Genomic DNA, 240000 nt, shown 5'->3' with positions numbered 1-240000 from the left:
ATGTGTGTGTGTACAGGTATGTATATGTGTGTGTGTTGTATGTGTGTGTGTATATATATGTATTGTATGTGTATATATGTGTATTATATGTATATATATATGTGTGTGTGTTGCATGTATATATGTGTTATATATGTGAGTGGTGTATGTGTGTATATATATATGTGTTGTATGTTTGTATATATATAGTATGTGTATATATGTGTATTATATGTATATATGCATGTGTGTGGTATGTGTGTATATATGTGTTATATATATATGTGAGTGGGGTGTGTGTGTGTCCCTAAGAACAGAGAAACATTTAAAGCTTTTAAATGTGTGTGTGTAGGGATATGTATATATGTGTGTATGTTGTATGTGTGTATATATATGTATTGTATGTGTATATATGTGCATTATATGTATATATGTGTGTTGTGTGTATATGTGTTATATATATGTGAGTGTGTGTGTGTGTGTGTGAATGTGTGTGTAGACATCTATGTGTGTGTGTTTCTATATATCCTTGACACCGTACCTGGCACATAGTCGACCTCTAACAAATATTGGTTGATCGATTGTTGTCTCCCCCATAGAATATAAGCTCTTTGTGCACAGGAACTATTTCTTTTTTCTCAATAGTACTTTATTTTTCCAAATACATGTAAAGATAGTTTTCAACATTTATTTTTGTAAGACTTTGTGTCCCCAGTTTTTCTCCCTTCCTTTCTTATCTTCCTCCTCCCCAGGATAGGAAGCAACCTGAAATAGGTTAGGCACGGACAAGCCTTTTACACATATTTCCATACTTGTCATGCTGTGCAAGAAAAATCAGCCCAAAGGGGAAAAACCAGGAGAAAGAAAACAAACAAAAAGGGTGCTTCAATCACATCCAGTCTCCACGGCTCGCTCGCTCTGGATGCGGATGGCTTTTTCCATCCCAAGTCTATTGGAATTGCCTTGAATCACCTCCCTGTTGAAAAGGCCCGAGTCTGTCACCGACGATCATCACGTAATCTTGTTTCTGGGTCAGAATGCTCTCGGTTTTAATCGCTTCCCTCAGCATCAGTTCCTGTCAGTCTCCCCAGGCCGCTCTGAAATCATCCTGCTGCTCGTTCCTTACAGAGCAATATTCCATGAATTCATAGACCACGTTTCATTCAGCCGTTCCCCAACTGATGGGCAACTACCCAATTTCCAGTTCCTCGCCACCACAGAAAGAGCGAGCAGGGATTATTTCATTCTTTGGACTGCTCTCTCCAGAGTTTAAAGCGATGCCTGACACCCTGTGGACACGTAATAAATGCTTGTGGATGGGCTCTCTACCTACAGATCACCCCCTCCCCCAGGTCAGGGATTCACGTCTCATCCTTTCCTTGTTCTTATGGCTGAGCTGCTTCCGCCATGTCTGACTCCTCATGATCCCATTTGGGCTTTTCTTGGCAGAGATACTGGAGTGATTGGCCATTGTCTTCTCCAGCTCATTTGACAGATGAGGAAACCAAGGCGCGCAGGATGAAGTGATTCACCCAGAATCACACAGCCAGTAAGCGCCTGAAGCCAGATTTGAACTCGGGAAGATGAGTCTCCCTGACTCCAGCCTGGAGTACACTGTGGCGCCACCCAGAGGCTTTGTCTGAACTACTGCAGTACTCAGTCCCTCTCTACTTGAATCCATGCTGCACTTTTCCTAAATTGCAGCTGTGACCATCCTACTCCCCATCCCTGCTCAGAAGGTTCCTATTATTCCTATTATTCTTTCTTAGGATCACAGATCCAGATTGGACCCATTCATTTTACAGAAGGGGAAACTGAGACCTGGGGGTGGAAAATGCTTTACCCAAGTTTACATGGAAGTATCAGAGGCAGTATTTGAACTCCCAGACTCGTGAGCTAGAGCCCTTTGCCATCTGGCCCAAGCTGAGGTTTCCAGACTATTTTATGTTGCTCGCCTTCCCAAACCCAATCATACGTATCCCAGTCAAATCGGCCTCTAGCTCCTCACATACAATATTCTCTCTCTGCTTTTGCACAGGCTGTCCCAGAAGCCTCTAGGAACCCCTGGAGCCAAGGGTAAGCTGGTAAATGTTTAACAAATAGCTCTCCAAGGGGAAAAATGCACCCACAATACACTTTTCTTTTTTTTTTTTTTTTTTTTTTTTTTTTTTTTTTTCCCTGAGGCTGGGGTTAAGTGACTTGCCCAGGGTCACACAGCCAGGAAGTGTTAAGTGTCTGAGACCAGATTTGAACTCAGGTCCTCCTGAATTCAAGGTTGGTGCTCTATCCACTGCGCCACCTAGCTGCCCCTCCCACAATACACTTTTAAGTTTAATAGGCACTATTAACATTCTCTCCATCACTTTCTTAGGTCTAGACAGGCAACAGAACAATAACTCAAGCCCAGACATGTGATGTTTGAGGATTTCCGAGGTGTAAATGCTCAGACTGAAAATTTAACAATCAGCTCCAGCGCCTCTCCCGGTGTCCTTCCAGGCTCAGTTTCATTGTCACCACTTAAATGTAGGAGGCCGTTTCTGATTCCCCCAGCTAGTAGAGCTGCCCTGGCCCTGGAATTATTAACTATTGATTTACATAAACTCGAGGAAGTCAGAGATTATCTCAATTTTGTCTGTGTATACAACCAGTACCCAACATACTGGCAATCATATAATAGGCACTTAATAAATATCTGTTTATTAAATAATATATAATATAATAATAACAAATAAATAATATAAAAACTCCCAAAATGATAGATACTGATTCAATTCAATTTAAAGATGAAGGCCAGTTCTATGGAAGGTGTGCTGAATTTGGAATCAGAGCACAGCTCTCAGCTCTGACATTTACCGACTGTATGACCTTGTGGGAATCACTTTAGCCACCCTGTGCCTCAGTTTACCCAAACTGCAATATGAGTGAGTTAGATTAGGTGAACTTCACGGCCCTTCCGGATTTAAATCAGCCACTTTGTGTGCACTAATACAGTGCCTGGCCTACTGTAGGTACTTAATTAATGCTTATTGAATTGGATTATGAATTGGATTATTGAATTGAACTGAGAATAAGTTTTGAAAGGGGAAAATGGAGAGACATTTTGAGAGTGGAAGGGTTAAACTAAACTAAAAGGTGAGGTGCCCTGGATACACGGGGTGCCTTCTGGGAGGGGTCCATACATGAGGAGGAGACGGGAGAGAGATGGTAAGCACTATAAGATAGAGAGATATCTGCCTTGAAGGTCTGTGCTCATTTAGAAGTCATTTCAGTGGCCAGCTTCCTTTGGAAACAATGTCGGGAAAGATGGCTCCCATTTCTTACTGGCAGGGGTCGGGGAGGGCCTCTGTGGGTCTCCTTTGAGACCTTCTTTCCCAATACAGAAATGTCTGCAACAGCTTGTCATCCAGCCTCTGCTTGAGTCTTGGCAATAACAAGGAGCTTACTCCCTCCCCAAACAGTCCTTCCTGGTTTTGGACAGCGTTCTTCCTTACATGAAAACAAAACCTGCCTCATGAGTCCAAGTTCTGCCTCTAAGGCCCCACACAATGGGACATCCCTGCCGCTTGCCTTTCCTCTTATTCTACTGAGAACTCATGGCCTTTATCCCAGATCTTTTCCAGTTTCTTTCCGCCTTCAAACCCCCTTCAGTAGGTGGTCTCTCTTCCTCTAAAGATGGTTGTCATCAAATAGGATGTCTCCCACCTTCCCTTTTCTCTGCAATGAGTTTAAGATGTCTAATGGACATCCGGTGCAAGAGACAGTTGGACATGCAAGATTGGCGCTCAGCAGCAAAGTTAGGGCAGAAGAGCTAGCTTTGAGCCACAGAGATGGGAATGAAATCCGCGGGAGGTGAGGAGATCGTAGAGAAAGAGAAGAGAGCCCAATGATCAGCAGGGAGGATTCAGCAAAGGAGACAGAGACAGGGAGGTTGGAGAGGGAGGGGGAGAACCGGAATAGAGGGATGTCCCAGAAACCTAAAAAGAAAAAGAGAGTATCGAAGAGGAGAGGGGGATCCAATGAGAAAGGAGAAAAGGCCATTGGAGGTGACAACTAAAAGACCATTGGTAACTTTGGCTAAAAGACAAAGATTAGGAAGAGAGCAAGAGGAGAAAAAATGGAGACCCCCATCATAGAGGGTCTTTGCAAAGTGTTTAGCTACAAAGAGCAGACGAGATATTGGCCCGTAGTTAACCAGGAAATAAGACGCAGGTGAGGGTTTTTTCCAGAATGGGGAAACTTGAGCATGTCCATAGGGAGGTTTGAGGGAGGAGGAAAGGTGTGTAAGAGGGAGAGTGGAGAGTGAAGGAAAGTAGAGGAGAATTGCCCGGCGTGGTGAGTGCCCACTTGAGGTCATGTTGCATACATGTGTATGGAGCCAGCCGGAATGATTTTCTTTACCTTCATTCGGCTGTAGTGTGAGAGCATGAAGGCAACAGATGGGGGGGGGGGAGATGATTCAAGGCAGACACATGGCAGGGCACAATCTTGGTGAAACGACGGGGGGCAGGACTTAAGAGAGGATGGCGTGCTGTTGAATTGGTTCCCCAGGGAACCAAGATGAAGAGAAGAGAAAAGAGTAGCTAGTGCAGAGGGGAAAATCAAAGAGAGAATTGAGGGGTCAAGGGTTCAGAGGTCACGGTGAAAATGAAGAGTAGTGTTCTGGGAGAGAAAGCAGAGGGAGAGGTTAAAGCCAATACCGAATGACTGAGTAAGGGATTTCAGAATTATTTCACGTGGGGGTAGTACACGCTCAAGGGTACGGCAGCTTTCCGTGGAGCTGAGGTGAGGTAGAGGAGTGTCTCATAGGGTTCAGTAGGCAGAGAGGTTAAGGTTTTCCAGGGAGACTCCCAGATATGTTGGCGGTAACCTCAGCCAGTTTGTGGTTGAGACAGCATGAGGCGGCATATTACGTTACCACGTTTGCTGAAAGACAGGTAGCATGCACAGAAGCTGTAGGAAGAACAGACTTTTCCTTAGAACCTCCCATGATCCCTGGCATGGATTCAAGTCCCCAAGATCCCCCCACAGAGGAAGCCTTGGAGGTCCCTCTGTTCCATTGAATGCCCACATTGAGGGAAGCACAAACCAGGGAGCTGTTTCCCACAGAAAAGTGTTTGTCAGAGCAGTGGAGGGTCCCAAGACAGAGGGATGGAAGCAGGAATCCCTCTGGAGGGGGAGGTGCTCCCCTTTGCATGGGATCCTGGGTGAAGAGAGCCTGAGCTCAAGGGAGGATCCACAGGCATGGGGAGCGGGGAGCTCGATGCAGCCTTCTACACAGGGAAAACCAAGTGCTGGTGTTTCATCCTGCCCTTCCCCAGGGCTCCTAAAACACAGGTGTCAAACACTGACAACACTCTCCAATGTGGCTCAAACCAAATTAAAATGGAAATGGAAAAAAATTTAACAAGATAAAAATACAACAGAATGTAATCTAATGTGTGTGGTGTTTGTTTGTTTGTTTTTTGTTTGTTTTTGCTGAGGCAATTGGAGTTAAGTAACTTGCCCAACGTCACACAACTAGGAAGTGTTAAGTGTCTGAGACCAGATTTGAACTCAGGTCCTCCTGACTTCATGGCCGGTGCTCTATCCAGAGCTTTTTAGTTGTGAGACTGGGCAAGTCACTTTACTCTGCTTGCCTCCGTTTCCTTATTTGTAAAGTGATCTGGAGAAGGAAATGGACAATTACTGGGGTATCTTTACCAAGAAAACCCCAAATGGCGTCATAAGAGTAAGACATGACTGAACAATGTTAATGGGAAGCCTTTCCTGGTCTCCCTTAATTGCTTATTTCCTGCTTTACCCTCACTATAGCTTGTTTGTATGTAGCTGTTTGTGGGGTGAAGGGGGAGCCCTTTAGCTCCTCCGGGCAGAGACTGCTTCCATCTTCGTTGCCTCACTGCTTAGCTCAGGGCCTGCCCACAGTAGGTGCTTAATGTTTATTGAGATATGTCTGAGCAACCTAGAGAAAGGACCTGTAAGGCGACCCTCTGACGCAGAGGAGGGCTAGCTGGGTAAGATGTCCAGGTCACACCGGTTGTCCCCGGCCTGGATGAACACAAATAGAAGTTCTTTCCGTTGGACAACCAGGCCATGTCCCTCTTACACATTCATTCATTCATTCATTCATTCATTCATTCAACTATCGGATCCCTGTAGGAGAACCACTATGGCTGAAAGCGCAGCAGCCATCTAGTCTAACCTGAACTAGAATACTCTCAAGTGCCCACAGACTCAACAAGGGAGCAGGAAGTCTTTGAGCGTGCTGGCTCTCGAGGTGCCCCAAGCCACTTGGGGAAGCTCCAAGCTACACACAATTCATCCAAGTCCACTTCTCACTCTTGTTCAGCCTCAAAAGCAAAAATTAGGATGAATGGGAATTTCCCAGGGGCACAGAGGCAAAGCTCAGAGGATTCCCCCTCCTAGGTTTTCTTTCTTCCAGTCGAAGGATAAGGGGCTGAAATCCAAAACAATTCCGTCCAATCTGGACATCTAGAATCCCTGAACCCAACAGAAGTATGAAAAGAAGTGTACAAGAAAGGAGGGGATGGAAACAAGTAAGAAGAGGCAGACACGGCCTGGACAGGCAGAGAGCAGAAAATCTAGGCTACGAGGCTCAGCTGGACTAGCTACTAGGGGCTGCTGGGTAAAGAGCCCCCCTCCCCAGATCAGAGATAAGCACCCAAACAGTGGAGTCTGATGTTCAGTCACACAGAGGAGGGTATCTGAGAATGGCCAGCAGCAAGCCTCCACCCACGCAGATCTTACCATTTTCTGGAACCCAGACTCATTGATTCCAATGGGCCCCGGAGGAAAGGTGACTGATGAGCAGCTCCGCCATCATGTGGACAAAGTCGTCAGCCTGCTATTCAGAACCCTTCTTCTCAACCATCTTTCCAGTCTTATTTTTGGTTACTTTCCTTTGTCTTCTCTCCTTTGGGCAAACTGGCTCGAGTTACAAGACATTCCAACTTAATAAGCACTTATTAAGCACCTACTATATACCAGTCACTGTGCTTAGTACAGGGTATACAAATAAGAAAAGAAAGGCCGTCCCAGACCTCAGTGAGCTTACAATCAGAAGCTTGGAAAGAGAGGTCTGGGAGCCAAGGTCCAGCTTGGTTTTTGTGGCCAGCCAGACGGGAAGTGAGAAATGGCCCCCAGGGAGCCAGATCAGCAGCAGCTGAGAGGAAGACCCTTTCAGGATCAGGCCATGTATGGAATTGAACGTGTTGGGACAAATCCCTTGATGATCTCATCAGCCCCTGGTTTCAATAATTGCTCTGTGAAGATGGCTCTCAGATCCAGCTATCCAGCCCTAACCTCTGTCCAAATCTCCCTCTCCGACTGTCCATTAGACCTCTAGAGCTGAAAGAGGAATGGATATTCACTGACTCAATGTGCCCCAAAGAGCTCAGAGAAATCAAGAGTTCATTCTACTCACCAGCTCAAGAGCTGATGATGGCTCCCTCTTAGCTAACTGAATAAAACTCATACTTTTTAGCCTGGCATTCAAGTCCTTCCACAATCTGGTGCCATCTCACTTTATCAGCTTTGTCTTACACCATTTTCCTCCTCTAATTCTATATCGATACCAACCTGGACAGCTCATTCTCCCCCGCCATCTCTGAAAAGCCATCCCACTTTCCCCTTGAACCCACCTCTACCAAGCCCTTAGAAGTCCAGTTCAAAGGCTACCTCCCCCATGAAGCTTTCCCCAACTCCCTCAGGCAGTCTGACGCCTCTACCAAACTATAGCTTTGGTTTTCTCCTACTTTGTGTGTTTTTCTACCAAGGTTATTTTGCGACTGCGATATTTGCTGCTGTCTGTGCAACTCAGTTCTATAAAAGCTCCTACTGTGTGCAGAGACCTATGGAATATGCAAAGATGAAAAATAGCTCAGTTCCTGCTCTCCAGGAGAATACTTTGCATCCATGATCTCATTGAAATCACAAAGCAACGGACTGAGGAACTACTTTTACCATTCCAATTTTACAGGTGGCTTGCTCACAGCTACTGATTGTCTGTCAAGGTTTGAACCATCCCTGGCTTCATGCTCCCATAATGCTACCTACCTCTGATACTTCCTTGATTCCTCATGCTGATATACCACACTGACTTGCCCAAAGTTACAGTGAGAAGCAGGATCTGAACCCAGAATTCTTTCCCCAAAGCCTCTTTCTTAGAGAAACCAGAAAAACTCACCAGCGGAGGGATTAAGTATATATAAGCACCTACTATGTGCTGGACACTGTGTAAACACTTTACAACTTTCATCTCATTTGATCCTCACAACTCTGAGAGGTTGACACTATTATCATTCCCATTTTACAGGTGAGGAAACTGAGGCTGAGAAGATACACAAACTTTCAATAGTGTAGAAACAATAGATTCTCTTACCCACTGAGCAAGAATTACTATAGAAAGTAGATGGAGGGGCAGCTAGGGGGCGCAGTGGATAGAGCACTAGCCTTGAATTCAGGAGGACCCGAGTTCAAATCTGAACACTTAACACTTCCTAGCTGTGTGACCCTGGGCAAGTCACTTAACCCCATCCTCAGAAAAAGGAAAAAAAAAAAAAAAAGAAAGTAGATGGAGCTGAGCTGGGCTCTCTCTCTGCCCTGCTCCCTGTCCGATGGACCCTAGCAGCCTGCCCTGCTCTGGTGTCTCTGTCCGCATCCAAGTCCCACCTTCACTAGAAGGCATGATTCAGATGACTTGTTTTCACAAGGCTCGTGATGACTGTTCTGAGTTCAAAATGCCCCCTTAGAACCCTCATGGTAAAAGGACTTGGGTATATTGCACCCTGACTCCTTCTTAACCTCGAGATCCTTGAACTTGTCTTTAACTATTTCAAGATTATTGATTTCCTTCATAGTCCTCTGCATTTTATATTATTATTGTAAGTTATTCTGAAAATGTTATTCTGTAAAAGGGCCCCCAGACCGGCAGACCACCAAGGGGGGGTCCATGACATGCCAGAAGTTGAGAATTCCTGACTTATAAATATGGAAATACGTTTAGAAGAACTGCACATGTTTAACCTATATCGGATTGCTCGCTGTCTGGGGCCGGGAGAGCGGGAAGGAGGGAGGAAACGTGGAACACAAAGTTTTGCAAAGGTGAATGTTGAAAACTATCTTTGCATGTATTTAGAAAAATAAAAAGTTATGGAAAAAGAAAAGATTTCCCACCTTAGACAAGGAAGTCAACAAGAGCAGCTTGGGAGTCAAAGGACCTGGGTTCAAAATCCCAGCTCTGAAACTTATTACTTCTTATTATTATCATGAGGGTAGGCAGGTCACTTTGCTCCTTTCGATCTTCGTTTCCTCATCTATGAAATGAAGGAATGGAAAAGATCCGTGATGTTTCTAGTTCTGAGATTCTGTTGTTGTTTCGTCGTGTCTGAACCATTTGGGGTTCTCTTGGCAGAGATACTGGAGGGGTTGGCCAGTTCCTCCTCTAGGCCATTTTACAGAGGAAGAAACTGAGGCAAACAGGTGAAATGCCTTGCTCACAGTCACAGAGCTAGGAAGATCTGAGCTGAATTTGAACTCAGTCCTTCTTGCCTCCAGGCCCGGCATCTTATGCATTATAGCGCCACCTAGTGACTCCCAAAATTCTGGGCCTGTGTTAAGTAGAGAGGACAGGGAGCGGATCAGAGAGCCAGGATTCAGAGCCTCTCTCTGGATCCAAGGGCTGACTGCGACAATTTCTTTGTCTTGACTATATCGAGAACAAGAATTCTGGTTTTCTTTCTTTTAAGTGGGAATGGGGAGGGAGAGGGAGAGCCTCCCCTCTCAGCCCTACCCCGTAAAGAAAGAAGGATGGTGTATTTGGAAACTAATTTTATTTGGTGTTTATTAAGTTCAGAATTTTTTAAAAACATATAATAGAAAAATGAAATGAAATAAAATGAGGGGATGGCCTTGGGGATCTGTGAGGTCTCTTCTAGCCCTAAATATTAGGCAATTTAAACACTGGGAGAGCTTCTTTTAGGGAGCACTGGGGTCCAGGCCAGGAAAGATGGGGGGGCTCAGAGACTTAATCTGCCCTCAGGCCAGCTCGTCAAGTCCCCCCCTTCCTACCGGGTGGGGTTGGGGGAATCTCCTTGCCAAAGCCAGTAAAGGGTGGCAAGTGAGTGGGTTTATACAGATACTTTGCTCAGACATGTTAGCTGGAAATAAAAGTGGGAATTAGAAGCAGCTGCCAGGCGAGAAAGGCCCCGGCCTCCAACCTTTGGCCCTCCCTCCCTCCCTCCCTCCCTCCTTTCTTCCCAATTGTCAGGTTAGGACCACCGTAGGTCTAGACCGGCAAATAGAGGGAGGGGGAGGGGGCAATGTTCTCCATCGCCTTCTTACCCTGAACAATCTATAAACCACAAACGGAGCCCTGACTTGTAATGCTTTCAGAGGTCCAAGCTCTAGACCTCAATCTAGTGCTGTTGCCGTGCACAATGATCTCCCGGTTCTGCTCACTGCACTTAGCATCCGTTCATCTAAGTCTCTCCAGGCCCTCTGTCTGTCTCTCTGTCTCTGTCTCTGTCTCTCATTCTCTCTGTCTCTCTGTCTCTGTCTCTCATTCTCTCTGTCTCTCTGTCTCTGTGTCCTCTCTGTATCTTTGTCCCTCTATGTCTGTCTCTATCTCTCTGACTGTCTCTGTCTCTCTCTGTCTCTGTCTCTGTCTCTGTCTCTCTCTCTTTCTCTCTGTCTCTCTGTCTCTCTATTTCTCTCTGTCTCTGTCTCTCTGTCTCTCTCTCTCTCTATTTCTCTCTGTCTCTGTCTCTCATTCTCTCTGTCTCTCTGTCTGTCTCTCTCTCTCTCCCTCACTCCTCTCTGTCTCTCTCTGTGAGTCTCTGTCTGTCTCTCTGTCTCTGTCTCTCTATCTCTGTGTCCTCTCTGTATCTTTGTCCCTCTATGTCTGTCTCTATCTCTCTGATTGTCTCTGTCTCTCTCTGTGTGTCTCTGTCTCTCTCTCTCTCTGTCTCTCTGTCTCTCTCTCTCTCTCTCTCTCTCTCTCTGTCTCTGTCTGTCTCTCTGTCTCTCTCTCTCTATTTCTCTCTGTCTCTGTCTCTCATTCTCTCTGTCTCTCTGTCTGTCTCTCTCTCTCTCCCTCACTCCTCTCTGTCTCTCTCTGTGAGTCTCTGTCTGTCTCTCTGTCTCTGTCTCTCTGTCTCTGTGTCCTCTCTGTATCTTTGTCCCTCTATGTCTGTCTCTATCTCTCTGACTGTCTCTGTCTGCTTCTGTCTTTCTCTCTGTCTCTCTCTGTTTCTCTGTTTGTGTGTGTGTCTCTCTCTCTTTTGCTGTCCTCCTTGACCCTATGAAGGACACTGGTCCTGCAGAAGGTCCTGGACTGATGCCTCAGGAAGAAAGGTTCCCGGCTCTCTGTCCCAGGAGTCATTGCTTTAGGTGGGAGCCAAGAATCCTTCCAGCATGGTTCCCCCTAGAAGAAGCACAGGGGGCTACTAAGAAGCCCCCTTCCAGGAGCTGGTGCTGGGACCCTCCCACCTGCCAACTGTCCTTTCTCCCCCCTCCCACGCTCAGCCCCAGGCAGCCTCCGGTCCTTCCCAGATGCTGTGATGGGGAGCCGGGTCCCCTATTGATTCCCATGCTTCCGCCCCAGATTTCACAGCGGGGCCTCTCCTTTGGCAAACCCCGGCTTTCATTGCTCATTTGCTTTCATCTCTGCCCAACCCGCCTCCTATTTCCCCGCAGATAACATCTTCCTGGGCTCTTTGTACCGAATAGACTGAGGTCACCCTCTGGGAGTGCCCGCTTTGGCTGCCGGCCCTCCCTCGCCCTCCTCCCGCAGGTGAGATCCTAATGGGGAAGGGGAGGGGGCAGGGCCCTCTCCCTCCCAGAGTCCCTTTTGTTTGGCCTAGAAAACCTGTGGGCCAAGGCTGAGGGGGACCAGGTAAAAAGCACCATCTCTGTGGGTCCCTGGGGGCCGCCCGCCACCAACGTATGAGGAGACAATGGGGAAATTCTGGAGCGGCTGGTGCAGAGGGCCCCCCCCCAATCTACCCCAGATCCGAGCTGGGAGGGGTACCTGTGGCCCGGAAGTAATAAATGCGCGCCTCCCTTATAGGGAGGATGTGAAGAGCTCAAGGTTTCATATAAAAGATAAAGACTGTGATGTGGCCCACTATATCATCCACTCCCAGTTCCCTGAGATACATAATATACTGGATTACATCACATCACAGACCCCGTACCGCATCGGGCTGTGTTATCTCATAATCATGCACCATTTCACATCGTATCATCTGCTATGAAGAGGCTGGGTTGCTCAGTGGGGAGAGTCCCGGGTTCAGGGCCCATGAACCTCTGAGTTCTGATCTGGCCTTGGCTAATCACCGGCCGTATGAGCGGGCAAGCCAGTTGATATTTCTTGGCTTCTGTTTCCTCGTCGGTCAGATGAGGATAATCGCTCTTACTTCAAAGACTTGGGAGGTTTCTGTAAAGCTCGGTGCAAACCCGCCAAGCTTCGAGGTCATTTGTTGGGACTGGGAGCGTGGAGGGGCAGGGCAGGGAGGGCAGCTCGGCAGAGGCAGTCCCTGACAGCCCTTGAAAGTCACAAAAGGCAGTGGGCCCCCCTTGGTTCATGCAGCAGATAGGGCGTGGGGCCCAGGATCAGGGAGACTCATCTTTACAAGCTCAAATCCAGCCTCAGACACTTAGTAGCTGTACACTGAGTGCCTCAGTTTCCTCATCTGTAAAGTGAGCTGGAGAAGGAAGCGACCGACCAAGAAAATCTCAGAGGGGTCACAAAGAGTTGGATGAGACTGAGAGGTCTGAGCGACAATAAGAAGTCTGGTCTGGCCAGAGCACAGGAGCCAGGCATGAGAATGATGGGAAAAGAGACCTCAAAGAGCCGGGAGGAATTGGGTATTGAGTCAGGATAGGTTCTGGGGAGCTATAGCAGAAGTGGGAGTGATACCCTCAACATTGTCCACTTCCTGTGCTCCATGCAGGTCAGTCTCACAGACCAAAGACCTGTAGGATGGTAGAACCAGACCTTAAAGGACACCAGGCAGAGCTGCTTCTTTGTGCAGATGGGGAAACTGAGACCCAGAGAGGCCAGAGCTCAGAGGCAAATGACTTGTCCAAAGACAGAATCCCTGTCCTCTGATTCCAAAGCCAGTGGCCCATGGGCATGGGACGGCCTGGAGGGGTCGCTAAGGGGGTACAAGTGATCCCAAGGAACCCGAGCCACAGCCTGGGATATGTGTACCTGGGCCCAGCATCAGCCCCCCCATCCTGGACCTGGGATGCTGCTTGTCTATAGTTCAGAAGGTAGACATAGCTAGTAGTGAACAGGGGGAGGACTCCACTAGCCATGAACAGGGGGAGGACTCTACTATCCATGAACAAGGGGAGGACTCCACTAGCCATGAACAGGGGGAGGACTCCGCTAGCCATGAACAGGGGGAGGACTCCACTAGCCATGAACAGGGGGAGGACTCTACTATCCATGAACAAGGGGAGGACTCCACTAGCCATGAACAGGGGGAGGACTCCACTAGCCATGAACAGGGGGAGGACTCTACTATCCATGAACAGGGGGAGGACTCCACTAGCCATGAACAGGGGGAGGACTCCACTAGCCATGAACAGGGGGAGGACTCCACTAGCCATGAACAGGGGGAGGACTCCACTAGCCATGAACAGGGGGAGGACTCCACTAGCCATGAACAGGGGGAGGACTCTACTATCCATGAACAAGGGGAGGACTCCACTAGCCATGAACAGGGGGAGGACTCCACTAGCCATGAACAGGGGGAGGACTCTACTATCCATGAACAGGGGGAGGACTCCACTAGCCATGAACAGGGGGAGGACTCCACTAGCCATGAACAGGGGGAGGACTCCACTAGCCATGAACAGGGGGGGGACTCCACTAGCCATGAACAGGGGGAGGACTCCACTAGCCATGAACAGGGGGAGGACTCCGCTAGCCATGAACAGGGGGAGGACTCCACTAGCCATGAACAGGGGGAGGACTCCGCTAGCCATGAACAGGGGGAGGACTCCACTAGCCATGAACAGGGGGAGGACTCCGCTAGCTATGAATAGGGGGAGGACTCTACTATCCATGAACAAGGGGAGGACTCCACTAGCCATGAACAGGGGGAGGACTCCACTAGCCATGAACAGGGGGAAAACTCCACTAGCCATGAACAGGGGGAGGACTCTACTATCCATGAACAAGGGGAGGACTCCACTAGCCATGAACAGGGGGAGGACTCTACTATCCATGAACAAGGGGAGGACTCCACTAGCCATGAACAGGGGGAGGACTCCACTAGCCATGAACAGGGGGAGGACTCTACTATCCATGAACAAGGGGAAGATTCCACTAGCCATGAACAGGGGGAGGACTCCACTAGCCATGAACAGGGGGAGGACTCTACTATCCATGAACAAGGGGAGGACTCCACTAGCCATGAACAGGGGGAGGACTCCACTAGCCATGAACAGGGGGAGGACTCCGCTAGCCATGAACAGGGGGAGGACTCCACTAGCCATGAACAGGGGGAGGACTCCGCTAGCCATGAACAGGGGGAGGACTCCACTAGCCATGAACAGGGGGAGGACTCCGCTAGCTATGAATAGGGGGAGGACTCTACTATCCATGAACAAGGGGAGGACTCCACTAGCCATGAACAGGGGGAGGACTCCACTAGCCATGAACAGGGGGAAACTCCACTAGCCATGAACAGGGGGAGGACTCTACTATCCATGAACAAGGGGAGGACTCCACTAGCCATGAACAGGGGGAGGACTCCACTAGCCATGAACAGGGAGAAGACTCTACTATCCATGAACAAGGGGAGGACTCCACTAGCCATGAACAGGGGAAAACTCTACTAGCCATGAACAGGGGGAGGACTCCACTAGCCATGAACAGGGGGAGGACTCCACTAGCCATGAACAGGGGGAGGACTCCACTAGCCATGAACAGGGGGAGGACTCCACTAGCCATGAACAGGGGGAAAACTCCACTAGCCATGAACAGGGGGAAGACTCTACTATCCATGAACAAGGGGAGGACTCCACTAGCCATGAACAGGGGAAAACTCTACTAGCCATGAACAGGGGGAGGACTCCACTAGCCACCAGCTTCCTTAGAAGGCAGAAAGGGAACTTAAAGTTCATTTAGTCCAACCAGTTCATTTTACAGATGTGGCAGCAGGGCCATTAGAGCAGAGAATGAGAGCTGGGGGAAATTTGAGTGGTTCCCCCCCCCCCAAATAACACATTAAAATTGAGAAATAGCTAACAAAATACAAAATACAGTAAAACATAGCTAATGCTAATCTGTGGTTTTCTAAACTAATATGTAGTTGGAGATCCTTACCAGATGGTTTGGTGACCCCTGTTAGTATCTGAGAAACTGGCCTAGATCAACCCTCTTATTTTGCAAGTGAGGAGGAATTGATTTACCGGTGATGACAGCAACAGGATAGGGATTTGAACTCAGGTCTTGTGTCCCCTTTCACTATACTACAGTAAATTATTCTTGTTAACATGACTTTTTTTTTTCCCTGCTGTCAGAGGACCACAAATGATTTCACCCTGAAGCAAAGCTCTGATCCCCATGCCCTAGTTTCATCGCTGGTGGTGGGTAGCAATATCAGATGGGACCCAACCCAAGCTTCTTTCCCTGCCCACTGATCACCCCTGCCAGCTCCACCAATCAGAAATGCTCTTTTCTTTCTGCCCCCTCCCTCACTCTGACTTTTACTTGTAAGTACCTGCCGGCTGCTCCCCAACTGGATCAATCAATCCTAGCTTCTCTGAACTCTGGACAAATCACTTCATTCCCTGCCTCAGTTTCTTTCCCATGTAAAATGAATAGAGACTAAATGACCATACGTCCCTTCCAGGTCTAGATGTGGGGCTCTGGGATCTTATACCCTTGGGTTCCCCTCTATCTTTTTTACTTTTTATGAATTGTGCCTCAGCCTCTCCCTCAATATCCAATTTCTCTGTGTCCCTGTCTCTGTCCCCTTTTCTTTTTGTCTTTCTGCCCTACTTTCTTTAAAAAGACTCTTCAATTCACCACAATCCCTTCCCCCGAGGCCTGGTCTAAGTCCTAGATTGAATCTATCTTCTCCCCTTTGTACAGAGGAGATACTCAATAAATATTTGTTGAATGAATGAATGAACAATATACTCATTCAGGAACTCAGGAAAAACCTGGGCCAATGAATAGCTCCCTTCCCCCCCACCCCCCTGCTGTGGCCCCTAGAAGGTGTTATATGTTTTCTATACAACAGGAGTAAGCAGGGGAGTCCCCACTGAGCTGCAAGACTGGGACACCTCCCATGGGCCCTCAGGACATGATCAGGGAATATGCTCAGCCCCATGGGAAGTGCTCTACTTACAGCAGAGGAGCAGGGAGCACCCAGACATAGAACAATAACCAAACTACAGATGCTTCAGGTTTGCAAAGTGATGCACACGGGCTATCACATTCTCAGCATCCAGGTGCGCTAGATGCTATTCTTCTTCTCACTTTACAGCTGAAGAAACTGAGGCAGGCAGAAGTTAAATGACTTGTCTAGTATCCCACAGTCTAGGAAGTGTCTGAGCAGTGTGGTAGATGCTATTCTTCTCATTTTACAGCTGAAGAAACTGAGGCAGGCAGAAATGAAGTGATTCTTCTAGTATCACACAGGTTAGGAAGTGTCTGACGCAATTGGAACCCAGATTCAGCACACTATTATCCCACCCTGATTAAACTTGTGACAGATTCCCTATCAGCCCTATGACATTTCCAATCGTTGGGACATTTCCAGGTCTATCTTTCAACACAGAAACTTTCAAGATCAAAAAAAAGAAGAAAACCCCCAGAAAATCTTAGGAGACCAGTGTGTCATAAACACAGAAGCAAGAAAGCTGAATAAGGCTGTATGCTGACTCCCACCCCCTCCACAAAGCCATCAAAATCATCTTGCTTAGACACAGGTCTGATCCTATTGCTACTATCTCCCTCAAAAACCTCCCATGGCTCCCTCCTGCCTCTAAAATAAAAACAAAATTCTTCAGCTTGTTCTGAAGTCTATCATAACCGACTCCTACCAGATCCAGCAGCCTCTTCCACTGCAAGATTCTTCCTCCTCTGATTGGCCAGTTCCTCCTTAAAAGTCCATTTTAAGAAGGATCCAGGTCAGACATATCTGTTCCTTTGTCTCTTTTCTTCCAAAAGTGGAATTGGCGAAGGGAACGAACGGGTGGATTTCAGTTCAGTGAAGCATTGGATAAAAGAAGAATTTCTTTTCTGACCTCATCCCCAATTCTCTGGCAAGTACAGTGGTTGGAGGTGGGGGAGGAGGAGGGAGCCAGTCTGTAACCCTGAAAAAAATTAAAAAATAAAAAAGAAACTCATTGGCTGAACTTGACCTTGTTAACCCCACCACTTCCAGAGAGACTGAGTTATCCCCTGGCCTGCAGATATTCAAACCCTTAACTACCCTAGAGAGTCTGTGATCTCCTAGATCTTTTCTCTAACAGATCCCAGCCCATTCTAGGGCACTCTTGCCTGTGTCTCTTCTGGGTGGGGGGCAGAGAACAGTATTATTTTGCATCTTTTTGCAGCCCTCTTTAATGTCTGGCTTCCTAGGAGACAATCAGAGTCTCTGTTTTCCTTCTGCATTCAATCTGTTGTAAAATGTTGTTTTGGTTAAAAGTATATGAAGAAAATCTGACCTCACACACATGTGGACTTGGAAAAGAGAGAACTATTTTAATGGGCAAATAACGTCTTGGTATTATTAGTTTTGTCCTCAAGAGCTCCTGGAAAGGGTCTCAGGGACTCTCAAGATCTCAGGTCCTCCCTAAGTATCCAATAGTCCCAAATCCTTTTCCACTGGGGATCAGAAATTCCCAGGGACAACAAGGGGGAGCCCAGCCAGGGTCCCCAAAATCTATTTGTCCCTTGAATATCCCTTTGGGCACGGGACACTCTTCCCTTTACTGTCTGGCTTTTGAAAAATCTCTTCCACTGGGGATCAGAAACTCCAAAGGACAACAAGGGGGAGCCCAGCCAGGGTCCCCAAAATCTATTTGTCCCTTGAATATCCCTTTGGACACGGGACACTTTTCCCTTTACTGTCTGGCTTTGGAAAAATCTGGATGTGATCTGTTGTTCAAAACATATTTTTTCCTTTTCAAAGAGTTTTTGGCTTTTTTTTTTTTTTAGCCTCACTGGTTAGCAAATGCTCATTGGTCGCTTGAGCGGCCTAGATTTCGACCAATATGGTTTGGTTCAAGGGCCAATGGCATCATCCAGGTCTAGAGACATTCCTTATAATAACCACACGACAGGTCTTATTAACTCCACTTTAAAGGGGAGAGAGCGGACTGGCGCGTTCCATTTGGGGCGCCGCTGTTGGAGAAGGAGAAAGTCCCAAGCAGGACTGCCAGGAATGAGAGGGACCTTGAGTCCTTTCCATAAAAGGATCAGTTAAAGGAACTGGGAATATTTAGCCTGGAAAAGAGAAGACTGGGACAAGGGACAGGAAGAGGAACGTTCATGTCAGCAAAAGTACCAAAAGGATTGGCTTATGGGAAAGAGGAGCGAGGAGTGTTAGCCACAAAGAGCCAGATTCAAGGTTTACTGTCAGGAAAAGCTTCTTGACAAAGAGCTGTGCAAGAGTCGGGCTGCTTTGGGAGGTAGTGAGCTCCCCAACATAGGCTGAGGTCCCCCTCTACTGGGCAATTCTCTGATGGGAGAGGTTGGGGAGGATAAGTGATGGGCAGCTTCTAAATTGGCAAACACCCCAATTATTGTCTAAATTGGAGAAAGTGATAAAGAAATTGTGAATAAAGATTACCTTTTTTTTTTTTTTTTTTTTTTTTTGGCTGAGGCAATTGGGGTTAAGTGACTTGCCCAAGGTCACACAGCTAGGAAGTATTTAGTGTCTGAGACCAGATTTGACTTCAGATTCTCCTGACTTCAGAGCTGGCGCTCTATCCGTTGCGCTATCTCACTGCCCCGAAGATTATTCTTTAAAGTGTGTCACGGGCACATTTTTCTTTTCAGAGAGTTGGTTGTTAAACATGTATCAGCATACCCTCCCTCCTTCTTCTCTTACAATCCTAGCTCTTTTTTAAGGCTCATTTTAGAATCTACTTTGTATAAATTCCGATTGTCAGAGCCCTGGGCCCCAGGCCATGAAATCATTCTGAGAACTTTTTGCCTTTATTCATTTTATGTACTAAGGCAGCTAAATGGCAGAATGGATAGAGGACTGTCCCTGAAGTCAGGAGGACCTGACTTCAAATAGAGCCTCAGACACTTAATGCTCACTAGCTGTGTGACCCTGGACAGGTCACTTAACCCCAATTGCCTTGCCCTCCTCCCAAAAAATCAAATGAGAGAGATTGAGGAAAAACTAAATGGTAATAATAATAATAATAATAATAATAATAATAATAATAATATTCATCTGTGTACCAACAGACTGTAACCTTCTTGAGGACGGTAATCTCATTCTCATCTTGATGTCCTCAACGTCAAGAACAATTACTGAATTCTTACTATTCTTTATAAATGTTTGTTGGAGGGCATCGATGTGATACAGTGGATAGAGCACCAGCCCTGAAGTCAGGAGGACCTGGGTTCAAATCTGGTCTCAGACACTTAACACTTCCTAGCTGTGTGACCCTGGGCAAGTCACTTAACCCCATCTGCCTCAGAGAGGAAAAATGTTTGTTGGCTCAAATTAAGGTCCCATGTTCTTGCCATTGTAAATTGACTCTTCATGACCCATTTGGGATTTTCTTGTCAGAAATGTTGGAGCCATTTCCTTTCCCAGCCCATCTGACAGATGAGGAAACTGAAGCAGACAGGACTTGCTCAGGGTCACAAAGGGTCAGGAAGATGTATTTTTCTGATACCAGGCTTGGTCTTCTAGCCATTATAGATCAGCTAGGTGGTGCAGTGGCTAGAACACTGGTTTTGAGTCAGGCTAGATGGCACGGTGGTTAGGGCACTGGCCCTGGGTGCATGGCCGGTCTAGAGTCAAGAGGAGCTGGATTCAAATCCAGGCTCAGACACATGCTAGCTGTGTGACCCTGGGTAAGTAATTTAACCCTAAATGCTCCACTTTCCTCCTCAGTAAAATAAGCTCAAGAAAGAAATGGGGGAAAAAAATATTTCCAATAGCTTTGCCAAGAAAACCTCCGTTGGGGTCACAGAGAGTCAGATAGGACTGAATAAGTCTCTCGGGGAGCCCAGGGTGCAAGGGCACAGTCAGAGTCCCAGCGGGAGAGGGATGACCAGCGCGGAAGCCGGAGCTGGAACAGCTGGGAGTGTTGTTGGGGGTTCACATGCAGCAGAGCCTTGGAATGGATTGCTCCCAAGGTCCCTCTAGTTCCGCCGTTCCATGGTTCCAGGTGGGAGGAGGCAGGATCGTTTCCCCCAGAACATTGGCCTCCCATTCTTGACTCTGAGGTCCCCAGGGAGCACGGCCCGAAGCTCTTCCAGCTCTGGCTGAGCCGAGAGGCCCGCTGTCCTTGAACCTCCAAAGTATGAGGCCCTCATGGCCCCCTGCCTCGGGAGAGCAGAAAACCACAGGCAATGAGGAGCATGAAGGTTTTCCCTCCTCCCCAGCCCAGCCTCCCTGGCAGATGCAGCCTCCTCCTCCTCTCCCCCTTCCCTCTGAGTGCCATGGGGCCCTAATCAGCTCTCCAGGGTTTTAGCTCTGGATGGATCGGGCCCCAGACAGCAAGGCATCCTTGGTTAAGGGTCCATCTCCCAGCTAGGAGCTTTGGGGGGCCGCAGGGAAGGGGTTAAGGCCCAGCCAGAGCTTCATCCTGACTCAGCAAGAGGGAAACCCAACATGGGGAGAAGGGGGGAAGCAAGGGGGAGGTCGCGTCACCGGAGACGGCTGGGTCTGTGGCTGGAACCACAAAGTTAGGGATGGCCAGTCTCCAAAGTGACATGTGAGAACCTCCTTTCCCTGTGCTGTGCCCCTCCCAAACCGCTCCCCAGCTGCATCCCTTCCCCCAAGGTCCAGCCCTCCTGCCCAGCTGCCTTTGTGTGGGAAGACGGAGCTGTGAGGGGGTTCAGTGAGGCTGAAAGGACAGGGTGGCTCTAGAGGGCTCCCCAGGATCTGATCTCTGCTCAGACTGGAGCCCATGTGCTGCTCCTTCCTCCACTCCATCTTCCTCAAGGAGGATCATGGCATGGCATGGATGGCAAACGATACTTAGAATCAGGAAGATGGGTTCAAATCCGACTTTACGGCTTGGCCACCTCAGTCTCTTCATCTGTAAAATGGGAATGAGAATAGGCGATCTCCCTAGATTGTTTTCACTAGGTTTGAAGGTAGAGGACCTCATTTCAAATCCTACTTCTGGTCCTATTCTGTATGATCTTGGCAAGTCACTTAATATCCCTTTAGGTGCCAAGTTGATATTCCTAAAATACAGGTCAGAACACATCCCTGCCCATTCAAGAACCTCCCATGGCTCCCTATTACCACTAAAATAAAACATCAATTCCTCTTGCTTGTTATTTCAAGTCCTTCACCCTCTGACTCTTTCCAGGCTGATAACCAAAAAACTCCTTTCCCTCACACACTATACATTCCATGAATTATTTTGCATGCTTTCCCCTCAACTTGACATGCTATCATTCTTTCTCTCTGCCTCAGTGTCATGGAAGCCCCTAACTCAAGCCCTGAAGGAGCTCAGCTCAATTATTGCCTCTAACAAGAATCTCTCCCATTCCCCCAGCTGTGTCCTCTCAATTAAATACTTTGTATTTAATAATACAATAATTTAATAATACCTGTATCTCTGTTATATCTACTTATCTGTGTATGGGTGGATATGTTGGATTCATATTGTATCTCTCCCCTGGAAAGTAAGCTGCTTAAGGAGAGGGTTTTGTTTTGTTTTGTTTTCCTTTTTGTTTTTGTTTTATAATTTGTTTTTGTTTTTGTTTCCCTAATCTTAAACATAAGGCCTGATATATGGTACGAATTGGATCTAAAGAACTTATGCTGTTCACCTCCAAAGAAAGAATTGATGGAGTCTGAATGCAGATCAAAGCAGACTTAAAAAAAAAAAACAAAACAAAAAAAAAAAAAAAACCTTTATTTTTCTTGGTGTTTTTTTCTGATCTGTGTTTTCCTTCACAATATGACTAATGTGGGAATGTTTTGTATCACTGTGCATGTATAACCTATATCTAATTGTCTGCCTTTCCAGTGAGGGGGAAGGGAGGAAGGGAGAGAATTTGGGTTGGGTTTTGGGGGTTTTTTTTGGAGGTAATTAGGGTTGTGACTTGCTTAGGCTCACACAGCTAGTAAATGTTTTCATTTGTTTATTTGTTTGTTTGTTTTTGCTGAGGAAATTGGGGTTAAATGACTTGCTCAGGGTCACACAGCTAGGAAATGTTAAGTGTCAGGCCAGATTTGAACTCAGGTCCTCCTGCACCACCTAGCTGCCCCACACCTAGTAAATGTTAAGTATCAGAGGGGGATTCAAACTCAGGTCCTCTAGGAAGGAGGCTCTCTCTATCTACTGCATCATCTACCTGCCCGAGGGAGAGAATTTGTAATTTAAAAAAAAAAATTTTTAATGAATGTTAAATTTTTTAAAAATTTAAATGAATGTTAAAAATTAATTTTATATATGATGGGGAGAAGATGAAATATTGAATAAATAGGAGGAATTGGATAAATGCTTATCAGAATGGATTCAACTCAGTAAGACGTGGTCCTGAGAGGTCGTGGAAATTTAAGCTTCATCACGGTCCCTCTCCTCTGGCTGGTCTCTGTTCTCAACCTCTCTTTATCTGAATAGTCAGAGAGCTGAGCCCTGGAGCTGATCTTGGTCCAACTGTGCCATCTTACAAATATCATTTACAAACTGAAGCCCTGAGAAGGAGGGAACACCCAAAATCAGAGCGTATAAGGCCCAGAGACAGAACTAGAATCCAGGTTCTGTATTCTCAAGTCAGACATCTTTTTTGCTGCTTGGTCTTTTCTGTGGAGGTACAGGGTGGCCCGGCCTTCCTAGGACACTCCCTTTATCATATGAATTTCTGGGTTAACAGAAAGGAAGCCTTTGACTTGCCTTAATAAGGTTGAACCTGCTTCTCCATGTACTGTTGACATCACTTGTAAGATAATTGTTTGAGTCAAGGCTAAATCCAACATCAGAACTGCCCCTCCCCTCCAACACTCCACCCACCTTGTCCCAAGTTGGCCTTTAAGAGGAAGAATCAGAGCTGAGAAAGCTAGAGAGAGAAATTGTGTGGGTTCTATGTCCTTCTCAGATAATTCAAGATGGCGGCCATGGGGGATGATCCAAGAATTCCTGGACCAGCAGCTGCCCACAACTGGAGGCAACGGTGGTAAAGTTTTTAAGGGAGGGAAGGGTTAGTGCTGGAACAATCAAGAAGTCCTTAGATAAGGTTCTCAATCGGTGTGTCAATCTTTCCTTGGACTGGTCTCAAAACTCAGGATCAATTAAGTAGAATTTATATAGGACTTTGAGATTTGCTTCCTAAATATTATCTTCTCTGGGTCTGAGAGGTAGGTGCTCTTATTCCCATTATACAGATGGGAAAATGAGGCAGAGAAGGATAAGTTTGTTGCCCAGGGTCACATAGCTAGTAAATGTCTGAGGCCAGATTTGAATTCAGGAAGGAGACTTTCTGATTCCAACCCTCTTCTCCGTCTTGCTGTTGTCAGACACCGCCTAACTGCCTGTGACAGAAATGGTTCAGCTCTACCCTTGAAGGTGGCGGAGGCTTCCCTTGGCAACTTTCCTCTCCTGACCCCTCTGCCAGCTGCCAACAATCCACCCTGTTCCTCTCCTTAAACTTCAGTTTGTCATTGTGTCCCCAACCCCTTCTTCCCCAGCCCAACTCTACTTAGAGGATCTCCCACCATGTCAGGAAAAGCCACCAGGGGATTCTGGGATCATAGATTTTGAAGTGTAAGGAACCTTAAAGGTCATAGGATCCAACCTCCTCTTTCTACAAGTTAGGAGTGGGGGTGGGGATGGAGAGCCCTAAAGAAAAGGCTTCAGGAGGTCACCCCATGAGCCATCCTTACCTTATCTGTAGGATTCTATGCTTGGGGCTTGTGGGAGCAGAGCTCACTCAGGAAAACAGCAAACTTCACAGCAAGCACTTCTTTAATCTTTGAAATATTTATCGGTATAACTATTCCCCATCAACCCAGAGTTTGTAGCAATTAAAAATAATACCTTGAAGCCAATATGGTAACAAGCCTCCCTCATCTTCTTTAGACTAGTCCTTGGACAATGTACGGCCTGTTACTGGGTCTAAGACCTTCTAAAATTTACCTTCGTATTGTCTATGAGCACTCAGGGTCACCTCCAAGCATCGGGAAAGGACTCTATTGGAGCATTAAAAAGAAATCATTTTTTATTTAATATTTTTATTTTCCTGGTTACATGTAAAACAATTTTTTTACTTTGAGTTCCAGATTCTCTCCCTTCCTCCCCACCCCCACACCCCTTTAAGAAGGCACCTGTGAAGTTATGCAAAACATTTCCATAAAAATCATATTGTGAAAGAAAACACCGAGCTCCCTCCCTCTCAAAAATAAAAACCCTCAGGTAATATAGAGTTTTAAAAAAAGAGTATACTTCAATCTTTATTCAGATACAATCAGATTTCTCTTTAGGTATGGATAGCATTTTTTTTTTAATTTTTTTTCCAGCTTTGGGCACTTTCCATAAGCTTTTCTCTTTTATTTTTGTATTAATTTTATAATTATAACATTTTTTACAGTACATATATATAGGTAATTTTTTACAACATTATCCCTTGTACTCCCTTCTGTTCTGAATTTTCCCTTCCTTCCCTCCACCCCCTCCCCTAGATGGCAGGCATTCCCATACATATTAAATATCTTATAGTATATCCTGGGTACAATATATATGTGCAGAACCGAATTTTGTTGTTGTTGTTGCAAAGGAAGATTTGGGTTCAAAAGGTAAAAATAACCTGGGGAGAAAAACAAAAAATGCTAACAGTTTACACTCATTTTCCAGTGTTCCTTCTCTGGGTGTAGCTGATTCTGTCCATCATTGATCAATTAGAATTGGATTAGCTCTTCTTTATGTTGAAGATACCCACTTCCATGAGAATACATCCTCATTCAGTATCATTGTTGAAGTGTATAATAATCTACTGGTCCTGCTCGTTTCACTCAGCATCAGTTGATGTAAGTCTCTCCAAGACTCTCTGTATTCCTCCTGTTGGTCATTTCTTACAGAACAATAATATTCCATAACATTCATATACCATAATTTACCCAACCATTCTCCAACTGATGGGCATATGGATAGCATTTTTCACCATAAGTCCTTCAGAGTAATGGATCATTGTACTGTACTGTTGAGAGTGGAAAAGTCCTTCCCAGCCGATCATCCCACAACATTGTTCTTACTTTGAACATAGTCCATTTCACTTTGCTCGAGTTCATGGTGGACTTTCCTGATTTCTCGGAAAACATCCTGCTCATCCCCAACTGCCATCCCCAACTCATACCCCACTTGGAGCACGCCCTCCAATTTCCAATTCTTTGTTCTGAGGAGAGAGCTGGTATAAAATATTTTTATTTTATGTAACATTTATGTAAAAAAGTACATATAGGTTCTTTTTTTTCCATTTCTTTTGGGATTTGTGCCTAGTAGTAGTGTTGTTAGGTCAAAGGATATGCATGATTTTATAGCCCTTTGGGCCTAGTTCAAATCTTTTGTTCATTAATCAATTGGGAATGGCTCTCTTTTAAAAAGTAATAATAAATTTGACTTAGTTCTCTATACATTTGAAAAACAAGGTCTTTATCAGAGAAACTTGCCTCAGTTTTTTCCCTAATTACTATTGCTGTCTTTCCTCCCGATTTATTCTATTCTCTCTCTCCTTTTACTCTGAGCCTCCTCAAAAGTGTTTTGCTACTGACCACCTCCAATATGCCCTCTCTTTTATCACCCTCCCCCTTCTATTTCCTCTTCTCTTCTTACTTTCCTGCAGAGTAAGATAGATTTCTATACCCATATTGAGTGTGTATGTTACTTCCTCTTTGAGCCAGTTCTGATGAGAATAAGATTCACTCACTTCTCCTCCTCTTCCTCTTCCCTTCCTTTTGCCCCCTTCATTGTAAAAGCTTTTTTCTTACCTCTTTTATGGCAGATATACCATTTCACCTCTTCCTTTCCCATTCTCCCAGTACATTCCTCTCTTATCCTTTAATTTTAATTTTTTTAGATATTATCTCTTCATATTCAACTCACACCTGTGCCCTCTATCTATACATTCTAATGAGTTACAAGTTATCAGCCTTCCAAGTAGGAATGTAATCAGATAAACCTTATTAAGTCCCTTGTGATATCACTTTCTTGATTATTTCTTCATACTTCTCCTGAGTCCTGTATTTGAAAATCAAATTTTCTATTCAGCTCAAGTCTTTTCATCATGAATGTTTGAAAGTACTTTATTTCATTGAAAAACCAACACCTTTTCCCCTGAGATTCTGGGTAGGTGATTCTTGATTGTAATCCTAGCTCTACTGCTCTCCAGAATATTATATTGCAAGCCCTTGAGTCTAATCCTTTAATGTAGAAACTGATAAATCTTGTGTTATACTGATCAAGGCTCCTCTAAACTTGGATTATTTCTTTCTGGATGCTTGCAATATTTTCTCCTTGATCTGGGAGTTCTTCTAGAATTTAGTGAATTTTCATTTTGAGCTCTCTTTCAGAAAGTGAATGCTTTAAATTTCTATTTTACCCCCTGATTCTAGCGTATTAGGACAGTTTTCCTTCATAATTTCTTGAAAGATGATGTCAATATATTGTATTTAATTTATACTTTAACATATGTAACATGTATTGGTCAACCTGCCATCTAGGGGAGGGTGTTGGGAGGAAGGAGGGGAAAAATTGGAACAAAAGGCTTGGCAATTGTCAGTGTTGTAAAATTACCCATGTATATATCTTGTAAATAAAAAGCTATAATGAAAGAAAGAAAGAAAGAAAGAAAGAAAGAAAGAAAGAAAGAAAGAAAGAAAGAAAGAAAGAAAGAAAGAAAGAAAGAAAGGAAGAAAGAAAGAAAGAAAGATGATGTCTAGCTCTTTTTTTAATCATAAATTTTAGGTAGAGCAATAATTTTTATTTTATTTTTATTTTTTATTATATAACTTTTTGTTTACAAGATACATGCATGGGTAATTTTTCAGCATTGACAGTTGCAAAACCTTTTGTTCCAACTTTTTCCCTCCTTCCCTTCACCCCCTCCCCCAGATGGCAGATTGACCAATATATGTTACATATGTTGAAGTGTAAGTTAAATACAATATATGTATACATGTCCATACAGTTATTTTGCTGTACAAAAAGAATCGGACTTTGAAATAGTGTACAATTATCCTGTGAAGGAAATCAGAAATGCAGGTGGAAAAAAATAGAGGTACTGGGAATTCTATGTAGTGGTTCATCATCATCTTTCAGAGTTATTTTGCTGGGTATAGCTGGTTCAATTCATTATTGTAGTGTAAAGCAATAATTTTAAAATTATTTCTCCTTTTATCTATTTTTCTAGGTCAGTTGTTTTTCCATTGAGATATTTTACATTTTAAAAAATATTCTTTTGGTTTTGTTTTATTATGTCTCAATTGTTCATAATTATCAGTTTCCATTCACTCGGTTCTAATTTTCAAGGAATTATTTTGCTCAATGAGCTTTTGTACCTCCTTTTCCATTTAGCCAATTTTAGGCATTCTTCTCTTCATTAGCTTTTTGAATTTCCCTTTGCACTACTCCCAATTCTTTTCTCATTTTTTCCTCTATCTTTCTTACTTGATTTTCAAAATTCATTTTGAGCTCTTCCATGGCCTGAGACCAATCCTTATTCTTTTTGGAGACTTTGGATGTAGGAGCTTTGACTTTGTTATCTTCTTCTAAGTATGGGTTTTATTCTTCCTTATTACCATTGTAACTTTCTATAGTCAGAATCTTTTCCTGTTGTCTGCTGATTTACCCCAGTCTATTGCTCAGTTTTTAACTCTTCGCTAAAGTAGGACTCCATTTCCAGGGTAGAAGGTGTATTGTCCCAAGCTATTTTCAGAGCTCCTTCTAGGGACCTGACTACAAGCATTCTTTTCTGCTCTGGAACTTTGAGGAGTGTCCCCACCCCAATGTGGTGTAAGGTCTAGAGTCCTTCCTCAGTGTTAGTAAAGAGACTTTCTGTAAGCTTAGATCTCTAGAAACTGCCATTGCCACCACCCCCATACCCACTCCTGGCTCCATGGTTTCCCATGGCCCTCTCATCCTACTAACAGAACTGTCCTGCTGACCTTCCAAGTTGCTTTTGGCTGGAAAATGTTCCACTCTATCTTCTTCTGTGTTATGATGCTCTAAATGTGTTTAGAGTCATTATTTAAAGGAAGTTGGAGCAGCTCGGTGCATCTCTATCTTTACTCTACCATCTTGATTCCACTTCTCTGAAAATAAATCATTTAAAAATTCCATCTCCTTCTTTTTTCTTCCCCCACTATAGCCCTCCTTTTCAATCTCCCATTCCCTGGTATAATTACTGTCAGAGGTAGCTAGGTAGCATAGTGGATAGAGAGCCTGCAGTCAAGAAGACCTACACTGAAATTCAACCTTAGACACTTACTGTGTGACCCTCAGCAAGTAACTTGACCTCTGTTTCCCTCAATTTTCTCATTTGTAAAATGAAGGAATAAAATAGCACCTACTTCCCATGGTTGAATGAAGATCAAAAGAGGTAAGATTGTAAAGCACTAGAATGGTTCCTGGTACATAGTAAGCATATATAAACATCAGCTATTATTTTTATTGTTACTTAACGTTTTCTGCCTCAGTTTCCATAAGTGTAAAATGGAGTTAATAATAGCATCTATCTCCCAGAGTTGTTGTGAGGATCAAATGAGACATCTGTAAAGCCCCTAACATAGTGCGTGGGGTACTGTAGGTGTTTATTTCCCTTCCTTGTAGAATCTCCATGTTCTTTAGACATCTTCATGAAATGTTCTTGGCTAAATTCTACTGAGCTGCTCTCTATGGACATCACTGAGCTGCTCTCATCTATTTTCTGTTGATCTTTGCTGGGCCATCTGCTGCGCAGCCTCCTCCTCTGTAAGAGGAGGCTGGAAGGTGGGATGAAAGGTGAGGGTAGGGATCTATTGTTTTGTTTTGTTTTTTTAAAGACCACAATGACAGGACCTGTTTAGTTTTTTTGTTTGTTTATTTGTTTGTTTTTATGATTTCAGAGCCCAGAAAATTAAATGTAGATGCTCTTGGAGATATACTTCTGTCTTTAAGAAAAACAAAAAACAAAAAACAAACCCCAGAAATACCAAATTCCCTTACTATTGCTAGACTCTCTCAGTTTAAATTTTTATGTGAATTAGAATCAGAAAAATATTTTAAAAATCCAGTATTATCCCTCATTCCCTGAAAATCATCCTGGGAATGCCAGTGATAAAGAGCAAAAATAAAAAGGAATTGACAGAACTTTGGTGAGAAGATCCCTTTCCAACTTCATTGGGCCCCTTGTAGTTCATGCAAATCACCTGTGGGTAGAAAGGGGGCAACAGAGCCCATGGAGCTGGTGACCATGTCTGTATCATTGTCCTTCTTCCAGTAATGAAATCACTAATCTCTCTATACAGCACTGACTTGGGATTTGGGGGTTCATCTTGGGATCCTACCATTAAATCACATCATGAAATCTCCTGCCATCCAGGCCTGTGGATGGTCCCCAGTTGGGTCTCTCCATTGCCATGATCATTGACCACGCCCTTATCATCCTATGCATGGACCTCTACTATAAGAGCTTCCGGGTGATATCCAGCCACTTCCCAACTCACTCTACTCTGTTATGGTAGAACTACACATAACATAGGTCATAAGCATTAGCTCTGGAAGGGCCGTTAGAGATCATAGATCATAGAAAGAAATCCCTTTGCTTTATGGAAGAAGGAATGAAATCCCAGAGTGATCGAGCAATTTATCTAGGTGGTGAATAGCAAAGCCAAGATTTGAGCCTAAGGTCCTCTGACTCCAAATTTCTGTGCACCCTACAGTTCTTCCTAAGGCACTGTCTTCATTGATAATAAGAGCTCAATTCCACATGCTATGTTTTAGGAAGTATATCGATGAACTCAAGAACATCCAGAGGAGACAAATGGGATGGTGAAAGGATTTGAATTCACATTTCTAAATAGTCTTTATAGTCTTTTATTTTTCCAAATACATGCAAAGATAGTTTTCAACATTCACCTTTGCAAAACCATGTCTTCCAATTTTTTTTTCCCTTTCTTTCTTCTTCCCTCCTTCCCAAGGCAGCAAGCAATCTGATACAGGTTAAACACATGTAATTCTTTTTAACATATTTCCATATTCATCAAACTGTAAAAGAAAAATCAGATCGAAAGGAGAAAAAACACAAGAAAGGAAGAAAAAAGCAAACAACAAAAAGATATAAAGCCTATGCTTTGATCCATATTCAATCTGTATAGTTCTTTCTCTGGATGCAGATGGCACTTTCCATCCCAAGTCTATTAGAATTGCCTTGAATCAAGTCTATCACAGCGGATCATCACACAATGTTTTTGTTACTGTGTGCAATGTCCTGGTTCTGTTCATTTCACTAACGTAAATTCACATAAGTCTTTCCAGGCTATTCTGAAATCAACCTGTGCGTTATTTCATATATAACAATAATATTCAATTACATTCATACACCATAACTTCTGAATTCATATTTTATGAAGATTTGATGAAAATATTAGAGATATTTAATGTGGAGAAGAAAAGATTCAGAGGAGTGGGACATCTGTCTTCATGTACTTAAAGGCTTGGTAACATTTGGCAGAGTTCCTGGCACATAGTAGGTATTTTCTAAATGCCAGTTAGCTGATAAGCATCTGGAAAAAGTTTTAACTTGTCCAGAAAAAAAAGAGGAGCAATGAGTTAAAATTGGAGATTTAGATTTGGGCTTGATGCCAGAAAATAGTTCCTAATAAGAACCTTCCGAGTGTGGAATAGACTGTCTAATGGAATGGTAGCCACCACGCAGTTAGAGATCTTCAAGGAAAAACCAGATAACCACATATTGGGAGTGCTACACACACACACACACACACACACACACACACACACACACACACACACACACACAGAGGCCACTAGATGGTGCAATGGAAGCAGAAAGACCTGAGTTCAAATCCCACTTTAGACCCTAGGTAGTTGTGTAACCCTGGAGAAGTCACTTAACCCTATTTGCCTCAGTTTCCTCATCTGTAAAATGAGCTGAAGAAGGAAATGGCGAACCCCTCCAGTGTCTGTGTCAAGAAAACCTCAAGTGGGATCACAACCAACAGTAGCAACAAAACAGGCACAGACCACGTATTTGGGGGAATAGTGACATGTACTGTAAAGTCTACTGACATTGTAAGCAGAGGATATGGGTTCAAATCCTGGAGGCTCTACTACTTGCTATCTGGGTGATTTTGAAATTCCAGGTAACTGGAGAGGGAGGGAGGGAGGGAAGAATCTAAGATTCAATGTCACTTTTCCTACCCTGGACATCTGTGAAATGAGCACAGTTGGACTGGAAGAGCTCCATCTAACTATCAGTCCAGGAATTGGCCCCTGTATTGCAGTCATTCCCCAGTTCCAGGAAAAGAAAGATCCTGAGAATCCAGGATTTAGCCACAGAATGAACCCACATTCTGGTTAGACCATTAGTCAGCCCAGAGCCCTCATAAAAAGGGAGAGCTAGGAGAAGGGACTGAGGCTCATCTAGGATGGGAAGCGAAGGCCGCCCTCAGCTCTGACCACTTTCCTTCCTTCTGCTTGGGTTCCCAACAGAAGGGAGAGGCAGATGAGATCCAGATGGTGCTCCCTTCACACTGACCAGAAGTTTCCAAATGGATCCCACACTCTTGCCCCTTCTCAACAAAAGCCCACTAAGCTGGCCTGGGCAAGAGAGCAAATTGACTTCTATCCCAGCCTGGCACTATGGAAAAGATGACCTGGGTTCAAATCCTGACTGGATCACTTAGAAACTGTGTGGTCTTGGGCAAGTCTGTTACACTCCAAGACCGTCAGGTTCCTCACCTGTGAAATGAAGGTATTGGGTCAGATAACTTCTAGGGCAACTCCCCCTACTTAGATCTATGAGGCAATGAGATTTGGAGTTCAAATCCTGACTCAGTTGCTTATTACACTGTCACCCTCAGCATCACAGCCTCTCTGAACCTCAATTTTCTTCTCTTTGAAATAAAGAGGTGGGGCAGCTAGGAGGCGCAGTGGATAGAGCACCAGCCCTGAAGTCAGGAGGACCCGAGTTCAAATCTGATCTCAGACACTTAACACTTCCTAGCTGTGTGACCCTGGGCAAGTCACTGAACCCCAGCCTCAGGGGAAAAAAAAAAAGAAAAAGAAAAAGAAATAAGGAGGTTAAACTAGATGGCTTCAGAGATACCTCCCAGGGCTAAATCTATGAGTTTATGATTCTGATTAGGCTTATGGGAACAGAGGAGAGCAGTTCTGGAGAGGGGGTGGGGTGAGATATTGGTGACATTGGACTAAAGCCCGGCCGACCAAAAAACATCCCAAAGTGAGCTCTGTCTTTCCAAGGGGTCACTTCTTTGGATTTGCCCTCAGACAACATATTCCTTTATAGCCACACTTTGTTTTGACCCAAAATGGTGCTGAGAGTGTACCCTAAAAAGATCAGAAAAGGTCCCATGGAGAGAAAATGTTTATAGCAGCCCTTTTTATGATGGCAAAGAATTGAACATTGAGGGGATACCCATCAATTGGGGAAAGGCTGAACAGTATATGGTATAGGGTATGATGGGATACTATTGTATTAAGAGAAATGATGAAGGGGATGGATTCAGTGAAAACTGGGAAAATTTGTATATATTTAATTAATTATCAATCAGACACTTTACCCAGCTATGAATTTGTTAGGAAAGTTTGGTTTTGTTTTTTGGTGTGTAAAGGGGTTCTAAGAAGGAGAAAAAATAAAGTTTTGTTAATTTTTAAAATTAAATTAAAATTTTGAAAAAAGAATAATGCTAGGGCTTCATGACCTAAGGGAACCTTTACCCCCATTAAAAGTTGCTCATATTACAAGGCCTCTCTTTCTCTCAAAAGAACTGGGCCAGTCTTATCCTTTCCAGTCAAACTGAGACAAAACAAAAGTTAAATATATTTTCCCCATAATTCCACAGACCTCGAGTACATGCCAAAAAGAAAAAAAAAAAAAAGAAAAAAGAAAGAAAAAGAAATATCGACTTAAGACCAAATGGGAATAACATGGGAGTATGAGATGAAGGAGGGCAGTGGATGGGACACCAAGGGGTTTCTGGCTAAGCTGGAGTCCGGGATGATCTGGTAGTGCCGTACGGAGGGCTGAGAAATGAATCCCCCTTTAGACCTCTATACAAGAGACAAATCACATGATTCTTCACCAGTTTCTTCCACCAGCCTCATATTACAGGTCAGTCACACTCTATAGGGGAAGGACAGAGAATTGCCACTCACTTGTAAAGAACATTTAACTGTTATGTTGCTAAAGAAACTACTCTCATCCCTGCTCTTTACTAAACCTGTTCCATTTTAATGTCTTGGAAACCTGCCACTTGCAGGGGGAAAAGGAATAAAACTAAGGAAGAGATAGAAAAGGCTAAAATTCCAATATCCCCTCCTTATTTTGGTCTATATATGAAGGATGGGTCAGAGAAGGGGAGAGGCTGAGTGATGGAAGAAAGAGAATCTTAGCATCCCCAAACTCCATAAGCCCTTGAGCTTGATTCAAAGTAGAAAGTCCATTTTCTCTCCCATAAAGGTTCCGTTACCCCGTTATATATGGGAGGCTCCAAGACCAGGGATAATAGGTTAATTGATAGAAGGAGGACCAATTTCCACACGTCTCAGTAATCAACCAACGCTGGTCCATCTGATTTAGGCTATGTCCCTGGCAACCTCATATAACCCGCTGCTTTCCTGCTCTTTTGTTTAATGACTCATCACACAAATAAATGATCGGGATGGTGAAGGTAAAGTCACTGGGGTCAAGAAGATGCCCTTTTACATACCTAGCTAATATCCATAGGTCTATTGTTTGGATCATCAACCCGTATTCTACTCATCATGGTGCCACTGAATGACTGGGGAGGAGGTTGGAGTTGGGAAAGTGACAGATAAATCTGTAATGAGAAGAAATCACGGACATACTCTTACCCTAAGGTACAATTGCCCTTATGGTTGAAGTTATATCTATCAATATCAACAATTCATTATTAAGTATCTACTATTTGCCAGGCACCGTATGGCATCAAATCCAATGAGAGCATGGGGGAACATGGGATGGCTTAGTTGACTAAAGGATAGGATTGAGGGTTAAGGGACTGGAAGCATCGGAGCCATTCCCCAGAAGGGTAGATTGTTCATTCTGGGGTCATTCTGCCCTTATGTTATTCTGCCATTTTAATACGGACAAATTGGTCTTTCAGCCATGAACACCATTGATTATAGTTGGAATGAAAGAGCTGGATTTATATCTTCGCTCATCCATTCACTAGCTGTGTGGCTTCAGAAAAGCTACTGGAGTTCCAGCTCTCAATTTCTTTCTCTGTAAAATGACTCGATGGCTTTTTAGGATTTATTAGCCTTGTATTTATGTATGTTCTTATCTACCTCATTAGAGTATATGTCTATTGGGAGCCGGGCTTGTTTCATTCTCTGTAATTCTGCAATGTTTGACACATGTCAGGCACATAGAAGGCACTTAATAAATATTAGTTGATTGGTTGATTCTAGCTCTAAATGTATATATGATCCTATAAATTAGTTTGGGAGGCCAGGATGAAACTGGATCTGGAATATTAGAATGATCGAGAAATGAGCCTGTCTGTTGGCCACCAAGAACCACTTGAGTAAGGGACTCCACAGAAAGAGTACAAAAGTCAACATTTATTAAGCAACTACTATGGACGATGTGCTAAGTCACTAAGCCCTAGAGGGTCCACTGAGAGGGTCCCTCTTTGAGCCTCAATTTCCTTATCTGTAAAATAAGGAAGTTGGATTAGGTGTCCTCCAATGTCCTAGCTCCACATCTCTAACCCTCAGCATCCTATCTTGGGAGATAACGCTGTTCAAGAGAGAACTGTCTACAATTGTCCACCAGGTGTCAGTCCTGGAGTAGGACCAGTTAGTCAGAGCCAGGCAGGAAAACAGCCAATGAGAAAGAAAGGGAGCTGTTCTAAGGGATGGGGAGGAACAGGATGAGGGGGACAGAAGGGAGACACCAGAAACTCAGCAGAGCAAGAGCTGTTGTCCCAAGGGAAACTGAGAATTCTGGAGTCAGAGATGCTCAGGTCTGGGAGGATCCTTAGGACATACAAAGTCCCAGGAGTTGTGTCCAAAGTGCCCGATCCCTGAGTAGATATGCGGGGCTGACAAGTACTCTTGCACATGCCCTGTTCTGCTTTTCTCCCCACAAAACATAGAATGTCACAGCTGTTAGCTCCTGTTGCTTTCCCTTCACCCAGAATTCTCCATTCTCTTGTCCCAGAACCCGTCTCTTCCTTCTCCCATTTACCTGGGCAGACCGTTCCGCCAGGATGAACTTCAATGTGTGACAGAAAACGACTTTACTTCTATCCCTTGTAAAATGGTTGCTTTCTGTTTAAAGAGGCAAGTCCTGGCTGATTTAAGATTTGTGACTCTGGGGTCTTGGCAGGAGTCACTGACTAATCTGCTGTGTGATAAAAAGGGATAAGAAGCCATTCAACTCAGATTAGGAATGACACTTGTGAGGAAGGAGGGAAATGGTCCCATTCTGATGGGGGATGGAGGCAAGACAATTAAAAAAAAAAAAAAAAAGATAATCCCAAGAGCCCTCTGTTCCAAAGAGAACTGAAAGACTCTGGAAAGATAAGAACTTGTAGGCTCTGGAGAATTCTTTCTCTAACAGCCTGGGGTGAGGGGTGAGGGGGAAAGGCAGAGAGGCAGGTAAAATTATAAGATCTATCTTATGGACTATCTAGTAAAATCATAATTCTATACAAAACAAAATGGGACTTCATAGAATATTTAGTTTAGCTCTTTCATTTATGTATTTGTTTATTCATTCATTCATTCATTTGTTTGTTATTCTGAGATTAAATACCACGTAGAATGGGCAGATCCCCATGTGCGGTCTAACATAAGGAGAGGATTGTACATGGAATTGCCAGACTTCCTGTGGCAGCCTCCCTGATCTTCTCAACGTTGCAAATGTTCCCAGTGTCAGTTCTTACATTTGTTTACATCTCTGTCTAACTCCTCTGTCCAGCCGCCAGCCTGACATTTCTAAAAGTTCAGTTTATCTATGTCATTCCCCTCCTCACGAAACTTCGATGGCTCCCAATTGCCTCTGGAATAATATGTTGTTCCGCTGTTTTTCAGTCCGGTCTGATTCTCTGTGACCCTATTTGGGCCTTTTTTTCTTTTAGGGTTAAGTGACAGCTAGGAAGTATCTAGTGTCTGAGGTCACATTTGAACTCGGGTCCTCCTGACTCCAGGATTGGTGCTCTATCCCCCTAGCTGTCCCCATTTGAGGGTTTCTTGATAGAGATCCTGGAGTGCTCTGCCATTTCCCTGTCCAGCTCATTTTACAGATGAGGAAACTGAGGCACACAGGATTTAGTGACTTGCCCAGAGTCATACAGCAAGTGTCCGAGGCCAGATTTGAACTCAGGAAGATGAGTCTTCCTGGCCCACCAGCTCCTCGATTTGGGATTTAAAGCCCTTCCCATTATGGCTCTGGTCAGCCTTTCCCTGATTACTTATCACTGCTCCTGGACCATTCATTCTGGTCAAACTGACCTGGGAGCTATTCCCCAAACACAATATTTCATCTCTGCCCTCCGTGGCTTTGCATAAGCTGTTCCCCACACCTGGAACACCCTCCCTCCTCACCTTTGCCTCTGGAAACTCCTGCATGCCATCTCCTACACAAGGCCTTTCCTGATCTTCCCAATTTCTTTGGTGACATCCCCATACCCTGAATTTATTTGGTGCATTTTAATCTGCATAATATATATAACAAGTAGCACAGCACATGGGAGAGAAAGCAGACCTGAGTTCCAGTCCCGGCACTATGTGACCTTGCACAAATCACCTGATCTCTTGGTGTCCAGGCAATACACCAAGATTCAGTGCTTAGAGATGGTGTTGATCCATGTGGGTAGAAGCTGTTCTCACCAGGGGCTCCGAATGCCAACTAAAGCATCGCTCCAGCCAAAATTCAAAAATAAATGTGTTCATAGTGTTCCCCCTCTCACCGGCACAGAATGTCAGTCAGCTCCTCAAAAGAGGGGAAGGAAGGAAAGTCCTCACTTTAAAAAAAATTTCCAGTGCCTTGCAACAATTCCTGCAATATAATAGATGCTTAATGACAGCTTGTTGAATGAATAAGTGAATGAATGAATGAATTTTTAAAATAATGTTTTCTTTTTTAATAATAGATGTTTAATAAATGCTTATTGAATGAATGAGCTTCCCCCCCCAGTCAATTGAGGTTAAGTGACTTGCCCAGGGTCACACAGCTAGAAAGTGTTAAGTGTCTGAGACTAGATTTGAACTCAGGTCCTCTGGACTTCAGGGCATGCACTCTATCCGCTGCACCACCAAATGAACTTTTAAAAAATTTAATAAATGTTTCTATTTTACCCAGTTACATTTTAACAATTTTTTACATTTGTTTTTAAAACTTTGAGTTCCAGATTCTCTCTCATCCCCACTAAGACCACTAAGAAAGTCCATGTGGAGGTTATGCAAAACATTTCCATAAGTCATGTTATAAATATAGATCTCCCTATTCCCAAAAAAACCTCAATAAAAAAGTTTAAAAAAAGAGAGAGGGGAGTGGAGAGGAGGGGGAGAGAGAGAGAGAGAGAGAGAGAGAGAGAGAGAGAGAGAGAGAGAGAGAGAGAGAGAGAGAATATGCTTCAACTTGTATTCAGATACAATCAGTTCTTTGTCTAGGTATGGATAAGATTTTCGGAATAATCAGGATCATTATATTGCTAAGAATAGCAAAGTCATTCACAGCTGATCATCGCAGAACATTACTATTACTTTGCACGCAGTACATTTCATTTTGCTTGAATTCGTGGAGAACTTTCCAGTTTTTCTGAGAGCATCCTGCTCATCATTTCCCATAGAACATAGATATTTCATCATAATCACAGACCACAATTTGTTCAGCCATTCTCCAATTCACAGACATTTCTTCAGTTTCCAATTTTTGACTTGAAAAGAGAGCTGCCATAAATATTTTTGCGCATATAGAACCTTTTCCTTTTTAAAATCTCTTTTAGGTGAATAAGCTTTTAAAATAAAGAATTATAGTTACTTTTTCTTATAGTAGATTCTTAATAAATACTTGTTGAATGAATAAGTGAATGAATTTTTAAAATAAAGAATTCCGGTTTCTTTTATAGTAGATTTTAACAAATGCTTGTTGAATGAACGAATGAGCTTTTAAAATAAAGAATTCTGGTTATGTTTTCTTACCCATAATTGAGAAAATGTACTCCTGGCACATCAGCAGTCAGGAGAATGGGCCCTCAGGGCAGAGATTTCTCCAGGGTGGGAAGAGGGGGAGAAGATGAGAAACAGCAAGACCAAATTTCCTGCCTGTTTTAAATTGGGCAGTGGAAAGAGGCCTGGATGTGGGGTCCTCTGCCTGTGCCTCTGGGACCTTGGACAAGAGAGTTCACCAGGAAAAGTCTCAGCTCCTCCCCTCCAGAAGGAGGTGCTTGGGCCAGGTGATCTCCACGTCCAGCTCAGAAGTTGTTGAGCCAATGACCAGCTTTCCTTCAACCCAAGCATCCTCCCTTCCCAGCTCTCTCTCCATAAGTTGCCAAGTTCCCTTCTTGGGGAATCCTGAGTCCCCACCAGCAAGTGGAAGGGAGCTACCAGCCACCACAGGAGGATCCCTCTGCTAATAAATGGTAATGTTGGGATCTGAACTCAAGTCCATTGACTTGAAAATTAAAGTTCTTTCTAATCTACTTCTCTTCTACTCTAAAAATACTTAAGATCACGCGTGTGCATGACGCCATATCTACTAGCCAGAATCTACCATCGCCCTTCAGCTCTTTTGCTTATGGAAGGGTATATTTTTGGCACAGCTCCTAGGAAGGGGCAGAGGGACAAGAGATTCTGCCAGGATTCAGAGGGTACCTTCCCCTCTAAAAAAATAGTTGCAGAAGAGTCACACGTGGCAGCCACGGACTGTGGGCCCCTCCTCCCCACCACAGGAATCTCTGCTCCCCATATCCAGCCAAAGACATAATCAGATGCTTCTGCCTCCTCGGCGCCCGCCTGTGGCCTGGCTCGCCCAGCCCAGTGGGGAAAGGAGGGGCCTCTCTGGGGGAGGCTGGATGGGGGACCAAGAGGACCTTCTCCACTATAGTAGAGCAGTGGGACTGAGGGAACAGGGGGACACCGGCTCCCCATCCTCTAGGCACCCACAGGCCAGTCCAAGAGGTCAGCTCATTCAGTGGAGAGGGCAGTGTTTGTGGACCTAGATGGTCTGGGTTCAAATCCTGACTGCTATTTACTAGCTGTGACTCTGGGCAAGTCATGGGACTTCCCTGGCCAAAAGTTTCTTCTTTGCTAAAAGGAGAAAGTTCATTCTCAAGATCCTGGATTTAGATGGTGGAGGATCTCCCAGTTCTGATGTTCTGACTCTGGACTTTCAATCTCTCCTCTCTGACATTCTGTGTTCTAAGGCTCCATCTCCAGCTCAGCACTTACATTTGAAGGTACCTTATGAGCATTCTATGTCCCAAGGCCCCTCCCAGACCCAATGCTCCCTGTTCTAATTTCCCTCCCACTTTCCCATATCCCCTGTCCTTAGGGCCCTCCCAGTCCTGACATCCCCTGTTCTAAGGCCCCTCCCAGCTCTGTATTCTATAAATTAAGATCAATGAATTGTTGAATCTCACTGTTCAGAAACGAGAACACACAACTGGCACGGATGCCAGGGGCAACCCCCTTTAGAGCACCAGGTCCTCCAATCAGCTTCAGAGATCACAGGCCCATTTGATCTAGAGTGGAGCCAGGCCTGAGGAGCCTCATTTTAGGGAGGAGGAAAGGGATACTGAGGGAGACAAAAGGATTTGCCCAAGTTTCCACAGGGTGTAAACACCAGAGACTGGATTTGAACCCTCATACCCTGATTCCATCAGCCAAGACACTCATTGCTTCCTCTCTAGTCTGCTCTGGCTCACCAAGAAATGGTGAAAAACTCTGTTCTACTTTCACTTTGGGATTTTTTTTCCTGCCTTGTTGATGCTGTCACTGGGGATTCAAGGGCTGAGCTCCTCCTTCCCAAGGATGAGCCCCCATGATTCCCTGGGACAGATGGGACTCTGGTCCCTAGCACCAACCTGGCTCTTCACAAGCTGCCATTTATTTGTCAGCTACAGCCAACTTTAAACCAACAACTGCATCTAGAAGTCCTTATGCTGGTGAAATATCAAGTGTTTGAAATAGTGAATTATTATTGTTATTGTCAACATTATTATTACTATTATTATTATTATTATTAAAAGAGAAAAAAAAGTTTCCCAAGAGCTGCAGTGATTTTGTTTGTGCAGAACCTGGAGTCACAAAATTGGAGAATTGGACCGGACCTCAACAGCCATCCAATCTAACCCATAAGCCCAAGGAATCCTTTGCTCTGGCTTCCCTGAGAACCAGGCAGCTTCTATTTAAAGACCTCTGCTGATGGGCATTCACTACCTCTGGAAGCAGCCCATTCCACTCGAGGATACTTCTCTCCTTTTAAAAAAAAAACTAATTAATTAATTAATCAATCTATTTATTTGTTTGTTTGCTTGTTTTCTTGTTCCCTTGTTTGTTGACTGGTTTTTATAAAGCTTTTTATTTTCAAAACATATGCATGGATAATTTGACAATATTGACCCTTGCAGAGCCTTATTTTCCACATTTTCCTCTCCTTCCCCTCACCCCCTCTCCTAGATGGCAGGTAGTCCCATACATGTTCAATATGTTAAAATATATGTTAAATCCAATATGTGTAAACATATTTATACAATTCTCTTGCTGCACAAAATCAGATCAAAAAGGGAAGTAAATGAGAAAGAAAACTAAATGCAAGCGAACAACAACAAAAAGTGTCAGAATGTTATGTTGCGATCCATACACGGTTCCCCCTCTCTGGGTGTAGATGGCCCTCTTCGTCACAAGATCATTGGAACTGGCCTGCATCACCTCACTGTTGAAAAGAGCCACGTCCATCAGAATTGATCCTCATATAATATTGTTGTTGCCGTGTACAATGGTCTCCTGGTTCTCCTCATTTCACTTCGCATCAGTTCTGGTAAGTCTCTCTGAAATCATCTTCAGGATATTTAAATCTCCTTCTCTGTCCCTTCTCCCCGTTGCCCCTGTCTCTGCCCTCTGGGGACAAGATGAAAAAAAATCTCCTCTGTCCTCCATAAGAGAGTCCTTCATATAGGGGGTCTGCCATTACAGGGCCTGGCTCCCTTCCTTGCTAAGTGTACAAAATCAATGGATTCTCTTTCTCCTCACGTTTATATACCTTGTAATCTCTCAGTAGAGTGCAAGCTCCCTGAGGGCAGGGCTGCTTGGCGTAGATCTCTGTATCCCCAGGAACTCACCAGGAACTCCTTCCTGCACAGTAATGGGGGAGGAGTCTTCTCCCATCTCTTCTCTGGGGCTGAATTTTGGCCCATTGCTCTTGCCAGCCATGTTGTAGATTGTTTCCTGACTCTGCTGACTTTGCTCTGCATCAGTTCATGAAGCTCTTCCAGTGCTTCTCTACTCCTCACATTCACCATTTCTCACAACCTGTAAGACTGTGGCATTCCTGTACTATTTTGTTTAGCTGTTCCCCAATCGATGGGTAATCTATCTTGTTCTGGATGTGTAATTTCATGGGTATGGAGAACTCCATCAGTCCCGTTCTGCTATCAGTCTGTGGGGGTTGCCTAGAGTGCTGGGAAGGTCTGTCACTTGCTCAAGGTCACGCAGCTAAGACTTTCAGAGGTAGGTCTTGACCTCGGCTCTTTTTGGCTCTGAGACCAGCTCTCTATTCATGACGGCACTCCACATCTCATAGTCAATTTTTTTTTATTGACAGAACAAATGCATGGGTAATTTTTCAACATCGTCCCTTGCATTCACTTCTGTTCAACTTTTCCCCTCCTTCCCTCACCCCCTCCCCTAGATGGCAGGCAGTCGCATATATGTTAAACAATCTCATAGTCAATTAATTGTATTAATTAATAACACCGGTCTCCATAATAACTCACTTTTCCTAGCACCTGACATAAATTAGCTCATGGAAGCTTCCCAAACTCTCAGTTAGGTGGGCCCAGCAAAGTCTGTTCTCTCCTCAGAGTCAGTGATTTGCCCATGGTTCCTTGGGCCCGGACCAGTCCAGGGCTCTGCACCTCCCCAGAATGGGGCTATGTGGTTAGAACTTTTGGCAGCCCCCGGCCAAGCCAGCTGGAGAACAGGAGCTTGTGGGTGGAGGGATGTCCAGCTGCTGACAAGCTGGTCCCCGATGCCAAGCCAAGCACTTGGAGCATCCTGGGCCAAAGCAGAGTGGGAACCCATGATTCTGGAGCCTGTTCAAAAGGCTGCTCTCAGGTAAACATGCAGGTAAACATGGCTTCCTCCCAATCCCTCCACTCCCAACAGGAGGCTGCCCTTTTTCTTCCCCCTTCTTCCCCAGCACATCTGTGCTGAGAGCCCCCACAGCCTCCTCAGACAGGGCTGGGAGCAGAGAGCCCTGGCCTGGGTCCGTTCCCACAGCTTTGCTTTCCCACATCCACAATCCCAGCTCCCGCCAAGTTCCGGCCTCCTGGCTCTGTGGGGCTTGGCAATGGGCTGAGGGGACGGGACAGGCGGGGTCTCGTACCAGCTCAGTAGAGCTGGTAGAAATCGGTCCCCTGAGCCCGGGGAAATCTCTCTACCCACAAGTACTTTTAACTGCCTATTACCTAGTAGGAGGCAGGTATCCAGCGAGGCTCTCATGATCGAAAGACAAACCCGATTCAGAGAACCTGATGTTTTGTCCTGTGGGATCCCAGGCAAGGCCCTTCATCACCGAGGGTCTGTTTCCTCCTCTGTAGAAGAAGCCTCTGAGGTCTCTTTCAGCTGAAGGTCTAGGATCACCCCTGAAGCAGGGGCTCTCCTCTGAGAACTTGTTTTAGGGAAGATAGCACATATACACAGAAAAATATTCAAGAGAAATGCAGTTATTTTGGTAGCTGGAGATAGATCGGAAAAATTTCACATAGATGTCACTTAGGAAGAACTCTGAAAGAAGCTAAGAAGTGGAGGTGGCGATGGAGTCCATTCCAGTACACAGGGAGAAGTGCACCGCCTCTGCAAAGGCACGGAGGTTGGAGATGAAATTCTGTGTGTGAGACGAATGACAAGAAAAATGATAGAATCAGTGATGGGAGAAGACAGGTATCCCCTAAGGGCCCATATGTGGACAGAGTCTGTCTTAACTTAAGGAATTATCCTTTCTTTCCCATCCATTCAGAAATCCATGAAAATAAACATGAGTCCCAGAATCCTTTCACCAGCATCCATACCCATTGACTTACTGTGATTCAGCAGATCCAGAACAGAAATGAAGCCCAGCCAGAGGCTTGGATCATAGATTTAGAGATAGAAAGAAAAATGCACATGAGGGTTCACTGAGTCTAAGCCACCCATTTTGTAGCAGGGGAAACTGAGGCAGATTCAGGCCCAGTTCTTTCCACACCCATGTCTAAGGCCTGGATCCCTTGCCATTCTTTGTTTCACTCCATCCTTATTGGCTACCAAACCCCATGACCATTCCCTTCTCCCTAGTTCCTGGGGTGCATCTCTTTACCCCTGTCCTCAATTAGTATAATTCCCCTTTGAGCAATCAACACTTTGGGAAGGGACTTTAGGCCCTAAAGAAGGAAGGCGAGAATCCAAATTGGAATCCCAGTGATTAAGGATACAAATTCTGCCATTCAAAGATGGAAGATGGAGGAAATTCATCCTGGGCAGGCCAGTACTGGATCAGGGCTGTCGGTGGGAGATGCTTGTCGTGAGTCAAACTCGAGTCTCCTCAGAGCTTTGGGCTTCGATGGAGATGGCACGGCCTTTCCTGTGCTGACACATTGGCAAGATTTTAGGTCAGAGCCAGCAAGGCTCTCCTGACTCAGTTGCAGCTGTGTTTGAGTGCTGAAGTAACAGCTGGGACTTCATTCCATATTCCGTTCCAAGTTGGTGGTTGAGGTTTTTCCAAATGACTTGGGATTCTAAGGAGCAGAGATTTCAAACGGGGAGAGACCTTCGAGGCCATGCTAGATGGAAGAAATCCCAGAGTCCAACCCCCTGGTTCTATATAGGCCCCCAAAGGGGAATTTGTACAAGGTGATACAGGACATAATCATCAGGGTTGAGATTTGAACTTGGGTCGTAGCATATTGCCTCTACTAAAAAAAGTCTTTAAGGAAGTCTTTAAGGGAAACCATTCCCATGTTACCTTGCAGACCTCTAAAGACCTTGGGCTCGCATAAACTAGCTCCAGTCCCGGAGTCCAATCCAGTCCAAGAGGGGAACTAAAGTAAATAGGGTTAAGTGACTTATCTAGGATCACACAGTCAATAAATGTCTGAGGCCAGAATTAAAATGAGAATTAAAATCTCTTACTTTAGGCCCAGCACTCTATCCACTGCATTACCGAGATTCTCCAAGTTCTTGTGTAGGTTTCCCCAAATGTGGGTAACAATGTTGCTAGCCCCCGAACAGGCACTCAAGGTTCTATATGCACTTCAGATATGACAATCTCTATTTCAGCCCCATAGAAAATGCTGTAAGAGTGTGGGGGCAAAACTCCTTCCAGACCTCAAATGGAAACATGTCTGTGAAGGGGTCAAGAATTTAACTGAGCCTGGGGCAGCTAGGTGGTGCAGTGGATAGAGCACCAGCCCTGAATTCTGGAGGACCCAAGTTCAAATCTGGTCTCAGACACTTAACACTTCCTAGCTGTGTGACCCTGGGCAAGTCACTTAATCCCAGCCTCAGAAAAAGGAAAAAAAAAAAAAAAAAAAAAAGAATTTAACTGAGTCATTAGCAGAGATAATAATTTTTGTCCCTGAAGTTGATATTGTCTCTCTGGCATTTGCTATGTGTTTTTCTGTATCCATTCATCTGCTTTAAAAAATGGAAGAAATATAAGGTTTGTTTTTTTTTTTTAAACTGGGGAACTCCATACACCCAGAGCTATTTGGTAATCATTGGACAAACAATCATTACACTCTATCTTTTGATTATAAAAATTTGTGAAGTCCATGGAGTGCCTAATTTAGAATGAGGTCTCTGACTGAAGGGCTTAAGACCTTGCCCTAGGAAATGAAATCCAAAGAAAAGACTAATTCTAAGGCTCCTTGCAGGCTGGGATAACACTGCCCTTTGTTCTAAAGAACTTGGTTCCTGGGTCTGAGACTTTCCTGCTAGGGAGTTAAAATTCTCAGAAGCAGACTCTGAGGGAATAAGACAGGAGAGGCCTTCTGTAGTTATGGGGGCAAGATTTTTTCCACCTTTTCTTAAAGAGCTAGAAGTCTATGCATTGACTTTCAGATAAACACCCTAGCTGAGGATTTTGGGTATTGGAACTTCCAATCAAATAGCATCAGTAGAGATCATGTATCCACAGAACTTCATGTTTAGCAGGGGATTAAGTAAGGAGTGGCAAAATAATAAAACCAAATGATATCGGCATTGTTGGAGACTCCATGTATGTATGCCTTAGCTGCACATTTTATCTATGTATATTCATATGTGTGTGTGTTCTTTCCATTGATTCATGAGTGTGCCCCAAGTTTGCAGTTTATTGTTTTGTTTTTATTAAAAGTTACTACACTGGTGGGGGCTCGTAGGCTATGAGGCTTTTCTTAGATATGTGGTTCACAAATACTTTGATCTTGGTGTACTCATCCACTGGAGGACCCAACTCTGTAAGTAAAAGGGTGCCCCCCGATACTATAGTGCATAAAATCTAAGGGATACTCACGGGGGACATGACATAGAAATACATGAAGCCCCACCCAGAAAATTCCCCATGGAATATTATTAATTGTGGCTCCTGAAGAGACATTCCTTTCTTATCAAATCGATCCTATCTGAGCAGGTCCTGCAGAGAAGCAAAATCCAGATCGCCACCTCCATTCTGTGACACAGTTCTAGTCCTCCAGACATTGGGTCTCTATCATTGGCCCTTTTTCTTCTCCAAGAAGCTTGCTGCTGAGCAAATCTCCCTGGTGGGAGGCTGGCACCCAAAGTCTGGAACTTAGAGAATCTCATACTTGGGATTCCCCATAAGAACTGAAAAATTCTCTCTCAGCTTCTTTCTGTTGCCAGGCATGTGTGGGAGTTCATGTAGCTCTTGCCATGGATTTGCCACCCTTGGGTGAGAAAAATCTGCTCCCTTCTTCACTTTACTGTACTGTACTCTGGGCTTGAAGTCTGAGAGAGGGAAAAGAAAGAAAGAAAAACTCAACTAGCTCTTCGTGATGGGTGGATGGCTCTTCCAAAAGGAGTAGCTCCCCTTGACTCTGACTGGTCAGTCACTTTGGATGTAGTTGCTGTCATGGGACCCAGCTAGATGAGTTCACTGTGTCCTCTCTGCAAAGTATCAAGGTACCTGCCTATTATTAGGAAGGCTCCCTTTAGATGCCTCCAGAAGGGAGTCTATTGACAATCAGGTTGATAGAAAAACTCATAAAACTGATCAGGGGTTCCCCTGATTACCCAATCAGATATTAGGAATGAGTCCTCAAGCAGGGAGGCAAGAATCAACAAGTATTAAATATTAGTATGTACTAGCCCCGTGCTAATTATTCTGGCTATAAATACAAGCAAAAAAAAAAAAAAGTCCTACCCTCAAGAAGCTTACTTCTTTTTTTCTTGTAAAAAGGAATTGGAGTTAAGTGACTTGTCCAGGGTCACACAGCTAGGAAGTGTTAAGTGTCTGAGACTAGATTTGAACTCAGCTCCTCCAAACTTCAGGGCTGGTGCTCTATCCACTGCATCACCTAGTTGCCCTAAGAAGTTCACATTCTAATGAAAGAAGAGAGAATTTTTTTGAACACTTTTTTTGTGATAGAAAAAAAATAACTGTCCTATATTTGATTCTCTATTCTGTCCATTGGGTACCTTTTTTAGAATGGCCCCTGCTCCCTAGCAGAAGAATCATTAGACACAAGTTATATCTAAATTTTAAGAGAGTTTCCCCATCAACCCAGAGTGGAGGCAAAATGAGCCTGACTGTACGAGAAAAGCCTAATCTCCCAGAGCTCTCTTTATAATCAGGCTCTCTCAGGAGTGAACAGGGTCCATCTGAGCCCAGCACCAGAACTCCTTGTTTTGAGAGGCTCCAGATAATAAGAAGAATGATGTGGGCTGAATCCTAGTCCCATGTCTGCCCCTAATCAGCTGTGGAAGCTTGACCCAGTTACTCCTTCTTAGAGTCAGTTTTCTCTTCTATAAAAGGGAGATGTACTAGATTCTGCCTGACTCCCTCTGGTTCTGACCTTTTGTGCACTAGCAGCTTCTTGTCATAAAGAGTGATAATGGGATCCTGGCTTGGATCTATGCACAGGCCACACAGGCCCTACTATCCAAGGTCTCCAATGGGCCTGTTCCCTCCTCTGACCTTCTCTTCCCCTTTCCCCTGCTCCCACTCTGAGAGACAGTGTGTGTGTGTGTGTGTGTGTGTGTGTGTGTGTGTGTGTGTGTGTGTGTGTGTGTGTTCTGCACCACTCTGGGCCTAGATGAAGTGACAGCTCACTGAGGCTGTGAACCCTGTCCCAATGGCTCCCTCCCCCTCTCCTGCTTCCTTCCTGCAGCCTCCTCCCCCACCCTGCTAAGGAGGAAAACATCCATCATGGGCTGTGTCAGGGTGGAGCTCAGCATAGGGGTTTGGGGCCAAGGACAGGTGCTGCACCCCCAAGGAGAACACAGATAACCCAGGCTGTCAATCAAGGTGCGTCCTGGAGCACCTGCCCCATCCATCTTCCCCTGGAAGGAGCTGGGCTGCTGCTCCAGATGTGGCCAGCAGGAGGTATGGACAGCCCAGCCCTTCCCCAAGTGCAGCAGGGCCGGACATTGGACAGGAGAGTGTAAATATTCTAGGATTTAACAGATCAGCACTAGCCAACTTGGTACAAAGGAAAGTTCGGAGTTCTGCTGTTTCTGTTACTTATTATATGGGTGATTCTGCGTCACTTCTCTTTGAGCCCATTCCCTTTTACAGATGGGAAAATGTGGGGCAATAATGTCTGCCATTAGAGCCTTCCCCCAGAGTTATTTTGAGGCTCAACCAGGCTAATATGTGTGTAAGATACTCTAGAAACCATCTGTTATCATGTCCTGGTTGAGGCAGCTATGGAGAGAGGATAGAGCCCCAAGCTTGGAAGCAGGAAGACCAGAATTCAAATTCAGCCCCAGACCTTTCCTAACACTGTGATCCTGGTCAAGTTTATCCTCAGTTTCCTCATCTATAAATCGGATGGGCCAATTTCTGTCAGCTCTGGGGCCATAGGATAGATAGAGATTAGCCTAGCGCCACTCCCTCCTTTTGCAGATGAACATGTGAAAAGAGCTTTGCCAACCTAAAGTTCGGCTCAGGGAAGGAAAGACCCAAAGTAGAATCCAGAAGACTGGATTCTACATCAAGCTCTGTTCCTTGCTCTCTGGGTGACCTTGGACAAGTAATTTCATTTACCCAGAGCAAAGGCTGTCCCAGACTCAGCCAGCTGCTGCTACCAGGGCAATGAGACCTCCTCTCTTTGTTCGAGTTGTTCCAGTGTCTAAGCAGAGAGGCTGTACCCTGACCTCATCTGCACCTTTTTATTATTATTAGTTTGAATGTCAGTTCTGACACTGAGTAGGTGGGGAAACGCGAGCAAAAGACGATCCTCAGCTTTCTTGACTTTAAAATGGAGAAAATGGTGAAGAAAACACTTTGGAAGGCTTCCAATTATAGAAAAGTAATAACCATAGTTAATAATAGCTGGTCTTTATATAGATATTTGAAGTTTGCAAAGCTCTTTCCATATATTATCTCATTTAATCTTCATAACAACTCAGGGGAGGGGGAGGGCAGCTAGATGGCACAATGCTTTATCTCCTGGAGTCAGGAGTTCAAATCTGGTCTCAGACACTTAATACCTCTTAGCTATGTAACTACCTAAGCAAGTCACTTAACTTCAGTTACCTTGAAAAACAAACAAAAAAGGGAGGGAGGTACTGTTATCATCCCCATTTAACAGATGAAGAAATTGAGGCACAAAGATGTGAAGTGACTTACCTGTGTTCTAAGGTCAAATTTGAATTCAGGTCTTCTGATTCCAGGTATATCAACTACCTGTGTCAAGCAACCATTATTGTATTATTAATAATGAATTCATGTAAACTAGAGAATGAATTGATGTAAACTAGAGAGAATACTAATGCTTCATTGTCCCCAGAAGACTCTATAAGAAATATAGATGGCCTTCTAGAGCCTTTTATATTAGTACATGATTGGATTAGCTCCCAATCATCTTGGATGGCCAGCAGTAGCTAATCCTAAGGGGATGAGAGAGAGGATAGCAGGTATTGAGCCAGGAAGAAAAGAAATGCATGGATCAGAGCAAATGTTGGTGGACTGGGGATTAATGAACAGAAAAAATTGGCTAAGATGAGACAGATTTCTGCTGGATATAAGGGAAATTTTCCTAGCAATTGGAGCTATTTGAAGAATTGAGAATGCTTATCCCAGAGAAGTCAAGTCAAATTTATTAAACACCTACTGTGTGATAGGTACTATATTAAGGGCTGGGGATACAAAGAAAGGCAAAAAGCAAGTCCCATCCTTGAGGAGTTCACAGACCTGCGGGGAAGACAACATGCAAAGATCTAGGTACAAGCAAGCTACCAGCAGGATCAATGGGAGATAATCTTAGAGAAGGATTAGGTGGGTGATATAAGATATTTGTCTTTAAGTAGAAGGAAGAAAGGAGAAAGGGAAGAAGGGAGGGAGGAAGGAAGGAAGAAAGCAAGGAAAGGAAGGGAGGGAGGAGGAAGGAAGAGAGGGAAGGAAAAGAATGAGGGAAGAAGAAAGACAGGAAAGAAGGGAAGAAGAAAGGGAATAAAAGAGGAAGGAAATAAGAGAGAAGGGGGGAAAAAGAAAGGGAAAGGAAGGAAGGAAAAAGGGAGGAAAGGAGGAAGGAAGGGAAGAAGAAAGGGAATAAAGGAGGAAGGAAAGTAGAGATGGGGGAAGAAAAAAGAGAGGGAAAGAAGGAGGAAAAGAAAAAGGGAGAGAGGGAAAGAAAGCATTTATTACACTGTGTTAGGCACTATGCTAAGCATAAGGATAAAAATTCAAGCAAACCCAAAATCAGAACCTGCCCTCAAGGGACTTACATTCTAATAAGGGAGAACAGCATAAAGGGGAATTGAAAAGCAGGAGAGGGAGATGAAGGTTCCTGGTATAGACATGGTTTTGAAGTACAAAACTCAGGAGCAGAGATGGGCCTATAATGAAGGGGCCTCCTTCCCTCCCCAAAATGGAGATCCCAGAAGGAGCTAACTGATGGGAGCAGGGGACCAGTCTGGTGGAGGAATATTCCATGGTGAGAAGGTCACAGGACTGATTGGATGTTCCAGGATAAGGAGACCCCTATCACCAGGGGAAGTGCCAGAATGAGACAGCAGCTGAGGTTCAGTTTTCAAGTCTGCCAGTTCCAAATTAGAAAAGGGGAAATTGTCTTCACACCATGCAAAGATTGGATGAAGGAACATGGAGAAGATTTCCCTGGAGAACAGAAGGCTCAGGGGTGACAAGATGTTCACTTTCAGACTTTTGAAGGGCTCTCAGATCATATTTGTTCTGCCTGACCCTAGTCAGCCAACTATGGTGCATTTATTAAATCACGTGCCAGGTTAGTTGGCCTTGGCCTTAGAGGCCCTTCCAGCTTTGAGATTCTGGAAAGAGGAGGTGGGGGTAGAGGGGGAAAGGTAAGTTCCAAGGATGAGGAAGCTTGAGAAGCCCAAAGCTGAGTCTCAGCCCCCTGGGCTGTCTGTCTAGGAGATGTTTGCCTTTGCTGGTAAACGGCATGAGTCAGCACACGAGTTTAGACTTATTCTTCTCCTTTGGCTAAAAGGATCTGCAGACATGGCAGCCTCCCAATGACCCCTGCCTGGTTGAGCCCAGAAAACCCAGGATCCTTGGGTAAGGAAAGCAAAATGTCTTTCCCAAGAGGACATTGTCTGAGACCGGGGCAGACCCCAAGCATAGGAATCATTTGTATATTTTGAAGGGAAGGAGAAGATCCCTACCCATCAATTATCTTCCCTAACAGAATAATCCCTTTAGCTGGGGGCTTTCTCCAAAATAAAATCCCCCTGGGTAAACTATGAATATATTAGGCTAGTATCAGTCACTCACTCTTCAGTATAAATGACTAGAACATATTCTTGATAAGCTGACAGCCTAAGCCAGTAGGAATGGGGATCAGACATGCTACTTCCCCCAAAATAACACCATTCTGGCCCAATGTCTTTGCATCTCATTAAGTAGACTAGTAATTAGTTTCTGACCCACTTATTGCTTCCCTCCCACCCAAAGATGTAAGCACAAAAAGTAAAATTACAGATTACAAAGTGTTTGACTCTAAAAATTCAGCCATACTCAGATATCTCTTTATTAAGTGTAAACAAGTTCCTCAAATGAATTAGAAGAGGAGACTGGACATTGCCTGGACAATAGACTGATCATCCCCATCCCAAAAGACACAGGAACAGGTTGTATAAAACTAGACTCCAAGCTCAGAATTGCCATGTTGAGTGTGACCTATACGAGCAAAGGAATTTTTCTTTCCTCCCTCTATCACACTGTTCATGTCTATAGATGGAGCTACTCACCCATATTGTCCAGCAGTTTGATAGTGTTTGAGACAAGGCATAGTTGTGGGAGGCTAGATGAAGTATACAGTTAGTTACAGACATAGAGACAATGACTCAAAAAAGAAAGAAAATGTTCAAGAATGGTTTCTTTGGCAGCTGAGAAGAGAGCCAACCATGAATTCAAGGGAAAAATAATCTTGGAAACTAACAGTTGGGTTAGGCAGAGGATTTCACGATATGCTGGAAGCATGAAGTATGCCTCATTACTATTGTACTCAAAATTTTTGCCCACTCTTCCCACAAATGAATGTGAATTTGTGAGAGAATGAATCCCCCAAATATATAAGGGGATTGTTTTATGTCCATTGTTCTTATTATGTTATTTTAGTAAATACCTTTCATTTCATCTAATTGTGTCTACTGGCTGACTGTTAATGGGAAGCACAACAGTGGGGGTTCATAGACGGGAGGAGTCAGATTTTGGACACACAAAGTATCCTAAGATTCTAGGCGACCGCTTAGCCTTCCTCTGAGGACCCAATCCTCAAGTTTCAGTATATATTAGAAAAATTGCATAAAAACACTATGTTAGGCCCTGGGGAAACAAAAATAAAAATGAAAGTCCCTATTCTCAAGGGGTTTCTAGGCTTCTGAATGGATGTGATATGTACACATACAGCACTGTTTGTAGAAATGATCCCCAAGGGGCAGCTAGGTAGCGCAGCCTTGAATTCAGGAGGACCCGAGTTCAAATCTGATCTCAGACACTTAACACTTTCTAGCTGTGTGACCCTGGGCAAGTCACTTAACCTCAGCCTCAGGGGAAAAAAAAAAGAAAGAAAGAACCCCCAAACTTTACTCACATAATGGGTCTCCCACATGGCAGCTATTTAGGATTCAAACTACTCTTCTTAAAATTATAACTTACAAGCCATCACTGAAGTGCTCACCTTCAATAGTCAAACAGAGGACACACAAGTTCAAAGTAAATAAAAGCATTATAAAAAATGAGACAAAGCATTTGCACCATAAACCTGGGGGTGGCCCCTCCCATAGCTATCCACACTGTTAGTGGGAAAGTGGGAATATATTAAGAGTATCTAATAGATGCCATACAGTTGGAAAGTATGTGTAACCATTGGTCACTCCTCCCTGGGCACAGTATCTCTGCTGGGCTTCTGGGCTTGTTCTTCTCCAAAGCTCAGATACCAATAATGGCTCTCTTCTCTGCTTTTTTCATGCTCCTCAAAATTGTATCCTGCCTTGATTCTTGGTGGGTACAATGTTCCCTATTGTTTGAGTAGCTCACCTGCAATATAATATGGCTGATGGATCAGGTGGAAGAAGAGAAGAGAGAAATCTCCTCTCTCCTCAGAGCAAAGAACAATTCTCTCTCAAGGACTGAGCTCTTCTTCCATAGGTGGCTCTTTTCTCAGCTGCCAGGGGCCACACTCTTCAGAGTTACCTCCAGTCTCAGTTCTGAACAAACTCCTTAGGGAAGTATGGCTTACAACTCCGATAGACTTGGGATGGAAAATGCCATCTGCATCTAGAGAGAGAACTATGTGGATCTAGCGTAGTGTTTTCATTTAATTGTCTGCTTTTTCTTTCTCATGTTTTTTTCCCTTTTTGATCTGATTTTTCTTGTACAACATGACAAATATGGAAATGTTTAAAAGAATTGTTTACCCTTTTTTTAAAAGTGTATTTTGATTCTTAAAAGGCCACTAGGGTTGTAACCCATCCTTGGCCAGTCAATGGCTAACTGCATCCATTTTGGGGGACTTCATTCTTTAGAAAGGATAACACAATGCAAACTTAAATCTTTTCACTTAAGACCTAAACACCTCGTTGTCTCTGCTCCCTCTCTACTAGGGTTTAATCAAGCAAGCCAGGGGAAATCACATACCGGAAAATATATTGCTAGGGAAAATGATAGAAAGAAAGGAAAGATTCAGATGAATTCCAGGAGAAAGTGGACACAGGAGAGCCTACTTTGGGGAGGACCACGACAGTCTTTGATGAGAAAGGAGCATGTGAAGTAGGTGGGACTTGAAACAAGAAAGGGTGTAGATTAGAGATAGGAAGGAGAATTCAAGCAAGAGAGATCATCTGAAGAAACACATGGAGAAAGAGGGGAGGGAGATCACAGGAGTACTTGATCTTGAAAGGGAAATAGCTGCCTAATGCTTGTGAAGGGAGATGGGTTCTAACCCTGTGCAGAATGCTTCCTCCTGCTGTGATCATGGATACTTTGCTCAACCTCACTCAGATTCAGTCAAAAGAAGGATCTAGGCGAGATGAGCTCTAAGGTTCCAGGAAGAGATCCCAGGCCCATTGAGGTCAGATTCATGCCTGGCACATAGTGCTTAAGAAATGGACTTAAAAAGTGGACTGGCTGATGAGGGTGACCTGAGACAAACTACTTCCTCTCTCAGCAAAGTTTCCTCATCTATAAAATGGGGCCCATAACGCCCGCCTCACCCACCTAATAATAGATTTGGAGGCTGTAATGAAATGATAAGAGCGGATGTGTAACCCCCGGGGACAGGATAGAAACGTCCTGTGATGATTGCTATTATTCATTGCTGATTTATGATTTCTGTGGAAGCTTCCTTCCTCAGATCTCCCCCTCCAGGCCCCCCCCCCACCAAACCCCCCATCCCGGGGCCAGCTCCGAGTTGAGGAACAGGAGGAACATATTAGCAGGGGTGAGGAGGGGTGAGCTCCATGGGGCATAAATAACCTCAGACCCAGCAGCCAGGCATGCCGATGTCATTTCCCAGCAGCATGGTCTGGGGCTGGCTGGGCAGAGCTGTTGGGAGGGGGCCAGGGGCCTCAAGGGCATGGGATCCCATAGAGACCCTTTCCTTCCCACTTCCATCATCCCTTCCACTTCCATCATCCCTCCTGCTTCCCTGGAACCAGGAGACCCAGAGCTCATGGGATCAAAGGAGGCCGGGAGGCAAATCTTTGTTTCTCTGCTTGGAAGCTCCAGGCAGGGACTCGGCCTCCCTCTCAGCTCCATCCTTTGTTTTGGCACCTCCCTCCTGGAGCTTTGAAGGGAGCTTCGAGTTTCAAGTCTCACTCCCTTTCATTGGGACAACATCAGCTGCCAAAAGGGCCTCTTCCAGCATCCAGGGCCCCGGGCGAGAATAGGATCAAGGGAGAGGAGGCCCCAGAGATGCCCAGACACTTGGGCACAGCCAACACAGTGGGCAGTGCAGAATTGGGAGGGGGCCAGCAAGGAAGTGATGCAATGGGAAGGATGATGGATTTGGAGACAGAAGGTCTGAGTTCAAATTCCCAGTCTGGCTGAAAGTGAGTCACAGTGAAATGGAAGCTGGATCCAAAGGCCTCGGAAGTCCCTTGCAGCTTTAGATCTCAGACAGAATCCGGAGTTTCCTGGAAATCAAGGCTTTAAAAAGAAACCCAAAAGGTCTCCACCTCCTCCCCATTGACTTAAAAGAGAGAGATCTGAGCAGACTCCCAGACCCTTCATCCTGTTGGGGATTGGCGGGGCCTGTGGATACAGGCTGGCTTTCAAGATAAACCCAGCGACCATATTAAGGATAATAACAACCTAAATTTACACAGCTATGGTTTGAGGATTATAGAGCCCTTCATTCCTCCCAGCAGCCCTGGGAGGTGGGCAGTGCAAGGCAGCCTTTACCCCCTTTCTACAAAGGAGAAAATCTGAAATTTCTATATATTTGGTCTAATAGGACTCACATAATCTGCCTCATGAGGGTGTGGAAGGCTCAAATGGGTATGACTCTAAAGCCTTAGATAAATAAATGCCAGCTTTTCTTTCTCTCCCTTCCTCTCCCCCACCTGTGATTGAATAAATGGGGAGAGCTCCCCAGGGAACATCAGCCACCTGTAATTTAAAGTCTTAGGGGTCCTTAAAAAGATTGGGGATTTCTCCAAGGTGCCAGGAGGCATCATAATAATAGGGATATGGGCTGTCCTCCATTCTATCTCACTCCCATCTCTGGAAATCCCTTATTTTCTGCAAAACTCGTTTCAGGTTTGTACTTTTGCTGGACCGCTCAGTGGGTAGAGCTCTGGAACTAGTTCAGTTCCTAGGTGTATGAACCTGAGCAGAGCACTAAGTCACTGTCTGCCCCAGTTTTTTCTATTGTAAAGCGAGGAACATAATATTATCTACCTCCCCAGATTGTTATGAGGATCAAATGAGATAGTATCAATAAAACTTGGCCCAGTAGGTGCTTAATAATTGCTTATTCCCTTCCCTTCCCTAGCTCCTGCTACATAGGCACATTTATGTATCGGTGGAGCTATGACTTGGTACAATCCTTCTGGGAAGCAATTTGGAAATGTACCCAAAAGTCACTAAACTGTGTACATCCTGTGACTCAACTAGGTGTAGACTTCCTCCCCCCAAAAAAGGAGGAAAAGCCCCATCTGTGCAAACATATTCTAGACAGCTCTTTCTGTGGTGGCCAGTAATGGGAAACTGAGCGACTGCCCATCAGTTGGGGAAGGGTTGAATGAATTATGGTACAGGAAAGGTGTAGAATACTACTGTGTAGTAAGAAACTTTGAAGGGGATGGTTTCTGAGAAACCTGGGAAGATTCATAAGAACTGATGCTTGTAAATTGAAGAAAATAATCAAATTAAAATGAAAAACTTAGCTCCCACACGACCTTTTACATGGAGCTTTTCCAGATTCCTCCAGGAGGGTCCTCCCTCCCAAATGACATCAAATTCCAGTCTGCGTTAGTGAGGGAGGGGTCTAGTGGAGAGAAAGTTAGTCTTGAAGCCAGGAAGATCTCCACTCAAACCCTGCCTTTGACGTGACCATGTGACTCCAGGCAGGTCAATTATGCTCTTAATGTCTCAGATAACTCTAAGGCTAAAAGGTTCAGAGAACAGAGCAACTTGTGTAGATAGAGGTTTACTTATTTGACAGTTAAACTCCTGAAATCATAAGATCCATCATAAGAAATCATAAGATCTATCTCTTTTGCATAGCTTATATATTTATTTATTTATTTTATTTAATATTTCTTTTATAATTTATTTAATTTGTGAGTTCATAAATAATTTATTTAATAATAAATAATTATTCATTATTTATTTACTTACCTACTGATCAATAGATTTGCTCATTTATGTATCTCTCTTTAGAATGTAAGCTCCTTGAGGGCAACAATTATTCGCTTTTTTCTTTGTAACCCTGACAGTGTCTTCTCTTTTTTTTCCCCTGAGGCAATTGGGGTTAAGTGACTTGCCCAGGGTCACACATCCAGGAAGTGTTAAGTGTCTGAGGCCAGATTTAAACTTAGATCCTTCTGACTTCAGGGCTGGTGCTCTATCCACTGCATGATAGCTGCCCCGATTAAGTAGTTTCTTAATAAATGTTCATTGATTGAATGATGAAGGGGAGGAGCCCAGAGGGTGAACCAGGCTGATCTGGGTCTCCCTATTCCTGATCCCTTTACCACTGAAATACTTGAACACAGATCTTCCTTAACCTTATGCTGGCTCTCTATCCACTAAAGAAACCATTTCTGGTTCATCATTATATCATCGTCACCGTTGTTGTTGTTATTTGTTAAATTTTTCTTTCTACTTCTCTCTACCCCACAGATTCTGAAGAATTGCAATTCCTGGCAACCCAAAAAACCATGGGGAGACACATGGACGACATGGTCTCAGCTGGTCACTTGTGATGATTTACATACAAGAACTGACCTATATGATTGGGAAAGGTTGGAAAGGTAGATACCTGCAAGCACCTTTCCCATGAAATATTGCAACAAAATTGACTCAATAATAAGTTAATCAACAAGCATCAGCTAAGTACCTAGTATGTGCCAAGCACTGTGTTCAGAATTGTGGATACTAAGCCAAAGGAGAGATGATCCTTGTCCTCATGGGGCTTACTTTTGACTGATTGATAAACAATCCTATAGGACCAAGGCTGAATATATCATTCTCCCCATTTTATATATGAGGCTCAGAAAGGGCTGCTTCACCTGCCATCTGAATATCCTTTAGACCTTCTCCCTGTTCATCTCCAGTCCATGGCCTCAACCTCCACCTCCTCCTTGGTTATGCAGCAAGTCTATTTATATTCACACTCTGCTAATCATTCCTCCATCAGCCTAAGTATGATATTATTCATTTTTAGTTCTTTGGGGCCCACAGTACCTTCCTGGGAAGGCTGGGTCACCAAAGGATTTTTGCCTTTTTCTTAGGGCATAGTATCATTAACCTCATTTTACACATTCTTACAAAATTATTTACAATTTGTCAAAAGGTGACCCATCTCCTTCTACTTTAGTCTGGGCCAAATTGTCTGTCTGTCCCCAATATACAGACTTCTGGATAAACTCTCTAGGTATGGTCTCCATCCAAATGCATTTTTCATCCACTCAGTCTTTTCTGTGTGAATGGTTGAGCTATACTCCTTTGGTGACAGTCATGCCAGACTTTTCTTCCAGATGCCTGATGCAGTCAACCCACAGAGTATCTAGAGACCCTCCCCATCCACAGAGAAGCATCCTTTTTTTTTTTTTTTGAGAGAGAGAGAGATAGAAGTTTATTTTTTATTATTATTAAAGCTTTTTATTTGCAAAACATATGCACAGATAATTTTTCAACATTGACCCCTATAAAACCTTGTGTTCCAAATTTTCCCCTCCTTCCTCCCACCCCTTCCCCTAGATGGCAAGTAATCCAACATGTGTTATGCATGTTAAAATATATGTTTAATCCAATATGTGTAAACATATTTGTACAATTATCTTGCTGCAAGAGAAAGATCAGATCAAAAAGGAAAGAAATAAAACAAAATGCAAGCAAACAACAACAAAAAAAGTGAGAATGTTATATTGTGAATCACACTCATTTCCCACAGTTCTCTCTGGGTGTGGATGGCTCTCTTCATCACAAGATCAATGGAACTGGCCTGAATTATCTCATTGTTGAAGAAGGCCACGTCCATCAGAATTGATCATTATATAATTTTGTAGTTGCCGTGTACAATGATCTCCTGGTTCTGCTCATTTCACTCAGCATCAGTTCCTGTAAGTCAGAGAAGCATTCTTCAGCCTGAACTCTGGCTCTCTTTTATCATAATAATAAATACCTTATCGACCAGTTATCTCCCTATTTTTATGACTGAAGGGTTAGAGAACAGGTTATTTCTGTTGTTACGTCTTCTAAAGGGATTTTGAATGGTTTTGAGGAAACTGGTGATGTTAAGGATAGAATGCAAGTTGGAATGGGAAAGACTAGAATTCAACTTCTGCCTAAAATGCTTACCAGCTGTAGAACCTCAGGGAAGTCACTTAATAACTCTGCACCTTCATTTTCTTTTCTTTTTTTTTTTTAATTTAACATGTATTTTTTTTATTTTTTTATTAATTTTATAATTATAACTTTTTTTTGACAGAACATATGCATGGATAATTTTTTACAACATTGTCCCTTGCACTCACTTCTGTTCTGAATTTTCCCCTCCTTCCCTCCAGCCCCCTGCCCTAGATGGCAGGCAGTCTTATACATGTTAAATATGTTATAGAATATCCTAGATACAATCTATGTGTGCAGAACCAAATTTCTTGTTGCACAGGAAGAATTGGATTCGGAAGGTAAAAATAACCTGGGAAGATAAACAAAAATGCAAACAGTTTACACTCATTTCCCAGTGTTCCTTTTCTGGGTGTAGCTGATTCTGTCCATCATTGATCAATTGGAACTGGATTAGCTCTTCTCTATGTTGAAGATTTCCACTTCCATCAGAATACATCCTCGTACAGTATTGTTGTTGAAGTGTATAATCATCTCCTGGTTCTGCTCATTTCACTCAGAATCAGTTCATGTAGACTCTCCAAACCTCTCTGTATTTCTCCTGTTGGTCATTTCTTACAGAACAATAATATTCCATAACATTCATATACCATAATTTACCCAACCATCCTCCAATTGATGGACATCCATTCATTTTCCAGTTTCTAGCCACTACAAAAAGGAATGCCACACCTTCATTTTCTAACCTATAAAATGGCCTCACTGGTCTCTAAGGTCCCTTCCAGCTCAAGATTTGTTATCCTATAATGTACAAATTAGAGTTACTTTGTTGTAATATAGCCTTTAAGGGAGCATGTGGTTCTACCACATGAAATCCTTTTTCATGATCAAAATATGCAGAGCAGAAGGAGGAGGAGGAGGAGTAAGAGGAAGAACAGGAGGAAGAGAACAAAACCTGATGATCTCTGCCTCTTTGAGTTGATTGTGAAAAGATAAAGAAACGATCACTGACAGCACTGCAAAAGTCTACTCTTTCTGCCCTCTCAGAGGATGCCTTTGACCTTTGGTCCCTCTTTTCTTTCCCCTTCACTTCTCCCTCCTCTCTTTCTTCTCCCTCCTCTGCTTCTGGTATTCATGAGGTTTGAGATGTTTTCCATTATATTGGTATCATCCCCTACCTAAGTTGTAGTACCAATTCTGCCATCTTTGTGACCTGTAAATTAGGAAAACTACTAGTGGTCTTTTGGTTTGGTCAGCTACCTCCCTGATAGTAAATTATTTAATTTGAAAAAGCTACAAGCCAAGACTAAAGTGGAGGGAAGGCTGCTACTTAACTTTTTGTTTGCAGGTGATTTTCTGCACTTGATACATTCTTTTTCTTTCTTTCTTCCTCCCTCCGTCTGTCTGTCTCTCTCTCTCTCTCTCTGTCTCTCTCTCTCTCTCTCTCTCTCTCTCTCTGTCTCTCTCTGTCTCTCTCTCTTTCTCTCTCTGTCTCTTCCTTCCTTCCTTCCTTCCTTTCTTTCTTTTCTTTCTTTCTTTTCTTTCTTTCTTTTCTTTCTTTCTTTTCTTTCTTTTCTTTCTTTCTTTCTTTCTTTCTTTCTTTCTTTCTTTCTTTCTTTCTTTCTTTCTTTCTTTCTTTCTTTCTTTCTTTCTTTCTTTCTTTCTTTCTTTCTTTCTTTCTTTCTTTCTTTCTTTCTTTCTTTCTTTCTTTCTTTCTTTCTTTCTTTCTTTCTTTCTTTCTTCACATTCTCTAAAGCTGAAAGCAACAAGTGGGTTGATTCTCTCTGCTTTATCTAATTTGGACCTAACAGTTAACACAAAAAAATTGGGTTTTCCACCAGTCAGCATCTCACCATCTATCCATGGAACCATCAGTTACAGGAAATGGAGGAGTTTTGAATACTGTGAACTAATCCATTTATCTTTGTAACATACTTTCCAGCGATGTCTACATAAAGGATACACTATCAGAGCAAGCTCAGTGTTTGGGAGGCTCTGAAGGAAAGTGTGGGAGAAGGGAGGTATTAGGCTGCCTCCCAAACAAGATCTAGAGTTATTATGTTGACCTCATGGCTGGGTGGCTGTAAAATCTGGACAATCTACCAGCTCCCCACCAGGAAACTGAATCGCTTCCATTTGAATTGTTTTAAGAAGATCCTTGAAGTGGGGGCAGCTAGGTGGCGCAGTGGATAGAGAACCAGTCCTGAAGTCAGGAGGACCTGAATTCAAATATGGTCTTAGACACTTAACACTTCCTAGCTGTGTGACCCTGGGTGAGTCACTTAATCCCAATTGCCTCAGCAAAAAGAAAAGAAAAGAAAAAAGAAAAGAATATCTTGAAGATCTCCTGCCAGTATAAGGTACCAGACACCGAGGTCCTTTTTCAATCTAAACTACCCAGCATTCAAATGGTACTGCAGAGAGCACAGCTCCAATGGACTCGCCATATTGTTTGAAGGCCAAACAGATGTTTGCTTAAAAGATTATTTTATGGAGAACTCACACAGGGCAAGTGATCAGAAGTGATCAGAAGAAGCATACAAGGACACCCTTGAGGTCTCTCTGAAGAATTCTGGGATTGATTTGAGACATGGGAGACGCTGGCATAGGACTGCTCATTATGGCGAACCCACATCAGAGAAGACGCTGTGTTTATGAGCAAAGCAGAATTTCAGTAGCTCAAAATAAACACAAGACACACAAATCCAGAGACATCTTCACTCCAAATGTTCACGTGGACTCTTTGTGCCCGATCTGTGGCCGAGCATTCTGAGCTCAAGTTGCTCGGATCAGCCAGCCAGACCCGATGTACTCCGTCCCCAACAGTGATGTCATTTTGGTCCTCTTAGAGAAGGTAGGACAACAACCAGCCAATCAGCCTCCCGGTTCACCACTCTTACATCCTGTCCCGTGGCTTCACCGGGCAGTATGGTTTAGCCTGAGGTTCTCATATAGCCCAGGTATGTCCTTCATTGCAAAGTCCTTGCCACTCTTAACGTTCTCTGTCCTGAGACCCCACTTCAGAGCTTACTCTGATGTTCTGGGGGAAGAAATGGGAAAGAAGGCCTCGAGTGCCATGCTGGGATATAACTACGAGCAAGGGAGATGCTCCCTCCCTAAAGCTCCCTTACAATCTAAAGAGGGAAGTTGACTTGTTTTCTGTCCTCAGAGTTAGTGGGAAAGGTGGAGAGAGGGAAGGAAATAATATGGCGGTTTCATGAAGATGGGCAGGGAATGAGGGCTTCATCTGGGTCTGGGCTTCCTAGGATGAACATTCTCCAGTTGCAAACTGAGTGTGATAAGTTAAAGATGGTCCCTCCTAATTGTAACATTCTCTGCCCTGACATCCTTATTCTCAGGTCCCTCCCAGCTTTGGAATCCCCTGTTCTGAGGCCCCTCCACATCTATGTTCTAAAGACTCTCCCAGCCTTGACATTCCCTGTTCTAAGACCCTTCCTAGCTCTGACATTCCCTGTTCTGAGGTCCTACCCAGAACATTTAGGGTCTGACACTCCCTGTTCTAAGGCCCCTCCCAGTCTTGACATTCCCTGTTCTAAGACCCCTCCCAGCTCTGACATCCCCTATTCACAGCCCCCCCACACTTCTATGTTCTAAGGTCTCTTCCAACTCTGACATTCCCTGTTCTAAGACCCTTCAGAGCCCTGATGTTCCCTGTTCTAAGGCCCCTCCCAGTTCTGTCATCCCATTCTAAGGCCCTTCCAAGCCCTGACATTCCCTGTTCTAAGACCTCTCCATTTCTATGTTCTAAGATCTCTCCCAGATCTGACAGGGGGATCTGCCAGAACAACAAGGAGGGACCTGGGATTGGGATCCTCACTCACACTGCGGAGAGAGGGGTGTGTTTGAGGGCAGGCTAAGGAAACACTCCCATGATCAATCAATCAACAAACATTTACTCTGCGCCTGCTGGTCCAAGGATTTCGGAGAAGGGGGACTCAGCTGGGAGGGGAAGTATATACATGTGAGAAGATAACGAGCCATACAAGGCAATATATGGTGAGAGCCCAGACGTGTGCGAGTGTGCGGGTGGGGGACACACACAGGGATCCGCAGACTAAATATAGAAGGAGGGGGGACTGCAGCTGAGCCTTGCAGGGGGGGAGGCTTGAAGAAGGAAGGCAACCGGAAAGATCCGGGGAGGAGCACCAGGATGCTTAGGGGGACAGGCGGCCGCCTTGAAAGGAAAATAAAAAAGTCCTACCTCATCCTGGCTGAATGGCCGCTGCTCCCTTCCACAATCCCTTCTTTAGGAAGATCCCAGTTCTAATCCATCTCAGATGCTTACTGTGCCTCTGCCTCAGTTTTCTCATCTGCAAAATGGGGGTAATAATCGTAACACCATCCCAGGATTTCTGTGAGATTCCAAGTGAGACATATGAAAAATGCTTCGTTCACTAGAGAAATGCTCTTACTATCACCGTTACTCTTTGCCAGGGACCTGGGGAGTAGGCAGGAGTGTGTGCCCAGGGGGTTAAGAAGCAGATCACTCCTGGATGACGTCATCTCTGGGCTTCCCAGAAAACATTCATTTTACCGGCCAGTATTGGGTGATTGGGCCTCAGGCACTTAGCTCTAGAACCAACAGGGACAATCCAACCAATGGCAAAACAGGAAACTGAGGTCCAGAGAGGGCAAGGGATAGAATCAGGGGACCTGGGAGAAGGCAGAGACAGTGCAAAGAGCTTGGAGTCAGGAAAATCTGCGTTCAAATGTGTGATCCTGGGTAAATCATTTCATCCGCCTGTGCCTCAGTTTCCCCAGGTAAATCATTTCATCCGCCTGTGCCTCAGTTTCCCCAGGTAAATCATTTCATCCGCCTGTGCCTCAGTTTCCCCAGGTAAATCATTTCATCCGCCTGTGCCTCAGTTTCCCCAGGTAAATCATTTCATCTGCCTGTGCCTCAGTTTCCCTAGGTAAATCATTTCATCCGCCTGTGCCTCAGTTTCCCCAGGTAAATCATTTCATCTGCCTGGGCCTCAGTTTCCTCGGGATAAATCATTTCATCTGCCTGGGCCTCAGTTTCCCCGGGATAAATCATTTCATCTGCCTGGGCCTCAGTTTCCCCAGGTAAATCATTTCATCCGCCTGGGCCTCAGTTTCCCCAGGTAAATCATTTCATCTGCCTGGGCCTCAGTTTCCTCGGGATAAATCATTTCATCTGCCTGGGCCTCAGTTTCCCCGGGATAAATCATTTCATCTGCCTGGGCCTCAGTTTCCCCAGGTAAATCATTTCATCTGCCTGGGCCTCAGTTTCCCCAGGTAAATCATTTCATCCGCCTGGGCCTCAGTTTCCCCTGGTAAATCATTTCATCTGCCTGGGCCTCAGTTTCCCCAGGTAAATCATTTCATCCGCCTGTGCCTCAGTTTCCCCAGGTAAATCATTTCATCTGCCTGGGCCTCAGTTTCCCCAGGTAAATCATTTCATCCGCCTGGGCCTCAGTTTCCCCAGGTAAATCATTTCATCTGCCTGTGCCTCAGTTTCCCCAGGTAAATCATTTCATCCGCCTGTGCCTCAGTTTCCCCAGGTAAATCATTTCATCCGCCTGGGCCTCAGTTTCCCCGGGTAAATCATTTCATCTGCCTGGGCCTCAGTTTCCTCCTCTATAAACGAGGGCATTATGCTTTCCAGCCAGCCCTAAATCTCCGCTCTGGTTTCTCCCTCTGAGTTCCTCCCAGCTCTAGCCCTAGGGTCCAATTTCGAGGGTTCCCTTCTCAGTTCTGCTCACAGAGAGCCCTTCCCGACCCTCTCGGTGTTAGGATTACTAAGTGAGAACTGAGGTTTTCTGGACAATTACAAGGTGAGAACTCAGGTTGACTTGATAGAGGGGGAAAGCTCATTGGCTGGGGTGGTTCTTCCCAGAAGCCCTTGCATTATCCCACGCCCATTCTCTGGGAGAATAAAAGAGGACTCTCAGAGATAGAAGAAGACTCTCTGCATTACATCAGGCCTGACGGAGCTCTCTGCAGGAAGGGAAGTCACTTCTAAGGACAAGAGTTAACAGCAACTGCCTGGAGACAACGGTTCGTTACAGGAAGAAGAATCTGTCTGAGAGATTTGAGTAGACACAGCAGATCTCTTCCCAGAGAGCGATCCAGCAGCTTCTGGAGACGACAGCTCGTTACAATTGGCGCCCAACGTGGGGCCCATTTTTGATGGAAATTCAAAGGCAGATAGCCTTCTAACCATGTTAGCCAGTAGTCCTTTATTTCAGGAAGCACAAGAATCTCATTCTAAATATCATCAGGCTGCTCGAGCTTTACGTTTACAATTTGGAATCACAAGAGAGGAAGCTAGGAGCATAGTAAAAAGCTGTACAGCTTGTCTTCCTTTCCATGCTCCTACACTCCCTCCAGGGAAGAATCCTCGTGGTTTGAGACCCAATGAAATCTGGCAAATGGATGTGACCCATTATAAATCTTTTGGTCGTCTATCTTTTATTCATGTTGTGGTAGACACCTTTTCAGGATTCACATTTGCAATGCCAGCAGCAAAAGAGACAGCCCGAGTGGTCACTGAATTCCTTATACAAGCTTTTGCAATTATGGGTGTGCCACAAGCAATAAAAACAGACAATGGACCTGCATATACGTCCAAACATTTTACACACTTTTGTGCACAGTATAAGATTTTACATACCACGGGCATACCCTTTAATCCTCAAGGGCAGGCAATAGTAGAGAGAAGAAACAGAGATATTAAGACACTCCTCCAAAAACAAAAGAAAGGGGGAGCCACAGGTAGCCCTAGGGAACTTCTAAATTTAGTTCTCTATACCATTAATTTTCTAATTTTTGACAAAGATGCGCTGGCTCCAGCAGACAGGTTTTATAACCCACCAGAAGGGCAGTGTCCAGTGAGAGCATCTCCACTGTCCTTAGATAATCGCCAGGTGATGTGGAGAGATCCAGAAAGTGGTGAATGGAAGGGACCAGATAGGTTAACTGCCTGGGGGAGAGGGTTTGCTTGTATTTCTTCAGCAGGAGAAGGAATCAGATGGGTGCCAACAAGTCATATTCGCCTTGTCCATCAGAGAGAGACAGAAAAAGAGAAAGACCTCAAAATAAAGGAAAAGATCTAAGAAACATCTGACACTGAAAGAGCATGGATAATAAGAAGACTGTTAAAGAACTTTAAAATCAGCAGGAATCATTGGACTTCCTCACACAAGATGAGACTAATGGACAATGGACTTATGGACATTTATAAATTTTCAATTTATGATTATGTTATATACTTCTAGCATGTGTTACGTTACTATGTTACTATGTGCTTATGTAATTTATGTAATTATCTGTAATACTTCCCATATTGATGGATTTATGTTTCAAGGTCATGACTGTCCTATGTTCTAAATCAAAAGAAAGGGGGAGATGTTAGGATTACTAAGTGAGAACTGAGGTTTTCTGGACAATTACAAGGTGAGAACTCAGGTTGACTTGATAGAGGGGGAAAGCTCATTGGCTGGGGTGGTTCTTCCCAGAAGCCCTTGCATTATCCCACGCCCATTCTCTGGGAGAATAAAAGAGGACTCTCAGAGATAGAAGAAGACTCTCTGCATTACATCAGGCCTGACGGAGCTCTCTGCAGGAAGGGAAGTCACTTCTAAGGACAAGAGTTAACAGCAACTGCCTGGAGACAACGGTTCGTTACAGGAAGAAGAATCTGTCTGAGAGATTTGAGTAGACACAGCAGATCTCTTCCCAGAGAGCGATCCAGCAGCTTCTGGAGACGACAGCTCGTTACATCTCGGGGCCTCAGTTTACTCATCTGCACCAGGCCGGGCGGCCGTTAGAGCAGAGGATCTCGCGGGTCCAGATGCAGAGCCTGGGAAAAGTTCCCAGGCCGTCCCAGGCCCGCGAAGTGTGGGACTGGAGGTTCCTCCCCAAGCCTCAGTTTCCTCCGGAGTAAAGCAGCAGCCCGGGGGATGCGCCCGGCGCGAGTGCCCTCAGTCTCGGCTCTCTCCGGGCAGCGGAGGCCCCGCCCCCACTCTGCGCGCCGCGGGGGTCCCCCCAGCCTGTGCCATCCCCCACCCCCAGGCCTGGAGACGGCCGCCCCTCGGAGCTCCCCTTCCGGGTTGGGGCGGCCCCGGCGGCGCTGGGGGGCGGGGGGTGGGCAGTCCGTCCCCTCCCCCCCAGCTGCCCGCCCCCTCCGGGCTCCGGGGGGCTGGGAAGATGAAATCGGGCCACGTCCGGGGGAGAGGAAGGGGCTGAGGCTGCGAGCGAGGCAGGGAGCCAGGCAGGCGGCGGAGGGAGGCTGGGCAGGAGGGCCGGAGGAGGCTCGCTCCTGCATCCCGCGCCCACATGCCCCCCGCGCGGGCAGCGGCGGCCGCGGGCACCATGAGCAGCGGGCGGCGGCGGCAGCCCGCCCCGGGGGCAGCCGCCCGCCGCTGGGCGCTGCTCTGCCTCTGCGCCCTGCTCCCCGGGGGCCACGGCACCTCTTGGAGCTTCGGGGGAGCCGCCCAGCTCTCCCGCCGCAGGTAAAGCCGCCCCCCCTTTCCTTCCCCGGAGGGAGAGCCCCCCTCGCCCCACTCTCCCAGGGATGGAGCTGGAGCGTGAGAACGCGGGGAAAAGGGAGCCCAGGCAGCCCCCCCTTAGGAAAACAGCGGGGACCCCTGCCCGATGCGGGGGCTCCCCCACCCCCCAAAACCCCGCCGCCAGACGGGACATTCCCCAGCCTTCCGCTGCCCTCTGGGAGAAAGAAAGGACCTCCCCTCCCCCAGCTAAACGGGAGGAAATGGATGCTCCGGCAGGGACGGGGTTAAAGTGACCCTCGCCGTCCCACGGGCCCCACGGGTGACCCCTCTCCACGCTTCCGCTGTCTGTTCGAAAAGTAGGCGCCCGGGGGACAAGGGCGGGGGGCGGGTGCTTAGGGAGAAGGTGACCCCCCCCACCCAGAGACATAGGATCCAGAGGGGCTCCGAACCCAGACTGGGGGGGGGGAGGCCCCGAAACGGGTCAGTTCTCCTGAAAGTAGAAGGGAGGAGGGGCCGGAGGAGCCCCAGCCTCTGCTCTCCAGCCGCTCCCCTGCATCGTGGGAAATGTCTGGTAGTGACCTCCCCACCGGGCCACCTCCCCTGGGTCCTATCGGCTCCCTCCTCCCCTTGCGAGGCCCCTGAACCTTCCCTCAGTGCCCCCCTCTCCCGGGAGTTGCTATTATTTTAAACCTTGGACGGAGGGATTTCTTCTCCCGAGAAATGGAAGCAGGACCAGAGGTCAGGGGTCATAAGAGCTTAGCCAGAACCTTGGAAACCTCTAATCCAACCCCCCTATTTCTTCTGCTGAGGGACAGGCAGGAACAAGATCTAGCTGGCAGAGGCTGGAACCAGACCCCGGTTTTCTGACTCCCATTAGTATAACCCCCTCTCCTCCCAGCCACTCAAGTTTGGAGGGGATGGGAGAGGGAGGGGGGGGCTAGATTAAGAGCCTTCCCTGACTGACCAGAATCACGCCCCCCCCCCCATTTTCTTTGCCTCCTTGATAGGTCCCAGGAAGGGCCTAAAGCCCGTGAGCAGCCTGTGTGACTTAGCTGCCCACCCAGACTCCAGCCTCCATCCTTTATTTGACTAGGATGCTAGATTTAGAAATAGAACAGACAATTAAAGGTCATCTAGTCCAAACCCCTCATTTGAGACAAGAGGAAACTCCCTCCCAGAGAACTTGGCTGATTTGTCTAAGGTCCCACGAGATGTTCAGGACTGACCAGGGACGTGAACTTGAGTCCCTGGCTTCAACTCAGGGTACTTACCATTGCACGGTACACCCTCTCCATATAAATCTGCACTTTTAAATAAGGTTGTGGAGGTGTTAACAAATTACGGACATGTACATTGTGGAGTTGTTTTTTAACAATTATTAAAAGTATGGAGTTGTAGGATTTTTTTTTAAATTACAAACATGTCCATGTGTGGAGTTGTTTTTTAAAATTATTAACATGTATGGAGTTGTGGGATTTTTAAAAATTACAAACATGTTCATGTGTGGAGTTTTTAAAATTATTAACATGTATGGAGTTGTGGGATGTTTTTTTTTATTACAAACATGTCCATGTGTGGAGTTGTTTTTTTAATTATTAACGTGTATGGCATTGTGGGATTTTTTAAAATTACAAACATGTACATGTGTGGAGTTGGTTTTTTTAATTATAACATGTATGGCATTGTGGGATCTTTTTTAAATTACAAACATGTACATGCGTGGAGTTGGTTTTTAAATTATTAACATGTATGGAGTTGTGGGATTTTTTAAAATTACAAACATGTACATGCGTGGAGTTTTTTAAATTATTAACATGTATGGAGTTTTGGGATGGTTTTTTTTTAATTGCAAACATGTACATGTGTGGAGTTGGTTTTTTAATTATAACATGTATGGCATTGTGGGATTTTTTTAAAATTACAAACATGTACATGGGTGGAGTTTTTTAAGTTATTAACATGTATGGAGTTGTGGGATTTTTTTTTAAATTACAAACATGTACATGTGTGGAGTTGGTTTTTAAATTATTAACATGTATGGAGTTGTGGGATTTTTTAAAATTACAAACATGTACATGTGTGGAATTGGTTTTTTAATTATTAACGTGTATGGCATTGTGGGATTTTTTAAAATTACAAACATGTACATGTGTGGAGTTGGTTTTTAAATTATTAACATGTATGGAGTTGTGGGATTTTTAAAAAATTACAAACATGTACATTGTGGAGTTGGTTTTAAAAATTATTAACATGTTTGGAGTTGTGGGATGGTTTTTAAAAATTACAAACACATCCATGTGTGGAGTTGTTTTCAAAATTTATTGACATGTATGGAGTTGTTGGATGTTTTTTAAAAATTACAAACATGTCCATGTGTGGAGTTGTTTTTAAAAAATTATGAACATGTATGGAATTGTGGGATGTTTTTAAAAAATTACTAACATGTACATGTGTGGAGATGTTTTAAAAATTACTTACATGTACATGTGTAGAGATGTTTTTAAAATTACTGACATGTACATGTATGGAAGTATTTTAAAATTATTAACATGTACATTATGGAGGTGTGGGATTTTTAAAAAATTACTAACATATATGGCAATATTTTTTTAAATTACTAATGTGTAAATGTGTGAGGATGTTTTAAAAAATACTTTGGATCTGAATTTTCTTCACTGTAAGAGGTTACAGTACAGAAGCCAAGTTGGCCCAAAGGATCAGCATGGATTAAAGAATAGAAATAATGAATCGATATGGACATGGGCAGTGTGGAGTAGTGGTTAGAGGCTTGGTGTCTGAAAGACCTGGGTTCTGACACTCCCTGGGAACTGGTATCTTGTCTTTTGTCGGCCAGGATTCCATGTTGAATCCAGCCTAAGAACCTTAATCAGACACCAGATTCTCACAAAGCTGCAAAGCTGAAAGGGACCTAAAAGATTAACCTTTTGTGACCCTAGGCAACTGGGTAAGGCTATAAGGTATTTCCTCACTGGGAGTTTTGTCTACCAGTAGAATCATAACACCTTCCCCCAAAGCATAGTACTTACACCTGCCTCCGATAAAATGCTTATGGAATGAAGTACAATCCTATCCCTGCTTGTTGGGGGGCCCCAGGAAAATCCCTTCCCATCTCTGAGCCTCAGTTTCCTTTTTTTGTAAAATGTAAAACTCTAAGAATTTCAAGGTTCCTCTCAGTTCTAAATGGGTCCACAATTACAGAAATCTCAGGATGGGGGGAGGGAAGGGATGATGACCGGGTTTTAAGGGTCAGACAGAATGAGGCAGGATAGTACAGTAGAAAGAATGCTGCCTCTCCAATTAGAGGACCAGGCCTCCGAGAAATCCGTAGGACCTTGGGCAAGCCAAGCCCCTCCACCTCCTTGAGACTTGGTTCCTTCATCTGTAAAAGAAAGGGATTGCACTTGCTAGCCTTTGATGCCCTTCAGTCTAGTTCTGGGACTTTACCAATTGGGAAAGAGTAACGTATCTTCAATGAGCCAAGACCCTGGGACAAAAAACTTTCCCACAAGTCAGATTTGAGAGGCACAGGGGCCTTTTCAATAGCGGGGGTGAAGAGAGGCATTTAAAAATCCCAGATGATTTGGTACTACACTTTTCCCATGTTGACGTGGGGATTGAGCTGGGAGGTGAGACAGATGACCCCAAATTCAAAGCCCTTTCCCTCTGGGTCCCCAGGGGAGCCAAGTGTTCCCCAGCCCATCAGGCCCCCTGGGAACTGATATCTTGTCTTTTGTCAGCCAGGATTCCAACTTGAATCCAGCCCTAACCAGACCCCAGATTCTCATAAAGCTGAAAGGGATCTAAGAGATTATTGAGGCGAGCTTCTCCTTTTACAGCTGAGGAAATCAAGGTTTAGGTGGCCGTCAGGATCTAATACAGGTCTTTTGGATGAGAGAGCCAGGACTCTTTCCACGGAGCCCAGTCTGATCTGAGGCCGCTAGCCTAAACGGAGGCATTCCCTGAGATGCAGTTACAGTTTATTGAGGCTGGGACCACTTTGCGGGTGTTTTGGCCCAAAGCCCATGCTCCTTTCCCCAAGGAAGGCTGATGGGAGATCGGCGCCATGCCTCTTGTCCTGTGGCCTGGAGAGGGGGGGAAGATAATCCCTCCGAGGTCTCTGGCCCCGCTTCTTTATCTCCAGCATCTCCGTGCCTCTCACCTGCTCTCCCCTCTCAAGGGGCCCCTTCCAGCCACCTAGACAATGAGGCTGACCCTCCTCCCAGCTTTTTCATCCCCTAGTCAAAGAGTCCGGCCCTGGCCCTCCTACCCCCCACAGATTCTATTCTCTTCTTCTTTTCAAAGGAAGGCCTTTCCCTTGCAAGGAGGCAGGGGCCCACTCCCTAAGATGTGTTAGAGACGGAGGGGAACAGGGAGGTCTGAGGGGGAGGAGGAATGAGTGGTCATGGGAAGGGACGGGGATGGATGACAGAGGCCCTGGCGTTACTGTCTACCCCATGTGGTGTGAAGGGGGCACGGGCCTCCTCCTTCTGGACAGGAAGGATAAATGATGCTGAGAGCATGTACAGTGATCACACTTCAGAGCCAGAAAGGCCATCAAGGGCATCTCATCCCACCTTCTTTTTTCACAGAGGAGCAAACAGGCTAAATGGAGGGGAGCGAATTAGCCAAAGTCACATAGCAAGTGACCTGGTCACCAAGTCAGAGCTAAGACTCAATGTAGGTCTTTGGCTTATAAATAAGCACTGAAAGGGACCCTTAAGGCGGTCTAGTCCTTTCCCATAGACTGAGGCCCACAGCCATCAAATGACTCGGATGATTTCCAGTGGAGTGAGAGGATCTATGTCCAGATCCTGCCTCTGACACTTCCTAGTAGGGGCGAATCACTCACTGCCTCAGTTTCCTCAGTTCTAAAACGATTTGATGGCCTATCAGGTCACCTCTGGCCATTGGGGCTATGATTCAGAATGGTTTTTGCTTTTGTTTTTTACTATCTCCCCTGGTCTCTTAGCTTTCAGTGTCCTTTCATCACAATAGTCTGTGAGACAAAGAGTAGAAACACTTTACCCCCATTTTACAGATGGGAAGTCCAAGGCCGGTCATGGGATATATATCTGGAAGAAACACGAGAAGTCAATGGGTCCAATCCCTTCATTCGTGAGTTAGAAGAGCTTCTCCAGTGTGAACTATCTGTGGGAAACAACCATGGGTGGCAGGCGGTAACTAACCATCCAGTGGATATCTGGATGCTTTGTTCAGTCTGGGGGATGGTTTTCTGGGGGTCAAGCTGGAACATGACCCTGTCGACCCGGAACCAGGCAGCTCCATGCTGCTTAATCCATTGCTTAACTACCCACGGGCCTCGGCCCCTCCATTTTGGTTTTTGACCAGAAAAAAATGGACCCTAAGTCAGGATAGATTTGAGTTGACATCTTATTTCTGATACTGATGTTGGGCAAGAAACTTAACTTCTGTCTCAGTTGTAAAATGGGGTCACACCTAGGCACGGAGCTGTTTGTTATGAGGCTAAAATGAAATGAAGCTCTGTTTTAAAATTTTTTTATTTTACATGTGGGGAAACTGAGGCTCATAGAAAATGAGTATTTGGGCTACGGTCATACAGCTAGTAAGTGACAGAGGGAGGATTTGAACCCAGAGCCCAGTGCTCTTTTCACTCAGGGAGTAATAATAGCACCTGTCTCGTGAGAATCATGTGAGGTAATAGTTAGTAAACCACTTACAGCAGACGCTATATAAACATTAGCTATTATTATTTTCAGTCTCCTCCGCTGCCTCTCAACCAGCTTCCTTGTCCCTGGAGAAGAGCTTGAGTTTCAGTCGTTCGCTATCAGAGGCTGGCATTCCCAGGCTGGCCCGTTCAGAGGAATGGCCCATCATCCCCTTCTTCCACCTCCAGATGAATATCCTAAGGCCCTCATTTTCTAAGACAAGTGTGGGGTCCTTTGCCTCCACCTCCCACCCCCCTCTTCCGGCCCCTCCCACACCCATCCCGGGGCCCCAAGGTTCTGTTGGCTGGCGAGATAAGGGGGATAAAAGAAGCTTTGTACGAGGGGAGGGGGAGGCCTGGGAGCAGCTCCAGCAGCCCAGAGGGGCCATGCCCCCTGGCCCAGGAATATGCAGGGAATGTGAGAGCCATAACGTAGGTCCCGGACCCCTGAGAGTGCCAGGTCCCCCGTGGGCAGAACCCGAATGAATGCCAGTGGGAGCCGAGAACCCTAGGAGCAGGGAGGGAGCTGCCCAGCGAGCCCTGCAAGCTTGACCGGCTGCAGCCTTAATTATACTGCCCACTTGGGCCTTCCAATTTGGCCTCTTGGGGACTTTCTGGGTCGTCTGTCCTTTGTAGAAATGCCCATGGGTATTTCTGAGATGGAAGCAACCTCCGAAGCAGCCCCTCTAACCCATACCCCAGAGGGATCTGCCCCAGGAGGTGAGGGGCAAGTGGGCATTGGCCTGGCCTTGGGCACTTCCAGTGAGGAACGATCTCCCGTCTCTGGAGGCCGCCTTTGAGACGGCTCTTGTTCTTCGGGAATTTTTTCCTAAACTTCAAGCCTAAACCTGCCTCTTTCCCGCTTCTGCCAAAGATCGGGACCAGCTTTTAGCCCAGAACAAAGCTCATCCTTCTCCCGAGTGACAGCTCTACAAAGGACTGGAAAGATCCACCATGTTCCCTCCCCTCAATCTTTTTTCCTCCAGACTTAAGGATACTTTACCAGGTCCCAGGGGAATGGGGGGTGGCAATTGACATCCCAATGTGCTAGGGAAGAAATTGGGGGTTTGGGGTAAGAGAACATAGCTCCAATCCCACCTTTGTCATGAGTGACTTTGGCCAAGTCAGTTCCATTCCCTGGGCCTCAGTTTCCCCAAATGTAAAATGAGGGAATTTGACTATTGGCCTTCCTTCCAGCTCTACACCTATGAAAATGTGATTCTGCCAATGCCTTCCCTAAAATGGGGTGCAGGATGCCCAGAGGACCAGGGCACTCTCCCCTTGCGTTTACTGTCATTGGTGATCTCCGGGGTCTTCACGGAAACCCTTTGAGGGAGGGCAGGCTCGTTAGCCCCATTTGAGAGTGAGGAACACTGAAGATCAGAGAGAGGTCACTTTATCCAGCCTGGGTGAGGCAGGGAGAGGATTCTAGGCCCCGACGTATAGTCCAGGAGGGTCGTTCTTCCTCAGCACTTCATTCTCCCCCGGGTGCCTCTGGGAACTGGGTAAGGAGGCAGGTCTGGGGAGAGGCCTCTGTCTGCTTCCAGGAAGGGGACATTTTTGCCAGCTGGGGCACTGGCGGTGGTGGGTCCAGCCTGTGACCCCACTCCTTAGCTGACAGTCCGGGCTACACACTTTCTGGCAACCTCTGACTCCGAGTTAGCCTAAGAGTAAAAAAGGGGACCTGGTTTTCCAGCCTCTTCTAAGCTGTGTGATGTTGAGCAAATTCCTCAACCTCTCTGGACCTTGCTCCTGCTCTGTAAATTAAGAATTGAGACTAGGTGACCTCTCGGGTCAGTCTGGCCTCTAAATCTTAGCGTCCCCCGATGCCCTGCCGATGGGCAGCATGAGTTTGTCTTCCCACTCCCCCAATCTCACGCTCGGCTTCTCCGTCTCTCGTCCCTTGCTCATAATGGGTCTTGGCCCCCAGCCCTGTTGGCTGGCTCCCTCCTCTCTTAGCTCATATCGATGTTCCAGATCTCAGCCCCGGGCCAGGCCTCTGTTGGGATCCCATTCCCAAGGGTCCCAGGAGAAACAGGTCTTCCCTTGCCAAAATCCCGTGTGCCAGTCGTTCCAGGGGAGGCGGGCGGGAGGCCTGCCAGGTGGCTCGTGGATACCAGGCCGACAGGTCCTTCCAGTCCTATCATCCACCGTCGCTAGCCTCTGCTGTAGGAGCGGGAGCTGAGGCCCCGAGAAAGGGGCCCAGACCGGTGGAGGAGCTCTTGCCACCTTTACGAGGGCCAGCCCTGGTTCCCCTCTGCTTAACTGCAAACGATCTTCCGCCCTCTCCCCCCTCCCAGGGGGCTCTATGGCCTGGCCCATCCCCAAAGGCTCACACTGTGTTCAGAAGCGAGGCTCTCTGAGACACTACCTCACTTGGACTCTCCTCCAGCCCTGGCTCAAGGAGGGCCGGGGGATACCAAGGGCCCAGATCTGGGTCACAAGAACCGAGATCAGAGGGTTGGGGGAAAGACCAAGCTGAGCTCCCCGACTCCGGGTGAGAAGCAGATGCTATTTTATGGACAGGATATCTAGGAACATCCGGGGCTGCCCCACCTCCAGCCATCGCCACAGCTTCCACACATCTGTTCGTGTCAGCTGTCTGCTTCTGAGACAGACAGGGCTGGGGTACAGGGATTCCCTCCCCAGCTCCTCATATCGAGGAGGGAGGGGGTGCGACTAACTCACAGGGAGAAAGAGGCTTCCTGTCCTGCCCCTAAACCTCTTCCCGGCTTACCTCGGACAGGCAATTCTCTTAACCTCTCGGCTTTTGTCATCTGTCAAATGAAGAGATGGGACGGTCCTCAGAGGTCCCTTCCAGCCCCAAGTCTATGAACTCGGGAGCATCTGATCCAGGGCCTCAATTTGTTTTAGGTCATGGGCCGCCCTAGCAGCCTGCTAACGCCTCTGGACCCCTTCTTAAAAGCTTATGAACCCCTTCTTCTCAAAAGCTGTTTAAATGTCTTGTCATTTTATGGTGTAGTTACAATCATTTTTGTATTAATAAAGCAATTCTTTATTTAGTAAACTTTTTTAAAAATACCATCATGGACAGGGATGAACCTCTTCTTCTCATCATTCCCACTGAGTTAACACCTTGTTGGAAGTATTCTTGTTTCAAGTATACTTCTCCAGAGTTCCGGCCCTCTACAGTTATCTCTCTTTTGCAGGTGGGGAAACTGAGGCCCAGTTGACCTCCACCCCCAGCTGGTAAATGCCAGAATAGAGGTTTGAACTGGCTCCATCTCGGCCCCTGGGATACTCCCAGATTAGCCATCATGTGAAACTCTATTGGGATCAGGAGAGCATAGAAATGGGAGTTGCAGGATCTGAGTTCAAATTCCACCTCCGATACTCACTCCCTGTTCAGGAGCTTGAATGAATGTTTGAAGCTCTTCACTCCTTAGATTCTGTAAAATGAAAGGGCTGAGCCAGATGACTTCTGAGGGCTCTCTAGCTATGGAGCTAGCAAATCTGGCCCAGACCTCGGCTTTAGCGTCTGCCTCCTGTCTCTGGCCTCCAGGAGGTCGAGGCATGGAAATCCCAGCCAGAGGGGCCGGGATGTGTCCTGGGCCTAAAGGGTAGGTCGCAAATCAAGCCTGGCTCACCAGAAAATAAACAAGGAAGCCGCAGGCCTGGGCAGCACAGTGGGAATGATTTTAATTAGAGAAGAAGAGATGGGAGAAATGTTTCTCCTCCCCTCTAGTAAAGAGAGAACATGTCACAGTGGAAATTGTGAATAGACGCCCACACCCATGGAACCAGCTGCTGGGACCCAAGAAGAGTGTGTGTGTGTGTGTGTGTGTGTGTGAGTGTGTATTGTGAGTGTGTGTGTAAGTGAGTAAATGTGTATGTGTGTGTGAGTGTGTGAGTGTGTATTGAGTGTGTGTGTGAGTGTGTATTGTGTGTGTGTGAGTGAGTGTGTGTGTGTATTGTGAGTGTGTGTGTGAGTGAGTGTGTATGTCTATTGTGAGTATGTGTGTGTGTGTATTATGAGTGTGTGTGTGAATATGTGAGTATGTGTGTGTGTGTATTATGTGTGTGTGTGTGAATGTGTATGTGTGAGTGTGTGTATCACTGTCCTGCCTGGGAATGGGACTAGGAGGTGTGTATGTACACAAGTGTGAGCTGCCATGTGCATAAATGAGTCTGGGGTGTACGTGGGATGAGGTATGAGGATGGTATCAATAAGAGAATAACGATCAAGTCAGGAGACCCAAGCCTGTGAACTAGCTCTGTGACCTTAGACAAGTATTTTCCTGTGAGTGGGAGCCGGTTTTTCCCTCATCTATAAAATGAGGAAATAGAGCCAAAATCATCTTTTTTCCTCCTTTATTATTTAAATTTTTAAATTCTAATCTTAAATACCAAAAACAAAGCCCATTTCCACAACACAGCAGAATCCAAATAGAAGATTACACATGACACACAATCTCTGCTTTACGTTCCACACTCACTATTTTTTTAAAAGGGTCGCGCATGTTGTGCATTGTCCTGAGCTTCCTTTTGTCCCCTTCTGGGGATTTCTAAGAATGGTTCCATGGTGCCCTCCTGCCCTGTCCCCCTCTCTCTTCTCTGTCTTTCTGTTTCTGTCTGTCTGTCTTTTCTCTGTGTGTGTGTTTCTCTGTCTGTGTGTGTCTTTCTCTCTCTCTCTCTCTCTCTCTCTCTCTCTCTCTCTCTCTCTCTCTCTCTATCTATCTCTTTCTTCTCTCTTCTCTCTCTCTTCTCTCTTCTCTCTTTCTGTCTCTCTCTCTTTCTCTCTATCCTCTCTGTCTCTCTCTGTCTTTCTCTCTTGTCTCTGTGTCTCTGTGTTTCTCTCTCTCTCTCTCTCTCTTTCTCTGTCTCTCTATTTCTCTCTCTCTCTCTCTCTCTCTCTCTCTCTTCACCCCTTTGTCTTCCCCTCTCTCCTTTGACATCATTATTGTCAGCTTCCCCCCAATCTTCACCATTAAAAGATAAGAGGAAAAAGCCCTTGTAACTGAAAAGATATGTCTCATTCTAGCCCCTGAGTCCATCCCCTTTCTGTCCAAATATGTTTCATTGTGGCTCCTCTGGACACGAGGAGGTTGATCACTGAATTGATCAGAATTCTTCCGTCTTTCAAAGTTGCTTTTCTTTATGATTTTGCTGCCCTTCTGTAACTTGCCCTCCTGCCCCTTTGACTCTGTATCAGTTCATATTACCCAGGATTCCCTGCAATCATTTCCTGTTATTTTTTATGATACAATAATATTCTATTGCATTCTTATGCCATAATTTGCTCAGTCATTCCCCACTGGATAGATACTCCCTTAGATTCCATCTTTGCTTTTTCTTTCCCACCCCCATTTTTAATTTCTGCTTCAGAACCAGGAAGTTTATTTTACTTGTGGTTATTGCCCCCCCACTGTTATTCTCCCCCTCAACCTCGCTTCCCATTCCATCCCATGCTCACTCCCCACACTCTTTCCCCCATGTTTGTATATTCTTCTCAGATAACCTCAATTATAAAAAAATAGCAAATTCTGCTTCTTCCTTTCCTTCTACCCAAGAGTTTCTTTTACTCTCCCTTATTGTTCTCCCCTTAAAACCTCAAAATTAACTCCTTCAATACTCTTTGAAGACCCTAAAGTTCTGAAAGGATACATTTATTTTTTTCTCTACAAAATTTATTAGACTTATTAGTACTGTGATATCATATAACCAGTTCCAATTACTTAAATAAATTTACCTTTCCAGGTTTTTCCTATGTTTTCATTTCAAAATGTTTGTGTAGTTCTAGTCTTTTCTTTAGAAATCATTGAAAGTCTTCTATTGCATGAAGGATCCATTATTCTTCCTATCAGACTCTACTCAGTTTCACAGGGTAAGTCAATGTTGACTGTAAGCCTTTAGCTTTTGCCTTCGCGGATACTGCATTCCATGTTCTTCTCTCTTTTTCGGTACAAGCTGCCAGCTCTTATGTAATCCTCTCCATCCTTAGTACTTGGATTACTTCTTTCCAGTTCCTTGAAGCATTTTTTCCTTTGGTGAGGGAGTTCTAGATTTTGACTCACATTTGGTGACTTTCTCTTTAGGGGATTCTTCAGGAGGGAATTAAGGGACTCTTTCCATCTTTATGTTGTTCTGTGATTCTAAATAGATGTGGGTAGTTTTCACTTACAATTTCTCGAAATACAGTTTCCAAGCTTTAAAAAAAAATTAGGTTTTTAGGGAGTCTGATGATTTTAAAATTATATCTCCTGGACCTTGTTTTTAGTGTCAATTGTACTTTATATGCTAAGTTTTCTTCTATTTTTTTTTCAGTCTTTTGATTTCATTCTAATTTTTGTGGCTATCTCATGGAATGACTGATTTCTGTTTGGTCTAGTCTAGTTTTCATTACTTGGGTGATGTTTTCAACTATTTCTTCTGAACTATATGTTCTTCTTCCAATTCTTCTCTTCATTACTTTTATTTTTTATTTTTTAAACTTTATTTTTTTATTAATTTTATAATTTTAACTTTTTTTTTTTGATGGTACAGATGCATGGGTAATTTTTTACAACATTATCCCTTGCACTCACTTCTATTCCGAATTTTCCCTTCCTTCCCTCCACCCCCTCCCCTAAATGGCAGGCAGTTCCATACATATTAAATATGTTATAGTATATCCTAGATACAATATATGTGTGCAGAACTGAATTTCTTGTTGCACAGGAAGAATTGGATTCAGAAGGTAAAAATAGCCCAGGAAGAAAAACATTACTTTTATTTTATATTTTTATCCCTCACTCATTTCTTTGAGATATTCATGTCTTCTTTGATGAGTATCCTTTTGGTTTTTTTCCCTTTAATTTCTTGCTTGCAGTTGTTAATAGAGTTGTTCACTTTTTCTTTGAGGGGATTTTTTTGCGGTTGTTCAATCATGTCCAACTCTTTGTGACCCCATTTGAGGTTTTCATGACAAAGATACTGAATGAGTTTGCCATTTCCCATCTTTAGCCCATTTTACAGATGAGGAAACAGATGAGTAAAATGACTTGCCTGAGATCACAAAGTATCTGAGGCTGGATTTGAACTCAGAAAGATGAGTGTTGATGAGTTCTAGACTCAGCATTCTGTCTACTGTGCCACCAAACTGCCCTAAGGAGCTCTCTAGTTCTTTCAAAAAATTTGTTGTCAGTCAGTGTTTTCTCTTCGGTTTCTTCATCTCTCTAGTTTTAGTTGCTAATTGGAGCTTTGTAACAGGGCCCCAGCTCTGCTTTCTGCTGTGCTTTTGGGTGGAGTTATCAGCCCCACTTGGTCTTTTGTGGGCCCCCGGGTTCATTCTAACCTCCAATTCCAGGCATTAGGCCCTGTCGGATCTTTGAGGTCTAGAGATCTGGGTCATGATATCCTGAGACAGAGCTCTGGGCATCCTGGCTCCCCTGGGCCTGAACTGAAAGGGTCTTAGAGTTGCCACTCTGCTCTAGACCTGTTCACTGCCACTTAGTGAAGGTTCCAAGGTTCCTCGGTTCCTCATTCTCAAGGATTTTCTCAGGAAGCCTTCAGCTACCGCTGCTTTGGGAGAGAAAGCTTCATAGGTTCCAAGCATCTTGGAGCCACATGCTTATTTGCATGGCTGACTAGAACAGTTTCAGTGATGGCCTCTGAAGTTGATCCTAGGGCCTGTGGGCTTTGGGAGAACTTTATGAGCAGTTTTGGGGAAGAAGTCACCATTAGCTCCACTTTCTATTTATATTTCACAAATTTGGTCTTGCACAAATTTCAAGGTTTTGCTGGAATCAGTCTTGGCCAGAAAAAACAGCGATTTTTAGGGTTCTCAGTTCTGACATTCCCTGTCCTAAGGCCTCTCCCAGACTTGACATTCCATGTTCTAGGTTTGAAGGTCCCTCCCAGCTCAGACATTCCCTGTTCTATGATTCTAGAACAGGGTTCTCAAACTACGGCCTGCGGGCCACATGCGGCCCGCTGAGGACGTTGATGCGGCCCGCTGGGTTATGGCAAATGGGCTGAGGGGCGGAGACAGAGTGTGAGTTTTTGTTTTTACTCTAGTCCGGCCCTCCCACAGTCTGAGGGACAGGGAACTGGCCCCCTATTTAAAAAGTTTGAGGACCACTGGTCTAGAATCTCTTGCTTTTCTTGGTCTTACCCTTTGGTCCATCCCAGAGATGTGGGCAACCTCTGCATCACAGTAATATCCCCTTTCATCTTTTCATATTCTTTTCAAAGCCTTTTCCAGTCTTCTTCTCCCACTGGGTCCTCATAATTACCCTTCAAGGGGAAGTCACACTTATTTATTCAAATGTCAACGATAAGATCTGGAACAAGGACTTGACCTAAGGCACTTGGGGGGTCAGTGGGTGCTGCTGAACCTCAGGCCTCCTGTCGCCGTGTGGTCTCTCCACCTTCACCCCCCTACTTCTCAGCTGGGCAGGGCTGAGAGCCGCCCTCCCAGTGGCCGGCTGCGTGTCTGTGCCCCGGTAAGCTTTATCAGGACATTCCTAGTGCTCAGTGAACCTCAACCTGCTCCCTGAGTCAGGGGGCCCTGCCCTGTTCACGGGAGGAGGGAAGAAAAGATTAGAGCCTCCCCCCACACAGGCCCACCCACCTGGCTTTAGTGAGAGTTAGCACCTTCCTCTGGGGACCTCTGCAGGCCCAGGGCATTCTGGGGATCAGCGTGTCATCCTCTCTGGGAGATTCTATTTCTGCTCTTAAGGGATTGTGGAAATCCAGGCCAGACTCAAATGGTCAAAAGCCCACGTGAGACTGGGGGAAGGGGCTTGGCCTTGCATTGTTCCAAGAAGATAAAGGGAGGACCAGAGGGAGGGGATGGAGGTGCCCACAGTGGGCGGAGCAGGGACCCTGCAGGGATGCTGGAACCTGTGGGTGGTGGGAGCAGGGAACAGAACCTGATGTTTCTGTTGTGTCTATTTTTCAGAAACTGGTGCTCATACATAGTGACCCGGACCGTTTCCTGCCACGTCCAGAATGGCACCTACCTACAAAGAGTCCTGCAGAGCTGCCGGTGGCCCATGAGCTGCCCTGGGAACAGGTAAAAGAAACAGCTTTCCTGGGGCTGGGATGTCTCCCCTGAGAACTCACTGTCGCTTAGCCCAATCCAAGTTAGCACATTCACTAATCTGTTGCATTGTACGTGCTGGACGGAGCCGGGCAGCGGGCTACAGAGCCGCCCCGGGCGCCAGCTTAGCCTCTGCCCGTTCCTGACTGCCCCCCTCCCGCGGCCCGGCCTCAAACCTGGATGTATCCTCGGTGCCTCTCGATCTCTCACTGCCCCTGCTCCACGTCCGCTCAGGGCTCCAGGATTGTCCACCCTGCCTTCTAAAAGACCCTCCTGTGTTCATTTCTTCCCCCATAGTGGGCAGACTCAGTCAGTGAGTCATAGACGATGAACTCGGGTATCCCCAAGGAAATCGATGCTTCCATTTGGTCAGTCAGGACCGTCACGGTCAATAAATGCTTGATCCGTCCTCCCGCCGCCATCCCGGTCACTGGGAGGGAGGGGGCGGTCCCATCCTCAGTCCCTTCCAGTCTCTTTGAGATCATATTTGTGTGTGTGTGTGTGTGTGTGTGTGTGTGTGTGTGTGTGTGTGTGTGTGTATATATATATATAGATAGATAGATAGATGTATGTATGAGGATATGAATATATATATATATATGGATGTAGATAGATATCATATGGTGAGGTGATATATATGTATTTGGAGAGAGATGGTGAGGTGAAATATATACATATGTATATATGTGTGTGTGTATATAGAGATAGATATATGGTCACATGGTATACATATCTTTATATATATATATATATATATATATATAAACATATATATGGAGAAAGAGAGAGCAAAGTAATATATATATATATATATATGTGTGTGTGTGTGTGTATATGTGTGTATGTATATATGTAGATATTATATGGTGAGGTGATATATATATGTGTATATATGGGGGGGGAGAGAGAGAGAGAGAGAGAGGTACTTTCTCTTTCTCTGTCTTTGTGTATGTCTCTTTCTTTATGTATATGTATCCCCTTTCTCCTCTCTCTCTCTCTCTATCTCTCTCTGTCTCTCTCTGTCTCTGTCTCTCTCTCTCTTTCTCTTCTCTCTCTTTCTGTCTCTGTTTCTCTCTCTGTCTCTCTCTGTCTCTGTCTCTCTCTCTCTCTCTCTCTCTCTGTGTCTGTCTCTCTCTCTATCTCTCTCTGTCTCTCTGTCTCTCTCTCTCTCTATCTCTCTCTGTCTCTCTCTGTCTCTCTCTCTCTCACTCCCTCTTTCTTGCTCTCTCTCTTTCTCTTTTCTCTCTCTCTCTCTCTCTCTCTCTCTCTCTCTCTCTCTCTCTCTGTCTCTCAGTCTCTCTCTTTCTCTCTGTCTCTATTTCTCTCTCTCTCATCTCTCTCTCTTTCTCTCACTGTGTGTGTCTATATTTCTCCTTCTCTCCTCTTTTTGTCTCTGTCTCTCTTCTTTTTCTCTCCTTCTCTCTCTGTCTCTCTCTGCATGTCTCTGTTGCTGTGTGTGTCTGTCTCTGTTTGTGTGTCTCTGTCTCTCTCTATCTTTGTGTGTATGTCTCTCTTTCTGTCTATCTCTGTCTTTGTATGTGTCTCTCTCCTTTGTCTCTGTCTCTGTTTCTCTCTTCATCTCTTCTCTCTCTGTCTGTCTCTATGTGTATCTATCTCTCATCCTCTCCTTGTCTTTCTATCTTTGTCTCTGTTTTTCTTCTCTTCTTCTATCTCTGCATGTCTCTGCCTCTTTGTCTCTCTTTTTGTGTCTCTCTCTTCCTTTCTATCTCTGTCTTTGTGTGTCTCTTTCCCATTTTTCCCTCTACCTCCCTCTCTGTCTCTCTCTCTCTGTCTCTCTCTCTATCCCTCTCCACCTCCATCTCTGTCTCTCTGTGTCTGTTTCTCTGTTTCTGTCTCTGTCTCTGTCTCTCTCTGTGTCTCTCTGTCTCTCTCACACACACACACACACACACACACACACACACACACACTAAACCAAGGAGAACAAAGTGCCATCAACAGGCACTTAACAAACACTGAGGATGATGTTCCGAGCACTGGAACTACCAGTGTGGATAAGATCTGGTCCCTGTCCCATCTGGTGGGGGGCCAGAACACACCGGCGGGCCCATAATCCCAAGGAACAGATGAGGGCTCCAGACTTGGAAGGCTCTCTGCTCTTGGAGCCAGGTGAGAGAAAAGGTTCTGAGTCCCTCTTGGTTGCAAGTCACTTCCCTCTGGGTCTCAGCATTGCCATCTAGAACATGGGGATAACAATCCCTGCAGACCTTTTCCTGCGATAAATTAGCACTAGCCTGTGAATGGCCTTGCAGACTTGGAGTCTCTGTGAATATCAGCTGCCATAGCAGCAACAACAGGCGCAGCTAACGTGGACGTAGCTCGCTCAGGTTTCCAAAGGAGCATCTCTTTGGAGCCTGACAAAAATTCTGAAAGGAAAATGCTGCAGGGTTTGTTATCTGCATTTTACAAAGGAGGAAACTGAGACCCAGCTGGGTAAAGTGACTTCCCAGTCACCAGCCAGTGAGTCTCTAAGGTAGGAGAATTTGAACCCAGATCTTTTTGATCCAGTGCTCTCTCCATCGAGTCACTTTCCCTGAGGTGACACTGAATGTGGGGGTGAGGACCCACGTCAGGGAAGGTGGGCCTCCTCTGGGCCAGGAGCCCTTGATTCATTTTTTGGTGGCCATTTATGAAGTATTTATTCTGGGGTGGGCAGAGGGAGCTTCCATTCTCCTGGCCTTTGATAGGGCAGTTCCCAGACCTTGGCCCAGAACCAAAGAGCACAGAGTAGCGGGCAGTGCTCAGACAGGCGGCCACTGGGCTGGGGAGGCCTCTGAGCCTGGCTAAGTTGGCTTCTGTGACTATTGCAGCTACAGAACAGTGGCAAGACCAACGTACAAGGTGGTGTATAAGACGGTGACCTCTGTGGAGTGGAAGTGCTGTCCGGGTCATTCGGGGACCAACTGTGAAGAAGGTAGGACCGACCCCCAGCTGAATCCTTCTGGGAGTTGTCCCTTCCCCAATTCCCTCCTCCTACTCTGTTCCAGAATCCTCAGCTGAAGGGAGAAAGTGGTTTGGAGGGGTTTTGGGCTGCTGACACAGAGAAGATCAAAATCCAGGGAAGGGAAGGGAAGCAAAGAGAAGAGAAGGAAAGGAAAAGGAAGGGAAGGAAAAAGGAAGAGGGAGGGGAAGGGAAGTAAAAGAAAAAAGGAATGGAACAGAAGGGGAAAGAAGGTAAAGGAAGGGAAGGAAAAGGAAAGGAAAGGAAGGAAAAAGGAAAGGGAAAGGAGGGGAAGAAAAGGGAAGAGAGGGGAAATGAAGGGAAGAGGAGAAAAAAAGGAAAGGAAGGGAAGGGAAGAAAAAGGGAAGGAAAGGGAAGGAAAAATGAAAAGAAGGGAAAGGAAAGGAAAGGAAGAGAAGAGAGTGGAGGAAAAGGGAAAGGAAGGGAAAGGAAAAGAAGGGAAAGGAAGGGAAAAGAAGGGAGGGGAAATGAAGGGAAGGGGGAAAAAGGGAAAAGAAGGGAAGGAAAGAAAAAAGGGAAGTAAAGGGATAGAAAAACAAAAGGAAAGGAAGAGAAGGGAAGGGAAGAGAAGGGAAAAGGGAAAAGAAGGGAAGGGGAAAGAAGGTAAAGGAAGGGAAGAAAAGAGAAGGAAAGGGAAAGGAAGGAAAGGAAAGAGAAGGGGGAAGAAAAGGGTAGAGAAGGAAAATGAAGGAAAGGAAAGAAAAAAAGGGCAGGGCAAGGCAAGGCAGGGAAGGGAAGGGAAGGGAAAGGGAGAAGAGGAAAGGGGAGAAAACAAGCATTTCTTTTTTTCAAGGGGCTTACATTGTTTTTTATTAAAGCTTTTTATTTTCAAAATCTACGTATGGATAATTTTTCAACATTAACCATTGTAAAAACTTGTGTTCCAATCTCTTCCCACTTCCACTACTAGGGGAGTAATCCGATATCTGTTAAACATGGTCAAATATATATATATATATATATATATATATATATATATATATACACATAAAGCAAGCATTTCTTAAATGAGACAAGATTTCAAGCCCTCCGTCTGGTGCCTGGCCCACAGTAGGCCCTTAATACATCCTTGTTCCTTTCCCTGGAGGAGAAGGACCAGAGAACAGAAGGCAGGCTGCCGTGGGCGGCATCCAGACCCAGCCTCTCTAGCTCGCTGGACAGCTCACTGGTTCTGAAGTCAGAGCACTTGGGTTTGGGTGCCAGCTCTGCTCTGGGTGTGACTTTGGTCACTTCTCCTGAGCTTCGGTGTCCTCTCCTGTAAAAGCCGAAGACTGAATCAGCCTCCGAGCTCCTTCCGGCCCTGGGTCTGGGATCCCAAGATCTTTAATCTGTTCTCAATGGGCCCTGGAAAGAATATTAGAGCTGGGTTCATCTACACCCCTGGCTAGTGGCCTGATCTTAGGTCCTCTCCTTTCTTCCCTCAGCTTTCCCATCTGTAAAATGGGAAAAAATTTGCCCATTGGTCGAATTTCTCTCACAGAGATGGCGTGTTTGTAGTCAGAGTAACGAATGCTAATTATTGGACCCGGGTTCACTCCTTCCTGTGTATTTTGTTAGGGAAAAGATGGAAACAGTGGAAAGAATGGCGGATGTGAGATCAGAGGACTCGAGTTCAAATTCTACTATTTAATAACCTGTGTGACCCCGGGCCAGTTCCTTCCCTTCCCCATGCCTCATATTCCTTATCTGTAAAATGGGGGGATTGGACTGAATGATCTTAATGATCCCTCTGGCTCTGGAGCTAGGCTCCCTCTCCAGGCCTCCATGATCCTCTATGACCTATGTGATCTTGGAGAAGTAACTTATCTTTCCTCCATCTGGGTTCCTCATCTGTAAAATGGACGGGGAAGACTGAATGAGTCTCAAAGTCCCTCTCAGGTCTGAGGACCAGAGCTGGTCCAGGAGCCTCTATGGCCCTTCCGGGCCTCCAGGTGGAAACCCCAGACCTTGGGGGGTGGGGATTGTGGAATAAGGGAGAAGAAATGGGAGGGGAAGAGGGCTCCTGAGAAGGGTGAGGTTCAGGAAGGGAGTTAGAGAATTGTATAGATAAGCCCCAAGCTGTGCTGGGATCCCAAGGATCATCCCTGCCTTTGAGCTTGACCTCCGGGGACAGGAGCCAGTGCAGAGGAAGAGAGGATGGAGGAGGGGAAGGGGGAAGATCGGAGTAGGGGATGGGATGGAAGGGAGAAGGGAGGGGAGTAAGGGAAGAGCAGGAGGGAAAAGAGGAAGAAGAGGATGGAGAGAAAGAGGAGGAGGCAGAGGAAGGAGAGGGCAAACCGGGGACTGCTTGGCCCTGCACTGAAGGTTAAGGAGGCAGGAACCCTCATTCTCAGATATCCTCCTTGGCTCCCTGGGCTTCTCCATAAGGGATAAGAAGACCTTGGGAGGAAGGCCGAGAGGAGCATGGAGATGGGCTCACCCCCCCCCCATCGGTTCCCACATCCCATGAGCCAGCATGTCTGCATGTCTAGGGGATGACTGGGGACCGCCACCCCGCTTCGGTGGGGAGTTGGGGCTGAGGGAGGTAGGAGGGGTTGGCAGGGAGCAAAGTGGGGAGAAGTAGGTAAGGGAGCGAGAGGAGAGGGTGAAGTTTGGGGAAAAGGGGAAGGGCAGAGTGGGGAGAAGTAGCTAAGGGAGCCAGATGAGGAAGGGTGAAATTAGGGGAAGAGGGGAGGGAGACTTCATGGGCTGGCTCCCCCTCCTCAGTGCCTCTCCACCCTGGCCGTTCTCCAGGTCTGCCTTGTGATTTCCTTCAAGGATCTGACCTCCTTGGAAGGGGAGGAGAGAGGGAGAGGGTCAGCCTGGAGAGGCTCACAGGGGAAGTGTCCTCCCTCCCTCCTGCCTCCCCTGTCCCAAGCTTCTTCCCTTCTTGGCAGCCCGGAGCAGGGCTGGTGAAGGGCTAGGAGCCAGGGTAAGACTGCCACAGGGAGGACTGGGGAGGTCAGAACCTGAAGTTGGACAAGCCTGCCCCCCCATACGTTCCCTCCAGCCACAAACTCAACTGCAAGCTGGATGGGGAGGCCTGAGAAAGGGGGCACAGCCACCCCTTGTTCTCCTAGCAAGCCAGCTGGGGAGGAGGCGGGAGTCCTGGGGGGGCGGGGGCTGGGCTCACATCCTGGCTTGGCTATCTTGGGCAGGTCACCTACCCTTCCTTGCACCTTTGCTGAAGAGAGGGGTTTAGGGAGACCTTCCTGCTCTAGCAGGAGCATGACTCTGATTTACAGAGTGCCTTGTCCCATGATGACCAAGTACTTGGACTGCTGTGGACAGAGAACACTGGGAGAAAGATGGTGGGACAGAGGAAGAAGAGGAGGAGAGAAGAAAAAAGAGAAAGGGAGAAGCAGAAGGGGGACAGGGAAAAAGAGGAGAAGGGAAGGAAGAGAAGAAGAGGAAGGAAAGAGAAGAAAGGGGAAAGGAGGAAGATAAGGAAGAAGAAAGAAGAGGAGGAAGAGGGGAAGAGGAGGAGGAAGAGGAGGGAAGGAGGAAAAGAGGAAAAGGAGAAGGAGAAAAAGGAGGAGAAAGAGAAGAGGAAGTGAAGAAAGGAGAAGGAGAAAGATGAGAGGATTGAGAGAATGGGGGAGAAAGAAAGAAAAGGAGGAAAAGGAGAGGCAGAAGAGAAAGAGGGAGGAGAAAGGGAGAGAAGGAGAAGGGAAGGAAGAAGAGGAGGAGAAAGAAAAAGGAGGAAGGGAGGAGAAGAAAAAGAGGAGAATAGTAGAAGGAGAGAATGAGAAGAGGAGGAAGAAGAGAAAAAGGAGAGAAAGGAGGAAGAAAAAGGAAAAGAGGAGAAAAAAGGAAGAGGAAAGGGGGAGGAGGAAGACGAGGAAGAGGAGAAAATGGAGGAAGAAAAAGGAAAGGAGGAAGAGGAGAAAAAAGGAGGAGGGAGAGGAAAAGGGGAGGAGGGAGAGGGAGGAAGAAAAAGGAAAGGAGGAGGAGGAAGAAGAGGAAGAGGAGAAAATGGAGGAGGAAAAGGGGAGAAGGAAGAAGAGGAGAAGGGGAGGAGGCTGGAAGCCACTGTCCACTCTTAGCACATTCTTTATCTCTGCTTCCTACACCTGACTGCCCTGTGTCATCAGTGAGGTCAGAGGGTTCCCCTCCAGCTGTTTCCCAGATGAGCTGTTCTCCTGGTCCCTCCCCTCAGAAGGCCCTTGACCCCCACCACAGGGGGAGGAGGGGACCTGACAGCGATGGGCCAGCCCGGCTTCCCACTGCCATCCCCACCTTAGCCCCAACCCACAATCTCTCAGGTGTCCATCATCTGCCGAGCCCCACTCATGCGCCGCATTCTGACAGCATCCAGACAGGGCCCCGGATCTAGAACAGGACAGGAACCCCGAGGCCCTCCACTTTGCCCGGGGCCCCTGGCATTTTACAGGCTGAAACAGGTCCCAGGCTTGCCCTAGCTCACACAGAGAAGTTTCAGAGGCAGGATTTGAATCTGACTCCAGAAACACAGGTCCCAGGCAGAAAGGAGCCCAGAAGCCATCCATGTACCCCTTGGCAGAGGCTACTTTCCCTTTCCTGGATGAGTTCCTCTTCTGTAAAATGTGCAGAATAATTCTCTTTCTTCAACTGAGTTCACACAGCCTCTTATACAGATCAGTCAGCTGTTTATGTGGGGGGGTGGAGGGTGGGGTGACCTTAGCCAAGTCATTTTATATCCTTCCACCTCAGTCTCCCTGACTATAAAATGAGAGGGAGCAGTCTCTTTCTGAGGACCTTTCTTTTCTTGAGCTATGAGCCTCTTCTCTGAAACTTTTTCTTACTGTCTCTAATTCTCTGAGAATCCTTGAGAGCCCTTGAGAAAAGTGGGAAGGGAGAAATTAGGATGGGCTGAGCTGGGCTGGGAGAGTTGAACTAAGCTGGGCTGGGCTAATCTAGGCTGGGGAACTGGGCTAAGTTGGGCTAAGTTGGGCTAGACTGGGATGGACTGATTTATTATGAGAGAGTTGAGTTGGGTTAAATTGGGGCAGGCCGGGCCGGGCCGATTTAGGCTGGGGGAGTTGGGCTGGGCTAGGCAAAGTTGGGCTAAACTGGGCTAAATTGGGCTGATCTAGGTTGGGGGAATTGGGCTAAGTTGGGCTGGGCTGATTTATTCTGAGATGATTGAGTTAGGTTAAATTGGGCCTGGTCGGCTGGGCTGGTCGGGGCCGGCCAGGCCGATCCCGGCTACATTGGCCTGGCCTGGCTTGAGCAAAGCCGGGCTGGCCCTCCTCCAGGAGGGAGGAGGACAATCAGACATCCAAAGAGAAGGACCCCCCCTCACCTGGGCTGGGGCCCCAATTCTCCTGAGAAACAATGGCTCTGGCCCTCCCGTGCCAAGAATGTGGGGCGTAGGCAGGCCGCCGGAGGGGAAGGGAGGGGAACTGGCAACAATGGGCTCTGGCAGGGCTGGGGCGGGGGACAGGAGGAGGGGGCCGGGGCTGGCCGCCCTTGCCAGAATACCAGAGACGGAAAGACTAAGTCCGGGTATCCAGTTCCTTGGGGCTCCCCCACCCCGTTCTAAGCACTTAACCCCTAAGTCTCCTGCTCCTTAAATAGGCTTATAAGATCCTAGAATTATGGCTGGAAGCGGCTTCAAAGGCCATGCGATGCACCCCCTCGTTGTGCAGCTGGGGAAACTGAGTCCCTGAGACCACAGGTTTAGCACCAGAAGGGGTCTCAAAGGCCTGCCTGGTCCAGGGGTCATTCAAGCCAAATATGAGCCTTTTTACTTTAAAGCATTTGCCACTCCCGAACTAGTGAAATCCTCTCCCTTTACAGATGAGGAAACTGAGGACAAGGGAAGGAAGGTCACAGGAGCAGGAAGCAGATGAATCAGAATTTGAACCCGGCTCCTCTGACCAATCCCAGCAACTGTCCTAACTTTGCTTTTGCTTGGCTGCTGGGAATGCCCACTTGGGGTCGGGTGGGATGGAGGTCTTTGCTGCGTGAACCACCCTTTCCGGAGTTCAGAGTGTCTGGCAGGGCTAAGAATTGGGCAATGGAGTGGGGGTGGGGCCGGAAACTCACCTCTGGGCTCCGGAATCCAATCATCCTTCTGGGCTCCAGCTTGGGTGGCCTATGAGCTCCTCGTGGCCGACCCTGACGCTCCCTTCCTCGGGCTTGTCCTGTGGCCCAAAGACCCTGCCCCCAGGCCCTCGCCTTCATCCAGCAGGGATGTAGCCCCTGTCTCCTCCCTCCTCTCGGGCCAAACTCGGGCCCCCTGTGAAGGTGACACATCAGGAAACCATAAATCCCTCTGTGTTTATTGAATCCTTCCTGCTCGGGTCACCAGGGCAGATTCCCTCCCCTCACCCCTCATGTCTTTACTGGCCCAGCTAATTTCAGAGGAAGTGTTCCCCTTCCCTCCAACCCCCCCCCAAGTCAGGCCCTTCCTCAGAGGCTTAGAAGGCACCAGGGCAGGGCCCAGCTGGAAGTGACCAGGATCAGGATTGAGCTGGACTGGACCTGGCTGGACTGGGCCTGAGTGGACGTTACCAGGATCTGGACTGAGCTGGCCTAGGCCCGGCTGCACTGGCTGGGCCCGGTTGGATTTGACCAGGATCTAGGCCAGGATGTATTGGGCCCAGCAGGACTCAGTTAGGATCTGGCCTGGGTTGGCCTAGGCCCGGCTGGACTGGACCCAGCTAGACTCAGCCAACAATCTGGACAGGGCTGTTCTGGGCCCAATAGGACTCGACCAGGATCTGGCCTGGGCTGGGGCTAGGCTGAGCTGGCTTGGTCCGGGATCTCAATAAGCCTAGGAATCCCCAGGGAGTCCCCCCCTCCTTTGTACCCTGGACCCCTTTGGAAGTCAGTCCAGAGAACCCTGTATACCCGACTCAGGAGAGGATGCTGATTAACTGGGCTACATTCATGAGAACACTTCTCCCACAGGGGGTCACTTGGAGTCTGCAGCTAAGAACTGGAGTCCGGATTGAACAAAGGTAGTCCCAAGCTCTGAGCGAGGCCTGTGGCCCAGGGTCACACGGCTACTGGGATCCAAGGCCAGATTCAAACCAGCTCCTCCTGACTCCCGACTAATGCCCTATCCATTGCACTACTCTGCCTCTACCTTTGGTGTGGATGCAAGGCCAGGAAACCAAGGATATCCTCGTCTCTGAAGATGTAAAAATGAGGACATTGGCAAGGTTCTTGATAGGTGGTGAATAGAACCCAATATAGAACGTAGAAATTGTAAATAGGAGTCTAAGGGAAGTCTGTATAGGAAGGAGAAAGGAGAGGAGAAGGAAGAGGAAAAAGAGGAGTATGAGGAGGAGGAGGAAGAAAAAGAGGAGGAAGAGGTGGTAGTGGTAGAGGAAGAGGAGGAGAAAAAAATGAAGAAGAAGAAGGAGGAGAAGAAGGAGGAAGAGGAGAAGAAGAAGAAGAAAAGAAGAAGGAGAAGAAGAGAGGGAAAAGAGGAGATGAAGAAGGAGAAGAAGAAAAAAAGAGGAGGAGGAGAAAAAATGAAGAAAAAGAAGGAGAAGGAGAAAGAGGAGAAGAAAAGAAGGAAAAGGAGAAGGAAGGAGGAGGAGGAGGAAGAAAAGAGGAGGAAAATAAGAAAGGAATGAGAGAGAAAGAAAAAGGATAATAGAGAGAAGACAAGGGGTAACCAATGGATAGTCCCATTTTGGCACTGGTATCCTCTCCAGGTTTGGAACAAAACAAGGAAAGGCACACTGGCTGGACTCGCTACTCCTTGGTGAATTTATGGGAGGACTGGCTGGGGTGCAATCTTTATCACTGGAAGGGAACATCAAACCGCATATACGCGGGGGTGTTTCTGTACCCCAGAACTTACACAAGGCCTTAGATGCATCAGTTACTGAATAATTGAATTGAGTTGGGACAATAGGCAGCTAAGGCGGTGCAGTGTATGGAGCACAAGATTAGGAGCCAGGAAGATCTGAGTTCAAATCTAGGCTCAGATATTTCCTAGCTTTATGACCCTGGACAAATTACTTAAACCTCTATTTGCCTCAGTTTCCCCATCTGTAAAATAGGGATAATAATAACAGTTCCCTCCCAGGCTTGTCATGAAAATCAAATGAGATAATATTGGTAAAGGGCTTCATTAAAGAAACGTTAGCTATCATCATCATTATTATTACACGTGATCTGTCAGCCAAATATGCAGATGGGATCTGGGGCTGCATCAAGAGATGGGAAACTCCCAGGAAAAAGGAGCTGTCCTCTGCCACGCTCAGACTGCAGCCAGAACCCTGGCTGCGCATTTCCGTGCCCCATTTTAGGAGCCGCGGAGAAGCTGACGACTGTGCCGGGGAGGCGGCCAGGACGGGACCGGATCTGTGTCCTGTGAGAACCAGTTTGATGGAGGAGGCGTGTTTATCCTGGAGAAGGGAAGATGCGGGGGGCTGCGGAGAGCTTTCAAGTACTGACTTGAAAGGCCATCCTGGAGGAGGGATTTAATTTGCTCCATTTGGCTCCAGACTAGAAACAATGCACGAGATCTGTTCCAAAGTGCAATGGACGCCCCAGGAGGTGGTGAGGTCCCCGGCACTGGAGGTCTTCAAGCCAAAGCTGGAGGGCCCTGGTCAGAGGTCACCATATCCCCCCCAGAGATAGGGGGAGAGGAGGGGAATCTGCCCTGCGGACCAAAGCAGGAAGAATTCTCTAAGGATCATGGGATTCTTCTAGGCTGGAGAATGACTTACGGGCCATCCACCATTGCTTTGCTAGGTCTGGGCATTGGGGTCAGAGGTCAGACCCGATGATCTCTCAAATCCCTTCGGAGTCTTCTGGGAGTAATGACGTGACCTATGAGACGACAGTGTTCGTAGCTAGACGTGTGGGGAAAGGAAGCTGAAGAGAGATGACTTTTCTTGGGACTTCCCTCTGCCCGAGCCCCGATGCCCGCCACTGAGGGGGCCTGGGGCTGAATCCTCCTTTCTTGCCCTGATCCAGCCCTCTCTTTGCTCCATCCTTGTTCTAAGCTCTAGAATTGGGACTTTCCAAATGCCTTTCTTGTTTTTCCCCTTATTTTTGGAGAAAGCTTCTCTTCTTTTATCTAAAATGTTTAGGGCAGGCTTTGGTTGATTCAGAAAATATGCTGGTCCTAGTGACAGGCGGTTCTCGCCGGTTGATTTGGTTAAAAAGATTTCCACCCGGCCAAGATGCAGAAACAAGGGAGCCTCGCAGATGGGGGTCCCCGGGATGTCCCCCTCTGCGTGCTCTACCAGCATCAACTTTACTTCCCAGTCTCCAACTCCGTTTACACCGCCCGAGAGACCTGTCTCCGCTAGAGATGCTTTCTGGGTGGGCTGACCCAGACTTTGGCCCCACTGAGCTAGATTGTTCTGGACCAAACTTCGGCTTGAGCTGGGCTGGATGTTGAGTGGGACTGAACTGGGCTTTGGGTTGGAGTGAACTGGACTTTAAGCCTGACTGATCTAGATTGTTCTGGGCTTTGGGCTGAGCTGGGCTGGACTTTGTTGAGCAAAGTTAGACTTTGGGTTGGGCTGAGCAGGACTTTAGCCGGACTGATCTAGATTGTTCTGGACCAAACTTTGGGTTGAGTGAGGTTGTTCTTGAACTGGACTTTGGGTTGAGCTGGGCTGGACTTTGGGTTGAGCTGGGCTGGACTTTGGGTTGAGCTGGGCTGGACTTTGGGTTGAGCTGGGCTGGACTTTGGGTTGAGCTGAGCTGGACTTTGGGTTGAGCTGGGCTGGACTTTGGGTTGAGCTGAGCTGGACTTTGGGTTGAGCTGGGTTAGGTTCTGGTGAGCCTTGGCTGGACTTCAGGTATGCACCGGCACAGGTTCTGGGCCAGGCAGGGCCCACTGCTGGACTGAGCCGTCCTTCCTCTGACTCCCTCCACTCTTCATGACCGAGTCCCAGTTCTACCTCCCCAGTCCTGACCCACGACCTCCAGATCTACCAGCCGTAAATATTTACATGTGTAAAGTAAACTCCTGGCTGGAGACTTGCAGGCCTCCGGAGGGCCGGGGTGGGGGGATCATGGGGAAGATGGGGCCTCTGTGATCACTGAACTGAGCTGACCTCTTAGAGGAGCAGCGGAGGGGGAGGGGCGGGTCTTCACAACCTTTGGGGTCCTTGCCCTGCCTCTTCCTGCCCCCCCAGGCCGGGGCTGCTGCTCTCTCAGGCCTGGGAGAGGGATTGAAATTAAGCCCTCAGCAGCCAGGCTGCTTCCCAGGGAGATTTCATCGAATTCAGTGCGATCTCCAGGAATGTTGGGCTACAATTTGAGTTTCTTGAAAAGACAGAAATGTTGAAAACCACCTTCTCGTCGAAGTGGAGGACTATGGGTATGGAATACAGCATACGCCCATTCTCTGGAAAAGCTTCTGCTTCCCTCTCTCTTTAATTCTTCCTTAGCAAGAATGGCTCCCGGCTGGGCGAGGCGAGGGCTGTGTTTGGGAATGAAACGGTGTGGAAGCTGAGCCCTGTCACTGGCACGAGGAACTCCCTGAGGAGGGAAGTCTCTCCCCTAAGGCAGGTCAACGCTTTCTCATCAACTGACTTGATCTGGAGCAGAATTTAAACCAGATCTTTCTGGCGGAGGCCGGCTCTCTGGGCACGTCAGCTGTGTCGGCGCTCTAGACGTGATTCAGAATTTAGCGGGCCTTCCTGGGGTTAAATATTTGTAAAACAAGTTTAGGGCTCCCAGTTTAGGCGTCCCTGGACTAAGTGATCTCGATTATAACTTCTCCCAGCCCTGCCATCCCCTGTCCTGAGGCCATCCCACCTTTTCATTATTTTTATTATAATTAATCTCTTCCTCCTGTCTTCCCCGCCCCCCCCCCCCCGTAGCCCCCCTCCAGCAGAGTCAGTGATGGTTTGTTGACTGGAAGCTCTCCAGCCTGAAATCAGGAGAGGGGCCGAGCTTCCCTTTGGCCTTGGTTCTTGCCTCCCTGGAGAAGTTCTTTGGTGGGACAGGGCCTGGATCAGAGCCAGCTTCGGGGTGGGGGGGGGCGTGTCAGCTCCAGCTTCATCTGTGCCCCCACCTAGTCAAGGCCCTGCATACAGCAGGCAGTTAATCAACTTGAGTGGAAAAATTAAGAATTCATCTTAAACTGGGCTTTGAAGACTATGTTTTCAGCTGGTAGTACTCAACCAATCAACAAGCAATTATTAAGCTCCTGCTGTGTCCCAGGGGATATCCTAAGCAAGGTTATGGAGGCATAAAGCCTTGGGAGATGTATGACAAATGGGGCGTACCTAGGGCACTACAAAGGGGACTATTCCTCAGGGCCCTCATTTGTGAAGGGGCAGGGAACAGCACCTGCAGTAGCTTAGAAACCATTTCTCTTAGCTTTAGATCAGGGAGCATAGTTGACTTCAGAAGTCTCACCTGGCTTCTCCCTTCGTGGGTTCCCCAGCAATAGCTGCACGATGTGTCCGTCTCTGCCAAAGGTTCGTTTTGTGCTATGTGTCTCGGGCCCTCCTCCCCCCAAAAATGTATCTCTATCTCTGTTTTTGGCTGTGGTAGCACACGCTCGGCTTAGGTGAGTCTGGGAAGGTCAAGCCCTGACTGTGAAGGGCCTCGAATGCCCAGGGGAAAGCGTTTGGCCCAGACAGGTTAAAGGTGACCTTTCCAGGCTGTTCTTCTTAAGATCTCCATAATCTTCCTCCATGACCAGGCCTCAGTTTCCTGATCTGTACAATGGGAGCTGGAAACTGAGGATCCTTCTAACATTCAGTTCCGGGCCCTGAGGAAACGAGTTTTGACAGTGCACAAGTAAGTCACTGAGGGAACAAGTGACTTCTTGCTGAAGTCGGGCCCTGCCCTCAAGGAGCTTACGGTCTGATAGATTTGTGGTTTGGCTCTCCAGGCTCCTGGCTGGTCCCCTAGGCTTCCTCCTTCCTAGGGGAAGGCCTGTTCCTAATTCCCTGCGTCTGTTCTCCAAGGGAGCCGGGGCGACTTGACAGGCAGGACGGTGCGGTGGTTGGGGCGCAGGCCTTCAGAGCCAGGAAGACCCGGATGCAGACATATCTGAGGCGCTCCCTGGGCCCGTGGCCTGGGTCGAGCCCTTCGGGACTGTCCTTTCCCGGGCCTTCGGCGTGCTCCCAGGCGCAGACCTGGCAGTGGACTTGGCTAGACGCTGCACATGTGTGCCGCAGCTGGAAAGCAGGCCCGGCCACTCTCCTCAGACCATCCATCAGTTATTTACGGCTTCCCAAGCCTCCGCGCTCAGGGAGGGGGGACGTGGCCGGCTGAGGACGGGAAGGGGTCGGAGGCGGGTGGAATTGGGATCGAGCTTTCCTTCCCTCAAGATGAGCCACTTGTGCGACCCCCGTCCCCCCAAGACAAGACCGTTGGAATCGATTTGGGTTTTTTGGTCACTGTGATCAGTGTATGGGGGGCTTTGAATGGCTGAGCCCCTCAAACTCTCCATCCTCAACTGACTCTGTAGAAAGGGACCCCAGGAGGCAAGAAGTGAGAGCAAGAGACTGGGAAGAGACCAAGACCGGTCAGTTTAATCTCTGGTGCCATGGGGGCCCCCACGGTGGTCAGCGCTAAGGATTCTGGGGGCATGGATGAAGTTCAATGCCGGCCCCTGGGGAGCCTCTTAGCCCAGCAACTGGGATGCTGGAGCTGGAGGCGGGAAGTCCTTTAGCTTCCAAATCTGAGTCTAGGACAAGAGACAGCTGGTGCTGGAGCAGGGGCTGGGTCTTCCCTGGTAACAGCTGCGAGCAGATGGCCCTTCTTGTCCGGCCCTCTCCAGCCCAGCCCTCTCCAGGCCTGTGGGTCCAGAGTTTGTAAACAGCCTCCCCTGGTCTCCCTCCACGTCCCGCTGCTTCTCCCTAACCCATCCGTGTCCTTGATTTCTCCTTACCATCCCACCCCCTCTTCCTTCCTTCTGCTCTCTCCCTTTCCTCAGGGTCCTTCCACCACCTCTGACCCCGGAATTTGGTCTTAGCATGCTGTGTGACTCAGCAATAATAGCAATACCTATATTTATATAATAATAGCTGGTACTTTACAAACATTATTTCATTTTGTCCACATAACAGCCTTGGAAGGTAAATGCTAATTATTGTCCCCATTTTACAGATGAGAAAACTGAGGTGGCCAGCTAGGTGACTTGCCCAGGGTCACATAGCTAGCAAGTGCCTGAGGCTTGATCCTAATTCAGATGTTCCAGACTCGGGGCCCAGTGCTCTATTCCCCTTCTGGGATTCATTCCGCTCATCTGGAAATTGAGAGCCGCTCCTTTTTTTCCCTGTTTGTCCCCATTTTCCCACCCACCCCCATTCCCTCCCAACCACAGCCTGTGGTTATGGAAAGAACATGGATAGAGAGCCAGGAAACCTTGGTTCCCATCCCGGCCCTTATTCTCCATGTGACCTTCGCTTACTCACCTGGAAAACAAATGGATCGGGCCAAGTGACTGGAAGAGCTCCCGCAGCTCCAAATCTCGACTCTCGGGGTCCTAATCACTTGCCCTCAGTTTTCCCATCTGAAAAATGGAATAACAATCAGGAGTCAATGTGTCATAGGGGGAAGCGTTAGCTTTGGAAGTGGAGGAAGTTCAAATATTGGTTCTGCCGTTATTACACGTGTGACCAATTTCCTTATCTGTGGGATGGGACCAGCAGTGCCGTGTTGGGGTGTGCTGGGAAAAGCATTTTACAGACTTAATTTTTTTTGATTTTTTAAAAAGCTTTTAATGTCCTTTTTTTTTAAGCTTTTAATTTTCAAAACATGGGCGAGGATAGTTTTCAACATTCACCCTTGCAAAACCTTGTGTTTCAAATTTTCTTCTCCCTCTGTTTCCCCCCATCTCCTCCCCTAGACAGCAAGTGATCCAATCTATGTCAAACATGTCATTTGGCAAACTTTAAAACCTGACAGTTCTTTTTATGGGTCTTGAGTAAAGTATTTCCTTTCTCCGAGCCTCAGTTTCCCCATCTGTAAAATGAGGTTGGACTGTCTGATTTGTGACATACTTAGCCATCCTTGGCCTTGTGCCTTTTAGGGAGGTGGGCAGAAGTTGATTCAGGGGCTCTCAGGTTGGAAAGGACCCCAAAGGCCGTCTAGCTCAAATTATCCCTGAGCAGGAGCCCTCCGGGAAATGTAACTGGCGTGTCATCGAGCCTGATGGGCTGAAACGGCCTCCCTTTGGGGAGCTCTGCTTAGCCGTCTTTGTTCCCACCCACCTAGGGCTCCTGTCTCTCCCCAGAGTTCTCATGTTTCCTGCGAGCACTCGGGCTAACAAGACCTAGACTGTAAGACAGATTTTACTTAACCAATTAAAAACAAACAAAAAACCATATACGGGGACTGGTGTTTTAAGTCCCTCAGAAATTAGTCAAATGGTTTTCTCTTTTCTAGAATGCATAAAGCAAACCTGCCCATTGTGGGGCCCTACCTTCCTGCTGGACCTCAACGGTCCAAGTGACTCGGTGCCATCGAGGGGATAAATCCAGATTGGGGAAATTAGGACTGGGGCTCCCTTCTGAGACATCTGTCTCTCCTTTTGAAACCTGGTCCCAAGCCCACCTCTTCCAGGTAGTCTTCCAAGATTCACCCCAAAGGGGAGGGCTACCTTGAGAGTTCCCCATCACTAAGGGTCTTCAAGAAGTCTTTGTGGCCCTATGTCAGGGAGGTAAGAGAGGGGCGGTCTTGCCTGGTTCTGGGGTGGGTTGCAAGGCAGCTGAGATGATGATGAGGAGGAGGAGGAGGAGGGTGGATATATAGTACCTACTAAATGCCAGGCCCTGTGCTCTCCAAAAGTCTCATCTGATTCTCCCAACTGCCCTGGGAGGTAAGTGCTATGATTACCCCCATTTTACAGATAAGGAAACGGAGGCAGGCAGAGAGGAAGTGACTTGCCCAGGATCACACAGCCAGCGGCTGAGGCACTCAGAGCTCCCTGACTCCAGGCCCAGCACTTTCTACCCACCTCATAGCCAGGATCCTTTCTAGGGCCGAGCCTCTGTGATTTTATTTCCACACGTCGTGACCCTCCATGAGGGACCTTGGGGACAAGTAGAACCGTGGAGAGGGTCACTGGCCCAGCCAAAAATGCACTGTGAGATGCGGGCCCCCGGGTCCCTCTGTGGGACTCAGCCTCCCCACAGTTAAATGGGCCAACCCTCTCCTGAGTGTCTGAAGAAGAGGAAACAATCGGTCCTGGGGGATGCTGGGTAGGGGGCACGGGGTCTGCCGCTAGGAAAACGCTTTGCCCATTGCAGATGGCATCAGTTCCCTGGAGCCCACATGGCACGGCCCCTCCTTGCGCCGAATGGCCCTTCAGCCCACGGTATCTTCAGGTGAGTCCCGGATGCTCCCAGAGCCCGCCGTGTGGGAGCCCTCCTGGGGAGGAGGGAGTGGGGCGGTTCCCTCGAGGTCTCTGGGGAGGAGGGAGCAGCTGGAGAAAGCCGGACCATTCATGCCTAGGTAGGCTATGGAAGGTGGTGATGGAGACAGAGCAGCTGCAGCAGCAGGAGGCCTTCTGGGTGATGAAGGTGCGATTAGCCCCAGTTACCCCTGGGAAATCCAAGGCTCCTCAGGCCCAGCCCCCCGCTGTGGCCTGGGGGAGAGGGAGGGCCCCTTCTGTGCTTGGAGCCCTTCTTCCAGCCCCAGATCCTGCCCAGAGATCCCCCGGGGAGCCCCCCTCAGGCAGGAGGGTCCTGGGGTCACTGGCCAGGACGCAGGCCTAGGATAACACAGGGAGGCGGTAGCAGAGCCAGGCTTGGTCAGGGAAGCGAGGGCAGCCGGCCAGCCACAGGAAGTAGCGGAGGTGGAAGATGTAGGGGAAAGAGCGCTGGTCAGGGAGGGCGTCAGGAGGCCCCAGGCCAGGCCTGGCTCTGCCACAGCCTCCCTGCATGCAGCCCTCTCTAAGCCTCAACTTTCTCCTCAGTAGAATGGGGTGAATGGCCCAGGGAGCCAAGGAGAGAAAAGATGGGAGATTCCCGTCACCCCAAGAAGAGAGAAAAGGTAGAGCCCGAACGAAAGCTCAGCCCGTGTCACTTGTCTTCCTCAGGTTGTTTAAACTGCAGCAAGATGGCTGAGCTGGCAGAGCGGCTGAAGGTGCTGGAGGACAAGGTCAGTGAGCCAAGAGCTGCTCTACACCCCCCACGCCACAACCATCAGTCTCCCAGCTGTCCCCTACTGCCACTTGAGTACCATCAGTGACAGGGAGCTCATTACCTTTCCTCATTTCCCACATCCCATACCTCCCCTCAGCCCACTCAGGGGCGCCCCAGCCGAATCTCAATGACCTGGAAGAGAGAATGGGGCTGATGACTGTGTGCAGCTCTGCTCAACTTAAATCCAATTCACAGGCAGGTCAAGAAGTAGTCCTGTGATGTCATTGGTCCTCTTCAGAAATGATATGTCTAAGGCAGGATTGGAACTCCGATCCTCCTGACCCCAGACCTGGCACTCTCTGTCCACTGGGCCAACTAGTAGCTGAGGAGGAGATGGAGATGGTTTATTTCTGAGTGAAGGGGAGCCAAGAGTCTTGGCTAGTGGAGGACCAAGCGAATTATGGGGTGAGGAAAGGGAAGAAAGGGGGGGAGACAGCTAGATTGAATGCCAGACTCTAGTAACTTTACTTTTGCAGCACATGCCCAAGATCCAGTGGCCTTTTTCATGGCAGTCCTGCCGTTTACTACTCGTGTTGCTTCCGACTCATTTCTCCTCCCTGGGCCTCAGTTTCCCCATCTCTTAAATGAGGGAAGTTGATCTGATAACTTCTCGGTGTCTCATTTTCACTAGCTATAAAATGAAGGGGTTGAATGAGATGCCCCCTGCGGCTTCCTCCACTTTTAATCGATAATGTTCTGATTGCTCCAACTTATTGATGGCTTTACTAAAAGTGTGAAGCACAAGAGATCAATGTTTGACTCGCCCGTGCCTTCTTTATTAGCCCAGTGGCAGGCCGACCTGGGGGATATTCCCTCATCAACTCTTGGAATTGAATTAAAACTTATTGGGAATCCTCCAAAAGTCTACTGTTCACATGGGCTCTATCAATATTGGCCATTTTCAAAATTAAAATATCTTATAAAATTGGTTTGAGCCCGCAGACCTCTCTCTGAAAGGATCTGGGAACCTAAGGGTCCCCAGATCACATTTGGAGAACCAGTGCTCCAGTCTGTTGCCCTCCCCTTGTCCTCCCCTGGGTAGGGCTGACATTTGCTTTGCCAAGGAGAACGACCTTTGCCCTGGCAAGAACAGAGCAAAAATAGAGACTGAATAACCCAAATATGTGAGGAAATAAAGACAGGCGGCATATATGCCTTTAATCTCTAACAAATTGCAGCAGCACTTGAACCCGGCTCCTCTGGTCAAGGGGAATTAGCTTCCAAGACAAAGAACTGGGAAATATGAAGATTGAGTCCCTATCAAGGAGACCTTAGAGATCAGGAAGTGCGAGGAGTGGTGGTGATCACCTGCCTCCAGGCCCAGCTGTCAGAAATCTGAGCTGGAGTAACTCCCAAGCTCCGGTAATCAGGTGTCTGCACTCAGCAGGGAGCTTCCGTGCCGCTTAAGGACCGGTGATTCAGGCTAAAAAAGGAACAGGTCAAAGCTCCCATGCTCATCAGTGAGAGGTTGGGTCTCATGGACACCTCCTGTACTTCTAGTCTGGGCAAGATAGGGAGACCTACTTAGAAAGGAAGAAGAGAGAAAGACAGAATGAAAAAAGAAAGAAAAGGAGAGAAAGGGAGGGAAGAAAGGAGGGAGGGAGGGAAAGAGGGGAGGGAAGGAAGAAAAGAAAGAAGGTAGGAAGGAAGGAAGGGAGGGAGGAAAGAAAAGAGGGAAGAAGGGAGGGATAGAAAAAGGAAAGAAGGAGGGAACAAGGGAAGGAGAGGGGAGGGAGAAAGGGAGGAGAGATGGGGAAGGAAAATGATTGTCTAGTTCAGAAACATTATATAAATAGAAGAGGATTGTCTGAAACGAGCCGTTCTGGAGGAGCTCACATTGGCTCTTTGTGATCATGGCTTCCATATCTAGACATTCACCACTGTCCTCTCAACAACTTGCTCTAGGATTTTGCCAGGAATGGAAGCCAAGTTCATTTACCTAGATCCATAGGTTCCCTTCCCTTTTTGGAAATTAGGACAGCCTGAGGCCTCTCCCAGTCCTGCCTCACCTTTCCTCCTCTCTTGGCTCAATGTTCCGGCTGTTCTGAGCCCTCTCCCTCAGCACTGTGCCTGGTACAAAGCAAGCACTTGCTAAATGTTCATTGACTCGGCTATTCTTGGGCAAAAGAAGGAGCGATGTGACCAGACAAAAGTACAATTGGACGGATTTAGAATTGGCTGAATGGCTGGATTCAGAGACCGGCCGTCAATGAATACATGTCAGTTGGACAAGTGTCTGGCCTAGTACTCGGGGTTCTGTGCTTTATGCTATTTAACATTTTTATAAATGATGGGGTTAAAAAGCATTAATATAATGCCCTGAGTTTTACATGAGTGCACATGTGTAATATAACAGATCACCTACTGTCTCAGGGAAGGAGGAGGGGAGAGGGAGACAGATCAAATTTGGAACTCAAAACTTCTTGAAAATATTAAAAATTGTTGTAAAAATATTTTTTAAAATATCATGTACTTGGTCAGGATGCAAAAAAAAAAAAAATTTCCACATTCTGGAAAAGCAAGCTGAATTTAGTGGGAACCAACTTAACTGAGATAAATATAAGTGTGAGTTCAAGAAATGAACATTATAAGTGAAAAAATGGCTAGCCAGGGGTTCGTCTGAAAAAGATTTGGGGGTCTTAAGGAACCACAAGCCTGTTAGGAGTTGATATGTCAGATAGCCAAAAAAGCGGCCTGGGCTGCGGTGACAAGCCGGGGACTAGGGAGGCGCCGGTCTCACCGTACCTCGCCCCGGTCAGACCACATCTAGACAGTGGTCAGTCTGAGGGCCACATACTGGAAAGGACCTTGATGAACTAGAAAGTATCCAGAGAAGGGAAACCAGAGTGGGAAAGTTCAAATCAAATGGGGACCAGAGGAAGGAGTCGAGCTGGAAAAGAGAGAGCCCAAGTATATCATTTCCAAGCACGGAAAAAGTCTCGTCTGGTCCCCGCCCAGAAGGTGGAAGCAGGAGGCTGTCCAGGGACAGACGATGTGGGCTCCATGTAAGGAAGAACTTCCCAACAACGAGCATCATACCAAAGTGGGAGCGACAGACTAACTCTCAGCAGAGCTCATCCAACAGATGACCATGTGTTTAGAATATGGTGGAGGGAATTCTTGCTCGTATCCCAGCTGTTCCAAGTGACCTAGCAGGTCCCCTTCTGGCTCTAGAATTAGAGGATTCTGAGTTAGTTATAGAACATAAAGTTCCCCCCACATTCTCCAGGCTTCTAAGCCCCATCCTCCCCCACCCAGAACAGCGCACCCTTCCCCACTCTGAGACCTGGTCCTCCTCCTGCCCACCTCCTGACCGTCTCACTCCTTGCCTCCCAGGTGTCAGTGCTGGCAGTAACTGAGCAGTCGGCATCCCTGCCCCTTGGCGCTCCACGGGAGGCCAAAGGGGGTGGCGGGGAGCCGGCCCTGCTGTGGGGGTTGCCAGCTGCACAGGGGAGCCCCGGAGACGAAGAAGCCAGAGGTGAGTAAAGGCAGAGGGGCCGGAATTCACTGTAGACTCAGTGGGCCCAAGATAAGAGTATGATCAGAGGCAGACTCATTGGGAGGGCTTTCCCTCTGAAAAATGTCTCCCTCGCAGTGACTCGCGGGTATAAAGGAGAGTGGCAGGTGCCAGCCCGGAGATCCGGAGGGGAAGGGCTGGGTTTTGCTCTGAGGCTGGGCTGAGGAGGAAGTTACCCAGAATAGGTCAGTCCAGGCTTCCTCCCTAGGGGTGGCCAGAGGGAAGAGGGACTAATGATTCAGAGGGGGGCGGCGCTGAAGATACTTTCCAGGCCCCCCTTCCCGGGGCCCAGTAAGAGCAATGTGGGCCATGACCTCCATTCCCTCCACATGCCAGGGCCTCCTGGAGCTGGAGAGCGACGGAGGGGAACCGTGCTCACCCGGGATGGTAGGTATCATTGCCTTTTTAACACTGGGGAGAGGGGTGACCTTCAGTGGGATCCTAGGGGAGACTATAGGGGCCAGGAAACCATAGACACACCCCTCACCCCCAAACGCTTCTGGCTTGTACCCTACGCCCCCTAGCTGGGTCCTGACAGACATTTCCCTCCTTCATAGGCCGAGGAGGTGTTCCCGGGCCACCAGGGCCTTCTGGCCCCAAAGGAGACACCGGAAGCCGGGGTCCATCCGGAGTGCCTGGGCTGAAGGGCCCAGCGGGGCCACCAGGTGAGTTAGTACCCGCCAGGTACAAGGGCCTCCACCTGGATGATGGGGCTGGACTCAAGGTGGCAGCCTTGGGAGCTGGGATGGCACCACTGAGTCCTGGTTGTCCCTCCTGCCCACCTCCAGGGCCTAGCACTGTGCCTCACCTATAGACTACTTCAGCATAACCTAAGCTTCCAGGATGTGAGAGGTCCCTTCTCCCAAAGCAGATCCCAATCTGTAAGTGACCTCGAACTTTGGGCTTAAAGAGCTGCCTAAGGCTTTCCCAGAGCCACGAGCTGGCAAGACCTGAACCCATCTTCTGACCCCAGCCCTGCTCCCCATCATCCCACTGGTTTTGCCCACAGTAGTCAATCCAAAAGTGTTCTTGAGCGCTTACTGAATATGCCAGCTTCTCTCATAAGTGAGAATGCCCGAATGAGTGAAAAAGCATCTCACTGAGGGCTCATTATGTGTAAAGCACTAATTAGTGGGCACCTAACGAGGGAAAGCTCGTTATTCAAAGAACTCTGTGGGGAGTTCTTGAGAAACATCCCTGGATTTATCCGTTGTCCAAACTGGCCACTGCACCTGGATGCCCCCGGACATGTTGTGCCAAAACAAAACCCTCCAAAATTGATCATCTTTCTGAGTCATCGCACAAACCCAGGCTCCTAGCTGTTCCAGACTTGACCTCCCACCTCCGGGCTTTTGTCCGACTTGTCCCACTCTCCCGGGAAGCCGTCCTTGCCTCCCCCGCTTCCCAGCTGCCCCAGCTTTCGTCCAGCCTGTCTGCCACCCCGGTCCAGGGTTAGCATTCGCATAAGACCGTATTTACTGCTTTGTGTACGTACTGTAAACCCCCCTCCCCTCACCCCCCCATAGGAGTAAGTTCCTTAAGGCCAGATTATTTTAAGGAACTCAATAAACATTTATTGAACGGAACAGTCCCTTCTGCTCAGGCAGACTATAAGAGTTCAGAAACGATGGCGTCCGTTTTCCTCCTCTCTCCACCCCCCAGGTGCCCAGCACAGGCTTCTACGCAGTGTCGATTAATCACTCCCTTTTTCTCTCATCATTTTCCAGGACCCCAAGGACCCCCCGGCAGCCCAGGTCGCGACGGAGCTAAGGGAGAGAGGGGCCCCCCAGGGCCTCCTGGACCCCCAGCGCCAACTGGACCCTCCACAGCCCAGGCCTCTGAGCAGGGTGAGTTTCCCAAGTGGGAGAGGGGACGTGGAGCCCCCAGAGACAAGTGGAAAGAAAGGTGGGGGTAGAAAACCCCTTTCTGGACACATCTAGAATTGAGGTGGGAGCTGGAAGCCAAGGACAAACCCCATCTCCCAGACTCCCCGTCCTGGCCCGACGTGGCTTCGGAGCCCGGACCCTGAGAGCAGATAGAGAAAGCTCAGAGGCTACTACGGGCGCCATCTCCTCCAGCTCCCTGCCAGGACGGCCCCAGAATCCCGGTGACGCGGGCTGCTCTATGTTCTCAGGCACTCCTCCGGGGTCCGAAGCAGAAGCAACTGGAGAACGAGAGAACCTAGAACATCCTCGCCAGAACATAGGGAACCTAGAACGTAGGAGCTACAAAGGGCCTAAAAACAGAAAACAAAGTCCGCCTTTACTTTGGCTCCCGGGCAGCAGGGCTGAGGTCATGGACATGGGAGGATTTCAGATCCGGGGCGGCCTTTGCGGGGGCCTCAGCTAATTAAGCTCAGAAAAGGGAAGTTATTTGGCCAAGATCACACAGAGGAAACCCGGACAAACTTTTATCTCCTTTCCAGAGCAGTCAAAGGCTGGCCTGGGTCTGGCTTTCAAAAGGACAGGATCACGGAGGCATCTGGTCCCACCCCCTTACAGAAGGGGAAACTGAGGCACACATAATACAAACACACACTCTCCAAAAAAACAAAAAAAAATTAGTGCCTTGAATTGAGTGGGAAAGCTCCGCCCCCTGGTGTCCAAACCTGGTCCTGCAGCGAATGATCCCCAATCCCTTGTCCCCCACATGTGAAGCTAAAGGGACAAGGCTGACCGCTAGAGAGCTCTGGATTTGGATGGAGCTTTGAACACTGGCTCTGCCGCTCTTAGCTAAAGGACGTCGGATCAGCTGCTTCCCTTCGCTGGCCCTCAGTTTCTTCCTCTGTAAAATGAGGAGACTTGAGTTAAATGATGTCGTAGATATAAATCTCTGCCTCCTGTCTCTGTCACTGTCCCCGTTATATATATCCTAAAAAGATATTTGCATTTTAGCATGAAATTCCCAAGGAATGACTCTCTCATGGTGGGATTTCAGGCACTGTGATAACATGGGGGGAGGGCCGGCTGCCTTTAGTGGCAGAGTGCGTGGAGTCAGGAAGGCCCAGATTCCAGAACTACCTCAGAGTCTTCTTAGGTACATATCCGGCAAGTCACTTCAATTCCCCAATTCTCATTTTGCTCATCAGTAAAATGGGATAATGAGGTCTGCAATAACTATGGCCATAGATGTAGGGGAGGGGGAGGTAAAGGAGGAAAAAATTAGGAATGTAAAATCTTACAAAAATGAATGCTGAAAATTATCTTTACTTGGGAAAATGAAATATTGAGAAAAAATAAAAGAAAGAAACACGTTGTGATAAGGCATCTTGAGTTCAAATTCTGCTTCAGACATTTATTAGCTGTGTGACCCTTTGGAAGGAGACTCTAGTTGAGTGCCTTGCGCTTGGTTCGGTGCTTTTTGGCATTTCTGTCCATGAGTCGGATAGATGACAAGCTTAGGAAATTTTCAGGCCCCCTGAAAGTATAGACAGAGCACAGTTAAGATTCAAAATGATATTAACAGGTTAGAACATGGAGCAGAGGGGAATATGAAATTTAAAGAAATGTAAAGTCTTATGCTTGGATTCAAAAAATCAACTTTGCAAAGAACAAAAAGTAGGGGAGACATGCTATGTGGTGGCTTTCTGAAAACCTGAGGATGCCAGTGAACCAGAGGCCCAGTATGAGCACAGGAAAACAGAGCAGCCAAAAAGGCGGATGGACGTGTAACTACATTAGGAGGCCAGAGCTTTCAGGAACAGGAGGGTGGTAGTCTCCGCCTTTCTCCGGCCTAGGCGTACCCTATGTGGAGTATTGGGTCTAATCCTGGACAGCACAATATCCAAAGAACATCAATAAGCTGTGTCCAAAGGAAGGCAGCCAGGCTGGGAAAGGGCCAGGTCGTATGAGGAGCATTTGAAGAAAATACGTTTATTTGGCCTAAAAGAGAGAAACTGAGGCTGGGAGTGGGGATGGAGAAGAAGAAACTTTGTGCTATCTAGTTATAATGATTGGCTGCCTTAGGGACCTCTAAGGGATGAGGTTTAGAATTGGGGTACCTAAATGAAATTAGGGTTTAATTGAGGTCTCAGTGGGAGGTTCGGGGTACAGGGAGTCAAATAGAGCTCCCCTGCATCCCCTTTGGATTCAGTGCAAGGATACGGAGTTAAATGAGGTCTAGTGCTGGTGCAAGAGTCCCCTGTAAAAGAATTTACAGGCCTGAAAGCCTAGGTTGATAAAAGAGGTTTATTATGGGGTTTGGAAGTAAAGTGAAAGTCTAGTTAGTAAAAAGAGAAGGTAGAGATGAGAGGGCACCGGAACCGGGTTCCAGTGGACAGAGATCCTTGGCGTGCCAGGCGTAAGGCTGCCATGTTTGGAACCTCTGCAAAGAGAGGGCTCTAGCTTGGCTCTTTTATAATGAGAGGTTTAGCCAAAGGGGCTGTGGGTGAAATCCCAAGTTAGCTCCTCCCTCGGTTTCACCAAGGGCTAGAATTTGCTGGTTGGAGGTTGGGAAACCCAAGCAGATCATTAGATTGGGGGCTGGGACAGCCCAAGTTGGGTCAGATCTGGGTGGGGGCTGGAACAGCCTGGATCTTCTATTAGAATTCAAAGGGATGCTTTTGACGGGGATTTGGGAATCAAAGGCCCCAGCTTCCTGAATTGATAATGCTTCAGCTAGGAGGGGCTGGGAATCAGAAAGGAATAAATCAATCTGAAAGGACTAGTTTCTTAAAGGGACCACAACCCACATCATAAGGTCCACATGACTCCTTCTTTATCTTTAGAGAGTTGAATCTAGTGGATCTAGGAAGAGATTGGGCTTTCGGTCTAACTTTACTCTTATATCTATATCTAGAGTGCTAGGATTAGAGTCAGCAGGACTCAGGCATTTCCTAGCCTAAAGACCCTAAACTTAAATCTCTTTAAATTTAAATGAACTTAAAGTCACTTACTTGCCTCAGTTTCTTCTTCTGTAAAATTGATGCCAGCACCATGCCTGGTACCAAAGACTCTGTGCCCACTGGAACACTGGTTCCGGTGCCCTCTTACCTCTACCTTCACCTTTAACTACTAGACTTTAACCTTGCTTCCAAATCCCCAAATAAACCTCTTTTATCAATCTAGGTTTTCGGGTCTGTAAATTCCTTTACAGGGGACTCTTGCCCCGCCACTAGACCTCATTTAACTCCGTATCTTTGTGCCGAATCCAAAGGGTTGCAAGGGAGCTCTATTGGACTCCCTGTACCCCGAACCTGCCACTAGACCTCAATTAATCCTAATTTCATTTGGGTACTCCTTATCTAAACCTCATTAAAATGAGCTGGAGAAGGAAATGGCAAACCATTCCAATATCTCTGCCAGGAAACCCCCAAACAGGGGCACGAAGAGTCAGACGTGACCAAAACGACCGAGTAACAACTAGCAAACCACCGGCTTCTTTGTGGTTGAGACAAAACAATTTACCGTAAACATTAGAGTTTGGGTTATTATGTATTACTATAATAATAGTATATATTAACAAAATATTCACAAAATAACAAGGATTACGTAATGGTGGCAGTAGACAGGCAAGCACCAGGAAACGCAGTTGGGGAAAGAGCCAACCTTTTATTGGGACCTTCCTCAAGATCTCCATAGTCTCCCACAGTTCAGTCTTATTTCCTCAGAAGGGTGAGGACTTACTCCTCCCCCATTCTAGATAACAAGAAGGTCTTATTTAGGACCCAGAAGGCACAACAAAATCCTCTCTCTCTGTTATCATTTCACTTCATCCAATGGCTTCCCAAGACTTCTCCAGCTTAATCTGATGAGATCTATTCTTACCGAGGAGTGGCTGGAAGAATGGCCATTGTAGAAAGGATTCTGTTCTGACTTGGGCGGGATGGCATCTGAAGTGCCCTCAGAATTTGTGAGAGAAAGGGATCCCAAGGCGGAGACTCTGGCGTCTGCCCCACAATCCTTCACATCCAGCAAACAGAACTGATCTCCCTCCTGGTCTTCTCTACTCTAGCATAAATTAAGCAGGCAAGCCCTCCTTTCTGCCCCAACTCCCACCTCTCTCTCCTCCTCTGGCTAAAAATCATGTCCTGAGAGTCGATCCCAATAGTTCATGTGGGCGCTGCCCAGGGCACACCTCCACTCCCCAGGCTCAGACTGTTAATGCAATCGACTTTTTGGCTGCCATGTTGCGCCATTGATCCCTCCTGAGCTGGCCGTCCCGTCCCCACATGTCCCGAGCACATGTCCTGCCCTCCAAGAACTTGCACTCTGAAGGAGAGGAGAGAGAGAGAGGCTGGAATACCAGGAGGGGAGGCTTCAGAACGGACCTTGAAGTCCCTGATCCATGCTGCCCCACTATCACCATCCACTTCCTTTAAAGCCTCCTGACGGAAGCCAGGATGTCAGTGACCCTGGCGTCCCTCACCTCCTCTCTCCCTCCAGGAGATCCACTGCTCTCCAACACCTTCACTGAAACTGGGGGCCTTGGGATCCAGGGGCCTGTTGGCCCACCAGGCCCCGTGGGCCCCATGGGTAAGTTGGGACCTTGAGCAGGGCGAGGCTGACCTCGTGAGGGTGGGATGGGGAAGGGGGCAGAAAAGGGGGCCATGAAGATAGAAGGAGGAACTCTGGGGAGGGTATGGTCACCCCTCTCACAGACTTGGTCTAGTCCAGAAATGGGAGCATGTCTGACACAGTTGGGGGGGTCCCCTCTCTCTCCAGGTCCCCCAGGCCCGCCAGGCCCAGTGGGCAGCCCAGGCACACCTGGCCACAAGGTGAGTATATATTTATCGGCTTACGTTGTGCCCCTTCCCATTGCAAAGGGAAGGGATATTACTTTACATGTGCCTGACACAGACCAGGTCACTTCATGTTTATTGAGTTGGACCATAATAAGCATTCCCCTGCCTAAGATCCCTCACTTGGGCAGCGAGTGCTCATTCTGACCTATCACAGCCCCTTGTCCGGTACCACGCCCGAGCTGGGCCTCCGGGGCAGCCATCCCTGGGGAAGGTGGGGAGCCGTCCGGCCCTAGAGAGCCGGGAGACCGCCGGCTGCTAACGCCTCCTCTCACTGTTCAGGGTTCACCGGGCCCAGCTGGAGCGGATGGAAACAACGGCCTCCCGGGGGAGAAGGGTGAGCGAGTGAGTACCTGGACCCACTCTGGGCGGGTATCTGGCACTGCACAGGCCCAGAGGACTATGGGCCTGGGGGAGAAGAGGGAGCCCTGGAAACTCCACATATAGCAGTCAAAAACTGAGGAGGACAGTTTCAGCAGTGTCCATAAAGGTTAATGGATGGCAAAGGTCTAGGAAGATGATGATGATAGAAATAATAATAATAATTAATTACAATTATGTAATCAATAATAATTAATCCCTAATAATAGCAGCTAACAGAATACCATTGTCCCCTTCCCTGGGCAGACTTCAAATGTCTTTGAGGTCATCCAGCCCACCCCCCTCATTTTACAAAGTGGGAAACAGCGGTCTAAGGTCACGAGTAAGTGGCAGTGCTGGAATTTGGACCCAGGTCCTTCTTCACCCCAGACTTTCTGCTGCTCAGAGCTGCTTCTGAATTGGCCGGGGTGCCTCCAGGGGCGCATGAGCCTTCCTCAAGACCCCTCCCTGAGGCTCCCGACTCCTCCAGCAGAGCCAGCACAGCCAGATCTAGAAAACAGAAAACATAGAGGGGGCACAAGCAAGCTGCCTGTTGGGTACCTGGGAGAATGGGCCTGAATGGGGCAGGGCCTCCCCCCCAGCCCAGGGAGAGCCCCAACCCCCTGGCCTTCCATGCCTAACTATCCCATCTCCTCCTTTTGAACAGGGTTCCCAGGGGGAGCCAGGCCCCAGAGGCCTAGCAGGAGAACGGGTAAGTGAAGCTGATTCCCTCCATCACTTCTTGCCCAACTTCCCTTCATTTCCCGATCTTCCTTCCCAGAGAATCCGTCCCAGACTTTTCTCCCCACAACCCATGGGATGAGTAGCTGCCACCCAGGGGCTCCCTGGGCAGTCCAGCCCTGTCCCCCGCCATTCCCGTCCCTCCCTCGTTCCTCTGATCCCTTGGGAAAGGGTCATGGATGCCCCAGCTTGAGAAGGCCCCTTTTCTTGGACCTCATGGAGTTCATTTTCTGTCTGTCTGTCTCCCTCTTGTTTCAGGGTGAACCAGGCCCCAAAGGTGACCCCGGAGAGAAGGGCCACTGGGTAAGATCAGACCCCAAACTTGGCTAGCGGGGCTCATGGGCACCTCTTCCCCAACCACTCTCCCTATGGACTCACAGAGTAGACAGTCCCTGTCCATCCCACCCCCACCCCCAGCCTCCGAGCTCCCACTGCCCCATGGTCCTAGCTTGTGTGCAGGAATGGGGAAGAAGGGGAGGGTGCTGCGGGAGGCTGCTCCATTCAGAGGCTCCAAGGGTCCCGCAGACCAGGCCCAACTCTAAGTCCTTCTGCCCTGGGGTCAGGGAAAGAACAGTCCCAACGGGGTTTGTGTCATGGGGGAGGGGATGACCGCAGGATTGGGACCCAGAGGGGGAGCTGCTGACCAGGCAGGCCATTACTCTCTGTCTCTGCCTCTGCCTCTCTCCCTTCCCCCACTCCCCCCTACATCCCTCAGACCCAAATGGAGGACAGAGCTGGGCAACGGGCCTCTCAGCCTGAGCAGACCCAAAGCCAGACTACACTGTTCCATCAGTCAGGCAGTTAATGAGTCAGTCAACAAACACAGGCCCAGCATGTACGTGGTAGCCCGTCGCAGGGGTACCAAGAGATAATGACTTTTTGATAAGACACAGTCCGGGCCTACACTGAATGAGGAAACAAGACACAAACACGAAAATCAATATCTCCAGAGCCAATTTCATTAGAGATGCCACGAAGAAGTCCAATTGTCATGGAGGTGGGCATGGGTCTGTCCCTCAGAGGGGTTCTCCTGGTCCATCCATCGCCTGACCAACATTTGATAGGATTCAACATCTAGAGCAGGAAGAGACCCAAAGTCCAGAGGGGGAAACTGAGGTCCAGGAAGCGACTTGATTTCTCAGGAAGGATTATGGGGTCAGGACCTCAGAGGCCATCTCATCCCACCCCCTCATTATACAGATAGGGAAGCAGGCAGAGAAGGGAGAGCAATACTGGGAACAGAGGTAACGAGCCAGGCACTGTGCCAGTGGCCAGAGATACAAAGAAAGGCAAAAACCAATCCTCCCTCAAGGAGCTCGCAACACTCTATACATACAGACATAGGCAGGATAAGTTGGAGATAATCACCAGAGAGCAGGCTCTAGAATTCAGGGAGCTCTGGAAAGGTTTCCTAGAGAGCCTGGAATATCAACTGGGCCTTGAAGGAAGCTGGGAGGCAGACATAAGGAGGGAGGGCATTTCAGGGCACGGCTAAAGAAAATGCCCAGAGTCTGGAGATGGAGCTTCTTGGGCAGGAAACGGCAGAGAGACAAGCATTACTGGATGAGACTGAGTTGGATCAGAATCAGGGAAGAAGCATTGTCTGTCCTGGAGACAAAGATTTGTCTGCATCTGAATATACGGAAGGCATGAGACAAGCCTGAAAAGAGCCTCAAGTAAAAGAATAGCAAATAGGGCTCAGCAGCAATAGGGAGCCACAGAGATGTTTGAGCACAGGAATGGCATGAAGCATTCTGAAGGTTAGTCTGAAGGTCGAGGTCTGCAGGAAGGGGAAATAGCAGGGGACAGTTCTGAGTCCAGCAGGCGGTAACAAGGGCGTGCTACGGATAAAGAACAAGGGACACAAATGAGAATTACTGAGCTTGGAATGGGGAGTTCTTGATTCGTTAGGAGATAGCATGGGAAAGAATGCTGGGTTGGGAGTCAGAGGCTCTCGATCTAATGCTTGGGTTTTCCCCTGACTGGGTCACCTTGGACAAGTCCCTCCCCCTGGCCTCTGGCTTCAGTTTCCTCATCCGCCAGATGAAGCAGGAGACCAGATAGACCTAGCCCATCTTCTCACAGAGAGGGAGGCTGGGGCCCAGAGAGGGAAAGGACTTCCTAGGGTCACCCCGGCTGTCAGTGGCAGAACGAGATGCAGGATGGGAGACACTCCCTCATCTCCACCATTCCAGAGCAAATCTCTGCCCTTTCCAAGAGTTATGGGACCCAAAGCTGCAAGGGTCCTCAGAGGCCATCAAATCGAACCTCCTTAATCCTCAGGAGGAAACTGAGGTACAGAGAGAAGCGACTTGCCCTATGTCACCCAGATAATAAAACATTAGAGGAGGGATTAGAACTCAAGATCTCAGACTCCCAAACGTGTGCCCTCTCCGTCAGAGGGAAGGGAAGGCTGGAAGAATTACATAGTCAGAGGCAGGTCCAGAAACTGGTCCATTCAGGACAAAAAGCAGTGTAATCTGCCTTCCTGACAGTTACAATTACCAGTCTGCCCTATGCCCAACAGAGTACCTTTGACCACTGACCTTTGCAGTGTCAGCTCTACTCGGCTCACCTCCTCTGAGGCCTTCAAAGGTCTCTGGCCACAATCTCTTGAATCTATAGTTTAATAACCGGTAGCACGCTCAAGAACAGCCACGTGTAATCTTAAAAGCCTTTATTATACCTACTCACATAATGCCCTGACTTGTCAGCTCCCTAGTGAACACCTGGTCTGACAACCCACGTGTTCTCCACCAAACTCCTTACTTCTTGGCTATCCATCAGCTTGGCTCAGCTACCCCAGGCTAGGGAGCCAGGTTAAAGAGAGCGACTGCTGTCTACAGTGGGCTTATAAAGGACCTGTGAGGTCACACACATAGCCACCCAGCGAGAGAGTCGTCACCCATTACGAAGCTATCTCAATATGGCCAGGATCCCACCCACAGGGCAGTCCTATATCCACAGAGAATACTTCTAGGCCATTCAATCTCCTGTTGCGCTGTGGCCGCCCATTTAAAGGTCCCTTACAATTAATTCCCTTTTCTTGTTTTGCGGGAACCGCATCCTTACAAAGCAGGACCCAAATCATACTAGTGAGTACACACACACACACACACACACACACACACACACACACACATACACACGAACACAGCACACTGATCCATGGTGAAAAGGGAGTCCGAAGACCCTCCAGGAAATGGTTTGGCATGGGAGTGGGGAGTGGGGCTTGCCCTGGAAGGGGCCTCCTCTGCCTCCCCACTCCCAGAGAGGGAGTCAGGCAATACCGGGGCACCTTGCTCTGTTCCTGATGGTGGGGATCAGGGATTGATACAGCTGTGGGAACGGGCTTCCTTCCCCAAACTCCAGCCCTGCACGCCACCCTCTCCATCTGCTCCATTCCCCCTCTCTATACCTCCATCCCCTTTGGGAGGGCCCTGCTATCTCTTAGGCTTCCCTGGGAGTGGGGGTGACTCCAGAAATTTGCTCTCTGCACCCTTGTGACACCTGTGGCTCCCAGAGCTGACAGAGGCCTCTCTGCTGCCTTTCTCCCACCCCAAAATCTCCTGTTGCCCCCCTTCCCATTCCTTGCCCACTGCCCACCTCCAGGCCTCCCCTATGATATATGATACTCCCAGCATTTCCCATGCCTCTAATCCTCAGGTAGGCCTGCCCTAGGACCAGCACTCATTCACCATGGCCTTTCTCTTTTATTTATTATTATTAGTATTATTTTTTTTTTGGAGGGGGGAACCAAAGTTACCAATGTCATCAGCATAGAAAACTCCTTTCACTGCTGCAAGTTAGCACCTATTCAGCAACTTATGTCTTCAGAGTTACTTGGGACCCCAAGAGGTTCAATTAGTTGGCCAGTATGGCACAGAGGTCAGCCTGGAACCCAGGACTCCCTGTGTCCAAAATTAGAGAGCTCTAGCCAACACTCCATGCTGCCTCTAAGTCTCATTATTCTCTTTGATCATATCTTAATATAAGAATAACAATTCCCATTAAAACCATACGATTATGGTTTTAGAACTAGAAGGGACCTAAAAGGTCATCGAGACCTAAGAGGACATCTAGACCAAGCCCCGCTGATTTTATAAATGAGGAGCCATGTCTTTCTGATCTGACCTGAGGCCGGCTCTCTCCAGCAGCCCACACTGCCTCGGTTATCATAGTTATAATTGTCTCATAACACTGACGTTGGGAATAGTTGTTATTGAGCGATACGGAAGCCTCTCATAATAATAGCACTCCTAAAGAGTTTTCGCTTTCCAGAGGGCCTCCATCGCCATTATGTCTTTTGACCCTCTTGCCAGCTCTGAGAGGAGACAGGGAGGAATGATTATCCCTAGTTTACAGGTTCCCCTCTCAGTGCCCGGAGAGGGGAAACATGTTCCCAAGTCACTCGGTGGCTCAGTGATAGTTGCAGAACCAAGCCCCGATCTCCTGTCTACTATATTTCTCACCCGAGGCCCTCTCTCCCCTTCTCAATTACTCCCCACCCATTCCCCAATCACCCCCTCCCCAACTTGCCTGATAGGTACCAGGGACCCTGGCCCCCACCTGTCTACCTGTCCGCATGCCCCTTGTACCCCTGCCTGTGCCCAGCCTGCTGCTGGAGGACTGATGGAAGGGGGAGGCATGACAGGGGTGCATGGGGTTTGTGGGAGGAACAACTATCCCCATCTCTGGTGCTTTCAGTTTCCAAATCATTCTCCCTACAATGACCCTAGAAGGTACTTTTAAGATTATTATACCCATTTTACAGGGGGAAAAACTGAGGCTCGGGAAGGTCACCCAAGTAAAGTAGACCCAGAACCCCAACCAGGTCTCCTGACTCCAGGTCTAGTAAATCAGCCTCAGAAGAGGGAGCTAGGGCCAAGGTGGGACATTTAGGTTCATAAGGAGAACCAGCACTGATGCTTTGGAGTGATGCACCAGTCAGGACCCAAGAGCAGAGGTCCAAGGAACCAAGACCTGTAGATATACCTGGCACTTGGTGCATTAAGAAAGATCTGCCCAAAAGGCCTCCTGAAGGGTGCGGGTTTTCCTGGTCTCCTGGGCAACCTTCTGGTGGCCAACACCAGCCTTACACGAAGCTCTAGAACTATTAGATTCCAACCAGAAAGGGTCTCACAGATCAGCCCTATTTTGTCCCCCCCCTTTTTTTTTTTACAAAGAAGTAAACTGAGGCCCAGGGAAGGAGAAGTGACTCACCTATGACCACTCAAAGGGTTCATGGAGTGGACAACCCCTTTCTGTTGTTATGAGATACTTGTTGTGAAGCACTTAGAGTGGTATCCGGCACACAGTAGGCGCTTAATAAATGCTTGCTTCTCCACTACACCGCCTCCCCTCCCCCCAACATCATGGAAAGGGCTCTGGCTCTCTGGTCAGAGGATCTGGTTAAATCTCCGTTCTCTCCCTTGTCAATGGTGTGATTGTAGGAAGTCACTTCTGCCCTCCCCTATAAAATCATAGATGCAACCATTTAGAGCTGGGAGCTCCTGGGCCCTCTACCCCATTTTACAGATAAGGAAACTGAGGTCCCTTCCCCCTCGAATCTTTGACCCCGTGGTGCTCTCTGTGTGACGTGAGACAAGCCGATTCACACTGAAGAACTTCAGCTGTGCTTGTGGCAGAAGCCAGAGGAGGCCTGTTTCCTCCTCTGGAGAATGAAGGGCTTGGATTCGAGTTCTGTCCTGTGTGGGAAGGCCCTCCCTTTGCTGATCCGGGCTAGAGCTGCTCCTTTGCCCGTCCCCTCCCCGGGCCACGAAGGGCAAGGTTAACTCCTCCCGCTATTTTGAGGGAGCCCTTGCCAGCCTTGCCCAATGCACTGCCCGCTACCGGTGCGTCTGGGGTAGAGCTCAGGATGGGCTCCAGAGCACCCCAGCGAGAGCTCTGTGTGTGGTGTGGGGGCCCACAGGGTCCGCTTGTCCCCCCGTGCCCCCTTCCACGTGCTGCCCGGGTCCTCTGTCCACCTGTCTGTGCATCGGTCCCCGGGCTGTGGCAGAATGCTGACGGAACCTGCCGGGGGTGCATGGCCTCGGACGGGGGGGAGCCAGCCGGGCTTTGCCAGTCTCTTCCCCTCCCCCCATTTCTGACCCATCCTGGAATGGAACCAACCCCTCCCCCAGCCCGGGGACCCCCTTCACGGCTGTATCTGTCTCTTTCCTCCACAGGGGGAGGGTTTGCACCAACTACGCGAGGCTTTGAAGATTTTAGCAGAAAGGGTTTTAATCTTGGAAACAATGATTGGGCTCTATGGTGAGTAGAGACAGCCAGACTGACAAACTGCCTGCTCAGCGCAGGGCACGCCGAGGGAGAAGGGGTGTCCGGCTCCCGGCCTCTGAGGCACGCGGCTGGAGGTCCCCAGCAGGGCTCAGGGCCTGCCCGAGGGCCCCTGGACGAGGGGAGGTGATTGGTGGCAGCCGGGAGAGCTGGACGTGTGTGACTGGGCCAGGTGGCAGCCGGGGACGTGGGGCACCTCCCCATCATGGCACGGGTCTCTGTCCCCGCCCTGTATGTGTTGGACTGAAGGACCCAAGGACCTCAACGACAACAGGGAACTAGGTCCAAACTCCGGAGCTCTGTGGGTGATGGAATCAGAGCCCACAACTGGGTTCTTGTGAGTGATAGAGCCAGGTCCTGGAGCTGCTGGGCTTTGTGGGTGACAGAAGCGGAGCCCCCTACTCTAGCATTGTAAAGTGATAGAGCCAGATCCAGAGTTGCAGGACTTTGTGGAGGACAAAAGTGGAGTCCACTGCTCTAGAATTTTATGAGAGAACCAGATCCTAAAACTGCAAGGTTTGGGAAGTGCTACCGGACTTTGTGGAGGAGAGAAGTGGAGTGGACTGCTCTAGAATTGTACAGGTGATAGATCCTGAAGCCTTAGGTCTTTACGGATGACAGAGCCAGTTTCTGGTGGTAAAGGGCTTTGTAGATATGATAGAGCCACACTGTGAGTGTGGAACCAGTGGACTAGGAGATGGTAGGAAATCTTGCTGGTCCTCGGGGGATGATAAGAGTTCTCATCGCTATAGAACCCTAATATCCATCCAGTGCTTTCCAGACATTGCTATTTCAGACAAAGCTCAGGGGAGGAAGTCACTCCTCCAGGGCCTGGGAGTTAGCGTCTGGGGCTGCAGGCCCTCCAGATTCCAAGGGCAGGTTTCCGTCTGCTCCCCGGGGCTCGGGCCTTGTGATCAAGAGGCTGGTTGGAGGCATGTCAGAAACCAGATTCCTCCTTTCCAAGCCCCTGCCTCAGGGCACTCCAGACAGGCCTCCGTGTCCTTCCGGGAGCCCCATGGGTCATGGACCCCGTGTCCTTCTGGCCCCCCGAGGGCCCCCCGTGGGCCATGGACCCATCTTCCCCCGGCATCTGCTGCAGCCTTAGACACAGGCTGCTGTTTCCCGGAGGGAGCCTGTCCGTCAGGCTGCGGGGCCTGGATGAGGGTCGGTGCTAGAAGCCATCCGTCCAGGCAGGTGCAGCTGCGCGGTACGGTGCTCACGGCAGGTCAGGGCGCAATTCCCGCCCCACTTTTCCGAGGGGGCAGATGAGCTCAGATGGGGGCGATGTCACCAAGGCCGCAGAGACAGGCTTGAGTGGAAGCCCTGCCAGCTGCTGGTGCCCGCCCAGCCTCCAGCACGTCCCAGAGTCCAGGGCCTCCCCATGCCCTCTCCCCACCCCGTGGAGGCCAGAGCGAGGATGGATTCGCACTCTCTGCTCTTCTCGATCTCCCATTAGGCCATTAGCTTACAAACCTTCCTACAGCATCAGCAGGCTCAGCTGGAGCTCCTGGCCAGACGGGTCACCCTGCTGGAAGCCATCATCTGGCCAGGTAACCCCACCTAGGGGCCAGGGGGGCACGGGGAGGGCCAAGGAGAGAGGTGCCGCCCCACTGGGAGAGCCCGCTGCAGGGAGCCACACACGGAGGCTTAGGGAGAACCTGCCCATGCCCGGCCTGGCACAGGACAGGAGGAGGAGAACCCAGAGGGCCTCTGAAGAACAGGGGACGTCAGGGCTGGGAGGGGCCTAGAACCAGGGCTGGGACTACAGGAGCAAGTCTGTGATCCACCGGCTAGTAAAGAGCTCTGGGGCCAGACGGCAGGAAGCGCTCCCCATTTCAAACTCCCCAGCAGACAGCCAAGAACCCAGGACGCAGGCCTTCTCAGCCACTCCCAGAGGCCTCGGGCCTCCTTCCCTTTGGGAGCTGGCCGAACCCTCGCCTCCTCGCCTTCACCAGGTGGGGGGGCATTTTGGAAAGTCCTGGGAAGGCCTCCTGCCCCCTCCCCTCCCCCCAAGAGCCGATGATGGAGAAAGGCCTTTAACTCTGATTGGGAAAACCTGCTGGAGAGGCCGGGTCCGGGGAGGTCACACTGGGAGAAAAATAAGTCTCTCGAGACCAAGGCCGGAAACCAGGAAGGGGGTGGGGGGAAGAGGGGGAACATCGGGCCACAGAGTCCAGGCCGGCATCCGGCTCTCTGGGAGGCAGCAAGCTGGGCCCGGGAGCCGCCCGAGCCGCCTTTGCCTGCAGGTCCTAGGGCCGGGAATCAGATTCCTTCCTTGGGACTGACTTTAAATGATCCAGGGAAAATTCATCCCCTGGGGAGAAGCGGGATTATCTGGCTGCAAGGAGGGGGGGGGGGGCGGCTCCTGTTTTCTCTTTTTTGCCTTAATGAAAGCTGAGGTTACATATCCCTCCCAGCCCCAACACCCCCTGTTCTAAGCCCCCTCCCAGCCCTGCCATCCCCTGTTCTAAGTTCCCTCCCAGCTCTGACATCCCCTGTTCTAAGTTCCCTCCCAGCTCTGACATCCCCTGTTGTAAGCTCCCTCCCAGTTCTGACATCCCCTGTTCTAAGCTCCCTCCCAGCCCTGCCATCCCCTGTTCTAAGCTCCCTCCCAGCCCTGCCATCCCCTGTTCTAAGTTCCCTCCCAGCTCTGACATCCCCTGTTCTAAGCTCCCTCCCAGTTCTGACATCCCCTGTTCTAAGCTCCCTCCCAGCCCTGCCATCCCCTGTTCTAAGTTCCCTCCCAGCTCTGACATCCCCTGTTCTAAGCTCCCTCCCAGTTCTGACATCCCCTGTTCTAAGCTCCCTCCCAGCCCTGCCATCCCCTGTTCTAAGCTCCCTCCCAGCCCCAACACCCCCTGTTCTAAGGCCCCTCCCAGCCCTGACATCCCCTGTTCTAAGCCCCCTCCCAGCTCTGCCATCCCCTGTTCTAAGCCCCCTCCCAGCTCTGACATCCCCTGTTCTAAGGCCCCTCCCAGCCCTGCCATCCCCTGTTCTAAGCCCCCTCCCAGCTCTGACATCCCCTGTTCTAAGCCCCCTCCCAGCTCTGCCATCCCCTGTTCTAAGCTCCCTCCCAGCTCTGACATCCCCTGTTCTAAGGCCCCTCCCAGCCCTGCCATCCCCTGTTCTAAGCTCCCTCCCAGCTCTGACATCCCCTGTTCTAAGCTCCCTCCCAGCCCTGACATCCCCTGTTCTAAGGCCCCTCCCAGCTCTGACATCCCCTGTTCTAAGCTCCCTCCCAGCCCTGACATCCCCTGTTCTAAGGCCCCTCCCAGCTCTGACATCCCCTGTTCTAAGCTCCCTCCCAGCTCTGACAGCTCCTGTTCTAAGCTCCCTCCCAGCTCTGACATCCCCTGTTCTAAGCTCCCTCCCAGCCCTGACATCCCCTGTTCTAAGGCCCCTCCCAGCTCTGACATCCCCTGTTCTAAGCTCCCTCCCAGCTCTGACATCCCTTGTTCTAAGCTCCCTCCCAGATCTGACAGCTCCTGTTCTAAGCTCCCTCCCAGCTCTGACATCCCTTGTTCTAAGCTCCCTCCCAGATCTGACAGCTCCTGTTCTAAGCTCCCTCCCAGCCCTGACACCCCCTGTTCTAAGCCCCCTCCCAGCCCTGACACCCCCTGTTTTAAAGGCTCCTTTCTACATAAACGATGAAGATATTTTCTCCTTTTTACAAGTGAGGAAACTAAGGCTGAATGGTCAATGTTGAACTTGTTCCCAGGCTCAGAGTCCCCCTCAAGTCCAGCCCCCTCATCTTGCAGAGCAGGAAACTGAGGCACAGAGGTTTAAGTTTGTGCCCAGATGGGAGCAGTGCTCTTGACTTGCACTGAGTTTTTTCCCAGACCCTGGGGGCCCCAGAGCAAGAGCCCCTCTCCCCCAGCTTGGCCTCAGGTGCCCTCCCGGCAGCCCCTTAGGGTGCAGGGACGGGGCCTTCCCAGCCAGTCCCAGAGTCCCCTGGCCTGCACCCCTCCGGGCAGCACAAAGGCTCCCCAGCCTGTGAGGGGCAGGTCGGGCCCAGAAGGGGCCTCCTGCGCTTGCCTTCCGCCCACATGAGAGCCTGGCAGTCCTTGCCAGGGGCATGTTCAGTACTGGAGGGCTCTGACAGGTGAGACCCCCGGACTGGTCCCGAATGGATCCCGAGCCAGGATGCTCCCGCCATGGGGCCTGGTCCTGGCCCAGCACAGGCCTGGCCCAGGGAGGGTGCCCAGTTAAGGCCCCGGATCGGCAGGGACCCTCGGAGGCCCCCTAGTCACAGAATCTCGGGCCCAGAACATCCAAAAGCCGGCAGCTCCTGCGGCCCGTGGCCCCCAGGGATCCCTCTGGCTTTCGCTTGAAGACTTCCCATGACGGGAAATGGGGACCTCACAGTTCAGTTCCTTGGGAAGTTTTCTCTGACACCGAGCCATGCTGGTTCTGGTTTTCCTTCTGCTCCACAAAGCCAGTTATCCCTCCCCCCTCCGGCCCCCTCACTCCCAGCTCCTGCGGGACAGTCATTCACACAAGTGGTTAGCGGAGGGAACGGTCCGAACTCCCCGTGTCTCTGAGGGGCCAGCTCCCAGGGAGCCTGCTCCGGACCACCCCGCGTCCCTCCCGCCCCGCCAGAAGCGGTCTCTCAGGACACAGGTCCTGAAGTGGGGCTTCGGCCCAGAAGCAGAGCGGGCGCGTGGAGAAGCCCCTTCTCCAGGCTCAGTTTTCCTAACCATAAAATGGGCATTTGCTTTGCCCTTAAGAAGTAGAGAAAGAGGTGAGACAAGGACCCAGAACCAGCAGCTCGGGTCCGGGCCCTTGTAACCTGATGGTCCCTGGAGGAATGAGTTTGGAGCCCCCCGCCGAGTTTGCAGCCGCAGGACTCTGAGACCCTCCGAGGCTCCCACTGCACCAAGAGCTCTCCCGCTGGCTTCTGGTCTCCTTCCCCAGGCACCCAGGAGAGGGCCCGGGGATCCTCCCTGGCCCGGCCCGGGGCTCAGCTGGAGTAACCCTGCTTCTCTCGCCTTTCTCGGCAGAACCAGATCTTGGCTCGGGGGCAGGGCCCCCCATCGCTGGAGCCGCCGGCTTTCCTCGAGGCAAACGGGCCGGAGGAGCGGCGGCCTACCGCATCGTCTCCCGCCTCCTGGCCCAGGGGGGCGAGGACCAGAAGGACTGAGCCCGCTTCCCCCCACGGACTTCTTCCAGGCGCTTCTCCCCGCCTGGGCCCCAAGGACGAGCTAACTATTTATTGGAGGGAGGGAGTCGCCGGGCGCAGGAACCCAGGCAGCCGCCTGCCCACCCCGGGCGGTCCCTGCGAGACTCTCCGGCCCTCAGAAGGGGGGAAGGCCGGGTCCTGGAGGGGGCTCACAGCTCGGGTCAAGGCTTCTCCCTCCCCTATCCTCTGCCCACCGAGACAGGTCCCCCAGCCCCCCAGTCCCAGCCCCTGGCCTTGGTTCCACATGTAGATGGGGGAGGGGGATAGCCTCAGGAGCTCGTGGCAAGCAGCTTTCTGGAGCGGATTTACAGCCCGGGCCCTCACTGCATCCCGCCTCCCTCCCTCCAGCTTCGCATAAACTGAGGCCCAGAAGTTGGGGGCCAGGGAGGACACGGGGGGCAAAGGCCTGGAGCTAGAAGGAACCGAACCTTTGCTTACCCGCTCTAACCTGGAGAAGCGGGAGGGACCACTTGCCCAAAGTGGCCTAGCCGGCACGGGGTGGCCCCTCCCAGGGGCTCCTGGGCACCTGCCTGTGGCCGTCAGTGGGCCTCTCCTCGCCCAAGCCCCCCGCCGATGACCAAGGTCTCCATTTTTCCTGGCCTCCCACGTGGTGCTGACCGCCCTCTCGATCCCTCCACCGGGTACTTGTGGTGCTATTATTTCCCCCAAACTGGTCCGTGTCCGACCGGCTGGGGGGCCGGAGAGCCCCGACCTTCCTCCTCCCGTGCCCTGTCTGGTCCCTGGCTGCAGGGGGAGGGCCGGCCTTTCTGTACAAGGCAGAGCGCGGCTCGTGGCCGTTACAAGCTGGGGGGATAGGCAATAAAGGTCCCTCCCACTCCACGTGGTCCTTCTGGTGGACAGGGCGAGGGAGGCTGCCGCCGGCGGGAGGGCCACACTTGGACTCGAAGGGCTGCCCGGGAGCCCAGACTCCTGGTGACCATCCCCACGGCCGCCCTGGCCCCGAAGGCCCTTCCCTAAGGAGGAGACACGCTCAAAGCGGGTCCAGGCTGCACCGGAGGCAGGCCCGGGGAGGGGGCACTATCTCGGGCTCTGCTTCCCTTCCGGCCCCCGCCCCGGCTCCTGAGTCTGCCCCCCGCGTTCCAGCCCAGCTCTGCCTGGCGGCCTCTCCGCCGCCATGGGACGGGAAGCCCACCGCTGTTCTGGGTCTGGGGTCCAGGGGCACAGCTAAGGGCGCCCGCGGAGGCTGCCCAGGGGAGCCGGGAGGAAGCCCACCGCCCACGCCAGCCGAGCCCCACCGCAGGAACAGGCAGCGCCTCTCGTTCAAGATGAAGTGGATTTATTCAGGGGGGGTGTTGTGCGTGTGCGTGTGCGTGTGTGCGTGTGAGCTGATCTGGCCGGCCTCTGAGAGCAGTCTTCCCCTGACACTCACACACACTCACACACGCTCTCACGGCTGCTCCGTCCTCAGTCCAGCGCCGGCTCCGGGGCTGCCCTTAGGGCCTGGCAGGCTCAGGTTTCTGGGCAGGGGGAGGGCAGCCCTCCCTGGGAGCCTCACTTCTGCCCGCTGGGGTCACCTGGGCCGCATCGCCCACCTGCCCCTCCACCAGAAGCGAGACGGCCCCTTCCACGCGCCCCGTGGCCGCCAGCGCCACCACCGCCTGCTCCATGGAGAACCCCATGCGCTCCAGCTGCTGCAGCCTGCGGAGAGGGGGGCTGTCAGGTCCCGGCCGCGCCCCGCCCCTGCCCAAGCCCTTCCCGCCTTACCTGAGGGAGGACACGGAGGACTTGGACAGCCTCAGCTCCTCCGCGGCCCTCGGGGGCTCGTCCTGCAGGGAGGCCTGGATGGCGGCCTGCAGCAGCTCGTCGTTGCCGGGATCCCCCCGGCTCCAGAGCGGGCTCTCCAGAGGCAGGCTGGGAGCATCCCATGATGGGGACCCTTCAAAGATGGGGCCCCCAAACAGGGAGGGCCCGGTGCCCAGGCCCGGAGAGAGGGGGGCCGTGTCTGGGGGGGAGGGCCAGAGTCCCGGCACCCAGTTCCCAAGAGGTCCAGGATCCGAATGTCTGGAAGAGCAGGAGAGCGGTTAGGAGGGAGGCCCGGCCTCTGCCCCCGCCCGCCGAGAGTCCCCCAGGCCGGGGGCTCACCTCAGCCCAGCAGGGTGGACCACGGGCAGCTCCAGCAGGCTGCCCGGGGCCGGGATGAAGCACAGCAGGCAGCTCCCCTCCAGCGCCCGACAGACGCCGGCCTTCTGCAGGGCTTGGAGCCGGCGCTCGGACAGCTCCAGTCGGTGGAAGAGCCCAGCAGCGTCTGTGTGGGCCCCGTGGGGAGAGGGGCGCTCGGTCAAGGGAAAACTCCTTCTCCTCCTCTGCCCCTGTGCCCACCCACCAACTCCTCTCTCGCCGGGCCGTGGGCCGGAGGAGCCGAGACCCTCCAGGTCTCCCCCCTGGTTATTCCTTCATCCCACCCCTGCACCCTCAATGCCGGGCTGCCCCCAACAGGGCCCTGGGGCCTCCCTGGGTTCCGGGCCCCAACCGACACCCACAAAAGATACAGGCCAGGCCCGTGAGCAGGCCGCACAGCTGGAGGACGAAGGGGGGCTCGGAGCTCACCAGGTGCATCAGAGCCAGCAGCAGCAGGGGCGGGATCACGCCCCCAGGGAGCCGGGTGCGGCTCCGGTGCTGGGCCGCCAGCACAGCCAGGTGGATGGGGGTGTAGCCGCAGCCCCTGCTCCCCGAGCCGGGCACCCCGAGGCTGGCCAGGAGCAGGTAGAGCAGCCCGGTGGCCAGCGCGCCCAGGGCCGAGGCGTGGATGTAGCGCACGGTGCCCAGCTGGCTCTCCTGGTACCAGCCCAAGGTGGGGAAGAGCAGCAGACTCAGCAGCAAGGCTGGGAGGGCCGTGTGGCCCAGCGGGAAGGTCAGCAGCCGGTACACTGTCAGGACAGGAGGCAAAGAGTTCATGAGAAGAGTCCCACCCAGCCACTTAGGGAGCACCTACGAGGGGCCAAACAAGGGACACTCGCCCTTCTCAAGACGCGTACTGTCTACAGGGGGAGCCAACATACATACAAAAAAATCAGCATTTATTAAGCACCTACTGCGGGCCAGGCACTGGCACAATAAAGACAAAAAATAGAACAATTCCCCTTCTCAAGAAGCTTACAGTCCACTGGCAAAGAGCCAATATAGCCATATACAGATATGTTTTAAAATACCACCCGCATTTATTAAGCACCTACTGTGGGCCAGGCACTGGGCACAATAAAGACAAAAAATAGAACAATTCCCCTTCTCAAGAAGATTAACGGGCAGAGCCAACATTCTCCTATAAGCATGTTCAAAAGATACATTCAATCGGCATTAATTAAGCACCTACTCCATGCCAGACCCAGAAGCACACACACATAAAAATGAACACTAACAATACCTAGAATATGTAATATTGGGTTTTAAAGTGTTTTACAAATAGTAACTCAGTCAATCCCAGCAACTCTGGCAGGTGGGTGGCTTTATTATTCCCGTTTTACAGCTGAGGAAACTGAGGCAATAGCCATGAAGTACCTTGCCCAGAGTCTGAAGTAGGATTAGAACTCAGGTTTCCAGAGCTCCATCATCCTGCTGCCTAAACTATTCCTTCTCTCAAAGAGCTGACTTCAAACAGAGAAGACAATGAGTGTATCTAGGGATGAATAAATATCTAGTCATTAAAAACAAAGGGCCGATAGGCGGCGCCATAGTACACCGAGCGCCAGGCCTGGAGCTGAGGGGAGCCTCAGAGAGTAAATTGTGACCCTGGGCAAGTCCCTTCAGCCCGTGGGCCTCAGTTTCCCCACCTGCGAAGTGAGCTGGAAATGGAAATGGCGGACCCCTCCAGGATCTGCCAAGAGACCCCCCAATGAAGTCATGGACATGGCTGAAAGTGACCCAGCAATTAAAATGCAGAGTAGTTTGGTGGAGAGGGCCCCAGTCATCAGCAGGAGCAGGAGGAAGTGGTGCTTGAGACACAGTCAGCAAAGGTGTGGAGGAGGGAGAGAAAGGACGAGCGCATAAAACAAAGGCCAGGGGAGCCAGCCTGAAGCTGGGCAGGGGGAGAGTCAGAAGGGGCTGGAGCCCTGTGGGAGAATCTCCCTGGCGGCTCTCAGAGGAAGGACTTGGGCCGGGGAAGGGTACAGAGGAGGAAGCCTGACCAAGGGGATCCAAGGGGCAAGACAAGGTAAGGAAGGACGGGAGAATAGCCAGGTCAAGCTCTGCACCCAGCGAGCACTTGGTGAATGAATAAATGAACAAGCAAATGAATGAACAAATGCACAAACACACGAATGGATGAACAAGCGACCAAATAAACAAATGAATAAATGGATGAACAAGCAAACGGATGAACAAATAAATGGATGAACAAGCAAATGAATGAATGGGTAGATGAATGAATGGATGAACAAGAGAATGAATGAACAAATGAATGGATGGATAGATGAACAAGGGAACGAATGAACAAATGGATGAACAAGCAAACGAATGAATAAATGAATGAATGAACAAGTGAATGAACAAATGGATCAACAAACAAATAAATGGATGAACAAGTGACCAAATAAACAAATAAATGAATGGATGAACAAGCAAATGAATGAATAAGCAAATAAATGAATGAATGATTAACCAAGAGATGCATTTTATAGCAGGAGTGATTTAGATCACTAATGCTAACTTAATGACCCTCCTTCCCCCAAAACATGGCCTTTCTTCCTCTCAGCCTTTATTAGATGCTGTGTCCAAAAAAAACCAAAAACAACAGTCTCCAAGCTGGAAGGGACCCGAGTCAGAAGCCTCCCTCCACTGTCTGACAAGCCTTTGCTCGAATCCCTGCAGTGATGGGGAGCTCCCCCCCTCCTCTTTGGGATAGTTGTCCTTGCTGAAGCACCAGCTTGGGAGAGTAGGAGAGCTGCTACCACGTCCACAACATGTGGGACCCGGAGAGAATCCAATTTGAGGATTTTCAGTAGAGAGACGGGGCTGATCTGCATGGAGAGAAGGAGTTTCCTTTCCTGAGAGTTCTTCAAATCAATGAAATCCAAGTTCTGGCCCCTTCAAGACAATCCTAGCACCTACCTCCCAAGGTTGTTGTGAGGATGAAATAAAACAATACCTGCCAAATCCTTGGTGCAGTGCCTATGTAGCACATAGTAGGAAGCACAGAAGGGTTTGCTATCATCATCATCATCATCCAAGGATCAGGAAATTTTCTGACATGAGCTCAAGCTTTACCCTTAGCAAAGGTCCCTCCCTTCCTCCCCCGGGGCCAGGCAGAACAAGCCCAAGCCCTCTTGCTGTGAAAATCCTTCCAGGATCTGGGTTTGTATCCCAAAGAGATCTTAAAGCAGGGAAAGGGACCTGTATGTGCCAGAATGTTTGTGGTGGCCCTCTTTGTGGTGGCCAGAAACTGGAAACTACATGGATGCCCATCAGTGGGAGAATGGCTGAATAAATTGTGGTATATGAATATTATGGAATAGTATTGTTCTGTAAGAAATGACCAGCAGGAGGATTTCAGAAAGGCCTGGAGAGACTCACATGAACTGATGCTGAGTGAAGTGAGCAGGACCAGGAGAACATTATACACTTCAACAACAATACTGTATGATGATCAGTTCTGATGGACGTGGCCCTCTCCAACAATGAGATGAACCAAATCAGCTCCAATAGAGCAGGAATGAACTGAAGCAGCTACACCCAGCAAAGAACTCTGGGAGATGACTATGAACCACTACATGGAATTCCCAATCCCTCTATTTTTGTCCGCCTGCATTTTGGATTTCCTTCACAGGCTAACTGTACACTATTTCAAAGTCCAATTCTTTTTGTACAGCAAAATGACTGTTTGGAAATGTATACATGTATTGTATTTAACTTATACTTTAATACGTTTAACCTATATTGGTCAACCTGCCATCTTGGGGAGGGGGTGAGGGGAAAGAGGAGAAAAATTAGAACAAAAGGCTTGGCAATTGTCAGTGCTGTAAAATTACCCATGCTATATAAAAAGGTATAATAATAATTTAAAAAGAAGGAAAGAAGGAAAGAAGGAAAGAAAGAAAGAAAGAAAAAAAGGAAGGAAGGAAGGAAGGAAGGAAGGAAAAAAGAAAGAAAGAAAGAAAGAAAGAAAGAAAGAAAGAAAGAAAGAAAGAAAGAAAGAAAGAAAGAAAGAAAGAAAGAAAGAAAGAAAGAAAGAAAGAAAGAAAGAAAGAAAGAAAGAAAGAAAGAAAGAAAGAAAGAAAGAAAGAAAGAAAGAAAGAAAGAAAGAAAGAAAGAAAGAAAGTCATTCCAAGATCTCCGCCTTCTCTAGGCAAAACATTCCCAGTTCCTCCAAATGGCCTCTCCACAGTACAATTGGATTGTAAGCTCCTTGACGGCGAGGTCTGTTTTTGCCTTTCTTTACATCAGTGGCATTTAGTAGGGTAGCAGATATAGTTAGTTCAACAAACTAACTTTAATTGACTGACAAGGTAAAAGGCTGTCTCTCCTTTCTATTAACAACCGAAAGAATGTATTTTGTAGTGGACTTTCTTTGGGACTTAGTTGCCAAATGTCTACATATCAAAACAATGTACATTAATAGTTTGTTTCTTAATAAAATAAAATATATACTTTAAAAAATAATCTGTGTCTTTACAGAGCTAGATCAAATGTTAACAAAATCCATTTGAAGAAACAAAAAAAAATCTAGAATATCAAGGGAACAATTTTATTTTTTTTTTTTTTTGGAGTCTGGGGTTAAGTGACTTGCCCAGGGTCACACAGCCAGGAAGTGTTAAGTGTCTGAGACCAGAGTTGAGCTCGGGTCCTCCTGAATTCAGGGCTGGTGCTCTACCCACTGTGCCACCTAGCTGCCCCTAAAGGGAACAAATTAAAAAGGAAATGATATGAATCCCATCCAGCTCTTTTGTCTGCTATGACTAGGTTTCCCAAGACTGTCTGTTAGCATAACCTTAGTGGGAACGGAGCTTCCCAGACTGTCTTATTACCACAATTAAAGCACCATAAAATGCTCAGACTGCCTTGTTAGCATCTTTAAGATGCTACGATGGAACCCAGGCTTTCCCAGATTGTCCTTGTTTGTATCTTCAAAGGAGTCTCAACATCTCAATATACATCCTGGCTCCTTTATTTCTCCTCCTCCCCTGAGACTTTCCAAGTTATGATGTCAAAGCCAAGAGGTTCTATTTCCTCTATAAAATATCCACTCAGGGTGAAGAGCTTTACTCATTCTTTTTTTAGCACTAAGCCCATTATTCACATCCTCCCTTTAATGGCTTCTTTCTGGTTAATTGTAAGCTCCACTAGGGAACTTATCTTTTCCCTTGTTAATTCACATAATAAATAGCAAAGTTTTCTAACGTGTGATGGATGTTTTGTTACAGTTGCCTCGTGTCGCCAGCTTTTATATAATCTTTTACAATCAACTGCTCTCCGGAATATATATATACCACTCCTGGTGCCTATTTTTACCTCTTCAGAAGGAATAAAGGGAAGGGGAGAAGCACTTCCACAACTCAAATGATATTATAAAGCAGAATCATCAAAATCATCGCTTTTGGTTAGAAAAATAAAGATCGATCAATGGAACAGAAAAGACAAAGGAGAATTAGAAATAATGATATTCAGTAACCCACTGTTCGATAAAGTGGGAAAACAAATTATTTAGGAAAGAATTTCCTATTTAATAGGAACATTTGAAAACTAGACATCAGTCTGGCAGAAATTAAGCTCAGACTATATCTTATATATACCATATTCCAAGATAAATTTTAAAAGGATAGTTGACCCAAATAGCAAAGATGATGCTATTAAAAAAAAAAGAAGAAGAAAAAAAGAAAAGCAGATCATTTTCCTTCCATAGTTGTGGGTAGACTTTTTTTAAAACAAATAAAATCTTTTTTTAACCAGCCTCAGCTTATTCTGAGTTTTAACACTCCTTAGAATATTCTTATAGTCATTCTCTGCTACCTGCCCTTGCTTCCATATTCCCTACAAAGGAGACATACTCTTAACCAAACGAGGGAAAGAGCAATTAAAAAGATAAAAAGAGATCATTCTGAATGTAATTATAAATCTTCTAAAGAAATAAAATTAGTTAATCTAAGAAAAGAGAAGCAGTCACATTGGGGGGGAAAACATTTGCCTCAAAATTCTCAGAAAAGAACTGGATCTCTAAAATATATAGACAACTAACAAAAAACCATGTAAGATCAAGAGCCATTCCCCAAGTGATAAGGAGTCAAAGGATATGAATGGTTCTCAAAAGAAAAACTGCAAACTATTAACAACCACTTAGGAAAAAATGTTCCACGTTTTGTTAAAATCCTAAGGTTTCACCTTATTACCAGAAAAATGGCAAAGCTGACAAAAGATGGGTATAGTCAATGTCGGAGATGTTGAGGAAAGACAGGGATATGCTAATAAAGGAGAATGAGGGTGCTTTCATCATAGAGGGAATTTGCAGGGTCCTTACCAATTTGTGGGGTGGGTTGGGCAAGCACTGATCCTGCTGATAATAGTCCCAGGAACGTGGCTTCCCTTTGTTCGGGATAAGGTTGACAAGGGTGGGCTCAGTTAGAGTTCACATCATTCCCAAGAGGTCCACCACATCAACGTCTCTATGTGGTCAGTATGACTGTTGCTAGTGGTCTATCCTCAACCCACTTCTCAGTAAAATAAAATATATACTTTAAAAAATAATCTGTCTTTAAAGAGGTAGATCAAATGTTAACAAAATTTCCCATTGTGACTTCTTTAAGAATCTGTGTCCTGAGAAACCAACTCCCTAGCTTGTAAAAATTATGTGTAAAATAAATAAAAGTCCCGAGGCCAAATGTGATGGCCTCCCATAAGTATATGAGTTTAGTAGATCTTGTGACATACAGACATGGCATCGTATCATAAATCAGAGCCAGAGTTCAAATTCTGTCTTTGCTATTTATTATCTAGATCAATTTTCCTTAAACTGTGGGTCGAAACCAGTCATGGAACTAAATGTGTAGGTTTTGAAAAATTTGTCAACAATAAAATGCAATGACCAAAAATCAAATGCATAAGTAAACTCAGGTGTTTCTGGAAGTGCTTGTCCAGGTTTCATCACGTGACTTCACTGCAGTCTTAGTTCTGAACATACAACATGCCTGCTTTGCATTGCACATGGATGAATGCTACCAGAAACACTTTGGCTCAGATTAGAGATGGGTGAAAAAGAATCAGAAGTAGAAAATGTTTAAGAAGCCCTGATCTAGATGACCTGGCTTGCTCTTTGTAAAAGAAGGAGATGGATTAAGTGTTCTCTGAGGTCTAGAGCTAGAGCCTGTGCAGCTTTTCCTATATCTCTCACTCTTGGGCTTAATTCAATTCAACACATGTATCCACCTGAAAAAATGAGCATTAAACAGAAAAGAAAAAAGGTCGTATTATAATTTCATATTTGATTCTATATTATATCATGTATGTATATTACATGTATATAGTATAAGTATATATGTATGTATATATAAGATGATATGTAATATAAAATTATATACAATATACATGTCATTTATATAATTTCATTTTCTATCATGTATGGTTTACTTATGTGTATATATTATATATACATTTATTATCTATTATGTATATATTTATATTATGTATGTGACTTATTTATAATTTTGTTTTATTATATATATTTGTTTTATATTTTATTTTATTATATATTTATAATAATGGTTTTGTTATTTGAATCATTATATATTTTATTTATAAAAATGGGACTGTTTTTATCTGAAATTCACTGAATATGTATATGTGCTGACTTATAAAACTTCCTCTCTCTATATATATTGTATCCAATTTTCTGTGTACATGTTGTTTCCTTACATTCAATAGAATGTAAGTTTCTCAGGTGGAATTTGTTTCCTTTTTGTCTACCCAGAGCCTGCTTATACAATAGACATTCATTTTGTCAATTCAAAAAAAAAGGTCTAATTAATGGAGGAAAGGAAAAAATGTATATAAAGTATATAATTTCCAGAAAACAATGAAAATTTCACTTTGTATATTTTATATTTAACCTTCTACGTAACATATAAATGCATAATCTGATTTAACAGGAGAAGAAAATCAAACTGATTTTATCAAAAACAAAAAAGAAGTCACAATTGAAGAATAATAAAGGAAATTATTTAAACTATTTTTTAAACTATTTTGCCCAACTATATGCTGGCAAAACTAAAAACTTGAAGGAAATGGATGAATATATAATAAAACTGATAACAGAGAAAATAAATGCTTACAAAATTATAAGAGTTTCAGATAAAAAAAAAGAAAAGAAAAGAAAAAATAGGCTATTTAAATAACCAGCATTAGAAAAAGAATTTGAACTCATAAATGAACTCCCAAAGAAAAAAAAATTCAAGGACCTAATGGATTTACAAGCAAATTCTATCATAGATTTAAAGAACAAGTGATTCCACATATACAAACTGTTTGCAATGACAAGAAAAGAAGGTATCCTTCTAATTTCTTTCTATATTACAAATATAGTCTTGATATCTAAACCAGGGAGAGATAAAGAATAAGGAAAAAATAATGTAGACCATATATCTCTAATGAACCTTGATGCAAAAATGTTAAATAAAATTTTAGAAAATAGATTCAACAACATATAAGAAATTAACACTACGACATGTCGGGTTTGTACCAAGGATGGTTTAACATAAAGAAGATTATAAACATAATAATAATATTAATGATATAAATAATAAAAACCACTTTATTGTATCAAATGCTGAAAAGTCTTCTGACAAATCCAGCATCTTTTTCTATTAAAAAACCCCTAGAAAGCATAGAAATAAATGAACCTTTCCTTAATATAGCAAATAATATCCATCTATAACTAAGATCAAAATCAAAAAGAATTTATATGAGGTCAAGAATCTCAAGGGTAATAACAAATAAACAAACAACAACAACAAAAAAAAAAATGGAAATATGTGGGAATAAGTAATTCCTACTTATATGAGGAACTATGTACGAAATGCTGAGGATACAAAAAGAGGTAAAATTCGGAACCTGTCCATAGGAAGCTTACAATCTAATGAGGGAGACAACATGTAAATAAATATATACAAGCCAAGGTATAAACAGAATAAATAGGAAATAATAAATGGAGGAGAGTTACTAGAATTAAGAAGGGTTGGAGAAGGCTTCCAGAAAAGGGTGAGATTTTAGTTGGAACTTAAAGGAAACAGGAATGTCAATAAAATAAAGTCAACAAAAGTGATATGTAATGGAGGAAAGTTAGAAACCTTTCCAATAAAAGCTTAGGTAAAATGAGATTCCTCATCCTCACCACTACTATTTAACATAGAACTAAAAATACTAACTGTAGCGATAAATCAAGAATCAAAAATTAACGGAATTAACATAAGGAAAGAGTAAATAAAATGATCACTTTTTACACTTACTTAAAAAATCCTAAAAAATTAGTTTAAATTCAAGCAATTAATAAATTCAGCAAAGTTTTGGGATATCAAAAAATAAGTCACTATAAACCATTAGTATGTCTACTTGTTACCAACAAAATTCAAAAGAAGATAGTTAAAAAGAGAAATTCTATATATAACCAATAACAATCAAATAATTACAAAAGCTATAAAATATTTAGGAGTATATTTACCAGGATACTATATGACCCCAACTATAAAACACTCTTTACAGGAATACAGACCAAAATCATTTTAGAAACATTCATCACTCATGGTTAGGTCAAATCAGTGTAATAAAAATGATAAGACTATCTGAATTAATTAATTTAATCATTCCTACCAAAATAATAATACAATAACAATAGCAAAATAATAATAGCTAGCTAGCACTTATATAATGCCAACTATGCCCCAAGTATTGTGCTTTACAAATAGAATCTTATTTGATCCTCATTTGATTCTAGAAGTAGGTGGTACTATTATCCCCATTTTACAGGTCAGAAAAATGACTTTCCCAAAGTCACAAAACTAATAAATATGTATGGCTGGATTTGAATTCAGATCTTCCTGACCACTAACTACCTAGCTAATGTAAGTATTATAACAGAATTTATATGAGGTCAAGAATCTCAAGGGTAATAACAAACAAACAAACAAACAAAACAAAACAAAAAATGGAAATATGTGGGTCCATCATGCCATACTATAAAGCAGTAATCATTAAAACAGCACGGCATCGGCAATAAATAAATAAATAAATAAATAAATAAATAAATAAATAAATAAATAAATAAATAATGAATCATTTAGAAATAAGGTGTACAACATAAAGAAACAAACAAACAAAAAACCCAGAAATGTGTGGGTCCATCATGCCATACTATAAAGCAGTAATCATTAAAACAGCATGGCATTGGCAATAAATAAATAAATAAATAAATAATAAATCATTTAGAAATAAGGTGTACAACATAAAGAAACAAACAAACAAAAAACCCAGAAATATGTGGGTCCATCATGCCATACTATAAAGCAGGGGTTCTCAAACTAAGGCCCATGGGCCAGATGCTGCTGCTGAGGACGTTTATGCGGCCCGCCGGGTTATGGCAAATGGTCTGAGCGGAGACAGAGGGTGAATTTTTGTTTTTACTAGTCCGGCCTCCCACAGTCAGAGGGACAGAGAACTGGCCCCTAGTTAAAAAGTGTGAGGACCATTGCATAAAGCAGAAATCATTAAAACAGCAAGGTATTGGTAAAAAAAAAAAAATAATAATAATAATAATAATAATAATAATCATTTGGAAATAAGGTATACAATATAAAGCAACAAATGAATAAACACAAGAGCATAGTTTTTGAGAAACCTAAAGATTCTACTTACTAAGAAAGGACTCAGCTGATTTGACAGGAAGTGCTGGGAAAACTAGACAGCAATCTGGCAGAAATTAGTTTTAGACCAATACTTAACACCATACAACAAGATAAGCTCCAAATGGAGCTTATATTAAAAGATATAAAAAGGCCATTTTTCAAAGGAAGAAATCCAAATTATCCACAATATGATAAATTATCTAAATCACTAATAATCCGAAAAATGCACGCTGAAACAGCTCTGAGATCCCCACTCGCATCCATCAGATGGGCAATGAAACCCTAAAAGGAAAATGACGACTGTTGGTGTCACTAAGGGAATGAAATAACAAGGATGCACTGCTGCTGAAGCCATGAATTGGTCCGGCCATTCTGAAAAGCTACTTAGAACTATGTCCCCAGATTCCTAATTTCTGTCCGGCCTCTGACTCAGGTTTATCATTACTAGGTCTATACCATAAGGAGATCAAAGAAATTAGAAAAAAATGCCTCTTGGTGCTTTTATGGACAAAAGATCCAGATAAATGTAGATTTACACATATTTGCGTTAAATTTGAAAGTACGTATATTTTTAGTGCATGTTCTTAGTACTTATGCTATATATTTGTATATACATTAATGTGGACAAAAATATTTATAACGGTTCCTTTTAGCAGTGGCAAAGAGAACTGGAAACAAAAGGGGTGATCCCCCATTGAAGAATGGCTAATGAATGCAGTGAAATATCCTGAAAAAAGCACGAAAAGGGCAGTTTGAGGGTAGATGAACCAATACAGAAAAAAAGAGAACAATTTGTCCAATAACAACGATATAAAGGAAATCGAGTTTGAAAGACCTTGAAATTCGGATCACTGTAATGAAAAAGCATGAGTGTATTGGACTTCTCCTCCTACTGGGGAGAGAGAGCCAGAGACAGAGAGATAGAGAGAGCCAGAGACAGAGACAGAGAGATAGAGAGAGACAGAGACAGAGAGAGCCAGAGACAGAGAGATAGAGAGAGACAGAGAGATAGAGACAGAGACAGAGACAGAGAGAGATAGAGAGAGACAGAGACAGAGAGAGACAGAGATAGAGAGACAGAGAGATAGAGAGAGACAGAGAGATAGAGAGAGACAGAGACAGAGAGATAGAGAGAGACAGAGACAGAGAGAGAGAGCCAGAGACAGAGAGATAGAGAGAGCCAGAGACAGAGACAGAGAGATAGAGAGAGACAGAGACAGAGAGTGCCAGAGACAGAGAGATAGAGAGAGACAGAGAGATAGAGAGAGACAGAGACAGAGACAGAGAGAGATAGAGAGAGACAGAGACAGAGAGAGACAGAGACAGAGAGATAGAGACAGAGAGATAGAGAGAGACAGAGGAAGAGAGGGAAGGAGAGGAGGAGGAAGAGAGGGAGAGAGAGGGGGAGAGACAGAGACACACAGAGACACAGAGAGACAGAGACAGAGAGATCCATTTTCGGCAGGCAAAGGCCAGGGCTTGTTTGCTTCATGCTCACGATGAAGACTTTAATTTCGGGGGATCTCTGCTGCTGCTGTTCAGTGTGACGGGGCAGACTACATGAAAAACAAATTTATTTTCAAGAAGCACTTATGTTTCCCCGGGGTCCGCAAGCTCCTTGAGGCTGGGAATCTCTGTCTTTGCCTCCCGGGCTCGGGCCTCACCCCACGGCTAACTTTAACCGGTACCGGAGCCCAGAGAAGATTTCCTCCAGCCCCAGAGCAGAACCACGAGCCGGCCCGGCTCCTTCCGTCCCTCTAAAGCCCTTACCTCTCTCTGAGGTAGGACTGGGGTGCTGCGGACAGCCGCCCGCCCAGAGAGGCCCCGAGTCTCACCCTGCCAGTGTCCGAGCAGCAGGTCCGGGTCCAGGGCCAGGCTGGGGCCGGCCCCCGCCACCCACAGGCAGCAGAGCAGCAGCAGCAGGAGAGAGGAGGCCAGAGGCAGCCCTCGGACCGTCCGGATCACCGGGGCCCGCCGTTCTCGGCCCGGGACCATGGCGGCTGCGGTGGGAGCCCCGCTGGGTGCGGGGAGGGCCCCCTGGCCGGGAGGTTCAGAGCCCCGCGGATCCCGGGGCCGGCTGCTGGGGGCAAAGAAACACCTCTCAGTTCCGGGGGGAGGGGGGCCTCCCCGACCAGGCCAAGCTTGCCCCCCTCTCCTCCTCGGGCAGGGGGGATGAGGAGACGGGAAACGAGACCTGGAAAAGGCCTCCAAGGTCACCGCCCCCCCCCCCCCATTTACAGGGAAGGCGCTCCAAAGAAGCCACCATCACCCCTGCCACCCCCCAAGGCAGCCCCCCCCCGCAACCCCCAGCAAGGAGGTCCCTCGAATTCGGGGTACAGAAAACTGCTTCACCGCCCCCACTGAGCAGGGGGCAAAAGAGGGGGAGACTCCCAGAAATCACAGGGACCCGCAGTCTCGGCAGGAAACAGTGGAGGCCGAGGGAGGCTCCCCGGGGTCCCGTCAGAAGCTCCCACCTCCCTGGGAACCGGGACAAGCCCATGCGGGGTGCTGCTGACCCGGGACCAGAGCCCCCCTTACTGGGGACGGGAATGGTGGGAAGCCGGCCTGGGGGGAAGCGCAAGGACCCCCAAAGAGACCGCCCCCCGCCCAAAGCTAGGGGGCCCGGGACGGAGAGGGACCCCCAACAGTCCGCCCCCCGCCCAAAGCTAGGGGGCCCGGGAGGGAGAGGCCCACTGGGGCAGGGTCCCAGGGACTGCCCTTCGGCCGCCTCCTCTCACCGGGCCGCCCCACCCCCACCCCGCACACACCGGCCATCTTGCCATGCCGCCCGGCAGCCCGGCGGGGGGCGGGAGGCCACGGGCTCGGCTCCGGGCTCGCCGGGGAGCGTCTGCAAAGGGCGGCGGAGGCCGCGGCGGCGGCGGCCCGGTTCCTCAGGGAGCGTCTGCAAAGTGCCGAACCTGCGGAGAGGAGCGGGGGAGGGGAGGTGGAGAGAGGGGGAGAGAAGAGGAGAGAGGAGAACGGGGGGAGGGGGATAAGTTCGGAGGGATGAGAGAGGGACGATGCGGGAGGGAGAGGCAGAGGTGGGAGGAGGGGAGAGAGAGGCGGAGGAACAGAGGGAGGGGGACCGACGGGGGAGGGCAGGGCGGAGGGGCAGAGGGAGGGTCCCAGCAGGTGCAGCCCCTCCCCCAGCCCCTGGGCTGACCCAGCACCTGGCCGCGGGGCGCTCGGGGGTCCCGCAGCCGGCCTCCCAGGCCCCCCAGCTCGTGACCTTGGGCCGGCCCGGCTCGGGGTCTCCTAGGTGACCCCACTACAGCCTCCGCGGAGGAATGTTAATCCTGACCAGAGAGAAGCCAAAAGAGAAAGGCGGCCTCCCCCTCCCCCCCAGGGTCCCGGAGCCCCGGGAGGCAATCCCCTCCCCCTTCCCCAAAACAAAACAAAACAAAACAAAACAAAAAGCGCCTTTATTGGGGCCACATCCGCCTCCAGGCTGCCCTTCCCGAGGCCCGGGCCTCCCGCCCTCCCCCCTCCATCTCACCTTTGGATGCCTTCCTGGGCCAGCCCCACCCAAGGGCCAGTTATGGGAGTAGTCTCAGAGGCTATCTATAATCTCACCCTGGCGCTGACCCTGGGAGACCTCCGGCTGACCCCCAGATTCAAACCCTGCCTCTGAGCCTTCCCACCTGAATGAATGAATGAATGAATGAAGGAGTGAAAAAGCACTCTGTAAGCTCGTGTGCCAGGCCCTGGGATAAGTGTGCAAGCCACTTAACCTCAGTGGGCCGAGTTTCCTCCCCTGTGAAACAAGGACACTGCCCTGGCTGGGTTCCCGTCCGGTTCCAGATCTGTGTTCCTTTGAGCCACCAGGAGCTTGGTGCACTCAGAGGCCAAAAAAAATCGTCTCCAAGAAACCAGTTTTCTTTTATTTACGGTCTGAGAAGCCTGACACTTTCCCTGCCCCATTCCTTGTTTTAAAGGGTACCAGTGTTTATTTTCTTCTTCAAAATCACAGCCTGAGCTGGAAAGAACTTTAGAGACGATTTCTAAGGTTAAAAAAACTAGGAGACCTGAGGTCAAGTCCTTCCTCTGACTCGTTATAATAATCAGATTATAATATTAGAATTCTATATTGATTATAATGATAATGGCTAACAATACCAATCAGAACATCAAAGGGATTCTTTGCAGAATTTGAGGAAAATAATCATTCATTTAGAAAAAGAAATCAAATGGGACAAATAATATGGAACCTCAAATTATACTATGGAGCAGCAGTCATGAAACCATCTGGGATTGGTTAAAAAAAATACAGATCGATTGAACGGACTAGACAAGAAGAATCAGAAGCAGCAGAACTCAACACAACGTTGGAAAAAATGGAAAAATATAAATTACCCAGAGGAAAACTTTCTACTTCATAAAAAAAGAAAAAAAAAAGAAAAGAAAAAGAAAAAGCTACTGGGCCGATTGGAAAGCAGAAATTAGGATTAGACCAATACTTTGTACCATATTTCACATTGTTTGTCATTTATTTTTGAAGAGAGTTGACAATATCATGGGATGGTGTCTTGACTTGTGCATGAATTCGATTCAAGTAAAACCAAATTTCAAAAAGTTTTCAGCCTCGCTCTTCCATTGAAGTCTAGTAGCAGGACAAAGTCAAGATGACGAGTAACAGTCCAAGATGTAACCGATGACCATGTCTGAATAAGCACCTACTTCAAGTGCCATTGGGGTCAACTGGAACAAATTGTTGTCATCTGCCCCTTCTGCCATGCTTGGGGTAGAAAATCCTTTAGCTCAGTCTGTGGGAACTGAATGTAAATCACAACGTGGCATTTTCACTTTCGTTGTTGTTTGCTTGAATTTTCTTTTTCACTTTTTTTCTTTTTGATCTGATTTTTCTTGTGCATCAAGATAAATATGTATGCCTAAAAAATAAAATAAAACATTACTTAAATAGTAAAAAAAAAAAAAAAAAGAAAAAATCCTCTACCTCACCAAAGTGTTTGAAGCCTGTCAGTTACCTTCAACGATATACCCTTTTACTGAGAGTTTTACCAGAGTGCGCCTACTGTGTTTCTTGGAGCCACAGGTGAAAGTTGAATGAAGGCAGACACTAAATACAGATAAGTGGCAGTGAAAAGGCTTCCATAAGTCTTCACATCAGAAATGCCAATTTTCTCTGAACATACTATATACACGTACAGGACATTTTCCACACTATATTCCAAATGGAGAGATGACCTTAATATTTAAGATCATATTATTTTAAAAATTAAGAAAGAAATATATCTCCCTCACAGTTATGGATAGGTGAATTCTTAACCAAATAAGAGATAGAGGCAATTATAAAAGAAAATAGATGATCTTGATTACTTGCAACTGAAACACATCTGCACAAACAGAAACAATGCCCCTACAATAAGAAGGGAGTGATGGAATGGAAAAAAAAATCTTCATATCAAATTTCTCTGATAAGTGTCTAGTATTCAAGAAAGAGAAACAATAAATATGTGTGTATCATTTAACATGTATAAGACTACCTGCCATCTAGGGGAGAGGGTGAGGGGAAGGAGGGGAAAATTTGGAACAAAAGGGAGTGCAAGGGATAAAAAATTACCCATGCATATGTACTGTCAAAAAATTATAATTATAAAATTAATTGAAAAAATTTAAATAAATGTGGGTATGTATATATATATATATATATATACACATATGTAATAGCCATTCCCCAATAAATAAGTGGTCAAAAGATATGAAAAATTCTTTTAAAAAAGAATTACAAAGTATTCACAACAGAGAATGCTCCATATCTGAAATAAGAAAAATAAAAATAAAAACAACCCTGAGGTTTCATTGCATGCTGCAAATTAGCAAAGATGACAAAATATAGCAGGAAAAGGTTAATAGAAGTCAACATTGTAGGGGTTGTAGGAAGGTAGGCAGATCGACATATGTGACAACTTTTTTGGAAATCAATTAGGAATTATACAAGTAAAACTATTGACTAAAATGTCCACAAGCTTCTATCCCTGGCCTTTATGCTTCAAAGTATACTGCAGTGGTCATTGATAAGAAGAAAGTCCCCATAAACTCCAAAGTATTTATAGCAGCACTTTTTGAAGTAGCAAAGACTTGGATACAAAGTAGATGCTCATCTACTGTGGAATGGCTAAACAAGTCTATCTGTGGTCTTGAAGAGCCTGAAATATTAAAAGTTTAGTGGACAGATGGGGAAACTGAGGCCCAGAGAGAGAGAGAGAGAGAGAGACCATCCCATAGTCACATAGAAGCTATTCCACACTCTTGCCGGGTACTCTGGGAGGGAGGTCACTAACCTGGTTAGGCCAGTTTTTCCCATAACAAAGTCAGGCCAGGTGATCAGTTGCTTTTTCTGAGTGCTTTTGTAGATTTTGCCCATTGACAGTTAGCTCACTAATTAAGTACTGAACTAAAAAGACACTGTGGAAAGGGAAAATGCACAGGCCCTGTGCTCAAGGAACTTCTGTTCTGTGGAGAAAACACAATTTCACAGTTGAGCAAATAAAAGATTTAAAAAACAAATACAAATTCGTTTTGTCAGGTAATCAATAAAAAATTATTAAGCACCTAGTATGTTCCAGGCACTAGAGATAGAAAGAAAATCATGGGCTTTTCTCTTGGGAAATTCATATTTTAGTGGAAAAAGCATCATTTAAATGGAAGATGATCTCAGGCAAGGGGTTTTCACCTTTCAACCTTCTGACAGGAGGAGCCTGTGGACCCGATCTCAGAATCATGTTTTTCAAAGTATAATATACATAGGATTATAAAGGAAATCAATGATAGTAAAATATAGTTATTAATTAAAGGTAAATTAAGAATTTCTTAGAAGAAAAGGGGTGGGGATGAGGAAGAGAAACAGGAAACATTTTCTGCTGAAAGTGGGACTTGAGTTCAGTGTGAAGAAAGCCAGCGGAGCTGAGGCAGAGCACTCCAGATGTGAAGGCTATAGATGGAGTGTCACATAGAGGCAAGCTGAGGAAGGAAAGTTTTCTTGAAGTCTGAGAGCAGCTAGGGGTTCTAAGTAGCCTCGAAGAAGGAGAACATTCCTGTGACAATCATTAGCTCATTTAAGATTGGGAAACAAAACAGTGCCTAAAGTTAATCTGATTCTCTCCTTTTGTTTTAGAAGTTCATTTTATGTATGGGATTACATGCCATGGGGGGGCGGGGGGAGGGAGTGGAGGGAGGGAGGGGATAATTTGGAAAAATGAATAAAAAAAAAAAGTTCATTTTAGATGACAAGTTCTGAGTTCATCACACTTACTCTGAGCCCCCGGTTCAGAAAATTCCCAATATTCTGACAGGCTAGGTTCCCACTTGGTTCTTCAGGGATCTTATGGAAATGTCACACTTGCTTCAACCTTTCCAGGCCAGATTCTCCAATCCTCTCCCTCCTTGTTCTGAAGTAGTTTCTTCCTTTTCTGCACCACCACAAGATGGCTTTGATTCGGGTGTACAGGCCCTGTTCACACTCTCTGCTTATTTTGTCTTTCCTTTCAATTGGTTTTGCCTGAATTTGTATTCCTGCCAAGGTACCAGGCACACAGTAAGATTTAATTAGTGGTTGTCGATTGGCTATTCAGCCTTTGATTCAAAGCAAAAATTGTTCCTGTCTGACAAAATTACTTGTGAGAAAAATGCTCTTTGGAGTCCTCCATTTACTAGGTACTAGGGATGCAAAGACAGCAGTCCCTGCCCTCAAGAAGCTTACATTCTCCTGGAAGGGCCAAGTGGGTTTCCTGGCCACCAGAGCAGCCCTCTTTGTCATACTATTTGAGTTCTCTTTGCTCTCAAACTGGAGTGCCCTTTACTTTCGAACTTACTATCTATAAGCACAATCAATAGTCAATGAATATCACTTAACAAGGCCTACTTCTTCCCCTGGTTCTTTAATCCCTCCCTTCTGCTTGTCCTTCCTCGTTTTTTCAAGTCCCAACTCATTTCTGAAGTTTTTCAGACTTAGAGGTCAAAGGGATTTTTTTTCAGACTTAGAGGTCAAAGGGATTTTTATAGATATTTAGTTGTAGAGAGCAGAGGATCACACTTGAGACCTTGGAGTAATGCAGTGAGCAGCCAGATGGCTCAGTGCATAGAGCGCACACTCTAGGGTTAGGAGGATCTGAGTTCAAATCTGCCCTCAGACACAATAATAATAATAATAGAGGGTGGAACTTTGGGAAAGTAAACTTGAAACAAGGTGTTAACTCAGTGGAATTGATGAGATGATGGTTCTCTAGTTTACACATACTTAGCTCTTAGCCTGGGGATGGAATGGTTCTAGTTATGTAATTGTAATCGGGCACCTCACCTGGGGACAAAGTCAGACTCAGAAGTGAGACTGTCAGAGTGCTGGAAGAGACTGGGTCACACCAGTGTAAGACTGTGTTGTCCAAAGACTTTGGACTCTGTTCTTGTCCATTCTCGTCCAGTCTGTCCTGCCAAGGTCCTTCCGGAGGATCTCCAGAAAGCTAGCCGGGACATTACATAACCCCAATTACCTTGGGGGAAAAACAAAGCCGACTGGACAGTATTTTGGTCACTGTACCCCAGATGAAGCAGCTTTGCAGAGTCAATAGGGTCTAGACGTGGAGATAGAAAGCCCTGAGTTCTAATCCTCCCTTGTGTACTTAATAACTCTGTGATTATTATAGGCAGCTCATTTCACCTCTGTATAAACAACGTACATGCCCAGGAAATTGGAGATAATCATCCAGAAAGGCACTGGAATGAAGGAGGATTATGTTAGACTTCTGGAAGATGGGATTTTAGCGGAGCTTTGGAAGTCCAGAAAGCTGGCTGGAGGTGGAGATGGGGAAGGAGACAATTTCAGGCAAACACCTGGAGGTGGGAAATGAGAATTCTAGGATAAAAAACAGACAAGAGGCAGTGCCTGTGGGTATTAGGTGTAATAAAACTGGAAAGATAGGAAGGTGCCAGGGTATAAAGGGTTATGAACACCAAACAGGATTTGATACTTGGTCCTGGAGATAACAGGGAGCCACTGAAGGGTATGGAGCAGGGCAGTGGTGACATGGTCAGACCTGCATGAGGCCCTTAGACAAGGATGGGGACGGAGGGGGGAGGGGACATATTGGATGCGGGAGGCGAGGGTGACGCCGCGGGAGCAGCGGGAGAGGGGGTTTGTGGGGCGGCCAGGAGTCAGAGCAGGATGTGTGACCGTGGATAAGTCGTTTCACTCTGGGTGCCTCGGTTTCCTCACCTGTAAAGTGAGCTAGAGAAGGAACCGGCAAAGCCCTCCAGTGTCTCCCAGACTCCCGAGGGGTCCAAGAATGTGAGCCGGCTGGAGCCCCCCGCAGGAGCTTTATGGGCACTTTCTCTTCTGAAAGGACTTTGAAACCTGTGTCCGCCCGTCCCCCGCAGGTAGATTATGAGCTCCCGGCGGGCACACGGGGCTCTCGCTCTTGCTCAGCCCGATTTGCGGATTAAAAATGCACCCGCTCCGGGGAGTCAATCCACGACCTCTAAGGGCTTCCTGGGAGCGCCGGCCGCGCGGCGCTTTCGGGCGTTCCGGAGCCCTCCCTGCGGGGCATTTTAACGTGGGGGCCCGGGAGTGCCCCGGGGACGCCTCCCACGTCAGGGCCATCCCTCTCCGCCGGGTGCAGGCCGGCCCGCGGCGCCCCGGCTCTCCAGGCGGTGCTCTCGGGCTTGCTTTGGGTTTTCCCCTCTTCTTGTTAACTTTTTGTCCCTTACAAGGCAGGGGAGAGGGAGGGGAGGAGAGAGAAATGTCCGCAAAAGCAGAATTTAAAACGTGGGGACCGCCCGCAGCCCAAGAACAAGGAGTAACGGGATCCCAAACGAGAGGTCGGCCGGCTAACCCCGCCCGAGGGCTTCTGGAGAGGGGACCGTCTCTTCCTCACTGCCCGCATGACCTTGGATAAGTCACTTTCCCCGAGGGTTTCATTTTTTTGTTCCTTTCAGCTCCAAATCCCAAAATGGGAGCTCCCTCCTCTTCCCCGGGCCTCAGTTTCCTCAACTGCAAAATGGGCCCCGGACGGGCCGGGCCAATCCCGGGTCAGCTCTCCGGAAAGGGCGTGTTCTCCTCGGAGGGGCGGGCGGCAAGGACTCCTGGGTGTCCAACCCAGGCTTCCAGAACCAAGGGCACCGAGACCCAAGGCTGCGTGCCCCCGACCTTCTCTAGGCCGGCCCATTCGGAAAGTGCCATTTGAAACAGGCCCGAGGTTCGCCCCAAAGAGCCCAACCTGCGCTTCCCGCTACACTCCCCCCACCAGGATTAGTCAGCAGTTGAGCCACGGCCCCACGATCCCTTCCCCCAACGATCTCGCTCCTCTTCGTTTTTCCTCCGGGAGGCCTATTGTGAAACGGTCCCTAACAGCCTCAGGACTGAACCATTGTCCAAATCTCCGCCTCGTCGGGGAGTTGGATCCGAGACCGCCCCACCCCCAGGGCCAGTCCGTAGAGGCGGCTCGTGGCGCTTCCGGAGATACTTAGACGCCCCCAGCCTCCGGACCCCACCCCCTCCCTACTTGGGAAAGTGTTGGGTCGGAAACCCCTCCCCTCGCCTCACTCCACCTCATTCGCCTCTTCCCCTCCTCCCCCGGAGGACCAATCCGAGTGGTAGAGCCCGAGGTTGTGCGGTCCGCGCCTGCGCAGTGCGGCGCCGAGAGGGCAAGCGACCGAGGGAGAGAGAGACGGACGTTGAGAGAACGAGGAGGAGGAAGGAGAGAAAATGGCGTCCACGGGTGAGTATGGCGCCGGGCCGCAGGGCCGGCTTGGGGGGCTCGGGGCGTGCCGCGTCGGCGGCCGGGGGAACCGAGTTCTTCGTGGATGAAGACGACACCGCGGGGGGCTTCTCGGGGGGCGGGGGCAAGGGAGTGGGGGGCGGCGGCGCTGCCCGGCGGGCCGTGGGGCGGGATTGGGGCCTACCTCGCTTCCCCTCCCCCCGCGGGCGGGTGGGATTCTGGAACCTTCCGCCGTCCCCTCCCCCACACCGGGCGCTCTGGCGGGTGGGCGGGGAGCGGGCCGGGATGGGGGGGGCGGCTGCGGCTCGTTGCGGCGGGGGCGGGGAGGGGGCTCGAGGCGGCGGCGGGGGCGCGCGGCGAGAGGGGAGGGAGTCGGGCGTGCGCGCGCGCTCCCGCTCCCGCCGCTTCGCGCCCGGGCTCGCGCTGGTTCGGCCGGGCCGCGGTCCTCCGCCCGCCGCCGCCTCCATTGTGTCCCCGGGCGAGGCCTCGCCGCGGCCCGCGTTCCCTGCCCGCCACGTGGGCCTGCCCTTACCGGGGCCCGCGGCCGTCACGCCCTTGGAATGGAAGCTCCTCGAGGGCAGTGCCGTTTGTTTTTCTTCCTCCGCCTCCCGGGCCTGCGAACTCGCTGGCGCCGGGGGAATGCCGGTTGGAGGGGCTTGAGCGGCCATGCACCGCCCTCTTGCGTCTCCCTGCCCCCCGGGGCCCGGGGTTCTCGGTCACGGCCTTCCCCCCCTCCTCTCCCTTGTTCTCCCCGCTGTCATTTCTCGGGGGGCAGAGGACCTGTCACCTCCCGCTCCTCCGGACGGCGGCGGCCCCAGGAGGTGGCGCAGGTGCCCTTCGTTATTGCCTCCTGCGAGAAACTGAGGCAGGTCCTCCGGGTCGCGAGGGCGAGCTGGCCTTCGCAGCGCCCGGAGGGTAGAGTCCGCACTGTCGCCCTGCCTTTGTCTGTACCAGCGCCCCCCGTTTGTGCTGCCCAGCCAAGGGTCCTGGGTCTGCAGCGGCGGCACAGCTGGGAGCGGGCACAGAGAGGCCTCTTTGGGCCTTTTAATCCCGGCCTTGCGAACGCCCTTTTGAAAATAAACTGAAAAGGGAAACGCTGAGCTAACAGTTTTTGATAAGGGGAAATGGCTTGTTCTTTGCTCCGATTTTGAAAGGCAGCCTGGATCCTTTGGGAGGGATTGTGTCCGGCCTTTGTGAAGTTCGGGACCCCACGGGGAGTCAGGTGTTGGGACGAGAGGCTGCATTGGGTCTGACACGGGCTTTAGAGCTGGGAAAGGTCTGCATTGGACTTTAAACTGTCTCCAGAGGTTTTCCCAGCTGATTAGTAGGTGGGTTGGGGTCTCCAAAGCCTGATACTCCTGCAACCCAACCATTTGGGAACTCTGATCTCAAAAAAAAACAAAGGTTAGAAAGTGTCCTGAATGATGGCTAAGAAATCTTTGTACCTTTTGGTAAAACCTTTGTTGGAAAACCTGGTTGATTCCCTGCCTTTGGGCAGAAGGAAAGTTGTTGACTTGCTTGATTCTATGATTTAGTTTAAAATATAATGAAAAGGAAGGATTTCTCGCACTTAGAAGTGGGTCAGCTCAGATGTAACAAACTGTTCTTAGAGGTTCGGTGTATTTTATTTTCTGGGATACTTGGAGCCTCTTGCAGGCCCTCACCTTGCATTAGGTCTCTGCCCTCTGCATGTCAGGGTCCTGAGGCACTCTGGTTTCTATTTATCCCTAAGCTGACAAGTAAAACCTGGGCCTTATATGATACAGACCTAAGTAAGATTGAATGACTTAAAAAAAAAACCTTTGTGTGAAATGCATAAAGGATGGTAGTGCACAAGTAGATCTTTTTCTTTGAGCCTCATCTTTTTTGCTTTGGGGGGAATTGCTCTTGATTTTGCTTAAAAATCGATTTGGAAAACTCCCCCCCTTCATCAGAAGGTACTTTCTGATTTTGATAGCTAATAAAAAGATATCAAGTTAGTGTAGAATCAGTCACTAATTACCTCATAGTGGCTCAGTGAATACTTACTTAAGGGTATTTTCAGTTTTCTTCTTTGCTTCTATTCTACCTTTGTGAGGTTGAGAAGGAATAACCTTTGTTAAAAATATATGACTTACCTAGTTGTGTAAAAAGTAGTTTGTTGTTTTTCAATACAGCAAAACTGAATTAAATTAGCTGTGTCTTCGAAGTCATCCTCACCACTCTGGAATTTAGTCCTTTTTTTTTTTTTTTTTTTCCTTTTTGCTTACTAGTATAATATAAAGATAGTAAAAAGCTACAAATCTTTGTAAGATTTTGAGCTCCACTTCTGCAGAATAAGATTGGACATAGATCAGAAATTCTTAGCCTTTTTTGTGTTATAGTTCTCAATGGTACTTTGCATCCCCTCAATGTTTTTAATGCATTTTTTTTTTAAATAAAAGAAGCTAGTTACAGTTATAAAAAATTTAAATATGTGGACCCCAGATTAAGGACCATGAACTAGATCATTGTCTGAGATTCTCTTTTCAGCTTTAAAGTAGTTTTTTTTTTAAGACATTTCGTCTTAAGACTCTTGATAATAGCAGTAATAATAATAATGGCTAGCATTTATATAGTGCCTTTATGGGCTGGGCATGGAACTTAAGTCTTTCACAGATATTGCATTGATCTTCATAACAACTTGAGAGAGGGGAAAGGCTGTGCTACCGTTATCTTCACTTTACAGTTGAGGAAACTGAGGCTGAGAACAATTAGGTCCTTGTCCGGGTCACACAGTAAGGAAGATTCTGAGTTTCGATTTGAACTTTCTTGACTTCTGGCCTAGTGCTTTATCTACCAGGTCACCGAGCTATTTCAACTTTTTATAAAAAGCTCATACATAATCTGTAGTTTTATGGCAAATCTGAGAGCCACTGTAGATTTGATTATTATTGATTAGTATTTGATGATTATACAGTATGATTAGTAAAAGCTGTGTAACATTTTGTGTTTGTGATGTTTTGTGCTTATGGAAGAAAATGGCTTTAAATAACTGGGGCTTGGCTTTTTGGTATGTTTTGCTGAAACTTTTTATCAAAAATGGAGAATTGCTGATGATTCTTTTAAGATTTCAGCAACAGCTTTGTTAATTTAATGCTTTGATCTAAACAAACCCCCCCAAAAACAACAACCCACCCCCTATTGTGCAAAAATACACTTGTAAAAATAAAATTGAGATGTCAGTGATTTCCAAACTGATGCAGTGATGAAGATCACAGGTCAGGTAGTTTTAAATATGACTAGAGTGAAAATGTTTGATATTTAGATCATTTTATTTGGTCAGAAGAAAATTTGCCCCAGGAAGGATGTTACTGGAAATGTTTGAGATTTTATTGAATAGATTTCTATTTATCGTAGATAGCTTAGGCAGATGGTGGTGAGTGATGAGTCAGGATTTTTGAAGCAGTATGGGGGGGGGAAGTTGAAAAAGTTACATGTTATATACTGAAAAGATAAATAGATTTGAAAGATGCTGGAAAAAGATGAGAAACAGCTCTCGCCCAAGGGCAGAGGATTTAAAGGTGGACTAGAATCCACAAAGAGTAAAACTGTTGCCTTTGAAGGAACAAGAGTGGACTTTTTTGTTTCAACCTTTATGGTTGTATCTTTCTTAGAACAAAGTGTGCATTCTTCCCTGTTGAGGAAAATACTTCTTTGCTTGATATAGACTATTTTGCCATAGTTGTCATACTTTGCTTATTTTTAAATCCATCAAGCTCCCCACTCCCACCTATGTTTTAACAGTGCAATTTAACATTTGTTAACTCAGCCTTCCAATTTTTCCCCCCATTAACTCATCAAGACATTTGTTTCTCGATAGAAATTACTTGTTTATATTGCATTGCTTTGTTTGCTGGTAAGATTGGAAAAAATCGACTTATTAATACTAATTTATTTGTGGGCTAGGTTCCACTAGTAACAAGTGAAACAGTTGTCTCAGAATAAGAGAATTCCCATTCTGAATATTCTCTGAATAATTTTTTCAGAGTTTCTCTTGAATTATCCACATGGGTACCATTAGGCGGCAGTTATTGGAAAGTAAATTTTTTTTTAAAAATATTCTCTCTCCCCCCCTCCCATATTTATATGCTTTAAAGGATATGAGAGAACATATTAATTTTGTTTTAAATAAGACTGTTCTTATGAGGGGAAATGAAATAGTCCTTTTTTCTCCCTTTACCCCAATGTGCTATAACATCGAAAATGAAAGTTTGATATGAAAATTGATAGAGTTTTTGCTGCTATCTATACATGCCTACTGTGTTTGTGGCCTTGTGTGATTAAATATTATGTCTTTGGCTGAGGTTGTGAGCTAAGTTAGTGTTTGAGGCCTAGTTTAAACTCAGCATTTTCTGATTCTAGGCTCAGTCTAGTCTATCCCCTGAGGACTGCATTCAGGGGTCATGAGCTCCTAGCTAGAAAGGGCTTTGGAGATTGGTCTAACTCCACTCATCTGTGCGTAAGGAAGGTGACCATGCTGCCCTATGGTCACTTAGGCAGGAAGCAGCAGAGTCAGGATTTGAATCCAAATGCAATGTTTTTTTCCATTCTTACTTGTCTGTCTTTCCTCACCTACAATTTAATTTGGGGGTAAGTGGGGAGGCTCAGATACTTCACGCCTCTCAGACTCAGTTTTCTTATCTGTAGAATGGGGATTATAGTAAGTACTTGCCTCCCAGATCAAATGAGAGATTTTTGAAGTGCTTTGCAAATCTAGAGCACTATATAAATGTGAGTTCTTACTAGGGTCCTGACCTTGAGATCAGTCTTATGATCAGAGGTTATGTATTTGAGATCTGTAGGCAGAGCACTGGCAGCATCTGGGCAGCTCAGGAATCTATAAGAAATTAGATCCCATGACCTTGGCTTTAGGAGCAGGCACTATGTTCTATCTAGTTGAGCTAACTCAGAAATTTAAATGTTTAGTGACCTTGATTTTTAAAAAATTACTTAGCAAGTAATTGGACTCCATTTTTAGTATGGCATATGAGAATGTGACCATTTTCTTTCATGTTACTCTGTAAGTGAACCCCACTCCCCAAATTTAGGATTTCCCACTTGACATTTGTTTTGCTTGTTTTTGCCTTGTACTCTTCACCTCTGCTTTATTTAACCTATTCTTTTCCTCCTTCTCTCCTCTAGACTATAGTACCTACAGTCAAGCTGCAGCCCAGCAGGGGTAAGTAATGTTCATCGCTCTATTACCATAGACATTAAGAGGTCCAGGCACAATATTTCTTTCATTTTGCCCCCCTCAACACACAAGCTGTGATGGCAGCCTGTATATTCATTTGGTATATTCAGTATTTGCCCTCTATCTCTCTTTACAGCTACAGTGCTTATGCAGCCCAGCCAGCTCAAGGATATGCACAGACCACCCAGGTAATCTTGACACATATGTATATTTGCTAGGGTTATTGTACCAGCCTGTTCAAACAGCAGCCGGAACAGACGGATTTTTGACTTTACACCTGAACTTAATTTAGGCTTTTTTGACAAAAATGTAGGAGTTGTGTTTAAAGAAATGCAATTTTTCCTGAATATATAATATCCCTGTGGGCATCAGTATACCTCAGAGTGATTTTGTTTGTAGAAGTGTAATTAGTCTATAGTTTTAGGCAAATTACTAAACCTCTTTGAGCCTGTATTTCCTCACTGAAAAATGGGAAATCTGTAATGCTTTAGAATCACAAGGTCTAACTAGAGCACCAGAAGTAACACAGGTGCCTGTTATAACATGAATTTCTGAATATTAGCCATTTCCAGACCAGGAAGGTCAACTTTTAGGAATCTCTCATTATTTTATTTTCATGGAACTGACTTCTGACCCTCTGCAACTTTTCATGCTTTCTAGTTCTACCCTTTGGGATACTTGAATGTGGCTATTCTGATTCCCTCTTCTTTAAGCTAAACACTCCCATTTCCTTCAATCAATCCTTGTGTGTTCTGCACTTGAGTCCCTTAATCATTTTTGTTACCCCTTTTTTGGATGCACCTCAGTTCATCTTCCTAAAATATAATACCCAATTGATAGCAATGCACAGTTATATAATCTTTTAAAAATTGTAGAGACTCACATAATATTATCTAGTATAAGATAATATTACTTAAACCTCAGTTACTGTATAGGGTTATGGTGAGAATATTATCCAGGATCCTAGCTGCTTTGAACTGTCACCTTTTTTTGGGGGGGGGTCGTCATGCTTTTCTTTAAGTGGGTGTTAAGAACACATTAGGTTTTTCAGCTGCCATAACACACACACACACACACACTTTTGCAGATGAATTATTAACTTGATATGTTTCACCCATCTTGTCCTTGAGAAGTGGATGGACCAAATATAAGACTTAGAATTTTATTAATGTCAGCACATGATGTAGAGGCAATATGACATAGCAGGTAGATTGTTGGGCCTGGAGATAGAACTCCTCAGGGTTGGGGGAAAGCAAGTAGCTCCCAGGCTGGGAGCTCCTTCACCTAAGAAATAACAGATCCTTTCTGTATTCACATACGTTTTTGACTTTTTGGAATCTTGTTGATCTAAGCTTAGCAATCACACCTGTGTTTCAATTCCATGTTGGTCATTATTGTTTTCTGTAGGCCAGAGACTTCCCAGAAAGGGCCTTCTCCCTTTCCTTTGACCCCAATGTTGGCCTATTTGCTTCTTTGATCGTCCCCTTTTTTCCAATGTAATTGTTGGGAAGAAAGGTGAACTGCAAACATAATAAAAATGTAAATAAAAAAAGTAAAAATTTAAATAAGGAAACTTGAGGGGTGTTGTGTGACAGAACTGTCCCTTCTCATTTTTTAAAGTTTAACACCAAATTTGAAATGTTCTGTGACTTCAAGTTAATTTCTAATCTGCACCATGAAAAGCTTCCTGGGTACAACCATGATGTTCTGACTGACAATTCTTGTGTAACTGGTCCTTCAGATTAAGCCAGTGAGAATGGTAATGCTCAAAGGCAAAAGAACAGTAAATTTCTTGTCTACTTTTAAATATTACGGATTGTTTTAGTTCAAAAGGTAGTGTTCTTCCAGCTCGCTTATTTTCGTAAGCTATAGCATGTTCACATCCATTTTCTTTCAAGTGATTATAACTGTTAGTCTGTGCTTTTTAATCAGATGCATGCCCAGGTGACCAAAATATCCTCTGGTGAACTCAGACTTACTTTCATTCCCTCTCTGGGCTTTTCTTGTATCATTTGCTTCTGTCTCCTGATCCAGCTCTGGCAGGCTGACACCTGGGTCCTCATTACTTTCCCTTTCTTCAAAGTTGGCTTGGAGTTTGGCTGATTAAAGAGCCAAGCAGGGCCTTTGACTTCAGGAGTTCGGGTTACCAAAATGCAAGAAATTGAGTAAGAGATAACAAGCACTCATTCATGTTTGCCTTGGAGATTTTGCCTGGCCTGCAGAGTGTGGATTAAATGCCAGAGCTCAGATTCCACATGACAGCACATCCCTCTCCTGTGGCTCTCCTGCCTAGAAAAGAGTTCGTCTGGACTTTGTCCTTCTGGGTAGTAATTTAGAAATTGAACAGTAAACGGAGCGGCTCAGCTGGAGGTTTGATACTAAACCTTTGTGGTTTCTCTTTGGAGCAGGCATATGGGCAACAAAGTTATGGAACCTATGGGCAACCTACTGATGTCAGCTATACACAGGCTCAGACAACCGCAACGTATGGGCAGACTGCATATGCAACCTCTTACGGACAGCCTCCAACAGGTAAGAACTGTTAGATCCTGTTCCTCCATCCTCTATCAATTAGGCTAAGCTTGGCCCAAGGCTTGTTAAAATTAGAGTCTTTGGTATATGTTCTGGCTCACTATCACAACTTTTGTTGATTAATACTCTGACTAAAATGTAGAGGGGCTGAGTTATAGGGAAGAGAAACCTGCCCTTTAAATATATTTTTAGAGATTTTGAGTATTGGCCTATAGCTTTGGGATTAGATAGTTATACAGAATGCTTCAAGGCTACAATAACACTCAGTCTCAGATGCTGATGTTTTAGCTAGTTTTAGTTAATCTGGCTCTGACTCCATCCAAAGGTGCACCCTCTACTTTGTACTTTCCATTACAAGGGACTAGTATAGGTTTGGCTTTCCTGCTCATTCTTGCATGGGGAATGCTTTGTCATCTTCGGTAACTCTGTGATGTTAATTAACCTTTTAGGTGTTTTCATGTATTTATCCCTAAAATCTAATACCACATCACTCAACAGCAGCATCAAAAGGTGCTCTTAGGTGCCATTTACAAACCTATGTATTTTCAGCTTAGTTTGGGGAGGGATTTCTTTTTTTCTTAAATATAATTGTGGCTGCCCTCTCCCTAAGGTATTTCATGTGATGATTATCCAGCTGTCTTCTATTCTCTAAAGGGCAGACTGCATAGTTAGACATGTTTAGAGAATCAAACTACTACCCTTTGTGGTTGTTTGTCTATGATTTTTAGTCCAGACATACATTTAACTTGGTCTTCATCAACTTTCAGTTATATTCGTGGATGTTTTGGGGTACTAAAAATATCGATAATTAGGACAAATTATATTGTGACGTGTTTGGGTTTAAAATGGAGTAAATGAAAGCACATATGGTACATGGTATTTGTTTCTGCTCACTTTTGAGTTAACATTTCTGGCTCCTCTCATATTCTGTGTACAAGATGTTTAAGTCTGCAAAATTATTAGAGGCTTAACTTCAAACTCCATACAGTGAGCCTAGTATGAATTCTTCGTGTATCAAAGACTTTGAAGGAAGAACCCTAGCACAGCTCATTTGACTCTAGATTAGACTGTTGAGAAATGAACACTTTGTAAGTGCCAGTTGGTGTGTGGCTGATTAACATTGAAAACATTCACTGCAAATTTTCCCCATGATAATTGCAACTGGGGGAACTTGAATAACATGGGACACATTTCCTATGGTTCTGTGCACTTGATGTTATTCATTTGAAATGAAGTGTGTTTTGAATACGAATGGTCCAGGTTAGATTTGCTTTTACTTTTAATATGTGTTTATAGAGTTGGTATTTTCTTAAGCACTTCTTTGTGCCAAGCTCTATGCCAGGGTTAGTTTTACCAAGACAAAGAAGAAACAGTCCCTGCTCCCCTGAAAGAGCTGGCCATCTGTGGAACTGGTGTAGCATGTACACAGACGTGATCAGACAAGAGAAGGAGGGGAGAAGAAGGGAGCAGAAGATCCGAACACATGGGATCAGGGAAGGCAGTGGTTCTAGGCAGAGGGCATCCGCATACGGGAAATAAAGAGCTTTGAGGGTGGGGAATAGCTCATAGTTGAGGTTGATAAGGATGAGAAGTTCCTGCAGGGGATAGTATTATGAATGTGAAGGCAGTTGGTAAAGCTTGGGGAGCTAGCTTGAAAAGCTTTAAGTAAGGCAGTGGGGAGCCCCCAGAGCTTCTCAATAGGGAAGTGGCATGATCAGAGATCTGCTGCCCAAAAATACTCTTTGGAGAATATATTGGAGAGAGCAGAGACGGAAACCCAAGGGTGAGCAGCTTGGTCTAGAGTCAGAGCACCATCTGGTGAAAAGAGGTAGATCAAGTATGGGCCTCACTACTGGTTCTCCCTGCCCCAATATATTTACCATGTCTCCATTTTGTGTTTTTCTCCTTCTCTGTCATTGCTCTGCAGCAGAAGGTAAGGTCTTTGAAGACCGGATGTTTTGAATTATTGTCTTTGGATCCATAGCATCTTAGCATGGTGCCTGGCACATTGTCATTGTTTAATATTTTCTTGTTTAATTGATTTTAAATGGTGGGTGAGGGAAATGATGAACCTAGAAAAATGCTAAGAAGGATGTATGCACTACAGTAATGGACAAGAGCACAGAATCATGGGCATGGTCAATTCTTTTGTTGGTTATGAGGAGTTGGAGATCCCTAGGGGACATCTAGGATGAGATTGCCAGCAGGGAATAATAATAAAGAAATGGATTTCAAGAGAGACAATAGAGCTAGAGGTTTGATAGAGCTAGAGGTTTAAGACTGTAGCAGATAGTGAAATATATGGGAACAGGTGAAAGCACCAAGAAAAAGAGTATATGGAAAGAGAACTGACTGAAGGGGAGCAGTAGTTGGTCTGTGCCTTAGTCCAGGGAAACAAGTCAAGAAAGGAAAGGTAGGGAGAATGTCTAGGAAGGAGATGATGAGTGATAAAATGCTGTGGTATCAAGCAGTTAGGTCTCTAAATTTGAAGAACACTTATGGTCAAATGGTGGAACCAGAATCCACATTGCAAGGGTTCAAATAGTGAGATTGGGTCATAAGGGAAAGGGATGCAGTGAACTTAATTTTATTAGGGAGCTTGGCAGTGAAAGACTTGGTTTAAGGTTCTGTAGGGTCAGGTATAGGGTTTCCTGAGAATGGGTTATAGGCAGTGGGGAAAGAGCTAATAAATTTTGAGAGTGAATGAATGACTTGAGGGCACACACCTAGAAGAGATGGGAAGGAATGGGATTAAGGATCAGATTGGGGTTTTGTCTCAAAAAGAACTGCTTCAAAGGTTCTTAATGAAGAATATAGACATTTGGTGCATAATGTGGAAAAGAGGCTGCTTATGATGGTTGGAGGGGTTCTACTTTCTCAGTCAAATAAGAGGCACAAGGAATTCTGAGAGAACAGCAGGGGAAGAAAGATCCAGGGCTTGAAAAGTCACTGAAAAGGATAGAAAAGAGCCTCAATCTTGGTAAAGCAACCCAAAAATATTGTGCAGCAGCGAGGGCCCAGTAAAGATTGGAGAGCACTGTATTGGATCCAACATAGCAGAGTTAATACCTCAGGAGAAAATAGCTCTGAGTAGGTAGTTGATGATAGTTCTGAAAAGATGTTGAGGAGTGTGTTGTCATTTATAGGCCTGGGGCCTTCCTTGTAAGGACAGCTGTGTACCCTGTCGAAATTAGGTGTGATAATCTTCTGTAGAAATGAGAGGCCTTAGAGAAAACCAAGCATATAAAGCCTATGTATAACTAGTTATGGAAAAAATGCAAGAATTACATTAATTTGATGTGAATGACTGCATAACTGAGCTGCTTCTCTTTGGATTGCTGAAGTTTAAAAAATTCCTTTGCCCTCCAGTTTTGTTTCTACTTAGATTTAACTGTTCCCTTTATTCTGTATAAAGGGAAGATGGGAATTAGTTGAACTGATTTTCAAGCTGTTTGATAATTCCAGTATGATTTTTATTTAAGTAATTCTTACGTTAAAATATTTTTGGAAAATTTCTCATCATTTTAATTGTTATTTTGCCTAATGAACCAGCTCCTCATGATTTCTACAGAAACCAAATGTTTTTTACAATGAGGTGGTTTCTCCGTTTTTCCTAGTATAGAAGAGAATGCTCATACTGCCAAAAAAAAGTGTTACAATGGGACTAAATATCAGGGGAAAAGGATTTCTTTTCAAAAGATTCAGCATCATACCCTTTGATCCCACAATTCCATTGCTAGGTCTATATTTCAAAAACATTTCCCCAAAAAGGGAAAAGGACTATTTGTAAGTAAATATATATATCTCAGCTTTTTTTTGTGATGGCTTAAGAATTAGAAATCAAAGGGATGCCCATCAATTTCATAATGGCTGAAGTGTAAGATTGTATTAGAATACTATTATGTGATGAGAAAGGACAAGCAGGAGGATTTAAAAAAAAAAACGGGAAGAATTATATGACTTGATGCAAAGTGAAGTAAATAGTATCAGGATAGAATGCTTTTGTACATAGTAGTGGCAACATTGTATGAAGAACTGTGAATGACTTCCCTATTCTCAGCAATTCAGTAATGCTAAGACAATCCCAAAGGACTAATGATAAAGCATTCTATCTACCTCCAGAGGAAGAAATGATAATGACTAAATAAAGACTGAAGAATGCGGTTTTTCATTTTCTATTTTTTGTTGTTGTTGTTGTTTTTGAGTCTTCTTGTGTAAAATGACTAATATGGAAATGTTTTGCATTATTATAATCTGTATCTGATTGTTTATGGGAGATGGGGATGCTGGAATTTGATATTCAAAATTTTTTTAAAAGTTCTTAGAAACTTTCAACATGTAATTGGGGGGGAAATAAAATAATATAACATGATATAAAGAATAAATCTCTGGGGCAGCTAGGTGGTGCAGTGGATATGGCACCATCCCTGAATTCAGGAGAACCTGAGTTCAGATCTGGTCTCAGACACTTAACAGTTGTTAAGTTGTGTGACCCAGCTGGGCAAGTCACTTAACCCTAAGTGCCTCAGCAAAAAAAGAAAGAAAAAACTCCTGATTAGATTTGTCATATATATATATATTTTTTTTTTTTTTTGAAGATTCGGCATCTTTGATTTCTTCTAGATTACTATTCTCTGCCAGTGGATCATCTCACCCCCCTCTGTACCTTAATGGATTTTTTATAGTTGTTTGACCCCAAAAGCTCCAAAGAAAACAACACTTGTGGTGCGAATTGAGGTGGCTTGGCACAGTCAGTTGTCAGATCTGTAATCCAAACCTTTCCAATATGAGAAGACTACCCAGAGCTTGTAATCCATTGGCTTAACTCAGGATTTCAGGGCTTAACACAAGGCACTGAATGAAGGTTTTCATGGAAGATAAAAATCAGAGGATTTTCCCAAATAAACAAGAGATTAATAATCTTATTTTGATTGTTTTGTGTTAATGCCTCTTACTCTCCTTTTTCTCAATCTTTTCAGTTTACTAGTATTTGCTATTTCTCTTTCTGTAATCATTTTGCTCAGATTTTCAAGGCACTACAGGTTAATAAGGATGATTAATTACCTTTGTCTTTTACCATAATGATTGAACAAAAGAAGGCACTAATTATTCCTGTGAAATCTGATGTGATGAATTAGTTTCTGGCAAAATGTCATTTCTTTAAATTGCTTTCCTCATAAATTTTGTAGAAGGTTTGTCATGGTGGGTAGGAAGTAGATCTGACAAGATAAGTAGAATTGTGTTCTGGCTAAAATGAAACTTATTGGACTCTATGAAATTTGATTTAGGACTCTCCAAGACTACAGACTTGATAAATTGATTGTATGACTAACATGCCAACTTTGTGAAGACCTCAACGCTTATTAGTACCTACCTTTCCCTGCCAAAAAAAAACCCGTCCTGTCCCTCAGTGGGAATAGTTGTGTAATTGAAGAACAGATTGTGAATGTGTAGAGGACCTAGCAAGAGTGTGGGGCAGAGGCTACAGAGCTTTGATCTGCAAACCCACTCAGAGATAGGACCTGGTTTATGAGGTAACTTGAGGGCAAGGGGAAATGGCAGAGCAATGGAGCCCAGGGCCTTTCTAGAACATCACCAATGAGGTGAGTTTTCTTGACTCCATGACTGGGAAGGATTGAATTACAGCAGCCTCAGAAAAGTGAGTTCTAAGTGTTACTGAGAAGCAAAGAAAAAACCGGAATTGTAGGTAGTCTGGAATCTCAAAAGGTTTTTTTTAAGATATCTGTTTGCCTGTTAATGGTGTGTTTCCAGGTTTCAAAATTTTATTTAAAATCACTGTCAATCATTGGTACCTTCCTTCCTCCCCCTCCCCATTCTAACATAGGTTTAGATTTTCCTGATAACGCAGTATTTTGTCCACCATTTTTCAGATTTGAGTTGATTTCTGCTTTTTCTAGATTGGGGTAGGGGAAGTCACAGGAGTTTAAAAAAAAAAAAAAAGCCACTCTTTATATAATGTTTAAATCAGTTTCTTCATCTCTTTAACTAAATTTAAGGATGAAAACTTGCTCTTTGGAATTTCCAGAATAATTCATTTAAAACTGCTGCTGTGGCAACTATTTGGTACTCCTAGAAAAAAAGGGAGTTAGTTCAAATAAGAACATCATTATCCTTAGATGTATGTTTGAACTTTTGACCCAAATTGAATTTTTTTTGTTTCTTCTGTAAATGTTTGAAAATGCACTCACTGTTTCTTTGCCTTCTTCCCTAGACTTAGAAAAGGGAATTAGTTCAAATAAGAACATCATTATCCTTATATGTATGTTTGAACTTTTGACCCAAATTGAATTTTGTTTCTTCTGTAAATGTTTGAAAATGCACTCACTGTTTCTTTGCCTTCTTCCCTAGGCTTAACAATTTTAAGGATGTCTAAGTTTTGTGTGTTTTATAATGATTCACTGATTAAGAAAAATATTAGTAACCACTTTGCTAACCACTTTGCAAGTACAGAAAAGGCAAGAAAAAAGTTAAAACAGTCTGATTTTGTTACTTTGAAGTGTTCTACCTAGAGGACTGTTAGATGTGGCATGTATTATCACTAGAGAGAATAGAGTGTTAAAAGAAAAAAATGCTTTTTTTCCCCCCTAGGAATAGTTTTAGGAGAAAACTCCAGGACTCTGGGCTGAAAACCTTATATTTCCCAGGAGCCTTGAGCTTTATAGTTTTTATGATCCTTTTTTATAGTAGATGATGTTTTAATTAACCAAGTAATGTTTTAAACATGGAAACTTGGGCACTTAAGAGTTTGGCCTCCAATTTAGTAACCCATTCACTAGGTGTGTTGTAGATCATTGAGCATAACTTTAGAGCAGAGAGGAATCTTTTGAGCCCAGTTCCCTTACTTTCTCCATGACCAAACTAAGATGAAATGCCGAGAGATGGATCGTCACCATCTGTCCTTTTCTAGGGATTCCAGAAGCCTGACTTGGCTCTTGTTTGTTCTAGGTTATACTACACCAACTGCACCTCAAGCTTACAGTCAGCCTGTCCAAGGATATGGGACAGGGGCATATGATACCACCACTGCTACAGTTACGACCACCCAGGCATCGTATGCAGCACAGTCTGCATATGGCACCCAGCCTGCTTACCCTACCTATGGGCAGCAGCCAGCAACCGCCGCACCTGCGAGGTAATGACATGCTTACCTGTTGCTAGTCTCTTGTAAAGCACCAATGTCAGGGGTTAGAGAATAGACACATGCAGAAACCTGTTGTTTAATTCCATGGGAATTTTAACCCAGCATATTTTTCTTTTAGAGAAGTAGCCTCCCATTCATATGTTGTGAGCACTGCAACCCTCTAGGGTATTAACAGTAGAAAGAAATCAATAAGCCTTGTGCTCAAGGACTTTTCTAAGTCTTAAATTCGGAAAAAACCAAACCAAACCAAAAAAAACAAGTTGTGCTATTGGGTGACTAAATTGTGTAATGCTCATAAGCTGGGATTTGTCCTCAGTGGTGAGGGACTTTGGGGGAGTGGGTTTTACCCAAATTCATGTTTTAGAACCGAGAAGAGTCTTTTGTTTTTCTCACAAAGGGGTAACTGGTAAAATTGTACTTTTAGCCTAAGTTTGGTTTCACCCACCATTATTATGTGGTTTTCTCCTTTCTGAAAACTGCTAACTGCAACAGGGGTAGTAGCATGTGACCCAGCTGTCTGAACACTACACTTCTTGGGATTAGAAGGCCATGCTGCTACCTCCATTTGTCTTTAGACTTCCTTGGCAGTTAACAGTTTCCTCCACAATTGTGGATGGGCCTTAATTCTAGAGACCCAAAGTCAGGTGTGGCATCAGCTGGGTACCATAGTGCTATTGACCAGTAGGGTAAGTGATTCCAACCTCCCGTGCCTGGTTAGCAGTGGGTAAACAGTATTACTTGTTGCTTAACAGAGGATTGAAGGTCTTTACTTTAGCCAGTGTACTTGGTGGCTGCTACAGCGTTGAAGGAAGTAAAACTGAATTGAAAGAAAAGCTTGTAGGGAATAAAGGAGAGATCGACTTGTAACCTAGACTTATTGTCTGCTGTAGAGGTAAGAAATTAGCTCGGGCAAAGACTGGTGAAATTGCTTCTGAAATACACAGTGAGTAATCAGGACCAATCAGGGGGTCATAAGAGTGGCTCATGTTGGAGCAGCCATGAGCCAATTCAGTTTATTAGAGTTGGGTCTCCCTAGGAACCACTTGAAGTATCTGACTGGTGACCCATGGCACCCCCCATTTCAATAAACTTAAAACCTGTCGGGCAATTTCTAATGGGCCATTTTTCAGTGTACTTTCTCATTTCAGTAAGTCCTTTGAAGCCAGATGCCTCACTCCAACCAACAGTATATCCATCCATCCTATCTCTGGAATATCTCTGAATTGTGATGAGATCAATTACTCTGCCTCATTTTCTAGTTTCTTATTTCTGAAACTTTTTAAAACAGCCATCGAAACAAAAACCAGCTGTCCCATCCTATATCTCCTGTCTCCCTCTTCTTATGGTGACTATTCCCTTCCACTGAGAATAACGAAGTGATTTCCTGGCCCTCAGGAGAATGTCTTGCGGTTGCACTCTGAGCCCAGACGGGCCAGCATTTCATACCAGCTCTCAGGCCTGCCAGCTTCTTAGCACAGCTACAGTAGTTTGGCCCAATTCTACTGTACCTTTAGTGAAAGGCTTAATGAAGAGCTGATAGAAAATGCTGGCTTTTCCAGGATTTGGATTGGCTATTTAGTCCTTGCGAGAGATGGGCCATACTTCACCTGATCCATTTTATTTTGTGTGTCCTTGGCTGGTAAACAATTACCCGTTTCCATGACTGCTCTAGAAGGATTTGGAGAGAGACAACCTGTCCCATAATGGTATTGCCATGAGGTGCACTTGAGGCAAGTTTAAGTGACCATTAGCAAATTCGTGTCGGTGTCCACTCATCCTATTTCAAATATTGGAGATGGAAAGTCATTTTTAAAGAAATACAAATACCTTTGTTACATCAGATTATGCCAAACTTGGGACTTGCAACTGAAAACTTAATGTGAAATCCCCCTTGTCCCCACTGTCACTTCTTTAGCTGGAAAGAAGCCCTTTCCCCTCCAAAACCACCTCCCCCTCCAACCCAAAAAACTTTTAACTACCTTCATCTTAGGGGAAAAGGTAATGTGGCGGAATCAGATCCTTTTGGGAACATTGCCCTCCCTTCCCAGAATATTCCCTTCCAGCAAAAGCATTTATAAACTGGCTCTGAGGAGCCTTCTTATTTCCAAGATGATCCTAAGGATGTGTGCTGCTCATACTTGGAGAATGCTTAGGGGTTTGTAGTAAAGAGTGTCCATCAGAAAAGTGGCTTCTTACTTGTACATTTCTCCTTTTAGACCCCAGGATGGTAGCAAGCCCGCTGAGACTAGTCAGCCTCAATCTAGTACAGCAGGCTACAGCCAGCCCAGCCTAGGATATGGACAGAGCAACTACAGTTACCCACAGGTGCCCGGGAGCTACCCCATGCAGCCTGTCACCGCACCTCCATCCTATCCTCCAACCAGGTAACTCTTGGGGTGTGACCAAACATGGCTTGTCTTGTCTCCAGAGATGACTTGTTTTCTGAAACTCCCAGATGAGTCCAACACTATTGTGTTTGCTTAAAAAAAAAGGATAATAAAAAAAAAATGGATTGTAAAACAATAATAATAGTAATAATGACAACAACAATAATCAGAGGGTGGGGGTGGGGAGACAGAGCAATTAGAGATTTACTGGTGTTCCTGTCCTGTTCTCCTTTTGTTTGCTTAATTTTATTGTTGGAGCTGGAATGGATCTTGAGCCCAGGAGCTCCCTCTGCCTTTTGGCCATAGATCCTTTGCAGAATATTGTTTTAAATGAAATGCATAGAAGATATAAAAGAGGCCAATAACATTGAGCCACAGATGTTATTTTTTCCCTCCAAAGTTACAAAACCCTTGAAGTTGAAATGTAGCCATTAACCTCTTAGGGATTGTGATAGATTTTAGGTTAAAATCCTTGATCTAGACCAATCCTCCTTGTTTTACAAAGTGATTGAAGCATGGGAAGTGAAAGCAATCAAATAATTTTGCTCTTTAGAATTCTGGTAAAAAGATTATATGAGGAGATGTTACCTCAAAGGGGGAAATTTTATATTTTTTCTATTTTTGTTGATCGTAGACTTTTTTTAGGTCTTGTTTCTGTTGCTGCCACTCTTCTCAACTCACTTTGTGCCTAAACTTTTGATTACTGCTTATCAATGTTTTTATTTGCCCTATTTTCTTGACATGTCAAGTTCTTGCATTTAGCACTTTTTAAGCATCTGTTTAGAGACAGAGCAGTGAGAGACTTTTGAGAATCTTTTAAAAAGAGTATCTGATTCTGTGCTTACTGCCTTGAGAGTCTTTTGTAGCCATCCGAAGTGGGGAGGGGTATTAAAGGGCAATCTACCTAATGCCTGGTGTGCCCAGTCTGGGCAGCTACTGAGGCTGGCACTGTACTACTGGTTGTGGTCTGGAACCTCACGAGGTTTGGGTTCGAGGCTTTCCTGGCCTAAATTCAGTGCCAGTCTTGATTTTTTTTCTTGGTAGTGATTCAAGGGTGCTTCTGAGGTCTGTTTACTTCAGGATAGATTTTAATATCCTACAAATGGACTGTCCCTGATTTCTTCCCAAATGTGGTTGGGTTGTGGTCCTAATAAGTGACATTGCTGTTTTCTTTCCTAAAAAACTTTAAATTTTTGTCTTTCAGCTATTCCTCTACCCAGCCGACTAGTTACGATCAGAGCAGTTACTCCCAGCAGAATACCTATGGGCAGCAGAGCAGCTATGGACAGCAGAGTAGCTATGGTCAACAGAGCAGCTATGGGCAGCAGCCCCCCACTAGTTATCCCCCCCAAACTGGATCCTACAGCCAGGCTCCAAGTCAATATAGCCAACAGAGCAGCAGCTACGGGCAGCAGAGTGAGTTATTTGGAGAACATGAGTGTCCCAGGGTTGTTGTAAATTCCTGGACTGGGCTGGCTATTGATGTGGGTCACTCAGGTGGCTCCAAGAATGGATCCTGTGCTTGTCTTATATGACATTGGAGCATTTCCCTGTTAGCTTGTATTATACTTTGCCAAGAAAGGGCAGAGGAGATCATTATGACACAAAGTGTTTGAAAGAAACCAGCATTCTTTACCACCTCATCTGCTGGGACAAACACAGCAGGGGAGAGTGGACATTTATTTATGAGGCTGGTGGTATTTATCAGATAATCTAGACAGGGTTTTGGAGAACGAGTGATTCCTCATTTTGGAAATGTCACTGCAAACTACAAATTAACTCAGTATTTTCATTGTAAAATATTTTTCTTGCCTGCAATTTTTTTGTCCCATTCTGCTTATAGTCCAATTACATTACAATTTAGTTAAATATCCTTAAGTGCGAGGAAACTACACTTTCCCTCTTGGAAGGTTTGAGGTGATTGAGCTAGGCTTTTGACCCATGCCCTTTGAAATAGCATCCTCCCCTCCCCCCCATACTGAAGCCATATGTTAGTACGTGGAGGGTTTGCAGCCAGGAGCCCAGCTCTCGTCTCCCCTTTTATCTGGGGCTTCTCTGAGGAAGGTCACCATGGAGGGGATTTGAGATTTTGTGACCTCATGATCTCCTAGGCCAAGCCCTCAGCTGACAGTGTGACAGTTCCCTGACTCTAAAGAAAGGGCAATGAACTGAAACAGAGTAGGCAGTGCCAGGAGACTGCTCTGAGCCTTACCGGTGTGACTTTCTCTTCAGGTGCGTTCCGGCAGGACCATCCCAGTAGCATGGGTGTATATGGGCAGGAGTCTGGAGGCTTTTCCGGACCTGGAGAAAACCGGAGCATGAGTGGCCCTGATAACCGGGGCAGGGGAAGAGGGGGATTTGATCGTGGAGGCATGAGCAGAGGTGGGCGGGGAGGAGGAGGAGGAGGACGCGGTGGAATGGGGTAAGAGCAAACCTTTTCTCCTTTTACCTAATTGTGTTTCATCCATAGGATTTTCAGTGGAAAGAAGGGACTGAAAGATATAAGAAAAAATTAAATCTACATTTCCATGGACAATCTGTTGATCTCAAGTCATCTTCCAAAGCATGGAAATGGCATCTTGTGGCAGAAATGGCAGTATGCGTTTATCCTGCCAGTATAGCCCTTTGGGTTGGGGAGGGGCGGCAATGGTTTGGAACCTAGAACTTTCAGTTCCCTTCATGGTTAACTACAGAGGTATCAAAATGTCCTCTGCGGGTACTAGAGCTCTGGGATGGAACACACACAAACCTTCTAACAATCCTAGGTTTAACTGATTGCCTCTTGAGTGCGTGTCTTGAAATGTCCGATGTGTGTGTAAATAAGTATATAGAGATACTAGATACTGCAGAACTCTGATGTCACCTGTTTTAAGCGGAAGTTTGTCCCCAACATCCATTTGTGTTAAAAAGTACAAGAGTTACTGGAACTCTGTTGGGTGAAGATCCAGATCAGCTAAGTGAACCACTGAAAACGTGGCCCTAAGGTGAAGGATCCAAACATTAGAGAGATTTAGTCGGTCTCCGTGATTTCAGGACTGCTCCCCATTGGAGCTGGGGAGATCCCCAAAGCAGTTTGGCTGTCTTGATCGATGGCACAATCTGATTTAGCAGAACTTGTTTGTTTCTATTGGTAATGTTATAGCCCTGCTCCCCCTCTTCCCTCCCCTGCCCTAATCCCACCCCTCCCCCTTCTGGTGTCTGTGCTTTAATGAAGGTGAGGATGGTACATTAATATTGGTGCTTAATGTTAATATACAGAAGGCATAGCTCTGTGTGTGTTCTGTCCCTACATAAACTAGTTAAAAGTTATGCAGAGTGTCCTCCAAAGTACGTATTGGAGGCCGCTGTCTCTGTCCGTGCCGGCTTAAGACAAAATTGAGTTGTTTTCCAAATTAATGCAGACTTCACAATTAGAATAAAGAACCAGCTAATATTTCATTCATGCCACATATCTCAGTGATTAATGCCTTGATGGGTAGAAGCTAATGGAAAAAAGTGTTCACCTTGGCATTCTGCATAACTTTAACGGAAAGTAAAATCTGAAGGTTGTGGTGAAATCTTTATTGGAGGCGACAAATTGAGATTTGTACAAATAAATATACATACATTTTGGGGTGTTTCATTTGAACCCAAAGAAAACTTAACCAATTTGGGGGGAGGAGGGAACGGGACCTCCCATTGTAAAGGTTTCACCTCTTTGATGAATGTTCTAAAGTAGACCTAGACACTTGAAATGACTATCATCACGTCTCTAATCCCCTAGAAATTTTGGTGCTTTTTTTGATTGCCAACAAAATTCTCAAGTTGTTATTTTTTTCATTTTAATGCTATTAGAAGTAAAGTAGACTTGACTAATAAAGGGAGCCCCTCTTTGTGGACGTAGTTTGTCTACGACCAGAGCCATAGAACAGAGCCTGGCTTTCCCCACGGGTTTCCCACTAGACTGAAGCAGTCTGTGGGGCCGTAGGGGCAGGATAGGGGACCTCCCCCCCTTTTTCGTGGTGTGGTGATGGCTTTCAGTGTCTTCTGCAGGTAAGGCACTCAATGTTGTTAACATGCCCTTTTTCATTGCCTCAGTATTTTGATATTTTCATTGGCTGTTAAACGTGGAAACTTTTTAACATGCTTTGTCGCATTTATATGCTACAGGTTACAAAGTGAGAGCCTTGTATACACTTCAATACTTAAAAAGTACCCGTACTCAGTACTCAGCCGGCAGCATAATGAAAAGTGGGACTAGACACGGTGTCCATATGGAGAGGAAAAAATATACATAGAATATTTTAAACAAAATGTATTCATTGTATAAATGGAATCCTTCTGTAACTTTGGTAATGCATACTTGTTGTTTGGTAATGAAAACAGAGGAGGTATAATACTCTAGAATTGTGTAAAATTAAAGTGTAAACTTTTGTGTTTAAAAAGAGAGAACATTTTATGGTGTGTATTTTTAAGAAAGGAAACAAAGCTGCATGCAACAGCTTGAAATTGTATTTTTAAAATCCTCGGTATTAAAGGTGCAATACTGGCTAGAAAAACCTAGTGAGAACAGCTTCTCTGCCCAAACTCTTGTCTCTTCCTCCCCTTAATTCAGGGCGGTGACTTCAGACTGCCATACCTGAAGAATTGGATTGACTCTGACCTAAATGTCTATAAAGCTGTACCCCCAGTCCATTGAGCCTTGGCCTTGTTTGTAAACTCTCCTCCCACAAAGACTGTTATATCCATCAATAAATAACCTGAATTGTATGGCTTCATGCTGAAGATTTGATGGAAGTGCCCTCTGATGTGTGTTGTAGGCATTTGATGTGGTTGTCTCCTGCTTTATTAAACTGTTAACTGGTTAGGGAGCCCCGAGGCTCAGTTGACGCTCCCCTTGGGAGAAAGCGGGGGTGCACCTTTATGCACATAGCAGAAAGAGAGGGTTCAGCAAAATGTTGCCCCGAGTTTCTGGTTCCTCCTAAGCCCCATTGTCCAGCTGATGATTTTTGTCTTCCTCATTTGCCAAGTATTGCACTATTAATACCCACCCCCCAGAACTGAAAGGGCCAGCCAGACTGGTGTGTAAGATCAGACAAGCAAGGTTGTGTATAAAGAGCAAGCTGAGCTGCCCGGAGCGAGGCCTAGTGACAAGCTGAGAGAGATGCATTGTTTGGAGATGGGGTTAGCCAGTGCCCTTCTTCCCACGAGCCCCCGGGGCTCCGAGCGGCACTGGCTTTGTAAAGGGAAAGGCCTTCATTTCTTCGTTTATCCCCCCAGCAGCGCTGGAGAGCGAGGTGGCTTCAATAAGCCTGGTGGTAAGTTTTTGAGTATTACAATGGATAGTGTTTAAAAAAAAAAAAAAATGCAGTCAGTTCTTAGAAAAATATGATTTTTGTTAGTTTCCTAATGGTTTTAAAAATGGCCTATACAACAAGACTGTAATGGGTACTGCCGGCATTGCATTAGGGGTAATAAGGTTAACCTATGGTTACAAAACAAAGGGTAACTTGAAGTATTGAGCGACTGCTTCTGTAATTTGGGGGAAAAGACATTTTTACAATTTGGTTTATTTGGAGGAAAAAAGTTAATTTAAACTTAACACTGATTGGCACTTTAAGCATTAAACAGGGTAATATCGGTTAATGGTTTAAAAGCAAACTTGTTTTAAAGAAAAAAAAAAGCCCTAGCCCTCTGATCACCAATGTTAAAAGGGGCACTGCTGCTTTTTGGCAGTGCGGGTCAATTGGAGTTTAATGAAGCCCCATCACATGGTGGTGTAGTAGATAGTGATGTGTGTTTGTAAGGTGTGCGGCTTGCAAGGCGTGCACTAACAAGCGTCTGTGTGCTCTTTCCTGATTGGCAGGACCTATGGAAGAAGGACCAGACCTTGACTTAGGTAACTTGGACTCTTTGGGCCTGTTTCTACTCTCCTTCATGGTGCAGGGTTTGGTGGCTTGGTGAATTTTGCTCCTGTGGCCTCAGGGCCATTCATGGGCTTCTTAGTTATCCCTTTTATGGGCTTAAGGCCTCCTAATGAGTCAGACTTTCAGGGTTGGAGGGAGGCTTCAGATGATCCAATCCAGCCCCTCCCTGAGGCATGAAATCATTGCCCACCAGTCTAAAAGCACTATGAGTGCTTCTGATCCGGGCTGATGGGCAGATACCTACTGGCCTGGCCCACGTTTCAGTGGGGAGCTAGGTCTGCTGATGTGTGTTGGCTTTTACATTTTAGGCCCACCTGTAGATCCAGATGAAGACTCCGAAAACAGTGCAATTTATGTACAGGGACTGAATGAAAATGTGACTGTTGACGAACTGGCAGACTTTTTCAAACAGTGTGGGGTTGTCAAGGTGGGTAAAAACTTGGTGTCTCCCAACTCTGCCTGCTCGGCAGTAAGAACGGAAGCTTCTTATTCTCAGGGATGACCCAAGGCTCTCAGAGTGAGGAGACCTAGATTCAGATTTCAGCAGTAGCTGCTTTCATCATATTTGGATTTCTAAATACGGAGTTTTCTATTGTTTATGTGGAGCTCAGTATTGCTTATACAGTAAAGCCTCAGGAGGAGGAGAGGGTATTTACTGAAAGCATAAATTCATCTTTAAACACCATATACTCTATATAGTGTACATATATGTTATGTATGTGTGTGTGTGTGTGTGTGTATACACACATATACACAGACACATTTTTTTCCCCCAATGGAAATTTCCTAAAATGTGTTTGTGCCCTTTCCTGTCTTAATAAATTTCACCTTTTACTAATGGAAGCATTCCTGAACACAGCCTTCTGGGGATTATTGGTGCAATAGCTGATGCCCGAACTGCTTCCACGTTCTGTAAACTGTGCAGCCAAATGTTCTGCTGCTACTGAGCTCCTTTTTAACTTGAGGAGGCCCCCCGGCCTCTCCGGAGACTACAGGTTTTGTGACCTGGACTAGCCGAGCATGGCTGGAGAGGGAGCGGGGAGGGCGGGCCTGATGCATCTGCCAGGGCAAGCTCTGAGGGCTCTGTTTGTCCTGGTGCAGGCCACTGTATAGATGTTGTCTTGTTTGTCTAGATGAACAAAAGGACTGGGCAGCCAATGATAAACATTTACTTAGACAAGGAAACGGGAAAACCAAAAGGAGATGCCACAGTGTCCTACGATGACCCACCTACTGCAAAGGCTGCAGTAGAATGGTTTGATGGTGAGAATGGAGGCCCAGCTTGGAACTGTCTTTGAGGCAACTGCTGGAAAGGGGGAGAGGGGTAACAGAGGGATAATTAGCTGTCAGATTCAAACCAAAGTCAAATTGTACAAGTTAAGACTACTCCTTGTGTAGACTTTGAGTTTGTAAATGGTCACCATGACATAGGCGGGTTTTGAAAGAAGGTTTCAACTTGAACCGCTCCCTTCCTTGGAAACAAGTCTTTAACTTAAAGAAATGTTTATGTGCAAAACCAAACATTAATGGGGCACTTAATTGAAGCTTAGTCCAGTTCTTCCAGTTCTTCTCTTCAGTCCAAGCCCTCTGAGCCTACAGAGGAAGCCACATGTTCCATTCTGATGTGAAACCTGGGATTCCCCTGACTTGTAGAGGACAGTCCCCTTAGGGTTGTTGGGGGCCCAGGACTGACCCCATCAGCCAGCCAGAAGGGAGCTGTGTAACCTGGGGCCCTTGCAGGGTTCGTTCTTACCAAGAGTGAATGTAGTTTACCAGTTGCTAGAGAGCCGGTGGAGGGCAAATGCACACCCTGGGTGGGTTTTTCCTTAGCCAGAAGAATGGTAATGCTGAGGTGGAGAGGGTGACAACCAGGCAGGAAGGAAGAAGCAGAAGTGAACGAGAAAATGCATGTCTCTCTTGTAGGGAAAGACTTCCAAGGGAGCAAACTCAAAGTGTCTCTGGCTCGGAAGAAGCCTCCCATGAACAGCATGCGAGGCGGCATGCCGCCCCGTGAAGGCAGAGGGATGCCTCCCCCTCTCCGAGGAGGTGATGGGGCTCTCGGGGTCCTGGGCACCAGAAGGAGACTTAGAACTAGCCAGGAGTCCATCCTGCCATGAGTGGGGAGGGGGGAGGGAGGGCTGCCCTGTCCTGGAACAAAGAGCCTCACCCCTGCAGCCCACTGAAGAAGCCTTCCCCTTTTAGAGACCTCTTGATGGCCTCAGGGTTGTGGTTTACCCATAGTTACAGAGATTGGAAGCAGCCAAATAATTCAAAACCAGCTCCACGATGTGCCTGTGTTGTGCTGCCAGTAGCCAGAGGGGGACCCCAGTGAGATTATAGTTGGGGGTGGGGAGGTGAAGGTGGTGCTGTCACTTTTTTCACAGGCATTTTTATTTTATCCACAGATGAGACTAGATCTCAGGGACTGTTTTGTTCTAAAGATGGCCTGGGATCAGCAGGGCCTTTATTTGCTAAAGTCAGATACTATAGGGAATTGGTTTTCATTGCAGGTCCTGGAGGACCTGGTGGACCAGGAGGACCCATGGGTCGAATGGGAGGCAGAGGAGGAGACAGAGGAGGTTTTCCACCAAGAGGACCTAGGGGCTCCCGAGGAAACCCTTCAGGAGGAGGAAACGTCCAGCACAGAGCAGGGGATTGGCAGTGCCCTAATCCGTATGTATTTTTTTTTTTTTTTTTTTTTTTTTTTTTTTTTGAGCAAAATAAAACCAAGTTTGCATATATGTGCCATTAGTACTTAAGTTAGCAGCAACTTAAAAGTATCTGTGCCAGGGTAATGAAGGTGCAGGACAAATTTTGAATGGAAAAGGTAAAAATCAGCAAGCCTTTGTTACACACCTACTATGTTCTAGGCAATACTAGATTGAAGAGACATAGAGACCTAAAAGAAAAAGCCCGTTCTTAATGCACTCACAGTCTGCCAGAGGAGGCAGCATGTCAGTTCTTTGTAAACTAGGATCTGTGGTTCTAATGGGAGGAAGGATCTGGAGCTGGTGACATAAAGGGTGTGAGCAGTCACGCTGCATTTTCAAGGGTCACTTGAATGGCTGAGTGAGGGATGGGCTGGAAACAAGGAGACTGTCTCTGCTCTCCCCTCCTCCCCCCAGCAGCTATTGGAATGGCCCAGGAGTGGGGCAGCATCAGGGGGGAGGGGAGCACGTTCTAGAGGTGAGATAAAACTGACCAAGTTTGACATTGGCTTGGGTTGGAGATTGAGAGAGTCCAGGACGACCCTTAGGTTGTGAGCCTGAGGGTCTGGCAGGATGGTGGTGCCCTCTACAGCAGTACAGAACAGGAGTGGGGGAGCACTGGGGGAAAGAGAATGAGGTTCATTTTGTACAGAATTGTTGAATTTAAGATGTCTCCTGTTGGAGGTAAGCAGAGAGGTTGGGGCAGGTCAGCAGGCAAAGATCCACAGGGTGATTCTGTCCACGGGAGCTTTAAGGTGATTGGGGGGGGGGGGGTGAAAAGCCGGTGCCAGAGGCTGCACTGAGAAGTAGTGGTCAGATGGTGGCCATTGTCTGCGCCATTAGTGTTTCAAGCGGAAGGAAGAGAATTTGTTCCTGTTTTCTGGTAGTTTTGTGCGTGATGGTCACATGGTCTCACATGGTCTGAGGCACTAGTTGCCCTGGTTCTGCTTCTGGGCCTGAGGCCTGAGGAGCATCCACAGAGATTCCAATTGAGTGACGGATATCCCGTGTTGTACAAAAGTGTCACTGCGTTGCCTGCCGGCCCAGCCGAGGTTGTTGCTAATGTCTGCTGGGCTCCTTTTCTGTGCAGAGGCTGTGGAAACCAGAATTTTGCTTGGAGAACAGAATGTAATCAGTGTAAAGCCCCTAAGCCGGAGGGATTTCTTCACCACCCTTTCCACCTCCAGGTAGGTACCAGGACGGTATTTTTCAGCTCCTTCCCTGTACAATTTCCAGGAGGGTGATTATTGGTATTATGTTGTTGGAAAGCGTCGTGGTGGTTGGGGAAATGGTGTGTAAAGTGGTGCATGGGTGGGAATCTTAAAGTTTAAAGCCCGAGTCTTTTGTTTCAGGACATCCCCCCCCGCGATTCAAACCCTGCTTGCTCAGTGTCCTCCTTCCCTGAAGTTGGTGGTTAAAGTTCATCTCTGACCTTGGCCAAATCCCTAATTGTTTTTGTCAGGTGGTGATCGTGGCAGAGGTGGCCCTGGTGGCATGAGGGGTGGCAGAGGTGGGCTCATGGACCGTGGAGGGCCTGGTGGTATGTTCAGAGGAGGCCGAGGCGGAGACAGAGGCGGCTTTCGGGGAGGCCGAGGAATGGATCGAGGAGGCTTTGGTGGAGGAAGAAGAGGAGGACCCGGAGGTCCCCCCGGACCTCTCATGGAACAAATGGGAGGCAGAAGAGGAGGGCGTGGAGGACCTGGAAAAATGGATAAGTATGTTTGCAGCAAACTCTCAGGGGAGCAGGGAGTCAGATGCCGTGAGGGGGGGAGCTGTCCGTCGGTGCCCGCCCAGACCGGGGCTGCTGTGTGGTTGGGTGTTTAACAGCCACCTCTTCTTGCCTTTCAGAGGTGAGCACCGTCAGGAGCGCAGAGACCGGCCCTACTAGACGCAGAAATCCCGCAGAGCTGCATTTACTACCAGATTTATTTTTTAAACCAGAAAATGTTTTAAATTTATAATTCCATATTTATAATGTTGGCCACAACATTATGATTATTCCTTGTCTGTACTTTAGTATTTTTCACCATTTGTGGAGAAACATTAAAACAAGTTAAATGGTAGTGCCCTGAGTTTCTTTTCCTTCTTTTAAGATGGTTGTTTAACGAAGACTAATAAACCAATGAGAAACCATTGTTGTGAGCATGCTCAAATATCATTGTGTGGAGACCCAGGAGGAGAACTAACTGTAACAATGTTAATGGTTGTGATGTTTTTTTTTTTTTTTTTTTTTTTTTTTTAAATAAAATTCCAAATGTTTATAAACGTAATACCTCTCGGCCTCTGTTGAGTCAGGCTCTGCACTTGTCCCTGACAGATTTCCACAAGTGCAGTGCAGTTTGACGGGCAACACCTCTTCCTCAATGGGTTCTCCCTGGAACGCTGGGGGAAGACTAGCCAGGCTATGGCAGTAAAGCGGCGTAGTTGTGGGAATATCCGTGGGAGACAACGGGATTGGAGACAGACCCTCTAAGGCCACTGGGGACTCCAAAGTCTGGTGTGATTAAGGAGATGGTTTTCTGGGCCTGGGGCCTCCAGCGGGGACCCAAGGGTGATTGCAAAGCTATTGTTCCTCGGCATTCATCAGCAAATAGGGAGGGGGGGGGCTGTTCTGCTGAGGAAGCAAAATCAGGAACAGGCTATTTTCTGGGCCAGTGCAACAGCATAGACGGCCACATTGTGCTTCTTTTAAAGTACTTTGGATAGGGGCGAGCCTGAAGAGCTCAGTGGGTTGAATTCCCAGTCTGCCTTGGCTGTTTTCTAGCTCCAAAAAGAAAGGGGGGGGGGATTTTGGATCGAATCATTGAGTTCTGAAGTGGCCCCGTTGTTGGGCAGTCTGCCTGGATGGCATCAAAGGATTTTGGTTTAAGCATGAATGCGATCATTGGAGTGCCTGAAGTGATGGGGGCAGGGGAGAGGAGGAAGATGGACATAGCTTGGGACTGTACTGGGTGCGGGCCTTGGGAAGTCTCCAAATGGAGCTCCCCAAGAAATCCTAGCCAGTCTGATAGGGAACTTTTTGTGTACAAAACATAGTCACTTTTCAGCAGTGACCCTGGCAAAACCTATTCCAACTTTTCCCCTCCTTGCCCCGCCCCCAGATGGCAGGTAGTCCAATACATGTTAAATGTCTTAAAGTATGTTAAATGACGGTATAGAGAAAGCTTTCTAACAGAAGCGGCTTTTCCTGCCCTCCCCTGCCCCCTGCTGTGAACACCGGACCCCTTCACAGTTGTGAACCCGGCCTGTGCCCCGGCTGTCTCAGTCTTGGAAGCGACTTTCACGTGGACGAGTCGGAAGGGAAATGGCACAATGAGGATCAGTCCTTGGCCTTAAGGGAGGGAGGTCATTTCATTCTCATCTCCCTCAACCTATTCCTCCCTGGGCTCAGCCTCCCAAATGAGCCTGGTGGAAAAAGCCGAATTCTTGTCCGGGTGTTGGGGAGAGACCTGCCCTCGAGCAGGGAGCAATTACATAAAAATCTCCTGTAGGACTTCGCCCAGAAAGGGTCACTCTGGAACAGTGAGTTTGGGGCGACCTCTGGCCCCAGCCACGGTGGCGGGTGCCCATCTGGGTGAGAACAACATGAAAGCATCCCCCTCCCCCCGCCCCAGCATCTTTAGTTGGACACTGCTGATTGAATGGGCCAAAATGGAGTTCCTGGCCCCGTCATTCAGGTTTCCGTCCAGTGAAGGCTGAAGTTGGCGCCATTTGGGGACTTGCCTTCAGGCCCAAAGCGCACTTGCTCTCCCGGACTAACGCTTCTTTCTTTGCTGACGGCTCAGCCCATTCTCTGGGTTTGCAAGATTCAGTCTGTGCGACTGAGAAAAGAGCGTTTATAAGCGCTGAGCTTTTCCTGTTCTCGGCCATCTGGTCGTGTGATCCACCGCCTTGGACTGCCTTCGAGGCTGTAGGGAAGAAGGGACCACGGCTGAGCTCTTCCCCAAATGAAGCTTTGTAGGGGCCAGCCATGACTGCCCCTGAAGTCGGCCTTTTCTCTGCTGGATGGGGAGAGGGATTTGGTAGTGCAGCAGCCCACACCGGGCGGCTGAGGCTGGGGGAAAGGCAAAGAGCCTCCTTTCCCGGGACTGCCAGGACCGAGGAGGCTGGGGGTGCGGCGGAACGTCCTGTGCTGAGAAATGCCCGGGTGCCACGGAGGATACAGAGAATCCGAGGAAGCCTGGCGTGACGGGATGCAGAGCGAGAAGTCACCAGAACAGACCACGAGAACCGGCCCAAAAAGGATCCAGAGCCACGGACCAGAGCGGCAGTGTAAGATCTAAACTAGAGACACCTGACTCTCAGCACTCAGAGGACCAAGATTCAAGTCCTGCCTCGTGGCTTCAGGAAATCCTTAAACTCAACCTCAAAAATATGGCAGCGGGAGGAGTCAGTTGTCTCTCAAGTCCCTCCCTTCACAGCATGTGCTCCCGCATTCCGGCAGCTCTCCTCCATCTCAGCCAGTCTTGCCAAGTGCTTCACGTGGGTTCTGGGGCCCGTCACCCCCGTAAGGCGGGTACACCAGCTATCACCCCATTTAATGGCCAGGGAAGGGAGGGGATCCCGAGGAATCAGAAGGAAGAGAAGGAGGAATGATGGACCATAACTTCTTCATGACCATCTTTGGAGGAGCTGGAGAAATGAGAAGCTCCAGAGGGAAGGAAGATGCTGCTGGGGAAGCTTCCTAACCCTGAGGATGGGGAGGGGGGCTCCTCCTCCACGGGGTCTTCAAGCAGAAGCCAGAGGGGATTTTTGTTTCCATTGTGATTTGGCTAAGATGGCCCCTGATATCCCGCCTAACTTCAAAGTCCTGGCAGCCTCGGGGTGCGGTACAAGGTCTCCTTTTTGGCTCTGGGAGGGTGACTCGCCTCCCGTACCTGCACTATCGGGGGTAAGATTTGAACCCATGGCCCCAGTTCATAGGGCCAAGGGAGTGGCGATGGTAGCTGAAGGGGCTGGGGATGGGCTCTCGGAACTGATGGTGAGGGCCGTATCCCATTGTACCGATGGGTCCCCAGAGAAGGGCTCGCACAGGAAACGCTCTGCGTCCCACTTGCCCTGTGACTTCTCCAGGTGCCCCGATGGGTGTGGCACGTGTACCCGAGCCTGCCTGACCTTGTCCCGTCAGGGAAGGTCACGGTCTCTGGAACCCAGGACCCTCCCTGGAAAAACCGCCTGAGGAGCCGGAGCCTCAGAGCTGCAGGCAGCACGGTGCTGACCCCAGCCCCGGTCACCCTTGGAAGGCTGGCTGGCTCCTTCACGCCCGGCTGAGTGCGCTCTGCCCGGGGGGAGGCCGCAAAGCATTCTGGGCTGTTGGGAGGAGTTCTGCCGGCTCAGGGAGTGGCCACTTCGGGCCCACAGGTAGGAAGGGGGGGTTTGGGAGGGAGCCAGAGCATCCCCTCCAAGCAAAAGAGCAGCCTAGGAGTTGTAAATGTTCCCTTATCAATGTTTTATTTCCTATGCATTTACTTATTTTGGCAACTTTCCCAATGACTTCTTGATGGGGTTTGGCTAGGCAAGCCTGTTTCAGAAGTCTCCTGAGCCCTTCATTTTACAGAGGAGGAAACTGAGTCCCAGAGAGGGGAAGGGACTTGGCAAATCACTTTTTAATGTTTGCTTATCTGTTCATGGGGGTGATGTAGCAGCCGCCTCAGCGAATTGTTGTGAGGCTTTAATGAGACCATGCACATAAAATATTGTGCAAACTCAAAGCGATATAGAAACGTGCTATTACACATCCACGTAGAACCTCCCTCGGGAATTCTACCCTCCTCCTGGCAGTGGGCGTCTGCAGAACCCAGTGCCACGTAGTCTTCGTTTGGTCTCAGCTAAGATCCTTTTCCTTCCTGGGCCTCAGTTGCTCAATCTGTAAAATGGCCTGATCTGAATGTCCTACAAGGTCCCCTCTGAGTTCGTATGAGTTAAGGATCTTTGGAGCTGAAGGGATCTTAGGAAATAATTTGACAGCATCGTCTCTTTCCAACGTAACATTCTAGGATTCCAAGTTTTGAGTGAGCAAATGCCAATCTGTAAGAGACTGGGCCCAAAACGGGGAGAAGCTTATTATTGTCATGAGTGAGATCCAGTGCAAAATCCAAGGCCGAGAGACATCCCCGATGCATAGAGAGAGTGCGGCCTAGGTGAGGTCCAGAATCCCTCAAAATAATTTGATCTAACTATCCACACAGGGAAAACTAAGTGGATGAGAACTACCTAATAGTCCAGAGGTTTCAGATAAATAATAGCTCAGCCCATCACCTTTCTGAATCAGATTAAAATGTAGTTCCTGAGTTTTTTTAAAAAAAGATTTTATTTAAATATTTCCCAAATACGTGTACAAATTTTACCTTTTTTTGAAATTTTGAGTCCAAATTCTGTCTCCCTCCTCCTTGAGGAAAACCATGCAAAGCGTATTTCTACATTGACCATGTAACAAAATAAAAATAAGTTCAAAAAAAAAAAAGTTTGCCTCCATCTGCATTCAGAGTTCACCCATTCTCTCTCCGGATGTAACGTTTTTTCTTTCTAGGAATGTCATTGGAATTGTCTTGGGTCAGAGTAGCTCCGTGTTTTACAGTACAGCTTGATCGTCTTTACAGGATCCCTGTGGGCAGAACCTTGTACGCCATGTTCTTCTGGGATTGCGTTAATTCGTGTGGATCCTCCCAGGTTTTCCTGAAATGATCTCCCTCATCATTTCTTCCAGCACAATGGTATTCCATCAGACGGGTACAAGAGATAGAACTCTGGGCCTGGAATCAGGAAAACTGGAGTTCAAATCCGGCCTTAGCCAGTTCTAGCTGTTTGACCCTGGACAAGTCACTTTACCCTGTTGGCCTCAGTTTCCTCATCTGGAAAATAAGCTGGAAGAGATGACAAACCACTCATGTGTCTTTGCCACGGGGTCACAAAGAATCATTGAAATCATTGAAACTGAACAATAAAAATGTTATCACAATCATGTACCACCCTTTCTTTACCCACTCCCCAGTTGAGAGGCATTCTTTAATTTCCATTTCTTTGTCACTACACCCACACACAAAACCCTGCTATGTTTTTCTATGCATAGATGCTTGTCCTTTTTATTTGATTTCTGGGATACAGGCCTAGTAGTGGTATTGCTAGGTCAAAGGGTATGTAATTTTACAGGCCTTTGGGCCTAGTTCCAAATTACTCTCCAGAACAGATGGATCAGTTTGCAACTCCACCAATAATGCATTAGTGTTCTAGTTTTTCCATTTCCTCTCTGGCCTATTTAATTTTAATGTGTTGGTGTGTTGTTTTTTTTTTTAAAGGAATATGCAATTGTGTGTGGTTCTAATAGTGGCCCTTGGGGATCCCTGCATACAGTATATTTGAGCCCCACATATTATGATTGTGGTTGGACAAGCAACCTATTGAAAGCAATCGATGGAAATGGACTCTGGAGGCAGGAGGCCCAAAATTGAAAAGGGGGATGGGGGGGGAAATGAGCAGTCTGGGAACAGTCCAGGGCTTTCCGGGCTCCCAAGCATCACCCAGAAACAAAACCGGGTTCTGAGGATGGCGCATATCTGTCAGGCAGGGAATTATGGGGGGAAGAGTTAGAGTTACCCAGAGGGCAATGGGGAGACATTGATGGGCTGAGCCCTTGCGGTTGGATCTTAGCAAAGAAAGGATGTGAGAGGGGGAAAGCGGGCTGGTTGCTTAGCAATGATTGTTCATCCTTTGTTTTCAAGGACGATCAAGGATATCCCAGCTTTTGTGGCCCAGCAGTACTGCTGCGATGGAAGACGACTTGAGGAAGGAGGACTCATGGCAGAGAGCCAGGAGGTGGGCAGGGGCGTCAGGCTGCCATGGTGGAGGGGACGCCCACACCCGGGCCACGCCACATGCGCCACAGCCGAGCGCCTGAGGAAAAGACTAAGGAAATGTGAACTCTTGGCAGCCATCTCGCTGGGATGAGAAAACAGGTCTAGAGAGGCTGGGGCTTGCTCCTCTCCCTGATGGATGCTGACTCTAAGGACTCCCTGGTGCTCTCTCCCCTTGTATCTGGTCTTTCCCCATTCAAGCGTAAGGTCCTGGAGGACAGGACCATGGACACAGGACTAGAGGGACAGCACCACGGGCACAGGACTAGAGGGACAGCACCACAGGCACAGGACTGAGGGAACAGGACTATGGGCACAGGACTGAGGGAACAGGACTATGGGCATGTTCCTGTGGCTGCCATCCAGCAAGAGCTGATCGAATGCTCCTTGACTTGACCTACAGGCAGGGGCAGGGTCATTTACCCAAGGCCTGGACACTCAGTCTGTCAATGGCCTTCCTACTCCAGCTGTACACATCACCAGCTTATTGTGTCCTGTTTGTCTCTTTAGAAATATATTCTCAGGGGGAGGCTAGGTGGTGCAGTGGGTAGAGCACCAGCTCTGAAGTCAGGAGGACCTGAGTTCAAATCTGACCTCAGACACTTAACCCTTCCTAGCTGTGTGACCCTGGGCAAGTCACTTAACCCCAATTGCCTCAGGGGAAAAAAAAAATATATATATATATATATTCTCTTCCTTTTTCTCTCTTCCCCCTTCTCTGTTCCTTCCCTTCTCCCTTCTTTCCCTCTCTCCCTCCTCAAGCTTTTCTCTTCTATTCCTTTTCTCTTCCCTCTTTTCTCCTTTTCTTTCTTTTCTCTTCCCCTTTTCTCTCTTCCCTCTTTTCTATTCCCCCCTTTTCTCTTCTCTACCTCTTTCTCCTTCCCTCCTCTCTCTCTCTCTCCCCTCCTTCTCTATGTAAATATTCCATATGTATATATTCTATTGTTTTCCCCCTGAGGCAATGGAGGTTAAGTGACTTTCCCAGAGTCACACAGCTAGGAAGGCTTAAGTTTCTGAGACCAGATTTGAACTCAGGTCCTCCTGACTGTGTCACCTAGCTGTCCCTTTCTATTGTATTCTTACTGCTGTTACATTAAGATCCCAGGACATGGATTTCAGGCCATGAGAGACCCAGTCCACGTCCCCCATGCACTGTCCTGGCAGTCCCGGAAGCCCTCCAGTGTCCTTGTCCCATCCGGGTCCCCCACAGATGCTGATGGGGGGCTGGGCACCCTTCCCCCTCAGGCCCCCCTTTCCCCGGGGCTGCTTGCTGCTCTCAGATTTTTGGATGAAAGGGGACTTGACCCAATTGCTTCCTAGGAGGCAGCCCACGGCCCGGCTTGTGCAGCCCCCATCCCTGTGCCTCCTGGAACCCCTGGCTTCCTTCAGAGCTGCTCTGGAGGACGACCCCTTCGGGGCTGGGTGGGACGGGACGGGCAAGTTGGAGGAGGGGTGGGGGTGGGGCCCTGGCTGCCTGGGTGGGCCCCAGGGACCCTGCCTGGAACACTTGGGCAGACAGGGCACGGATCACTGCCCGGTTTCCGCCGCCTCATCATGTCCTGAAGAAGAAAAACCACTTTGGCTGTTAATAATTGATGCGGGTTCTCCTGGCGGGCGGGCGCCGCACTCAGGGCCGGCTTTTCCAGTAACTGGCCGGCTGGATTCGGGCCCAGGCCCGGCCTCTCGGACTGAGCATCTCCTCCCGGGAGGGTCTGCAGGGGAGGAAGGCGAGTCCCACGGGCCTGCAGCCCCTCAGCGTGCGGGGACCCCCCGGGCAGCCCTCCTCACCTTTGCACCCTCCCTCCTCCCCCCCAGCTAAAATTTCCCATTCAGTTGATCCTGGAAGAATGGGGTCTCAGATGGTTAAGGAGGCTGTTGGTTCAGAGGCAGAGGGGGGCCAGGAGGGGGGGCCTGGGGCAGCAAGGCAGTCCCAGGACAGAGTGCTGAGCCCGACCCGGGGACCTGAGTTCGAGGGGACGTCAGACACTCACAGGCTGTCCCAGGGGAGTCCCTTCTGCCCCCATTACTCAGCAGCTCTCTGCCTGGCTCGGAAGCAGCTCCACACACAGCTGTATGCAGGTGGACACACACACCCACACACCCACACACCCACACACACCCCCGACAAAGGCATGACAGGAACGTCCCCCCTCAGGGCTGCACGCAGGTGGGCGGGGGAGACCCAGAGTCTGCCCACCGGAGCCAAGCGGCCCCCCCAGGCTGAGGGGAGGGGGAAGTCCTCTAGGACCGAAGAACAGAGATCTCTCATTTTGTGGACCTCCGTCCCCAGCCCGAGTGCTAGGCAGTGACCGGCATACAGTGAGTGCTTCATAAATGTTTGCGGGGTGATTATGTGAACTCGTGCCGGGGCCCCCGCGGAGCCCGTCTCGCTGGGCCCGGCCCTCGCCACTTGCCCCAGCTCGCTTCTGCAACGTCTCTGAGTCACGGGGTCCGGCCTACTCACAGCCACAATGACCTCTGCCCTCTGGCCTGGCCCGTGACCTTGGAGGAGCGCCGTCTGCTGGACAGGGAGCTGGGCTGGACCAGCAGCTGGACAACAGCTCAGGGGATGCTCTTTCTGACCCCAAGGACCCACTTTGGTTTCAGCCACACGCTTCTCCTGCACGGCTTCCAGGGGAAAGCAGGAAGGGGAGTTCTGGGCCCGGAGCCGGACTCGGATGAAGCCATCTCACCGCCTGCCTCAGTTTCCCAAACTGTAAATAATGAGAGTAGCCCCGTGTATCACCTAACACAGACGGCGCCTAAGCCTTCCTTCTTCCCCTTCCTTTTAGCCAGCCCATGGCCGTTCCCTCCGTGTCCACCAGGGGCCACTACTGCGTAAGCCAGGACGCCTCAGGTGCGGGCTCCGGGTCCCGGAGTCCTCCAGCAGCTCCTGCAACCCCGTGTGCTACAGGGGAGGACTCTGGGCCCCAGGGGCGACCGGAGACCTGAACCCCTCAGAGGCAGATGTGTCACCCCTCCCCCTTGTCTCCTGATGACCGGGGGGGGGGGGGGGGGGGGTTCCCGGTTCTCGGGTTGTTTTCCGATGTATCCGACTCTGACTCCACTTGGGAGGGCGTGGCCCTTTCCTTCTCCAGCCCATTTGGCAGATGAGGAAACTGAGGCAGCGGGGGCCGGGACGTGCCCACAACCACAAGCGAATGTGTCAGCGGTGAAATTTGACTCAAGGCCCTACTATGTGCCGAGCCCCGGCCCAGGTGCTGGGGGAGGGGGGCCACACAAGCTCCCCCCGTCCTTGGGGAGTGAGGCGGGAACCCTAGAAGGGAACGCAGCATAAGCAGGGGGCTCCTGCCCAGAGGGGAGGCGCCCCCCAGGAATCCTCTGGGGAGGAAGAGGGGGCTGGGGGACGTCCCAGTGCGGGCAGGCCCTCCTCCGTGAGACGGCAGCTGAGTCCCTGAGCCAGGAAGCCCGGCCCGGAGGACCGGCCCGCTGGAAATCCAGACCCGGAGCCGCCCCGACCGGGCGAGCAGGGCTGGCGAGCGCAGCAGGCCGGCTTGGGGGCGGAGAGGCCGGTCCGGCTCCCCGGGCCGGGAGCTCAGTCAGCGGGTGGAGGAGGGACCGGCCGGACCCACCGTCCCGGCGCCCCGGCCTGCCGGTGTCTCCTCCCGGCTCCGGCCGCGGTTTCCCCTTCTGTACATAGAAGGGGGCCACGTGACCCCCAAGTCGCTTCCCGCTTGAAATCCACCGTCGCAGGAGCCCTCGAGAAGCAGCCCCCAGGTAAGTCTATAGTGTCCCGTCCTCCCGGGGGTGCAGAGAGCGCTGAGGATTGTGGGAAAAGGACCGGGAGAGACTCTCCCGGGGATTCCAAGCTGCGGGGGGGGGGGGGGGGGGGGGGGGGAGAAGGGAGGAGGAGGGAGCAAAGGCACCGAGCCGGAGGGGGCGGGGGAGTAATAATGCTCAAACTATTAGCAACAATGGCTTCCATCTCACAGCCAGCCCCGGTTCAGTGCCTCGTCAGGTACCTCAAGCAGCCCTCACTACCCCGAGAGAGGCGCTGCTGTTCTAGGTTATTCCCATTTCACAGATGAGGAAACCAGGACCCCCAGGCCAGGACCCCGGGCGCTGGGACACGTGGCCAGTTACACCGCAAACCGTATGGGAGGGAGGGGCCCCAGGGGGGCGGCCTGGAGCCGGACCGGGGGAAACCCTGGGGGGAAGAGATAACGGGCTTCGGGAGCGTCCGGCGGGCGGCCGAGGACTCGGGGTGGGGCTCAGCTGCCGAGGGAGAGGGGGCCCCGAACGTGGGGGGCCGCGGGGCGGAGCCAGAGCGTGCGGGGCGGGGCAGAGGCCTGGACTGGGGGAAAGGCCGCTGGGTTTAGCAATCGGGAGCACGTGGACGCCTGGGGGGGAACCGCGGCCTGAATCCCAGGGGGAGGGGGCAGGCTTGGCCCATCTCCTGGGCCCTTCGGGGAGTTCTCCTGGGGGGAGGAGCCCAGCCCGGCGGATGGCGGGGTCAGAGGTCAAAACATGGAGGTCAGGGAGAGGGTGGGGGCAGACTCCCCAGGCTGCTTACACACACCCTGTCCTTGGAACGGCCCGGAAGGCAGGGCAGGAATTCGCCCGTTTTCCAGAGGGGCTTCCCCCCAAGTGAGGGCTCGCTCCACAGGAGCAGATGGCGGGGAGCTCGCCCTGAACCCCCCACAGCCCTCCTCGTCCAGGCGCGGGCCCGGCCACGTCCCTCCGGCCGGCACCGGTCACTCCTTCCAGGGCCGTCCCGCTCCCGACACGCTCCGGCGCGCTGAGCAGATGGCGCCCGCGGCCTCCTCGCGCTGTGCGCGGCCGGCCTGCCTCCCCCTCCCGTGGTGGGCTGGGACTCTCCCCTCCCCCTTTTATCTCCCCTCATTTACTTCCCTGTGGGGGTGAGAACGAAGGTCCTAGAAGGCAAGAACTGCCCGCCTCATGTGACTCACACTGTGCGTGACACACACGACTCAGGCCATGAACAGTGTAGACTTATGCATTTATTATGCGCCATCTGGGGCCAGGCCCTGAGGACGCAGACCAAAAACTGAGTCTCCCGGTGCGCTGGGAGCCCAGACCGGCCCTTCGGGAGCCTCGTTCTGAGAAGCCCCTCGCCTCCCACCCGGGGAGCGGCACAAATCGCTGCCACCTTTCATCCCCAAAGGGGCCCAATGGAGTTTGGCACCTGTGAACTTCCGTAGCCGGGCTGAGCTTAGCGGTCCGCCTCGCAGGGCGATCACGGATCAATGGCCAAAGTCTGAAGTCTGAAAACGCTGGGGGGGAGGAAGTCAGGCTGGGCTAGCTCACACGGGTACAATGTCCAGGGGAGGATTTGAACCTGGTCCTCAAATTCAGTCACCATTTTCCCCACAGATTGTCCCATTCCACAGGACCCCCCCACAGAGGCGGCTCTGGCCCAGTCACCATCCCTCTCCTCCATTCGTCCCACAGGAGACCGATCTGCCAGCTCCTTGCCCCCCCCCCCAGCCACCATCTTTCTCCTTCATCCCACAGAAGACCCTGGTGTGGCCTGGCCCCGGGGCACTCGGCACCCCCGAGGTGCGTCTGCCAGCCCCCACCTCCCCCTCCCCCCACGGCACTCGGCACCCCCGAGGTGCGTCTGCCTGCCTCCACCTCCCCCTCCCCCCACGGCACTCGGCACCCCCGAGGTGCGTCTGCCTGCCCCCACCTCCCCCTCCCCCCACGGCACTCGGCACCCCCGGAGGTGCGTCTGCCAGCCCCCACTTCCCCCTCCCCCCACGGCACTCGGCACCCCCGGAGGTGCGTCTGCCAGCCCCCACCTCCCCCTCCCCCCACGGTTGGCTCAGGGCCACAGGGCCGCTGGGCCAAGTTTTGTGGGTCAGTGAGTGCCGGGAGAGGGCCGTGGAGAGGGAATGGGGCCATGGTTTCCTGCTTGTTCCCAGCCCTCCCCAGCTGCAGGATCTGGGCCAGCTTGAATGGGGAGAGGCCCCAAGGACACCGGGAGGGCCCCCTGGGGAGAGGCTCGGGTCTCGATGACCTTCCCTCCCACTGAGTAAGAGAGGTCACTAGGGGTGGGCCTGAGCTTCAGGGCCCCCCTAAGGCAGCCTGGCTAAGGACCCCTCTGCAAGTGGGTCAAGCTCTTGGGTGCCCCCTCAGCCCCTTTGTCTCCCCTTCCTGGGAGGGTGGGGTGGGGGCCCTTTGCCAAGTGATGAGCTCACCCAGCCCCCCCAGCAGAGGCTCGGCTCAGCGGCTTTGTCTGGGCTGAGAGGACTGGGTGGGTCTGGGCGGCCCGGCCAGCTCACACTGAAACCTCCCCCGGCTTCTGCTGGAAGCCTCCCTCGGTTTCTTCGGGGCTCCCAGGCCCAGGGAGGCAGCGAGGACAAGCCTCGGGGAACAGAGATCACAACTAATAATTAAAACTAATGGCCCCACTTAGCCAGGGCTTCAAGGTTTGGAAAATGCTTTACAGGCCCAGGAGGAGCCCATGACCGGGGGCCCTTCCCGCTGCCCACGCTGGGCTCCCAGAGGCCTTCTGGCTCAGGGCCAGGCAGCAGCCACTCCCCCTTTCCCAGCCTCAGTTTCCTCTCTGTACCATAACGGGAGTAGAATTCACCTCCATTTCAGAGCCATCAATGGGAGGGATCGGGTGTTAGGGCCCAAGCTGGACCTGGAGGGAAGGGGGGGAGGGGGCAGCTGGTCAGGTTCCCCACATGGACCGGGCAGGAGGGGGGAGGGGGTGTCCCCCTGGGATCCGGTCTGGGGCCTTCTCCGGGGCTAGAGAGGGGACATCAGCCTGGCTGGGCTGGGAGGGCTTGGAAGCCAGAAAGTACAACGTACAACTGTTTTAGAAACAAGAGGGCAGCTTCCTCAGAGGATTCGGACCACTAGAGCGCTGGTTTGGGATTAGGTCTGGGTTCGAATCCACCTCCCATACCAGCTCTGCACCTGAGGCGCTTGAGCTCCCCTATAAGATTGGGACCTGACAAGCGTTTTGGAGGCACTGAGAGCACAGAGGGGGCCTATCTGGGGCAGGGGCAACCCCGTGCTGTCTGCAGGGTCACTGACCCGCGGAGTGGGAGACATCGCTCCAAGCCTGATGGGACGCTGCCTCGGAGCTGGCGGTACCGTCCCACTGGCCCCCCGGACCTGAAGCCCCCCAAAGCCTCCTGTCACAGCAGCCCGGGGCCCACGGGACGTGGGAGGGGCCTCCAGCCCGCCACTCGCGGGGCTGTTCCCCACTCCCCGATCCTCCCGGCTTCCCAGCATCCTCCTGCAGGCTCCCTCCCCCAGGGCCAGGCGGCAGATGGCAACATTTCCTGGGCGCTGGTTGGCTGGGATCTAGTCCCTCCTGCTCTGTTTGAAAATAAGCCCTAGTGCGGTTAACCCTCTGCAGGGGTGCACAGCTGCGGTGCCGCTGGGGGGGGGAGCGCCCCCCTCCCCCCCAGACCCTGCCGCACTTGTAGGAAGGAGGGACTTAGTCAGCGCCATGGGTGGAGACCGGGATCTCTGAGGCTCCCTACCCCCCTGGAAAGTAGGGAGCCCTCTTATCCCCATTGTACGGAGGAGGAAACAGAGGCCCGGGGTCCCAGCTCTGCGCCCCGCCCCCACCTCACAAGGCTTCTTAAGGGGCATTTGCCGTCGCTGCCTCCGGGACCGGCACGGAGTGCATGCTGGGAAACTCCCAGAGCTGCTGCCCGGACTCTTATCACCCTCCCAAGGCCACGCTGGTCCAGGCCGGAGGTGACCGAGCACAGTCCCTTCCTTCCTCCCCGGGCCCCCAGGAAAGGTCCCCCTGCCACCCAAAGTATCTTTTCCTGAGCAGAGGGAGGCCTGGGAACAGGCTGGCCCCATCTCCATCCTCCTGCCCCGTGTCCCCAAGGGAGGGTGGGGGTGGGGGAGCCTTAGATTCTGGACCTCGCCCCCCCCTCACGGACTCCGGCCAGATCAGACAGCACCTCCCCCGGAGCCCCCCCCCCCACTCCGGCCGGAGCAGCCCCCCCCCCCCAGACACACTCACACTCCCCCCACGCCCACAGCAGCCAGCGGAGGAGCCGGTTGGACGTTGAACGTTCAAACTTGCTCGGGGCCCAGGGCGTGACTCACCTCCAGACTCAGCCAGCCAGAATCCAGCCCTGGGGAGGGAAAGGGGGCGGGGAGGGGGCCCGAGGGGGAGGGGGCCCGGTTACCTCACCCGAGTTATTAAAGCCGTAGAGTCCCCGGCCCTGCACAGGCTGGAGGCCGCTCGTAAGAGCCCTGAAGGCCGAGGCAAGTCAGGGACCGTCTCCCCTCCCCCTAGGCCGGGGGGAGGGGGCTCGGAGAAGGACTTCCCCCACTCCCTCCCACGTCCCGGGAGCTGAGGGTGGAAGTCCGGGAGTCCGAGCGGCTCCGGCCAGAGAGGGAGGAGGAAGCTCGGCCAGGGCGGGGGCGGCCCGGGGTTAGCTCCCCGGGACTCGCAGGCCAGCGGCGCCAGCTTCCAGGGCGCAGCCTCTCCCTCGCCGCCCCCGGCACGTTCCCCGCCGGGCTCCCTCCGCCCGGAGCCCCCTCCCGCACCGTCCCGGGGCCCGGAAGGAGCCGGTCCGGGGGCGCTTGAGCTCCGGGACCCGGGAGGACCTCGAGCACACGCCGCGGCGCCGGGCCAGGACTCCAGGGCCCGGGGCTGGGTCCGGCGGCGGGGCCCCGGGCATCCCCCTGCGAGGGCCGCGCTCCCCGCGGACAGGGCGCTTGGAGGCCCCCCGGGACCCCGGGGCGCAGGTGGGCGCGGTCCCAGGGGGCTCCGTCTCCCCGCTGCGGGCCCGGGAGGGGAGCTGGGGGGCCCGGCCTGGAGCCGCTGCACTGGGCGCTGGCCCTTTAAGTGATACGCGCCCGCCCTCCCTGGTCCGGCTCCAAGTCGGGGGGGGGGGAATGAGGGGGGGAAGAAAAAAATAATAAATGAGCCGGAGGCAGGGCGGGGGAGGGGAGCCGGGGCTTTTCGGGGCTGGGCTTCTTTCCTCTTTCTGCCGGCGGCCCAGGCCAGACGAGCCGGGCCCAGCCTGCGCCCAGCCCGGCGCCAGGGGGAGGCCCGGAGGGCGGCCTGGAGGTGGGGGCGCAGCGGGACCCTCGGGGGACCCCGGGGCCGCGGGCGGGCCTGCTCCGGACTGCGGCGGGCCATGCGCGGCCGGGGCCGAGCCGGCTTCCCCGGGCTGCGGGCGGCGCTCGGAGATCGCGCCGGGAGAGCCGGATGAGGCAGGTGAGCGCGGGAGGGGCGGGGGTCCTGGAGCCGCCAGACGTCCTCCCCCTCCGGCCCCGCCCCCGGCCCAGGTGGACAAACCGAGGCGGGCGGACTTCGAGCTGCCCCCGAAGGCCCCCGCCGCGGGCGGGGCTGGGAGAGACCCCCGTCTGCAGCCCCCCCCAACGCCTGCCCGCGGCTCCGGCCCCGCCCCTGTCGGGTTCTTTCCCAGGCAGGCCCCGCCCCCGCAGGGCAGATGCTTCCAGCCCTGGAGAAAGCCTAAGTGGGGAAGCCCCCCAAGCCCCCGGGGCGGGAGGGAGAGAGCCAGGGAGCGAGAAAGAGGGGCTCGCGGCTTTTGTGGTGACTTTGGGCCAGTCACTGCCCTCTGGCTCTCAGTTCCTTTGTATGTAAAGAAAAGAGTTGGAACTGTTTATATCCAAGCCCCCTCCCAGCCCTGAGCCCGCTCCCAGCTCTGACACCCCCTGTTCTAAGCCCCTCCCAGCCCCAACACCTCCTGTTCTGAGCTCCCTCCCAGCTCTGACACCCCCTGTTCTAAGCCCCCTCCCAGCTCTGACATCCCCTGTTCTAAGCCCCCTCCCAGCTCTGACATCCCCTGTTCTAAGCCCCTCCCAGCCCCAACACCTCCTGTTCTGAGCTCCCTCCCAGTCCTGACATCTCCTGTTCTACATTCCCTCCCAGCTCTGACGTCCCCTGTCCTAAGCCCCCTCCCAGCCCTGACATCCCCTGTCCTAAGCCCCCTCCCAGCTCTCACATCCCCTGTCCTAAGCCCCCTCCCAGCCTGACATCCCCTGTTCTAAGCCCCCTCCCAGCCCTGACATCCCCTGTTCTAAGGCCCCTCCCAGCCTGACATCCCCTGTCCTAAGCCCCCTCCCAGCCTGACATCCCCTGTTCTAAGCCCCCTCCCAGCCCTGACATCCCCTGTTCTAAGGCCCCTCCCAGCCTGACATCCCCTGTCCTAAGCCCCCTCCCAGCTCTGACATCCCCTGTCCTAAGCCCCCTCCCAGCCCTGACATCCCCTGTTCTAAGCCCCCTCCCAGCCTGACATCCCCTGTCCTAAGGCCCCTCCCAGCCTGACATCCCCTGTCCTAAGCCCCCTCCCAGCCTGACATCCCTTGTCCTAAGCCCCCTCCCAGCCCTGACATGCCCTGTCCTAAGCCCCCTCCCAGCCCCGATATCCCCTGTTCTAAGCTCCCTCCCAGCCCTGACATCCCCTGTTCTAAGCTCCCTCCCAGCCCCGATATCCCCTGTTCTAAGCTCCCTCCCAGCCCTGACATCCCCTGTTCTAAGCCCCCTCCCAGCCCTGCCATCCCCTGTTCTGTACTAAGGCCCACCCCTAGAAAGGCCTGAGGCACAAATGTGTCTGGGAGACAGATTACTCCCCCAGCTACCCCCTCCTGCCCCCCTCTCCCCCACCCCATTCCCTCTGGCCCCGGGGGCTCACTCGGTCCTTCTCCCCATAGCTCTCAGGGCCCCGAGGATGACGAGCAGCCCGGCCCCAGCCATGGCTGACAAGGAGAAGAGTGGCATCCAGTGCTCGGCCTCCAAGAGCATCCGGCCCTTCCGCTCCAGCGAGGAGTACCTGGACGCCATGAAGGAGGACCTGGCCGAGTGGCTGAACGCCCTGTATGGCCTCGCGGTCCCTGCCGGGGGCTTCCTGGAGGCTCTGGAGACCGGGGCGGTGCTGTGCCGCCACGCCAACAACGTCAACGGCATCGCCCGGGAGTTCGCGGGCCACCGGCCGGAGGCTGCTGGCCGGCTGCGGCTGCCCGCCCGGGAGGTGACCTTCCAGGCCCATGGCGTGGCCCCTGGCTCCTTCCTGGCCCGCGACAACGTGTCCAACTTCATCGCCTGGTGCCGCGGGGAGCTGGGCATCCCGGAGGTGCTGATGTTTGAGACGGACGACCTGGTCCTGCGCAAGAACGAGAAGAACTTTGTCCTCTGCCTGCTGGAAGTGGCCCGCCGCGGCTCCAAGTTCGGGGTGCTGGCCCCCATGCTCATCCAGCTGGAGGAGGAGATCGAGGAGGAACTGAGGGACCAGGCCGGGGAGCCGCAGCCTCCTGCCACCGGGGACGAGGACAGGGAACGGCGGCCCGGGGCCTCGGGGATCGGGGCCTACCCCAGCCGGGGCCCCAGGATGACCCTGTGTGACCTCCGGAACCTGGATGAACTGGTGAGAGATGCGCCGGCTGTGGGCGCAGGGAGGCCATTTCTTCCCCGCCGCTTTGTGGAGGGGGGGGGAAGAGCGGTGAGCTTGAGCTGGGGGGTCCCAGGGCCTTGGGCTGCTCCTCCGTAAAATCTGAGGGTCAGACCAGTGGCTCCCTGAGTGCTCTGTGTCCCAGTGCCGTCTCGGTGCCTCCCTTTGGGCCTCAGTTTGCCCCTCTGTAAAATGAGCGGGCTGGGTCACAGGACCTCTGAGGCCCGTCCCAGGATCCACCGCTCATCCCCCCCCCCCCCCCGCTCCCAGGTGTACAGAGGCTCTTGATTCTCAGAAACACGTGCTAGGTGCTATTGTGTCTTACAGATGAATACAGATATTTTACAGATGAAGAAACTGAGGCAGAGAGGGACTGATTTGCCCAGGTTCCAACAGCTAGTAAGCGCCTGAGGTCACATTGGAGCCCACGTTTTCCCCACTCCAGACCCGACTGATCCCTGCCTTACGTGGCAAGGCAATGGGCGCAGATTGTTTTAGGGGCAGAAAAGGAGCGGGGCCTGCTGGGTCCCTTCCAGCACTTACCCCCCGAAGATCATCGTCCCTCTCCCAGCTTGGGAACAATTAGGGTCCCCAAGGAGGCGGAGTCTGGCCAATCCCGAGTGCAGCCGAAGGTCGGTCCCGGCTCTCCCAGCCTGCCGGGGATGGGGAGTGGGCCCCGGCCCCTGGCTACCAGGGGCAGGAAGAGGAAGGTCCCTGTCTGGCCCTCTGGAGGCTTCAGGCCTGCTTGGGCAGCTGCTGGCCCCCTTCCCCCCTCCATCCTCCCGCTGTCCCAGGGCCTGGCACTCTTGGTGGCTGGGAGAGCCACCCAACGAAAGCCCTCGGGGAAAGCAAGGCCAGAGGTAGGGGCAGGAGTGCAGACTTAGTGGCTGCTGTGCTGTCCTGGCCCCCCAGACTCTTTTCGGTGGGGCCTTTGCAGTCCCTGGCCTTGGCCCTGAGAGCCCAGAAGCCCAGGGTGGACGGGCCTGGACCAGCCCACAGACTCCCGGGTACCCAGGCAGTCCCCAGCTGAGCCAGGCTTGGCAGAGGCTGCTGGGAGGGCAGCCCGAGGAAGGGCTGCCAAAAGGCCCCACCTGCTTATTTCTTTCCGGGCCACGGTGGCGGTGGCCATGGAGAATCAGGAGAGGGGAAGGCCCCACTGAGCCGGCCCAGCTGGGTGGGGACACTCGGATTGCCTGGGTCCCAGGGCCCGGCCTGTCTGAGAGCTTGGCAGCCAGGCCCGGCCAAGGCGGCCCCCTCCCCTGCTCCCTGGCCCGCCCTCAGCCTTGCCCATTGAAGCCTTCAGCGAGCGAGCATCTGTTAGTCTCAAGGCTCCCCACTGGGCTGGCGGACGTTTTAGGGGCTCAGAGGAGGGCCCTTTCTGTGGGGGCAGGACCCCCTGGCACGGCTCGGAGGAGCCAGACTATCCCCTCTGAGCTTTCCGGTGCTGCTGTCAGTGAGGGAGAATCCCGGAGCCCCGGGGAGCCCCAGGCCTTGTTTGTGACAGACAGCAGCTGCACAAAGTGGGAAGGAAGGAAGAAAGGAAGCCTACTATGTGCCAGGCCCTTTAGAAATGAATCCTCTGGGGGCAGCTGGGTCAGGAGGACCCGAGTGCAAATCTGCCCTCAGACACTGTGTGACCCTGGCTGGGCAAGTCCCTGAACCCTATTGCCTTTGAACCTTACCACAGCCTGCAAGAGGTGCTATTATTATCCCTGCTTTACAGTTGGGGAAACTGAGGCCCCAAGTCACTTAGCTAGGAAGTGCTTGAGTTTTAGCCACCGAGCCAGCCTCGTGGGCTCATGAGTGGGCTGGGGGCCAGGCCGGCTCCTTCCCTGCAGGGCCCTGAGCTTGGGCTGAGCTGCAGCGTTAGGGGATAGAGAGCAGCCCCAGGGGGGAGGAATTCCACAGGGAGCTTGGGGCTTTGGTGGCCATGGCTCCCACCGGAAGTGTCCGGGAACAAGGTGGCCCGGGTTCTGCTCCTTGGTCCCGTCGTTGTCACTGTCCTTTGTCATTGCCCTGTCATTGTCACTATCGTCGTCCTGTGTCGTTGTCCTTTGTCAGCTCCAGCCCTGACGTCGGAGGGGAAGAAATTGGGGCCCAGAGGATTTGAGAACCTGAGCCGGGCCCAGGGTCCCTGCCCTGCCCTTTCCCCGACCCTCCAGGGCAGACCTCAGAAAGTGTCCCGAGGGGCCTCCTGGGGGAGCCCCGCTTTGGGAGGCTCCCTCAGGGCCAACTCCTGGCCTGGCTGGGAGATGAAGGATGTAGAGAAATGCCCCTTGTTCCCACCTGAGAAGAGAGAGCAGGGGTCCCGACAGAGGGGGCTGCAACGGGAAGACTTACAAGGCAGAACCCCGAATTCGGGTTCCGCCTCTGCATGAGAATAGTAAATAATTACAGCGAATGGCCTCGATAATAACAGTAATGTCTCCTGCCCCGTGCCAGGCACTCTGCTGAGTGCTTTAAAAATCTCTTTTCATTTGATCCTCACAACCAGTGTGGGAGATAAGGGCTATTTGACAGATGGGGAAACTGAGGCTGCAATGGGCTTTGCTTTGCCCGGGCTCATGCAGTTATTATGTGTCCAAGGCAGGATTTGCACTCGGGCCCAGCACTCTGGGTTCCAGTCCTGGGCTCCTCTCAGGTTTCATTTGGAAAAAGAGAGATTTGGACCAGCTGGCCTGGGATCTGTGAGATCTCTTCTGATCTGCAAGATCCCTCCTGATCCACTAGGTCCCTCCTGGCCCTTGGAGCCTCTTAGTCCCAGCTCCTGAGGGCTCAGATTCTCTCAGGTGATGGGTAGAGGCAGGGGGAAGTGGAGGAGAGGCCCCAAGTCAAGAAGGGGAGGGATGCACCCCCAAATCTCCACGCCATCAGCTTCCCTGAACCCCCAGATCTCCCCTTCTCTGGGGGCCGGGAGTGAGAGGCAGAGAAGCTCCTAGTACTGAGGGAAAGGCCAGGGACCTCTCTGGGGTTTTCACGGCCCCCGAGCCGGTGCCCACTGCCACTGGGCCATCGTCCCCTCTCCTAGGTGGGGGGGCAGGGAGCCGGGCCGGAGAGGCCGGAGCCCAGGAGAAACTTCCGGCTGATTGGGGCCCCCCAAATATACCTCCTACCCCGCCCCCCATCCCACCCTGTGTGCTGGGTCAGAGGCAGACCCCTGATGTCCTGGAGGAGACTCCCCGAGGGAGGAGGGAGGTTCGCCAGTCCGTGTCCCTCTGCTCCAGGCCCGGCCCCCTCCGCAGACTCCCCCTGCCCTGCCCCAGGTCCCCCCCGGAGGCCGAGGGCCGAGCTCCAGCTTCTGTGTCCGCAGGTCCGGGAGATCTTGGGCCACTGCACCTGCCCGGATCAGTTCCCCATGATCAAGGTGTCGGAGGGGAAGTACAGAGTGGGAGACTCGAGCGCCCTCATCTTTGTCCGGGTACGTCTCTCCGGCCGGCCCCTTCCCAGCTGGCCGCACCCCGGGGGGGGGTCTCAGCCCTGGCTGGAGGGGGGAGGTCAGCGACTCCGGATAGAGCCCCCTCCCCCCGCAGCTTCCAGGAAGGGGGATCCTGGCCTTGAGTGGGGGTCGGGGCTGGGAAGAAGACTGTGGGTGATCCAGGACCGCTCCCCCCAGGTCCTCCGAAGCCACGTGATGGTGAGGGTGGGCGGAGGCTGGACACGCTGGAGCACTACCTGGACAAGCACGACCCCTGCCGCTGCGCCTCCGTATGTGAGTGCGGGGGAGGGGCTCGGGCGGGCGGGGCTCTCCCCAGCGCCGAGGCAGGCCCCCCCTGCCGGAGCCCCAGCCTTGGCCAAGCCCCGGGAGGGCCCCAGATTTGAACCCGGGTTCGTATCGCGACCTTCCGGCTGGGTGACCTTGGGATTGGGCCTGATTCGTTGGTGGGGGGGCCCTCTCCCAGGGCCACGCCTCTGGGTCTCGGAACCGGAGTGCTGGGTGCCCGCCAGGTGGGGAGCCGGACGGACGGGGAGGGCCCGGGGTGAAGCCCCTTTAACTGCCAGGGCCTGCCCCTGTGCCGGCGGGGAGGGGAGAGGGGCGGCAGGGGCTGACTGACCCTCTCTTTTCAGCACACCGGCTGCCCCAGCCCCGCGCCCTGACCTTCTCCCCCCAGAAGGCGTCCCCGGCCCCCAGCCCCAGAGCCTCCAGCCCCGGGGCCCCAGCGCTGGCCAGACGCGGGGAGCCCTGCCCCGGGCGGGGAGCGGAGGGGCTCCCGGACTGAGGGGCTCCCCGCCCGGCTCGGGGCGGGGGGCGCGGGCTCCCCGCAGGCCTCCACCAACCCCCGGAGCCATCGGGACGGGCCGGAGCCGCGGCCGTCCAACCCGCTGAGGTAGGCCGGGCGGGTGGGGGTGGAGGGCCAGGCTCTGGTCCCTCACGGGTTACTCCAGCCTGGATCATGCATCCGGCCCCCTGTGCAGGAAGAGAGCCCCTCCGCCTATGACTCATTCCCAGGGAAAAAGTGTGGCAGGCTTCCTGTCTCCATGGCAAACCCAAACTAACAGGCCAGGCTTGGGGCAGCCCTGGGCCAGCTCCCTGGATGGGGGAGGGGCAGCCCACAGATGGGGGAAGGGGGGGCTTCCGCCAATTCCCTGCCCCCCCCCTCGTGCCCTCCGACCCCAGCTGCCCTTGTCTCCTCCAGGCTGCCCCCAAGGTCCCGCCGCTGCTCAGGTGACAGTGACTCCTCAGCCTCCTCTGCACAGAGTGGCATCTTGGGCTGCTGCCGGGGAGAGGAGGGGTCCCCGGGACCCCGGAAGGACGGTAGCAGCCAGCGAGCGACCAGGGTCCCGGCGGCGCTCAGGAGACCCCCGGCTCACCGCAGCAAGTCTCGGGACCGGGGCCCCGGGCCCGGTGCCCGTGTGGAAGAGCGTGGCCGGCCCCGAGGAGCCCAGGGCGGAAGGGATGCCCGCCCGGCGGCCCCGAGCCCCGCCCGGCGGGCACGCAGCCAGGGCCGAGAGGACCAGACGATGCTCCTCATCCACCGAGACAGAGACGGGCAGCACTCGTGGGCCCGGCCCGGCGGCTCCGGCAGAAGCACCCCCAGGGCCAGGAGCCCCGCGCCGCCCCGCGCCCGGCCCCAGCCCGCGGCGGCCCCGGAGCCCCCCCGGCCCCTGCAGGTGGTGGACACGCTCTGCCAGGAGCTCGAGGAGCTGGCTCGGACCTTCCGGGCCCCCCTGCAGCTGGACCCCGGGCAGGAGCAGCAGCTGTACCGCCGCCTGGAGGAGGAGTTCCTGGCCAACTCAAAGGCTCTGGAGGCGGAAAAGGCCGCCCTGGCCCCGGCCCCCCAGACCACCCCCGAGCCCGCGGCCCCCGACTCTGCCTACTGCTCCTCCAGCTCCTCCTCTTCCTCCCTCAACTTCTTTAGCAAGCACGGCCTCCCCGGAGAGGGCCCCCCCGGGCCGGCCCGGCCCCCAACGGGGTGGCCGCCGTCCCCAACGGCTCCGGCGACGCCTGGGACCCCAGGACCCCGGTCCGCGGCCGTGGCCCGGCGCTCTCCAGCTCTTCAGATGAGAGTAACTACTGCCCTGCGCTCAATGATGTGCAGGAGGTACCTGAGGGGGGCTGGAGCGAGGCGGAGCCCGGGGGCTCAGGGGACGAGCGAGGGGGCCCGGGGCCGGCCAGGCTTGCCACAGACCCGCTGAGGCCGTGCGCCCGCCCTCGGGTGGACAACCAGCCGGACAGAAAGCCATCCCGCATCCCCACCCCTCTGGCGCCCCGAAGGCCCTCGGCCGACCACAGAGCCTGGCAGGGCCTGCCCTCGGGCTTCTCGGGCCTCCTGGAGCCGTTGGCTCAGGGGCCAAGGGGGGACGGTAGGCAGGAGGAGGGGGCCTGGATGTGACCCGTCCGAGCCCCCTCCAGGTCTTGCTGCTAGGGCCGGAGGGGCCCCTGGTCCTCCTCCCCGGGACTGCCGGGACTAGGCTGGGGTGGCCCAGAGTTGGCTCCCAAAGGGGGCTTCTCCCTTAGGTTTGCCCCCACCCCCTTCTTCCTTCCTATGTGGCCTTAGTTCTAATTGGGTCCACCGGACCCGTCCGTCTTCCGTACCCTGAGTCCAGGGACCAATGTCAGGGAAAGACAGGAGTGGGAGCGCGGCTGACCTCGTACGGTCATGGATTTAGGGTTTGGGGGAGGCAGGTGGTCTCCCCGTACTGTACAGTGGGCATAGCAGATCTATTTAAATCTAATATATTGAGAGAGTGTGTGAGTGAGTGAGAGAGGAGCGAGCCCCCTCGGCGGCCCCGAAACCCCTCCCTGCTCTGTAACCCCCGCCCTGAGAGAGTCTGAGCTCAAGAGAGTAAACTAATGTGCATTGCCCTCAGTGTGTTTATTGGGGGGGGTGGAGGGGCCCCCGGGAGGCGAGGGGGGGTCCAAGGCGCGCTAGGGACAGCATGCGGGGCCCTCCCTCCGGGTTCCTGGTTGTGCCCCCGCGGGGCTCTCCAGAAGGGACGGACCCCCAGACCGGGCGACGCGCCCCGAAAGGGCCCAGTTTTAAGCTAGAAGAAGCCCTTTTCTGAGATTCAGAGGAAAGAGGGAACGCAGCTTCTCTGGGAGGAGCCAGAGGGGCTGCAGCTAGGGGAGGGGCCTGGAGGCCATGGCGTAAGGGAATCACCTGGGAGCCACTAGGTGGCGCTGTAGTGGATAGAGCTCCAGTCCTGAGTGTCATGGATGGGGAGCAAACCCAGCTACCTGTGGGCTCTTGGGCAAGTCCCGTAATAGCCCTGACTGTGTCAGAAATAAAAATGCAAATCAACGAGAGGACCATCTGGGAGCCGCTAGGTGGCGCTGTGGCGGATAGAGCTCCGCTCCTGAGTCACGGACCAGGACTCCATTAAGTCAGAAATAAAAATGCTAGCGGACAAGGACTACCAAGGACCTGGGTTTCTCCAGCCCTGGGTGGCTGCGGGAAGGGCCGGGAGGCCGGTTCTCCTGGCCCGGGGCCAGCACTGGGAGCCAGGCTGAGCCAGGAAGAACTTTGCTATGGGAGCATCCCCTGGGGATGGGAAAGGGGCTGCCCCCCATCCCGGCCCTGGGGCCGGAGAGCGGAGCTGCACAAGCCCTGGCTGGGGGTGCTCCCGTGAGGCTCCTTTCGCGGGTTCCTTCCCATATGGCTTAGACGTCCCGGGGGCTGAGACAGCGGATCTCAGAAGTGGCCCATGAGGGGCTCGGGCTGCGCCCTCCCGAGCCACAGCCCCCAGCCCCCCCCCAGAGATGGAGCTGGGCCTTCCTTCTCCTCTTTATTCCGTCAGCTTCGGCCCTGAGCAGGATAGACTAGCCCTTGGGGGACACATGCGGGGTCACCCTCCCAAGCCCTGCCCTCAGGGTCCTTTATGTGGAGCGGGGCCTCCTGCCCTAGCTGGGCCTGGCCCTCAGCTGTTGGGTCCGGGACGGCCTGGATGCCGGGCTCCTGTTCCCCAGCCCCCTCCCCAACTCCAACCATACAGTCCACGGCCTAGAAGGCATCTCGAGTCTCCCGGCAGAAGTGCATCCAGATGGGGCTTCCCTGGGCCGGAAAAGTCCTTGGCACGGCCCGGGAGAGTCCGACTACATGAGGCTGCAGCGGTTGGGGTGCAGGGCGCCCTGCAGGCGGATGGCGGGGTGACTGTGCTTGCAGCCCCGGGCCAGGACGCTGCTCAGCAGCTCCTTGAAGAGCAGGACCACGTGCCAGTTGTACTTGGCCGAGCACTCCATGTAGCCGCATTTCCAGCTCTTCTTCACCAGCACAGCCAGGGCCCTGCGGGGGCTGAAGCGCTGTCGCTGCTGGTCCCGTTTGTTCCCCACCACAATGATGGGGGCCTCTGGGGCGCCTGCTGGCCTGCGGGGGAAGAAGATGGGGAGAGGAGGTAGGAGGGAGCCGGGACGGGGCCCTTCCACGCTCTGCTTTGGGGATGAGGGTTCCCACTGGGAATGGAGGAGTCTTAACTTGGGCTCCTCAAGAATCACAGCTCCCAAATCTAAATATGGAAAGGAGCTAGTGCTGCGGAGAAACGTCTGGGCCTGGAGTCAGGAAGAACCGAATTTAAATCTGGTCTCCCAAACTCAGGAGCTGTGTGATCTTGGGCAAACCCTTTAACCTGTCTGCCTCAGTTTTCTCGACAATAAAATGGGGATAAAATCGCACTTACCTTCTAGAATAACTGAGATAATATTTACTGAGTGCTTAGCACAGCGCCTGGCACACAGAAGCCACTATATAAATGCTAGCTATTATTATTATCTCAGAGACCATCTGGTACAGCCCACTCATTTTACAGAGAAAGAAACTGAAGCCCAGAGAGATGAATACATTGTTCAAGATCACACAGCCATTTTTTTTAAGTCATCGCTAAGGAGGAGTGTGGTGTGGTGGATCAAGACGGGAACACCTCCATTTAAGTTCCACTTGATCCTGGGAGAAGAACTCAAATTCTCCGAGTTCTAGATTGTCAAGAAGGTGTTAATACCCTTCAGCAAATGGACTTTACACACTGGAGAGCTTCCTTTATTAAGGAAATCCCAGCTCTAGTTCTCGTCACTAATCTCTCCATTTGGTTCTCTCCTTTAGACTAGGGTTCCCCAGGCCCTGGACACTTTACTGTCCTGGGGAGAGAATTAGAATATTGATTAGTACCTGATGGCCTAAGATAGAGCACCAGGTCAGGAATCGGGAAAACCTGAGTTCAAATCTGGCCTCAGAGACATACTAGTTATGTGATCTTGGGCAAGTCCCTTAACCCTGTTTGCCTCAGTTCCCCTGTCTGTAAAATAAGCTGGAGAAGAAAAAGGCAATACCATTCCAGTATCTCTGCCAAGAAAACCCCAAATGGGGTCACAGAGAGTCAGACACAACCCCATAGCCAGCTAGATGCCAGAGCTGGGAGTCTCAGCAGCACCTCCTTGTGGCTGTGACTGTGAACTGACCTTTACTCTCCACCCAGGGGAAGCTAGTCTCCAGCCAACCATTTTTGAATGAGGGTGCATTATTCCAACATTGTTTCACCGCCTATGGAACATAGGGGTTGTCACTGGAGAGTTTGGACGGGAGGGTAAGTGATAGCAAAGTGCCTGGTGCAGGGGAAACTACGTTCAGCCAGAGGGCCCAAGTTTGAATGCTGATGTCATATGTTGTCTGTGTGAGTTAGGGCGAGTAACTTCAATTTTCTGCTCCTTGGGAAAGTGATTAGGTTGGATAGCTGCTCCTTCCAGCTCTAAATCTCCTTAGGACCCCAGGGCAGAGCTGGCCCCCTAGCAAACTTGCTGGCCTATGGAACACTGGGAACAGTTCTGAACTTTGGAGTCAGATTGAAATCTCGACTCTCTCACTTCCAGATTATTAATGTCCAAGCTCTCCCCTCCTTTACAGTGTTGAATGCTAAATCTTTTGTGAACCTGTGACTCCTCAGTTCTTGAATTCCTTTTTTCTGGCTGTTTGGAGTATTTTTTCTTTGCCCTAGGAGCTCTAAATTTTGGCTATAATATTCCTAGGAGTCTCGATTTGGGGCTTTCTTTCACAGGAGGTGATCAGTGGATTCTTTACATTTCGACTTTTGTTCTCTGTTTCTAAAAATACCAGACAATTTTTGTGATTTCTAGAAACATGTTTATGTTCTCTCTCTCTCTCTCTCTCTCTCTCTCTCTCTCTCTCTCTCTCTCTCTCTCTCTCTCTCTCTTTCATATAGGCTGATGATTCTTATATGATCTTTTCTGTCTGTTTTTCAGATTGAAAACCTGTTTTTGCTTTGAGATTCTCATATTTTATTCTTTTTTTTTTCAATCTTTTGTTTTTATTTATTTATTGTTTGCTTGTTTTTCGAGGCAATTGAGTTAAGTGACTTGCCCAGGGCCACACAAAGTGTCTGAGGTCAGAATTGAATTTAGGTCCTCCTGACTCCAGGGCCAGTACTCTATCCATTGTACCATCTAGCTGCCCCTTTTGACTTTATTTTTAATATTTCTTATGTCTAATGAAATCATTAGCTTCCATTTGATTTATTTTAATTTTCAGTTAGTAATTTTCTTGGTTATGATTTTGTGTCTCTTTATTCCAAGCTGTTAATTCTCTTCACATATTTTCCCATAGCTCTCTTTCTTTCCCCATTTTTCCTCTCTCTCTCTCTCTCTCCCTCTCTCTTTCTCTCTCTCTTTCTCATCTCTTTTTAAACGAAGTCATTTTTTAGTTCTTTCTCATTTTTAAACTCTCATAAATGTTAGTTAAATTTGTGCCCGAGCTGTATTTTTCTTTACAGATGTTTTTTGAGTCATTCTCTAATTTGGGGTTTTGCAGCTCAAGTTTCCCTATCACCACAATAGCTTTTTATGATGGGACTCTTTCTTTGTTCATTTTTTTAAGCCCATTTCTTGACTTTGGACTTGATGTTAGTGCTGGGCTCTGTGCACTTCTGGGGGAGGCCTGGGGATTTCTGGCCCTAGGTGCTGTCCTCTTCTGTCCATCTTTTGGTTTTCCAGAACCTTCCAGTGCCCCCAATGGAACGTCATCCAAGGTGAGACCTACTTACTGCCTTCCTGATGGGAGTGCTACATGTTTCTGACACAGGCTTGGGGCTGCTGGCTTGCTCCCAGCTGGGATTTGGCCACTATCCATCCCCTGGGAGGTTTTGCAGGTTCAGAGGGTCTGACCTATCTGCATCCCTTTGGTCTGGCATTCGTGCTCTATATATTCCATTGCAGCCTGGTCTGGGAGCTGGACCGAGTTCCCTGTTTACTCCTGGGATGACCCAGCTATGCCTCCTGAACCTGTTTCTTGCTCAGTAACCAGCCGGGACCCTTAGGTGCAGACCCTGTCTATCTCAGAACTTGGCAGTGACCGAAAGAACTGAGCAATGGCATCGATCCTCTACCTGTCCGAGTTCAGGGACCCTCTGGGGTGGCTTTCTGCTCTGTTGCCCCCGCCTGGGTGCTGCTCTCAGCTCTCCCTCAGGCCCTGGGCTGGAATGCTCCCTGCCTGGCCCACTCCTGGCCCGGTCTTGTCCCCACTCTCTGAAGACCTCTTTGTCTCTTTAAACTTCACTGGGCTGGAAAAATGATTCGCTGGGACTTTTTCTTGGCTCTCCTGAATAGGATTCAGTTGGGTACATTTTCTAGATCTTTGTGGAGGAGGTTAGGGAGGAGAGCCAGGATGTACTTCCTGCTACTTTTTATCTTGATTCTGCCTCCACTTACTTCCTGCAAGAATCTTGAGGTGGGGGAAGGCACCCTGGGGAAAATGCTGGCTCTTGGGACTTGGGATTCAAATCTGGCCTCTGATACTTGTTTGCTAGCCCCCGGGGCCTCAGTTTCCCCCACTGTAAAATGAAGGAAGGAGATGGCCTCTGAAGTATAATTCGAAATCTGTGATTCTAACCCTTGGGCCTCAAGGTCTCTTGAGGTTTTGAATGAAAAGTTCAGAGTAAATGGTCCCTGGAGTCCCTTTATCCAAGCAAATCCCCGGAGCTCTGGCTCTCAGGGATGCCCCCAAACCTGGAAGCACTCATCCTAGCTGCCCTTTATCCAGATGCTTGAGTTTGCAAAGCTCTCTCTCATGGGTACCCCTTCCTGCCTCAGATCCTCCCTGAACCCCATCCCCCATCCCTGCCTTGGCTCTCACCGGTTCTCCGCTATCTGCTGCCTCAACACCTTGACGTAGTCGAAACTGTCTGGGTTGCAGATGTCATAAACCAGGACGAAGGCATCCATGTCCTGCAGGCTCCAGTCCTTCAGGTCTGGCAATTCCTGAGAGGGAAAGAGGGACGGGGTCAGCCCCAGGCTGGGAGAAGGGAGCTTGTCCAGCCTTGGGCCAGGTACCCAGAGCAGGTGGGGGGGTGTCTGTCCCTCAGTGAACACTAGAGGGCACTCACAGCGGCCCCCTTGGGAGACAGGGAGCTGCTTCTGGAGTCTAAATGGGTTTATAGATTGAGGGTTGGTCCTCAGAAATTACTCCTCCCCCCCTTCCCCATTGCCCAATCCATATCACAGAAGAGAATCCCTAGACCCTGGAAAGTGACTTGTCCAAGGTCACACAGCCAGCCAGGTGCAGCATAAGATTTTAAGCCAGCTCCTTGGATTTGGCCTAGTCACAACCGGAACTCTGACCTGGTCTACAGACTGACCTGTAAGTCTGGTGCCAGACTGACCCCTGACCTAGCTCTAGCTGACCCCATTCTAAATCCTGGTGCAGGCCGGCCTCCAGAGCCAGGGCTGCAGCACAGTCCCTGACTGACAAGGGCCTCCACAGGCCCCCAGTGGCCACAGAAAGCCCCAGATCTCCCCAGAACACCCCACATTTCTCCCGGCACAGAGACATTAGTGCACAGACATCCAATCATGCAGCAAATGTTTATTGCCTCGCTGCTCTGGGCTGGGAGCCTATAGGGAGAGAATGGGAAAAGGGGGGGGGGGCAACCAGGACATCCAGAAGAAGAGCCAGGCCTACAGAAGGAGTATCATTGAGATATATCTGAAAGACCTAGGAAGTGTTGAGGGAAGAAGGTTATATTAACTCCAACAAATATGATAGAGAGATGGATTTATGCTCATAGGTCATTTCAGAGGCCTCCATTTCTGACTTTCCTTCTGCTGGGAACAGCCCTCGGGCTTGGAGACTGATTTTCCAATGGGGCCCAGTCAGAAGACCTAATCTTAGAAGCCAGTTCTGATCCTCGTTCTCCGGGTCAGTCCATCTATTGAGACCCCACTTTCCTCCTCTGTAAAATGGGAGAGTTGGTTGGGTTGAGCTCAGAGTTCCTATCATGATTTAAATTATGATCCTATAATGAGTTCAAATCTGTTTTCTACCAGTTTGACTTTGGGGCAAGTTACTTCATGTGACTGGGGCCTCAGTTTCCTCCTCTGTAAAATGAAGAAATTGGACTAGTTGACTTCTGAGATTCCTTCCAGCTCTATCCAGGACCCAGGATATTCTGATAACAAATCCAGCTCTCTACCCACTAAGCCACACAGCCTTTCTTTCAAAGAATGGGGAATTGAAGCCCTGATTGAAGAAGGTAACTTGCTCAAAACTGACTGATTAAGCAGCGACATCAGATTGTATCTGCTTTCCAATCCCTATTTTCTTTGGCCCAGCGAAGCTTTTCTTTGCTTGTCTTCTACTCCCCTGACATAAGATTCAAGGATTAATTGATTGTGAAAGGCCTTAAATAATGCTCCCTATAGATTTTGACACTAGTGATCACTCTCCTCCTTGATATCTTTTCTCTCTAGCTTTTCAGGATCCCTCGGTCTCCTAGTTCTCCTACCTATTGGACCACTCCTTTGCTAGATCCTTCTCTGGATCACACCCTCTATCCATATCAGTCAGTCCTATCTATCCTGTCACACACGATGTATCCATATCTCTCCCATCACTCAGAATTGTCTTGGTCCTTTTCTTGTCTCCCTCTATATTATTTCACATGGTAATTTAATCAGTTCTCCTGATTTCTGTTATCTTTTTGCTGACAATTCTCAAATCTACTTATCCAGCACTAACCTTTCTTAAGACTTTCAGACATCTCTAACTGGATGTCTAGTAGACATCTTAAACGCAACAAGTCCAAACAGAGCTCATTGATTTTTTCTTAGAATCTCCCCACCTCCTATATTCCATATTACTGTAGAGGCCCCCCAACTTAGAAGCCATCCTGGATTCCTCACTACTCTCTCATATCCAATATGGTGTCAAAGCCAAACTCATCAGTTTCACCTGTGCAGCATCTCTCATCAATTTCACCTGTGCTGTATCTCTCATCAGTTTCACCTCTGCAGCATCCCTCATCAGTTTCACCTGTGCTGCATCTTTCATCAGTTTCACCTCTGCAGCATCTCTCATCAATTTCACCTGTGCTGCATCTCTCATCAGTTTCACCTCTGCAACATCCCTCATCAGTTTCACCTGTGCTGCATCTCTCATCAGTTTCACCTGTGCTGCATCTTTCATCAGTTTCACCTCTGCAGCATCTCTCATCAATTTCACCTGTGCTGCATCTCTCATCAGTTTCACCTCTGCAACATCCCTCATCAGTTTCACCTGTGCTGCATCTCTCATCAGTTTCACCTGTGCTGCATCTTTCATCAGTTTCACCTCTGCAGCATCTCTCATCAATTTCACCTGTGCTGCATCTCTCATCAGTTTCACCTCTGCAACATCCCTCATCAGTTTCACCTGTGCTGCATCTCTCATCAGTTTCACCTGTGCTGCATCTTTCATCAGTTTCACCTGTGCAGCATCTCTCATCAATTTCACCTGTGCTGCATCTCTCATCAGTTTCACCTCTGCAGCATCCCTCATCAGTTTCACCTGTGCTGCATCTCTCATCAGTTTCACCCGTGCTGCATCTTTCATCAGTTTCACCTCTGCAGCATCTCTCATCAATTTCACCTGTGCTGCATCTCTCATCAGTTTCACCTCTGCAACATCCCTCATCAGTTTCACCTGTGCTGCATCTCTCATCAGTTTCACTTGTGCTGCATCTTTCATCAGTTTCACCTCTGTAGCATCTCTCATCAGTTTCACTTGTGCTGCATCAGTTGCTGCATCTTTGTCTGATTTGCTCCCTTCTTTCCTGACATTTTCCCTCCTTACCTTACCCCATACAGGCCCCCTCATCACCTCACATCTGGACTACTGCAATAACCTACTGATGAGTTGTTGACCTCACGTCTCTCCTTACTCCAATCTGTCTTCCATTCAATCAAAAAATGATCTTCCTAAAACATAAATATGACTTTGTCACTTTCCCTACTCAACAAACTTTAATGACTCCCCATTCCCTCCCGGGAGAAAATGCAAAATCCTATGTTGTCATTCAAAATGGCCCCCTTCCTACCTTTCCAGTCTTCTCATACCTTACTCCCTCCCACATCTGCTTTGATTTAGAGACACCCTTCTGTGCTGTTTCACAACAAGACCTTGCATCTCTGTTCCCCATATCTACACCAACTACTGATTTCTCTGGCTTCCTATAAATCCCAACTAAAATCCCACCTTCCACAGGAAACCTTCCTTAATCCTTCCTATCTTCTCAAATCTTACTCTCCACCACATCTGCTTTGATTCAGAGATATGCTGGCCTCCTGGATGATCCGTTAAACCTTCCATTTCTGTACCCCTTTTCTGCACCAACTGCTGATCTCACTGATTCCCTATAAATTCTACCTAAAACCCCTCTTCTATAGGAAATTTCCAGTCTGTCTTAATTTTAGTACCTCCACTCTAATTATTTCTTACTTATCCTGCATCGAACTTGTTTGCACATTTTGTTTCCTTGTTTTCTCTGGCTGATTTTGAATTCCTCGAGGAGCAGGACTATCTTTTGCCTTTCTTTGTATCTTCAGTCTTACACAGCGTTTGACGCATAGTAGGTGCTTAATGCTGATTAACTCTGGACCCCCAACCAAGAAATTAATAAAGCAATCAACAAGCATTTATTAAACACCTTCTGCATCCCAGCTCCTGAGCTGGGCAGCAAGGATACAGAGATGGGTATCCATCAACAAGCATTTATTAAGCATCTGTGATGTACAAAGAACTGTTCTAAGCACTGAAGATAGAAAATTAAAGCAAGATGGTCCTAGCCTTCTAGTCCCTTTCAATCTATTGAAATCCAAGGTGTCTTTTTCTGTTTTTGAAGTTTGTGAAGAATCCAACAAGAGTCTTCCTTGAAGGCAGCAATCTTTTCTCGACTAGACTTCCTATGGCCCTGAGTCCCTGGGACAGTGCTGTGCATAATTAATAAACGGGTCCTAGTTCTGTTGTCTTTCCACTATTCTGCACACTCACTCAGTGGCCCTTCTTCCAGGTGGTTGGTTCTAGCTCCTCGGTACAGGGAGAGCTCCACAAAGTGAGCAGGCAGGATCCGAGGGGCCTTGGGGACTTCTCCCCTCTTTTTTGTTACACTGCCTGAAATTCCACTATTAGACGTTCTTGACGTTAAGTTTTTTTCTGGGGTTGCTGAAAAACCTTGGACCCTGGGAACAGAAGAGCAGTGGGGAGTAGTTGTTGATCTGAGATCTCTTTTTCAGGTCTACGTTCTAAGATTGAGACCCTTCACCTTTGATGGACAATGGACCCCCGAAACAGTCAGTCTGATTGAAGCCCACCGGCCTCTCCTCCCGAATATGTTTGCAAACGCATAAAAGTCAGTCCGGAGGATTGCAAAGGAAATGTAATATTGGAATAAAGATGGAATTTGTTTCCCATCCAAGTTCCCAGATTTTGGGCCCCCAGGTTAAGTCCCCCTTCCTTCCAAGCTTTGCCATTCATTGTCCTACGGCCCTGTCAGGCTCCCCATTCTCTGGCCTTGTTGGGGTCCCTCTACCCTCTGGAATTCGATATTCTGAGTTCTCCTAGTTGTGACAAGCTACGTTCTAAGCGCTGCCCCCCACCTGTTCCTCAGGGGAGAGGGTGTTGGGGGCTTCAGTAGGTCCTCTCTCCCCACCCCAAATCCCAAATGCAGACTTTAAAATGACCCTCCAGAACGAGTTCTCTTAATTTTTTTGTAGTTGGCAGGAGGGAGAGAGACAGACAGACAGACACACACACACACAGAGGAGAGAAAGAGAGACAGACAGAGAGACAGGAAACAAAGACAGAGACAGAGAGACACACACAGAGACAGAGAGACAGAGAGAGACAGAGACAGAGACAGACAGAGAGAGAAACACAGAGACAGAGAGACAGGAAACAAAGAGACAGAGACACAGACACACACAGAGTGTTTGAAGAGGGAAGATGGGGGAAGGGCTGGAATGCTGGGCCCAGTCAGGAGCACCCCAGACTTCAAATTTGGCTTCAGACACTGATTTTGTCGTGTGCTCTTGGTCAAGTTATTTTACCTATGTCTGCCTCAGTTTCCTCACCTGCAAAATGGAGCCCATACCAGCACCTGCATGGCGAGGATTGTGGTCAGGGTCAAATGAGATGTTTGGGGAAAACGCTAACAGGCTTCAGCACAAAGCAGGCTGTGTGTGTGTGTGTGTGTGTGTGTGTGTGTGTGTGTGTGTGTGTGTGTGTGTGTGTGTCTTCCCCTCTCTCGGGGCCGCAAGCTGCTCAATCCAGTCCTCCCGGGGGGAGTGGAGAGCTGAGGGGGCGGGCAGAGCCCCCGGCTCCCCAGAACCAGAGCTCTGGTTTCCTGCACCAGGGAAGGCTCCGGGAGCCCCGGCACTGCCAGAGCGCGCTCTCCGGCGCCCCGAATCCCATACGCCCGCAGGCTGCAGCCTCTCGTTTGGGGCTCCCCCCAGTCTGCCCCGCTCGGAGGTGGGGGGGGCCGGGTACCCTCCCAGCGCAGCCTCGGCTCTCCCGGGGAGAGGCTCCCAGCACCCCCGCCTCCTCCCGGCCCCAGCCCGGACACGCGCTCCCCGCCCCCCACCCGCGCCCCTCGCCCCGCTCGGGCTGACTCACCTGGAGGCCCCCGTCCCCGGCCGAGGAGGCTGCGCTGGTGGCGGCCGAGGCTGCGGCCGAGGAGGCCGAGGCGCTGCTGCTGCTGGCGGCCGAGGCTGCGGCGGCCGCGGGGGCGGCCGCGGGGACGGCCGCGGGGGCCGGGGCCGGGCCGGGCCCGCCGTCGCTGATGCTCAGGTCGTACACCACGCCGTTGAGCAGCACGGCGGGCCGGTAGAGGCGGCGGGCGGCCGTGGGCCGGTGGCGCTCGGGGAAGTCCCCGTACAGGAACTGCCGGATGATGGCCGTCTTGCCCACGCCGGGGGCGCCCAGCACTGCCACCCGCAGGGTGCCCCCCATGCCCCGCCCGCGCCCGGGCCCTGGGCCCCGGCGGCCCCGGCCCCGGGGCGCCGCATGGGCCGCTCAGGGCCCCCCCGGGCTGGCCCGCTCCGGCTGCCCGCCCCCGGGCTCATGGCCCCCCCGCCGCCGCATCCGGGGCTCCGGTCGCCGGCTCCCGCCCTCGAGACGGGCAGGCAGACAGACCCCTCCCCCCGCCCAGACCGATGGCAGACTCCCCCCCTCCCCCCCCGATGGATGGGCAGACCCCTTCCCCTTGTGCAGACCTCCTTCCCTCGCGGACCAGTGGAGCCCCCCCTCAAGGACGGCTGGACCCCCCCCGCACGGACAGGCGGACAGACGCCTCCCCCCTCAGGGACGGCTGGACACCCCCCCGACAGGTGAACAGACGCCTCCCCTCTCAGGGACGGCTGGACCCCCCCGCACGGACAGGCGGACAGACGCCTCCCTCCTCAGGGACGGCTGGACACCCCCCCCACAGGCGGACAGACGTCCCCCCCCAAGGCCCCCTAAGGCCCGCAGGGACACGCAGATGGGCAGGCGCCCCTCCCCCCGCCGCTGCCAGGCGATCCCCTCCGGATCGCAGCACACAGGTCTCCCCCTTACATCCCAGAGTGCGCACGGACCCCTCCCCCGCAGTCACCCTGAGGCTCCCAGACAGCCGCCCCCCCCACAAACGCCGGCGTACCGCCCCCCGCCCGCAGCGCAGCGGGCACAGCCCCCAGGACCCCGCCCCGCCCCCGCCCCCGCAGACCCACCGGACGCACAGACGGAAGCCGCCCGGGTCGCCCGGGGTCCGGCGGGGCTCAGCCCTTGCGCCTCGGGCCGCCCGGCTCCGACCGACCGAGCGCGCCGCAGCCTCCCGCAGCCTCCCGCCGCCGCCGCCGCGCGCCCAGCCTCCCGGCCTCTGACGGATGAGGTAACTGCAGGCCGCCCCCTCCTCCCAGACAGCCCAGGGGTCACCCAAAGGTGACTCCGCCGTTGAACCCCGGCGCCCGAGCTCCAGCGGCGGCCGCTCGGCTCCCAAACCCGTCCGCCTCTCACTCCGCCCCGCCCATCGCGCCCCTCCCCCTCCCCGGCTGGCCCCGCCCATCTCGCCCCTCCTCCTCCCCGGCTGGCCCCGCCCCGAATTCTGAAGGAGCACCCCGCTTCCCGAGCGCGGCCCCGGCGCCCCCTCCCGCTCCCGTCAGTCTCAGGCCTCCCTCCTCCCCCCTCCCCCCAGCTCGCGGCCTCCTCCCACCCGCCACCTGAGAGCCGAGCTGAGACTCCGCGGGTTTCGCTGGGAAGCCGGCCCGGTGGGGGAGGAGGGGTCCGCAAGCAGAGACCCCCGGCTTCCCTGCCCCCCCTCCCCGCGCCAAACGCTTGGATGAGTAACTCAAAGGAGCGAGCTCCGGGCCCTGCGCAGCGCGCCGAGCGAGGCCGAGGAGCCCGGGGGCTGTCGGGCCGGGGGGAGCGGTCTGCGCCCAGAGCCTTCTCCGGTTTCCGCCTGTGCCCCCTCCCGGCCGGCCCCTCCCCCACACGGCTCCCTCTTACCCCCCCCCCGCTCGTTCCCGCCCCGCCCCCACCCCCAGAGCATCGGAGGGTTCTAGATGGCAAGCCTGAAGCTCCCCGAAATTCCCCTCGTTTTACAAAAGGGGAAACTAAGGCACGGGAAGGGAACGGGACTGTCCGAAGTCACACAGTCCTGGGGGACCAGGATTGCATCTGAGAGCAGGGACCCTTCGAGCGGGAAGGAAGCTCAATTCTCATTTTACGGAGAAGGAAGCTGAGGCCCGAAGGCTGCGCTCGCGGGACCCCAGCTAGTGAGGGGCAAAGGCGGACTGGGGGGGTCTTCCTCTCCCAAAGCGAACTGAGGACCCTAAGCAAGAGCCCCGACTCCGAGCCCCGCCCCTCCCCCGCCCCTCGGGCTTGCAGTTGGGGGACCGTCCCCGGGGTCAGGAGCATCTCCCCAGTGGACCCCGGCTGCCGAGCCGCTCCCACCCCTGGTCTCGGAACGGGCCGCAGACTGGGCGAGAGTAATTGAAGCCGCCGCCCCATGGCCCAGCCCCCTTCCTCTGCACAGCTCGGACCCAAGCCCGGCTCTTGGCAGGAAGGCCCGGATCAGTCCAGTTCAACAGAACCAAGCCGAACCAAACCGCAGCAGGCCACACGGAGAATGGGCCCGTGGGATCCGCGCCGAGAACGGCTTGTGCGCGTCTCGGGCCGCGGGAGGGCGCCCCCTTCTCCCCGGAGCCTCAGCCTGTGCTGCCGCAGGCCCGAGCGCTTCGCAGCCTGGCCAGAGCTGGCGGCCGGCTCTCACAAGGGAGGATGCGGGCTTCGCTCGTTTGAGGGGGGAGGGGTGACAACAGCACCCCCAAATAAAAAAGGAAAGGGCGGGAAGGAAACAAAATGTGGACAGCAGCTGTGGCGAGGACCGGAGCTGGCATCTCTGCACTCCTGCTTACGTAATGGAGAGCCGCGGCTGCCCAGGCGCGCCTCTTTTCTCTTCCTCTTCCTATATGGAAATGGTCCTGGTGCCCAAGTCTGGCCGGTTCCTCATTCGGGAAAAGGGGGAAAAACCCGCAGCGCGCGAGCGCTTCGGTGCAAGTCCAAACTTCTCCGTAGCGGGCAAGCCCTGGCGTCCGTCCTCGCCCGCTTCTCTGCCAGGCTTGGGTCAAACCGCTTCTCCTGGCCCTCCCTGCGCCCCCCAGGGGGCCCTGCCCCCTGCCCCAGCCACCCTTGAAGCCTCCGGGCGAGAAGAGCCAGCCCGGCCAGGCCGGCGCTCCCCTGAGCTCGGCACTCGGCGCTTCTGGCTCCGTGCTCTTTTTCGCCCTCCCCAGGCCTTGGCACGTTGCTTGGCACGCGGAGGGCACGCTTAATACTTGCTTTGCGCACCCTGCATTCTCCGGCCCCAGCGTGCCCTCTCTGAGGGCAGGGCCCGTATTTTGTGTCTTCGGCAGCCTCGTGCTGCCCCTGCGGAGAGTCCGAGGGAGGGAGGCTGGCGCAGAGACCTCAGCGGGATCTCTCCTGTTTCTTACCAGCTGGGTGACATGGGACAAGGCAGAATCGCTTAATAATCCCGAGAGCCATCCCGTGTAGCCGGTGCCCCAAAGGAATCCCCAGGCTCTACCTGACAAATAAATGGCCCCATCTCCCCCCACATTGGGGAGGAAGTTTCTCTCCACTGGGAGTGAGCCTCAGTTTTACATCTGTAAAATGGGCATTGGCAAAACAACATTTGCCTCCGAGGCTATTAGGGGGGCCTGGGGACAAACTTGACGGCTCCTCCTAGATGAAAGCTGCTGCAATTCCACCCTGAAGAACAAATCCATGATTAATCCATTGTCTGAGATTGGGGAATGAGCTCCAGGAAGCCGGGCCTTCCAGGTAAGGACGGGAGGCCGGGGTTTCTCCCGGGTTGGAAGGATCTCAGTGACTGAGGACAAGCGCTACCCGATGCAGATTACTTTCTACCACTGCCCTGACAAAGAGTTCTACTTGGATACTTCCAGTAACAGGAACCTCACCACCTCCTATTTGGAAAAGAAAAAACTTCCTAAGCCCAAATCTGCACCTGCCCTGGCTCTGGGGTCTGTGCTCTGGGAGCAGACAGGAAAGCCCAGCCCTCCCTCCACAGGGCAGTCGTGGGGTTTGAAGAGAGACCTGGACATCTGCCATCCTCAGTTTACATGAGAGATGGACTCGGTGGATTGAGCTGATTTGTCCAGGTTGGTTAGGTCACTGAGCATTTATTAAGCCACTCTTAGGTGCTGGGTCAACAAGCAGTTATTAAGTCCCTGCTATGAGCTAGATCAAAAGCATTTATTAAGCCCTTGCTATGTGCCAGGTAAAAAGCATTTACTAAGTCCCTACTATGTGCCTGGGTCAACAAGCAGTTATTAAGTCCCTACTATGTGCTGGGTCAACAAGCATTTGTTAAGTCCCTACTATGTACTGGGTCAACAAGCATTTATTAAGCTCCTACTGTGTGCTGAGTCAACAAGCATTAAGCTCCTACTGTGTGCTGAGTCAACAAGCATTAAGCCCCTACTATGTGCTGGATCAATAAGCATTTATTAAGCCCCTACTATGTACTGGATTAACAAGCATTTATTAAGCTTCTACTGTGTGCTGTCAACAAGCATTTATTAGCCCTTACTATGTGCTGGGTAAACAAGCAGTTATTAAGCCCCTGCTATGTGCCAGGTAAACAGCATTTATTAAGCCCCTACTATGTGCCAGATTAACAAGCAGTTATTAAGTCCCTACTTTGTAGCAGGCACTGGGCTAAGTACCGGGGTACAGGAGAAAGTAGGTAGAAATAAAGCAAAGTGTAGTTTCCTCTACTGCCTTTCCCCCTCTTCTGCCCTGGCTGGGGCCCTGAAGGACCAGCAGATTTGGAAAGGCAGAGTGGGAGCATTCAAGTTCAAGGAAAGGCCTGGAAGAAGGAAGACGAGGGTGGTTGTTGTGGGCACGATCAGTTCAGCAGTGAGGCTTTGTCTCCACGGGCAAGAGAGGTGAAACAAGGATACCAGGAGGAGGCCCCCACGCTGGGCCAAGGACTCTCGCCCCGATCTGAGGGCCCACGGCCAAGTCTGGCCCGTTAGCCTCGGGCTGACGACCTTGGCCGCTTCCACTGGGTCAAGAACAGTTCTCTGCTGTTGGAAAGGTTGTGCTGGGCCTCGAGAGGTGGAGAGGGAGGAGCAGGGGGGCGGTGGGCAAGCATTTATTAAGCACCTACTATGTGCCAGGCTGGGTCCTGAACAATGGGAATACGGAGAAAGAGGAATGTTGTCCCTGCCCTCAAGGAGCTTACGGTCTCTAACAAGCACAGTGAGCATCGCTGGCCTCCAGGGCTGCTCCAGTCTCTCCTTGATGTGGTTCGAGTGGCCTAGATCCCTGGTGGTCTAGAACTTAGTGGCTATGAGAGTTATTAAGAATCCCCTTAAATCGGCCTCACGTTCTGGGAGTGAAAGAATTCACTCATTCCCCAATATTAGTCGCAAATGGAAGTTTATTGTTGGATAGAAATCAGTTTACCAGAGACTGACTTCTAGAGTGGCAGATCCATGGAAAATGGAGCTTTGCACTGAGAAGATCCTGGCAGCAAAGGGAGCCACCGAGGTCCATCTGCAGACTTTAGTTGATGGAAGCTTATTATATTGGGTATTTTAGTGGGGCCCGGGCAGGTCAGACCCAGTGGGGGCTGGGACAGCCCAATCTCCTATTGGAATTCACACTTTAAAGGGTGCTTTTTGACCAGGGTTTGGAATTGAATCAAAGGCTCTGGCAATGGGGAAAGACAACTTGTGTGGGGAGGACATGCCTCAGCCAGGAGGGGCTGGGAATCTGAAAGGGATCACAGAGCAACAGGAAATAGTTTCTTAAAGGGACCCCAACCTGCTTCACCCTCCCCCATCACACTTGATGTCTCTGCCACTTTGGGGGTCAGAGGCCCCCTCCCGTTCCTGCTGCTCCCCTAAGCACATGCATCTACCTCACAGAACCTCAGCAGAAGGGTTGGCACCCGGTAAGAACGGTACGAATCTCTTTATTCATCATCAGCATCATTAATAATTATATTTAATGAGTGTCATTAATTTTAAAACCTAGTAATTATATTGAAAAAATATATTTCTTGCAAAATAAAAAGAAGAAAGGAAAGGGAAAGAAAGGAAAGAATGAAGGAAGGAAGAGAGGGAAGAAAGGAGGGAAAAGAAACAAAGAAAAAGAAAGAAAGAAAGAAAGAAAGAAAGAAAGAAAGAAAAGAAAGAAAGATGAAGGAAGGAAGGAAGGAAGGAAGAGAGAGAGAGAAAGAAAGAAAAAAAGGAAGAAAAAGAAAGGAAAGAAAGAAAAAAAGGAAAGAGAAAGAAAGGAAGCAAGGAAGGAAAGAAAAAAAAAAGGAAGGGAGGGATGGAGGGAGGAAGAAATAGAAAGGAAATGAAGGAAATCCCCAAAGGGGATCATGAAGAGTCAGATGCTACATTTCAGTGTTTTTCAAGAACAGAGGTTGAAGATGAAGTGATTTGCTCAGAGCACACAAGTAACCACTGTCTGAGGCTGGATTTGAATTCAGGATTTCCTGACTCCTGACACACTAGGACCCACCCAAGGGGGGAGGGGGTGAAGCTGTGACCCCTTTCGATCTGTAGGAGGGGAGATTCCGGGTCTCCCAGGCTCCCTGGGTTCTCAGGCTGGGCCTTTTTAAGGTAAATCACCTCCCCCCCCCCACCGAGAGCCGAATCCCCCTTCAAATTCTATTGGGAGATCTGGGTGTGGCTTGAACCTCCAGGGGTCCAGGCCCTGGACTTTTTCACCTGAAACGGGACAGGGGAGGGCTAGAGGTAGATTTGGGCCCGCTCCCTCTTGCCCCTTGACACCCAATCAGCCAATGCTTGGAGAATCTCTGCTCTCCCCATGTGGTCACTGTGACTTCAGACCAAGCGCCACGGCCACGGCATCCTCCCCCAAGGGCGGCATCGTGCTCCCCACCTCCCGGGAGCCTCCTCCCGTTCTGGAGGTTCCTGAGGGAGCACGTTCCCGCCCTCACTACTTGCCAGACTTCCCATCATCAGTGCCGAGTCCTTCCTTTGCCATCTTTCACCTGCAGGATTCTTCATTTGTAACCCTGGCTGGGGGCTCCTTCCTGCCGTGAACAGTGTTCTTTTCTGCTTGGAGTTTTTTTAATCCCCCCGCAGAAATGTTCCAGCACAGAAAAGTGCCCGGAGCTCTCTGGAGGAATAAAAAATATGGGGCGGGGAACAGTGTGAATGACTTCATTTTATTCTATATTCTGGCTCCTTCTTCCTCTGATTTTCATACTTGTGGCTCCTGATTCTCCTCCTCCCTCCTTTTTTCCTTTGGAGGCAATCTGGGTCACGCAGCCGGATCTGAACCCGGGCCCTCCCGAGTCGGGGCCAGCGGCTCTGCCCCCTCCCTCCTTTGAGGCTGCTCCTTTTCGGCCACATAATCCCCACTGTGCTCCCCAAGGCTCTGCCTAGGCCTTTTCTCCCTCCAAGTGCCCTCGCCCGCCCCCTCGGTGCCATCTCTGCAGACGAGTCCTAGACGGGCACCCCCGGCCTACAGTATCCCCCTCCTGGGCACTTGGAAGTCAATGGGCCGCACTGAGACGTGACCAGACCGAAAGCTTTGGGCAAATCCCTTTGGCGGTGGCGTGGGAAGGGCCTGGGATGTCATGGTGTGAATAGAGAGGGCCAGTCTGCCAAGTGCTGGGCCACGGGGGGGAGGGGGAGTCCTGGGCAAAGCCAGGCTTGGAGGGTGGATGTGGCAGAGCCCAGCAGCCCTGAAGCCCAGAGGAAGCGGGACCCTGTGTCAGTGAGAACAGGAAGGTCCCCAAGGAAGGGGAGCACCTTAGAGAACTCGAGGTCTCCTAGCTTTGTCTCGTCACAGAGCCAGGCTGGCAGCATGAGAGGTGGCCAACTCATGCCCACAAGGTTAGGGGCACCCCGGGCACGCCAGCTGAAACAGGTCTGACATAGGAGAGCTCCGGCTTCCCCGGGCACTCCCAGGGGCCCGGGGATCCATCCCCTTACGGCCGGGGCTGTGTAGAGGAGGCTTGGCAGGGAACCTGGGCAGCCCACTTTGGGGGTGCGCCACCCAAGGAACCTGCTGGACAGAGCTGATGACGTGGAGCCAGGAAAGGGGGAAGGAGGGGCTTCCAGGGCCACCGGGAAGAGGAGGGTGTGGGGGTGCAGAGTCCACGGGATGTAGCCAAGGCTCCTGGCACCCACCAAGCCCTGGGGGGAGGACAGACTCCTCCAGACACACAGTGATGAAGACGTCACTTTTATTGTTTCTCTCTTTCTGAAAACACGAGTAAACATACAATATATATACCTCTTATTTATATATATTAGATACATTTACTGCAAGGGCTGGAGAGCACACCCACCCTTTGGGGAGAATTTAGCTCAACTGTCTTTATTGGGGGGGGATCAGGGAGAAAAAATTAGTGTCACTGGATGCCCAAAGCGATAATTCTTTATTAACAAACAGCAGGACCCCCCCCCCAATCCCGGCTCCAGTGGGAGCCACTGGCCAAGCTCACGACCCAAGTGAGCAGAGCCCGGCCCTGCTCCCCAAACCCGCACAAGCCCACTCCGGGCCCAGGGGGAGCCTGGGAGGGCACAGGCGGCCCCCATGGGGAGAAGGTAGACGGCTGCTGCAGCTCCCCATGGGGGCTCCTCGAGTACCCGGGGTGGGATCTGAGGAAGGCAAGAGAGGAGGAGGGGTCAAACGGCAGTCTGAGTGCCGGGCTGCTAGGGTCCCCCAAGGCCCCCCCAAGGCCCAGGCAGATGGACCACCAAAGCCCACGTGGGAGGGGGGACACGGTGTGGGTGGCTGCCACCCTCTGCCGCTGCCCCCAGGGAAGCAGGAGCCCCCTCTGAACAACAGAACACCGGCTGGCTGATGGGGCCAGGATGTCTCCCAGGTCGTCCCAGGGAGAGTCTGGGCCTGGCCAGGGAGAGCAGTGGTCCCGCCCCGAGTCCCCCCAGGTTCATCCAGGGGGAGTCCCACCCTCTCACCCTGGGCCCCACGCCGTTCCCTGGGAAGCTTGAGCAGAACTAGCATCTGGGCTCCCCACGGGTGGCTCTTGGGGGGGCCCTGGCCCTGGGGGAGGAGGGCTGGGAGGGGCAGGGGAAGGGAGGGCCGTCAGTTCTTGAGGATCGTTTCATAGGCCTGGTAGACATGCTGAGACACCTCCGGGGCTCGGCACTTCAGGGACAGCTGCAGGGGAGAAGACACAAAGGGGCTGCTGGGGATGGATCGCCCCTGGGCCCAGGCTGGGCTGCTGCAGATGTGCCACACACGACACGGGAGGCGGGCGCTCCAGCCTCCTCCGCCTCGCTGGCCCAGGGACCCAAATATACCTCAGCCCCCACACCTGCTGCCGGCTCCCGCTCCTCGCCAGGGACAGGAGGCATGAGTCACCCGCCTCGGGCTGTCAGGAGCCCATCCCAGGAGGCTTGAAAAAGCTGGGGAGCGGGAGGCGCACAGGGGCAGGCAGCCCTCTTGGGCCTGGCAGGGACGGGCTTGGCGTTACTGGGCCAAGGAAGCGAGAGGGGGCCCTTGCCACCAGCACCGGGCCTTCTCTCAGGGCACGGTGCCCGCCCAGCCTTTCTTCCTGCACAGACTAGGACAAGTCCCTTAACCTTTCAGCCTCAGGTTCCTCATTTGTAAAATGGGTATATTATCAGCTGAGAGTAGTTGCCACCAGTGTCATCACAGACCCAGCAGGAAAGGTCCAAAACCTTGACCTGTATGGGGGCCGGCAGACAGAGGACCGGCATTTGGGGCCCATGGGGAGGCAGATGTGAAGCCGCCAAACATACGGCAGAGGGGGCGCTCACACATGGGGCCGGGTGGTGGTGGGGGCTAGGGCCCTTCCAAAGCAAAGGGAGGAAGAACTTCCTTATCTGGGTTTTTCAGCCTGTTTTCTTCCCAGAACAAATCACTTAAATTCAAGGCAAGTGAGAGGGGGCGGCGGGGGCAAGGCTACGCTACGGGGGCTGGGCTGGGGGGGCTCACCGTGAAGGTGGGGTTGCCGGGCTGGACGCGGAGCTCGGCCAGGACCCAGATGCCGTTGGTGAGCTTCAAGGACTGGTAGAGCATGTCCTGGCCCTCCACGTTCCTCTTGGCAATGGTGAAGATGTTGCTCCCCTGCAGCTTGCTGCTCACGGCCTCTGTATGGGGTGATCCCAGGAAGTGGCCCCATGGGCCTGGGCCCCCTGCATGGTCCCTCAAGCCTTCCCCTTCCCCCATTCCTCTCACCTCCCTGCCCCCCCCATCATGGTCTCCTGCCCCCACGGGTCCCACCTACCTGCATTGAGGGGACAGTCTTTGATCTGGAACTGGGCCTCGTTCTCATTGGGGATGTCTTTCCACGTGGCCAGAAACATCTGCCTCTCTGGGAAGAAAACCAGCCCAGGCCTTGGCTGTGGGGCACGGACTAGGGGGCTCCGGCCTGTGCTCCCCCATCTCCTTCCAGCATCCCTCTCAGAGCCACCCTCCGAGTGACCATGGCCAGCCCTAGACAAGGCTGGTGATGGCCTCTTTGGCAGGTGCGCAGGGACACTCACCCATCTTTCCGTCTTCCACAAAGAGGATGTGCAGCGGATACAAGGTGCTGAAGTAGAAAACATCGATGTTGTTCTTCACGGCCACCTGGGGGTGAGGGAGGGGGTCAGATGCCTGCCGGGACTCGGGGGCCTGTGCCCGCGCCGGCCTGGACTCCCACCGCCAGCCCTGATTCTCAGGAAGGCAATGCACTCGGGGCTTCCCCCTTCCAGCTCCTGGATCTGACACCCGACCGCCCCCAGCCTCCCTTTAGCTGAGAAGCCAAGCGTTGCCAGCCTACGGAGGAAGCCGGCCCCAAGGTGCCGGCCGCCGAGCCAGCCTGGGCCGAGCGTACCTGGAGGTTGTTCAGAGGGTCCATCTTCATGACGGAGCCCACGGTGTTGAGGGGGAGGGAGATCTCCACTGTCTGGTTTGGGCTGAGGGGGGCGTGGACTTGGAGGGGGGCTGCGGGGGCCAGGCCAAAGCTGTGGAGGGGGGCAGAGCTGAGCCCTCTACGGAGTGATCACCAGACCCTCTTTCCCACCTTCTGGCTGGGCTTGATCCTATAGGCCTCAGGAAGAGTCTGTGTTCCCGGCCGCACCCCTCAGCCAGGCCGGGCTGGCCCCAGATCCGCCCAGGGCTGAGGAGGCCCCTCTCCTGAGATTCAATCCTGGGGTACCCCCATCCTCTGAAAGGCTCCCGAGGTCCCGGTGGGCTCGGGGCTGCGGCAGCATGGACGGACAATGGGCTCTCTCCCTACCCCTCTGTTTGGGGGGGGGTGCAGCTCTCCCATGTCTGGCCCCTCTGGGGTGAGTTAGAATCTGGGTGCGAGCCTCTGCCGCTCTGGCTAACAGGGGAGCCTCCAGGCACCACCCAGGGAGAAGAGTTACTAGGAGAGGCTGCTTTGGGCCCCGTGGGCAGAGCTGATTATTAGCCCTGCCCAGCCTGTCCCATTCCACGCCCACCCCATCTGCTGCCCTTGGCCCTCGCGGGCATCTCCTTCCCAAGAGGCCGGCCAGGGCTGCCAGCTCAGGGCTTTTACCTGTTGCGGTTAAACTGGATGGCAAAATCAGACATGACCTGCAGGGCCTTGTTGGTCAGCAGGAGGTCCATGGAGATGGAGCCCACCTGGCGGCTGAAAGTCCCCGAGATCTCCAGGCCTTTGGCTTTCATGGCGGGCAGCCAGACCTAGGAGAGGAGGTTAGCGGCATGGCACGAGGGCCGGGGCTGTCCTATCCTAGGGACCCCGGGGCCTCCGTCTCCTTCTCCTTCTCTGTGGTCTCCACTTCAGCCACAGGAAAGCTCCTGACTTGGGGAGCTGGGCCCATTCTGGGTGGGGGGCCTGGCGAAGCTGGATCTGCACCCCTGTCTCCATGTTGCCCCTCCAGGGCCACCAAGCGCTTCTCTCCCCAGCCTCTGACCAGCGTCTCACGTGGCCTCAGCCACAGCAGCAGCTCAGGAAGTTATCGTCCTGACTAAACCTTGCCCAGCTGACTGGGCGATGCTAAAATCCATGAACAAGTAGCCAACGTGGTCCTTTAAGGCCACGCACGCCCAGGACTGTGGCCCCATCTCACTGCCCTCCCCTGCCCAGTCACCAGGAAGGCTGGTTCATGGGGCTCAAATGGGGTTCAGAGGGCACAGCCAGTGAGCATGTGCTCTGTTGAATCAATGCCAGCAGGAGGGCCTTGACGTGGCACCTTCCTGGCGAGGCCCTTCCCAGAACCACCGAGGCCCTGGGTGGGCAAGGCCCCTGTGTGCTGACGGGCCAGCAGCAAACTGGCCCAGTGCGTGGGTGATGGGCACGGGGCCCTTGTTTCTCTGGGCTGCGGGCATCAGGGCGCACCACTCACCGCTTTTGGAGCCACATAGGAGCCCGACAGAGTCCCCACGCCACCAGCTAGGTCAAAGAGGTCTCCCAAGCCGCCGCCGATGGGGGCGCCCATGTTGGCCGGCATCGTCCCTGTGGGAGGGGCAGCGAAGTTGGCGCCGCCCATCTGGAAAGGAGAGAGCGAGCGTGGGTGAGGGGGGCCAGAGTGGGGACGTTGCCACCGGCCTGGAGAGAGAGGCAGGGGGCTGGAGGCTGGGTACTTACTGCAGGGCTGCCACTCACATCACCTCTAGGCTGCAGAGACAAGAAAGATCCCAGTAACTGGAGAGCCGGGTGGGAACCCCTCCCCCCCCGCCCGGGCCCCAGGGAAGGCTACTGAATGCCCTCCTGCTGGGGGCACGGCCACCTGGGGCCTTCAGAACCAGCTCAGGAAAGGGACGGGAGGGGAGGAGCCAGAGGGACTCCCAGGACTGGGACTGCAGAGCGGCCTCCAGAGAGGGGCCAGCCCCGATGTGGTGTGGCAGGGGTGCCAGGAAGGGCTGCGAGCCGAGGGGCCACGGCGGCAGCAGGAGCCTGGCACGGCCCTTGAAGGGGAGGCCGCTCTGCCACTAGCCCGACACCCATCTCTTCCCCAAGGCTGCCACGGGCCCGCCGGGAGAATGGGGAGCTAGGGTCTACTCTGGGCACCGGGGAGGAGGGAAAGGGCGGAGAAGCCTGCTCCCTACCCCTTCAGATTCGTCCCCCATCTCCAAGCGGACGCAGTAGCCGGGGTGAAGAGGCCAGCCACATGCAGAGAGACAGAGGAGCCACCACAGAGAAAGACACAGACACGACACGGACGGGAGGAGAAAGACAGCAGAGGAGGAGAAAGGTTAGTCACCAGAGACCTGCGCCCGCCCTCAGCCTGGCACCCGATTCCAGCTGGGAGTCCTGCTGCACGAACCTCCAGAGAAAGGTCGTCCCCTCACCCCCCCCACACCGGAGCAGCCCCTCTCTGGCTCCCACCCGGCCTGGCCCGCGGCACGGAAGACAGGTTCTTGGAGCAGCCCTGCTAGGCCTCTTGTGCCAGGCCATGCCCACCCCCACCCCGGCTGCAATCCCTCGCCTCTCCACAGAGCCGTGACCAGGTGCAGATGTGGCCTCGGAGGGCCAAAGGTGGAATAGAGTCTCAGCCCATTCCCCAGAGCCATGAACGATGAGGGGGAGCCCCCTGACATACCAGGCTGTCCAGACCTCCCCCAAGCAGGTCCACGGCCCCCATCTGGACAGGGGCGGTGGTCAGCGGGGGTCCGCTGACGGGGGGTCCCAGGTCCAGGTTGAGCAGGTCGCCGAGGAGATCGCCCTGGGCAGGGATGACGGCTGGCTGCTCGCTGGGGGGTGCGCCCGTGGGGGCGGCCTCCGGGCTCTCGGCACTCTCACTCCTGCCATGGAAGTCATAGGGAAAAGAACCGGTCGGCCTGGGGGGGCTGCCGAATGGCTGCCCCGGCCCCCGCAGCAAGCCCCGCCTTTCTGAGTGAGTGAGCTAGGGAGCCAGCGACCCCAGGAGTGCCGCCCCAAGCCCGGGGCATCGCTGAGAGGCCAGGAGCCCGATCTGCTGCAGGGGCTGAAGCCGCCCCTTTCTCCAGCAGGCACGGAGTCAAGCCTGAGCTGAGCCAGCCCAGAGGAGGAAACCACTGACTGCCCAAGGCTCCTCCCCCGTTCGAGGGCAGCCGGGCGTAACACAGGTCCTTGGATCCCAGGGGAGTGTGTGTGTGTGGGGGCGCTGCCTCCTCCCCCGCAGGGCCAGGTACTCACGAGCCCGTGCGGGGTGGCAGGCTCTTATGCACCACCCCCCGGCTGCCCTCCACAAAGGCGCTGGGGGGCTTGTGGTAGACCGAGGCCAGCGTGCCGATGTAGCAGATGAGCTCGTCGAGCAGCGTGGGCTCAATGAGGTCGGTCTCCTCCGAGATCAGCGGCTTCTCGGCCAGGACCACCTCCTTGGCCGCCACGGGGTCTGTGGACAGCAGGCGCCAGTAGATGTAGCCGCGGTCGCGCAGATCCGGGTTGTCGGAGTCCTTCAGAGAGGAGTGGGGGGCGGGGGAGAGAGGAGGGGTCTGGAGGTCAGAGTGGGGCAGCAGCCAGTGGCCCAAAGCCAGCCTACCAGGCAGGGCCTGAGGCAGAGGAAAACAGAGCAGTGCCCTCGGCCTCTGGCCCGTGGGCCCTCCTCCAGGGGGCATGTGCTTGTGGTCTGCTGTCACACTCACATACTCCCCCTACTCTCATGAGCACACCCCTCCCCCACCCAAAGTGGGGGATGCTGCTGGGCAGACCCCACAGCAGCAGCGACACTTGCATTTTGGGCTCTGTGCCCTGGGCTTGGCTCTTTCGTCCCCCCCCAGGGCCAGGAGCCCCTCATTGACATGTACCTGCCCTTTGGTACACGGGACCCTCCACGGTCACACACACTCTTTCTAGCCACCATGGCTGCCCTGTAGCTCACTGAGGGCAGGAGCCAGGTTTTCTTCTTTACCCATGATCCCTCTGGGCTGAGCCTGTCCAAAGTGCTGGTGGCAGGGCTGGCCGCCGCCCCCCTCCCCCGAGAACCAGGCAGAGGCCCTGGAACGCACCTGGGTGGCCAGGCTGAGGACCTGCTGCACCAGCTCCTGGGTCTCCGTTGGCTTCTTCAGGAAGAGTTTCACAATCGCCGTCAGCAGCTGGAGTTGGACCTGAGGGGGAAAGCACAAGAGCTGGGCACGGGCAGAGGGGGCAGCAGCGGAGCCGGGGCTTCACAGGGCTCCCCCATTCTGCAGCGAAACAGAGCCTCTGGGGGAGAAGGAGGCTGATCTAGGCCTCAGGCTCGGGATCCCAGCCTGGGCCTTGGACGCTGGCCAGCGCAACATGCGCAACAAGCCACGGCTTCCACTCCGATGTCTACCATGGAATGGCTGCCCAAAGGCCTCGTCTGAGACCGGCTTCCCTGCAGGGCGACCCCCCTGCCTCAAGGGCCACAGATGCCACCTGGCCGCCATGGGCTAGAGGGCAAGTGGGAGCCCGGCCTCCTCTCCCTCCATGAGACTGGGGCTGCCCAATGATATCAGCATGGATCAGACTGGAACCCAGGGCATTGCCCCCCCCACCTGAAAGCACCCCTAAGTTCTTCTCAGGCTTCTTGGGGAGATCTGGGCGGGGAAGGGGAGGGCAGAGGGCTGCCCACTCCCGGGGCCCACCACCACTGCCCACCTGGGCCCCGCGGGCCCTCACCTGTGTGCTCTCATCGTGGAAGCCCTCCAGGAAGCTCTCCAGGAGCTCGTCGGCGTTGTCGATGCGTTCGGCGTACTCGCCCACAATCCAGATCATGGCCGCTCGCGCCTCGGGCTCATCCAAGGAGTCCAGGTTCTCGCACAGGGTGGCGATCACACTCTCATACCTGAGGCCGAGGGAGAGCGGGGTCAGCAGCCGGACGAGAAGGGTCACTGGGGATCATCCCCCCCACATTCTTCACATCGGTCCTGGGGGGGAAACTGAGGCCCGGCTCAGAGGCCCTGGGCACCCCTCCCACGCCGATGCAGAGAACAGGAAAGAGCAGGACCCCAGGCAGCTTGGCACCTGGCACGCAGGGGCAGGGGAGAAGCAGAGATGGGAAGGCAAGCGCTGGTCTGCCCAGATGCCCAGGGCTTTGCCCCACAGTAGGTGGTCCTACAGGGGCACGTACTTATTGGGGTACTTGCGGAAGATGTCCTTGATCACCACAATGGCCTCCTGCACCACGTAGTTGACCTTGGTCTGGATCAGGTCCAGCAGCGTGCTCACACAGCGCTCGGCAGATTGCTGCAAGGGGTCAGGGGTCAGGGGTCAGGGGAGGACGGCACCCAAGGCTCCTCTTAGCGCTTGGAAGGGTTCTCACCAAGCCCCCCACTGTCAGGAGAAAGCCGCGGGGATCTCCCCTGATAACAGACAATGGGGGAGTAGCTCACGTGAAGTCACAGGCTCTGACCTTGTACCTTTGTGTGGCCAAAACTGGCCCCTGGGCACGGAAACCCAGGCCATGCTTGAAGTGGGGGAGGGGAAGCAGCAGGGGCCCTTGCAGGCTACAGCCAGAGGGGACAGCCAGACACTAGGACAGGGCAGGGTCGGTCACACCCCAGCTCCACCCCTCACTGCTGCCTGCCTGAGACCTTGGGGCTCAGTCTCCCTACAGTCCCTCATTCAGGACAAGGACGCCCAAGGCCCAGATGACCTGTGAGCATGCTTTCGGCCTACAAGGAAACTGGCCCGAGGGTCCCCCCCCCCCCCTTGCAGGCCCGCCACAGAGAGCAAGTGCTCTGGCTGCCAGGCCAGCCCGGCCTGGGCTCCCGCAGAGCAGCCGCTCAGTGCCAGTGACCCCGGGGGTCTGGCTCCTCTACCCCGAGCACCACACCTTTCCTCAAATCCCGTGACCCCAAAGGAGCTGGCAGAGAGACGAGCCGCCCAGGGATGGGTGCACTCTCCTGCTCTGATCTCCTGCTGGGGCCCCCAAGGATCTTGTCTGGGACTTCTGGGGGTGCTCCCGGAACGCTCACCTCCACCTTGATGGCGCAGCGGCCGATGGCGCGGACGGCTTTGCGCACAAAGTCCACGTCCACCTCGGTGGCGTACTCCTTCAGCTCCGCCAACACCTGCCACGGGAACACGGGGTGAGACTCGGGACTAGCCCTTGGTGGGGGAAGGGGCGGGCTGCCCGCCATGATAAGATGGGGGCCCAGGAGGGGCTGGGGGAGGGGCTTCCCGGGAGTGGTGCCCAAGGTCAGCACCTGAGCGATGTTGGCTTGGGAGGCCAGGCGGATCATGATGTCCAGTTTCTCCAACTTCACGTAGATGGGATCGTTGTACTTGACGAAAAAGACCTTCATCTCGTGTTTTAAGATCTCAGGCCTAGAAGGGAGAAAAGCCGGCTCGCACCTAAGGCAATTCTAAGTCTCAAGAAAGCAAGGCCGAGGCCGGCAAGTGGAGCCCACCATTCTCCTGGGGCCTCCTGAACAAACAAGAGCCGTGGCGCCCCCCCCTTTCACAGGGCCTACGAATGACTTCTGCCCCACAAAGCACCAGCGCAGCAGGGCGGCTGGCACAAGGCCCGAGGCACAGAGGGGGCAGCAACGACGGCCCGCTGCCTGGTCCTGATCGCTTCCGTGGCCAGGGGGACCCTCAGACCTGCCTTCGTGTTCCCCAAGCCCAAGCAGAAGGCTGTGCAGCCCATCCAGAGGCAGCTCCCAGGTCCTCAGTGTGGGGGGCGTGCAGAGGGGCTTCATTAAAGCAGCTGGGAGCGGGCGCCGGCCTCCCCGCCCCGCCCCCCCTGCACGGGGCAGCGGTCACCTTTTCTGCACGATGAGGTTGATGTTGCGCAGGGCCACGTACTGCAGCTCGGGCTCGGCCGACAGCAGGGTGACCAGGGGAGGGGCCAGCTTCTTGAGGAGGGTGCTGTAGTAGTCCAGGTCCTTGGAGAGCATCTCCATGAACTTCATCAGCACCTTCACTGCTGACAGCACCACGGCGGAGTTGGCGTGGGAGAGTCGGGGGGTCACACGCTCGCAGATGCTGAGGAGAAACCGCGTCCCCCATTCGCAGCAAACAAAAGAGAGGGTGACCAAAGAGGGGGCTGGGATCTGCCACTGCATCCCAGAATGCATTTGGGGGCCAGGCAGGCCAGTCCTCAGGCTACAGTTTGTTAGGCAAGGGAGATGTGCAGCCCCCTCACCACTGACTCGGGGGCCGGGGCCCTTGGCCACTGGCAGCGGGAGCCGTGCCTCCTCTGGGTCAGGACTGACCTCCAAGCACTTACGGCAGAGAAAGGAAGCAAGCGGGCCCCACAGAGGCCTCCAAGTCTGGGCCTTTGGACTGGGGGCTGGGAAGCTCCCGCCCAAGTGTCCCGAGACCTCCGCCCCGTCAGAAGCTCACCTCTGGGCCTCCCGGTCGTCCTTGGGCATGTAGTTAGCCAGGCAGTCCAGGATGAAGATCTGCCCCCACTCTGTGCACTCGTTCAGGGCCGTCAGCAGCTTGTTGATCGACTGTGGGTTCAGGTCCAGGAGGTTGCTGCTGGGGTGAGACTCGGCTATCTCCGAGAGGGCAGCCACGGCGTTGGCCACCACCTGCGGGGAGACCGGGAGGTCAGGCTCCTGGTCCTGAGCCCCAAAGCCGTGAAGCACAGGCCCAGGCCAGGACGACGCTCCTCCAGCACGCACATTGAGGTCTTAACTGTCCCTTGCGCCCCCTCCCCCATTCCTGCCGGCTCCCATGGAACCGTTTCCCTGCAGCTGTTTCAGACTTGCTGCCGGCCTGGCTGAGACCCGTGGGCCTGCGACAGCTCTTTCATCTGCAAAACGGGCCCGGACCTCCATGTGTCAGCTAAGCCCTGGGGATAACGACGGGGGCGCCTTTGGGATGTGATGCTCCCCTCGAGCAGCGGAGAAGCAAAAGGGCCCGCGCTCAGACATCAGGGCCTGCCCTGCAAAGGCCCACTTCTTGAGGAGGACAGAGAGAGCTTCAGAGTCCTGGCCTCCAGAGGGGAGGACGCCGAGAGGCCAGTGGAACCTCGGCCCCCAGGCTTGGGCCCTCTGTCTGGCAGAGGCTGGGGGACGTCACAACTGCCTCCCCGGGACCCGGGGCAGAGGCCGCTTTGTCCGTCCTCTGGCTGCCTCTGGGGCCATGGCACACGGGAAGCAGACACTGGGTACAGACGCCTCGAGGGGCACATGTTCTGGCAGAGAGAAGCTGAGGGACCCCTAGAGGCGCCCACCCTGGCAGAATGGGGCTCAGAACCAAGAGCTGGCTGCTGAGAGAAATCATGATGGTGCAGGGAGGGGCACCCGGGGTCTGGAACCAGAAAAACCACCTTTTAATACTGGCTCCTTCACCCTCTGGGCAGCACTGGGGGCTGCCTCTTCCCCCCTGGGAGCCTCAGTTTCCTCATCCGTCACCTGGGCTTATTCTGGTCCTGCCTGCCTCAGGGAGCGGCTGGGAGGAAGGAGCCCTGTCAACAAGCTGGGGGGGGGTCACCCCGCATCCTCTGGAGTCTGTTCCAAAGCCTGCTTGTACTCTCTGTGTCTCTGTCTCTCACACACACACACACAAAATCATGACCCCCTGCCAGGGGAGGCGTCTCATCTTTATAGCCAGGCTGCTGGAAGGAAGCTCCACACCAGGACTTCCTTTACTAAAAGAACCAAGATCTGGACACAAGCAGGTCCCATTGCTCCAAATGGCTCCAGTAGATTCCCCCAAACACAGAGGGAACCGTGGCTGGGAAAGAACAGCCTGTGTCCTGTGAGCAGCTCGGCAAGGGTGTGGGGACAGGTCGGGACAGGCTCCAGGAAGTCACCTGAGCTCGACCTTGAGGCAGAAAGGCTGGGGAGCCTGGGCTGGGGGAGGGGGGGGAACCTGGGCTCAGGGCCAGGGAGCTGGCTCACCATAGGGTTGGAGTCTGAGATGAGGTCCTTCAGGGTGTCTAGGAAGCCCTGGTCCTCCACCAGCTGGGCGTTGATGTCATGCAGCTTGGCCACGCACACGGCGGCCGTCTTGCGCACGTAAGGGTCCTCGTCCTTCAGGCACTTGCGGAGAGGCTCACACAGATACTCCGTAATCTTGTCCACTCGGATGCAGCCCATGGTCCGCACGGCCAGGGCCCGGATCAGGGGGTTGGGGTCCTCGCAGTCCTGAAGGGTTAAACGCAGGGGCCTGTCTCATTCCCAAATTCCCCAGAGGTTCCGGAGCCCAAGCTGACAGCACCAAGCTTACTGGCCTCAGAGCCAGATGCCAAGGGCAAGCGATTTAATCTTTCTTAGCTGGTGTTCCAGAATGATCCTGGGGGGGCCCCGTATCCATAGGAAGCCACCATGTAGGGAGAAAAGCAATGAGGAGAGAGAGAGGAGATGGAGGGGGGGAGGGAGAGAGAAGGAGAGAGAGACAGAGAGAGGAGAGAAAGAGAGACAGAGAAAGACAGAGGGGGGGAGGGGAGAGGGAGATCACGCCCCTTAAGATTCCTGCTGAGGATGATTTCAGAAAGGCCTGGAGAGACTTAGACGAACTGATGCTAAATGAAGTGAGTAGAACCAGAGAACACTGGGCAGAACACCATGATTATGGGATGATCTACTGTGACGGACGCGGCTCTTCTCAACAATGAGGTGATTCAGGCCCGTTCCAGTGACCGTGTGACCGTCTGCACCACACAGCACAGGATTTTCAGTTTCCCTTTTTCCTGAGGCTGGGGTTAAGTGACTTGCCCAGGGTCCCACAGCCGGGAAGTGTTAAGTGTTCTGACTTTAGGACTGGTGCTCTGTCCCCTGCGCCCCCTAGCTGTCCCTATAGTTTCACTTTTTTGTTGTTTGTTTTCTTTCTCATTTCCCCCCTTCTTGACCTGGTTTTCTTGCCCAGCCTGCGGACTGCAGAAATCTGTACAGAAGACGTGCACATGTTTAACCCATACTGGATCACTCGCTGTCTAGATGGAAGGAGGGAGAAGAACATGCTCTCTCCGCGTGTATTTGGAAAATATAAAACTATTATTAAAAAAAAAAAAAAAAAACTTCCTGCTGAAACACGCTGGGAGCAGCATGGGGGGGAGGGGTGCCCCGGGTCCCGCTCACCTTCACAAAGGTGTTGACGGCCATGATGGCCATGTCCGGCTGGCTTTTGGCATAATTCATCAGGTACAGGTACACCAGCTTCTTCAGCTCGAGGTTGTCGGTCTGCATACAGTTCACCACGTCGGGGAAGAGGGCGCTGGGGAACAAAACCAATCAGTGGGTCCCGGCTCGGGCCTTCCGGGGAGGAAGATGGAAAGGAGGGAGGGGCTCCCCTGTCCTTGGCTACCAGACTTCCGAGCGGCCCGGGGGTGCGAGGGCCTTTCTGTGAACAAATCCCTTCTATCCTGGACAGAACCTGAGCAAGGGTCCTGCAGGACTCCCCATGTTCCTCTCCTGGGCACACAGCCTCAGCACGGGACGCTGCCTTGTCCCTGCGCCCTCTGGGTCACACTTCAGAACCTGGTTTCAAACTGGCCCCGGGGGAGCTCAGTGTTCTGTGGGGGGCCCAGCTTCAGCCTCCCTTTCACCTCCCTCAGATTCTTAAGGCAAACCCAGAGAAAGGCAGGGAAAGCCTCTGAAGGGCTGAGGAGGGGCACGGGCCAGGGCTGGGGCAGACAGAGCACCCGCCACCCCGAGGGAGAAAAGCCGGAGGCCGAAGGAGCAGCTGAAGAGCTCGACTCCTGAGCAGAGCAGCTCGTGTAAACCAGACTAGCAGAGGGGGAGGGGAGGGGACGCTGGCGCTGCTGCTCCAGAAGCACCCCATTTGGAAAGCAGTCCGGCAGAGCCAGCTCTCCTGGGGACAAGGGGGCCGAGGGCTCGGGGAGGAGACCTGCTCCCCTGTGGGGCGACAGCCTCGGCAGCCTCCAGGGACACTGGGCCAGCGCTGGCTCCCAGGGAAGAGGGGGAAGCGTGTGCGTGTGTACGGCCCCGCCTGTGTTAGCAGGTCATTCCATCCGTCATGTGACTGCTACCAGGATTTCTTGGCCAGGGGTCTGAGAACTTGTTTTTTTAAGATACTTTGATAATCCTATTTCAAGGGGATGGGTTTCTTTTGTAACCTGATGTTTATTTTATCCCCTTAAAAACAGGAGTCTGAGCAGGGGATCCCGACACAAGGAAAGGGAAGCAGTCCTGCCCCAGGAGAATCCTCAGTGGGACCCAGGTGCTGCCCTCGGGGGACTTAAGGTCCGGCAGGCTGTGCCACAGACGGCCCTGACGAGGCCAGACCAGAGGAGGAGTGACCCTGCTCCAGAAGGGACGGCTGAGGGCACCGCAGCCGGAGTCTGGGCTGAGGCTGCTGCAGAGGCCCTTCTAAAGCGGCTGTTTTGGTTCTGGGAACAAATCCCCTTTCTCCTGGATAGAACCCAAGAAGAGGCCCTGCCCGTCTCCCTCAGTACAGGGCGCTGAGGCATCCCCGGGGGCTCTCTCCCACCTGACATCTTTGCCCACGGTCATGGACGCAATCACTTTCTTCACAGCCTCCTTCTTCTTTTCCTTCTTGTCACTATTGAGTTCTGCCTTCAGCTCAAAGATCTCCCCTGGAAAAGAGCGGGTGACGGTCAAGCCAGAGCACAAGTTTGGGATGGCTCGGGGAGGGAGAGCCGGAGGAACTTCCCATGAGCCTGGCAGAGGGAGACCGGATTACCACCCCCAGAGAGTCCTGCTCTAGAGGGGGGAGCCGAGGCAGAAAAAAGCCTGAGGGACGTTCGGGCTCATTGAGGGCCAACTGAGCCTGGGTCAGGCCGACCTCGAGCAATCCCAGCCCCTGGGCCTTTCCTGGAATATCTCCTGAAAGTGCCTGGTCAGGCTTTCACTTCCTGATCCACGTCCGGCTGTTTTGTGCTGAACATGGGAATCCACGCCCTGACCCCCAAAGGAATGGGGAAGTAGTGGGGACTGGGACTCCTGGTTTCTCCTCTGAGCACAACCACCCTAGGGCTGGGGGACAACCAGGGCTGTTGTGCCTCAGTTTCCCTTTCATACCCTGAGACCTCCCCCTTTCTCTGTGCTGAGCCCTTCAAGAGGGATACTATGGAGGTGAAAGGCAGCTCTCTGGTGGGAGGGGGCCCCCACAGGTCATCTCCCCCATCCCCCAAAGTTCCTGGCTAGCAGGCTTAGGAGACAGAGGGTAGCCAATAACAAAAGGGGAAGCAGAAAGCATCTGGGGGCCAGGCTGACCCAGGAAATGGGAGGTGTCTCGAGGCTGAAATACAACAAATGGGTTAACAACCCCCCTGGGGCTCAGCTGGCAAAGTAGCTCAGCCAGGAAGGAACAGGGTGGGCCGGGCTAGTCTTTCCCGGGAGCTAGGCTGCTGCTGCTTCCTGCACCCTCAGCCTTCTCTCCCTTTCCCATAACCCCCATGGCCCCAGAAGGTTCTGAGGCAAGTGGCCCAGGCTGCTTCCTCACAGTCACGCTGGGCTGCCTATGTCCCTGACAGCTGATGGGGTCAAAGGGGAATCTGTCAGACAGCCACGTGACCAGAAGGGAGCCTCCCTTTCCTCCCATGCTCGGCACAGGCCTTGGTACATCAGACTCGGCAGGAGGGAGGAAGGACCAGACTGAGATCCCTGAGGCCGGTGTCCATGAAGGAATCACTCCTCCAGGCCATCATCTCCACCAGCTTCTGCCGCCTCCGTCTTCAGGGGATCACTCCTCCCGCCCCCCATAACCCACAGGGAGTAGTCAGGCTAGGCCCAGGCCCCCGGGGCCGTACCTTTCTTGGTGGTGGTGAAATACTTGGAGTCGGTCATTTTGGTCCCTTGATTGGTGGCAGAGCTCTGCAAGGACAAGGAAGAACAAGAAAGGTGTCATCTCCAAGAACCTGTCAGGGAGGCCATGAGAGAGCAGGGAAGACATTGGGGCGCAGAACTTTGGAAACAGGGGGCCTGGGGAGGCCCGGACGCCTGCCTGGGCCAAAGCAGTGGGAGTAGGTCTTGGCCTGGCAGGCCCCAGGGAGCGCGCAGTGCCCCCCACAGTGCTGCCCACGCACTCTGCTCAGGGGCCAGAGGCCCGGCTGCCACCAACAGCTCGAGTTGGGGACGGTGCCAGGGCCTCCTGCCTGGGTGGAGAGGGCGCTGGCCTAGACACTAGCTATGCAATCTTGGATGAAGCCTTTAACCTTTCTGAACTTGCATCTCCTCATCTGTAAAGTGGGTGGGGGCTGGATTCAAGGCCGCTAAGGGTCCTCCCAGCTCTAAGCCCAGGAGCCTATGATCCTAATTGGACAGACAGAAGAGCGTTAGCGCTGACACAGGGCCGCCGGTGAGGAGGCTCTCTGATAAGGAGACTGGGCCCTGCAGCCTCCGACTGGTCCTCAGGGAACAAAGGAGCAAAGATGGCCTGGAAGCATCCCCAAGTTCTTTCAAGCCACTGCTTCCTGACCAGGAGGTTTGGGTTCGAGAATGATGGAGAGGAGATGTCATGTCACAGGGCTTCAGAGGAGGCTCCTTCTCCTCCGCTCTATGAGGAGGGACAGGAGGAAGCACCTGCTCCAAGCTGAACAACATGCACACTGGGTACGGGGGAGAAAGCACCTGCCTACTTCATGTCACAAAGAAAAAAGTGACTTCTGTTTTATTCTGCAAAACGAAACAGGAACGTGGCGTTTCCCTGATGCAAGTGCAGAGAAACACGGAACAGGGCACGAGGCAGCAGGGAAGAGGCAGCTTTGGGCTCTGAAAGGTCAGCGGGCATGAGGCACCAATGGGCCTTAGAACCAAGTGGGGGTTGGGAGGACTCGGGGAGGCCAACCTTTGCTCCCCTCCAGCCTCCGCTCAAGGCCCCAGCAGCCCCTTCTTTCTCTGGCCAAGTCTACCCAAGGCTTCCTTTTGCCCTTATTGTGGAGCACAGGAAGGCTCCCTTCCCACCTGACAGCCCTTCAAATACCTGAAGACGGCTGAGCTGACCCTCACCCTTCAGCCCACTTCTGTCTTCCTTCCTCAGACCTTTGCTGTCCAGCTGTGAGCCACCTACATTCATGTTTGCTTCTGATATGAGCTGTTTTTTCCTGAGTTCAAACTTGGCCTCAGACCCTGGGTGAGCCTGGGTACTTCACTAGTCTTGCCTCAGTTTTCTGATCTGTAAAATGAGCTAGAGAAGGACATGGCAAGTCCCTCCAGGATCTCTGCCAAGAAAACCCACCAAAGAGGGGGACATGACTGGAACGACAACAAGCCCCGCTTCTGGGGCCTCCCACTGCAGTTGGGTTGGCCTTCCTTGAGTCCCAACCCCGACCCCTCACAAAACTTAGGGTTTATGGTCCCAGTCGGGTAAACTGGCCTCTCACACTTCGCTCCTAAAAGCCCCCCAGACTTTCCTACTCTCCTGCAGGTGAGCAGAGCCTCCCGTTCTGGCCATCGCCGCCCAGGGGTCTGGCAGGAGCCTCAAAGGCTCTAGAACCCAGGGCTTTGCTGGGGATCGGGGCCTGGGCCCAGGACAGGAACTCTCTAGAAGAGGAAATTCCCTGTTATGCAGATCCTGGTCATGTGATCAGCTCAAAGCCCAGCCCAAAGCAGATGGGTGGGATTCACCAGCCCCCAAAGGGAAGCCAGACCAGATTAAAATGGAATTGGGCAATGATTTACAAAACAAAGAAAAAGACACTATCACACAGATGGTGAGAGCTTGTGGCTTCCCAAGTCAATATGTCTCCCCCTCCCCCAGCCATTCATCTCCTGTTGGGTCCGACACCATTGGTCTGGGGCGCTCAGCCAGGCCCTGGTGCAGATCTCCTTCTGCCGCCGTGCCCCTCTACCAGGTCACTGGCGTCCGCTCTGTGACCCCTCGGGGCGTGGTTTGCCATTTCCCTCTTCAGCTCACTTGACAGATGAGAAAACTGAGGCGAAGAGGGTTGTGACCTGCCCCGAGTCCTGAACTAGAAGGTGCAGAGGCTGGACTTGAATCCAGCCCTTCCTGCCTCCAAGCCAGCTGCGCTCGCCACTGTGCCAGATCACAGGCCCTAGAGCCGACCACTCTGTGTCACGGTTCCTCAGCATCTCCCGCTCCGGCTGGGTCAGCGCAGCCCTGTGTTTAATGGAAGCAGGAGCGTCAGGCTGGGCTGGGCTAGAAGGGCCATGGCCGGTACCGAGACGCCATTTTTGGAAGGCTTCTAGAAGGGTTTATCCCTGCGATAAACAGGTCCAGAGGAACACATGAGGAAATGAAACAAGCCCTGCCAAGGTCACTCTGCACGGCTGAAGCTGGAAGGAAACACAAACTCTGGATGTGTCTAAGCTCCAGTTACCATAGGAACAGACAGTCTCAGGGAGACCTTAGAGGCCGCCGGGTCCAACCCCCTCTTTTTGCGGAGAAATGAGATGAGCGCCCCAAGTCCCGCGGCTAAGGCAGAGCTGAGGCTGGAATCCAGCCGGGCTTCACGAGGTCCAAAGCTGGACCCTGATGAGAGAGGGGCAAAAGCCTCTGAGGAGCCAACTTCTCCAGGGAGAAAACGTCGCCTTCCCTCATCCGCAAAGAACACTGGGCTTTTCTGGATCCACGTCTCCTTTAGAACCTCCCTCTTGGTTTTATAACAAATGACTTCACCTGGGGTTGAAAAGATGATGGCACGGGAAGACCCTTGGGAAAAGATGCAGTGCAGAACAAGACGAGGAGAAATCCTCCTAGATTCACCGTGAGGTCTTTCCTGATTCCCCAACCACCATCGGTGCCCCTCTCTCCCCCCATTTATCAATAAAAGCACTTTCAGTTTTACAAGGAACTTTATAAAAGTATCTTATTTTTCTTCACTTTAACTCTAGGAAATAGGAGCATTTATTCCCATTTTACAGAGGAGCAAACCGAGGCTGTGAAGGGTCACACTAGGGAACCTCAGAGCCTGCTTTAAACTCTGGCCTTCTCTTCCAAGCCCAGGACTCCATACATTATGGCATCCCCTATCTGCCTCTGATGTTCTATAAGTACATGTGTCCCCCAATGGAGAGACTGTAAGCCCCTTGAGGACAGGTTCTATTCTCCTTTCTGTCTACCTGAAGCACCTCCGGGCCATCTGATGGGGTCTTCCGGGCTCCAGGCCTCGCAGGCAGGGGATGCCAGGAGCAGGGTTTGAGCTTGGGTAGGGACATGGTGGAAGGATGGAAAGGTGCTCCCTCACCCCCTCCCAGTGGAAGCCCCTGCTGCTCAGGCTCCTAGGTCTGGCTGCCAGATTATTCTGGGCCTTTAATGGTGTTGTGACCCCGACTACAACAGAGGAAAGAGAGGCTCTCCTTGGGGAACATCAGGAGCGACAGGAAAAGGGGCCTGCTCCCCAGTCACCGAGGTCTCTCACGTTGCGACACTTTATTTCTCTGGATCGTGGCCTTCTCGCAGCCGCTAAGCAGCCGTCCCAGAATCGACCTGAGGTCGCCTTATTCCTATTCTGCAGGCGCTTCCCCCATCTCTGCTGCAGAGATCCCAGAGGGAGAAGCTGCAGAAGTCTGATTCCTTTGAAGTCAGATTATGGTCGTTTTTAAAGGGAGAAAGTGACGCCCTTTCTGAAGCCTGTCATGCTGCAGGGAGGAAGTCGGGACACAAGCAGCCTTGAGCCTCAGCCACAAAACCATCCCCTGAATCTGCTCTCTCCACAGAGAATTATTAACCATTTCTATGTTTTTTGGGAGAGATGCATCACGGACGAGCTCAGACTCGGTGCAGGCGCTCTGCTACTTTGGAACCTCAGTTTGCTCATCCTGACAACACTTGGCGTCGCCTAAGAGCAGCGGAGAGAATTTAGGGAACGTGTAAGCTGTGGCCGCTGGGACTGTCGCTGCAGTTTTAGGTGGGGATGTGGCCTGGCCTCCTCACACCAAGAAGGAAGCGTCCCTTTTCCTTCCCAGGAAGAGGAAACCATAAAAGTGAATGTTGGAGGAGAGTTGCCAGATGCCAGAGGAGGCTCTGCTGTCTCCCTGGCACGACTTGGGTTCCACCTGCAGCACCCAGAGGAAGCACGGCCATGCTCCGACAGCCCCTGATGTCTGCCAAGGTTCACGTCAGCTGCCACAGGAGGCTGTGGGCGGCCTCGGGGTGGAGGCTGCCCAGGCTGAGCTGCAGGGCCCATGTGTGTGCGGCGCTGACCAGGCTCACTGCTGCTGAAGGGCAGAACAGCCATAGGGGCCATCTGCTCACATCCTCAATTATTGTGGCCAAATCTAAGTTTTCCCTGAGTCTTGGTAAATGGGGGCCAGGACTGCCTCGCGGGAAAGGTGCGAAACGATCCCAGCAGGAGAAGGCCGCGGCTGCCACCCCCACTGCGGGAGATCCCTCGGCCCACACAGAACATCGTCAGACCAAAGCCTCCTGGTTTCTGTGACCCAATACTGGGACCAGTCAGTGTCTGGCAGGCCCCTCTCCTCTTGTGGAAACAGCGGCCCCTTCCCCAGCTGAGCGTTCCCGCCAGCCCTCCTCTCGTTATTTCTCAGGAGCTAAGGGAGCCTTCGAAAGGGCAGGGGACCGAGGCAGCAGTGTGGGAAATAACAGGACGGAAGGGGCCAGAAAGGGAACAAGAAGTGGGGAAAACATTTTCCCTCCAACTCAAGCAATGCAAGAGGGAGGTGGGGGCTCCAGGGAAATGAGAACCGCAAATCTTTTCTCTCTCACTTTCCTCTCTGATCCAAAGCCCACAAATGGCCAGTTTTATGAGCCAGTCAATGTGATTTTAAATGCTCCCCCCAAGTCGCTGTCTACGGGGCAGTGGGGCCTGGCTGGGTTTGGAAGCACAGGCCCGGTTCTGAGCCCCAGCTTTGTTAATTTACTCTGTTTGGCAAACTGTCTAACCTCAGGTTCCTCAGCTAGATTTAAATTCAAAATTGATCAAGCAAAGGGCATCGCACATGCTCAAAACCAACAAAAAAGCCTGGCGTCCACTGTCATTCTCTCAGGAGGCTTTAGGAAAAAGCTACCCACCCTGTGTGTGCCCCTGGCTCAAGGTCAGGAACGGGGCGTGCAACGTGGGCCCTTTCTGACCTCCCGCCTCTTGAGAAGCCAGCCGTGGATGACGTAGCCTGACATGAAAGGGCTTCAAAGACCACCCTCTTACCTCTTCAGGGGAAGGGGGCCCCACAATGAGCTAGAAGGCCTCCAAGGCCCTGTCACCCTGGAAAAGCACCTAGTAAGTGCTCACTATGCCCTTAATAAGCACTCAAGGACAATCAATCCACGGTGCCCCCTGATGGTTGAAGCTTGCTTGTGCCCCATGAGGCTGGCAGCTCCAGGAGGGCAGAGCTGCCCAGGGCTTAGCACAGTACCTGATCTCCCTTCACACACTCCTGGCCCAAAGGCCCCAGGGAGGCATGACGGCTGCAGGGTTTTCCCTTCCAAAAGGAGGCTAAGAAAACTGAAATGGGACTTTACCAGGGTTTCAAACCACAGGAAGCAGAGCGAGGACTCTGGGATGGATGCCAGGAGAAGGGGCAATGAGAGGAGGCTCTCGTCTAATGTGCCCCCTGACAGTGGATGCTGCTGAAGCTCTCTGCTGGAGAGAAAACATTAGCAACAGGGCAGTGCCCGCAGGGGCGAATGTGCGGGGGTAGTTCCCCAAAGAGCGGTTAGGAGGGAAGTTATTTGTCACAACATCCGAAAACTCAGTCAGATGACAAGCGCCAGTCTGGCAGCCATTAATGCAGAAGTACACAGCGGGCACCAGGGCAACCTGCTGAACAAACGGACGGCAGGAGAGGCTGCCGAGAGGAGAAGTGTGAGGGGAGCCAAGCAGGCAGGATTCTGGCCATTCCAAACCGGGCTGCCAACCTATGCCCAGGGATGGGTACGGGAGAC

At 50.0% G+C, this 240000-nt stretch overlaps 7 protein-coding genes and 1 long non-coding RNA gene across 24 annotated transcripts in view; 3 read left to right on the top strand and 5 right to left on the bottom strand.

Moving 5' to 3' along the window:
* The first annotated feature begins 67442 nt into the window (after positions 1-67442).
* Positions 67443-125246, top strand: EMID1 (EMI domain containing 1). 4 transcript variants are annotated; one of them, XR_012486956.1, is made up of 17 exons: positions 67443-67788; positions 82395-82508; positions 85367-85470; positions 100677-100754; positions 101468-101529; positions 104910-105051; positions 105427-105477; positions 105648-105755; positions 106818-106937; positions 111474-111563; positions 111753-111805; positions 112112-112174; positions 112857-112901; positions 113189-113233; positions 119119-119203; positions 120684-120777; positions 124228-124282. XR_012486956.1 is itself a non-coding variant. In XM_074294749.1 (16 exons), exons 1-16 carry the CDS (start codon positions 67613-67615, stop codon positions 124365-124367), a joined length of 1485 nt encoding a protein of 494 aa, XP_074150850.1. In that variant the 5' UTR covers positions 67443-67612; the 3' UTR covers positions 124368-124517. The 4 variants fall into 4 exon arrangements, 3 of the variants coding, with proteins under 3 accessions (XP_074150850.1, XP_074150842.1, XP_074150860.1); XM_074294749.1 differs by lacking the exon at positions 119119-119203 and having other exon boundaries at positions 124228-124517; XM_074294759.1 differs by lacking the exon at positions 120684-120777 and having other exon boundaries at positions 67445-67788; positions 124228-125246.
* Positions 125247-125686: 440 nt separating this feature from the next.
* Positions 125687-140851, bottom strand: RHBDD3 (rhomboid domain containing 3). Of its 5 annotated transcripts, none has more exons than XM_074294799.1 (7): positions 140739-140851; positions 140011-140160; positions 139078-139319; positions 126917-127294; positions 126510-126672; positions 126132-126428; positions 125687-126065 (listed from the first exon to the last, which is right to left on the bottom strand). In XM_074294799.1, the coding sequence occupies exons 3-7, from the start codon at positions 139235-139237 to the stop codon at positions 125861-125863; spliced, it is 1203 nt and encodes a 400-aa protein (XP_074150900.1). In that variant the 5' UTR covers positions 139238-139319; positions 140011-140160; positions 140739-140851; the 3' UTR covers positions 125687-125860. The 5 variants fall into 5 exon arrangements, with proteins under 5 accessions (XP_074150900.1, XP_074150891.1, XP_074150910.1 ...); XM_074294790.1 differs by lacking the exon at positions 140739-140851 and adding an exon at positions 140413-140563; XM_074294809.1 differs by lacking the exon at positions 140739-140851 and having other exon boundaries at positions 139078-139322; positions 140011-140363.
* Positions 140852-141699: 848 nt separating this feature from the next.
* On the bottom strand, positions 141700-148273 carry LOC141558110 (uncharacterized). 3 transcript variants are annotated; one of them, XR_012486965.1, is made up of 4 exons: positions 148157-148273; positions 144516-144775; positions 143545-143716; positions 141700-142131 (listed from the first exon to the last, which is right to left on the bottom strand). It is a non-coding gene; the product is annotated as an uncharacterized LOC141558110 (long non-coding RNA). The 3 variants fall into 3 exon arrangements; XR_012486957.1 differs by lacking the exon at positions 148157-148273 and adding an exon at positions 145936-147453; XR_012486962.1 differs by lacking the exon at positions 148157-148273 and adding an exon at positions 146472-147453.
* On the top strand, positions 147559-176015 carry EWSR1 (EWS RNA binding protein 1). Its single transcript, XM_074294729.1, is given in 18 exon segments — positions 147559-147972; positions 153136-153172; positions 153324-153375; positions 155596-155719; positions 162686-162872; positions 165098-165265; positions 166473-166684; positions 167501-167690; positions 170528-170565; positions 171114-171146; positions 171483-171601; positions 172308-172437; positions 173098-173220; positions 173685-173847; positions 174973-175046; positions 175049-175069; positions 175345-175597; positions 175731-176015. Coding segments are annotated over 18 exon segments (1977 nt in total). The 5' UTR covers positions 147559-147959; the 3' UTR covers positions 175771-176015.
* A 4150-nt stretch (positions 176016-180165) lies between these two features.
* On the bottom strand, positions 180166-191072 carry LOC141558056 (uncharacterized). The gene is made up of 2 exons (XM_074294695.1): positions 189800-191072; positions 180166-180745 (listed from the first exon to the last, which is right to left on the bottom strand). Exon 1 carries the CDS (start codon positions 190842-190844, stop codon positions 189879-189881), a length of 966 nt encoding a protein of 321 aa, XP_074150796.1. The 5' UTR covers positions 190845-191072; the 3' UTR covers positions 180166-180745; positions 189800-189878.
* GAS2L1 (growth arrest specific 2 like 1) lies at positions 190321-199418 on the top strand. Its single transcript, XM_074294721.1, is given in 9 exon segments — positions 190321-190447; positions 192383-193092; positions 196427-196534; positions 196730-196769; positions 196772-196825; positions 197182-197288; positions 197290-197441; positions 197751-198636; positions 198639-199418. Coding segments are annotated over 8 exon segments (2349 nt in total). The 5' UTR covers positions 190321-190447; positions 192383-192399; the 3' UTR covers positions 198948-199418.
* A 909-nt stretch (positions 199419-200327) lies between these two features.
* RASL10A (RAS like family 10 member A) lies at positions 200328-210890 on the bottom strand. The gene is made up of 3 exons (XM_074294707.1): positions 210477-210890; positions 204687-204811; positions 200328-200918 (listed from the first exon to the last, which is right to left on the bottom strand). Exons 1-3 carry the CDS (start codon positions 210810-210812, stop codon positions 200648-200650), a joined length of 732 nt encoding a protein of 243 aa, XP_074150808.1. The 5' UTR covers positions 210813-210890; the 3' UTR covers positions 200328-200647.
* A 7688-nt stretch (positions 210891-218578) lies between these two features.
* AP1B1 (adaptor related protein complex 1 subunit beta 1) overlaps positions 218579-240000 on the bottom strand; it is a 29451-nt gene continuing 8029 nt past the window's right edge. For 2 of the 8 annotated variants that reach the window (XM_074294655.1, XM_074294620.1), the window contains 22 exons: positions 233948-234011; positions 232666-232771; positions 231294-231429; positions 230115-230360; positions 228607-228797; positions 228025-228246; positions 227466-227586; positions 227235-227330; positions 226388-226503; positions 225937-226102; positions 225303-225401; positions 224491-224750; positions 223916-224117; positions 223422-223442; positions 222961-222990; positions 222719-222862; positions 221908-222053; positions 221221-221350; positions 220889-220973; positions 220630-220716; positions 220338-220492; positions 218579-219536 (listed from right to left, as the gene is read on the bottom strand). In XM_074294655.1, coding sequence (XP_074150756.1) covers positions 219462-219536; positions 220338-220492; positions 220630-220716; positions 220889-220973; positions 221221-221350; positions 221908-222053; positions 222719-222862; positions 222961-222990; positions 223422-223442; positions 223916-224117; positions 224491-224750; positions 225303-225401; positions 225937-226102; positions 226388-226503; positions 227235-227330; positions 227466-227586; positions 228025-228246; positions 228607-228797; positions 230115-230360; positions 231294-231429; positions 232666-232771; positions 233948-233984 — 2871 coding nt within the window. In that variant the 5' untranslated portion in view covers positions 233985-234011 and the 3' untranslated portion in view covers positions 218579-219461. Of the gene's footprint in view, positions 219537-220337; positions 220493-220629; positions 220717-220888; positions 220974-221220; positions 221351-221907; positions 222054-222718; positions 222863-222960; positions 222991-223421; positions 223443-223903; positions 224118-224490; positions 224751-225302; positions 225402-225936; positions 226103-226387; positions 226504-227234; positions 227331-227465; positions 227587-228024; positions 228247-228606; positions 228798-230114; positions 230361-231293; positions 231430-232665; positions 232772-233947; positions 234012-240000 lie in introns of all 8 variants that reach the window. The other 6 variants (XM_074294664.1, XM_074294628.1, XM_074294674.1 and 3 more) reach the window with 3 other exon arrangements.

Source organism: Sminthopsis crassicaudata, chromosome 1, assembly GCF_048593235.1.
Source record: "Sminthopsis crassicaudata isolate SCR6 chromosome 1, ASM4859323v1, whole genome shotgun sequence".
Classification (NCBI taxonomy): domain Eukaryota; kingdom Metazoa; phylum Chordata; class Mammalia; order Dasyuromorphia; family Dasyuridae; genus Sminthopsis; species Sminthopsis crassicaudata.
This window is presented reverse-complemented; position numbering and strand designations above follow the sequence as displayed.

Excerpts from the sequence above, each read along its gene's own strand:
- EMID1 (XM_074294741.1), top strand. The coding sequence starts at position 67,613 with ATGCCCCCCGCGCGGGCAGCGGCGGCCGCGGGCACCATGAGCAGCGGG. Across the intron at positions 105,478-105,647 it reads AACCGTGCTCACCCGGGATG|GCCGAGGAGGTGTTCCCGGG; the intron begins GTAGGTATCATT and ends CCTCCTTCATAG. Across the intron at positions 112,175-112,856 it reads CGGGGGAGAAGGGTGAGCGA|GGTTCCCAGGGGGAGCCAGG; the intron begins GTGAGTACCTGG and ends CCTTTTGAACAG.
- RHBDD3 (XM_074294799.1), bottom strand. The coding sequence starts at position 139,237 with ATGGTCCCGGGCCGAGAACGGCGGGCCCCGGTGATCCGGACGGTCCGA. Across the intron at positions 126,673-126,916 it reads CCTGCTCACGGGCCTGGCCT|ACGCTGCTGGGCTCTTCCAC; the intron begins GTATCTTTTGTG and ends GGGCCCACACAG. Across the intron at positions 126,429-126,509 it reads GTCCACCCTGCTGGGCTGAG|ACATTCGGATCCTGGACCTC; the intron begins GTGAGCCCCCGG and ends CTGCTCTTCCAG.
- LOC141558056 (XM_074294695.1), bottom strand. The coding sequence starts at position 190,844 with ATGGCCCGCCGCAGTCCGGAGCAGGCCCGCCCGCGGCCCCGGGGTCCC.
- RASL10A (XM_074294707.1), bottom strand. The coding sequence starts at position 210,812 with ATGGGGGGCACCCTGCGGGTGGCAGTGCTGGGCGCCCCCGGCGTGGGC. Across the intron at positions 204,812-210,476 it reads CCGGGGACGGGGGCCTCCAG|GAATTGCCAGACCTGAAGGA; the intron begins GTGAGTCAGCCC and ends TTTCCCTCTCAG. Across the intron at positions 200,919-204,686 it reads CAGCAGATAGCGGAGAACCG|GCCAGCAGGCGCCCCAGAGG; the intron begins GTGAGAGCCAAG and ends CTTCCCCCGCAG.